General features: G+C 43.7%; 2 protein-coding genes and 3 long non-coding RNA genes across 7 annotated transcripts; 3 read left to right on the forward strand and 2 right to left on the reverse strand.

The window, feature by feature from the left end:
* The first annotated feature begins 1,269 nt into the window (after positions 1-1,269).
* On the forward strand, positions 1,270-89,499 carry LOC144689811 (uncharacterized). Its single transcript, XR_013578716.1, has 3 exons — positions 1,270-1,328; positions 2,151-2,221; positions 88,467-89,499. It is a non-coding gene; the product is annotated as an uncharacterized LOC144689811 (long non-coding RNA).
* On the forward strand, positions 2,471-6,537 carry LOC144689810 (uncharacterized). The gene is made up of 2 exons (XR_013578715.1): positions 2,471-4,755; positions 5,220-6,537. It is a non-coding gene; the product is annotated as an uncharacterized LOC144689810 (long non-coding RNA).
* An 11,915-nt stretch (positions 89,500-101,414) lies between the features above and the next one.
* On the reverse strand, positions 101,415-178,885 carry LOC144689812 (mucin-like protein). Of its 3 annotated transcripts, XM_078557211.1 has the most exons (17): positions 177,994-178,885; positions 174,326-174,436; positions 172,064-172,284; positions 171,860-171,947; positions 170,073-170,360; positions 166,243-166,488; positions 164,592-164,744; positions 155,648-155,826; positions 152,568-152,760; positions 142,619-142,738; positions 139,017-139,136; positions 132,441-132,461; positions 116,884-116,996; positions 114,141-114,330; positions 109,531-109,653; positions 106,446-106,569; positions 101,415-103,269 (listed from the first exon to the last, which is right to left on the reverse strand). In XM_078557211.1, exons 1-17 carry the CDS (start codon positions 178,517-178,519, stop codon positions 103,170-103,172), a joined length of 2,916 nt encoding a protein of 971 aa, XP_078413337.1. In that variant the 5' UTR covers positions 178,520-178,885; the 3' UTR covers positions 101,415-103,169. The 3 variants fall into 3 exon arrangements, with proteins under 3 accessions (XP_078413337.1, XP_078413339.1, XP_078413338.1); XM_078557213.1 differs by lacking the exon at positions 170,073-170,360; XM_078557212.1 differs by lacking the exon at positions 164,592-164,744.
* LOC144689815 (uncharacterized) lies at positions 176,753-205,189 on the forward strand. The gene is made up of 3 exons (XR_013578717.1): positions 176,753-176,912; positions 195,636-195,719; positions 204,024-205,189. It is a non-coding gene; the product is annotated as an uncharacterized LOC144689815 (long non-coding RNA).
* Positions 205,190-207,136: 1,947 nt separating this feature from the next.
* Positions 207,137-212,387, reverse strand: LOC144689814 (uncharacterized). The gene has a single exon (XM_078557214.1). It carries the CDS (start codon positions 210,814-210,816, stop codon positions 208,771-208,773), a length of 2,046 nt encoding a protein of 681 aa, XP_078413340.1. The 5' UTR covers positions 210,817-212,387; the 3' UTR covers positions 207,137-208,770.
* Between the last annotated feature and the right edge of the window lie 75,971 nt (positions 212,388-288,358).

Consider the following 288,358-nt stretch of genomic DNA (forward strand, 5'->3'; position numbering starts at 1 on the left):
TCAAACTATGCGTTGGATGTTCTTGCAAAGGTCCTGCTTGTGTACCCCAACTGAATTGCCCATTTTTATAATAAACTGCTATTGTCAGATATTTTGTAGTATTGGTGTGATTGTGTTGGATTGTGACTTTAGGTTGTTTTGGCGCACGTGCGTCTCTTGCTGGATATATGAATTTACATGACAATTTATCGTCAGGCTACGCTATTTTGCTTCTCCCTCGCAAATTTAAATGCCCTGTTTTTTAATATTAAGATTTTCTTGTCATTGCTTTAAATTTTGTTTGTTTGGCATACTACTCGGCGTCCAACGAAAGTAAAATGTAAACTTCACGGTAAGTTTCCGGACAATTTTCTAGTTTATTTTTAAATGGCAGAACTACAGTTATACATTACTTGCAGTTAATAAACATTACAAAACTTCAACATTGCTCTGACTTAATGTTCATAGCATCTAAGGCGCCATTTAATCTTGTAACTTCGCGTTATTTCTCACCATGTTTTAGAATACTGTACTTTGATATGTGTTATATATTCTAGAACATTGTTCTATATTGCACAGTCTACAATTCTTGGGGGACCGTCCATGAGAAATGTGATGCTCTGGCCAACAGAAACTTTTTTTAAAATGAGGCCCTTGCGTACTGTGTGCAGGATTATTTCTGGGTTGCAGGCATGGTAACAAAATATTTTTGGGATAATTAAAATACATGTGCACCATTTGTATAATGATTTCCTTTCTCCTTCTGTATATTGTTATTTTTAGATTTGTGTACAAAATCATCAACTTATTTATAAGGGTCAGGAAGGAGGAAGTGTTTTTGGGTATCATCTTGCTTCCTATACCTGCAGTATTGTCATCAGGCTTAATTAGCTATTGATACTAGTATAAGGAAAATCACACTTGAGACAATGGTATTGATTGTGTGATACTCTTAATTCATCACTCAAATCATTCTCATTAACACCAGTAACAAACATACTACCAGTAGGTAGTCCTATTATGTAGTTCAAAATGCTCTCCATTCACAACACATATTTGGAAAAATGCAATTTATAACACATTTGTACTGCATGTTGTTTGTCACAGTTGTCATAGATCCAAGTGCAGGAAAAACAGCCGAGTGGTTGGAACTTTCACATACCAGTAAACTTTATTAAAATTTAGTGTCAGAATTAGACAGCATTTCACCTTTTAAACAATCGTATGTATTGTTATGTCATAATTGTTTTTAAATTAGACTGCAGTTATGATGCAAATGCCAGTTGGCGACCATTATCTATAAGTGGCAGACCTGAGTTATATTGCCATCAGTGACTGTTATCATTCAGGTAGGAATGAAGTTCATTGCATGCATCCTTAAAATCTATCCAAACACTGCTTCCTCAGAAGCTAATTTTTAATGTTATGAGTGAGTGGGCAAGAGATCCAGTGGATAATCAAAATTTTTAAAATGTAGTTTTACACCAGTCATAATACATGAGCTTGAAGTCAGAGCAGCATGAGAATTACACATGATCTCTAATTTCCTGATTTAGCTTGCTCCAAGCCTGGTCACTAAACTGGAGTTATATTGCCGCTTACAGTTTAATCTCCAACCGATGCAAAAGGAGGCAAGGATAAGCTTATTGAATGGCATTGGAATTCAACATCAAGGTAGTTATCACACCACAAGTGGTCCTCCATAAAGAATACCACATTAAAAGCTTCCTTTACCTGACGTGGAAATCCCAAATCTTGGGATGACAATTGCTGGAATGAATTACCCTGGAGATTGATTATATGAATATGCGTTCACATATCCAAAGATTAGAGCCGACTTCATATGGATTGTAGAATAGTAAGCAGTTGCTGCTGAAGTTCTTCATCACAAACTACTAAACCCTTGTTCAATTAGATACAATATATCTTAATACTGTGGTTTGGAGAAAAATTACAATAGATTCACAAATTTCACGCTAATTTGTGCTTTATGCCATTTGGGAAGAGCTCCTCAAACTTACTGCCTGTCTAGCAAGGGGGTAAACCTGAGGGGGTAAACCTCTAGTTGAAGATTGGTGATAAATTAATCCTCTATTTGATAATCAATACCTAAGCTAGGCAAGATCTAGAGTCCTATTGATGATTGACTGAGCAATCTGGTTTATTGACAGGACCTGAAGGTGTGCACCTGTCACTTGGAGCTGGGATTGTTTCTGCTGATTTACAAATAACTCAATATCTGGTGGGTATTAACCAGAGGTCACAAGTTTTTATTAAGTTCTGAAAGTGAGGTCAATTTAGTAATTTGTGACCTAGTGCATGATCATGAAAGTTGCTATTTTGTTTTAAAAATTCAACTAGTTTACTAATATCCTTCTAGGAAGACACTCCAATCCACACTCTGAGGACAATGTGACAATAAATACTTCCTTGTCAATGTTGTGCACATCCCAAGAGCAAATAGCTGAAATATGGTCAAAGTACTGTTATACAGGCCAAGTGTTGGACAATGTCATAAAATTTGTTTGTGTGCACAAAAATATTCAGGTTATGATTTCAATTCCCCTCAGCTTGAGTTTACTTACTATAATTGACAGTGAAATAATTTGTTCCCAGCAGCTTTTTTCCCTCAGTAAACCCTTTGTCCATTGTAGGAATTTAGGAGAATGAGAAGTGATTCAGACACCGAAAGGTTGTTTCCTCTGGCTGGGAAATCTAGAACATGGGAGCACAGTCTCAGGATAAGGGGGTGATCATTTAGGATCGAGATGAGGTGAAAATTCTTCACTAATGGGGTTGTGAACCTTTGGAAATCTCTACTCCAGAGGGTTGTGGGTGCTCTATCATTGAATATATTTAAGGCTGAGATAGACAGATTTTTAGGGTCTCATGGAATCAAGGGATATGGGGACTGGGCAGGAAAGTGGAGCTGAAGTCAAAGATCAGGCATAATCATATTGAATGGCAGAACAGACTCAATGGGCCATATGCTCCTATTTCTTATGTTCTTAAATACTTTTAATTCCTTTTAAATACTTTAAAAGGACAATAATGTGTGCAGGATGATTCTAGCTTGACAAGGAGCAGAAAGCATACAAAGCCAGCGGTTAGTGAATTTTAGCTGGTTAAACTCCAGCAGTACCCTGAAGTACACATTGAAATTCATTAATCTTGACTGCTGCTGATCTACACCAACATTTTCTGGATTTAGGTACAAGGATGAGTAAATATTTCATTTTAAGCAAGCAAAAACTCAATTTGAGTTTTTTTAGTTAGTGGCGATTTTTAAGCATGGTGATGGATTTAATTGTCTGTCAACTAGCTAGCTACTCAAGCAAAAATGCTGTTTGTCTCATGTGACTCCTTTCAGAGGCACAGGTTTATGTGATCAGTTAATTTATTCTTTCAATTATCTGAAGTACAGTATTGTGGATACAGTTATGAATTTTCCAACAAATGAGAGCTGCACATTTGCCACAGGTTATGTGGGGTGACTTAGGCCATTCAGATTCATTTTTTGACTGATTCATCTTGCAGCACAATTCTGATTAATCAAGTTTTCCCCCTTCCTACAAAGGCAAACATGAATGACTCAAAGTCCTGTACCACAACACTTCAGTCGAAGATTTTCTGAAATGATAATATTGGGTTACAGTTAATGTTAAATCAAATTAATTCTATTAGCAAATATTTTATCTATACCCTTCTGATTCACAAAGTTGGATGATGAATACAATTCACAAATATCATCAAGTTGCTATGAAGCAGATATCCATTTAAGTGGCAGAACACTTTTTTTTGTAATTGCCCATCTGGGTGACTTAGTTTTTCATCCTCCTAAATGCAGGGAAGGGGGTGGTTTCGAGTCTGCATGTATTTGGTAAAATTTAAGATGGATTGTTGTATTATTTTATGTTTATTTTACTTTGAACATGTTTAAATAAAAAAATCAATGATGCAGTGAAAAGCCAGCTTAATGATTATGCTTGCTACTTTGGCGCAAGTGCTGATAAATTTGTAAACTTTTCAATTTCTAATAAAATGCGACATTGAATGCAAACCCAGTAACTGCAATTCTTCCGGCAAGTGAACGACGAAAGGCTAACAATGACACCAAAATATGTTACTGAGCTATTTATTATTTATCTGCTTGCTTTACAATATGTTATTGAACTAGAGACGAACTTGCCCACATCTGTGTTGAGTTGCTGGGGGGTGTTTGTTACCGAGAGTCAGTGGTGCAATGCAGTAACTAGGGTGGAAACGTCACGCATGCGCAAGGGCAGTGGCAAGTGTCTGCCGCGTAAACACTGGGCAGTTTCGTGGATCAGGATTTCCAACAAGGAAAGTAGAGAGAGCACCATTAGCAGATAGGGAGGGAAGCTGAAGAGTCGTATTTCTGTACCAGGCATACACAGGCAACCCAGGACATCCCATAGCGTATTCTAATTATTCTGTACTGTACCAGGAAGAACGGACTCAGGAGCTGTGTCTGCAACAGGAGGAGAAACTATAGAGCAGCAGACGTACAAGGACCAAAGGCAGGCGGCAGTCAGGACAGCATTTGTACAAAAAAAAAGGCACTGCTACTGAGGCAAGCCCAAATTTAAAAGGGTAACCAAAGAAAAGCAAAGTTGAAACAGGGATGCCAGTAAACAGCAAAATCCAAAAGGAAGCGCCAAACTTGATGGGACAAAACTAAAAGAAGGAAACGGAAGAAACAAGACTAAAAGGGCAGCAGCTGTGAGAAGTAAAATTTAAAATGGAGGCTTCGAGGTGTGTTTATTGTGCAATGTTTACAAACTCGAAAACTAGATGCAGTAAAAAAAAAGTTTACCAGATGCGAAAATTGCAGGTCAATAATCTTGACGAAAAAGTTGTCCTTCGAGAGCAAGGGATTATTGAGGGCGGGTGAATAGTGCAGTATTAAACTCTGTAAATGAATATATGGCTAAATACAGAGGATTGAAATGATCAAAATAGTGCCTGCATTATTGGCTCAGTGTGGACGCTTTCTCCCTTGAGTCAGGGGTTATGGGTTTAAGTCTTATTAAAGAGACTGGAGCACGTCAAGTCAATTGCCTCACATCCTTTAATGCAGGTTAGCTAACGAATGAAGTCTTATCCGCTCCATCTACCATTAGTTCATTAGTGCCATCCATTTAACTAAACCTGGCAAAACATGACTGCAGGATCTGGAGACTGCAGCAGCCAATTAACACCGTGTGTTCCTCCTGCAGATGCAGGCAGGGCACAATGAACACCAGACCATTGAGGGAGGAAGTGCACTAATCTAACATTCAACACATGAAGAGGAAGCAATGGTAATCATTGGCTACAATTTTGGCCAGTGCACATTAAATAAGAAAAGAGACGTTCTCAAAAACTCACTGAAGGCACGGTGACCCTCACATCTCCACCCACAACTGCTGGGTCTCGCTTTTTCATTGAGTAAAGAGTTACATTTTATGAAACATATCTCAGATTTCATGGAATAATAGAATTGTGAGTTACAACTAATCAGATTGCTCTGTAAGTGAAATAAATAACAAGTTTTTAACCTGGATAGAAGTTAACATTCGTCACACAAAGTATATTGAATGCCATGATATACACCATCCATCTGGCAGATGTCACTCTAAGGTGCCTGCAGTACCAAGACAGACTGATTCTCTTGGAGCCTTCACATTTCTGTTAGAGAACAGCAGCGTGAGTCCTCCAGCCCTGAAGGTCATAGAGGGAAGGTAGTACTAACCTCTCTGACCTTCCCTTTCGTTGATGCCTAACCTCTTCAAGCCTTTCAAAGAGAAGGGTTCCAAATGCAAAACTCACATCTGACTCCTTTGATCCCCCATGTTCCAATGAAAGGTCATAGACTTGAAATGTTAATGCTGTTTTTCTCTCATACAAATTAGGGACAGAAGTAGGCCACCCGGCCCCTCGATCCTGCTCCACCATTCAATAAGATCATGGCTGATCTGATTATAACCTCAACTCCACATTCCCACCTACCCGCAATAAGCTTTCATCCCCTTGCTTATCAAAAATCCATCTACCTCTGCCTTAAAAGTATCCAAAGACTCTGCTTCCACCACCTTTTGAGGAAGAGAGTTCCAAAGACTCATGACCCTAAGAGAAAAAAAATTCTCCTCATCTCTGTCTTAAATGGGTGACCTATTATTTTTAAACAGTGACCCCTAGTTCTAGATTTTCCCACAAAAGCAAACACCCTTTCCACATCCATCCTGTCAAGACCCCTCTGGATCTTATATGTTTCAATCAAGTCACCTCTTACTCTTCTAAACTCCAGCAGATACAAGCCTAGCCTGTCCAACCTTTCCTCATAAGCCAACCAGCCCATTTCAGGTATTAGCCTAGTAAATCTTTGAACTGCTTCCAACGTATTTACATTCTCCCTTAGATAAGGAGACCGATGCTGTACACAGTATTCCCGATGTGGTCTCATCAATGCCCTGTATCACTGAAGCATTATCTCTCTACTTTTGTATTCAATTCTCCTCACAATAAATGATAACATTTTATTAGCTTTTCTAATTATTTGCTGTACGTGTATACTAACCTTTTGTGATTCATGCACTCGGACACCCAGATCCTGCTGTATCTCAGAGCTCTTCAATCTCTTACCATTTAGATAATATGCTTCTTTTTTATTCTTCCTGCCAAAATGGACAATTTCACATTTTTCCACATATACTCCATTTGCCAGATCTATGCCCACTCACTGTATCTGTACCCCTTTGTAGCCACCTTATGTCCTCTTCACAACTTACTTTCCTACCTATTTTTGTGTCATCAGTAAATTTAGCAACCATAACTTCAGTCCCTTCATCCAAGTCATTTATATGAATTGTAAAAAGTTGTGACTCCAGCACTGCTCCCTGTGACACACCACTTGTTACATCTTGCCAACCGGAAAATGACCCATTTATACCAACTGTTTTCTGACAGCTAGCCAATCTTCTATCCATGCCAATATGTTACCCACTGAGCCATGAGCTTTTATTTTCCGCAATAATCTTTGATGCGGCACTTTATCAAATGCCTTCTAGAAATCTAAGTACAGTACATCCTCCAGTTCCCCTTTATCCAAAGCACATGTTACATCTTCCAATAAATTGGTTAAACATGATTGCCCTCTTGCAAAGCTATGTTGACTCTGATTAGCTTGAATTTATCTAGGTGCCCTACTATAGCAGTTTTAATAATAGCTTTGAACATTTTCCCTATGACAGATGTTAAGCTAACTGGCCTGTAGTTTCCTGCTTTCTGTCTCCCCCTTTTGAATAAAGGAGTTACAGTCGCTATTTTCCAATCCAATGGAACCATCTCACAATCTAGGGAATTTTAGAAAATTAAAGTCAATGCAGCAACTATCTTACTAGCCACTTCTTTTCAGACCCTAGGATGAAGTCTATCAAGACCCAGGGACTTGCCAGCACACAGCTCCAACAAATTGCTCAGTCCCACTTCCCTGATGACTGTAATTTTCTTGAGTTCCTCTCTCTCTTCCATTTTCGACTCCACAGATGCTGCCTGGCTCTGCTGAGTATATCCAGCATTTTCTGCTTTTATTTCAGATTTCCAGCATCTGCAGTATTTTGTTTTGGCGATTGTCTGTGCTGTGTTGTTCCATAAGTTCAAGCTCATCTAAAACTCTGCTGCCCTTAATCTAACTTACACAAATTCCATTCCCCATTGCTCATTGACCTACATCGGCTCGATTTTAAAAATTTCATCCCCGTGTTCAAATTCGTTTGTGGTCTTTCCTTTGTTGCCTCTGCACCACTTCCAGGCCTTACAACCTTGCGACAACTGTGCATTCCTCCAACCCCTGCCTCTTGTCCATGTTCACTTTTTTCATACCACCATTGCTTTCGTAACCATGTTTTTGAGGCCCTCTTCATCTGTCCATTTTTAAGATACTCTTTTTAAATAAAAACTATATGTGTGAAACTGGGATAGTTTGTGCCTATTTTATGGTGCTAAGAGTGCCCTATGATCTCCAAAATGGCACTTGCAGTGCCTGTGCACACTTTTCGGGTGAATTGCACTGAATGTAATATTGATGAGGACATTAGCCCAGATGCAGTGAATGGCCTCCAGAATTATGCAGAGCAGGCAGATCATGATTTGCTGATTTTATGCTTGCATTGCCAATTTTGAGCTCAATGTTCCAGCTAACACCCTCTCTTAACCTCGTGCAGCTGTTCCTCAGCAGGAAGGGCATTCCCCTCCTTTTTTTCTTTTTTGTTCTGGTCATACATTCAAGGTGATTAAACAATCAAAGTCACCTCAAATCACTAACTCCTTAGCATTGTTCAGAAAGTGGTGTGAGTTAGGTTAAGGGCAGCAGAGTTTTGGATGAGCTTGAATTTATGGAACAACACAACACAGACATTGTTTATTGTGACCCCTCACTGGGACTGTGATCCCGAGTGGCGTTGTGGCCTGAGCAACTGGGGTTGCGAGCTCCAAGGCAACAATGGTGGCTGCAGAGTGGAAATTCAGGCAGGACTGTCCTGCAATTGGTTTAGAGGTGCCAGGACACACACATGTATTTTTTATTTGCTAGCCAGTAGTTCACGTGTTAAGAAAATGTGGTCCAAAACCATATCACTGCCTCCTGCAGTGCCTTCGAAAAGGTTGGTGAGAAAGCTACCCCACCTCCCCCTTCCCACAACTCTTCCCCACCCTTTCTCACAACTCTTTGCTCCCCTCCCCTCACAACTCTTTTCTCTCCCCTATCTCAATCTGCAGTCAAGCCAAGTTTCAAGCGTGAAAATGGGATCACAGTGAATGAAAAGTTTGGAAGCATTGATTTGCCACAATCAGGATTTCATTGGCTATAATAAAAGACTGGTTTTACAATTAAATAAATTAGTCAACCTTAATAATTCCAATTTAAGTCAGACCAATATTTTATTAATCAAACACTATACTAACTGAAAAAGGGCAAAGTACCAGCCAGTGACACAATAACATTCACCCGTGCTTACAAAGAAACAGTAAATTGCATAATCTTTTTCTTTCTTCAGGTGGCTTTTCAAATTGCTGCAAAAACTGAATATAACTGAACAAATGTTTGCTTTCACGGTGAAAAATAATCTTCAACGCACTTACACAAAAGTGCTAAAGAGGGCCAAAATTCCCACAGCTTGTGATCTCTGAAACATCCACAGTGGCATCTTTAGTCTTACCAAATTCTGGAGCCACAAGCATAAATTGAAATGAACATGACCAATAATCACATTCACACTTCTATAATTCCAATTTAGGAATATCGATCCCTGTAATGGGTTATGAATTCAAAGTACTAAATTTTATGCGATATTCACAGATCCCAAGTCAAAGGAACACATATTCAACCAGTTCAGACCCAAAGACATCACTCAAGTTTCTCAAAAATAATACGCACGTGTATACATATAGACAAACAGTCAACAATTCAAAACAGCATATGCATATCCAGCATCAAATAACATTGGTTAAAAGATTAAGCGGCTCTTTCTCTGTGAAGAGAACAGTATTGATTCTCACACCGAAAGCAAATATAACGCAGACTATATTAAGACAGGCTTTCATTTGCAGGTCAGCAACTGAAAACAAAATCCAACCTGTTTTTCCTTTTAAAAATAAAAACGGAATTTTAACATTTGTTGTGGGCCTTTTTTTCTCTTCTTCCTCACCATTTCCTTCCACCTCAAGTGTTTAAGCAGGGGTTTTTATGGAACTTGTTTACAACATTTGTATGCTGTGAGAGGCTTGATATTGAGTCTGTTAATGTTAACTGCACATCCTTCTGCACAATCTATTTTCTTACTGTCATGTTTCCTGCCCTATATCATAAGGCCACCCTTTAGATTTAAGTCATTTTGTAAAAGATGACTGGACCTCACCTGGAATATATGCATCTGATCCTCCCATTGTTAACTGGAAACTCATTTAAGTCATGATCCTGAAGAAAATACTCAGCCCTCAAACAGGCATGTGAGAAATATTTCAACTGAGCTCTGACTTTGTGAAGTTTGTAAATATCATGTTGGGTTCACCAAGATGTTGCACTGCTTTATTTTTCTAACTCATTACTTTAAACATCAGGGTAAAGATGCATGCAGTTGTAACAATACAGAATCAGGTCTTTAATGAAACATCATACTTCATAATCCAATATATGCGCAGGACTTGATACATCATACACCATAATTCTGTATGTGTGTTCAGGTATAGCACACTTCACAATTCCAGTATGAGTATAGCATACAATAAATAACTCATATTAATTCTATCTTTGATCACTACATTCCATGCATACTGCCATTAAATCATAGTAGATCAAACATACATATAAGTGATATCCGAATAACAATATTGAGCCAGAAGAATGTACTTAACTCTTGTCAATCTCCTCTAACCGTTTTTACCATCGTTATACTGTCCTCTTAAACTCCATGGTTATGTTGCCCTCACAAACTCATCCAATCATTTTATTACTATAAACACAAGCGATCTGATTAATATCTTCCAAACCATCAGGGAAGTGCATGAGTGAAATTTGCACATTCCATTAGCTTCTTTGTCTGTGAAGACATCCTTGCCTTAGGCCCACTGACACAATCCATCCCATGCTCAGCAGAAAGCTGTTTTAAGTCATTGTGTGCTAATCTCATAGACAGCCTAGGACACCGAGGTATTTAGTGTGAACTCTCATGCCCACAAGAAGCTTCCCCATGGTGCAAAGTACCAGACTGCATGCACATTGCTTTGCAGGTGCCACATGTCAATTCTTTCCTATACTAGAACCAAAAGGGATTTCACTCCCTCAATGTCCAACTGGTGTGTGACCATAGGAAAAAAATCATGCAGGTCAATGCCTCATATCCTGGCAGCAGTAATGATGCATTTCTTCTGGGGAAGTCTGCTATGTCAGTTGCATTTGACCCACCATGGTACACCAAAGGGTTGTTACTGTGCAACAAGGGCTATCTGCTGAAGACATGGCTGATTTCTTTGTTGCATAACGAATGCACATATATGTAGCATACATACAATGAAAGCCATGCTGCCACATAAAATGTGCTAGGGCAGACCACTGGCGTGATGAAACAATACTTCTGTCTCCTGGATCACACTGTGGGAGCCCTGCAGTACACGGCAGGGAAGTTGTCAAGTTTTGATGGTGGCCTGCATGCCGTAAAACTTTGCTATCATGAGAAGACAACCCTTGCCAGCAGCTATAAGGTGAGCAGTTGAGGACGAGGGAGAGCAGGAGCATGAGGAGGAGGAAGAGGAAGCGAGGAGGCAATTGAGGCAATTCCTTAAGGGCCATCTATGAGGAAATCATTGAGTATGACACCAATAACCTCAACCCCAATTCTTCATTCACTAACAGTCCCACGCCATACCTTCCCTCCAAAACTGACCTTCACAGTGTCCACTTGGCCACAATGCAAAAATAAAAGCCACCACAAAATAAACATTGCAAACCATATTTAAAATCGAAATCATTTCATATTGCATGCAAAGGTCAACTAATCACCTTTGTACATTCTCTAAGTACCTGCCTTTTGTATGCCTTTGCCTGTCCTAGTACTCCTATGTTGTACAACCCAGTGGATGCAGCATGGCTCATGAAAGGCTGCTGAATTTCAGAGGAGGAGAATGCAGATGGCCCTGCAGGATGACCTCAAGCAACTACGGGCCTAGAAGGCCTGGCTGCAGACAACACTATCACAGTATGAGCAGCAGCAGCCTCGGCTAGCTGACAGGGAACTTCATGGAATCAATGAAGTGCCAGGGGATGGAGGATGAATGTTGTCTTGGTATCACTACCACTCCTCTGGGATGGTGCCTCAGCAATCCTACTAACCTTGGAGGGCAGCTCTCTGGACTGTTGTGAAAATCACAAGCGCCTTTGCACACCGTAATCCCTAACCATGATGGCAGCAGGTTGAGATTCCACTGCGGCGCACAGACGTTGCGTGGGTGCTGCTTGTGCTGCAAATGTAATCTGCATATCAGCGATCAGACAGTGCAGCATGGTTGGACACACAAGCGTGCAAATGCCTCATATATGCTGCAAAGGATGGACTCCAAGTTCTGCAAAGCCCTGTGCCAAGTTGATATTGCACTCCTCCATTTTTCTTGACTTTGACCTCTGGCTTTTTGGCAGGTTTCCCAATGCACCAAGCATTTTGTGCTCTACCAAATGCTCATGTGAATCCTCTGCAGCATAACTAGTGTGTTAACTGCCTTCCAGTGAGTTGGCACCTGTATTGTCCTTGTCCCCTGCTGGCTACATGTCACTCCACCTTCGCATGCTCCGCGGCCCTTTAACAGTATAAATTTCATTACATTTTTACTTCTCTTTAGCTCTGAAGAAGAGTCATAAGGACTCGAAACGTTAACTCTGTTTTTTTTTCTCTCCACAGATGCTGTTAGACCTGCTGAGTTTTTCCAGCATTTTCTGTTTTTGTTTCAGATTTTCAGCATCCACAGTATTTTGCTTTTATCTACATGTAACTATTGCTCGTTTTCTCACCACCTGCACATCCTGCCTCGATGCTATACCCTAAATTATACACAGTGTCATTACCTGTGCTATAATGTGAAATCTAGCGAGGTGCTTCTCCACCATCCCTGTCTCTTGCTGTTCCTCCACAGCTTGCACTTCCTGGGTCCCTGAAAGGAGAAAGGATCAAGGGTAAGATTGTGGTGAGGAGAGGGGGCTAAGGGTAAAAGTGAAAGGTACTTGTAAATCAGAAGAGATTGTGAGGTGTAAAAGGGGGGTTAGGTATGAGAATAAAAGCAAAATACTATTGATACCCACCCCACAGGGCCATCTGTTACTTGTTTCTATGTTGTGCTTTCACAGAACACAGACCCTTGTTCAGCTATTAACACATTCTGCTATCTTACTTTATGCTACTATTAGCACCTTCTTTAGTCTTTAACGCTGTCATTAACACCCCCTTTGTCTTCTGTCCATGACATCTTTGTCAATCTCTCTTGAGCTCCCACCTATCCCCAGCCTTCTATTTTGTTCCACTTGCCCCACCCCCTCTTAAACAGTATAACATCCATCACATTTCTACTTCTCTTTAGCTCTGAAGAAAAGTCATTTGGATTCAAAACGTTAGGTAAGAGGATACTATCTTCTTCTATCATGCAGCCATACTGCTGGCTGTGGCTTTAGCAATGGCTGTCACAATCATTGTAACACCATTTCCTTAATGGGGTTAGGACATGCAGAGGTGCCTGCCCCACTCAGGTTAGCTCCTGCTGCCTCCCATTGTGTGCCACCTTGTCCTACAAGAGAGAAAGGACTGTGTCAGTGAGTGTGCCACAATCTGTTTGGGTGATGTGGCTGTCATGGTTGAAAGCTGGCAGTGTATGCAAGCTGAGAGATGTGGGTAAGAAGTTTACAACAGTGCTACGTGTGTGAGGGTGTGGTGAAGCATATGAATGCTAGGTATGAGTCCTGATTGATAATAATTGTTGTTAGGTGCATGATGGGCATTTGGTGAATTGAAAAATGGCTGAAGCTAGTAGTTCAGCAGGTAGGACATGGCGTTTGAAGTTACATTCGCTGACCCTGACCCATGGAACTTCTTGTAGCACTACATTCAGGTCCACAGGACTTGAATCTTAGCAGTGACCTCCATGTCTATCTGCTTCCAATGCCTTCTTAGTGCCTGGAGTGACTCCTGGCCTCCTGCACATGCAGGACATCTTTCCTCCTTCCACATCTTCCAGTGCTGTATCAGGAAAGCTTGGAGCCCACTTTCCCCATGTTGTGTCAGTATTCAATGTTTTCCGGATCATATTCACTTCTTCTACATCTGCATCTGTTGCAGTCATGTTATACCTCCCTCTTAATGGGGGAAGACCAGCTTTAGGAAGTACAGGCTAGCTTTAAAAGTAGCTAACCGCTCATAGACACATAGGCACATAGAAACTAGGAGCAGGAGAAGGCCATTCGGCCCTTCGAGTCTGCTCCGCCATTCAATATGATCATGGCTGATCCTCTATCTCAACGCCATATTCTCTCTATACCCCTTGATGCCCCTAATATCCAAAAGTTTATTCATTTCTTTCTTGAATATACTCAGTGACCCAGCCTCCATGACCTTCTGTGGTAGAGAATTCCACAGGTTGACCGCCCTCTGAGTGAAGAAATTTTTCTTTATCTCAGTCCTAAATGGCCTGCCCCATATGCTGACACTGTGGTCCCTGGTTCTAGTCTCCCCAGCCAGGGGAGACATCCTCCCTGCATCTAGTCTGACTAGCTCTGTTAGAATTTTATACGTTTCAATCAGACCCCCTCTCATTCTTCCAAACTCTAGTGAATACAGGCCCAGTCGAACCAATCTCTCCTCATTCGACAATCCTGCCATCCCCCATGTCCCAAGAACCTTCGCTGCACCCCCTCTATGGCAAGTATATCCTTTCTTGGTTAGGGGGACCAAAACTGCATGTAATATTCCAGGTGTGGTCTCACCAAGGTATAACTGCAGAAAGACATCCCGACTTCTGAACTCAAATCCTCTTGCAATGAAGGCCAACTTACCATTGGCTTTCCTAATTGCATGCTGCACCTACCTATTTACTTTCATTGACTGGTGTACAAGGACACCCAGATCCCTTTGTACATCCGCATTTCCGCATATATCACCATTTAAATAATACTCTGCCTTTCTGTTTTTCACACTGAAGCGTATAACTTCACATTTATCCACGTTATACTGCATCTGCCATGTGCTTGCCCACACACACAACTTGTCTGAATTGCCTTGAAGCCTCCTTGCACCCTCCTCACAACTCACAACCCCACCCAGCTTTGTGTCATCAGCAAACTTTGAAATATTTCATTTGGTTCCCTCATCCAAGTCATTTATATATATTGTTGAATAGCTGGGGCCCAAGCACTGATCCTGCAGTACATCACTTGTCACTGCCTGCCACCCAGAAAAAGACCTGTTTATTCCCAATCTGGTCTGTCAGCCAATTCTCAACCCATGCCAGTATATTACCCCGAATCCCATGTGCTTTAATTTTGCCCACTAGCCTCCTTACGTGGGACCTTATCAAAAGCCTTCTTGAAATCCAAATACACCACACCCACTGTTTCTCCCTTACCTATTCTACTAGTTACATCCTCAAAAAACTCCAGTAGATTAGTTAAGCATGATTTCCCTTTCATAAACCCATACTGAGTTGGTCTAATCCCGTTAATGCTTTCCAAGTGTTCTGTTACCACGTCTTTTATAATAGACTCTAGCATTTCCCCCACTACTGATGTTAGACTAACTGCTCTGTTTTTTTCTCTCCCTCCTTTTTTAAATAGTGGGGTTACATTTGCCACCCTCCAATCTGCAGGAACTGCTCCAGAGTCTGTAGAATTTTGGAAGATGACGACCAATGCATCTAATATTTCCAGGGCCACTTCCTTAAGCACTCTGGGATGTAGATTATGAGGCCCTGGGGATTTTTCAGCCTTTAAACCCATTAATTTCTCTTGCACCATTTTTTTACTAATACTGATTTTCTTCAATTCCTCTCTCTCAAGACCCTTCGTTCCCTAACATTTCTGGGAAATTATTTGTGTCCTCTTTTGTGAAGACAGAACCAAAATATGTGTTCAATTCTTCTGCCATTTCTTTGTTCCCCATTATAATTCCCCCCGTTTCTGACTGTAAGGGACCTATGTTTGTCTTCACTCTTTTTCTCTTCACATATTTATAGAAGCTTTTACAGTCAGTTTTTACATTCCTTGCAAGTTTACTCTCATATTCCATTTTCCCCTTCTTGATCAATCTCTCTTTGTCCACTTTTGCTGAATTCTAAACTGCTTCCAATCCTCAGGCTTGCTGCTTTTTCTGGCAATTTTATATGTCTCCTCTTTGGATCTAATACTATCCCTAATTTCTTTTGTAAGCCATGGTTGAGCCATCTTTCCTGTTTTATTTTTGTGCCAGACAGGAATGAATAAATGTTGTAATTCATATATACATTCCTTAAATATTAGCCATTCCCTATCCACTGCCAACCCTTTTAGTAAAGCTCCCCAATTATGATACTGGTTCTCTGCTGATAAGTCCTGCCAATGAGCAGCACGGTTAGTGCTGGGTGAATGTGAAATCATTGAAATGAGCAGCCATTATGAAGTTGGTATGCTACCTGTGTTGCAATCATTGGGTCCAGGTTAATTGTGCATCGTGCATTTTTGGGTGCTATCAAATTTAGCCTCAATCTCTCTGACTGAGATTTTCACCGCTCATAATATTATATCTCTTTGGTTGGCTTGGATTCAATTTTATCTGTTTTTAGTCCTATAAAGCACCTGAGACTCCCTACTACACTAAAGGTGCAAGAAAATACAAGTTTTGTCATTGTAGTTGAGTGCTTTACTTCCCCCTAATGCAGGTGTAAGCCCAGTTTCATCCCCTTGGGGTAGTCCTGATAATCTTGAGGAAAGAGGGCAGAAACCTCATGTGCCTAATCTCGGTTTCCTTTTCTTCTCCATAGTATCTGGGAATGGAAGGCTTCACAGCTGAATATTGTAGCTCATATGTTTGCATGGATTCCAATAATGAGTTTTATATGGTTGAAAGCCTGTCACTCTGAAAAAATGAAGACCCCTTTCCTGTTGATGGCCAGCGTCCTTAAGAAAATTAACAATGCCCTTGGCTATAGAAAACAATGCTTCACTGACTTGACGTATGCAGTGGTGAATTGCTCTGGCAAATGTTAGCAAGGGAACCCGAAAAGGAGACAATGGTGTAGAAGTTCAAAGCATTTGTGACTTTCACTGCCATAATCAGAGCCATCTGAGTTATTTTTATTCATTCAAGGGATCTGGGCTTCACTGGCTAGGCCAGCATTAATTACCCATTTCTAATCGCCCTTGAGAAGGTGGTGGTGAGCTGCTTTCTTGAACCGCTGCAGTTCCTGTAGTGTAAGTGCACCCACAGTGCTGTTAGGAAGGGAGTTCCAGGATTTTGACCCAGCGACAGTGAAGGAATTGCGATATGTTTCCAAATCAGGATGGTGAGTGGCTTGGAGAGGAACTTCCCATGTATCCACAGCCTTTGTCCTTCTAGATGGTAGTGGTTGTGGGTTTGGAAGGTGCTGTCTATGGAGCCTTGGTGTGTTTCTGCAGTGCATCTTGTAGATGGTACACATTGCTGTCACTGTGCTTTGGTGGTGGAGGGAGTGAATGTTTGTGGATGGGATGCCAATCAAGTGGGCTGCTTTGTCCTGGATGGTGTCAAGCTTCTTGAGTGTTGTTGAGTCATAAAGAACGTTTGGCAGTCTGGTTCCAGAAGATGATCAAATTCCATGCTATTTTCCTGGTGACGTGTAAGTTGCAAAAACATATTTCCTCTGACATATAAGTAACTGTGGTGGTCTCTACACACATCCCCTCCATGAGCCTTCCTCTAATGGAGGTGCACGGGCTTCTGCTGATGACTGAACTGCTTCTCCAGTTCCTTGAGGGCAAGAGGATTTCTCAAAGTAATGTCCATCTTATACAGATTGCAAGAATTGACAATGAGTAAAGGTCAATGGAAGCGTTAAAATAGGGAGAAAACAAAGATAAGAAGGATAACTTAAAATGGAATGCAAAAAAATTTCATCTAACCATCTATTGCAACCCACCTAACACCAAAATAGCCACAAGAAAGACATGGTCTGAAAGGAATCATAAGAAGTCAAGCAGCACAGCTATAAGAAGCTTCTCTTGATGCTTCCCTGCTGTGGGGTGCTCACACTATTGATGTAAATGAGTAATGATGAGTAAATGATGTAAATGGAGGATTGGATAGAACTTCCCAAAAATACATAAAATAATGATACATAATATATTGAGGATTGCATCTTGGGGGAAAACTGTACACAGTACTCCAGGTGCAGTCTCACCATTGCAGTAAGACCTCCTCACTCTTATACTAGAGTCCCCTCTCTATAATGACTAACATACTATTTTTTCCAATTGCTTGTTGTACCTGCATGTTAACTTCTTGTGATTGTATACAAGGACTCCCAAATCCATCTGAAGATCAACATTTACTAATTGTCAAGAGCTCTTTTTGGTAACAAATTATTGTTATTCTAACTTTATTATGGCTGTCTCTTTCTATCACTTACAGTAACGTATTGTATATTACTTATCAGTCAGGCAGCTTATTTAGAGACTTCTTGCCAGTAGCAATCAGACAGCATGTAACAGGCTGGTATTGAATTAAATTGGCAGCTCTTCTTCAGTTGATGGAGATCTGTTATTTTATCAGTGAAACCTTTTATGAATCACTGATAAAGTGAACATAATCACAGAACACTTCTTGTATCAGTAGTTCTGTTGGCCAGTCTCCCACAGCAGCAGTTTTTGTCGGATCAGTTTCCACACCGGTAAACCTAGTCTAAGGAAATTGACTTGCTTAAGAAACAGGTGCCGTTTTTCATCGTTAGTCTAAATCCATGGTACAAATAACTGTCAGAGCCTAACAACTGCACTCTGAACTTCCTGGCATAAACACTGATAAATAGTAATGTAATCTGAATATACTATGCATATTTGCCAAGACAAACCTTTCAACACTTGGTTCACTAAACACTCAAATGTTGCTAGTGCTTAACAGAGTTTAAAAGCTATGATAGTAAAATGATAATGGCCACTTATAGAAATGAAAGTAATTTCTGATAAACCTCTTCAACAAATTTCATTTTCTCAAATCGAGCAAATAAAATTGATGCTGAGAAACTAGCAACTGGGTCCAAAATCATCGATCAATTTGAGAAAACAGTACCAAAAGTCACAAGTGACATCCTATGTGACTATGACAAAAGTAAACTTTCCCTCCTCGTCCTGTGTGCAGCCTTGACATGGCTGACCACACCATCCTCCTCCAATGCCTCTCCACTGTCATCCAGTTGGATGGGACTGCACTCATTTGGTTCCATTCTTATCTATATAATCACAGCCAGAGAATCACTTGTAATGGTTTCTCTTCCCACTCCTGCATTGTTACCTCTGTTGTCCCCCAAGAATCTATCCTTGGCCCCCTCCATCTACATGCTGCCCCTTGGCGACACCATCCAAAGGGACAGCCATAGTTTCCACATGTATGTTGACAACAGCTCATCTGCTGCCCTCATTCATCCTTATTACCTCTACACTCAACCACTCCAGCACACTCCTGGCTGGTCTCACACATTCTACCCTCCATAGACTTGAGATCATCCAAAACGTTGTTGTTTATGCCTTTCATTTATTCAAGTGTGTTCTGCCCAAAAGCAGGTCCTTGGCTCCTTGGCCAGTGGGCACAGAAAGTCCCAGCCCTTACTCTATTAAATCATAATGGAAACATTTACTCATCCAGATAGTTAGCACCTTGTGATCATACTCTAGCAGTTGTCTCAAATCTAACCCCAACACAATGGGTTTCTGTTCTTGCCCTTAATGACTCTGTATGGACATTGAAGATAGCAACAATTCTAGTTTCAGGCTTCTAGTTTCTAGTTTCAACATCAACTTATTGTTTTCTTACCCTTTCAAATAGTGAACACAAAATTTTTTTGATAACTTATCCTGTTTACCAAACCAATGAATAATGTCGAAGACCTATTGATTGATCTATATTTTGTGAAATAATATTCTGACAGTATTTTCCCTATCCCTTTCTATCACTGGGGCGGTGACCTCCTTAAATATTTGGTGAACTGGTGCCAATAATGAGTGTCCACAAAGTATATCACTTCCATTCATCAAAGATGATCAGTTTACCTAGAAAACAGCGTCTGAAATTCTCATTATAGATCTGCCAAATTTGTTTACTGTGTTGTCTGATTTGACAGTAGAAGAGTCTCCTAACCTTTGATCTCCTCAACCACTAATGGAAAAAACAGTTTTCAGTGAACCAGGTGGTCAGTGAAATTGCTTTCTGTTACTTATTGTGACCACAATTGCATGTTTCAATGATCTTTGGCTCATCTAAAGTATGTGGTAGGGTTAAATTCTAAATAGTGTCAATCGTATACCAGAGTACTTCAGTTTCCAAAGGGACCAGTAGTATTTGTGCAGCATGTGTCTAATCAATTAGCAACATTAACTCCCAGTAAAGGAAGGGAAGTAACAAAGCTTTGTTTTGTTCCATGGAATTCAGTAGCATGCAATGTGCCTTCTGTTATCAAGAATAAGCCATATCTAGGAGATTTTCTAAGGAATCTGATTGACTCAAATGTTACACAAATATTTTATTCAGCTTGGAAAAGGCTTTTCAAATTCTGGGGCTAATTTTTATCTCCTCTATTTGAGAATGTGAGCGGTAGCTTGGTGAAAATAAGAGTGCACTTCTTAACACACTGTTCCCACCAATGGATAGTGCAAAGGCTATGGGCCTTGACAATATCGCAGCAATAGTACTGAAGACTTGTGCTCTAGAACTTGCTACACCCCTAGCCAAGCTGTTCCAGTACAGCTGCAACACTGGCATCTACCCGGCTATGTGGAAAATTGCGCAGGTATGTCCTGTAGAGAAAAAGCAGGACATATCCAACCCGGCAAGCTACCACCCCATCAGCCTACACTCGATCATCAGTAAAGTAATGGAAGGGATCATCAACAACACTATCAAGTGGTACTTGATTAGTAATAACCTGCTCACTGACGCCCAGTTTGGATTCCACCAGGGCCACTCAGCCCCTGACCTGATTACAAACTTGGTTCAAACATGGACAAAGAGCTGAACTCCCTAGGTGAGGTGAGAGTGCCTTTGATATCAAGGCCACATTTGAACAAGTGTGGCATCAGAGAGCCCTGGCAAAACTAGAGTCAATGGAAATCAGGGGGAAACTCTCCACTGGTTGAAGTCAAACCTAGTACAAAGGAAGATGGTTGTGGTTGTTGGAGGTCAGTCATCTCAGCTTCAAGACATCACTGCAGGTGTTCCTCAGGGTTGTGCCCTCGGCCAAACCATCTTCCCCTGCTTCATCAATGACCCTCCTTCCATCATAAGGTCAGAAGTGGGAATATTTGCTGATGATTGCACAATGTTCAGCACTATTTGTGACTCCTCAGGTACTGAAGCAGTCCATGTCCAAATGCAATAAGACCTGGACAATATCCAGGCTTAGGCTGACAAATGGCAAGTAACATTCGTGCCACACAAGTGTCAGGTAACGACCATCTCCGACAAGAGAGAATCTAACCATCGCACCTTGACATTCAATGGCATTACCATTGCTGAATCTCCCACTATCAATATCCTGGGGGTTAACATTGACCAGAATCTTAACTGGACTAGACATATAAATACTGTGGCTACAAGAGCAGGTCAGAGGCTACGAATCCGTGATGAGTAACTCACCTTTTGACTCCCCAAAGCCTGTCCACCATTTACAAGGCACAAGTCAGGGGCGTGATGGAATACTCCCCACTTGCCTGGATGAGTGCAGCTCCCACAACACTCAAGAAGCTTGACACCGTCTAGGACAAAGCAGCCCGCTTGATTGGCACCACATCCACAAACATTCACTCCCCCCACCACTGACACACAGTAGCAGCAATGTGTACCATCTATAAGATGCCACTGCATGAATTCACCAAGGCTCCCTAGACAGCACCTTTCAAAGCCACGTCCATTACCATCTAGAAGGACAAGGGCAGCAGATACATGGGAACACTATCACCTGGAAGTTCCCCTCCAAGTCACTCACCATCCTGACTTGGAAATATATCGCCGTTCCTTCACTGTTGCCGGGTCAAAATCCTGGAACTCCCTTCCTAACAGCATGTGGTTATATCTACACCACATGGACTGCAGCAGTTCAAGAAGGCAGCTCACCACCATCTTCTCAAGGGCAACTAGAGATGGGCAATAAATGCTGGCCCAGCCAGCGAAGCCCACATCCCGTGAATGAATAAAAATAAAACGTCTGTGTCTCCATCATTTTAGTGGGAGCCTTGAAATAGGTGGCCCAGAAACATAAATTCTTCATTCTGACCAAGTTTCTCAATAGGACTCCAAAGCAATTTTGGCACAGGGATCCACAGGTGGCATTATTTACAACATTCTGGAACAGCTTTTATGGGCTGACCAGAATCTGTGACATAGATCAAAGGCACCTGGAATCCTAGCATAACCACTGAGATTGTGCCCCTGCAGGCTTTTCAGAGCCATTGGTACAAAGTGATAAAAAGCAAGTTTAAGGTAGATGTCACAAAGCATTTCTTCATACTAAAGATGATTAGTACCTGAATAGTTATCAAGGCAGGGCAGTGGACAGCAAATCTCTGGAACCAAGAGACATTTAAACTCTATCATGGGGCCAACCATAGAATTCTTTGGAAGTATAAGCTGGATGTGTCTAATGGTCTACCTCATTTGTATTTTTGTTTTTAAACTGTTATTATTCATAGTTTAAGAGTAAAAATGGTGAAAGCAAGCAAATGATTCAAAACCATTTACATGTTACCTACCTACTGGTATTTCTTAACAATTTTATTAATATTTTAGAACTTGTGCAATCTGTTTCTGAATTATTCATTATAATACAGCTATTCTGTATGTGTTCTATGTGATTAACTTACTTCGACTTTTTTGCCATTTAGCTAGAAAATGTAGTTAGGTTCTTTAAGCAGGCATGTGCATGTAGTGACTGGTAAATCAGTAATGCGATTGGAAAAATGAGTAACAGGCACTAACTAGGTTGAGCTGAATCCACGATTGAACAACATACAAGACAGAGTATATTCCTGTATTAAGTTGTTAAAAAAAAATGTTATTTTGGTAAGTGAGGCACATGTCAAGATGGCTACATGATTGTGAAAGATTCAAACCCGTACTGTAAAATTTGCCAGCTGTAGTGGGTAAAAAATACAAACAAATTGTAAAACATGAAAAAAATTAAACTTGAAATGAATACAATGCACACTATATGGCTTGGATAGTAATCTTGTTGCAAGGATACAACAGTCAGAGCCAACTTTTTATTCTAAATTTTCCTTCTCTCTCCCACTTTGCAGTATCCCTAAACTACTCATCAACCCAACATAGAAAGCTAGAGAATTATTCCAAAGACACATTATAGCTGGTCACAGGAAGTTGTACAAGTGCTATCTAGAATTAATGGTTGTCTGCTATTACCTATCTGTCATGAACTGTTCAGCCTTTTCCCCAATGGCATGGCTGAGAATAGGAACGCTTCATGCAGAGTGTTGTGTTTTATGCCCCAAAGATATGCAGAGATGACACATACCAAGTTTTCTATGTGTGCAACAGTTTTATTTACAAGTGTTTTTTTCAAATGTCTGCAGCAGCCACAAACTTGCAGTTTGCTTTCAATTTATGTTTTCCTGTAACCATGCCCAGGTTTGACTAACAGCACGCGGAACAGAAAAGAGTCAACAGACACATATAATCAAAGACTAAGCAACTGAACAATTGAATACTACATGAGGATCAGGAGCAGCGAATCAATGGAGGAGGAGGCAGCAGTGGAAAAGCAGCAGGGGGAGTGGCGGTCGGTGAAGAACAAGAAAAGTAAGAAGGAGCGAAGAAGAAGCAAAGGCATTTCCCAGAGAAGCGGCAAGAGGCGTCTCCCATCCGACATGGATGACAAGGGCAGCAGCTCTTCGGATGATGAAGTGCCAGGGCGGCACCGACAGAAGAGGCAGCAAAGCTCCAGGGCGTTGGAGGACGAGACACCCGAGCTCCAGAAAATTGGAGACAACAAGGAGACCAGCGCACCCCAACTTTGCCTGCAACCTGAGGAGGCCAATGCACCACAGCCCCTGGAATCTGGGAGCAGTGAGGCAATCATCGCACCCCAGCTCCAGGAAGCCGGGAACAGCAACACCCCAGAGGGGGTGAGTTTTGGAGAAGCTTCTCCAGCAAAGGTCATCTCAAAACCCGCTCTCTACGTGAACTTCCAGATGCCACCGGAGCAGAACACTGCCAAGGAGATCTACCTCAGCCCATCCAAAGTGAAGGAATTTGAGCTCACTACGGGTATGAAGGAGCAGACTAAAGGTCTGGGACTCTCAGAGACAGTGGGTTTGGTAGGAGAATAAATGCTTTAAAATGGGTTTAAAGATTGTATCCATAAATGTGCGTAGCATTAAATCTACTACGCGATGTGTTGCGACCTTGGACTACCTAGCCAAGGTCAAAGCTGACCTGTTGTTTCTGCAGGAGTGTGCGATACCGCACCTCAGCTCCTACAGGCAATGGTCACGATGGTGGTCCCATGGGCCATCGATCTGGTCGGGCGGAAACGACTCTCGTTCCTCCGGCCTGGGTATTCTGCTGCGGGGAGGCAACTTCACCGTCTCCGAGGTTAAGGAGGTGGTGGGCGGGCGACTCCTCGTAGCAGACGTAATGTACAAGAACGCTCCACTCCGGTTAATTAACGTGTATGGCCCGGCACAAGGGGCTGAGCGGCTGGAGGTTTTTCAGCAGCTCCCACTGCTGCTGGCGACCTCCAGGCCGGTCATTCTGGGCGGTGACTTCAACTGCATCATCGATGCGGCTGGATGATCCGGCAGGGCCGGCAGCAGATTGGACGCTACGTCCAGATCCCTGATGGAAACAGTTAAGGATGCCAAGCTGCACGACGTCTTCAGCAACCCTGCAGACGGAGCGCAGCGTAGATACACCTGGTCGCGGCCAGACGGGTCCATTCGTTCCAGGATAGACTTCCTGTTTGTGTCCCGTGCATTCACAGTCAGATCCACCGAGGTCAAGCCGGTGTTCTTCTCTGACCACTGCCTCCTACTGGCGGACTGCCACTTGGAGAAGGACCTGAGGGTGGGCAGGGGGACATGGAAGCTAAATGTGCAACTGCTGACCCCAGAGAACACTGAGGAGCTCAAGAGGGATTACAAAGGTTGGAGAACCGTGAAACCCCTCTTTGAGTCCCTGACACACTGGTGGGAAGCGATCAAGGGAAGCATCAAGAGGTTTTTCATCCTCAAAGGCACCCAGAAAGCTAGAAAGGAACAGAGGAAATGTCCCGACTCCAGAAAAAGATGCAGAATCTGCTCCGGCTGCAGTCGATGGGGGTCGATGTCAAGGAGGAGCTCCAAGAGGTGAAGGGCCAGCAAGCCTCGCACTTTGCCTCGGAGGCCTCCGAGATCATCTTCCGTTCCAGAGTCCGCTCCGTGGAGCAGGATGAGACGTGCTCACGTTCCTTCTTCCAAAAGGTACACAGAGAGCGCTCTGTGATCAGCAGCCTGAAGGAAGAAGACGGCTCAGTAAAGTCATCACGGTCCGACATTCTGAGGATCAGCAAATCCTTTTATGCCGGATTGTATGACGTGAAGCCCACGGACAGCACAGCCTCCCAGTTCTTCCTGTCCTCTATCACGGAGGTCTTAGACGACAGTACGCGGGAGAGCCTGGACAAACCGCTAACTCCTGATGAACTGACTAAGGCACTTGAGTCCTTTGAGAAGAGTAAAACTCCCGGAAGCGACGGCTTGCCGGCGGAGTTGTATTCGGCTCTGTGGGACTTGATCGGCCCAGACCTGCTAGGAGTGTACGAGAGTATGCTCCTGGCCGGTAGTATGTCAGAATCCATGAGGAAAGGCATCATCACCCTCATCTACAAGCACAAGGGGGAAAGGGAGGAAATTAGAAATTGGCGACCCATTTCACTGTTGAATGTGGACTGTAAGATTCTGTCCAAGGTCATCGCCAATCGGGTCAAATCCGCTCTGGAATTGGTGATTCACCCTGACCAGACCTGCTCTGTGCCAGGCAGGAAGATCTCTGACAGCCTGGCGCTGCTCAGGGATACGATTGCCTATGTACAGGACAGGGGTGTGGATACCTGCCTCATCAGCTTGGATCAGGAGAAGGCCTTTGACAGAATATCGCACACCTACATGGGGGATGTGCTCTCCAAAATGGGGTTTGGGGAGGGAATTCGAAATTGGATCCAACTGCTCTACACTAACATCAGTAGCGCAGTCTCAATCAATGGGTGGGAAACAGATAGCTTTCCGATCAAATCTGGAGTCAGGCAGGGCTGTCCTCTCTCGCCTGTTCTTTTCGTGTGTTGCATAGAACCCTTTGCTGAGTCCATCAGGAAGGATCCGGGCATAAGAGGAGTGACGATCCCAGGCAGTGGAGGCACTCAGGTAAAAGCCTCCCTGTACATGGACGACGTCGCCGTCTTCTGCTCGGATCCGCTGTCGGTGCGCAGACTGATGCACATCTGCGACCAGTTCGAACTGGCCTCGGGAGCCAAGGTAAATCGTGGGAAGAGCGAGGCCATGTTCTTTGGGAACTGGGCTGACCGATCCTTTGTCCCCTTCACTGTCAGGGCTGACGGCCTGAAGGTGCTGGGGATATGGTTCGGAGGGACCGGGGCATGCGTTAGAAACTGGAAGGAGCGAGTGGCTATGGTGAAAAGGAAACTGGGCATGTGGGAGCGACGCTCCCTCTCCATTGCGGGAAAGAACCTGGTCATCAGGTGTGAGGTACTCTCGCTGTTGCTGTACGTGGCGCAGGTCTGGCCCATTCCAGACTCCTGCGCGATGGCGATCACTCGAGCCATCTTCCGCTTTATCTGGAGGTCGAAAATGGATCGTGTCCGCAGGGACGCGATGTACAAGCCTCTAGATAAAGGGGGAAAAAACGTGCCCAACATCGCCCTCATACTGATGGCCACCTTTGTGTGTGGCTGCATCAAGCGGTGCGTAGACCATCAGTACGCAAACACCAAGTGTCACTACGTGCTGAGATTCTACCTGTCCCCGGTGTTGCGAAGGATGGGTCTGGCCACGCTGCCGCGGAACGCTCCAAGTAGTTGGACTGTGCCGTACCACCTGTCCCTGGTGGAAAAATTTATGCAGAAAAACACCTTTGACCACAAGTCCATCAGGCAGTGGTCAGCAAGTAACGTCCTAGAGGCCCTGAGGGAAAAGGAGAGGGTGGACCCTGTGGGATGGTTCCCCGAGCAGACTGTCAAAGTCATTTGGCAGAATGCCTCATCGCCAGAACTTTCCAACAAGCACCAAGACGTAGCTTGGCTGGTGGTGAGAAAGGCCCTCCCCGTCAGATCCTTCCTACACGCCAGGAGGCTCACCCCCTCTGCACGTTGCCCTCGAGGTGGCTGTGGTGGGGAAGAGACCGTTGTTCACCTCCTTGTGGATTGTGCCTTTGCAAAGAAAGTCTGGAGAGAGATGCAGTGGTTGCTGTCGAGGTTCATCCCGAGCAGTTCTGTGACACAGGACTCTGTGCTCTACGGGCTGTTCCCAGGGACACACACCGAGACAAACATCAACTGCAGCTGGAGGATCATCAACTCGGTGAAAGACGCGCTTTGGTCTGCCCGAAACTTGTTGGTCTTCCAGCACAAAGAGTTGTCCCCGACCGATTGTTGCGGACTGGCACAATCCAAAGTCCAGGACTACGTGCTGAGGGACGCACTAAAGCTTGGGGCAGCTGCCGCAAAGGCGCAATGGGGAAGGGTCGCTGTCTAAGACCTTTCTACCACAGCGCACCGAGAGACTGGGAACTGTTTAGAGCCCCTCGGGCTGTACAGATCAAAATGAAAGGCTGTAAATGATTGTAATACTGTTTGTACTGATGCACCTGGTGATACATTTTGTAAAAGTTTAACCTGGATTGTACCCTTGTAATGTTTTTCAAATGGTTTGGAATGTGATTGAAGATATTTTATGAATAAAGTATATTTTTACAAAAAAAAAAAATACTGGTCCATGAATATGCTGTCCCAACACAAACCTGCCATGTATTTTCTTAACAATCATACTTTGGAATACATGCAAATAACTTTAAATAAATTTGCAGGATGTGTCCTCCACGAGCCTTTCTACAGAGACAAGTATTTAACTTTAAAATGGAGTCTGAGACAAAATGGATGCCTGGTATATCACTGTACTCTCATGTTCTTACTGGCTGAGCCATTAGTGATACAACAGAAGATCTACTTATTCAAAATTAGAGAATTACAACCTTTCCTCACGAAAAATAATGGCCGAGCTTTTACCGAGGCAATTCACTGAATTGGAAAAACATAAAGGACTGAAAAGAAACAAAGGAATCAAATATACTTGTACTGCAGAATCAAGAGGTAAGAACTAGATTCCCTGCTAGTGGGTTTCAATTTGTTTGCCTGAAAATAAAGAACTATGCATTACTGTATATTATATAGATCAATCGAAACATGACTGAGGCAGTCTGGGTAAATCAATGTTGCTACGTGGCAAAGATTGTAACGTGACCATTGTTGTCACAAGTGTAAAGTGTCCTGCATAATTATTTTTTTAAATATAATTTTTCTGAGCATTCTAGGCTTTGGCTAAAAATAGTACATCCTACCCATATACCTGATACAGTAAACATTCCAGGATCAAACTTTCATGTGTAATTATGGGTCAAGAGCTCTGCAAGTTAACTGCCATGAAAACATAATAATCTGATGTTTCTAATAGTTGGGTTACTCATTTTACCAATTGCATTTCAAAACTATCATAAAGGGTGAATAAAATAGCATAGTAAATTATTTAACATTTCCATGCTAAATTTAACACTATTTTTTTTTATTATTCATTTGTGGTACGTAGGTGTCACTGGTTTTGCCAGCATTTATTGCCCATCCGTAATTGCTGTGGGTCTGGAGTCACATGTAGCTAGACTGAGTAAGGATGGCAGATTCCCTTCCCTAAAGGACATTAGTGACCCAGATGGGTTTTTACAACCATTGTTTCATGGTCATCATTAGACTTTCCAGATATTTATTGAATTCAAATTCCACCATGTGCTGTGGTGGGATTTGAACCCAGGTCCCCAGAGCAGTACCCTATACCTCTAGGTTACCAGTCCAGTGACAATACCACTACAACACCTTCTCCCTTGCTCATGATAAAATGATTCTATCCAACCCACTTGATAGTCACATGAGCTCTTACTTTGTGTTCTTTGACAGCATATACAAAAATCCTTAAAGTGCATACGTGCACATACACATACGAATATGATATGTATCTTTGTGCAGCTACAAAAAACACCAAAGTGTCATATATGACCAAAACCTAAATCTATTCCAACTGTGGACTGTTGCCCTCCAGTATTCCTTTGGCCCAAATGGGCAAACTACGTTTTAAATCTAGGAGAAGTACCTATAGTTGTCTGTAATTGGTGCAGGCTGTGCATTGTACCTCCATGCCTCTACCCTTTCCAACTCTGCATTTTGCTCTCAAACATTTTTCCAAGTACTTCACAATCAAGAATGTAGACAAAGAAGAGTATTAAAATGGATAATATGTTAACTAGAGGTGTCAAATCAGCAACTCTTATGTTCTTATGTTTTCTTAAGTGCTGAAAACTTTCCACATTTTTCTTGTTTCTTCCACTTTTTATCTCATGAAGGTATTGACTCATGATGAACGAAGATTCACATGCTCACCAGCAACCATTTGGGAGGGAAATTTTCAATGAGTTATCATTGTGGATGCAAGTACAATGAGAATGCTCAAAGTGATGTCTGAAAAGAAAACTGTAGAACATAGCTCATAAACCACAGAAAGGCATGGTGGTGGTAATTAATCTGCTAACTGAGCGTGCATTATGCTCAGGGTGTAAAGCTGAATGAAAATTATCATTAGTGCTGTATGTTTAACAGAACAAGTTTTCATGGAATGGGATGTGGTGGAGGGGGAGATGCCTATTCAATTAATGAAATACCTATCAACATCCTGGGGATTGCCATTGGCTAGAAACTGAACTGGACTAGCCATATAAATACTGTGGCTACAAGAGCAGGTCAGAGGCTGAGAATTCTGTGGCAAATAACTCATCTCCTGACTCCCCAAAGCTTGTCCAACAACTAAAAGGCATGTCAGGTGTGTGATGCAATACTCTCCACTTCCCTAGATGAATGCAGATCAAACAACACTCAAGAAGCTCGACACTGTAGTATGAGGGCATTTGGGTTAGTAAGGGTTAATGTGGGACTTGGGAAACAATACCACTCACATAATGATATAGAGAGCCACATGATTGTAGATTATGTGTAGAAAGAGTCTGAGAGAAGTCAGCAAAAAGATAGCACATAGACAGAGCTATACCTAGCAGATATGTATATAGCTGTATATTAACAATAGACAGTTTAGTTCAACCACACAAGCCTCAAGACCTCTCAGTAAAACACAAAACAACCGTATAACATTGTGGCAACAGGAGAAGAACCTTGAAAGCCTAAGGCAGCAAGTGAAGGACTCCAAAATCCGAAGATATGAAAATATAAAGAAACTGCAGTCTGGCCTGAGTGAAGTGTGTCTAAACTGAAGATACAGCTGGAGATCGTCAATAAAAGCTCCATTACAGGCGTGGAGTCTGAGGGCAGAAGGAAGATCCACTGAAAAGGACTCTACCAAACCATGTGGAGGTCCATTTCCAAATATGATTGAACACAGAGTCAAAGGACCTAGCCAGATCACAAAAAGGTGAGCAAAATTCAGAAAATTGCTGAACTAACCTTTTAAGAATAATCAGGCACTAATCAGGCAGATTAACATGCGCAGCTGGATCCAGAGCTGGCGCCATATCATATTGAGGCTGAGCTCAGATGAATGGAAAAAATTATTTTTAAACAGAAGGTGGAGCAAAAAAATCACCTACAAGTTGATTTCCTAAGTTCAGTGAAGCAAATCACTGGCCAAAACTATTGGTTTAAAATATTTCCTGCAGAATCACCAAGTTTGGAAGACAGCTCCAAGATTTCAACAGGAGCCTGCCGAAACCCAACATGGGTGGGAAAAGAGAGAAAAGTGTTTTCTGCGGCGCCATCTTGAAGAAAAAATTAAAGCTGTTCTCCCCTGTTGTGAAAAACAGCTATGGATAGTAGCTAGATAACTAGTATCTACCAGACAAATTTGAGCTCATGCAAGGGCCAAACCAGATGCAAAATTGGGCGTCATGGTGAAGAAAATTTTTGATTACAGGAGTACATCAGGAATAAGTTGGAAATCAGAGGAAGTGCAAGTTAATACATTCTTGTACTTATTTGATGAAATTGGCAACAATGTAATCATAAGACAAGGTATTGATGAATTCTCAACCATATTTGGTGAGGTATTAAAAGCCTTTGACAAGTATTTTAAACTCCAAATTGTGGAGAGTGCAGACCTTAGAAAAAGGTATAGAACACCCCCTGTATAGCACCAATAGGGCAAGGAGACCCCAGGGCGAGGGAAACAATACCCAAGCAAAACACAAGATGGTCACAGACCATGTCAGCACAATAAAGTCCATGAGCTGAAGAGTTTAGTTCAGAGGAAAGAAGAGTCTGAGAAGCAGCCGAAAGGCTTAAACATAGAACTTTTTTGAAAATGCCAATACAGCATCCAAACTGCAATAGCAAGTAGTGGTGCAGAGTGAGCAGGTGGCTGTGAATGAAGGAAAGTTATCCGATGTAACCCAAAAGAACAAAACCTTCAAAAAGAAAATGAAGCTATTCCATAGGAAAATGTTCATATCAAAGCTGAGCTGGAAGAGCTCAACCAGAAGTACAGCCAGGCACAACAGAAGGCAGAAAAGGCACTGAAAGAAGTCACTGCCCTAAAAGAATCTTTGAACAATCAATGGGTGGCCCTCAAAAAAACATGAGGATTTAAAAAAAGATGTTGACTACTACTTCAGAAAAAGCTGTGTTAAAACTATCAGTAGCGACAAAGCAATACACTGATGTGCAGACTGAAATGGCAAGAGCTGAACAAGAAAATAAACAGTTGAAAAAACAGCTAATTGTCCTTCAAAATCAAATGCAAAAGCAGTACTTAACCCTTCAGCAGCATGAAGAAATGAAGACTGCTTTGAACAGCAAAATGGAAGAACATCAGAACAAAGTCAAGGAGACTCTGTTGAATTACATGAAAACTCAAGAAGAAACAATTAAGCTTCACAAAGAAAAGGGAAACCTGTATAATGAGCTTCATATGCTCCAAGAGTCCTTCAGGTCACAGTTTGTTTCTCTGGAAAATTATGAAGAGAAGCTAACTGAATTTAATGTCGCCCTAAAAGAACTGAAGAACCAGTTGGCAGAGAAGACTCAGCAAGGTTCAATATTCCAGGAGGAAGCAAAGACGTACAAGAAAGAGACTGCAGAGCTGAGAAAAATGGTTCGACATTTGGAAGAAAACTTGAAAAAACATTACACTTCCAAAGACATATATGAAGAAACAGAAAGCAAGTTTGTTAATGCTATGCGTGAAAAGGATTAGTGTGTGGACAAAGTGATGAGGAAGTATGCAGAGGTAAAACTGTTAAGTGAAAGACTGCAGGAGGAAAAGGAAAAGATGAAGAATTCTTGTGTACAGGAGCAACAAAAAGTTGAAAACTTGCAGCTCCAATTTGACAGTCAGAAAAAGAGTTTTCTACCACTTTTGCAGCATACCCATTTGAAGGAGATGAACTTGGATATTGTTAGGCTGAAGAACCAGCTGAATGGAAAAGAGGATGCAGTGAAAGGAAAAGCCATAGAGCTTTCCAAGCCATGAGCGGATACTGAAGCCATGAGTAGCACAATTACAAAACTGAAACAAGTTGCGACTTCGCTGGAAACAGACCTGGCCAACAGTGAAACCAAAATGAAGCACAAGGGGATGCAGACGGTGAAAGAAAAGACAGAAATAAGATCAGGAAATGTAAATCCAATGCTGAAGATCAAGAAACTAGAAGGAAAAGCACTGGATAACTCTAACTTACTGAGAACCATTGAGTTGTTGAAAAATGACATGGCTGAAATGAAAACTAAGAACCTAGAGTGTCAAGAAAAAGCTGAACAGTTGCAAGAGAAAGTAGAAGCCCTCACAAAGGAGCATGAAGAGTCTCGGGAACAACTAGCAGAAGTAAAATTACAGAATGTGAGCCTGAAGGATAGCACAGAGGAATTAGGCTCTGCTAAGGAAAATCTGTTCCGTGTAAAGAACCAACTTTTACATACGGAAGATGATTTTGCTAATGAAAAATTGGAACTTGATGAACTTCAAGTACCAAAAGTCTCAGTGGCACCAATACTGACCAAACTGGCTGAGTCTTAAAGGACGTAGCTGCTGGACTGGGTCTGCGGCAGGTGGTGAGGGAACCAACAAGAGGGAAAAACATACTTGACCTCACCCTTACCAACCTGCCTGCCACAAATGCATCTGTCCATAATAGGTAGGAGTGACCACCGCACAGTTATTGTGAAGACTTCACATTGAGGATATCCTCCAACACGTTGAGTGGCGCTACCATTGTGCTAAATGGGATAGATTTCAAACAGGTCCAGCAACTCAAGACTGGGCAGCCACGAGGCACTGTGGGCCATCAGCAGCAGCAGAATTGTACTCGAACACAATCTGTAACTCTCCTGGCATATCCCCCACTCTACCATTACCATCAAGCCAGGGGATCAACCATGATTCAATGAAGAATGCAGGAGGGCATGCCAGGAGCAGCACCAGGCATACCTATTAATGAGGTGTCAACCTGGTGAAAATATAACACAGGACCACTTGCATGCCAAACAGCATAGACTGAAAGGGATAGACAGAGCTAAGTGATCCCACAGCCAATGGATCAGATCTAAGCTCTGCAGTCCCGCCACATCCAGTCGTGAAAGGTGGTGGACAATTAAACAACTCACTAGAGGAGGAGGCTCCACAAATACCCCCATCCTCAATGATGGGGGAGCCCAGCACGTCAGTGCAAAAGATAAGGCTGCTGCATTTGCTACAATCTTCAGCCAGAAGTGTGAAGTGGATAATCCATCTCGGCCTCCTTTGGAGGTCCCCAGCATTACAGACGCTAGTCTCCAGCCAATTGATTCACTCCACGTGATGTCAAGAAACAGCTGAAGGCACTGCGTGCTGCAAAGGCTACGGGCCCTGGCAATATTTCGGCGATAGTACCGAAGACTTGTGCTCCAGAACTTGCCACGCCCCTAGCCAAGCTGTTCCAGTACAGCTACAATACTGGCATCTACCCAGCTATGTGAAAAATTGCCCAGGTATGCCCTATACACAAAAAGCAGGACAAATCCAACCTGGCCAATTACCGCCCCATAAGCCTACTTTCGATCATCAGTAAAGTAATGGAAGGGGTCATCAACAGTGCTATCAAGCGGCACTTGCTTAGCAATAACCTGCTCACTGATGCCCAGTTTGGGTTCCACCAGGGCCACTCAGCTCCTAACCTCATTACAGCCTTGGTTCAAACATGGACAAAAGAGCTCAACTCCCGAGGTTGACATCAAAGCCGCATTTGACTGTGTGGCATCAAGGAGCCCTAGCAAAACTGGAGTAAATGGGAATCATGGGGAAAGCTCTCCACTAGCTGGAGGTATACCTAGCATAAAGGAAGATAGTTGTGGTTGTTGGAGGTCAGTAACAGCAGCTCCAGGACATCACTGCAGGAGTTCCTCAGGGTAGTGTACTTGGCCCAACCATCTTCAGCTGCTTCATCAATGACCTTCCTTCCATCATAAGGTCAGAAGAGGGGATGTTTACTGATGATTGCACAATGTTCAGCACCATTCGTGACTCCTCAGATACTGAAGCAGTCCATGTCCAAATGCTGCAAGACCTGGACAATATCCAGACTTGGGCTGACAAGTGGCAAGTAACATACGCGCCACACAAGTGCCACACAATGATCATCTCCAACAAAAGAGAATCTAACCATCATCCCTTGATGTTCAATGACATTACCATCGCTTGAATCCTCCACTATCAACATCCTGGGGATTACCATTGACCAAAACCTTAACTGGACTAGCCATATAAATACTGTGGCTACAAGAGCGGGTCGGAAGCTAGGAGTCCTGCGATGAGTAACTCACCTCCTGACTCCCCAAAGCCTGTCCACCATCTACAAGGCAAAAGTCAGGAGCATGATGGAATACTCCTCACTTGCCTGGATGAGTGCAACTCCCACAACACTGAAGAAGCTTGACACCGTCCAGGACAAAGCAGCCCGCTTGATTGGTATCACATCCACAATCATTCATTCCCTCCATGCACAGTAGCAGCAGTGTGTACCATCTACAAGATACACTGCAGGAATTCACCAAGGCTCCTTAGACAGCATCTTCCACACTCACAACCACGACCATCTAGGAGGACAAGGGCTGCAGATAGATGGGAACACCACCACCGTGATGTTCCCCTCCAAGTCACTCACCATCCTGAGTTGGAAATACATCACTGTTCCTTCATGGTCACTGGGTCAAAATCCTGGAACTCCCTTCCTAACAGCACTGTGCGTGTACCTACCCCACATGGACTGCAGCAGTTCAAGAAAGCACCTCACCACCACCTTCTCAAGGACATCTAGGGATGGGCAATAAATGCTGGCCCAGCCAGCGAAGCCCACATCCCATGAATGGATTAAAAAAATGTCTCCATTAAGCATCGTGAAAAATGCCTGGTGCAGGAAAATGAATTACTGATGAATCAGGATAATTGATTGAATGCAGAATTAACAACTAATATTGATGAAATGTTGGAACTTCATCGTAAAAAGAGCAATGAAGTTCTTGAACTTCGATACAATCTGAAGAACATGAAAGCTGAGATGCGCAGTGTGGAAGAGCAAATCCAGACTTTAAAATCAGATAAGGAAAATTCTAAGAAACAGATTGAGGGTCTGGTGAGTGAATTGAAAGAGTCTAAAAAGCAGTCAGTGACCATGGAAGACAGAATCCGAAAGGAACTGAATGCCCGGGTGAGGTTGTTAAGCTTGTATAAGGGTTCCGCAGGTAACTCTGAAACAAAGACAACTGAACTCACCAGAGTTGTTGCTGAGCTGAATAAAAAGATCAATCAGCTTGAAAAAGATCTGGAAAATAAGAGAGTAAACAAATATTTGGCTAGAATTGTAAATCAACTGAAAATGAATGTTCTATTTTTGAAACATCAACTTCCAGGAAGAACATGGCAGACCCCATGGAGAAAAAAAACTTGAGTCCATTCTATGAGTGAATGGAGCGAACATTCCCCCTATAAGGAACAGGATAAATCCATGGTATCCGATTTAAAAAGGCGGATTGTTGACAAGGCAAAACATAACACTAAAGAGCACAAGAAGTGAACAAAATGTTGAAACCTGAGTATTTGAAACACCAAGTACTACAATTTCAATTCTGAATCAACAGAGTCAGCCTGAAGCAACTGAGACTACCACTCCTCTGAATGGGAAGAGAATAAGATCTGGAAGAGTTGTAAAACCTCCAGCTCCAGACCATCTGAATTTGTAAAGTTAGAGACTTAGGGGAGGGGAGAAGGGTTAGCATGGAAATATTATATTGTAAATATATTTGGGTAAGAACTTGGGCAGAGGTGTAGTTTAAGGTTGCCTGAGTTAATAAAGGTTAATGTGAGACTGGGGAAACATTATCGCCCACGTTATAATGTAGAGAGTCACATGATAGTAGACTGTGTGTAGACAGAGTCTGAGAGAAGTCGATATAAAGGTAGCACATAGACAGGGCTGTAACTTGGACATATGTATATAATTGTGTGTTAACAATAAACAGTTTTTGTTCAATCACACAAGCCTCCAGACCTCTTAGTGAGATACCAAACAACCTAACAACAGACACCATCCAGGACAAAGCAGCCAGCATGATTAGCACCCCATCCACCAACTTAAACATTCACTCCCTTCACCACTGACACACAGTGGCAACAGTGTGTACCATCTACAAGATGCACTGCAACAGCGCATCAAGACTCCTTCAACAACACCTTCCAAATCCACAACATCTACCATCTAGAAGGACAAATACAAAGGGAATACCACCACCTGCAAGTTCCCCTCCAAGTCACACACCATACTGACTTGGAACTATATCGGCGTTCCTTCATGGTTGCTGAGTCAAAATCCTGGAACTCCCTGCCTAGCAGCATTGTGGCTGTACCTACATCACATGGACTGCAGCAGTTCAAGAAGGTAGCTCACCACATCCTCCTCAAGGGTAATTAGGAATGGGCAATAAATACTGGCCTGGCCAGCAACGACCACACCCCCTGAAAAATTTTTTAAATACTTGATACTGGAGACGAACTGCTTCTTTGCCAAATTTAAAAGTGCTTTTGTTATAAATAGATTGTAACCAGTAACTGCCCCCAGCTCATTAAGTATCAAGAGTGATTGGTTGTATTCAGTAAATACCATGAGGTAGAAAATGGTATCCCATATACTTATTTTTCTGACATTAAATAGATGCAAAGCATACAATATAGCAGGGGGTTGGCCTGCACCGTGTTGTTAGTATCTTGACCCACACAAAGGTGCATTTAAAATACCCCTCCTTGCACCCCTATCATTATATTTAAATTTATCACCTCATCGCAAATTCTTCTATAGCCCCTCTCTATTCTACTTCTAAAACTTTCCATTCCCTTCTGCCTCGTTCAGTCTTTTGATGCTGACTTTTTCTATAACCCCTATCCTTTCACCCCGCTATTGATGAAAACTCTTCCAATCATTTCAGTCCCCCTTTCTGAAACCACCTCCATAAAACCTTAACCTCTCTACTTTTCTCTCATCCTTTAAAAACCTTCTCAAAACCATTTTTTTTTAACAAAGCTCCCAGTTATCCCACTAAAAGTCTCCCCCGCAAAGCTCTATCGTAATCTCCCCTTCACTGTAACGCACCACAGGACATTTTCCACATTAAAAGTGCTTTATCAATGTAGGTGTTGTATTTGACATTTTTGTACATTACATGATTTAGAATGTAAAAAGAATAGAATCCCAGAAGCCAGTGCATGTGGTTTCTTCCTTATTCACATTGGTTGGCAGGAGGCCAACTTTAAATTCAGCATCATATCATTTCTTAGGTAGCATTTCTCTCTCTATGCCTTCACATCATTATGAAATAATGGCCCCACCCCTTATATTAGATGTGTTGGCGCTAAAGCAATTTGCCCGCTATATGCATTGAGCAGTTTACATGCACTCCAGTAACTCCCTTGATTTGTTTATCGTGATGTGCCTTGGATACCTTTTTCCGTTGGTATTGCTAACCTGTCTACTGCCTGCCTGACACAATATTACATTCTTTTTGATCTTGTTTTGTAATGATTTCTCTTAAGTATGTTTCTGGGATATATTTAGCCTTCTTTTATCTTGCTTCTTAGATGATTTATATGAATTTGATCTCAACCAAGATAGCAGGCAAACTTAGTTGCTTTAATAAATTATCTTCTTCATAGGTCATGCATATGATAAAAATGAATGGAAAAGCAATCTACATTATTTGTGAGTATAGGGCTATAATAAATAGCAAACTGTAACCCAACAGCACTTAGGTGGGATTAAGTTTAAAAGTTTAACTAGATACACCTGTTCTGTCCAAAATAGCCAGTGCACTTAACATGCTTTAAGTGGTGATGTTAACAGCATTGGCTTGCACTATTTGTCTGAGTTAAGTTATTTAAACCTGTACATTTATTAATGATGGGATTGTACATTTAAATATACTTCCCTTTTATGGCCATTATCCATATTTCGCTCTCCACAGTACTGTTGGTAATTTTTGAAACTTTGAGCATATATTGCCTTTAGCATATACAACTCAACCAATAATTGCAGATAATTTGTTGAAGGGAACTCTTTTCTTCTAGTTTTACTGTCATTAAATATGGTTAAAAAAAAAATCAAATTTTTTCCTGACTTCTGGCTTTAGCAGAAATGTCAGCAAAAATGAAGGCAAAATTTATTAAGAAAGTGGTTCATCTCCAGTTTACATGGTTGCATAACTCCATTATTTATTATCTGCAGTAAATTATCCTGCATGAATACAGAAAATAGGATTTTTACTTTCCTGCAGTGGCAATGTATTCCTTATACCATATCAATTTTATTGTTTTTTATTCACTCATGGGATGTGGGCTTCGCTGGCTTGGTTAGCATTTAGTATCAATCCCTAATTGCCCTTGAGAAGGTGGTGGTGAGCTGCCTTCTTGAACCACTGTAGTTCCTGTGGTGTAGGTACATCCACAGTGCTGTTAGGAAGGGAGTTCCAGGATTTTGACCAAGCAACAGTGAAGGAACGACGATATAGTTCCAAGTCAGGATGGTGAGTGAGCTGGAGGGGAACTTCCAGGTGGTGGTGTTCCCATCTATCTGCTGCCCTTGTTCTTCTGGATGGTAGTGGTCATAGGTTTGGAAGGTGCTGTCTAAGGAGCCTTGGTGAATTCGTGCAGTGCATCTTGTAGATGGTACACACTGCTACTACTGTGAGTCGGTGGTGGAGGGAGTGAATGTTTTTGGATGTGGTGCCAATCAAGCGGGCTGCTTTATCCTGGCCGGTATCAAGCTTCTTGAGTGTTGTGGGAGCTGCACTCATCTAGGCAAGTGGGGAGTATTCTTTCGCATCCCTGACTTGTACCTTGCAGGTGGTGGACAGGCTTTGGGCAGTTAGGAGGTGAGTTACGCATCGCAGGATTCCTAGCCTCTGACCTGCTCTTGTAGTCACAGTATTTATATGGCTAGTCCAGTTCAGTTTCTGGTCAATGGTAACCCCCAAGATGTTGATAGTGGGGGATTAAGTGATGGTAATGCAACTGAAGTCAAGGGGTGATGGTTAGATTCTCTCTTGTTGGAGATGGTCATTGCCTGACAATTGTGTGGCATGACTGTTACTTGCTACTTGTCAGCCCATGCTTGGATATTGTCCAGGTCTTGCTGCATTTGGACATGGACTGCTTCAATATCTGAGGAGCCACAAATGGTGCTGAACATTACACAATCATCACCGAACATCTCCACTTCTGACCTTACGATGGAAGGTCATTGATGAAGCAGCTGAATATGGTTGGGCCTAGGACACTACCCTGAGGAACTCCTACAGTGATGTCCTGGAGCTGAGATGACTGACATCCAACAACCACAACCACCTTCTTTTGTGACTCCAGTTTTGCTCGGGCTCCTTGATGCCACACTCGGTCAAATGCTGCCTTGATGTCAAGGGCAGTCACTCTCACCTCACCTTGGGAGTTCAGCTCTTTTGTCCATGTTTAAACCAAGGCTATAATGAGATCAGGAGCTGAGTGGCCCTGGTGAAATCCAAACTGGGCGTCAGTGAGCAGGTTATTGCTAAGCAAGCGCTGCTTGAAAGCACTGTTGATGACCCCTTCCATTACTTTACTGATGATCAAGAGTAGACTTATGGGACGGTAATTTGCTGGGTTGGATTTGTCCTGCTTTTTGTGTACAGGACATACCTGGGAAATTTTCCACATAACTAGGTAGATGCCAGTGTTGTAGCTGTACTGGAACAGCTTGGCTAGGGGTGCAGCAAGTTCTGGAGTACATGTCTTCAGTACTATTGCCAGAATATTGTCAGGGCCCAAGGCCTTTGCAGTATCCAGTGCCTTCAGCTGTTTCTTGACATCACGTGGAGTGAATCAAATTGGCTGAAGACTGGCATCTGTCATGCTGGGGACCTCCAGAGGAGGCCAAGATGGATCATCCACTCGGCACTTCTGGCTGAAGATTGTAGCAAATGCTTCAGCCTTATCTTTTGCACTGACGTATTGTGCTCCCCATCATTGAGGATGGGGATATTTATGGAGCCTCCTCCTCCAGTGAGTTGTTTAATTGTCCACCACCTTTCACGACTGGATGTGGCAGGTCTGCAGAACTTAGATCTGATCCGTTGGCTGTGGGATCGCTTAGCTCTGTCTATCACTTGCTGCTTATGCTGTTTGGCACTCAAGTAGTCCTGTGTTATATTTTCACCAGGTTGACACCTCAGTTATAGGTATGCCTGGTGCTGCTCCTGGCATGCCCCCCTGCACTCTTCATTGAACCAGAGCTAATCCCCTGGCTTAATGGTAATGGTAGAGTGGGGGATATGCTGGGCCATGAAACTGTGTTCGAGTACAATTCTGCTGCTGCCCAGCATTGAGCTGCTGGATCTGTTCGAAATTTATCCCATTTAGCACGGTGGTAGTGCCACACAACACGATGGAGGGCATCCTCAATGTGAAGGTGGGATTTTGTCTCTAAAACGATTGTGTGGTGGTCACTCCTACTGATACTGTCATGGACAGATGCATCTGCGGTCAGGTATGTTTTTCCCTCTTGTTGGTTCCCCCACCACCTGCAACAGACCCAGTCTAGCAGCTATGTCCTTTAGGACTCAGCTGGGTCTGAGCCACTCTTGGTGATGGACATTGAAGTCCCCCACCCAGAGTATATATTGTGCCCTTGCCTCCCTCAGTGATTCCTCCAAGTGGTGTTCAACACAGAGGAGCACTGATTCATCAGCTGAGGGATGGTGGTACATGGTAATCAACAGGAGGTTTCCTTGCCTATGTTTGGCCTGGTGCTATGAGGCTTCATAGGTTCTGGAATCGATGTTGAGGACTCCCAGGGCAACTCCCTCCCGACTGTACGCCACTGTGCCACCACCTCTGCTGGTGGGACAGGACATACCCAGGGATGGTGATGGGACATTATCTGTAAGATATGAGTATGACCATGTCAGACTGTTGCTTGGTGAGTCTGTGAGACAGCTCTCCCAATTTTGGCACTAGCCCCCAGATGTTAGCAAGGAGGACTTTGCAGGGTCAACAGGGCTGAGTTTGCCTTGTCGGTTTGATACAACTGGGAGGCTTGCTTGGCCATTTCAGAGGGCATTTGAAATGCCAACCACATTGCTGTGCATCTGGAATCACATGTAGGAAGATTTCCTTCCCTAAAGAGGCACTAGTTTTACAACAATCATTTCATGGTCATCGTTAGACTTTTAATTCCAGATTTTTATTGAACGCAGATTCCACTATCTACCATGGCAGGATTCAAACTCCCCATAGCATTATCCTAGGTCTCTGGATTATAGTTCAGCAACAATGCCATTACGCCAAACCTTTACATAATTACACCTTCCCCTACATAAATACAACACCGTTCGATCCATTTTTGATCATAATTTGTTACAGGTCTGAGTTGAATGCTGTTACAGTGCTTCCGAATCACACACATTGTGCAATACACTTGAAAAGCAAAACTTTGCAAAAATAATTCTCTTTGTAGCAAGCTCCTAATTTCATTTCTGTCATTGCAATAGGGAAGCAGATACTTTTCCATGAAAAAAAAAGGGGAAATTGAATGACTGTTCGTCCCAGTTGGTTCTTATGCACCTCCTAGTGGTTGGTTATAAAATAGCACTAATGGCAGCGGAAAAGCAAGCTGCTTGTGAGTTATCAGAAGGAAAGGGAGAACATGAAGAAAATGTTTTATTTTAAATGGGAGGGGTAGTTTTTAGCTGTAATGCATTGGGAAATATTACAAAAATATTCAAATTTTCATCAATTTTATCTCACACTCTTCTCTCCTCAAGGCATTTTTTCCTTGTTGGAATATTGTCCCATGGTAGCCGCCATGCTTTCATGCTTTTCAGGCTGGCAGGCCACTTACAGACATTCAGTCAGCTGTTTGATGACATTAGCTGGAAAGTTCTTGAGGAACCAGTACACACGGAAAGACCAAGTGCGATCATCAACTCCCAATAGTTGATTTTCATAAGCATTGTCAAGAATACAATACAGAGAATACCGTCCTCCTAAAACAGCCATGGCCGCTTTGCTTAACTGCTAAAAGTGTGGGCAGAAGTATCCAATGTAGTTACAGAAAAGAATGTGTGCCATGCTGATACCAGGAAAGCAGGAGACAGCTGGCAGAGCTTAATGCCACTCAAAACCCAGATACAGCAACAGCTGTCATGGATTCCCTAGATTAGCACAATTATGAGAAACCATTGAAAACCTGGATTTTCTCAAGCCAGCAGGAAACCCTGGAAATGGCTTCGGACATACTCCAAGAGATACTGAAGGTCAGTGCAAATGTCATTGCAGCCTGCCTCCTAAACAACTCAATGGTAACAACTACCACCAAAACAAACACAGAGTGAAAAACCTGCTAAAGCTATCTCTGCAAAATCTGTGCACCACCATTTTGGTGGCCTTCACCACTGAAAGAGTCGGACAGAGCGCTGACAACCATCAAGTCTAGGAAGGCTGCCACAATCGATGGCTTTTACCCAGAATTCTTCAAGAAACAGGGCCAAAATAGATGGAAAATCTTGCCTCCAATGTCCAAATTCATTTACATCTTAAAGCCAGGAAAACCAGGCAACAATCCCAAAAGCTGCCGTCAAAACTCCCTCCTGTCTACAGTGTAAAAGATGGTCAGATGACCTTAACCAGATAAAATTGGTCTAGAAGTCACCCTCACAAATGAGCATGCAGGCTTCAGAGAAGGAAGGAACAGTTGAAGACTGGAGCTGCTTTCATTGACTTGTCATTGGCATAAGTATTTGTGCAAAGACCTGCTCCTGAAGTTTTCAACAATTATTCAATGCAGCAAAACTCTTTGGCTTAACAGCCAGCAATTGTAAATCCCATGTCTATCTTGGTGACATAATCAGCCAAACATGGACGCTCAAAATGGTCTGCTACAGGGGTTGGTACTTGCATCGGCCTTTATCAGCATCCAAAAGGCAAATATGCCCTGCAACAAATCCCAGAAATTCATCTATGTCCATTTTACTGCAAGTAATTAGGAAAGCTAATAGAATGTTTTTTTTTTGTTCATTCACGGGATGTGGGCTTCACTGGCTGGACCAGCATTTATTGCCCATCCCTATTTGCCCTTGAGAAGGTGGTGGTGAGCTGCCTTCTTGAACCACTGAAGTCCATGTGGTGTAGGTACACACAAAGTGCTGTTAGGAAGGGAGTTCCTGGACTTTGACTCAGCGACAGTGAAGGAATAGCAATATAGTTCCAAGTCAGAATGGTGAGTGACTTGGAGGGGAACTTCCAGGTGGTGGTGTTTCCATCTATCTGCTGTCCTTGTCCTTCTAGACGGTAGTAGTCACGGGTTTGGAAGGTCTAAGGAGCCTTGGTGAATTCCTGCAGTGCATCTTGTAGATCTTATTGCGAGGGGATTTGAATACAAAAGTAGGGAGGTTGTGCTTCAGTTATACAGAGCACTAGTGAGATCACATCTGGAGTACTGTGTACAGTATTGGTCACCTTATTTGAGGAACGATGTAAATGCATTGGAAGCAGTTCAGAGAAGGTTTACCAGACTATTACCTGGAATGGGCGGGTTGTCTTATAAGGAAAGGTTGGACAGACTAGGCTTGTATCCGCTGGAGTTTAGAAGAGTAAGAGGCGATTTGTTTGAAACATATAAGATCCTGAGGGATGCTGATGTGGAGATGATGTTTCCTCTTGTGGGAACTAGGGGTTACTGTTTAAAAATAAGGGGTGGCCCAATTAAAATGGCAATGAGGAGAAATTTTTTTCTCTCAGGGGGTCGTTGTCTTTGGAACTCTCTTCCTGAAAAGGCATTGGAAGCAGATTCCTTGAATATTTTTAAGGCACAGGTGGACAGATTCTTGGTAAGCAAGGGTTACCGGGGGTAATCAGGGATTATCAGGGGTAGGCGGGATGCAGATTTGAGGTTACTATCAGATCAGTCATGATCTTATTAAGTGGCGGAGCAGGCTTGAAGGGCCGATTGGCCTACTCCTGCTCCTTGTTCGTATGTTTATAGTACTGCTGACGCAGGCAATGCCATTTGAGACAGAGAGCAAATAGAACACTCAAAAATGGCCAGGACCTATTGGAATGCTTCTTCCATACTTGGCACCTCTGCCCCAATCCAGAGAAGACAGTTGTATTAGCATTCCATTTGAAGACCAACACCATCAGGAAAGAACTCAATCTCATCACTTCCATCCAAAATACCCTGGCGTCACCCTTGACAAGATTCTCACTACTTGGCTTTATCTCGATAACACTGAACAAAAAGTGAAAACCATGGTGAACTTGATCTGGAAACTCACTGGAGTATCATTGGGGAGCACAGCTAGAACAGCTTATACAGAACTGTGGCCTTAATTTACTTTGTTGTAAAATACTACTCATGGTCATCCAGCTGCGAACCGAAGATCACGCCCATACAGCTAAACATTGCCATGCGGATGGAGCCAGATGTTTCTGTTCATTCCAGTTGAGTTGGTCTCAGTCCTATCCCACATTTCCCTGCTTGCGATCTGCTGAAATGCCATCAAGCTGCACGAGATGCAAGAGAAGTTATGAAATAAAACCAACCTTCTCATTCATGAAGATTTGAAAAAACTACCATGTAAGTGCTTAAAATTGTGCCAACCATTCTGGGAAACAGCAGCTGATATCCGTGAGCAGTTATCAACTCACTATCCAGATGGACGGAATGATGAGAGGTATGCAGCACAAAAACTAATACCTCATCACTCACCCAATGGCAGAGGTCCCTGGCTTCAGCCTTAAAGATATTGGGCAATGCTCATTCGAATCTGCACGGGGTATGGACAATTTAGATACCTGTTCCGAGGGATGACCCGAAGTGCCATAAGAACCAGACCATGGAAACATCACATCTACCTGCTAATTAAGAACTATTGTGGGAGCCACCTCATTTCTCCATTCAGTATCTCAGGAGGCCATCAATTGGATAGCCAAACTAAACATCCCATTATAATAGAAACAGAAAACAATGTGGCACCATATGTGGAGCGAGTTGATGAATCCTTCATCAACTTGAAACATTAACCCTGTTTCACACTCCGTGGATGCTGCCAGTCCTGCTTAGTATTTCCAGGATTTTCTGTTTTTATTCCAGATTTCCAGCATCTGAAGCATTTTGTTCTAGACATCTGATTCTAAACGTTTCCCCTCATATGAAAGTAGTTATAGCTGTTGGGAACCCTCTGATACTTCATCCATGTGACTATTTCTCATGCATGAGTCTAGACAACGAGTACTCACAGCTATTTAATTTTTTAATTAATTCAAGAAGGGATGTGGACTCTGCTGGGTAGACCAGCATTTATTGCCCATCCCTAATTGCCCTTGAGAAGGTTGTGGTGAGCTGCCTTCTTGAACTGCTGCAGTTCATGTGGTGCAGGTACACCGACAGTGCTCTTAGGAAGGGAGTTCCAGGATTTTGACCCAGCAACAGTGAAGGAACGGCAATATAGTTCCAAGTCAGGATGGTAAGTGACTTGGAGCTTCTAAGTGGTGGTGTTCCCATGTATCTGCTACCCTTGTCCTTCTAGGTGGTAACAGTTGTGGGTTTGGAAGGTGCTGCCTAAGGAGCCTTGGTGAGCTTCTGTAGTGCATCTTGGAATTTGAAAGGACTGGTATCTGAACTGAACTTAACTGTGTTCCCAATCGGCATCCAGACATGTATTTTATCAACAGCATTGTTGGATAATAACTTATTGCAAGAAAAGGAACCATTTTCCTCCTCTCTAACTGTGAGCTCAATACAATCAATGCACCTTTAACACTTCCCCAGCTGTGATCAGCTAACTCGCCCCAGCTAGATATCCTTCCTGATTTATATGGTTCACCGGTCACTGTATTGGTGTACTTGCTTTCATTTCTTACTCAGGATGTTAAAGAAATCTGACCAATGCAAAAATAGAGTACAGCAGAACATCAGTTTCAGAAACAGGAAAATATCATTATGCATAACAAACTTGTCCTTTGATTGATTGACACTAACCTTTGACTTTTCACCATATTAACCTTTTTTTCACAACATTACCTCTTTTACCCATTTATATTCATTTGCACTTTTTTATTTAAGTGATCTTCATTCAAAACATATTGCTCTTTGGGTGAAGAAATTTACCTGACTCATCAACTTACCAGTAGCCTAATATTGAACTTCTACGTCTATTTTTGGAGTGCTCCTGTTCCTCCCAGCTCCACCTGAATTTAAAAAAAACTAATCTTTGCAGAGGAAGCTATGTCAGGAAACCTGGTACCTTTTGTATTCACAGCAGTCCAGTTTCTCAGTGGGATCCTGAAACAGGCATTTGGCCCCTCATTAGGGTGTACAAGGGGCTAAATGCTTGTTTTACTTGGCTTCCTCAAATGTCTGAAAATTGTTCAAGGCCAATATGGCATCGGGTGCCTTCAGGCATCCTTGGAACACGGTACTTTTTGTCTTCATATTTCTGTCTGCAAAATAGGAGCAGCATTAATTGCTTTAAGGCAAGACTTTACCCTTATTTTGGTCGGTAGTCCTGCCTTAGAGAGCTGCTGGTCAATCTGATGGTTGGCAGCTCTGTATTCCCAGCAGTGCCAGCTGGGAGTGGTGGCCAGTGCTGGAACTACAGGCAGTCTCACCTCTCCGTGGAGCCCCAGTAAGTCTGGGGTCAGGGGTCTCGGTGATAGGGGAATGAGAGGGGTGGAGCGAGGCAGGGAGGGAGTGGAGGCCAAGTTCAAGAGTCCAATGTTGTCTAAGAGAATTGTAGCCACAGTTACAGCATTTTAGTCTCGCACTAATACACTAACAGAATGCAGGTAAATTTACTTAAGGTGCATATTTACTTAACAAATATCCACCACTGTTCAGTAACCAAGGAAATAAAACGATTCATGTATGCTTAAAGCAAAACAGCAATCTAAAAACTGTTGTGCACACTACTTTTTATTTTACCATTTTACCAACTAACGTACTAGAAGATTAAAGTACAAATGCAAATATGTGAATCAGTATTGAGATTACATGACAATGTCTATTAATCATTTTTTATTTATTAATCAGAAATACAATGGTCACATCTGGCTTTCCAACTAATGACAAGTGTCTAGAAGCCAACATATTGCACAACACTGGCCTTTGCTTCAATGCCAGTGGTAACTTTTCAACTAGTCTAATACCTTTTTCCTACCCTTCCCCCTGCCTTTAAATATTTTTATTCAATTTCTTTTTAAATAATATTGTAATATACTTCAGTACTCACTTGAAATAGAGCATTCCTGTTTAATAACTCTCTAAGTGGGAAAAAAAATCTTCTAATTTCTGCTCTATTATTCTAGTGACAATCCTGCAACAATGCCTTCTTGTTATTTATTCACCTTCCAGCGAAAACAGTGGGCTGAATTTTAATGGGCAGGTGTGGGTGGGTTTGGGAATGAATAGTGGGGGGTTGGTTGGTGGGGGTGGTTTAAGATCGAAGAAAATGACAGCACATTGGGAAGCCAGCTCCAACATGTTGACTTCCTTATTTAATTGCAGTTAGGCCATGTGTGAGCAGTCACTTCAAGACAGACGGGTTGTCAATTTCAATATGTTAACTGCTCAATTACAGCGATATTAACATGGCTCTTGCAATTTATCTGTGGGTCCATAAGTTTTCTGGGCTTCCTGGAACTCACGAGTGAAAGCAAGGTGAGAACATAACTGCAGTTGAGGGGGCTGAAGACGTGGCAGGCAATTATGCCAGTAAATAATGAAGCCTCACAGCTGATTTCTTGCGTGCTTCCGTGAAAGGCTCTGTTCATAGTACTTGTGCTGAGAGGTTACTTTGACAATTTATGATGAATGTATGTATGACCGCCACTTTGGAGTTCTGATTTATCAGCTCAGCATGGGTGTTGCTTATGCTGATTTACTTTGGATCTCAGATGAAGACCATGATGACCAGCAGCAGCACCAGGAGAGGCAGAAGCGGCAACAGTCTGCTTCTCACAGGCCTGGAACTGTACAGGAGAGTGCCGATCAGCAGAAAAGTGTTGCTTGTAGGAGGTCATCCCTGCCACTAGGGTGTGCAAGCAGAGAGAGGATAACCTTCCGAAATGTTGGAATACGAGTGTTTCAGGAGGCCAGGTCCTGTATCTGGTCATAACAGACATTTGCAGCCTGCTGGAACAAGGCCTGCTGCCAAGTGGACCTGGTGGCCATGTTTACCAGAGACTACCAAAGCCACCAGCACCCTCAACTTCTTTCCCCCTGGCCCTTTCCTGAACCCTGCCATGGATATTTGCAGGATCTCAAAATTGGTGTCCCACAAATGGATAATATTGTGATAGAGAGCTTGTTTGTCTGCTTGGAGTGTTGTCAGTTGGAGGAATGCGAGCTCCCAATTTCAAAGCTTCAGCATCAGCTGGCATCATTACAGTGCATTTGTGGGACCAAAGGGGCTTTGTGGTGAAACATTCCAGGAGGTGGTCACCTCACAGTTTAAGAATATGCAAGCAGAGAGAGAATGGGCAGACAAACAAAGAAGACCAGGCAGGTAGTGCAGGACATTCCTGAATGCACCTTGTGTTCTAACTAGTATTCAGTTCTGAATATTGTTGAGAGTGATGGTTCCTCTTGATTATCAACCTGTAAAATCCTTCCAATATGCCTATGGCAGGTAGTAAAAGCAGGCGAGTCTCCTGGTCAGCCATGCTTGATGTGGAGCAGTACCCCTCCAGCTATGCCTCTGGTGACAGGCTAGTTTTTTTTTATTCATTCATGGGATGTGGGCTTCGCTGGCTAGGCCAGCATTTATTACCCATCCCTAATTGCCCTTGAGAAGGTGGTGGTGGTGGCGAGCTGCCTTCTTGAACCACTGCAGTCCATGTGGTGTAGGTACATGTAGGTGTAGGATTTTGACCCAGCGACAATGAAGGAACGGCGATATATTTCCAAGTCAGGATGGTGAGTGACTTGGAGGGGAACTTCCAGGTGGTGACCTGTTCCAGGGAAAATCTAGCTATCGAAACAGATATCAGCACATGTTTCTTCTTCCTCATGTGTCACTGAATGAAGGGAAGTCTCTAAATCTAGGTTAGTATTAATATCTGTGAAAGGTATAAAGGGTGCAGAATCTTAAAATGTATTCAGGAAACCTTTTTTTTAGCCAAACATAGCAAGCCCAACAAGAGAAAGGGTATTCCTGGACTTAGTTTTTGGGAATGAACATGAGCAGGTGGAAAGCTTATCAGTGGAAGAATGTTTTGGTGGTTGTGACCATAATTCAGTTAGATTTAGCATAGTTATAGAAAAGGAAAAAGATAGACCAAGAGTAAACGTTTTCAAATAGGGAAAGACCAATTTTACTAAACTGAGATTTGATTAGACATGGGATATGAGCCTCACTGGTAAGGATAATATTTGTTGCCCATCCTTGACTTCCTTTGAGAAGGTGGTGGTGAGCTGCCTTGAACCGCTGCAGTCCATGTGGTGTAAGTACACCCATAGTGTTGTTTGGAAGGAAACTTTGTGGAAGGCTCAGTAACAACTGCAATTCCCAGGACTACAGAAATTATAATACCATTACTATGACCTTCATCAAAATAGAACAGATTGATCAGTAGTGTGTGGAGTGAAAGAGTTACCAGTTTAGGAGCCAAGACAGCATGAATAGCACCTTCATTTTGGTGCATAACATAGGGTGCGCCCACTGGGAAAGCCAGGCATACTGATTGCTTGCCTCAGACGTGAACCTGATGAACACCATTAAAATGCTCACAGCTGGAATTGCATGATTGGTGATGTTTGATGTATTCTTCACAAAAATTAAATACCTTAAGGCATTAGCAGGAAACTTTAGAAAGTTCGCTTTGTACTGGGCACAATAACTGTGCCAGTGTGAAATCAAAGTCATGTCCAAGTAGCTCTTCAAGCTTTTGATAAATCAAATTACTACTGGGATTTGGTTAGTGTTATCTGTTGGACTATGTGCTGTAACAAATTGATGAAAAATCTGTAGTGTAACTAAATAGCTCCAAACTGCCTGATAGTACTATTTAGTATTGGCAACACTGTTAGAAAGTTAACAGTGCCACCTAGCGGCAATAAGAGAAACTTTTACAAAAATAAGTTAACGACTTATTCCAGAAATAGTTTCTCAAAGGTATTGCCAAACACAATATTGTCAAACAAAATCAAAGTCTAACAGTCCTGTAGGATTGGTGTTGTAAGATGATCTGTATAAGTTTTTAAAAAATAGCTGCACCAGTGATAAAGAACCTAATGTCTGCAGCCACTTACACAGCAGCAGAAATTTGGAATAATGACTGGAAAATAGGCAAGAATCAGGCCTAAGTAGATCCTGGCCTACTCCAAGAGTTTCCTCAATGACCGATAATAAAAACAGAAAATGCTGGAAATACTCAGCAGGCCAGGTGACAGCTGTGGGGAAACAGTTGACGTTTCAGGTCAATAACCTTTAGTCTATGGCCTTTTGTGAACTGTCTGCTGTATGCCCCCCAATTATAGCCATCATAGTAAGAGGGGGAAGGGCTACTGACAGGGCCTAATCAAAGGTTTTTGTACCTTGGGTTTCAGAGGTTCAACTTATGGTTAAACACCTCGTTTAACCACGCACCAGCAGGATTGTGACCTAGACTCTGAAGATTTGGAAGTGCAAAATTGTTGTTTGAGTTTTTAAAGTTTTCCACTTACAAAGGAAGTGATGATTACCATCTGAGGGTTTCTTGACACTTTTCACCTCCCTGACCATGCTGGATCTTCCAGTATTTTCACAAAGGTGAAACGTTTGATGTGTCCTTAATGGCACAAATTCCCAAAATCCCCAGAAAATCAATGATGGATGTTGCAATAGCCATGCTCTTGGCATCATTGCAAGGATTGCTGGCACATAAATTATCGGGGCGATAAAGTAAATTCTCAAATATGGATATTTTAAATAAAAACAAATATGCTTGGAATTCACAGCAGCATTTGGAAAAAAAGACAGAGCTCAAAGCAGTAATGAAAGAGGATTGACACCATTTTTAACAGACTCTGTGAATTTCCAGTGTTTTCTATGTTTATATCCAACCATCCATATGCCGGAAAGTTTTTCAGCTGCAGCTGAGGTCCAAAATGTGGACATTACTTTGAAAGAACATATTATTTAGATACTTGCTTCAATTGTTAGTTATTTTTGCACCTTCTTTAAATCCTCAGTGCAATGCTCATATGAGTACCATACATAACTCGCATAACCTGCACGAAAAACCAGCATAGCTACATTTACCCTGCAGGTATTAGGTGGTGAGTTGGTGGAGATGCACAGAATAAAGAAATGGTGTTCACCATGCAGGAGCATGTTCCTGCTGGCTAAGGGATCAATTTTTATTTATCCTCATCTGCAGAGCCTATAGATTTATATTTCACAAGGGCTGGGATTTTCCATGCTCGCTGGTGTCGGGCGTGTTCGGTGGCGTGAGCGGACAATATGGCAAGAAGGCCAAAAATCGGTTTCACAACGTCATGAAACCAGTTTGTGATCGTCCGCTCAGCCCACCAATCAGACATCGGGAACCTCATTGTAATACATCACCATATCATTATATGGCTAGCCTGCCAGACTCTACTACTGCCAATCTGATTATATGTAGGTTAAAATCACCCATGATTATTGCCGTCCATTTATCACAAGCACCCAATATTTCTTATCATATACTTTGTCCTACATTGTGGTTACTGTTCAGAAGTCTGTAGACCACTCCCACTAGCGACTTCTTTCCCTTATTATTCCTCATCTCCACTCAAACTGATTCTACATCCTGATGTTCTGAAACATGGTCATCTCTAACGATTGCACCAATGCCATCCTTGATTAACAGTGTTACCCCTCCACCTTTACCTAGCTTCCTTTTCTTCTTGAATGTCATATAACCCTCAATATCAGGACCAATCTTTGTCATTCTGCAGCTATGTCTCAATAATGGCTATCAGATCATATTTATTTACTTCAATGTGCGCTCTCAATTCATTTGCTTTGTTTGAATGCTGCGTAGATTCAGATACAGAGTTTTGTCTTTTTGCTTTCTTTGTAACATCTAGTCTTGACTGTTGATGAATTCTTAGGTTTTTTACTCTCTGTCCCTTCCTGCCATTCTCTGTCCCTCATTTCCCATTTTACTATTTATTTTGCTCTCCTGCCTTGAGTTCCTGCCTTGAGATTATTACCTTTGAGGCTCTGTTTCTTAATTTGGTGCCTAGCTCTTCATACTGACTATACAGAACCTCTTTCCTTGTCCTGCGTATGTCGTTGGTACCTACATAGTCCATGACAACTGGATCCTCCCTCCCTCTGCAAGTCCCTCTCCAGCCCTGAGCAAATGTCCTGAACCTTGGCACCGGGAAGCCAACACAGCCATCTGGACTCTCCCTCTTTGCTGCAGAGAACAGCATCAATTTCCCTCACTATACTGTCCCCTACTACCACTACATTCCTTTTTGCTCCCCTTGCTTGAATGGCTTCCTGTGCCATGGTACCGTGGCCAGTCCACTTATTCACCCTGCAGATCTCGCTTTCATCCACACAGGTAGCAAGCACCTTGAACCTGTTTGACAATTGCAAAGTCTGAGTGTCCTCCACTACGCTCTGCTCTCTTCCTTTACCTGCATCACTCATGGTCACATCCTCCTGTCCCTTACCGCTGACCAAAACAAATGACCCTATTCTAAGAGGTGTGACTGTCTTCTGGAACAATGTCCAGGTATTTATCCCACATCCTTATGTTGTGCAGTATCTGCAGTTCGATTTCTAGATTAATAATCCTGATCTGGAATTCCTCTAGCTGCTTACACTTTCTGCCAACGTGTTTGTCATGAATCACCTTGGCAACCTAAAGCATCTACATTTCACAGCTGCAACATAACACCTGTCCTGCCATTGTTTCTTATGTTATTTAGTTAACTTAATTTAATTACTTTCTTAATTAGCTTAGAATAGTTCCTATATATACTACAATTTATTGTGCTTTTTTAAAACTAGTACCACCTACAACTAAAAGTTATACGTGTCTTAACTACACAGGTATATGTTTTAGGTATTTATTTTAATTATTTTATTTAAAAGTTTTAGCTATTTTTATTTATTTATATTTATTTATTTTTATTTATTTTAATGAATAAACCCTACTACTCCCTATCAACTTTACTATCACTATTACAGCAGCCTTACTATGAAGAAAACCTTACAGTTAGCAATACATTGTACCGGTATTTAAAAGATAAATAAGTAATACAAATGAAATACTCATCAACCAATCACTTACCTATTTCCCTATGATGTCACACTTGATTTTCTCCAAATCTGATCGGTAAACTGAGACCCACCGCCACCACCGCTGCCGCCACCACCGCTGCCGCCACCATCACCACCGCCACCATCACCACCACTGTCGGCGACACCAGCACCACTGCCACCTGCACCACCGCCACCACCACCGCCTCCTCCACCACCAACACCACCGCCGCCTCCACCACCACCAGCACCACTACCACCACCGCCGCCACCACCACAGTCGGCGACACCAGCACCACTGCCACCACCGCCGCCACCACCGCCACCACTACCACCGCCACCACCAATCAGCGACACCAGCAACACTGCCGCCACCACCGCTGCCACTGCCACCACCAACACCGCCACCACTGCCAACACCACCACCATAACCATTGCCGCTACCACTACCACTGCCACCGCCACCACCACCGCCACCACTACCACCACCGCTGCCACTGTCAACGACACCAGCAACACTGCTGCCACCACCACTGCCATTGCCACCACTGCCAACACCACCACCACAATCATCGCCGCTGCCACTACCACCGCCACCACCACCACCGCTGCCACCACTATCGCCACCACTGCTGCCACCACCACCGCCGCCACCACCACCACTGCCACCACTACCGTCACCACCGCCGCCACCACCACCACCACCACCGCTGCCAGCACTATCGTCACCACCGCTGCCACCAACACCGTCACCGCCGCCACCGCCACCACCATCACCGCCACCACCACCTCCGCCGCCACCATCACCACCGCCACCATCACCACCACTGTCGGCAACACCAGCACCACTGCCACCTGCACCACTGCCACCATCACCACCACCAATGCCACCACCGCCACTGTCACCACTGCCACCACCACCACCACTGCCACCACCACCACCACCGCCACCAGCACCACCAACTAACTCTTTTTGAACTCTCGGCTCCTCTTGTGTTGTTTTTTCCAATCTGCAATGTTTGTCTGGAGTGGCTAGAAACTCTCTGGCTGCAGCTTTGCAGTGATGCAGGAAGCATTTTCTCCCTTGTAGTCTCCCGCGGAGGATGTGCCGGCTCCAGAGGCATCTGCACCAGTGTCCCCAATATCACTGGTCCTACATACAAAGGGACTATATTTCTTTGAATGCTTAGCCTGTTGCTATGGAGAACTTGGTGGCAGACGTACAACAGCCTATGCTGTCTAGTTTAGGGGATTGAGTGGAGGGAACCATATAATAGGCCTTTACTGACCTTATTGTTGTGCTAAGGTTTAACCTTTCAAGTGGATCAATGGATGTGCAGAGGCATGGCCGATGAAGATAAGAATAAAACTGACGTCTCACAGAGCATTCAACTTAGGCCCTCTGTAGCCCGGGGCTCCATCTCCAATCAAATGAAAGTACAAGCATGCAGAATAATCACTGCCATAGTGGATGTGCAGGGCTATCTCATGATTAGATCAAGAACGTACAAGAGCACTCTCATTGAGAACCAGATGCCTCAATTCCTTCCACTAAGAAATGCTGGGATAGACTATAGAATGTACACACCAAACACTATCAAACTGTATGACTAAACTGACATATAATATTCACTTATATGGAGAATAAAGGTTTTATTTTATTTCAACTTTGTCCAGAGTTTACGGGCCAGGTTTTCACAGAGTCGAGCCAACCTTGGAGCCATTGAAAAATGGCAGGCGAGATCCAATTCCAGGATTCCAGCCCCCATTCACGACACAGCCAAGCACTCATAATGAGCCCAGGTGGAAAACGAAATGTTGACCATCTGTTCCTGCTGACACAGACAGTCCTCAGACAGGCTCATAATGAATGCTTTGCTGAGCTCCAAGGCTCACAAATGCATTAACTCAGCAGGGGTCTGTTTGAACAAACTGAAGTGGCGTGTTTAGTTTGATTGACACTTTGATGAGGTTATAATAAGTCATTATTTCTGTGATTTTTTTTGTCAATGTCTGTATTTTTATTTGGACAGATTAAGAGGTGTGCAATGGGTAAAGCTTCTGTTACTGATACTAAAATGACACTGCTTGATTGGCACTTTTAAAGTGTTGTAGGAACAGCAATTTTTTCAAAGCAAATTCCTGAATGGGTGTTTCTCTTTCCTCAGCATTTCAACACTTGCCATTGCTTTTATATGTCTCATTGGTTCTGTACATAGTGCATTCTGGGTGAATGGGCATAGGAGCATGGAGGTGGGCATGAGGAGTGGGTAGTGGCTGAGAGTGTGTGAGGGATGAGGACTAGCGGGCCTAACTGTTTTTAATACAACTGGGACAAAGTCTCAAGGAATCAAGGTGGGTTTTATAACCGGTCCTCTTCAGCACTCACCCGCCCCCATGCTGCCTGTGATTTGCTTCTGGGGTCGGCAGGCCCAATGATATCCCAACCCCACCTCCCCAGAGTGAAGATTGTGCATAACAGGGCCCATTAAATCGAGGTGGGTTGGCCAAGTTGGGAAATTTCCTGAGCTATCTGCCTCGGTAACGAAAATCTGGTCTTTTTTTCTGATATTACAGAAAAGATAGTAGTAGATCAAAGGATGTTTTCCGGTTGTTGAAATAGTGAGAAGAATCACGCTTGTGTTTTGGTTCACTGCATAATGCACATCTGGATAGGATGTTTAATTGAAAAGGCAGCTCAGGTACTTGATGCAATTGTGTTTCAATCGCTGCACTTGTTTTCAGTGCTCTGTTCTGGTCTTGCCTGCAGGTGGCACTCCTCATCCATGGTAAGGCCTATATGGATACACATTGGGAAGCATACAACAAGTCAATTATTAGACATCCTAATGTGGCTATACTGATTTTTAAAGGCGTCTGAAGTGATGATGTTATCATTAGCCTCATTGTATCTGTCTCCATTTTCTCACCAGGATGTCATTAGCCAGGGCCACAGAATGTTCCAGTTTGCCTTCTCCTCCAAATAAATCAGGCACAGAAGATTAGATCGAAGTAAAATGAAGACAATCATGTGCTGCCCGGAAATCTGATTTTTTTTAACCTGAGCAGAATCATGGGGGTAAATCGTGTCTTTGTGCGACAGTGTAAAACATGCCAAGAAGTTTCTGCCCCTTTTACATCTCTCCCGATTTTTATTTCCACTGAAGTCAATTGGTTATTGAGCAAAATTCACATCGTTGTTCGTTGTTCATTAATGTTACTGGGACTAATTTTCCTCTGCTTTGGCACCTATTTCCTGGGTGTAGAGTAAAATGGGGAAGAGATCTGTTATGTAGAATTTCTGTCCACTTTTACTTCATTTGCATTTCTGGATTATCCATACCCATGAATGGCGAGCATACACCTGAAATAGATAGGAGAATTTAAATTAAATATTAATAATCTGAGGGCAATGTTGAAGTGTTTCTTGTGTCACTTTTCTGGGTCTCCATCTCAAATGTGAAAATGAGCCTTGATGTTTGTTCTTCGTCCCTTAGATTGATTGGAGGATCTGAGGGGGGGACTGCCAGAAACTTGATTCTTCCTCCAGGGGCCAGCAAGGAAGACCAGCAGGGCCACGGGCCATCTTGCTGATGCTTTTGGACATAAGCCAGCAGGCCCTAAAAGCAAAAGTAAAAGCACTCAATATTCTTACCTCAGCTTTGAGCACAAAACCAATCCTGCACAGGGGGCATCCAGGACACGGTAATGACTTGACCCTGCAAATACAAGCAGGTTCAGGTTTGTTTCATGAAGAACATTTATACAGCACCCCCCCCTCCCCCCACCCAGGTAGAAAGAGGGGGAAGAAAGTTTCCACCACTATCTTGTGGATTGGCCACTAACAGTGTAGAAGTCACCTTCTAATTTCACACTTCATGGAGGAGCCTCACCTGACTGGAGTGGGAGTTAATTTTCCAATTGTTCATATTAATTGTGGAAAATCATGTGCAAAGTGCATTCAGATTTTCAATACATGCTTCCAGTGGATGAGGCTGCCCTCTGGGAATGTGAATTTGGAAAGTTACCTCCTGCATTTCAAAGATTTGAGTATAAGAATTTGACACTTTTGATATACCATTTAGTTTTCACCTAGCCTCAATAGACAAGAAGACAAAATGCAGTTGTTTGGTAAGATGCTTACATAATTCTGAGAAAGACTGTAATCAGTAAGGATCAAGACCCCCAGTCCAAGATATGTTTTGTCTAAAATTCTGCCACAAAATCCATTCACAGGAACTCAACTTATGCATTCACCCCTTTAACCCTTTCCTGAATTGTTCAAAGCTGCTGTCTTGTTTAGACTGACTTCAAATCTTTGCCACTGTAAACGACTTACCTGAAAAATCAACTTGCCAGTGCGATGAAAGTGTCCAGCATGACTAACACTGATCACCTGAAGAAATGTGGACATATTGAGAGACTATCTCCTGAGACAATAAATGGTTCTAATGTTCGTCTTGCATGTGCTTTCCCAGACTTCATGTAAGGTGACATTTAATTCTTTGAAGGAGCAGGTTTGCCTTAGGAAGCTGACTTTTGTATGGAATAACATAGCTGGAGAAGCTCAAATTGTGATGCCTGATATTGTGTCTTTGAACCTTGGTGTACCCTGATCTTCAGAGAATCTTGTAATGCAAAAGTATTGTAGTGACCTGTCATACCAACATGAACTATGCTTCAGTTCTGCCGAAGGGCCATGAAGGCTCGAAACGTTAACTGATTTCTTCTCCGCCGATGCTGCCAGACCTGCTGAGTTTTTCCAGGTAATTCTGTTTTTGTTTTGGATTTCCAGCATCCGCAGTAGCTTTTAGCTTTTTGTTTTTATCTTTGTGTTTAATTGACTGCCACCCCTCTTCAAGAAATGCCCTCTTTGAAGAAGTACGGTTCTGTCCTCCGACAGGATTTCCGACTGTCTCTTCTGCCCTGCTCACCTTCATTGCTTTCCATTTCTCTCCTGGTGTTTGACAAGGTGTTTACTAAAACCTGCTTTCACAGCCATATCTCCTTTCTCAGTGACTGTCTCCGTCTCCGACTCACCCCACGTGGATTTCAACTGAAATTCCATCCCTCTTGTTTCGAACCCACCCAGGATTACAGGTATCTCCGGGACATAAAACGTTTCTCGGACTGCTGTTCCCGTCGCATTCTGAGATCCACACTCAGTGCCATGCGCCGCCATATGAACACACTCGACCTCTCCCTCCAGCAGCACCGCCGCACCCTTTTTCAAAGCTGCGCGTGCCCCCAGTTTCATTTTATTCTTCGCCTCATCCGTCGCCTCAACAAGAAACTTTTTCTCTTTCTCTCAAGTGCTAAGGAATGCAAGCTCCAACTACTCATCGACTCCAACACCCATCTGGGACCCTCCACCCCTGCTTGTCCCTCCGTCCTCACCCCATCTTCCAATCCCAGCCCCAGCCGCGTATTCACTATACCCCCTGACCTTTCCCTCTCCGATGCTGAACGTTCAGTGCTCAGCAAAGGACTTAGTTTCATACCCTTACGCCCTCATCTCAATGAATTTCGGGCTCGGCATGATGCTGAACTCTTCTTCCGCCGTCTTCGTCTCCGTGCTCACTTCTTTGGACAGGAGTCCTCTCCCCGTTCAACGGATCCTTTTACCCACCTCCAATATTCTCCCTCCACTTGGACCCCTCCCTCTGGATTCTTACCTTCTCTTGATCTTTTCATTGAGAACTGTCGGCGTGACATTAGCCGTCTCAATTTCTCTGCTCCTCTCACCCATTCTAATCTGTTTCTCTCTGAACTCACTGCACTCCGTTCTCTCAGGTCCAACCCCAACATTGTCATCAAACCCGCTGACAAGGGTGGTACTGTTGTTGTCTGGCGCATTGACTTCTACCTCGCGGAGGCTGAGCGTCAACTCGCAGACATTTCCTCCTACCTCTCCCTGGACCATGACCCCACCACAGAACATCAAGCCATTGTTTCCAGGACTGTCACTGACCTCATCTCCTCTGGAGATCTTCCTCCCACAGCTTCCAACTTGATAGTCGCCCAACCTCGGACGGCCCGCTTCTACCTCCTACCCAAAATCCACAAACAGAACTGTCCTGGCAGACCGATCGTGTCAGCCTGTTCCTGCCCCACGGAACTCATTTCTCGTTATCTTGACTCCCTTCTCTCTCCCCTTGTCCAGTCCCTTCCCACCTACATCCATGATTCCTCTGACACCTTACGTCACATCAACAATTTCCAGTTCCCTGGCCCCAACCGCTTCCTCTTCACCATGGATGTCCAATCCCTCTACACCTCCATCCCCCACCAGGATGGTCTGAGGGCCCTTAGCTTCTTCCTTGAACAGAGGCCCCAACAATCCCCATCCACGACTACTCTCCTCCGTCTGGCTGAACTTGTTCTCACACTGAACAATTTCTCCTTTAACTCCTCTCACTTCCTCCAAATAAAAGGTGTGGCTATGGGTACCCGCATGGGCCCCAGCTATGCCTGTCTCTTTATGGGGTATGTGGAACATTCCTTGTTCCAGTCCTACTCCGGCCCCCTCCCACAACTTTTTCTCCGGTACATCGATGATTACTTCGGTGCTGCTTCATGCTCTCGTCGGGACCTGGAAAAATTTATTAATTTTGCTTCCAATCTCCACCCCTCCATCATCTTCACATGGTCCATCTCTGACACTTCTCTTCCCTTCCTTGACCTCTCTGTCTCAATTTCTGATGATAGACTGTCCACCAATATCCATTACAAGCCTACCGACTCCCACAGCTACCTCGACTACAGCTCGTCACACCCCGCTTCTTGTAAAGACTCCATCCCATTCTCTCAGTTCCTTCGCCTCCGTCGCATCTGTTCTGATGACGCTACCTTCAAAAACAGCTCCTCTGACACGTCCTCCTTCTTCCTTAACCGAGGTTTTCCATCCACGGTCGTTGACAGGGCCCTCAACCGTGTCCGGCCCATATCCCGCGCATCCTCCCTCACGCCTTCTCCTCCTTCCCAGAAACATGATAGGGTCCCCCTTGTCCTCACTTATCACCCCACCAGCCTCCGCATTCAAAGGATCATCCTCCGCCATTTCCGCCAACTCCAGCATGATGCCACCACCAAACACATCTTCCCTTCACCCCCCCTGACGGCATTCCGTAGGGATCGTTCCCTCCGGGACACCCTGGTCCACTCCTCCATCACCCCCTACTCCTCAACCCCCACTTATGGCACCTCCCCATGCCCACGCAGAAGATGCAACACCTGCCCCTTCACTTCCTCTCTCCTCACCGTCCAAGGGCCCAAACAATCCTTTCAAGTGAAGCAGCATTTCACTTGCATTTCCCCTAACTTAGTCTACTGCATTCATTGCTCCCAATGCGGTCTCCTCTACATTGGAGAGACCAAACGCAAACTGGGCGACCGTTTTGCGGAACACCTGCGGTCTGTCCGCAAGAAAGACCCAAACCTCCCTGTCGCTTGCCATTTTAACACTCCACCCTGTTCTCTTGCCCACATGTCTGTCCTTGGCTTGCTGCATTGTTCCAGTGAAGCCCAACGCAAACTGGAGGAACAGCACCTCATCTTCCGACTAGGCACTTTACAGCCTTCCGGGCTGAATATTGAATTCAACAACTTTAGATCTTAAACTCCCCCTCCCCCCATCCCCACCCCGTTTCTTCACCCCCCCCCCTTTTTTTTCAATAATTTATATAGATTCTTCTTTCCCCACCTATTTCCATTATTTTTAAATCTAAACTAAAACCTTGTTAGTCTTTCCACCCCACCCCCACTAGAGCTGTACTTTGAATATCCTGTCTTCCATTCTTAATTAGCACTTTTCTCAGACAAATGTCACCACCTTCGACACCTCTTTGACCCTTTTGTCTGTGACATCTTTTGATTATCTGCTCATCTCCACAATCACCACACCCTCAATGTCTATCTCCCCCCCCCCCCCCACCCCCCCACCCACCTTAAACCAATTTATATTTCTCCCTTCTTCTAACTATGCTTCAGTTCTGCCGAAGGGCCATGAAGGCTCGAAACGTTAACTGATTTCTTCTCCGCCGATGCTGCCAGACCTGCTGAGTTTTTCCAGGTAATTCTGTTTTTATTTTGTCATACCAACGTTGTTTTTCAATCAGGAAGTTGCTGACAGTGAGTATTCTGTAAAAAAAGTATCAGTAACTTTTATTGCGGATGGGCTGTATGATAACCTTGACTGCCAATGGTGGTTATTTCTGTGATCAAGGTTACCGCATGTCATATTACAAAAAATGGCACAGTATCGTTATTCCCTCCCTAGAGAACCTGAACCTGCAAAGAGAATTCCCCTTGGAAATTTCTAGGTGGTTATGCCTGTAAACACAATGCAATGAATATTGGTTTTATAAAATTTCCTTTACATTCTTTCTTTTATTCTAAGTAAAAATAGAAGAGAGGTGAAATATAATAATAAATATATTTATATTTCACCTCTCTTCTATTTTTACTTAGTTCTGAAGGGTCATTCGGACTCAAAACGTTAACTGTGCTCCTATCTGCAGATGCTGCCAGACCTGCTGAGTTTTTCCAGGTATTTTTATTTTTGTTTTGGATTTCCAGCATCCACAGTTTTTTGCTTTTATCTTTCTTTTGTTCTCCTTGGCCAGCTTTAAAAAGCTTATGGAGAGAGAAATACTCATTGCTGTAAACGTTTTAGAAAATTTAATCTGCAACCAAATATAGCAAATCACTTTTAAGGAATTACTTCTTCCAAGGTCAGACTATGACTAGCTTTTAAGTGTCCATTGTATACAGTTAGGGTAGACTGCATTTCAGGTCAGGTGTAGACCTGGTTTTCATGAATGCAGCCAGTGACAGGGGCCTCAAGGGCCCATATTTATAATATGCAAAGAACCTAACACCTATTTTAGGCCTGAACGCAGAGTACCCACTGCAGGCTGTGTAGCTTGTAATTAATATGCTTTTTCTGTCTGCCATATTGGAGAGAGCTGACTGTTTAGCATTCAAAAATAGTGCCATGCCATCCAATTTCTAAGCCATCACCACAGGGACAGTTGATATATAAATTCCTAATGAGGAAGATGTAAGGACTCAATACAAGAACAACAAAAAGCTGTACATAGCCCAAAAAACTCATGCAATGACTCAAAAATCAAGAAAATGTATTAAATTATAGAACTGGCTTGAAATTATCTGATATTCGCCATTCAGGCTGCCACCTTCTATATTGGAGGTGTCATTTGAAAAGGGAAAGCCTCATGGCATTCAACTGAACTGGATTAGCCAGATAAATACTGTGGCTACAAGAGCAGGTCAGAGGCTAGGAATCCTTCAGTGAGTAACTCACCTCCTGACTTCCCAAAGCCTGTCTGCCATCTACAAGGCACAAGTCAGGAGTGCGATGGAATATTCTCCACTTGCCTGGATGAGTGTAGCTCCAACAACACTCAAGAAGTTGACACCATCCAGGACAAAGCAGCCCGCTTGATTGGCACCCCTTCCACAAACATTCACTCACTCCATCACCAACAAACAGTGGCAGCAGTGTGGATGATCTACAGGATGCACTGCAAAACCTCACCAAGGTTCCTTTGGCAGCACCTTCCGGAAGCAAGACTGCTACCATCTAGAAGGACAAGGGCAACAGATACATGGGAACACCACCACCTGGAAGTTCCCCTCCAAGCCACTCATTATCCTGACTTGGGAATATATCGCCGTTCCTTCACTGTTGCTGGGTCAAAATCCTGGAACTCCTTTCCTAACAGCACTGTGGGTGTACCTACACCACATGGACTGCAGCGGTTCAAGAAGGCAGCTCACCACTACCCTCACAAGGGCAACTAGGGATTGGCAATAAATGCTGGCCTAGCCAGAGATGCCCAGATCCCGTAAATGAATAAAAACGATATGAGCAACAATGAAGCACTAATCTGTCAAGCATAACCCAATTCTGACAATTCAGATTATTATCCTTTTGAGAACATGTCATATGGAACAAATTTAAACCAAAAATAGACTTCTTAGTATGTGAGATTTTATTGAGGTTTAGTGCCAATCATTATCATTACTTTTATAATAGATCCTCTAATTAAGAAATGATCCACAAATGTTACTTTCTAGTGATATTTAGCTTATAGTTGACAAGTTTGGCATTTTACTACTGATTTCATTAGTTAACTGATTGCCAACTCCTTAATTTACCTCTGTGCTGTCAGGTTATTTGACTAAATATTCTGAAAAGACTGACATAGGTATATAATTCTACTTTACAATGTCCTCTTTGTTCCCCTGATGTCATCAAACCAGCACACTTTTTCTGGGAAGTGATAACAAGCTTTGCAAGTTTTTTGTAAACTTGAAGAATGTTCCCTGCCATAGAATAGGATCATAGAGTGTTTAGAGCACTGATTAGAGGCCATTCAGCCCATTGTGCTTCAGTGAGTTCAAAGGTCAGATTGCGAGCAAGCATTAGAATTCACAGAACCTAAGGACAGTATTGTCATATGGGTTCTTTAGATGTCTCAATGGTGAGACCTTGAGGTTTGTATATTTAAACATGAAACCTTTATTGTTAATCTTTAACTATTTACAGATTCATACATGGTGCTGTTGCCATGCAGGTAGGCTGCTTCTAGAATGTACTCTCTAGACTGTTATCTCAGTCTAGTACCATGTGACTTGATTCATCATACCGTGGGCGGTGCTATTCTTCAGTCTCACATTAACCCTTGCTCTGCTGAGCACCTTTACATAACAATGGCATGCAGGTACATCACACAACATCATGCAACATCCCCCTTTCTTCTCCAAAGAAAACTTTCCTTTCCAATGGAGTATAACTATTTGTGTTACAATCATTACTTGCTACCCCTGCTCCCCCATCTCAAGCCTCTGATGTTATAAACGCAGATGGTCTTGAGGCTTGACAGTTCTTCCTCAACACAGTTTGTCATGTTTGGAGGAATGGTAGTAATATTCTGAGTTTCTGGTACTTGGCTATCTCCATTTGATTTGCTTTTTGCACTTCTTCAAATTGGGTTTCTCTTTACTAACAACCTGTCTGCATTTTTCGGACACTGTGGGCTTGTCCCAGTCCTTCCGAAGGGAATGCGTACTCCGTTCATTCCTAGAATGGACTCAAATTTTCTTTTTCCATGGTGTCCACCACGTTCTTGCTGGATGTATACACTTTGTAAATGGAACCTTCATGTCCATTTGTTTCACAATCTCAGTCAAACATTTGTTTGCTGTTTGACTTTCAGATTGTTTTGCAACCTTATGAATCCTTTCATTCAGCTCAGCTTTTCCTTCTTTTAGTTCCTTGCACTTCAGTGTTGGATTTAAATTTTCCGATCCTATTTCTGTCTTTTCTTTCTCTGTCTGCACCGTAACTTTGTCCTTGTCTTTCATTTTGGTTTCACTGTGGGCCAGGTCTGTCTCCGGCAAAGCGTTAACTTGTTTCAGTTCTGTAATTATGCTACTCATGGGGCTGAATTTTTCATCCCACAGACGAGTGTGCGTCCGACCCGAACGGGAGTAAAATAGTGCGCGATGACGTGGGTGAGCGTCCCGACGTCATTGCGCACTTGTGCAACACTTCACTCAGCAGGCGTGCGGGGTGCCAGAGCAGCACCCGCCATTAACTAACAGACCACTTAAGGCCCTCAACAGTACAACTGTCTGCGATTTTTCCTTGCCCGTGCGATTTTCTGATCAACACACGGGCAAAACGGGCAGGCAGGCAGCCGGCATTTTCACAAACCGCATCCAAGGGTGGGATAAAAAGGGTCAGCAGCATTGCCAGTGTGAGTAGTGAGGAGTTTTGGAGATAGTTTGCAACTGGTTGCTTATTGGTGTTTGGCAGCTTCATCGTTGTTTGGGACTTCATTCTTAGCATTTCCAGGCCTCATTTCAGGACTCATTGCTGTCTGCCAGGCCCCTGGAGGATTCAAGCCATGTGGGCCCTTCCAGGTATCAGACAGCCTTCTTTTACCGTGGTAATGATGATTGTGGTCTCCGCAGGTAGCACCTTCTCTGAGGAAGAAGACAGGGGCAGCTTCCAGGGGAGGGACCTGTGGGAGGAGAGGCGCAGGCACAAGGGGTGCAGGGCCAGCAGGTAGTCCAAGGCAGAAAGGGCCGCAGAAGACACCACTATCCTTCTGCCAGGGTTTACAGATGGCGATGCAGGTTCCTCAACATGTCTGAGGAGCAATGTCGAAGGAGGTTCTGCCTCTCAAGGGAGACCATGACCTCCATTTGCAAGATGATTGGGCCTGAGATCAGCTCCGACTGTATGGGTGGACACCCCATGCCAGTGGCTCTGAAGGTCACAGTGGCCCTCAACTTCTATGCATCCGGCTCTTTCCAGATGTCAGTGTAGGAATCTGTGTGGAGTGTCCCAATCAGCTGTCCACAGTTGCGTCAAGCTGGTGACAGAAGCTCTGTTTAGGTGGGTCCTGACCTTTATTCTTTTCCATATGGACGAGGCTAGCCAGGCAGAGCGAGCCAGAGGCTTTGCAGCGATTGCTGGGTTTGCCTGTGTCCAGGGTGCAATAGATGGCATACATGTGGTCATCAAGGCACCAGCGGGTCAGCTGGCTGCCTTTGTCAACAGGAAGGGATTCCACTTCATGAACGTGCAGATAGTGTGTGATCACAGGATGCAGATTCTGCAAGTCTGTGCAAGGTACCCTGGCATCTCCCATGATGTGTACATCCTGTGACTCTCCCAGGTGCTGAGGCTCTTCAGTGCTCCAGCCCAACTGGATGGATGGCTGCTGGGTGACAAGGGCTATCCGTTGAAGAGGTGGCTCATGATGTCTCTCCGCCACCCAAGAACAGAGACAGAGAACCATTACAATACGAGTTATGCCTCCACAAAGGCGGTGGTAGAGAGGACCACAGATCTTCTCAAGATGCGCTGGATCGTTCAGGGGGAGCACTACAATACTCCCCAGAGCGGGTGTCACTGATCGTGGTTGCATGATGTGCTCTCCACAATCTGGCATTGGTAAGGGGGGACCCTTTTGAAAAGAGGATCTTGACACAGAGGATGAGTCCAGTAGTAAGTCCGAAGTTGAGCACAGTGAGGAGAACGCTGAGGGTGTGGAGCCAGACCTTGGTAACCTCCAGGGAGGCAGAGACACCAGGGACACCTTGATCTAATGCCCCTTCAACTAGGCTACCAAAGATCAGCTTTAAACACATGCCAGGGCTGCTGCCTTTATCCCGGATGTCTGAAATGAACACATTTGAACACAAAGAATACTCAGTATCTGTGCAATTAAGTTCAGAACCATGTATGTCCAGCATCACATAATGGCGTACCCTGCACTAATAAAATAAAAAGGTGAAGCATACTCAGGCCATGACGACACAAACAAAATTGATCTCATATTGACAGTTCCAAACTATTTACATAAACTTCTCTGGTCTTCATTCCCAGACCAGTATACATAAATTAAACATAAATTAACAGGAAATCACCGGTGACCTGTCCGTCTTGTGCTCATGGTGCCTTTAACTTACGCTTGCGGGTGCTATGTCTCGGTGCTCCCCCATTGCTGTCACCAGCATTGGAGACAGCCTGCTGTCTTGTTGGCCTTGATGACCTTAACGGTTGTCCTCTGGCCAGTGGAGCCTGTGCTGGCCCCACCTGGGGGGAGCAGCCAGTGCCACGGCTGGCATCTCCCCAGTTATCTCAGCCTCATCAGATGCCACAGTCACTGGCAGAGGGGCGGAGGAGTGCTGCCATTATCCAGAGTGCCCTGACAGGAGCCCGCAGAGATGACAGGCAGCTCGTGTGCAAACGTGAGGTCACTGTGGAGCTCCCTGCACACCATTGATGGACGGGTACCTAGTTGGGATATTGGGTGCCTCATCCATCTCCCACACTGACACTGACCACCTAAGGCCAATGCCCGTGTGAGGGCTTGCAGGTCTGAACGCAACCCCAGGAACCCCTCATTCTGTCCCTGGAGCTGCTTCTCCATGAGAGCCACCACTCTCTCAATGGAGGAGGCAGTGCACTCGCCCATGACGGTCAATGCTGTGATCATGCTTCGCATGGACTCCTCCATCACAGAAACCACGGCATGCAGACCCTCCTCGATCTCCGCAGATCCTCCCACACATCATGCTGGACATCCAGCATCAGCTGCTTAATGGACCACTCCAGAGGCTCATCATCAGCCTTCAACTGAGCATTGTCCTGGTCCCCAGCAGTCCCCTGACTGCCGTCGCCCTGGGCACTCTCTGCTTCTGCCTGCATCTCAAGTGAGTATGCAGTGTCCTCACCAATGTGCACCGAGATACTAGCTGCTGATCTAATGCCCACCGAGGTGCTGGTATCTGCACTGGTGCCTGCTTCAGAGCAGGTGTGACACAGGTGATAGTTATGCCCGGTGGTCCTCCGATGTTGGGGGTGGCCTTCGGGATCCGCAGATGAGACACCTGCTGGCGAACCTACAGGGGAGAAGAAGGACATGTCATTAGTTAAAGTCATCACACTGTCATTGTGCATGCCAGGCACCCTGGTGAGAAAATGGAGATTTGCATCATGGTGCCATCGTCTTCCAACGATCAATGGGGAGTCCAGGTTTGAGGCTCCAATCAATGAGGAGACTGTACAAGTCCGCAAGTCTCACCTCTGTGCACTGCACTCTTACCTTTGTCTGGCACCCTGGCCTCTCCACGCCCGGTTCCATAGGGAGCGTGTTGGTTCTCCAGCTCCAGGGCACCTTGCTCGAACCGGGAGAGCATCAGCAGTTTGCACAGGCCTCCGCCTATATGTGCCCTCTTGGCTTGGTTATGGCTTGTCTTCTCCTGAAAGGACAGAGGAGCATTGATTAGTTCACTCTCTACCTGCAGCGCCTTTGCAGCCTGGCCAACCCAGCTGAGGAACACCTTGTAGGGTACATCCGAGTCATGGCCCTCGAGCTGCAAGGCACTCAGTCCAAGCAGCCAGGGCTCACCCCCTTGGCCAGCTCCTGCGTGATTGACAGTTGGCACTCAGACTCTAGCACTCCTGAGGTCCATGGGGCGACAGCCACACTTTACCACTAATGCACACTGACCCATGTCAACACGGTACTCATCCTTCCTGAACACAGCAGGTCATTGAAGCGCTTCCGGCACTGCATTCATGTGCACTGCACCACGTCATGGCTGCTCACCAGGGCTGCTACCTCCTCCCATGCCCTCTTGGTGAGGTATGGTGGCCTCCTCCTCCCATCTCTGGGGAAGAGAGTGTCCCTCCTGGCAACCATTTCCTCCAGGAGGACAGCGAGGCACTCATCCGAAAAGCAGGGAGCTGAGTGCCCACCCGACTTGCCCTCCTGCGTGGCGTTTGCTGCCGCATTTGAGTGCATCTTCACAACAGCAGCCAAACATTCTTCCCTGGCAACCTTTCTGGGGCTGCCTGGGTCTTTTTTAAAATGGCCACCGGGTCACCATTGATCCATCTGGTGGCCAACAGGCCCCCACCCCCGCTTGGTCCTTCCTGCGCCAGTGATGAGCCGCGTTTCACGCTGGGCGGGCCTTAATTGGCCTACCAGCGTGAAATCGCAGTCGAGGCCTGATCACAAGCGGTGGTCAGTTTCATGGCCACTTCCGGGCCCACCGCCACGCCCACCTGTTGAGGGCAAAATCCAGCCCATGGTTTCATTATCCGCTCACAGTGTGGAAAGTTCTACAGCTTTTCCTTTCAATGCCTCCTCTTTTCCATTTAACTGCTTCTTCAGCTCTTTGGTCTGTTTCTTGTAGCTTTTGGCTTCCTCCTGGAATATTGAACATTGCCGACTCTTCTCTACCAGCTGGTTCGTCAGTTTGTTCAGAATGACATCAAATTCATTTTCCTTCTTTTCAAAATGTTCCAGAGGAATAAACTTTGACCTGAGGGATTCTTGTAACATGTGAATGCCTTTCAACAGGCTTTCCTTTTCTTTGCGAAGCTTGCTTGCTTCATCTTAAGTTTTCCTGTAATCCAGCATAGTCTCCTCAAGTTTCTTCTGCTGTGCTTCCATTCTACTGTTGAAGATAGTCTTCGTTTCTCCATGTTGCTGAATGGTTATGCATTCCTTTCACATTTGATCTTGAAGGACAATCAGTTGTTCTTTCAACTGTTCATTTTCTTGTTGACCTCTTGCCAACTCACTCTGGGCTTCAGTCCATCATTTTGTTACTACTGATAATACCAATGCAGTTTTTTCTGAAACAATATTCAACATCCTCTGTAGATCCCCATGTCTTTCCATGGGTGCATATTAATTCTTCAAGAAGTCTTTCAGAATTGCAACATCGTTGCATGCTTTTTCTGCCTGTAGTTTTGCCTGGCTGCACATCTGGTTGAGTTTTCCCAACTCCCGCTTTGATTGGGCAACTGTGGAATTGAGAGTTGTTATCTCCTCCTGGTACCTTTGTGCCCCTCTGAAATTCGTTTGTTCAGATCTTGAACAGCTTGGTTCATTGAAGACTTTAGTTTATTGTGCATTTTCAAAGGTATATACTTAGCTTGAATCTTGCATTTCAAATCTTTCAGTTCAGCTCTGATGTGAACATTTTCTTCTAGAACAGCCCCATTTACTTTTTGCTCATTTTACTTCATTTGAATTATCTCAGATAGCTTTCCTTCATTCACAGCTATCTGCTCACTCTGCACTGCCATCTGTCTCCCTCGCTCTGGGTCTTTTGTTGCCCTTTCCCTGCAATCTTTTGTTGCCCTCAGCACTTTATGAGGAGTTACTCTCTCTCTCTGGGCTCTCTTGTCACTCCCAGTGCTTTATTGGGAGTTTAAACTATGTATCAAAGCCTTTTAATATCTCACCAAATGTTGTGGAGTATGGATCTATATGTTGGCTATGGAATACTTAGCAGCAAATGAACCAAAGATGAATAAAACCTTATCAACTTGAACTTCTTCTGATTCCTTACTTAATCTTGTAGTTCTTATGTAAACTAGAAATTGTTTTCTCCAAGAATCCCACTCTTGTCTGGTTTAGCCTTTTCCATAGCAAAAATGCATCTGGCTCTTCTCATTTTCTGTCCATAGCCATTTTTTCTTGTAGTTACGGCTTCAAATTTCGTTACTCCTTTAAGATTGTCAGTGTAGTAACCGTTTTTTTCACTTCAGTCTATCTGCAATCATCAGTTCTATCTATGTGCTTTTCTGATTTTGGCAGGCTCCCTAGCAATCATAGCTGTTTTTAAAAAAAAAACTTTTAAAAACCGCAGCACTTTCTTCTCTCTTTTTCTTCATTTTGAACTCTGCAGGTCCTGTTTAATTTGAACTTTGGGAGCTGTTTGGCAGCCTGCTGGTTTTCTCCCAATAATTTTACTGTGTTTTTTCAGTATCCCCACAATTGTGGGCCTTCTTTCAAACTTTGTTTAAAGAAAATAATGCAGCATTTCTTTTCTGGACAATTCTTTCTTTTTTAAGCTCTGCAGGTCCCCTTGAGCGCTGCACTTTGAGATTTTCAGCAGGCACACTTTTTTTGAAAGCTACTGCAGATTTTGTTTCCTTTTTTCACTTTCAGTGCCGTTTGTTTTAAAATCTTGAAAACAGCACAAATTCTTCTTATTTCTTTACCAAAAATCTTTACTTTTCCTGTTTGAAAGGGGTTCCCTGTCTCTTAAACTCTGCAGGCTTTCCCCTCCTTTTGTTTTAACTGTTCCCTGCAGGTTTCTCTCTTGACTCTGCCAGCTGGTTTTTTTTACTTCACTGCTGCAATCTGCTGAGCCCTGGGACCGCCACCTATTTTATAATGTATTTATAATGTTTTTTTTTTAATTTGCTAACCGTCTTGTAAACTGACTAGGTTTTTTGACTCTGCATTACTTGGGGTCTTCAATTTTTGTAGTTTTGCGCACCATCTTGTGATCTATGCAATTATTTTGCTCTGTGCCAATGACGGGTCTTGCAATGGGCTCCTACTCATACTGGTGGAATCCTCAACTTCTAAGTCTGTAGCGAAGCTTCTTCAATTATTTCTTCAAGTTATCTTCTTAGGTGCACATCTCTCTAGTTTGGCTTCAGGTGCTTTTAGTTTTTCATATCTTGGGATACTGTTCTGGGTTCATCGTTTAAAATGCTATCTTCCATATCACCACTGATGTGATGTCTTTTAGATGCGACAACCGCTGCCAACCATGTTGTAATATGAGTTCTTTAGATGTCTCAGTGATGAGATCTTGAGGTTTATATATTTAAACATGAACCCTTTATTGTTAATCTTTAATGATTTACAGATCCCAGGTTATTGTCATACACGGTGCTGTTGCCATGCAGGTAGGCTGCTTCAAGAATGTACACTCTAGATTGTTATCTCAGCCAATTACCATGTGACTCTATACATCATACTGTGGGCGGTGCTATTCTCCAGTCCCACGTTAACCCTTGCTCTGCAGAGCACCTTTACACTACAATGCCATGCAGGCACATCATACAACATCATACAACAGACAATATGTAATTGCTGTAGTATGAAACTTCAATCTTAAGACAATGGAGATAAATTATTGATGACTCAGCATCTGCTTAATTTGCTCCATTGCTATTTTCGATAGACCCATTTCAGTGACATCTGACAGAAATATGATTGTGAGCAACATGCACCTTAAGCCTTTATATCCAGTAATTCGTGAAAGAAAAGGAATAAAACTACATTTCATGGGGGTAATTGTTTTCCTTAAAGTTACCAATTGCTCTGTCTTACTGTAACACAGGGAACCCTTTTCAAGTACCAGATTATTTACACCCACCCCATGTAATATTGCGGTCAGGAGGTGTGGGGTAGGAGGGCTACAGGAAGTCCACCCGGGGAATTTCATAGGTCCCCCCGCCTGCAAATGCACCAGTGTGGGACTATAAAATTCTGCCCATGGTCCCTGCTTCAACAACTAACTCCACCAATGTAGTCCACAGCCTCGCAACCCCCTGTACAAAAGTTCCTCCTGTTTTTGTCTTAATCTCATTACTTAACATGGAGGACTTTCCCCTTGACGGGTGGGCTAGCCTTGAAAAGCCCATTTTAAGTCGTTCAGTCAGAAGCGCCATTTGAAAGCAACTCTGTGCTACACCCGATTCCAGACTCCAAGTCTTGGCACATGGCTCCCGAGTCAGGCACGGCGAGAAAGAAACATTAATAATTCATTTCGTCTGCTCCAAGTGCCTTGCAGCTGTCCAGGTTCAGAAACAGAATGTCCGCGTTTCTTTGCCAAGAGACCCGATTCGTAATGTGATACCGCCAAATTAATTAAGTCAGCAGTCAGCCGACCTCTGCCGCCATTGTGATCCCTTCTTCTTTAGTCAGAAGCGCACCACCGCCATTTTGAAAAGCCTGCCAAAATCCGGCAAGCACGGGAAGATCCCTTCTTCAGCAGTAACCGGCAACGCAATCTTGGAAGACTGTAATCTCTTAAAGATGTACCCAAACTTTTTTAAATCTTCAAAAATGGATTACAATTCAACACTTCCAGCTCCACTGGGATTGACATATGACCTAGACCAGATGCACAATTTGAGTCTTAGAAGGTTTTTAAGGTACAGTGTTGCTGCAAGTCTCAATAAAAAACCAATAGCAGATGACATCATTGCACGACAAGCTACTGATGAATCATCTACCAAATTTGATGATGTTTTGAAATCTTTCAATGTCTATTTCAACTTGAGATCCAATGAAATACTGGAGAGAGCTAAATTTAATAAGAGAGTCCAGCTCCCTGGGGAACATGTCAATTCCTTCATGAACGATCTCCATAGGATGACAGAAGGATGTGAATATGGCAGTTTAAAGTCTGAGCTTACCTGAGACAGAATTGTGGTGGGTGTTGCAGACAATTCACTCTTTGACCTCCTATAAGTTAAAGATGACCTTACCCTCAACAGGGCAATCCAGCTAGGTAGACTGTCTGGGAGCTACATGAGCAACACAGGACCATCGTAAGGGGAGAGAACACTACATGGGGTAGAAAACAACTCTCAGTCCAGCACATCAGGTCACAAAAATGCAGGGACCACCCAAGTCAGGGAAAGCAACCCTTGAACCACCTAGCAGAGCGACCTTATCAGTGTCCTGCGAGTGCAGCCCAGTGCTTCCACTGCAACAGACAGGGACACTTTGGTAAACTGTGCAAGTCAAAACCTCAGCACTGGCACAGATATCCCAAAAGTCATCCATGAGGTTGACACAGAAACCCCAGAAGATGCATAGCCATTCTTCTTGGGGACATCAGAGAATGTGGTCTTTCATTTTGGAATGGTGATATCCTGGTAAATGGTCATCTAACAAATCATAAATTAGATTCAGGTGCCAGCGTGATGGTCCTGTCAGACGAAGAACCATGGCTCCCAGGTTGTTGGATTCGAATGATAGACACTCCACTCAATGGAGTAGGGGGAGTCCGACTCCTGGTCCTCAGCATGGCCTTTGAACCACTGAGGTATGGTGACAAACAAATCTTTGAGCTGCTGTATGTCATCCACAATCAGCCTTTCTCTCTTCTGAGCAGAGATGTCTGCGTAGCGCTCGATCTTGTTCAGTCAGCAGAAGATGTCAAGAATACCACAGTCGTTAGTCGGCCAGAACACCACAGTCCTGAGTCCTCAAACACTAAAGAGTATTCAGACTCTGATTTCACCTGTGATCTTCCTTTTCTTTTTGTGGAGCAGGTTTTCCCATCATCATTCCAGGTCCTGGCAAATCCCCAATGGTCAGACCAACCTACTGCAAGCAAGATTACTATTGCACCTTCAGTGGCAGAGGCACCAGAGGCACATCAACAGCCTGTGGAATCTCTACCTCCAATTATGATGATTGTACAGTCGGTAGGCACACCAACCACTGTGCACACAAAACAACTTCCAGCCAGGGTTCAAAACCACAAGGCATGCTGGAACCTGGTGACGGTTGCGCACCATCAACAACAAACAGCAGAGGTGAGCATGCTATTCAATCTTCTTCTTGCCGCAGGAATCCTCTTTCTCAGCCTCACTGTCCTTCCAGCTGGTCTAAACGAAGAAGAAATACTACCAAGTGGATGAATACCATTTTCATCCACCCCACAAGAAACAGTCAAGAGTAACAACAGCCATACACCGCCAAACCAACCAGACCAACCAGGTGCGGTTTAACCTTAAGCAGTGGAAGAAACAGATGAAACCATACCTAAACACCAACCCAACCTCCAAGCCAACAACAAAAACAAGCAACACCAGAGCCTACCACTCTCCCGATAGAATGGCAAACGAGATGTGGAAGGGTTATAAAGCATCCAGACCACCTGAGCCTCTAACTTCAAGGACTAGGAGGGGGGAGATGGGGTAGTGAGAATATTGCTGAAAAAGAGATTTTTTGTTGAAGCTTTTCATCTTGCACTCATCAGGACAATTCGCAAGAAAATGCCAATGTCAGGGGAAACAGCAAATTTATACTGTATGAGAAGAGATTGCTGATTGGTTGGCAAGTGGACTCTGATTGGTAGAGGAGTTGTCATGGAGCATGTGCCAGTGGATGTCAACTGATAGCTAACTGCCAAGCATTGTTTGAAATTTAAACCAGGCAGCTTGACTCTGATTCATCAAGACACTGCCCTGGGGAATGAACCAGCAAATGGCTGTCACTTATTTTGTTTAGTCGAAACAGGTGCAATGTGTGTACATGTTCTTGAAGGGCAAGGTAGCTCAAAAATTTGAGCAACATGTGATTCTGCTATTGGACAACATTTGCTAAATAATCCTCAGTATTCTAAGAAATACGCCGACAACCAATTGAAGATTGTCAGTCAGGCTCGCAGTGCAGCGCATTTGCATGTATTGGAAGCTACATATATTAATACACAGGCCATGTTCTTTGCAGACAGAAAGAACATTACGCCTGTTTCAGCCATTTGCAGGTTATTCCCCAGGGCAATGTCTTGGCCAATCAGAGTCAAGCTGCCTGGTTTAAATTTCAAACAATGTTTAGCAGTTAACTGTCGGTCATGATCAACTAGTGCATTCTCCATGGCAGCCCCTCTACCAATCAGAATCCACTTGCCAACCAATCAACACTCTGTTCCCATACTTGTTATTTTCCCTGACATTGACATTTTCTTGTGAATTGTCTTGATGAGTGCAAGACAAAAAGCTACGACAATAAGTGTCTCCTTTTTCAGCAATACTCAAGCTTTGTACTATCAACGGACTATTGGTAGTGAGAATGTTGTTAATGTTGTTAACATTAATTCTGTAATAGCAACAATCGAATAGCATCAAGGTTATAACAATAAGATTAATGCACAAGATGCAATGTAAGATTTGGAAGTAAACTAAAGTAACTCTATATCCATGGGATAAAGACTTGGGGGAGGTGTAGTAGAAGGGTCTGGTATATAAAGACATGCTGTTGACATACTCCAGACTGGAAGCCTACATCATGCTGTCTGAAGCAAGATTCATCATTGACATTAAAGTAACCAGCCTGTAAGTGTTCAAATTAGCTGTCTCCTTTTTTGTAAAGAGGTATTATATTGGTTGCTGTCTGTGGGACATCCATATTCAATAGAACACTGAAATTTAATTTCTAGGGAATCTACTATTGCTTCCCCATTAGGATCCTTGGATGCGTCTCTCAGGTCACTGCTCTTTAATTTCAACTACGTTTGTATCTTAACAGATCCTAGCCCTGATTTTCACTGTCTCTTCTGGGCCGGAATGGGATGGTAGCCAAACTGACTGGCCTGTTTCTGCTCCTGATCTGCTTGTTGCCATTTTTCTGGGGTTTTGAGATGGCTAGCCAGAAGTCTTCAGAAGGATAGATATATTGTGATCTTATAACATACATAGGAACCTGATGCAATTTTCAGATACTGATGCACAAAGCATACACAATACATACTCTGTCTATTGATATGAAGTATAGAGGGGCCCAAACAGCGATCCCTAAAGGCACTGCTGCACACAAAGTTCTGGAAAAGATGCTGTAGCATTCCCACATATAAGTTTCTTCTACCTGATGTTGATCTCCTTCTCGCCATTGTGGCCGTTTTCAGCCCCTTAATACCCAACTTCCACTTGGCTCAGCAAATGTCAAGTTTCCAGATCCTTAAATCAGAGAGCTGCCTGTAAATACTACATAAGTGCTTGAAACCATTCACTAGCTTAAACATTTATTTCCCCCACCATTGATGCACAGTGATAGCAGTGTGTATAATAAACAACATGCACTGCTACAACTCAGTAAGCCTCCTTCAACAGCACCTTCCAAACCTACGACCTCTACTGCTTAGAAGGACAAGGGCAGCAGACATGTGGGAATACCACCACCTACAATTCCCCTCTAAGCCAAGGAGAATTTCCTGCTCCCAGATTTTATCAAATGCTATGATGTTTGGGTCACTGTTGCCTATTGGTGCAATATTTGTTACCAATATGCTGTTTGGGCTAATTACTACCTCTGCCGCCATTAAAGGGCCTTTAATTGAGTTGAGGTGGAACTTCTGCCCCTCAGAAACAGAAAGTCTTGCCTTAAAGATCTGTCAGCTAATCAGATTGACAGCTTTTCAGTACTGGCAGCACCACTGGGAGTGGTAGCCACAGCTGGTATTGCAGTGAGGCTGAGAAGGCATGTGGTGTTGGATCACAAAGCCAGATTAGTCTGGGGCCCACCAAACTGGTGAGGGGTTATGGGGTAGTTAGGCCAGTGGTAGTAGGGAAACTTAGGGGGAGATTTAGACCTTGGGGGCCCTCCATTGGGCTCAGGCAACCTGTTAAGAAGGGACCCTGCCACCAGCCTGTGCAGGAAATCCTGCTGGGCTGGGTGCTTGATGTGCCTCTCCCTCGACCATTTAAATCCCAGTGCTGGTGGGTTGAGACCCTAAGCTGGGAATTAATTACCCACTTAAGGGCCTCAATTGGCTGACTGGTGGGCTGGTTACCCAAAGCCCCCCCACCTCTGGTGTAATTGTGGATGGGGCAGTGACGGGCAGGCAGTCGGTACGCTGAACACTGGATTTAACATGCCTTGCCCTCAGCCTTCAAACCTGCTGGTGGGGGAATGTTAAACCCAGCCCATCCAGTGTGTGCTATCAAGAATAATCTAAATTTCTACCCTCAAGATTTTGCACTTTAATATAAAATTGAACTCCTCAAACTTCCTCTGCCTTTCATATGGCATTCATTCTAATCTGAACTATAACTTCTGATTTTTTCTCTCCCTTTCCATAAGATTTTGCACCCATTCCTTGATATTCCACAACCAGGTGTGCTGGAGGCAGGATTTTATGCAAGATCCCTTATCAACACTTATTGTTTAGACTTGCAAATGAGTGATGGTCTCTGGAGGTGAGTGTTATGATGTGGCAGATGATGTGTATCCAGGGATACTTGGCCACGCCATCACAACAGATTTGCAATTTGTATTTATTATGAGAAGGTATGTGCACTGAATTCAGAAGTAATGTGTCCACCAAGACCTTTAGGGATTTAAAAAATTAAATTAGAATATTTATTAACCAACATAAAAGATTTCAAACACATACATAAGACTACAAATTACTTACTACTATAACAACTCCTAAAATTCCTATTTAACCTGCCTCCCAGTTAAACACCCCCTTTAAGGCAACAGTCCAAAATAGATTTTAGATTTAAAACAAACCCAGCAAGTTAACACAATACCCACTTGACAGTGGAATTCTAAATGGCTTCCCAACTTCAGTTATTTTACATAGCAAACTCATGCACAAATGGCTGGAGGCTTCTTGAAGGCTATTTCATACATTCCTGTTAGATCTTACATGGCCCTCTCCTCACATAGCCTTTCATTCTCCTTCATATATGTTTCTCTCTCTTCAATGTGTAAATTCTATTGTTCCATATGTCTTTGAAACCGTTATCCTCCTCATAATAGAAAAACTTTCAGCTGCCAATATTGTCAGTAACCTTTGGGAAAAATAAATACATTCTTTGCCTTGCTTACCTGGCTAGTTGTAAATAAACTAAAATCCCTTTGAAATCCAAAAAATCCCTTCATTTATCTAAAAAAATGCAAATTCCCTTCACACCTTACATGCCAAACCAGCATCCATGTTTACTCATTAGCATGTTAAGCTTCTTTTGATGATTTCAAGCTTGCAGTCTACTTGACTCCAAATGTAATTAAATCACGCAGAAAGAACCACTTATACTTACACCCATAAGCCTACTTCACAATAAACCAGAAAAATATTATGCAAATTATTATATTTTCATAACAGTGAGATATAAGAAGGATTTGAGAACATGGAAAAAATGAAATGAATTTTTGCAAGATTTGCCATGGTATCATCTGTGGCAACTATAATTCTGAATTTTTGGAAGAGGCTATGCCAAAAACCAAGCTATCCAAGGACCGCTATTCCTTCAAATGATATTTGATACAATGTAAAGTACGTGGATTAACTTTTAAAAAGGCAAGTCACTTTTGAAAGTTATGAAAGCTTGAATTAACAGTAATTTCAAAAGCACCATTTGACCAGCTTAAGCTGATGACGTAGAGGTTACTTTTGGATTCCAAGTATATCTTTAGATGCTGTGCTCAAAAATATTTTGTCTCTAAGGCCATTTTAAAAGTAGTTCTTGTTACCTGATAGTTTCTACTTATCATTGACGTATGCTCTATTGAAGCAACAGGACTATAGTTCACCAGCCTGATGTTAATGAGGCCACATGTTAATGAGGTATTGACGAGATGAAAGGAGGAAGGGCAGTTAAAAGGAATTGGGAACTTACCCACTCCTATCCAACCCTGATATGCTGACTGCAATTCTAGATTAAAATTGGCCTAGTTTCTCTGATACCACTCAAAGATGGACATGCTGCTCAATTTGTGGCATTCCTAGCCAGGTGTTTAATCAAGCCGAAAATGTCCCTAATTGAAAAAAGATAAAACTTTAACCCCGCTTGCCGGGGTTAAAATCGCCTAGTAAACACACTCATCGATGTCTCACGGTCTTCCCGCAGGCTTCATTTTAACCTGTTATTTTGCACAAGCAAGAAGGACGCCTGTCAGAAATCAACAGGATCCTTCTTTTCATTGCATATTAGGGTCAGTTTATGTCATTACTGCATAATGACAGTATTGTGTCATTACTGACACATGGGCCCGTGTGAGAGTGTGGATTTCCCACCAGGTCAATGTAGTGCAACAGCTCCCAAACTGCCGGTTGTGATCAGAAATGGGGTTGCAAAAACAGCAAATGGGGTCACGAGCTTCCGATCCTCTGTGACTGCACCCACCATGCCGCATGGTAACAAGGCCCTGCTCAACTTTCAGTACTTAGTACTAGGTAAGGTTTCCCTCCACAGTCTTCCACCAAGGAATTTTCGTGGGAGGTGCATAATGAGTGCAGTTGATGGTGACATTAATTAAAAACGTTCAACAGACTTTCTTGATTTGAATCCTTAGAGGACACGGGGATTAAAGTTAGTGGAAGATTGTTCCAGTCCTTAATTGTTCTTAGGAAAAATTAGTTAGCAAAGGAAGCATATTGGGATGTATACGTTTGGAGCTGTTGGTTATGAACTCTTTGGGCTCGGTCACTTTTGGGCTTAATGTACTGCTTAGAAATATTTAATTGTTCATTCAAAATTTTATAGAGACATGTCAACTTATTGGCTTTTCTTTGGTTCTGGAGGCTGTGTGAACCTAGCAACATGGCCAACTGAAAGACACTAGAGTCTCGCGAGTAACTGTAATGAAACAAGTTGCTCAGTGTTGAAGTTTCTCAAGGAGGGTAATGTTTTTAGCAGTATATGTGTCCCAAGTGGCTATGTCATACTCTTAAGCGTGGTCCAACCAATGGGCGTAATTTTCCCAGATTTGCACTAAGTGCGGTAGCGGGGCGGGTCAGCCACGATGGCGGGTTTTCATGCCGTATCGTCCCAAACCTGCCACATTATTTAAGCACTCCCAGAAAACACGCCGTTTCCATGACACACAGGCTCTCATTCGCCTGCCCGCCATCATCCAGCTGCTGCATCACACCAGGCACCATATTTAAAGTACACATCTCAAGCACACATCTCAGTGCTTCCAGACCACCACTGCTACATGGAAGACATGGCCCTGAAACTGAAGAAGGCTGCAGCCCCCAGATTCAGGTGACACATCCCTTAAGCACCTCTTGGATGCCGTGGAGGCTCGCCGGGATGTCCTCTAGCCCCACTCTGGCTGCAGGATGGGCAACAACAGCACTAACCCAGCTTGGGAGGCGGTGGCACCGGTGGTCAGCGCCAATGCCCTTCAAAAGAGGAAAGCCACTCAGTGCTGCAAGAGGATGAGTAATCTCCTCCATTCCGCCAGAGTAAGTCACTCTTCCATCACTTTCAACTCACACACTCACAAACCCATCACACATCCACAGTGATCTCACTCACTGCCAGTTCAAGAGACATTACCATTCACTCTCTCACACTCACTGTCATTGTCCTCAGCCCATCCATGGAACTGCTCACCACCCACACAGGCCAGGCATACTTTTCATCTGGCCTGGCAGGCGCTATGATTACACTTTTTCCATTTGTATTCAAGCTGGCACACAACAATAGGGAGAGGTCACAGATCAGTGGCGGAATGCACAAAATCAAGGTCCCCATGGACTTTGGAAATAGAGCTATCCAGCTGGCCAGCGACTATCTGTTCCTGTGCTGATGGTGAGGTCTGCGGTGTTCTACCAAGTGAGGGTCCAGCACTGCAACATACATCAGACAACTATGATGTGAGTGATGTGTCCTGTTTCACAGGCCACTGCCATGCACTAATTATCTCCCCTTGCATTGGAAATGGCCAATGGAGTCCATGACCCAGAGCCTCCAATCAAGCCCCGAAGAAACCTACCAAGGTCAACATTGGTAGGATGGCAGCCGCCATGAAGACCTTGGTTCAGAACTTTGCTCCTGCACTGCTGCGTGGGCTGAACTCCATATCTGATGCCATAGTTGGCCTCCATCAGTGTATATGCAAGACCGGTGCAGGGCAGCTCGATCTCACTCCAGCTATCCCTGCTCCTCAAGGAGTCAGCCTGGGGCCCCTGGGCACCCTTAGGGAGGAGGATCAGCAGGTGCACACTCCAGGCTCATCCACCCAGGTGACTTTGAGAGTGTCTGGCCCATCTGATTCCCTTCTTCCTGTGACCTCAGCAGCTCCAGCTCCACAGGCTGAGGAGGGTGCCACTGCCAAACAGCAGGACCCTAAAAGCAGGCCAGGGCCCTCCAACTCTTGGCCCTCTGGAGGGCACCCGGTAAGGTCATTGCAGGCAGGTTGTTGCAGTCAGCAGGCTGCCTCCACCTCCACTGCAGATGGCCGGGGAGCACCAAGACGTAGTAGCAAGGTTAGGAAAGTTAAGGAGATTTAACTCCTTTAGAGTCCACCAAATAAACTAAATTAACAAAACAAGAGATAAAATAAAACACAACCCCTAAATTAGGGAACTGCAAAACCAAAGACAAAATTTAAAGAAAACACCCTGCATAAACGTGGTCCACGGACTCCACAAGACCGTAAAGTGGGGCACGTATCTTGGGAATCCGTGAACCGACACATTCTGCGGCTGTTTGGGACTGCTGCCTGCAACACCCTCCACCCCAGGTCCCTGATGGAAAGCGGGAGGATACCTCCCTAGAGGGCCCCCCAATGGGGACTTCCGCCGCCGGACGGCAACAAGGCAGGTCAGGGCATGTCTGGGCGGGTTAAGGAGATTTAGCTCTTTTAAAAGCTAACCTAATAAACTAAATTAACAAAATGAGGGATAAAGTAAACATAGCCCCTAAGTTAGGTTAGCTGTAAAACCAAAGACAAAGTTTAAAGAAAACTTACAAACATCAAATCAAAATGAGATTAAGAGGGTTGATAAAGCACCCCAGTCCCCTCCGGGCACGGAAGGCCTCAATGGTGCCGGCAGACACCGCGTGCTCCCTCTCCAGGGACACCCGGCTGCGAATGTAGCCGTGTAAGAGGGGCAGACAGTCGGGTGGGACAACCCCCTTGATCGCCCACTGCCTGGACCTGTTAATGGCTAACTTGGCCAAGCCCAGGAGCAGGCTCACAAGGAGGTCCTCCTCCTTCCCGGCCCCCCCCTCCGCACCGAGTGCCTGTAGATCAGGAGCGTGGGACTGAAGTGCAAACAAAACAGTAATAAAAGGTTTTTTAAATAACTGAAAAGGGAGTGCAGCCTACGACACCCTATATAAGCATGGTCCACGGACTCCACAAGGCCGCAAAAAGGGCAGGTATCCTGGGAATCCGTGAACGAACACATTCTGCGGCTGTATGGGACTGCTGCGTGCAACACCCTCCACACCAGGTCCCTGATGGAAAGCGGGAGGACACCTTCGTAGAGGGCCCCCCAACGGGGACCTCCGCCGCCGGACGTCAACAAAGCATGTCAGGGTGTGTCCAGGCGGGTTAAGGAGATTTAGTTGCACAGCCTGGGCACAGGTGTTAATCACTTATACATGCTGTCCACTATTGTCAATAAACTCCCAAGAATGTCTTCCTGCCGATGGCTCCTTGTTCTGATGAGCAGTGTTCGTGTCACTCAGATGTGAAACCTTTCTGCACAAGGCAGATGTCTCAGTCCAGGGCCTCTTCCCTGTGCTCTGTGCAGCCTTCAGACCAAAGTGATGGTCTGGCCTCACACTCCCTGGAAACATTATTGATGCCTGCATCTCGGTGGTGCTTGTCATTGCTACCTGAATGTTGTGGGCAGACGTCACAGAATTCCATCATTCTCTCTGTGTGCTCTCAGCATCTTCAAGGCGGGGCTGGCCTCCATCTCCTCAGCAACTGTGACCAGTGACACTGTGCTCCTGAAGGGCTCAGGTGCTGAAGGCAGACAAAGGATCAGATGCTTCCAAAGTTTCATGGCTGCGTCTCTATGACATGACCCTGATCACAGAGTGCAAGTGAGCTGCTCTTGGCCAGACAGGAGTCAGACATTCTCAGAGGCTATGTGAAGAACTATGGAATGTCCTCAGTGCATATCATCATCATCCTCCTGCAATCGAGCGACTATTCCCTCCACTGTGTCTCCATGGCAGGAGCATTATCATAGAAGGTATTCGCATTGCCATAAGCCAGACTGGAGTCAAATGTTCAGAGGTGCAATGTGCGGATCTATGGGGTCACCTCGCTGCATGTCTTCTTCATCCTCCCCAAATCTAGCAGCTATGAGGGCCTCCCGAGGGTGCCTGCCTCATCTAGCCAGTGCGAGGGCCTCATCCCCGTCATTGTTGCCTCCGAGGACCTCCTCAGCCTCATCCCCTTCAGCATCCTCCTCATCAGAGGAGACCCCAGATCCTCCTCCACCAGCTCTCCCCGTTGCAGCGCCAGGTTGTAAAGGGCACAGCAGACGATGATGATGCGTGACACCCTCTGCGGACTGTATTGCAGGGCTCCACCAGACTGGCCCAGGCACAAGAACGTCATCTTCAGCATCCCGGTGGTCTGCTCCACCAAGTTGCGAACTGCAGCGTGAGCCTTATTATACCGTCACTCTGCTGCAGCCTGAGGCTGCCACACGGGTGTCATCAGCCATGGCCTCTAAGGGAAGCCCTTGTCCCCGAGGAGCCATCCTTGCAGCTTCTGTGGACCCTGGAAGACTCCAGGGGTCTGTGATTGACTGACAATGCAGGCGTCGTGCATACTCCCTGGAAACCATGCACACACCTGCAGGATGCGTTTCTGGTGGTCACACACCAGCTGCACATTCAGTGAATGGAATCCCTTGCAGTTGATGTATGTTGCAACGGAGACCTGAGCGCCACATGAGTGCAGTAGATCGCACCCTGCACCTGTGGGAAACCCGAGATCTGGGCAAATCCAATAGCTCTTGCATCCTGGCTGTCCTGGTCCTGGGCAAAATGCACAAAATTGTGTGCCCTCATGAAGATGGCATCCTCATGGATGTATTTGGGGGTGGGGGCTTGAGAGATCCTACTGAGGTCACGTGTGGAGCCCTGAAAGGAGCCACTGGCATAGAAATTGAGCACCGCGGTCTCTTTCACAACCACTGGCAGTGGTTGCCCTCCATGTCCCTGTGGTGCCAAATCCTGCAGTAGCTGGCAGATGTGAGTGACCAGTTCCCTAGACATTCGCAGTCTTCGGTGACACTGGTACTCAGTCATCTGCAGGAGTGAAAGGTGGTGTCTACAGACCCTGGGCATTGCTAGGCGCTGGCCTGCAGCGGCTCGCTGTGGCATGTGCAGGACCCCCAGCCGCCACTCCTTCCTGAGGTTGCTGCTCCTGCCTCTGTGCAGCCAGGAGCCTCAGTCGCTCTCTCCTCCATCGTCTTTGTGTTCTGTAGGCCATCAGGCATACAGCTAGTTCACCAGGCTCCATGCTCCTGATGTACTCCTCCTGCAGGATGAAAGAGAGAGACACGTGGTCAGCATGGGTGTACTAAGAATCTGTCCTGGTTAAGTGTGCAGGCCCCTTAATGCATCCCGGAGAATGCTGGCCACTACTTGGATGGCCAGAGATTAGTGCCCCGCATGGCTGCCCAAAATCCCACCACTTCCACCCCAGTTCACCCGAACAATTGGTGGCAACTTTGCCCACCGGACTGCATGCTGTGCCCTCAGCTCAGGCGCAGGCATTCTCCTAACCCGCGCTGCAAGGCTGCACTGTTAGCTTGAACCATGGGGGAGACTGGTCCAAACCGGGATGATGACATTGCAAGGGACTGTGAGCGCCTCCCCTAGTGACTGCTCCATGGCCAGCTGTAGCGAGGAGATTGTACAACGTGTGCAGTTGTCCAGCTTTTCTGCAGTCCTCTAAAATGCTCATTGTTTTGCGGTCTGTGTCAGGGGCACGGTGGGTGAAAAGCTTTGGAGCACTTGGTGGCACTTTGATGTTTCTGCATTGCTTGAGTGGACAGATAAACTAGAAGCCCAACTCTAATCATATCAATGTGGCTGCACCTGAACTGTCTCAGTTGCAGAGGAATGGTCACTTTATACAGGTTTCCCTAAAGCTTGGCTGCTTCCCTCACCCACCCTACACCCCACCTCAAACGCTTGTATGCTATATTCAACAGCAGGCCCTTGGCCCCCATTTCCATAAGTTGCCTCACCGGCAGGGCTGCACTTGCCCCCCTCCCCACAAGTCGCTTCAATGTCAGGGCTGCCCTTAACCCCGACCCTCCAGCGCTCCACAAACTTGAAGTCCAACAGGCAACCCTGGCGAGTGCCGCACAACGTTACTGTGTCCTCACTTCCGAGTTCCCCTCAAAGTGCAGGCCGCCAAGTGCAGGTCGCTTATGTGCTGTTGTGAAACGTGTTGGTGTGCTTTCCCACCGACGTGGATGGACGATCCAGCGAGGGGAGCGGGAGAACCATTCCGGCAGGTTGGCCTGATAATGATATGCTGATGTATGATAATGAGGCTCCCGATGTCCGATGGCGGGAAATGCGGCCCGCCGTCAGCTGCTAAGCGGACGATCACAAACTGTTTCATGCTGTTGTGAAACCAATTGCACCATATTAACCGCTCATGCTATTGATCACACTTGGTGCCATTGGGCACGGAAAATTCCGCCCAGCGTCTTTCTGAGTCGTATCATTATTGCTGCATTGTGGAAGCTAGTTTTATAGAAAAAACATTTCATCCTCTCCCACTGAATCTTTTTACTTGACCCAATCTTGGCACTGGTGACCTTTATTTCAAGATTATTTAAAAGTGTTACCTGCAGGGATACAGCCGGCACCGGCTGGCTGACCTGTGTGTGGGGGTCAGGAGGGGGTGGGTGAAGGATGGTTAATTGCAAAGTTCCCGCTTGTGTTTAGGGGGGAGAGGAGCTGATTTCGGTGTGTGTGTGTTTGGGAAAGCGGCAGGGAGAGAGGGACTGCTTACAGTGTGTCGGGGTGTGTTGTTTTAGGGGTTGATTACAGTGTGTTGGGGGGGAGCTGGTTTAGGGGCTGCTTACAGTGTCTGGGGGAGTTGTGGTGAGAGGTTGCAGAGAGAAATCGAAATCCTCAGTACAAAATTAAGAGTTTATGTTCCCCATTAAAGTCAATGATGCCAAGATTTTTAGGGAATCTGGGTGATGATGCTACAGATCAGCAATGGTTAATGCAAATGCAAGTGTCAACAGTAGTTGCTGCTTTCCTGACCAAGATCCATGAGCTAGAGCAGCTCAGATGAAGTAATGGATTTGTGAGTACATAAAATAATAACATTTTCACAGAATATTTTAAAAACACAGATTTACATATTTATTTGATGCATTATATGTTGATTTATTGTACGTAAACTTTAATTATATATTGAATGTTACTGTGCTACTCTGTTGCTCTGTTGCTGTTTTTCTTTTCTTGGCGTCTGTGGTCATATTAATTTTCAATTGTGAAAATGGGGTCACGTTGGAAAATAGTTTGGGAAGCACTGAAATAGTGGGAAGAGGAGCGGTGCCAGAAGAGACCCAGACAGGGTATGTTGTTTATATTCCTTCAGCAGAAGCAGTAATGCTTCATCGGGCTTCAGAAGGGAAGCTTAGATCTCCACCATCCCTGGCAAGCCCACACCCCACTACCACCGATTGCAAGACCATTCTAAAATCCATTCACTGAGATAATTCACTGAGTTATCTGAGAACTGGGAACAAAGGCAGCTGTTCCCTGCCATCTGATGTAACACTTCCACCAACAGGCCAACTGCCACCTAGTAATTTTAAGCAGGAAACTGACTACAGTGTGCAGATGAGACCCAGGATTTAAATCTCCTGGGCATCATGTTGCCAAAGTTAGGCCTGTTTATTATGCAACTTGGCCACTACATGCTCAATCCCCACCCTAAACTACAATTGGAGCTGTAATTTTTCCTATTTTACAACTGATATCATTATAAAACTATGGCCATAGCCAGGGTTGCCACCACACTTCCTGCTGCAGAAGCAGCTCCAAGGAATTTCTATTGGGGAAGACAGTGGTGTAGTGGTAATATCAAGGCCCAGGCTAATTCTCTGGGGACAAGGGTTCAAATCCCACCATGGCAGCTAGTGGAATTTAAATTCATAAATTAAAAAAAAAAATCTGGAATTGATTTGAAAACTAGGTGAGCATGAAACCATAATTGATTGTCATAAAAACCTAGTTCACTAATGCCCTTTAGGGAAGGAAATCTGCCATCCTTACCTGGCCTGGCCTACATGTGATTCCAGAGTGGTTGACTCTTAATAGCCCTCTGATATGGCCTACCAAGCCATTCAGTTTGAGGGCAATCATTCATATGAACATACAAAATAGGAGCAGAAGTAGGCCATCAGGCAGTGATTGGCACATAACGTCCTAGAGGCCCTACGGGAAAAAGAGATGGTGGATCCTGTCGGCTGGTTCCCCAAGCAGACTGTCAAAGTCACTTGGCAGAATGCCTCATCACCAGAACTTTCCAACAAGCACCAAGATGTAGCTTGGCTGGTGATGAGAAAGGCCCTCCCCCTCAGATCCTTCCTACACGCCAGGAGTCTCACCCCCTCTGCACATTACCCTCGAGGTGGCTGTGTGGGGAAGAGACCGCTGCTCACTTCCTTGTGGAATGTGCCTTTGCAAAGAAGGTCTGGAGAGAGATGCAGTGGTTTTTGTTGAGGTTCATCCCGAGCAGTTCTGTGGCACGAGACTCTGTGTTCTACAGGCTGTTTCCAGGGACACACACCGAGACAAACATCAACTACAGCTGGAGGATCATCAACTCGGTGAAAGACGCTCTTTGGTCTGCCTGAAACTTGTTGGTCTTCCAATGCAAAGAGTTGTCCCCGACCAAGTGTTGCAGACTGGCACATTCCAAGGTCCAGGACTACATGCTGAGCGATGCACTAAAGCTTGGGGCAGCCACCACAAAGGCGCAATGGGGAAAGGTCGCTGTCTAAGACCTTTCTGCCATGGTGCACCGTGGGGCTGGGAAAGGTATAGACCCCTCAGGTTGTACGACTCACAATAAATGTATGTAGTGAATACTAAAGGTATCATAATTGTATTGAAGCACCGCAGAGTGCAACATGGTGTATGTCAATAACTCCAATACCATTGCACTGTGTGACTGTCTGTGATGACCATATAGAAATGACTGTAATATTCATTGATTGTATTGAAGCACCTCATGATCCATGTGTAAAAGTTGAATCTTATTGCATTTTTTGTGATGGCTATTTAGAAATGTTTTGTAATGTTCTTTCAGATGTTTTATGAATAAAGTATATCTTTCCAGAAAAAAAATAGGAGCAGAAGTAGGCCATTTGACCCTTTAATCCTGCTCCACTATTCATTAAGATCATGGCTGATCTGGGTAACAAATGCTGGCTTTGCCAGCAATGCCCACATCCCATGAAAGAATAAAGAAAAAAAATCCCTATGCCTTCTCCTTTAAGTTGGAAGAAGTGTCTTTTACATCAAACATTTGCAAATCTGGCATTCAAATTGGCAGTAAGAAAACTCTTTGATTTCTATGTTGTAAAGTAGGACACGCTAACTTGGGTTTTAAAATCCATGAATATATCATCTTTCAGGTGGATTAGATCAAACAAAATCCCTCTTGTGTAGTATGTATGTGATGTCATTCTAGACCTATTTAAGTGACAGAACAGATCAGACTCGATTACAAAAGAAACAAATACACCATAAACGTGGAGGCTTTTTTGTGTATGAGAAAGACATTTCAGAATTGAACACAATCTGTGTTCATTAATAAATTTATTCAACAGACTTCATATATAATACATATATATATGTTATATACACACACACAATACAATATAGTGGAACACTCCTTAATGTTGTCAAAGATATTTATTATTAATTTGCAGATCACATCATAATCATTAGCCTTTAATTCTGACCAGTGTCATTAATTGATGCATTTGTGCATCTTCCGTGACATACTTTGTCAATTTCTTTCTCCTTTGCCCATCTACTTTCAGTCCCACTCCTCCCATGGCAAAAATGACTGAGAAATCATTGCGCTGAAAATTCATACCCACTCACCCTGGTGCCATTCCATGTAAAAAAATTCACTTCCCCAACAATGCTGCCTGCCAGTAAGGACTATCTCCAAATTGTTCAAATCTCCCTGTTCTGAATCTCTGAATCATTCTTCATTAGCAAAAAAAAGCATATCATCAGTCTGTTTGCTGTTTGACCTCTCCCCATCCACTCACATGTCTACAGTGTACGTCTGCTTCAGGGTCAGCATTGTGCTTTTCCAAATGTGACTCTGATCTCTGCTGCCTTCCACATTTACAGCTTCAATAACAGACCTTATATTTAGTGAATTCTATCCTTGTGATTCAAGAACCAGTAACAGGCTAGGGCTTTTGAAGTACTTGTCGGCTGGCATGGCTGTTCTTTTGGAGGGCTTCCATGACTACAGAATAAATCTGAAACTATTCAGATGCCAATTGACCATTGATTGCTAAATAGAAAGGGAGTTGCAAGTCTACATCAGGAACTAACAATTTCAGACCAGGAAAACCGTGTGAATAGGAGCAAAATGACAAAATATTTCGTTATGCCAGACTTGCACTCTGCAAAGTTTTGGGAACAATATGGAGGTTCAATGTTCAGATAAACAAAGGGAGATAAGGGATGATCAGATTTAGTTTATTTCTGTATTAATGGGGCAACGCAAAAAGGAGGAAGTTTTTTTAAAGGGGCAGTATTAAGGGATGGGCAAGATAAACTCACAAGATTATACTGGGTTGGCAAGGACACTGAGCAGATGCTTTACCTCAGTTATCACTGAAGAGACTACTTAAGAGGAAATGATAACAGTAGGAGTCAAGATTAATATTACAGCAGTTAAGTTAGAAAGAAAAGGGAAACTAGATAAACTGGGCAATTTTAAGCAAGCAAGATCCCAGGTTCTGAATGATTACACCAGCAAATCCTCAAAGTAATTGGGGAGGCGATAGCAGGGGTACTGGGATCAATCTATACAGATTAAATAGAAAATGGAACCATGCTGGAGGATCATAAAGAAAATGTCATTTCTATCTTCAAAAACGAAGTTAGCACTAATATAGTTTGCATTAATGCATTGATGCATTTAATGCTAATTGTATAAATTAAGGTTAAGTGTCTAGGGGTGGGGTGCACTCATTGGGCAATTATTTATGCACATATAAAGAGACTGTTATTGACACTGGTGGTAGGTTGTAGAGTTAGGAATTCTATATGTGTTGGGCAGAATCTTCTGGGTCTTGCCAGCAACAGGGAAACTTGGTGGGCGGGGGAACTTAACTTGGTGTAAGGCCAAAAATCAATTTCTGACAGTGGGATGAGCTGTAGGAATTCTGTTCTCAGGACATTAAAGGCAAGTTAAAGGTGTGTCGAATTTCCTGATGAACAATGTTGGGAAGCCCATTTGTGTCATGCACCAGAACTAAATTAGGTTCTCCAAATTAAGTTCCCCGCAAGCAAGAAATGAGAATGTTTACTTTTACAGCTGGGTATAAGTGGCGTGTACCTGGTGAACTTCACTTCTTCCATGACTTTGAGGTGAGTAGATGCTGCTTTCACCTTCTTAGAGAACACTCACAAACTGACACATATCGGGTGTGGTTGGACAAGCTGTGCGAAGGCTGGACACAGGAGACAGACGAGGGGTGGAGTGGAGGCTGGGCACAGGAGGCAGACAATGGCAGGAAGGGGGCATAGGGTGGAGTGGAGACTGGACATGGAAGGCAGGCAAAGGCTAGAAAGGGGATGGAGAGTGTCCAAGGAAGGAAGATAATGTCCAGCAAAGGAAGAGAGAGACCAGGAAAGGTGGGGGAAGACTGCCTGGGGAAGGAAGAGAGTGTACGAGAAAGGGGTGGGGTGGGGGGAAAAGAGTGTCCAAAGAAAGAAGAGACTACTGGGGGAAGAGGGTGAGGCAGCGAGGAAATGCAAGGGTGCAGCCATGTGGGATGGAGGGAAGGACCTTTCATGTTGGGTCCAGGGGATCCTGTGGCTGTGTGGAGGAGGGAGGTTTGCAAGCAAGGATGGTTGGACAGATATGGTCCTAGAAGGCAGGGTTGCTGCTGTCAATGGTAAGGTCCTGGGGGTACTGGGCAGAGGAGGGAACAGTCACAGTCAGAGTGGGAAGTGGGATGTGGTAAGTCTAGGGTGATAGTCAGGTAGTCGAAGGGAGGGGGGGATCATGGAAACGGATTACGCAGGTTGCTCAGATAGCGGGTGGTGGTCAGGATCAGGGTGGGCTTGGGGATGGTGTCGGCTCTGAGGGGAGGGAAGGCATATGGAGGTGGTTCCACATAGGGTCCAGGGTAACTGGGGGAGGCTTAAGCGTGACATAGGGGAGAGGAATGGTAATATTAGGTGGGTCAAAGATGATGGGGGGAAGTTGGTGAGTGATGGGGGAGGGTAGAAGGTAGTGGAGTAAGTCTCAAAACTATTAGGCACCACTTTTCCAGGAACAACAATGCAACACAGTCGATTTAAAACCACAATACCTAGAAGTGGATAGAGGGTCTTTTCAGGTGGGTGGATTTCAAGATCAATACAATTGGATGACTAAAGGGGCACCCTAATAATCATGAGGCAACTGGATGTCAACCATGTTTAGTTGTGTTCTCCTCTCTGGAGCCCACACAGCAGCAGGTTTGTTCCCGATTCATGGGTCTCATAACACTGAGATCCCAGCAAGGTCTGGAGCTACTGTCATTCTGTGCCATTTGCCATCTGCCACTGTCAGAGGCAGGGAGGGAGGGAGGTGGACACCTCCAAGGGGCACAGCTGCTGGACAGCAGCCAACTCCAAACCTCCATCCTCCTGGGTGAATGGTCATGCCTGACAAGGGATCATGCAGTTAGCCTTTCTATGCTGCCAAGGCAATGATCTAGAGCCTCAAGGGTAGTGGAGGCAAGCTGAATAGTGTCAGAGGGTGGCTTCTCACACATGGCTCTCATCACTCTGGCCAAAATGAAATATCTCCATGCACAGTCATGTATGAACAGGTAGCACATCCAAATCTGGTCCTTCAGGATGTCCTTCACCTGGAAGAGGTGGAACAGGGATGCCATGTCTAGACAGAGGCCAGACATGGGGCTGAGCAATAGCTTGTGGCTCTGAGATGGAGGCAAAGCTGTAAAGAATATTCCCACTAGATTTATTACATCAGTTTGTTCACAGATCCACTGAGGCCTAGATGATGCAGGCTCCAGGCAATCCTGCCTTTCTACTGGCTCTCATTCAGATGAGAAGGAGGGCCCAACAGAGGATAACACAGGGCCATGAGGAGCAATGGCCTGAGCAGCAAGAGGCAGCGGGGCCTCTTGAATATCAGGACTTTGGCGATTAGGTTCCACTGCAACGGAGAGCAATGGCCTGACCACAAGTGTATCGCAGGTGGTGCAGCTATCTACAAATGAGTGAAAGGCAATGTCAGAGATGCCTTTGGATGTCCCGGAATGTGGTTGACCACACCTGCCAGCTTCTCGATGATGACCTGTGGCCACAAGGATTTGGAGGGAATCCTATGCCAGTGGCATTGAAGGTCACCACCACCTTAAACTTCTTTGCCAGTGGCTCCTTCTAGGGCTCCACTGGGGACCTGTGCAGCATCTCTCAGTCAGTGACACACAAGTGTATCCGGGAGGTGACAGACGTGCTGTTCAGGATAGTGCACCAATTTGTCCAATTCTACCTGCATCCTGAAAGCCAGGCTGCAAGACCGTTGGGACTTGCAGCAATCTCAGATTTCCAGCAAGTGCAGGGCATTATTGATTGCACACATGTGGCCTTGAGATCTCCCTGGCAACGGCCAGTCACATTCATCAACAAAAAAGATTCCACTCTTTGAGCGTGAAGCTCATATGTGATCACAGAAGGTAAATCCTCCATGTTTGTGCTCAGTTCCCAGGGAGCTCTCACAACGCCTACATTCTGACCCACCCCCCGGTGCCACAGGGTTTTGAAGGACCTTGGCGATTGCAGAGCTGGCTCCCTGGGGACAAGGCTACCCCCAGACATGGATGATGGTGCCAATTTGCCATCTGCGGAGTGCTACTGAAGAGAGGTACATTGCCACACATGCCTCAACCAGGCCACTGACTGAGCAGCCAATAGCTCTCCTAATGATGAGGTTCAGATGTTTGGACTGCTCAGGTGAGGCTCTGTAATAACCACCATAAAGTGTGTCTCAGATCATCGTTGTCTACTGCGCCCTGCATTACCTAGCGTTACAAAAGGGGAAGGAAGACATGGAGGACAGAGACGTCTCTTTCGACAAGGAGGACAGTGAAGGGGTTGGATCTGATGAGGGCCAGGATGTTGCCAAATCACACGCAGAGTCAATAACAGACTATGATGTGCCAGATAGGCCCATGATTCCAGGTAAAGTAAGCTGCCGACACACTCCTTTAACTTTTAGGTTTGCTATCCTCTGCCAGCTGGAGGGTCTAAGCTCCTTTTTGGTTACAGACATTATACTTTTCTCTAATGTACCTTGATTTATGATAACTGAATTAAATTGCACTAGTTACCATCTGCCCTGCTGGTGATTCGATCCTTTGCGTGTGCCAAACTATGCTAATAAGCAGAGCCCTGGCACTAACTGCACACAGTAGAACCTGTGCAGCACTCCATTCTCCCACAACCTCAGGCACATAATGTAGATTTGTGATTTCACCCAACCCCTCACAAAGTCCATGTGCATGGCAACTTGGAAGCAATATCAAATCTAACCTGAGCAGGGATGCACTCATGCCACCCTCACATCTGCTCCCAAAGGGAGGTTGACCTGGCAGAGAGCTCTTACAGGCAGAACCAGGTAAGATCGATCCACAGGGAGGAGCAGCATGAAAACACCATTTGGCCCCTCAAGATAGCTCTTTCTGCAGAATGATGAAGGAAGATCATGTTCCTGTCCCCAATCGCCACTTGCTCATAGTAAACCCATACCCCTGACATCGTTAGCATGCCAGGAAGTTTCAAGGTAACTCTGGAGTCCATTCACTGAGATTGCCTCACCTGCACTATGGGTTGCTGAAGTGCAACCACTCCAGACCCTCCAATCGCAGAGACTCCTACAAGTCTCAGTCCTAGACAGCCTTAGCATTAGTGCAAGACCGTGATCCGTCATTGTGGACATCCCAGCCAAAGTTAACTTCTTTCCTGCATGGACCCTGCAGAGGTCTATTAGAGCTGCTGATGCTTCACCTGGATAGCCTCACAGTCCTCGGCATGGTCCAGCACAGAGGCCTATTCTATTCTCTCTCACCTATTCACTAAAACTCCAGTCCTTCAATGATGTCTGGTGCACTTTGGTTGCAAACCCTTTATGTGAGGTCTACTGTAACCTTTGATAGATAAGCAGGCCAATCAAATCTCCATGTGAAGTCTGACAAAGGCTTCAGTCAACTGCACACACAACTCTTAGATCCTATACTCAAATCCCTCTTGCATCGTTGCCTCCTTACTTGCAGCCTTCAATTGCATGTTAGCTCAAAATGACAAATCTCCAAAAAAGGCCATTAATGATTGAACATGCCCACCACAGCTTCCTCCAGACATTTAGTGCAGCCTCTGGTTTTCTCTTGTTAAGAAGACAGTATAGAGCTGCATCTAGTGTTACTTACCTGTTATGAACCCCAGCTGAGATTGCTCCTGGACAAGCCTGATCCCAGGGTGGAACCCAGTCTGATAGATCTTAACTTTTATTTGTTTTAATATGCGGAGAGTAGCTACTGAACAGAGTCACAGGAGTCAGTTGATGAACTTTTTACAAAAGAATAAAACATTTATTCAACAAAAAAAGATGAGCTATATTACAATACTCCTTCACCCACAACTATACCTTTACAGATATATACAGATTTGTAAGGATAACACAAGTCACAAAAGCTATCTTATACTTTAATGTACACAGTAAGTACTTAGTCCATGTAAACCTAAGGCACCCTTTGGTCAGACACACCACACTCTGACCTCAAGTGACAGATGCCACCTCAACCAGATGCTATGGATCTCTCCTCAACTCCCCCAAGACACTTGTCACACCATGAGCCAACCAGTCTCACTGAATTCCATCTTTCACACAAGGGTTTCCAATCTCCACTCTCCAGGACCTCGCCTTGGAATCTTCTCCCAAACTGACATTTTCTCTCAGAAACCTTCCATAAGGGTTCACCTCCAGGGTTTCAAACTCTCCTTTTGATGTTCCTCTTCCCTTGGTCACCATATGCATTCAAGCTGTCTTCCATGCACTCTCTCTCTCACCAACTCAGGCTTAACAGTACACCACTGCTTTGCATGCCCATAGCAAAGAATTACAGACCTTCAGTTGTCTTTTTGAATCTTCTTGCTTCTTGCAAGCTCTCCTCACTTTAAATCTGAAGCTTGGAGCCTTTCTTTCTGCTCCTCACTCTTAACTTCACTTAACAAGACCTTTCCCCAGGTTCCTGTCCTTCCTCTGACTACAAGGTCTCCTTTGGACTTTCCCCTCTTACACTCTCCTGGATTTTGGGGTTTTCCTTTGCTTGGGACCTTTTTGTTCTTTTGGGAAATCTGCAGTTCCTTCTCCCAGTGCCCACTCTCTCTGGGGTCCTAGCTTCAACTGAACTTTAAACTGCTGTTTCTTTAGTTGTCTATGTATGTCTGTGGGAGGAACCTGCTTATCTGGTCCCCCTTTTGCTAGGCAACAGCATTATTCTTTCTATTCTTGTGTGTTTACTTTTACTTCATAGGGGTCGTAAACTCCTCATTAGAAATGCAAGCAGCCTTTTAAAGTGAAATTAAAACTCCATTTGACCTCTCTTAACACACAGATACAGAAATACAAATCAAACTTAAAATTAAACTTTAAAGCTAAAACTCATTCCTAACACCCACAAATACAAATATAACATACGTAAACTATCTCTATTTCCTAACATTGCCACTCACATAGCAGATTTACCTGCCCTCGAGTACTTGTGGCATCCACCCACATCTCACATCAGGGCAACAGCAGTAGGAGATGCAATGGCCTTGATGAACACATTTTCAGAGGCCTGAACATGATCAACTGCAAGCAATGGCTTGAATGATGCATGGCCAGGCAGCACACTCACCAATGCTTAATCATACACATGGGATTAGTGAGTAATTACTATATTGATAATATGAGAGAAGTCAATCTATAGGAGTTCATCATCTGATTGGGGCCCGCATTTCAGACCCTCAAATGCCAACGCCCATTGAAGCAACTAGCAGCAAGATGGAATCCAGGAAACTTCCAAACAATGGAAGTGAACATATATTTATGAGTGCAAAAACTATATACATGTACACCATGCCCTCTGTGTGCCTTCAATAGTTCTTAATCTTTTGTTGCCTACCACTATGTCTAGGTGCAGCTCTGACATCTGCTGCTGAGGTGGAGGCAGCCTGCTAACTGCTATGCCCTTTTTTGACTGATGACTTTGGCAGGCGGTCCTCAGATGGCCATAGGTTTAGAAGGCCCTGACCTGCTAAGGGTCTCCTGCTCAGGTTCAGATGCACCTTCCTTGGGCTGATCTGGAGGCAATGGGGTCACTGGCTGAGGGGAGGTGGAGTGGCAGGGTATCCTTGGAGTGTCCTAAGATGAAGCCTCTGGGTGCCTTACTGGCAGTCCTCCTCCCTATGGGTGCCCGATAGCACCTCCTTGAGGAGAAGGAGAACCTGGAGGGAAGTTGAGTTGCCCTTCTTGCCTAGCCACTGCTGCACTGCACCCATGGATAGAGCGACAGAATGCAGGTCCAAACACATATCCGGCAGCCACTGTGCATTCTGCTGGACTTGGGTCTCCAAGGCGGCCGCCACCCTTTCCATGGAGGCAGCCAAGTGCTCACATGCCGGAGCCGTGACGTCAGACAGAACGTGACTGGACTCCTCCAACCTTCGGCCCAATCTGCACATGGCCTCTTGAGCTCTGTCTGATGTTCCCCTGCCTGTCTTCGCACCTCCATGTCACTTAGGGCCGACTACAGAGGCTCATCATCTGCATGGGGCTGAGAAGCGGCCTGGTCTCCAGCAGTCCTCCGAGTGTCAGAGACCATGGCTGTCACTTTCTCTGCCGGCTGTGAACCAATATCATAATGTGCTCACCAGATTGTGACCCTGAGCCTACTCTAGAATGTGGTCCCACTGAAGTGACTGTGGCCAGGATTTTCCATGCCTGCTAGCGCTGGACGTGTTCGGTGGCATTAGCGGACAATATGGTATGATCAGTTTCACAACGGCGTGAAACCAGTTCGTGATCATCCACTCAGCCCGCCGATGGCATCGACGTGTTTCACAACAGCACATAAATGACGTGCACTTGGCGGGCTGCACTTCAAGGTTTGTTTGCTCACCCTTGCTTCAGTCAGCACCGGCAATCATCAGCGCCAGGCTTCACTGACAGCACCAACATCACTTTTAGGGGGGCTCACGGGTAGGTCTCTACCTACCAGATCAGCCATATGTGGGTGGCTTTTCAATGGCTGCAGGGCTAGGGCCTACTTGGCAAAGGGGGAGAAGTTGCTTCAAGAAAGGGAAGAGGCTGCAGGACAAGGGCTATACTGGGGAAGGAGGGTAACCCAGGGTGTATATGGAGATACATGTTGATCTGTGCAAGTGGCCTCAAGATGGTGAGGGCTGAGGAGGCAGTCTCCAGAGGAGATGAGGCCAGATGGCGATGTGAGGGTATGTGTGTGAGAATGGGTGGTGATGTCCCTTGAGCTGGCAGTGAGTGAGATGCCAGTGAATGTGTGATGGGCTTGAGTGTGTGAGTTTAGAGTGATGAGATGGTTGTCATACCCTGACTGCATGAATGAGATCATTCATCCTCTATCTGCATTGGATGGCTAACCGCTTCTATGCAGCATTGGCACTGATCACCACTGGCATCACCTACCAAGCCAGAGTGGTAATGTAGCTGTGCCTCCTGCGGCCAGAGCGAGGGTAGAGGACATCACAGCAGGTTTCCATGGCGCCCAAAAGGCGCTCGAGGGCTGCAGTCTTCTTGCCTTTCGGGGCCATGTCTTCTTTGCTGCAGTTCTGGGCTGGAAGCACTGAGCGCGGCTGTACTTTAAATGTGGTGCCTGGCGTGATGAAGCAGCGAGGTGGTGGCGTGGCAGGTGAATCGGAGCCCGCCCACCATGGAAACAACGTGTTTCCTGGGAATGCATAAATAACGTGGTGGGTTTGGGATGATATGGCGTGAAAACCTGCCATCGTGGCTGGCGGGTAAAATGGCGTTTTACCCACCCGCTACCGCACTAAGTGCAAATCTGGGATGATTCTGCCTCGTTTCTGGTGTTAGGTGCAGGTGAACACCATGATGGTGCATCCTCTAAGGCTTCTAAAGCGTCATCCCCAGAGGTGGGATTGGATGTGGAGCCATGGCTGATCTGGGTTGATAGTTTCCCCTTTTCTTGCTGGTACCTGGACTGATTAAAAAAAAGATTTAGTGATTGACTAAGCAGGCACCTTATTTAAATAAATGTCTCACTCTGTGGGCACAACTGCAGACTGGAGGCTTCCTCGCTGGCTTCCTGCGGGAGTCCTATTTCGCCTTCAGCACAGGCACGGTCCTGCTCCTCCCCAGCTATCTCTGTGGCCTGCTCCTCATATGGAGTGAGGACTTGAATGTCTGGAATTCGGCCTCCAGTCTGGGAGTTCTCCCGCTTGTTGTTGGTGTTCTTCCCCTGCAGAAAGACAGAAGGACTGATTGTCATCCGAATGGTTGCGTCAGCAGTTCAGCAGCATGCATGCCTATGGCAGCTGCTGAACCTACCCCTGTAAGTGATTAAAATCAGGATGTCCTGCAACTGATATAAATTAGAGAGCATGAAGTGGCTGGCACACATTGTGTAGATGTCCCATCTGCTGGTGAGTGCTGCAATCCAACCTCCTGTGTGACATCCCTGTGCACTTCCACACTTAGACTGCCTGATGCCCTTATGAACGTCAGTTTGCATTGAGTACTTGGTGTACTTACCGTGGAGAAGCACAGCAGATCATTCATCCTCTTGCGACACTGCTGGGTGTTTCTATGCTGGGCCCCACAGGCGCCAAACTCCACTGCGACCTCCATCCAGGCAGCCGTGGTCAGACAGGAGGGTCTCCTGCTGCCATCCCAGGGAAACGGCACCTCCTGCCTTTCCTGGATGGTGTGGAGGAGAGTCTCCAGGGAGATTTTGCTGAACCTTGGGACCACACGTTGCTTTCTTTTCCGGGACATCCTGGTCTCGGCAGAATCAGGAGCTCCTGGCCTGCAGTGAGTAAATGGCTGTTTGGATGTCCTTTAAACATGGCGCCCGGACCTTCGAGCCCATAAGGTAATGGCAGGGACGGCGACTTCCTGCCCACCCCGCCAAGAGAGTTGCCGTGCTCTGCACGGGTGCATAAGCAATGAGCTGAACAGGGCAAGATCATGCGTGGTCAGCTGTCTCGTTTCCCCAGCGGAAATCACTCCTACTTCCGCACCCGCCACTGAACTTAGACTTTGGAACAGAAGATTCTGCCTGTATTATCTATTTTGTGAATTAATCTAAAACTGAGTAAAGATTGACTTCTTATCTCCTCCTTCACCAACTGGCTGTGAGAAGTTTAACATTTAAGGGGAGGCTTGATGCATACACAAGGGAGAAAAGAGCAGGGGGATGGGGCCAGAGTGGGAAGAAGTAGTCTGAGGCATAAGGCAGTTGTGCCATGCTCCATGAAATTCTATGTAGCCAAGAAACCAATGTTAAAAGGAGAGCAGTGGAGGGGGCCTAAGATGTAGGAGAACATCTGTATGAAACAGACAATAATGGTGTCCATCAAAGCAATACAATATTGAAAATGGTACCCAAATTAAGTAAAAATTCATAGAATAGTATCCAATAAAGCTCAAATTAAAAGTGGCACAAGAAAGTAGTAACATTAAAATGAGAGGAAGAAGGACAATGAAAGACAAACAAAAGAACTAAGACTAAAAGAAGACTGCACCAAAGAGAAATACAATTAAAATGGGGGCTCCGAAGTGTCTTCCAGTGGAATCTTCATAAAAAACTATCAACTGAAAGATATGGAAGAACAAAGAAAGAGGTACAAAAGTTGTGTTTTGATCAGTAACTTTAGGGAAAGGGCTATGGCTTTAGTCAATAAGATAGATGAACTTAGGATATGATTGGATTGTATTAGACTTAGTAGGCTAGATTTTCGCGGACTCTCCCCGGCTCTGCAGACCTTTAAAAATGGCTGGCAGGCCCCGCTTCCAGGATTCCAGGCTTCCCTAATTTTTGTCAACATAGGGCAAGAGTGCAGGCTGGTGCAGGTCACGAGCCCGCACCCTGCACTCCTGAACTGGCTGGCTTCATTTCAGGGATAGGCATCTCCTAAAGCTCAGCAATTTTTGTGGAGTCAGGCCAGCTTTTCAAGGACTCGTGGTTCACGGCCCCTCCAAAGTGTTGTGAACCATAATCTGGAGGAGAGAACCTTTTGAAGGTAAATTCAAAAGGCCTTACCCATGCCCCCCACATCAGCCTATGCCCCTCCACCCACCCCCAATGGATCCTCATACCCTCCATGCCAACCTATGGCCCTCCACCCACCCCAAATATCTCCTCATCGCCTCCATACCAACCTATGGCACTTCCATGTCCATTCACCTAGAATACATTCTATGCAAATCCAATGAACCCTATAGTAACAATGGCATGAATGAAAAAGCTTTAAAAACAGTCATTCATTCATAACTTCCTTTAAAAAATTGCTTTTACTACAGCCCTATACAATCATTCAGACATTTAAAGTATCAATAGCAGAAACTACAAGCACTTGACACCTCTTTAACTTGTGTAAATAAACATTGTGCAATTGACAAAATAGATATGTGAAGGAGCTGTCAATCAAGCAGCTTTTGCGCAGCTGTTTGAATGGAATAATGGATGTCTGGTCTCTCAGCCAATGGTACTTTCTCCCAAGTCGGTCACACCAAGCCAGGAAATTTCCCATCTCCTGTTACCTGCCTCTAGGATGAAAATCTAGCCCAGTACGTGAGCTATCACAGGCCACTAAAATAGCCAAGCTAATATTAACTTTAAGAGTGAGCAATCAGGAAGTTGAGCTGCAGACCAGTATAACTAAACACAGGTCTGTCATGATTTGGAGACAAGTGCAAGGAAAGCCAAGGAACTGAGAATACTAGATAGAATAAGATTGGGAAACTTAGCAAAAAAGTTAAGAAAGCTTGCAAAGTCTGCCAGGAGGTTTCAATAATGAACAGATTCTAGGCACTGTCCAATGTAGTAGAAGGAAACAAGGTCCCAAAATAAAAGCATCTAGGATGTCAAAAAAGATAGTTTGGACAATGATACAATTTGCAGGTCAAACAGCAACTAAGGCTGGAGCAGCTAATCTACAGAATAGTGAGTGGTTTACTTGGAGCTAATAAAGTTACACTAAGGAATTGTTAGAAGGGATATTGAAGGGGATAAAACAAGGACATGTGGGGGTAGACCAGAAAGGGAAGAACCCCACAGGGAGATAAAACATCAAGGCAATAAAAGGCACATGTATGAAGATTGCCTTAAAATTGAAAGTTACGGGATGCCAAGTAACACGCTCTGATATACTTTGGTATAAAGCAAAGCAGGATAATTCACTCGTAAAAATGAACACATTAATGGCTGCCAGAGATCACAAAACAACAAAATCACCTTCATAAATAACTTGGACATTTGCAGAACAAAAAAGATTATCACTAAATTATCACTTCACTAAATAGAAACTTAAGATTTGTGAGGAAAATTGAAGCAGCAATTGGTAATCACTTTGATCAGATAGATTGGGGGAGAAGTAAAAGGTAACCAGATACCAAATGGGACAGATTGTAGGGCTAAATTTAGTCAATAGATGGGTATGGACATAAAATCGCAATTAAACATACATGTACCCAAGATCGGGAAAAAGAAGATGCAAGGGATACGATTGGAGACAAATTTACAATAAGCTGATTGTTCATGAATGCTACAAGTATTAGAAATAAGATGCCAGAACTGGATCCTGTTCTGGTAGGCAACTGCTATGTGATGCGAGTATCAGAAACATGGTTAAGCCCAGCTGTGAAATTCCATGGCACTGTGGCAACTGACACTGTTGGAAGTTTGAACTTGGGTCCAGAGGAGATATTTAATATTTGCAGTAGGTCCCCCACACTGAAAAAATGAAAATGATTGCCTTCTTATCTAAATATTGCCATTGATAGATAGTATTTTGTTCCACAGTGTAAATAAATATACATTAAGTTACATATAATATCAATTTAAATGCTCCTTCAATTATTATATTTCTTCAGTTATCTGTTCTTCTCATTAATTATATTATTTAAATGTTTTTGGATGCATTTGTATGTTGCATTTTATATCTGTAAAGGTAGATGATGTACATTGTAGACAAGAGTTTCAACAGGCTTAAAGGTTTTCCCTTGAAGCACATATCCATTTGATGTTGAAGCAATGCTGTAAATACAATAGGAAAACAGTGCATTGTTATAATTTGATAAATTAACAGATGATATAAAATGTATTAGAGCATTACATGTTATTAAATATATTTGAGAGCTGCAAGTTATTGAACATACTCAATAATTACATATTATTAAACATATTTATTTGAGAATCGGGCATTATTAAATATGTTTTGGGACTGAATTGAATAATTTGGAGAATTGAATGCTATTTGACAAGTCCTTGTTATTGCTGGTTTATGACTGAGAATTGCATGTCGCTGAATATGTTCGAGAATTTTTTTTTACTCAATAAATTTGAAAACTAAGCATTATTGCCTTCGTTTGAGAAATATGAATTATTGTAGGTGTAATCTGAGATTTGTGTTTTACTGAATATGCTTGACAATTGTGTGATTTTGGTGTGTGAGAATTGTATGTTCTTGAAAGTTACATAATTATAATTGAATGGCTTTGACAAAGCTTCAGAATTCTACAATATTGAAGAATTGTGTCATATTGAATGTCTTTAGATTTGCAAATTTTTGAAGGGGTCTTCAACAAAAGGGACTACTTCATCTTCCTCCAATGTCTTCTCTTTAGCCCATCTCTGAGATACTACTCTATCATGGTTCTGCGCTTACTTGATTTAACACAGGCATTAGGTTGTTGATAATGGTTTCTCCTCCTTTCCTCTTCACTGTTTGCATACTGATCTTTAGTAACATTCTCTACAAATACAGGTTCAACTTCCATATTCACACAGCTGGCACCCAGCCTACCTTCCACCTCTCCCCACTTACCTAAATGCTATTACCACATTCCCAAATTGCCTGTTTGATGTCAAGAGCTGAATAAAGTATCACCACTATTGCAACTCTCACTTGCTCATACCTCAAATGTTCCACACCATATGACAAACATATTGCTGACATTCCTGACACACCTCACTATGCTGTTTCTTGCAAGAGGTTGCACAAAATATGAGGCAGCATGACAATTCTGGAATTGGCCATACACACTCTCTCCACTTGAAGAGGACATGTTAGACTTTGCAGGCAGTAGGTGAGTTGTGAATATAGCAAGTGGCAATGATGGAGATGTTGCTTGGGGTTTCTTCACACTGTACCTGCTTTTTCCCTTCTATCTTGCCTACATACACAGGGGGCCAAACTGCAGCTGCTTCAGCAGCCAATTATCTATCTCTGCTTTCCTTTCACACTACAAGCTAACCCTGATCCTTTGTCAGTGCAGGAAGAGGTGGACAACCTAGCGACAATTTGTTCAGCCATTATGCCCCCATCCCCTAAACTCTGCCTAGTTTCCTCTGCCTTGTGATCTCCTTCCCTGTTTTCAAAAACATCCTCAAAACTCTCCTCTTTGGCTGTGTAATTACTGCCCCATCCTAGCTAATTTTTTCCTGTTTTCCCATATAGCAAAATTCAGCATATGCCTTTCGTTCTTATTGCACAACACTCAGGTATCTTGCTGGATGTGACGAGTATTAAATCCAAGTTTTGTCATTTGAGAATTGTGTATTGTTGGATGTGTTTGAGAATTGTGTATTGTTGAACAAACACCACCTGACATATACTGTATCTTTAAATTTATCTATTTTCAAATTTTGTTGTTTCACACTAAGATAAAAGCAAAATACTGTGGATGCTGGAAATCTGAAATAAAAACAGAAAATACTGGAAAAACTCAGCAGATCTGACAGCATCTGTGGAGGGAGCGCTGAAGAAGAGTCCTACAGACTCGAAACGTTAATTCTGTTTCTCTCTCCATAGATGCTGTCAGACCTGCTGAGATTTTCCAGCATTTTCTGTTCTTATTTGTTGTTTCACCATTGTGCTGAAGATATGGCATTCCCAATTGCTATTGTTTAATAATTAATAATTGCCTTCATCCTAACTGCGGTAGTTTCAGGATTTTAAGTTTTGTTTTAATGTGTGGGGAGCTAGCTGAAGATTCATTGGATTAAAGTGTCCCAGGTGTCCCTGCCTCCTTGGTGTAGTCGCGGGTCGGCGTGCTGCCCCTCATCATTGCCCTGTGCTTCCTCATCCTCTGAGCCACTGCTGGATTCATCATGTGCAGCCTCATCCAGTGCGTCAAGGTCTTCATCGTCAACTGGCCCGCCCACGTAAAATGGCAGCACGGCCCATTTCGGCGGCGGGGATCAGCTGCCCACCTGCCGCCAATTCAGTCGGGCCCGCCCGTCCGTCAAACGCAAAATTCAGCCCAATGTGTTTTTCCCCCCTCCCCTAGTCCAATGGCACAGAAGTAAATGTTAGTGTCTATATTACTGATGAAAAGTTAACTCAGTTAACTCAGCACAGGCCAGAGATCAGAGCTGGAATCTCCCTGGTCTGTACATTTTATATTTAGCAGCAAATGTATTTTCCCAGTATGGACGACAACGGATTAAACAATTACCTTAAGCACATCGGACTGGTCTTCGCAGTCAGTGCTGAAGCAATAGTGCTTGCGGCTGACTTTGAAGAATGCTGCCTACAGAAGTCTAGCCACCTTGGCAGCATGGATTTTCCTTTTCCCAACGTCAGTTTGAATCTGGTGCCAGGTCAAGGGGATCTCCAGGTTTCCAGCAGCAGCGATATCATGAAGCAGGGTAAGTATTCTCAGACAGCAAACCAGGAAGTGACAATCACTTAATTTTAAATTTTATGTGTAGCAAAATAAATGATTGGGACCCAAATATGGATCTTATGCGGAGATATTAATTTTATTTTATTATTTTAAAAATCTGTGGTATTTCTTACCATAATCAAGAAATTTGACATTCCACAAATATAAAATTACCCATTTAGGGCCAGTGAGGCTGTTTAGCAGTAATTATAAACGTATTACCCTGTTAAAAACCCTATTACATCTCATTTAACAGGGTGTAACTTTATCAAGAGTTTTTACAATGTGATTAAAAGCATAAGAGTGGAAGTTCTTGTCAGTTCAATGACTTATAATTTATTGTATTCTGGGGGAACATCCAAAGTGCACCCTCAGGAGAAGTGTAGAATCACCGACTGCAATGTCTGGATTTCTGCAATTATCTGCGCGAGTATGGACTACAGAAGCTGCTGTCAGTTGCAGAGGAGTACCAATGGAAAAGGCTGACAGTTTCAGTGTCATTACTACGACAAATACTTTGTGTTTAAGGCTGACCATACTTACTCTGCCTTCACTTTCCTTCTAATGCAATAGTAGAAAATTGGTAATGCAAGCAGAAGTAGCAGTAGTGGGATTCCTATTCCCAACACCAGGCCTATCAGCAATCGGTTTTGGTTGCCAGCTTTGTCTGATTTGGAGTCAGCATAAACATAGAGAGGTGAGAATTATACATACAGAAATATCTTATCAACTGACATTGCTTTCAATGATAAAACTTCTAGGCCAAGACTTTACGGCACCGCCAGGTCATGTGACCCCAGCCCATCCCACCCTCCTCCCCTCCACCCCCATGGGCAGATGCAGCAAGCCATTTAAATCTCCATTCAGTTCGGCGGGACCGTAATGTCCTGCCGGATGGGAGGGGACGTAAAATCCTGGCCCTAGGTTTCATAATTAGAATGTAAAAAAGAACTAACATAAATCGTTCATACATCACTTATTTTCCTCCAGTACTCACTCAACCTGACCAAAGTGCTTTCCATATGTTAAAATCTATTATATAACTTGGTGACGTAACGGTTATGTTACCAAAGTAGTAATCCAGAGAAGAGGAGTTCATAATTCCACCATGGCATTCCAAACATTCCCGTTGGGGGATGGTTGTGTGAGGGTGGACCAATTAAGGCCCACCCAGCATGACGCTCGCCCAGAAGCGCTGAGCACTCCCTCTGCGGCTCTGCGGGTGGGGGAAGGGGGGGATTTCCTGAGTCGGGGCCTGTGCTCTTTCACGCATGTGCACCAAAGAGCACAGAAATCTCCCTGAGGCACCATCAGTTTGATTTTTAAGAACTGAAATAAAATAATTAAAAACTTTCAAAACATGTCCCCTCATGTGACACTGTCACATGAGCTGGGACATGTCAAAGAATTATTTTTAAAATTATTACTTAATTTTAAAACACTTCATGAAACCTCATCCTGCCTGTGGATGAGGTTCCATGAAGAATGCGAAGGCCGTCTGGGCTCTTCGCCTTCCTACCAACCTTAAGGGTTGGATGGGCAGCTCATTTAATTGTTTAAATTAGTTTTTAACAGGACTTAATAGGCCTTTGACAGTTCAGCGGGTGTGCAGCTGACTCAGCTGCACACCTGCCGAACTGGAAATCTAAATGACGCGCGGTGACGTTGGGACATCCGCCTGATGTCACTGCGCATCATTTTACGCGCGGGAGAGCGGACCCCGCCCCCGCTCGCCGACTGGAGAATTCAGCCCCAGATATAAAATGCTGGTACCAGTAAAAGTGACTATAAAGTTGGTCGATTGTTGCGAAAACCCAACAGGCTCCTTAATAAACTTTAGGCAAAAAAAGCAGCCAGTCTTGCCTATAAGTCACGCCATTCCCAAACCAACATGTTTGACACTTAACTGCCCTTTGAAGTAGCCTAACAAGCCTCACAAACTGTGTTGCCTCACAAACTGCCCCACCTTCTTAAGGAGAACCAGCGTTTTACTCCTGAGAACAATCCAAAAAATATTAGCATGAAGATTTATGCTATATATCCCAATAATTAGAAGACTAATCTGCATATTATTATCACATTATAAGCTTTGCTGATGATGACAACAGGCAGCATGTAGATGATCTTTGTAAAGAAGAGTAATTATATTCAAATAGAGGAGATGGGCTAAGGCGAATTTAAGATCAACATATGAATTTGTGTTTTTCAGCAGAAGTGGACAGGCAATAGAATGTCACCTGGTTTTATATCGTAACTACACCAAGGTGCTGTATATAACACTGGACAAACATCTTAAGTTACTCTTACTTGTTGAGTACACCCTTTTCAAACTTACCTAAATTAACTCTGCACATGCTCAAAATTATAACTTTAGTCCCTAGGATTAATGCTGCAGTGGAGGTGCTTTGAGGTAGGTGAAGGCCAATGAGTTTGGAAATTGGGGTGGAATCTGTTTACAGTTTGTCACTACTCTGTTTTGCTAGCAATTATGTTCAGTGTATTTTCAGGCCCTTTATCTTTAAACAAAGGAAAATAACTCAAAAAATGATTAATTTTGCCTAGAAGCAAGATCTTGGATGTTAGCCCTCTATGTTGGGTGCAAGAGGGTCAAAACTGAAATACACATAATGTGAACCCAGCCTGCTATGCACACAGCTGCTACCTTTGCTTTTACAGTGTCAGTTATTAGGGCATCTGAGTGTCCTGCAGTGAAGAGGCGGGATGCTAATTAACACATTTAAATCAGACTGCCACTGTACAATTAGGAGCTCGATTTGATTTTACTATGCTGTGTGGGTTTCACAGGCATCTGGAAACTTGGCCAAGGAATAGAGGCAGGAGCTGTCAGCTCCTGAAGATAAATGTCTCTTTCAGAGCTCCTGGTGGGTCAGGAGTGCTTCCCCAAGGCCCATCAAAGAGGACGTTCAGCTGCCCCAGCCCGACTGTCAATCTCCCCCGGCAACAACTGCCAATCATTCACCTGCCCTCCCAACTGTCGGACTCTTCCCACGCCCGATTGCAAGAATTTTCCTTCTTCCGATTATCAGAGATTGTCCCCAGAGGTCTCCAAATGTGGCCTCCTGTCATTGGTGTTCCCTCCCATCCATACACCAGGTTGTCCATTTGGCCAGCAGGTGGATGGGAGACACGCGTACAAAATGTTAATGAGGTCCTGCTATTAAGATCAGCAGGACTGCCATTTCCCAGGCCTTGCTGGGCTCTTCAGCCATTTTCAGCCTTGCCCACACCCTCCCCACCTCCCCATAAACATCGGGGCTGAAGTGTTTGTAATCTGTGAGGTAAGGAGCAGCTGTAACAGTTCCCAATGGATCAGATGGGCCATAAGTGAACACTAAGGAACTGGAATGGAAAGATAAATCCAATAAATCCAATACTTGCAAGCTGACACTTATTGCTCAGCCCACCCAAAGTACACGGTAGCTCATTCCTAACTAATAATCTAATTTTTAAACTCCCTCTTGAACACACGAACTGCAATGGTTCAAGAACCCTGGCTCATCACCACCTTATTGAGGGCAATTAGGGATGGTCTTGCCAGCAACGCTCAGATCCCATGAACAAATAAAAAACATTGTATTACTTGTCTTTGAATAAATTAATTTCCTACTGTAGCATGATTGGGATTCCATTTCAGCATTCCCATTACAAATGCACTTGAATCCACCATAAGTGTTCTCACACAGGGCAGTTCCATGACAGTTTGTTTCTCCACTGATACATTCATTTAAGTCTGGAAAACATAAGAAAATCGGCATAATTTTAATGCTATGAGTAGCCATGTTAATTAAACCAGTTGTCTGCTGAATGTTAAATATCCTATGGCACTATTTGAAGAAGATCAGAGAATTATCCTAGATTTCTGGCCAACCTGCCCTCTCAATTAACACCACCTAAAGAAAAGACAAACTAGTAAAATAGCTATTTTTTTTTTCTGCGATCATTTTGTGCAGAATACAGTTGTTGCATTCGTCCACAAAATGACAATAACAGACTACAGCAGTTCATGGTAATCAAAAAAGTTTTGTGATATTTCAGGGAGATGTGATAAGTCTTTTTTACGATTTTTAACAACTCTATCCTCCTTTGACGAAAGCTAAGCAGGGTTTCTTTGGGATAAAGCTGGCTCCAGCATTGCACATCTGGTGAAGGGATATTAGAACCAAGTCAATCCTCTGGCACAGACGGTGATTGAATATCTGAGCCAGCCCTCCACAGCTCTGTTGCTAAACTAGTCAGCTCAGTATATTGATAGCTGCCTTTGTGGGCTGAAGGTCAGGACATAGGAAACCTGTAAACAACATTTAAACTAATGGGATTAATGCAGTGGTAGCATGGTTGCAAGGTTGGCTAAGGGACAGAAAACAGTGAGTAGTGGTAAATGATTGTTTCTCAGACTGGGGGAATTAGTGACCTGGACCTGGGTATATGGGGTATAATTTCAAAGTTTGCAGATGACATGAAATTCGGAAATGTAGTCAACAGTGAAGAGAATGACAACAGACTCCACCAGGACATAGACAGACTGGTGAAATGGACAGACATACAGTAAGTCCTCACTTAAAGTTGTGGTTGCGTTCCTGAAAATCATGACTTTAAGTGAAACATTGGTTCCCATAGGAGTCAATGTTAAAACTAGTTAGGTTCTGTAGGACCTTCCTTAACTGAAAAAAATTAAAACATTATACCCTCTAAGTTGAAATATTTTACATTGCTAAAATCTGATATTGGTAAATGAAATAACTTTCAAAATAAAATAAGTTTCACAATATAAAAGAAAAATGTAACTTTCTACTGACAGTACTTCCTGCTTGCCGCCAATCCTGCTTCCCAAACTTCCCACTCCCTGATCCTCCTGGTCACTGCAGATCCCCCTCCTCCCACCCCTCCGAATTGTGGCCTCTCCCCTTCCCCAACCTCCAAGTTCCGGCCTCTCCCCCTCTGATACCCAACCTCTCAATGAACCTCCCACTTCCTGATTCACCCTCTCGCCACTTTCCTCTCCTGGATGTGCGTTCCCATTGAAGATCCAGATCCGATCCGAAGCTGGAGATCCAATGTTGCGGAAGTGCCGAGGTGAGACTGCTACAATCCATGTTGTTTTTCAAATGCTCCTGCTCGCCGCTTCCCTCTCCTGAACCCTTGCTATGAGCAAGGGCTCAGGAGAAGAGAGCAAGGCAGGTCTCTTAAATCTTAGGTCAATGAGAGTGCAATATACCAGTGGCTGCTGATGAAAACAATACCAGCCATTGTTTTCGCATCATGATTCCATGGAAGCTTGATGGCGTGCCATACATGGATATGGATCACCTTGTAATTGAGAAAGGCTCCCAAATAATAGTCATATGTTTAAAGCCAAGATGCAGAAGATTGAAACAAAATATGTGTTGTGGCCATGACTTTAGATTTGATATAGAATATTCAGGATACACTTATCTTGGCAAACTTCTTCAGCATCATGAACATTTTGCTCATTTGTGCCAATGAGTTCCTCACGTGTGAAATGACATTTGCTTGCTCCATTCTTCTCAGACGCTAACTGTAGACTTCTGAAGAAGATGCCTTTCTGATCCAAAGATGCTAAATTTCCTTTGCAGAGCAATTCTCAGCAATTCCAATGTGCTCTCTGTAAAGGAGTCAATCTTCTTCCCTCCCTGGGGACATCATCCATTTGTTTCATTATAGTCCATATTCTTTTTTCTGGTACAAACCTGATCCTTTAAGGCACTGCAACAGCTTTTGCAATCTGCTGTTTGCATGTCCCAGCAGGATTGTCCAGTCATGTGCATAATTATGTAAAGAAGCAGATCTCACAAACTCCTTCTTTACATGCTGATGGCCGATGCATTTGTACATTTCTGGGGGTACTTCTGTAATCCTATTGTTAAGTCAGTCCTCTCTTTTCTTTTCCCATGCATCATAGTTGGATTGCCACCTTGACCCACAAAATACACCAGGGTCATTACTGCTGGTTCCCTCTAGCACTTACTCCACCTGAATTTGAGGAGTCAGTGGGAAAACACCTCACATTCATGGGGCTGGAGAATGCCCATGCCAATATAGGCACTTATTGGGTGTTTGCCTGCCCAATGTACTGGACACTCTGATGTTTGACTATTATGAGGAGTGAAATGGAGGGAGTTCATGGGCCCTACCTAGTTAGCTTTGGAATGTCTGAGGCTGTGAAATCAGCTGTGAAAATGCAAGTTCTTCCTAAGTTGCTGACCAGAGCTAGAAGAGAAATCTGGAGGAATAAACCGGAGGAACATCCAACCGTTGCATTGCCTGACCTGGAAAACTTGGTGAAAAATATGGAAATGTTTCTATAACCTGACCCTGGTTTGGCTTAATTTGATTCACTGATTAAATGTGGAGAAAGAAAAGTCAATTTACTCCAAGTTCCTTTATCTGAAAGGAAGGCCTGCACTTTCACACCTGAGTTGGATAGTGTGTGTCAGGAAATTTCCCAGCTCGCCACAACTGCCTTGAGAAAATGATTCCTAAATGGGGGGATCTAGCCCCCAGATGCAGATCACAGACTGTCACAGGGGCAGCCAGGCATCAAGGTGGATAGTTTAAAAGGCCCACCTTGTTTTTCTAGGACTTCGTCCCAGTTATTTTCTTAAACATTAGAACAGAGGAACAAAGGAGGGGGAGTAGGCCATTCAGACCCTTGAGCCTGCTCTACCATTCAGCTAGATCATGGCAGATCATCTATCTCAATGCAACTTTCCCACGCTGTTCCCATATCTCTTCATGTTATTACTATCTAGAAATCTATTGATCTCAGTTTTGAACATGCTCAATGACTGATCCTCCACAGCCCTCTGGGGTAGAGAATTCCAAAGATTCATTACACTCTGAGTGAAGAAATTCCTCCTCATCTCAGTCCTAAATGGCTTGCCTCTTATTTTGAGACTGTGTTCACTGGTTCTAGATCCCCCACCCAGGGAAAACGTCCTTTCTGCATCTACCCTGTTTAGCCCCTTAAGAATTTTGTAAATTTCAATGAGATCACCTCTCATTCTTCTAAACTCTAGCGAATACAGGCCCAGTCTCCTCAATCTCTACTCATAGGGCAGTCTTGCCATTAGGAATTAATTTGGTGAACTTCTGCTGCACTCCCTCTATGACAAGTATATCCTTCACTAGGTAAGGGGACCAAAATTGTACACAATACCCCAGGTGCGGTCTAACCAAAGTTCTATACAACTGAAGCATGACAATGCATGACAATTGGACCCTCTCTTATCCACCCCCACCCACTCCCCATGCCCTTGTCAACTCATGCCAACCCGTGCACTCCTGCCCACCCCAATGGCCCCTTATAGCTCCTACTGCAACTTAGTGGCAACTTAGTTTCAACTTGATCCCTATCTATCCCTATGGCCCTTATAGCCCCATGCCAATTTAGTGCCAAGTCATGCCATCCCACCCACCACTCTTTGCCCTTGCACCCCTCCCGCCACTCTTTGCCCAACTTGCCCAGTATTCACCCTGAGCACACCCCAGGATTAAATAAAATAAAGTTCTAAATATACATTACAGACTTCACTATATTAAAAAAATCTCCTATTCATAAATACATTTAAATCCCCTCAAATTCTTAATCCCATATAACAACAAAAATTTGTATTCATAACCCACATCAAAGACAGCTAATCCTTTAATAACCTCTTTGAGTTGTCAATAAAACTGTGAATTTACAACCATGCCACTGTGACAATAAAAGGTTATAGGAGCGGCCAAACATCAATAATGGTATAATGATTACCCTTAGGGTTATGTAACAAACAGCTATTGAAACAGATATAACATCTCTCACAGGCCACAGGCAGGCATCTTATTTTAACTTTAAAAGAGCTGACTATTTAAATAACTTGACAGCTGACAGTTCTACAGACTTTATCCACCATTTGAGAGCATTTATGACATCTCTAAAGATTTGTAACTCCCACACTGTGTGATAAGTCCATTGCTCCAGCAAAGGTATGATCTGTTTGAACTCAGCACTAAGTTCAACAGGCCCTGCTGAGTTTGGGATTCCCGTATGTGGGAGTCATGCCCCACCCCCATTCCTCACCCACACTGGCAAAAATTGGATCTGTCGGAAATGGGGGTGGGACTTCCAGATCAGGGTCCTGACCACCATTTTGGATTCATTTAAATCGTTTAAAAAGAACAAAGATATTTTGCTTTGACAAACAAGTAAAAATGTACCTTCTACTGAAACTGATGGATCAGCTCCATAGTGTTCAGCAACTTGAATCAAGAAGTCCTGAACAAACCAATGAGGTGTATCACTGGAAACATTCACTCGGTATTCAGCCACAGGACCTCCACCTGGGAATGACTTCAAACTAAGATTGTAGAATTTATTCTCAAATCCTAGGGTCAAAATGTCATTCAGCTGTAAATATGAATGAAAAATTATAATGAAGTTTAAACAATGACTAGTTTCTCATGTAATCAATAGTTTATTTTTATAAAAACATCTATTGTAGTGAAAACAGCACACAGCCAATGGTAAATAGAACAAGGATTTAATTTTGGTATATTAAGCCCACTTTTCCTAAAGCTACTAACACTGCATTAACTAAATCACAAATCACACTCCATGGGCAGAATTCAATGCCCCTCCTGGTGGTGTGTTTGGAGGCAGGGGTCATTTAATTGGGCAGGAGGGTGTGACCCCACTGCCTTCCCGCCTCCACCCAATTAAGTCAAAGGCATGAAGGCTCATGGATGGCCTTCCCACCCAGACACTAATTGAGGCCCTTACGTGGATAAATAATGCCCGCTTAAGGGCCTCATCCTGCCATAGCTGGTATTCATCCAGAGGCGGGTAGAGGAGTCGTCATGTGGGGAGCCTGAAAATCAAACCCTATTGGGTTTCCTTGTAGGCTTCCAGATGTGGAGTAAGGGGGTCCCTTGTTCCAGTGATGCTGACAGCTATGGAGATCTGCCAGCTTCTGATTGGTTGGTAGCTCTTGGAGGGGTGGGGTTTCTGCCCCAGAGGCCCTTAATCCCAGGGAAGACCCTCCACTGGCCACTTCCTGACAAGCATTTAATTCCAATGGGCCTTCCTCGACAGAAGTTCTCCAGTTTCTCCATCACAAACATTAAATTCTGTCTCATGTGTTTATGACCATGGTGCACGATTCCTGCTCACCTTTGACTGCTTACTACTATCTTACTACAAGGTCTTCTTGTATTCTGAGTGGGGGAAAAGGTGAATGGAGGTATGTCTAGAGTCTCTCACTGTTACAGTGGGGGATGGGGTCGGGACGGGGGAGGAAACTCTCAGGTCTCTCTACAGCCTTCCACACGGGTGATCACATCATCCACCTCCAATGCCTCTTCTCCAGTGTTTAGCACCAGCGGACTGCCCTATATGGTTCCATGCTTTTTTATCCAAACATAGCCAGAGCATTTCTAGTAATGGCTTCTCTTCCCAACCCTCATTGACACAAATGGCATTCCTTAAGATCTATTCTTGGGCCTCTCTTCTTCCTCACCAAATGTTGATGCTTGGCATATCATCCACAAGGCATTGGGCAATCTTTCACATGCTCATTTATGGCCCACATCCCTATTTGTTCTAAACTGTACCACACCTCCGCTGCCATCAACTTGATCTTACCTTGCATCAGCACTTTCAGCCGCCTCTCTGACATTCTCCCGCTAAGCTCCTTTCCCTTTCCACTTCCTTCTCCCTCTTTAAGACCTTCCTTAAACCTACCTCTTAGCTTGTGGTCCCCCCTCCCCACATCTCTGTTTCCTTAGCTTGGAATCTGTGTTTCCTTACAGGTTTGTAGAGCAACTTTTTGAGATGTTTTGTACGTTAAAGATGATATATGTGCATGATGTTACTGACTCATGATTCCACAGATTCCAGCAGCCCTCTGGTACCCTACCATTCATCATGTGCAATCGTTGACTATAAGCAGCATCACAACTTAACCTGATAATAGGTAAGTATTTCTTCAGTATAATAGGTGTGGTGAAGTCATAAACTCGTTCTTTAGAAACATTTACAATTTTTCAACACATAGTGTACAAATAAAATCTCCCCCAATCCCACCACCAATCTCCATTTTCCTCACCTAATATCTACAAGTGCAAACTATCCAGCACAGTTTTTTTATTATTCGTTCATGGGATGTGGGCGTCTCTGACTAGGCTTTTATTGCCCATCCCTAATTGGCCTTGTTCAGGAGGCATTTAAGAGTCAACCACATTGCTGTGGGTCTGGAGTCACATGTAGGCCAGACCAGGTAAGGACAGCAAATTCATTCCCTAAAGGACGTTAGTGAACCAGATGGGTTTTTACAACAATTGGCAATGGTTTAATTCCAGATTTTTTTATTGAATTCAAATTTCACCATCTGCCATGGTGAGATTTGAACCCCACCCCCAGAGCAATATCCTGGGACTCTGGAATACTAGTCCAGTGAAAATACCACTATGCTATCACCTGCCCACATGGCATTATATAGTGACCAGGACTGAGAACCCTGCCTAATTTTTCTCTTCTCCTAGCCTAAATGCAACATGTCCAGTTCTACTGTCACCCCAGGTGAGCCCAGAGTAATTCAGCACAAACTCTTTTGGTCATAAGACTCAGTGCATCCAGGTGATATGTATTGTTCCAAGTAAGTCATTGGTACCAGGTCAGAATTTGACTCCAGAAACCAGCAGGAGGACAGAATTACTTAATGGTTTTATTTTCTAGGATGATTAGGATATGCACCCCCTTTTGGTCAGGTAAAGGAATTTCATATTGTTTGTGATTTTCACTCCACCCTACATTGAATGAAGAAAAGATAAGGCATATTTGGCCAATTTAGTAAATAATTTATGCCACAAGATTGTTTTAGTGTTTGATTGCATTGTACATTTATATTTATTTGCAAATGCGAAATGTTTGAATAAATTGCAGTGAACAAAATACACATCCTACCTTGTTGGCATATTTCTCAGCCTCTGTCTTGAACAAAGTACTATTAACATTCAAGAGCATTTCAGACTCCCTTAATTTCTTCCATTTAAGAGTACAGTTGAAAACATTCCACCCTAAAAAAATTACAACTGCAGAATAAGTGTGAATTTCTTAATCAAAATAAAGCATAATTCCTTCTCTTATCTAATAACCTTCCTTGCAAATAATCTTAATCCTCGCTATATAGTTGCAGTATAGTATACAGCAGTTTATGGATGTCCTAATACACAGGCCCATCTTTTAACTTGAAACATTTCCTTAACCACAGATTCCAAATGGGAAAGGACAACTGGTGATTTATAGAATCAACTTTGTTATTTCTGCTTCACAGACATGGCTCTTTTCCAGGAGCAAAGGATCTATTGGAATCTTGTGAAGTTCCCGGGAATGGGAAGCGAGGCTTAATTGAACAGGAGACAAAATGTCAGCTTCCCTGTGGCGGGATGGGATGAAAGTTTGTTATTAAGTTGGCGGCTGATTGAGGGTGGTTCATGCTTCTTAATGGCAAGCAGCAGGAACCTCTTCTTAACACATTAGCATGTCATTCACGCTCAATAAAATATAACTTCACCAGATTAAATTCTATGCTTGTAATTAAGTACGCAGCAAACAAGAAACACATGCCTTCAGATTCAGACTGGTTAACAGTGGTGTGCAGCCAGCGAGGAAGTCTTCCTGATGGATTTGGACTGAGTAGGAGCTGCTTGTCTTGTATGGGGAGCTTCGTTGAACCGGGGAGAGGTGGCACTATTGCACTGAGATTTGGCAGTGGATCTGAAAGGGGAAAAAGGCATGGCTCACTGAGGGAGGGAGCGAGGGAGGGAGGTGGCAGCCCTATGAAGGCTCGTGATGGACAGAGGAAGGAAGCTGGATTGCACAGGGAATGTCAATGTCTACAGATGGTACATCAAGCATGATTGTGGCAAGTTCAAGGGTTATACAAGGAAGGTCAATGCTGTGGACCTGAGAGTCGAGGGTAACATGGTAGGTCAAGGATGATAGAGTGAGGATCGAGGATGACAGATGGCTGGTTAAGGGTAACAGGGCAGTTCCAGTGTGCTGGGGGGCTAACTGATGGTGATGGGGAAAGCTCTAGGGTGAAGGTTAATTGGTCAAGAGTGATGGGGTGGGGTGGGTTGAGGGTCACCAAAGGCAGGGCAAGAGTGATGGAGAGACAGTCAAGGGTGATGGAGAGAAGGTCAAAGGTGACTAAAGGAGGGTGCAGGGTGATGACTTCCAGTTCCAAGGATCCAGGGGGCGGGGTGACAGATCCCAAGGGGGGTGGTGGGGCACGGTGGTGGTTGCAACAGTTCCAGGGATTACAAACTCCTCACAAACAGCTAGACTGATACTGCTGGATGGCGAGGAGTGAATGCCTGTCCGTGTGCTATATAAATTTGACGCCCAGACCCTTGACCCAGTGAGGTAACGGTGGGGCCGATGACTTCCTGCTTGTCCCTGCTGCATGACTGGCTGGGGCCCTCCGCTCCACCTCTGGTCCAGTGGTCAGAACCCTCGACTCAAGAAGAAGATTCCGTCCATTATCTCAGACGAGCACTTGTAAGTGTATCAAACAAAGGCAAACCATATAACAAATGCCGACTTTCTTCTATATCATCGAAAAATCAAGTGTATCCCAGCAGCACATGAGTTGCCATGGGGCAACTATGTTTATTTGACAGCTGATGCTTGCTTTGCTGCCCCTGCATGTCAGGAACAACCAAAGTGCCTAAGTGCAATATAAAAGAAGCTGCAAAGAAACTAAAAATAAGAATTGTTTCCCAATGAGTTGGTGGATAAAAGCACCTCTAGCACTTTACTCAGCCATACAGACCAGCAGGTTCTAGTATCTGTCACTGAAGGTTTCAGACACTGCACTGGAGATCTTGGTGGAGAAGGTGGAAAGGAGAAGAGTCGTCCTGTACCCACAGGGAGGAAGAAGAGCCTCCAGGCAAATGGTCAAAGGGCAGAGGGAGTAGATGGCTGTGAAGGTCAATGCTAGGGCCGGGATTTTCCATCCCCATTCGCGGCAGGCGCGCTCGGTAGCAAGATCGGAGAATCTCGCGAGAAGGTCCTAGTCGCGTTTGCCAACAACATAAATCCAGGACGCTTTTATCCCCTCCCCACTGTCAATGGTGGGCCATGTTTCCTGCCATCGAGCGTTGGGAACTCAATTGTAATAAGTTTGCATATAATTATAGTGGCCACACGTTTAAATCATCCCCCCACGTCGGCATGATTTCACAAAGGTGTAATTTACCACTGCCTTTAAAAGGCATGAACCTGGTGACCTCAACTTTGAGTGAAACTCGGAAGTGAGCTTGTACAACTTTGCACAGCGCCCGCAATGAGCTCAGTGGCTCCATGGATTCAGGGGGGGCACAGGCAAGTCTCCGCAGCGGCTTCTTCATGGCTGGCTTGTGGTGCCAGGGCAAAGGCGACAGTGCAAAGTGGAAAGGGGAAGAAGGAAACCTTGGGGCAAGGGCGACAGTGCCAGCGGGGTTATGGCAGCACTGACTGAAGTTTAAACACGAGTGGGGGGGTAGAAAATGGCCGGGCTAATGACAAAATATGTCGAAGTTGAGCACAGCACAGCTGAGACCGTTTAGCTGGAGCTCAGTTGACATGCTTAGGGTCAGCCTAGTCACACAACTATGCCCACTCAAGCAGCACTAATTCCTCACAGTGCCAGTGATTGCTCCTCTACCATTGAACACCTCACGTGCACATTTCAAACTTGAATGCGTGCTATGGTGCTGCAGAACCATTGCATGACTGGGCAAGCCTGAGGATCCTGTTGGGAAAGGTGGCCATCAAACACTGACGGAGGAGTACACTCCTAGTCCCTTGCATTATATTTCAGTTGACATTGAAAAGTCACCCTTGTGGTACAAGTAAACTGCAAAGCCTTGGAGTGGAGGTTAGGAAAATGCCTGCGTCTGAGATGAGAGTTCAGGATGCAGTCGAGAGGCCGAAGCTGCTGCCACTCGGTCATGTGGTGTGGGGCAGTGCTAGGTGTGGGCATGGTGAGCCATCATATGCACACTAAACACTGAGCAGCCATGTGGTCGCCTGGACTCTCCAGCATGCGTTAAGGGATCTTGAGGAGCAATCGCAGATGATGACTTGACCAAGAGTGGTCCATAGGAGTAAATTAATAACCCTTGAGTCTCCCTTTTTGATACTGCAGTGAGGAGACAATCAGGAACATGGAGTCTGGTGATCTCAATGTCTGCCTGTTTGCTTATAGGCAGGAGAGAAGGAGAAGAATGTGACAGAGAAGCCTGGCTCACCAAAGGGAGGAGCAGAACGTGAAGACCAAGGTGCGGCACGGACTCCTCCGCACACAGAGGATGAACCCCACAGAGCCGTCGTTTGTAGGTGCATCGCTAGACCCAAGGTGTGTACACAGCGCATGTGCTACCTACAGATGAGCGAGAACCAATGTCACCGATGCCTGCGCATGTCAAGGGAACAGGTCACCCACATATTCCATGTTCTGCAGCATTTGGCACCACGTGACCCAGAGGGCATCCACTGCCAGTGGCAGTTGAAGTTACCACCACGCCCAATTTCTATGGCAGTGGCTCCTTCCAGGGCTCCACTGGGAACCTTTACGGGACCTCGCAAGCCTCCACCCACAAATGTACCTAGAAGGTCATGGGTGCCCTTTTTGCCAAGGCACACACCTTTGTCAATTTCAACAGGGATCAGGCAAGCCAGGAAGCAAGAGCACTGGGATTTGCTCAGATTTCCAGATTCCCAAAGGTGCAGGGTACCATCAACTGCACTCACATGGCTCTTAAATCTCCCTAGCAACAAGCAGTCCAGCATGTGAATCGCAAAGGTTTCAACTCTCTCAATGTTCAGCTAGTCTGAGACCATAGCAAACGGATCATGCAGGTGTGGATGCAAGATACCCCAGAGGTGGCCAAGACTCATACATCCTCAGCAGGCCTCAGATCCCTGACATCTTCCAGGGACCAGACAGGATACAGGTTTGGCTCCTCAGGGACAAGGACTACCCGCAAAGAACGTGGCTGATGATGCCCGTGCAGCAGCCTCAGACACCTGGTGAGAGAAGGTACAACAAATCTCATGCTGTAACCTGGAGTTTGGCTGAGCACACCATTGGCATCCTGAAAATGAGGTTCCGGTGCCTGGACAGATCTGGTGGAGTACTGCAGTACACTCCCCAGAGGGGGGTCACGCATCATGGCGGCTTGTTGCACGCTACACAACCTGACGATGCAAAGTGGGGAGGACCCGGATGATGGGGAAATGCAAGAGCTGCATGTCTCCTCCGATGAGGAAGAAATCAAAGGCGATGAGGGTGATGAAGTCCTGGAAGGCGAGTATGTAGGTGATGAGGTCATTGCACTGGCCAGACGAGATAGGCATAGTCATGAGGCCATCATTGCCGCAAGATTCCAGGAGGATGATGAGATGCAGTGAGGACACTCCTGAGATCTTCACATTGTATTTGGGAAGGTCTGACACCTGTCTGGCTGAGAGCAGCGCACTTACGCAGTGTGAAGAGGCTCATATCATTGTGAGGCTACTGAGAAACATCGGCCACATGGACTTTAAGACAACTTGATCCTTTGGCGGACTTCATCACCTGTTCCCTTCAGCACCACAACTTCACCTGTCAGGAATGGGGTTGAAATGAGTGGGGTCCCCGTCTCTAAGGTGCTGAGAGCACACAGAGAACATCATGGAACCCTGTGACGCTTGGATATGAGATTCTTGCAGCAAACACAACACACATGGAGGTGCACGCATCACTAATCTGGAGAGCGACTTTGAAGCCGAACAATCACTATGCTCAAAGATTCAAAGGCTCAAAGGTGCTAAAAACAAGTCAGCATTGTGGATGTACCGAGACCACAGGGACTGCAGCAGTTCAAGAAGGCAGCTCACCGCCACCTTCTCAAGGGCTATTAGGGATGGGCAATAAATGCTGGCCTACATCCCATGAAAGAATTTTTAAAAATACATTAATAATCAGGATCATAATGTATTAATAACCAGGATACAGTTACATTAATAATCAGAATCTTATTGCATCAATTATGAGGATCCTATTACATCAATGCTCAGGTTCCTATTACATTAATGATCAGAGTCTAATTATTTTAAAATTCAGGATCCCAATAATCAGGATATTATTAATTAATAGTCTGATGCCTATTGCATCAGCAGTCAGGATCTTACTGTACAAATAATCAGCGTCCTATTACATTAATAATCAGGATTCTATTACGTTAATAATCAGCTGCCTATTGCTTCAATAATCAGGAAATTACTGCAATTATCTGGATGTTAATGCATTAATAATCAGAATTATTTCAATGATGACACAAAGGTAGGTAGGAAAGTACATTATGAAGAGGAAATTACAAGGTTACAAAGGGACATAGATAGGTTAAGTGAATGGGCAAAGGTCTGGCAAATGGAGTATAATATGGGAAAATGTGGAATTAACCATTTTGGCAGGAAGAATAAAAAAGAAGCTTATTATCCAAATGGTGAGAGATTGTAAGGCTCTGAGATTCAAAGGGATCTTGGTGTCCTAGTGCATGAATCACAAAAGGCTAGTATGCAGGTACAGCATGTTGTGAGGGAAATTGATTACAAAAGTAGGGAGGTTATACTTCAGTTATACAGGGCACTGGTGAAACCACATATGGAGTACTGTGTACAGTACTGGTCTCCTTTTTTAGGAAAGATTTAAATGCATTAGAAGCAGTTCAGAGGTTTACTAAACTAATACCAGGAATGGGCGGATTGTCTTATGAGGAAAGACTAGACAGGCTAGGCTTGCATCTGCTGGAGTTTAGAGGAGTAAGAGACGACTTGATTGAAACATATGAGATGCTGAGGGATCTTGACAGGGTGGTTGTGGAGAGGCTGCCCATTTGTGGACAGAGGTCACAGAATCATAGAATCACACAGTGCAGAAGAGGCCCTTCGAGTCTGCACCGACACGTGAGAAACACCTGACCTACCTACCTAATCCCATTTACCAGCACTTGGCTCATAGCCTTCAATGTTATGACGTGCCAAGTGCTCATCCAGGTACTTTTTAAAGGATGTGAGGCAACCTGCCTCCACTGCCCTCCCAGGCAACGCATTCCAGACCATCACCACTCTCTGGGTAAAAAAGATTTTCCTCACATCCCCCCTAAACCTCCTGCCCCTCACCTTGAACTTGTGTCCCCTAATGACTGACCCTTCAACTAAGGGGAACAGCTGCTCCCTAGCCACCCTGTCCATGCCCCCCATAATCTTGTACACCTCGATCAGGTCGCCCCTCAGTCTTCTCTGCTCCAACGAAAACAACCCAAGTCTATCCAACTTCTCTTCATAACTTAAATGTTTCATCCCAGGCAACATCCTGGTGAATCTCCTCTGCATCCCCTCCAGTGCAATCACATCCCTCCTGTAATGTGGCGACCAAAACTGCACACAGTATTCCAGCTGTGGCCTCACCAAGGTTCTATACAATTCCAACATGAGCTCCCTACTTTTGTAATCTATGCCTCGACTGATAAAGGCAAGTGTCCCATATGCCTTTTTCACCACCCCACTAACATGCCCCTCCGCCTTCAGAGATCTATGGACACACATGCCAAGGTTCCTTTGTTCCTCAGAACTTCCTAGTGTCATGCCGTTCATTCAATATTTCCTTGACAAATGACTCCTTCCAAAGTGTATCACCTCACACTTAAGAACATAAGAACATAAGAACTAGGAGCAGGAGTAGGCTGTTCAGCTCCTCGAGCCTGCCCCGCCATTCATTACGATCATGGCTGATCTCATTTCGGCCTCAACTCCAATTTCTTGCCCTCTCCCCATAACCTTTCAACCTTTACTAATTAAAAATCTGTCTATCTCCTCCTTAAATTTATTCAGCGTCCCGGCATCCACTGCACTCTGAGGTAGTGAATTCCACAGATTCACGACCCTTTGAGAAAAGTAATTCTTCCTCGTCTCTGATTTAAATCTACCACCCCTTAGCCTAAAACTATGGCCTCTCATTCTGGAATGCCCCAGAAGGGGAAACATCCACTCCACCTCTACTTTGTCTATCCCTTTTTGCATCTTATATACCTCAATTAGATCTCCTCTCATCCTTCTAAACTCTAGTGAGTACAGGCCTAAATTGCTCAATCTCTCCTCATAAGACAAGCCCTGCATCTCTGGAATCAATCTAGTGAACCTCCTCTGAACCACCTCCAGTACAACTACATCCTTCCTCAAGTAAGGGGACCAAAACTGTGCACAGTACTCCAGGTGCGGTCTCACCAATGCCTTGTACAGTTGCAACAACACTTCCCTATTTTTATACTCTATTCTTTTAGCAATAAATGCCAAAATTCCATTTGCCTTCCTTATTACCTGCTGTACCTGCATACCAGCTTTCAGCGATTCATGACTTTTCAGGGTTAAATTCCATTTGCCACTTATCTGCCCATTTGACCATCCTGTCTATATCTTCCTGTAGCTCAAGACACTCAACCTCATTGTTAACGACCCGGCCAATCTTTGTGTCATCCGCAAACTTACTAATCCTACCCCCCACATAGTCATCTATGTCATTTATATAAATGACGAATAATAGGGGACCCAGCACAGATCCCTGTGGTACGCCACTGGACACTGGCTTCCAGTCACTAAAGCAGCCTTCTGTCATCACCCTCTGACTCCTACAACTAAGTCAATTTTGAATCCACCTTATCAAATTATCCTGTATCCCATGTGCATTTGCCTTCTTTATAAGTCTCCCATGTGGGACCTTGCCAAAGGCTTTGCTGAAATCCATATAAACTACATCAACTGCGCCAACCTCATCTACACACCTGGTCACTTCCTCAAAAAATTCAATCAAATTTGTTAGGTATGACCTCCCACTGACAAAGCCATGCTGACTATCCCTGATCAAACCTTGCCTCTCCAAGTGAAGATAGATTCTCTCCTTCAGAAGTTTCTCCAATAGTTTCCCTACCACTGACATGAGACTCACTGGTCTGTAGTTCCCTGGCTTATCTCTACAACCCTTCTTAAATAGCAGAATCACATTAGCTGTTCTCCAGTCCTCTAGCACCTCCCCTGTGGCCAGGGAGGAATTAAAAATTTGGGTCAGAGCCCCTGCGATCTCCTCCCTTGCCTCCCTCAGCAGTCTGGGACACAAATCATCCGGACCTGGAGATTTGTCCACTTTTAAGCCTGCCAACACCTCCAATACCTTGCCACTCCCTATATCAATTTGCTCAAGAACTTCGCAGTCTCTCTCTCCCCTAGTTCCATACCTTCATCCTCATTCTCTTGAGTGAAGACGATGTGAAGCATTCGTTCAACACTCTACCAATGTCCTCTGGCTCCACCCATAGATTTCCCCCTTGGTCCCTAATGGGCCCTACTCTCTCCCTGGTTATCCTCTTCCTATTGATATACGTATAGAATATCTTGGGATTTTCCCTACTTATACCAACCAGAGCTTTCTCATATCCCCTCTTTGCTCTCAGAATTGCTTTCTAAAGCTCCACCCTGCACTTTCTGTGCTCCACTAATGCCCCTGCTGATTTGCTCCCCTTGTACCTGCTAAAAGCCTCCCTTTTCCTTCTCATCGTATCCTGAATATCTCTGGTCATCCATGGTTCTCTGGGCTTGTTACTCCTTCCTATCACCCTAGAGGAAACATGTTGAGCCTGTACCCTCCCCATTTCCTTTCTGAATGCCCCCCACTGCTCTTCTGTAGATTTCCCCACAAGTAGATGTTCCCAGTCTACCTTGGCCAGATCCTGCCTCATTTTACTAAAATCCGCTATCTCCCAATCCAAAACATTTTTTTGCAACTTGTCTATTTCTTTGTCCATAACAGGCTTAAATTGTGTTGTGGTTGCTATCACTAAAAAGCTCCCCCACCTCAACCACCTGTCCGGCTTCATTCGCCAGAATTAGGTCCAGCACTGCTCCGTCCCTTGTTGGACCCTCTACATATTGACCTAAAAAGTTCTCCAGTACACATTTAAAGAAATCCACTCCATCCAAGCCCTTAACACTATGTCTATCCCAATTAATGTTGGGAAAGTTGAAATCACCTAATATAATTACCGTATTGTTATTGTTTTTACACACCTCCGCAGATTGTGCACATATTTGCTCCTCAATTTCCCGCTGACTATCTGCGGGTCTATAATAAACACCTAACAATGTGGCTGCCCCTTTTTTATTCCTGAGCTCTACCCACAAAGCTTCATTCGATGCCCCCCCAAGATGAGAAGAAATTTTTCCTCAGAGGGCAGTGAGTCTTTGGAACTCCCCTCCTCAAAAGGCAGTGGAAGCAGAGTCTTCGAATGTTTTCAAGACAGAGGTAGATAGATTCTTGATTAAAAAGGAAAAGGATATCTGGGGTAGGCAGGAGGTTATAGTCAGATCAGCCATGATCTTATTGAATGGTGGAGCAGGCTCAAAGGGCTGAGTGGCCTACTCCTGCTCCTTGTTCATATTTTGTTACACTTTGCACAGGGAGAGGCCCTGGACTTCGACAGTAGCCTTCGTTTTGTGCAAGATAAAGGTTTCATATCTGGTTGACACCAACATTGCTCCACATAACAAAGAGCCATAGACAAGGAGACATTCTTGGGAGTGTATTTACAATGGTCAACATTAAGCAGAAGTGATTAACACCCGTGCCCACTAAATCTTGTTGACCTTTCTAACCTTGTTGCTACATCTTGGTGCTTTCTTAACATCCACGGCAGAGGTGGAGGTGGCCAGCTGTCTGCTGTGCCCTGTCGTCTGTGATGACCTTAGCGGGTGTCATCAGGAGGGTCGAGACCTGGAGGAACCCGGCCTGCTTTAAGGGTCCTGCTCTGTGGTAGTGGCATCTTGCTTGGCCTGCGGAACTGGAGCTGCTGGGATCACAGGAAGAGGGGATTTGGATGGGCTGGACGCTCCTAGAGTCACCTGGTTTGATGGCACTGGGATGTGCATCTGCTGATCCTCATCCCTATGGGTCCCCAAGGGCCCCTGGCTGATCTCTTGGGAGGAAGGGGCAGCTGGAGTGAGCTCAAGATGTCTCAATAATCTCTCTCAATCAGGACTCATAGCCAACATAGCTTACTCTCAGCTTTACAAACTTAGCACTGCTGCAAGCCTCACACCCACATCTCACAGCTTACATACACCGCCTATCATGACAGCCACTTCACTCAAACAGTTTGCATAACATCCACTGTCACTTGACCTAATCCCCATGGAGTAGGTGTTGCTGGTCATTATTGGAACAGCTATTGTTGAGGATGTGGCCAGTGGCAGGGCTGAAAATATCGAAGATGACTATATTCTCATACCTAATCCTTCTTCTCACATCCCACAGTCTCTTCTGATTTTACAGGCTGCGGATGGTGTCGGCATTTATCCCCTTATATGCCCACTCTACACAACAACCTTACCCTTGTGCCTTTTCCCTTTCAGATATCCAAGAGGTACAATGTGGCCAGACATGAGAGGAACACCATGAAGAGACTGATGAGCATTGACCCAGAAGCAGTACAGTAAGGAAAATTTAAAATGGCTGTGGAATCTATAATTGGTTTTAAGAATGTTTGAAAAGGACTTTTAAGCATTTGCATCAATTGTAAAGGGATCAAATGTAATTTTCTTGAATATTAAGAAATACTGGTCCATGTGACCTGGCAACCTTTGACATAGGCTGTAACAATAGGAAGGAAGTTAACATACAAAAGCTGGGTGGCCAGACACAAAGAAGAGCCGCAAATAAAGGAGAGCTGCAGCAGAGGGGAGAACAGAGAAGGCACATTTACAAGGAACTGTATGTGTGACAGGATAGAAAGCTAAAGATAAGGTTAGACCATTAAATTAGACAATTTTACTGCTGCTACTGGGTTTGGACAGAGCCGACCAAAACATTTAACGGGCTTTATTTTAGGGATAAAGAGTTTCTGGGGAATCTGTGTCATCAAGACTGTCTTGAACCTAGCTAATGTAGTTCCGCAGGAGGGTGCCGTTTGAGTGATAAATGTCTCTGGAGATCTTGGATGGAATATGGCTGCTGGAATATAATGCCAATTCAAGGTCCGAATCGATTGGGTGGGAAAGATCCTACATACCAGAGGCTGAGTTAGAGTACTGTGAAACTTACACATGGTGCCACATATCTGCGAGGAGTGATGCAGTTGCCTGTGCAGCTTTTTTATGCTGACTATTTAAAGTGAAATTTACCTTTTTATTTGAAGTATCATTTGCCTGTTACATCATGTTTAATTTGCATTGGTTCTGATTTGTGTTAGTGAAAGCTATAAAAAATGAAACCTTGTTGGTAATTTCTTCATTTGGTAAATGTGGTTATTTTAGTTTACAGTTCCCCCATGGGGATCATAATGCTTTACTTAATTTCATACTTGCAACCACCAGCTCAGAAACTGGAACTAAGTGTATCTTAGAGGATAAATTGCAGACAGGATTTGTACGTGGTGGGATGAGTGCAAAGCAGCCAGGGCGGGGTGCAAGAATAGCATAGGTACAGTTCACTGCTGGGGGGGAAGGTCACACAGGGATTCTGCTGCACAGGAATCAGATGAGGACTTTGGTGGGGCAACCTACAGAAGAACCTGCTGGGAATGCACAACAAAATACTTGGTACATAAGCCTAACAGCCTGTGGCTAATGTCAAGGAGCCTGGAGAAGTCTAGCATCAACTTGGCTCAGGGTTTTCCCCAAATCTGGAGCCCATTCTTTCCAGCATGGAAGTAATGGCCAATTCCATTCACAAATTTGTGGCCCAGTCATGATGCAGCATCTATTGGCCGATTTTGCAACTTCCATAGAAGCACAAGCAGCATCCATCTGATATCTGTGCTGCAGCGGAAGTTTGGATTACTCTCAGTTGGCTGGCACGCAAGCTCAGATTGCTACCATAATGGCTGTAGATTACTGTATTCAAAGGGGCTTGCAGGTTGTCACAGCAGCCCGGCAAATGTCCTTCGACAGAATACTAGGATTGCTGAAGCATGGCAGTGACTCCATCCTGTTCTCTCAGGACGGCAGCAACAGTTTGGTGCAGAAACCTTGAAGTAAAAACTCCCTCATCACCTACTATGCCATTACCCATGGACTTTTGTAACTTGTAAGTATTATGGAAAACATCAAACACTTATAGAGTTGTAGTAACAGCCAGGAGCAATCTACCAATAACTAGCTTGCAGGTAGTTAATGATCTCTTCGAATAGAACAGGCAGGGGATCCTTCCTGCTGCTGAACGTGTGTGCAGCTGTGTGAGGTGATGAGAGGGTATTGGAGTGGTGAGTTCCAAAATTGCATCAATGGCTGATGTCGCGATCTGCCTTCTGCATATTTCCAGGAGATATTAGCGGCACACCCACTAAGTACGTGTGCATGCTTTGGAAAATAATTTGGTGCCCAAGCAGCAATTGTAGCACCCAAACAATGGCTACCAGTCCCAATTTTGTGGCCCAAGTGTATGCAGGGATAGAAGTAACTAATAGTACACAGCATACCAGAACTAGTCTACCCATTAGACCACTAGCTTGCTGGATTACCTGGACTAATTGAAAAGAATCCTAGGGATGAATTTTACATGACAAGCGGGGCAACATATTCCTCACCTCCCCCAATTGAAAAGTCGGTTGGCACTTCACTAACTTTAAAATGGCCTGCCCCGCAGCGATAATACACTGGGAGCGGCCTTAACAAGGTGAGAGTGGGACTTCTGCCCCTTAGGCACAGGAATTCCCCAAGCTGATTGGCCGACAGCATCCCAGCAGGGCCAGAACACAGTACTGGCCGCTGCTGGGACTACAAGGGAGTTCTGAAGAAGGAGGATGGGTCCCGGACTTCAAGATAAGTCCAAGATTTTGGGTAGGGAGGGATCAGGGCCCTAGTGAGGGTTGGGGAAGAGGGAGATGGAGGTGGGGTTTTAGAGGCTGGGGAGAGGCACAAAGATAGGATAATATCTTGGGGGAGGTGCCCCCATTGGGAACAGGGGACCCCCAGTGTAGATATCCCTTTCCTTCCCATCTTTTAGCTGGAGCTGTTAAAGCTGTGGGCTGGCCACCTTCCTTCCGCCTTCCCACGCCCAACATATTACGGCAGCGGAAGTGGAATTAAGTCCTTAAGTGACCTTTAATTGGCTACTTAAGGGCCTCAATAGGCCTAAGAGCCTGCCTGATGGCTTATCCACCCTCTGTAATATAGGGGGCAGCTCAGGGGTGGGTGGGTGGGCAGCGGGCTGGCCACCCACTTTATTTTATGTGTTCACCCAACCTTCAAAAATGCTAGCAGTGGGCTGTAAAACTCCCCCCGCCTAGTTTCCCCTGACAGGTCTAACTCTATGGGCAGAATTTTACAGCCCTGTTTCGGTGAGCCATTATAAATCCCATTGATGACAGCGGGGACGCAAAATCCCGCTGTCGTAAAATTCTACCCTACAACTTTCGTTAGTAAGCCATCAGTCTTGAAAACTCCAACTCTCTGTTTGCTGGCCTCCTTCACCCACCCTTGATAACCTGCCCAAAACTCTGCAGCATATATCCTGTCCCACCCATTTGTCCCCATCCTTGCTAACCTACATTGGGCTCCACATTAATGCATTGAATTTAGTGGAATTGCCCCAACATAGCTTTGCAATTTCCTCTAGTTCTATACACCACATTGAACAATTTGTACTTCTGCGTTTGCTCTTTTGTATTTCTTCTCAGAACATTCAATTGGTTGGGTTCCACTCCCTAGAATTTCTCAAGTGCCTCTCTACTTTCCACCCCTCGTTTTAAAAAGTTCTAAAGGGCCATCTCTTCAACTAAGCCTTTGCTCAGCCCTCCTAACCACACACTTTCTTTAGGAGTCATTTTTCATACACCTATCTATGATATATCAAAGAACATTCTTACACTGAAGGTACCACGTTCATTTGTATTTTTGTTGTTAATGTTATTTTAGGAAGCTTTTGCCATTTAATAATTCCTGCTATCTTCACAAATTTGATCAGTCAGGATAGTGAGGAGGATGTTACATTTCTTAGGTGGAATTTAATGCCCTTCCCCATTTAATCAGATGAGTTTAATCGGGGTGGGAGTGTGCATTTAATCAGGCAGGAGAGCAGTCTTCCCTCCTCCACCCCAATTAAGTCCATGGCGGAAAGGCACATGGATGGCCTTCCCACCCCACCACCAAGTGAGGCCGTTAAGTAGCCTCATCGGCTCCTGTTGGCATTATACCAGTGATAAGTGAGGGTCTGGCCATGCAAAGAGCCCAAAAAGCAAACCCATGCAGGGTTGCTTGTGGGCTCCCACGGGGGTCACTCATTCAAAGGCACTCTGCGCATGATCCAGCATTGGGAATGGGATTGGCCCACTGAAAGCCACCCTGTGGCCTTGCTGCCAACCCCGCCTCACCCCACCCCCCTCACAACCCCCACCCTGTGAGCCCCTTCCCGCCATCACACATCTGTGGTCTGGGGTCCAGCAACAATCCTAGGCCTCAGGTGGGTATCATATGAACAGCATCTACCGCCTCCCCGGTGGCGCTGCCATTCAATAGAGCTGATGATTGGCTGGTAGCTCTCTATGGGCGAGACTTCTGAGCTCAATCCCACTGCTGTCCAGTTAATTGCCTGAGTGGCACTTAACATCATGGGCCTTCCCTAAAAGAGGCCACACAGGGTTCTCGCCGGCTCTCCAACTGGCAGGCGAGACCCCCGTTGCCTCTATTAGATACTGCTCCAGCAAATCATGATTAAGGCACCCTTCCTGAAAGTTATGCATCAACATCAGCAAAGGATGCAGTCAACCTCAGATGTTATGTCATCCTACCACCACCAACACCCACACGCACCCCCTGCCTCCCACCGCACCCCATATCAAATAGAGTTGTACAAGAGCAACCACGAGCAACTATGCTCTTGATTTTGATTTTGCTTCCTTCCCTTCTTGAAATCTTGACACCCAATTGGTGTTTCTCTACAATGACACAAATGAGATTGGGGTGCTTACTGTGAGGAATTGTGCAGGCATAATTTTTAGATCAGGTGTGGGCTCTCATTGTTTGAATACTGTAGTAGAAGGATCTGGTATCTAAAGGGTTAATGAGACTGAGTATAGTACTGCCCACACAGTGATGTAACAAGGCACATGACCTAGAGCTGGGGCCAATCTAGCAATGTGTGGACCTAGTGTGGAGTCCTCTCTATACCTACAGCAAATATGTACATAGTTCAGTATTGTTAATAAAGACTTCCTTGTAACTTATACAGGACTGCTTCATGGTGCCTCAGCAGTATCCTTCAAGCATAGCGACAACAGAATATATCACGGTACCTGCAGCAGGATCCATCAAGTACTACCACCATTGTGTTTCTACCCACTTATCTCTGCTACCATGTCACCAATACTGCTCTGATATTCAAAAATATCCAAAGTGAATTTTAGGAGCAACCTCCTTCCAGCTACAATTCAATTTAAATTTGGTCTTACCTGGTGGATTTGTTTGTTCATCTGTGAAAATAAACCATTGAATATATTATAAAATAATCTAAAAGGAAAATTAACAATTAACTTATTATATGAAATGTATTAATAGTTAAACTTGTGTTGTAAATTTAAGCTGGAGGAGGAAAAATATGTTAGCCTTTCTCACTGACAAAAATATGACCAAACTAGTCTGAAAGCTAAACTGTGGGCTAGAATTTGAAATATGTTCACAATTCACTTTGTATTCTTTATTTATTCCAAATATGAACACTTATACTTTTTGTCGTAACATTCTTTTGAAATAAAAAGCTTGATTTTCCCCTTTGTGGACAATTGCAAATGGGTTCTTTAGAACAGACAAAAAAGCTTTTATTTCCTACTTTTCCAGCATCAGAGTACAAAATTATCACATAGCTTTGTGAGTTGGAGAGGAGAAATGATGCTGTGCTGGTAATGCTGTCCCATTTATTGATGGCTGAAATGCTAACCATGAAAATAAAACCAGAAAATAAGCTAATCTTAGCTCTGTGTGGAATGAGCATTTTACTCTCAGCTATGACATGGCAAAGAGCTAGTAGTCAGCAGACTTACTCTTTGTATTGCTTGAGGGAGAAGAGAGAGTCTTTGATAAGTTACTCAAATCTCATTTTTGGCCATTCCATGTGGCGTCTTTAACCAGACTCACTGCTCCAAAAGTATGTCAAGCTAAGTACGAGCTCATCAATTTAGTAAGTCATCATTTAGTTTATCAAGGGATTCATGAATATTATATAAATATAAAGGGTCAATGTAGGACAAGGCAAGTTACAAATTTTCCAAAACTTTCCAAAGGGTTCTGTAAGTATGGCAATGATTTGTTTCACAAGAGTAAAATATGTAAAACACTGTCATCATCCCCTATTTTGGCAAACTCTTGCCCTTATAAAATTACATTAAACTAGGTTTGGAATTAAATTTATTGTTAGCTGTTGTAATTTAATATATAGCACCAGTGCAAATAGTTGGCAGGGGAAATAATAGCATGCGTCTCAAACACAGCAATCTGATACTGTCCATTGTATCAGTAAACAATGCCCATCTGTATCTTTGAATAACTCAATACTAGCTGGGATGACTCGTCTTAAGTTTTAACAGAAAAAGAAAAAGATATTGCAGACCAGTTAATTGTGCAATTTTCATATCTGTGCTGCAAAGTACTTGGATGCTCTTATTATTTTATAAATTGCTTGTGTGCAAGTTCCTCTTGCCTCTACTTTTGTCCACAGCTCAATTCAATAGGAGTTACAAGCAGAAAATGGAGGCAAATAGAATGTTCATCTAGATTCCTAAAGTTTCCTATAAAATCTTCACTTGATGGATGAGTCCAGCCCACAGATGCTGTTAATTTAATGACCCACCAAATGTATTCCTGAGTAAAATGAGAAGGAACATAAAACCTTCTTTGTTTTCCTGAACCAGGCAGTTTTCCTTTCCTCCTAGCTGAAACTAACAAATTTCAGCTTTTAGTAGAGCTTGAGCTTGTATTCCATGTATTAGAGACTTAAATTATGAGGAAATCACCATGTTGGCAAACACAGCAAATCTGACTAAATGGTTTGAAGATTGGCTGAAGCAGCGGAAAGAATGAATGGTTTTACATGGAAATGGATCAGTAGTGTCAGGGATTTGTGCTGAGTTATTGCTGTTTACACTAAATGATTTGGAAGTGGGTAGTGACACAAAGCTCTCTTAAGTTTCCAGATGGAAACAGAATGACAAACAACTGGGAACAGACTGTTCTAATACCATGGCACTGGATATATTGGAAAGCAAGGATTATAAGTGAAAAATGTCATTTTTTCTATCAGATGCAAAGTATTAAATTTAAAAGCAATAATGAACAGTTGCAAAATAAGCTATGTCATAATATTCTACAGGACATAATGCAGGAGAGGGACTTGAGGATATTGGTAGATAGATCATGGAATGGATTAGCAAATTGTGGGGCAGTAATAAAGACAGCAAACAGAATTTTGGTTTATGTTATGAAAAGGATAGACCCTAAATTTCAGAAAGTAATTTATATAAAGCACTGGTTAACTTCACCTGAAGTATTGTGTACAATTATGCTCTATTATTAGAAAACAATCTAGACAATGTAGAGGGTGCAACAAAGGCCATTTAAATTGTTTAGGGCATTTAAGCACTTTAATTAACAGCAGAAAAGTGCAGGAACTGGAAATGAGTTTGAAGGTTTTTACTGCGATCAATACCTTTATCATTCTCACAGATTCTCCAACAAGAGGACTCTGTATATTCCTATGTTCCAATGAAAGGTAAAGGAAGTTGGGCTTGTTTTTTTTATGAACAGATTTTAGCCCCTGTCGGGCAGACTCGGTGAGGGCAGTCGGGGAGCTGACCGCCGCCTGTGATCGAGGCCGGAAGGCGATTTCATGCTGGCGGGCCAATTAAGGCCTGCCCAGCGTGAAATGTGGGCAGGAGCGCTCAGCGCTGCCTCTGCAGGTGGGGAGAGGAAGGCGAGCGCGAACTTTGCGCTGCGCGCGGGTGTGCGCATCAGAATCTCCTTGAGGCACAGGAGCCGCCTCAGGGAGATGAAGAATTTTCCAAACAAAATAAAGAATTGAAAAATGTAATAAAACATGTCCCTCATGTGACTCTGTCACATGAACAGGGACATGTTATTAATTAAATTTTTTAAAACTTTTATTTTATTTTTATTTGCTTTAGGAAACCTCATCCTGCCCGTGGATGAGGTTTCCTAAAAAGTGCAAAGGCCGTTTGGCCTTTTCGCCTGCCTGTCCATCGTAAGGTTGGACGGGCAGTGAAAAATTTAAGTTAATAATCAGGTTAATGGCCTTGACAGGCCTTTTAACTGTCGGCGGGCCGCTGCTGACTCCGACGCACGCCAGCCAAACCGAGATATCACGCGACTGTGCATTGACGTCGGGACGTTTGTCCGATGTCAACACGCGTCATTTTACGCTCAAGCGGGTCAGGCACGCGCCCACCTGCTGGGCTAAAAACTTTGCCCTATGTAACAAAAGTGACTTCAAAGAAGAGAATTGGCTAAGTTGGCTCAAAAGGAATGTTTATTAAGGTGAAAGATTTGAAAAATTGACACGAGATAAAAATTAGGAAATTACAAGTAAGAAGGAAGCTAGCAGCGTTTTAAATTCAAAGGCACATTCAAGGTATTAGGGGAAGTCATTGACAAAGATTTCAAGCTTGGAGTTTCCATTCATTTGTGCTGATATTTTTGTGCACCTGGTATTGGCACAAAGGATTGCAGAATTTTAAGTGCAAATTGTATTCAGCGCAAGTCTGGTTTCTGTGATCTTTCATGCTAGTTTTCAAAACATCACACTATTTGTCCTGTCCACAAAACTGCCTATGCCCCCTGGATATCACCATTGGAGTTTTTACTAATTGTGATCACTTGCAGGTCTTCAAGGAGGCTGCAAAAACTAAGCTGGCTCTTTCGGGTGCAAGCACAATAATAGGTGCATTTTGAAAGATTTTGGGTTTTCTTTTAAAATTACAAGAACCTAATTACTGTACCCAATCTAACTGGAAAATAGTTTTGTATATTTTTATAAAGTCATTTTTAGTCATTTAAAATTGGCTTCCTTCAGGAGGTGGATTGGCAATGTGATTTAAAATGCTTATTTTTTGTGATAAATCCATCTTCAGCTGTGTTAATCAAACCTTACCAAGTTACCATTCTTAAGTATGTAAAGGAATATTTTTAAAGTCATTTTTTTTAGATAAAATATGTTTTAAAATACAGGCTGTGCCGGTTCACTGCAAAGTTTGCATCCTTCAAATGCGTTTGAGCAGTAACTTGTGGGTGGGGGTGTACAGCAGGGGCAGGGGGCCAAACACTTTTTAGTGCACATATTGGATGTAATTTATGCCCGAATCACTCATTGTACCCAAGGTGGAAACTCTACCCCACGAGTAGGTTTGAGGAAGAACTAGTTGCATTTTTGGCCAAAGAAAAGGGATATAAGGGTAAACCATGTGGTCCAATGGTGCAAGCTTGGGCCATACCTGACTAGAGCATGGCTCAAAGATAGGGCTCTACAAATGTAATACAATTTCTCCAGATGGCACTCACTTACAGCAAGGCCTTTTTGCTTACCATATCGGGAGAAGGCAATGGGTATGGTTAATCAATAATAAAACACACAACAATTTTGGGCCAGAAAGGTTTTTCCAGCAATTGATATACGTTCTTATAAAATGTGACAAGACTCAGATTTATCTACTCAGATGTGCCTGTCAAGAATTAATTCCTTTAGCATTGTAGCTATCACTGGTATTATTGCTGTCAAAGCAATAGATGCTCCATAACCTTAACTTTTTCTATGATGTTGGTAAATGAATAACCTAACAGGTAGCTTTCTTCAAACCATCACAACTTTGTTGCAAGCTTAACATTTTAAAAGTATTACTAGTAGATAGTCAGAAGATTTGTTCTTCTATACAATAATGGTGTTGATGCCTTATGTGAGGGATTAACATCAGTCGGGCTGATTTACAGTAGCTGAATAAGTCAAATTCCATTTTCATTAAAATCTTTTCTGGAATTTTCTAATTTACCAGTGCTTTCATGATTGAATTTCACAACTCTGTCTATTATTTAGTAAAAGTTATAATGAGCAACTTTTATATTTTATTTCTGTTTCTTTTATTTTGTGCTTAATTTTTATCTGTTACCATTCTAAAATTGGAAATAAACAGTCAGATAATATTCAAAATGCATCAGTTGGAGGTAGATTTCTGGGAGAGAATGGGAGTTTGTTAAACAGCATGGCAGGTGAAAGGTTTGGGTTTTACTTTCAAAAATGATTTATTATGTTCAGACAGCGCTACAATTTTCTAAATTTCTATTTGTGTTACTCCTTGTCCTAATTACATTGTTGTTGCTGATTCACTAGGTATAGCTTCACAAGATAGATCTTTTCCCAGCCTGGTTCTATCTTTTTCCTATCTTTTCTCCATGGCTTTCTTTCTGGCTGTCCCCATAAAACACACAATATCACACACTATCCTCCCACATTTCTATTAGCCACTCTGAATCCGGTTACCTTGCATTGACACAAACATTCACTGTTCTCCTTAACTGCCTGACCTTCACACAATGTTTCCTCTTGTAAATGCAGCAGAGCTCACAATTAGTCAGGAAGAGAATCAGATGTTGTGAACTGGTATTTTACCACGTCCAACACATAATATGAACATACGAATAAACAAATTAGGAGCAGGAGTAGGCCACTCAGCCCTTTGATCCTGCTCCATCATTCAATAAGATCATGGCTGATCTGATTGTAACTCAAACCCACATTCCCACCTATCCCCAATAGCCTTTCACCACCTTGTTTATCAAGAATCTATCTAGCTCTCCCTTAAAAATATTCAAAGGCTCTATGCTTCCACTGCCTTTTGAAGAAGAGAGTTCCAAAGACTCACTACCCTCCTAGAGAAAAAATGTTTCCTCATCTCTGTCTTAAAAGGGAGACCCCTTATTTTTAAAAGTGATACATAGTTCTAGATCCTCCCACAAAAGGAAACTTCCTTTCCACATCCACCCTGTCAAGACCCTCTCAGGATTTAATATGTTTCAAATAATACAGTTCATTGTTCAGTTAATCATGCAGTTGCTATACAATATAATAAATAATCCCATTTTTAATTCCAAATCAGTTGAACATTTCAAATTTGAGATTGCTAGATTTTTGTTAGGCAAGGATATTGAGGATTACAGACCGACAGTGGGCAAATGAAGTTAAACTACAGATCAGCCATGATTTAATTGAATGGTAGAATAGAGTGGAGAGGCTGAATGACTTACTCTTGTTTCTTTTTTTTAGGTTCTAACGTTGGTGAAGTTCAGGAAGCAGAGCTGGATGCTAGAGAGATTCATAAAGGGTAAATAACCTGGAAATCTTTTTTGGTACTTATGTGGATTAGGAAGGATTGGAACAAATGATCTTTTTTCCATGCTTTCCTATGCTCATGCTTTTTAATCCTCTTTTCTCATATTTTATATTTTTATCGAATGATAAAACCTTTTCTATGTTCCAAGATACAGAAGCCTCTATGATTACAATTTGTAAAGAAAAGAAGCAAAACTCTATTCTGTTGAACAAAACATGAGCGATTTTAGAACAGTTTTATGAATATAAAAGCAATGGCATTTTGTTATTGTCACTGGACTAGTAATCCAGAGACCCAGGGTAATTCTCTGGGGACCTGGGTTCAAATCCCACCACAGCAGATGATGAAATTTGAATTCAATAAAAAATCTGGAATTCAAAGTCTAATGATGACCATGAAACCATTTGTAAAAACCCATCTGGTTCACTAACGTCCTTTAGGGAAGGAAATCTGCTGTCCTTACCTGGTCCACAGCAATGTGGTTGACTCTGAAATGGCCCACCAATGGCCACTCCACTCAGTTCTCAAGGGCAATTAAGGATGGACAATAAATGCTGGCCTAGCCAGCGACACCCCCAACCCGTGAATGAATTTTTTAAAAAATTCTGAATGTGTAAGGTACTATTTTTTCATACTCACTACAAGTTGCAGAGCCGTCCTCACTGTGATACCTGCAAACACATTGAGCAGAACCGAAAGTATTGATGCATTCATATTTAGCACTAGTGCAGAAGGACACATTCTCGCATTCATTGATATCTGTAAACAGAAAAGAATTATAAGGTGATATAACCACAGGATGAAATTTAAACATGTAACAACATAATTGAAGAAAACTCACTCTCACACTTGCAGCCACAAGATCAGACACTTCAAGTACATTAGGGGACAACATAGAGGCAGAATCTTCACGTGGTAAACCACCAGACACGAGTGGCATGCAGCAAGAGCAGGGGACAAGGATAGCGCAGGTGTCAGCTTGCCAGAGGTTGAGGTCGCCCAAGAGTTCTACAGTAGAGGGCTTGGATGAGGACTTTAATGGAGCAGCCTACAGAAGAAGGTTGATGCTTAAGTACAATGCAATGTTTGGCAAGCCTGCCAGAAAGCCTGTGGTAAATGTCAAGAAACATGGAGGAGTCTGACACCAACTTCGCATTGTCCTTTGCACAGAGCTTGGAGCCATCCTCTCCAGTGAGGAGGTGATGGCCTACTCCACAGTTTAATTGCAAGGTGGTCCAGGCATCAAATACATTGTTTATCCCCAGTGGTCTCCTCTATCACACCTTGTGTAGCAGCATGGCTTTTGTTATATGCATGCTGCCCATGTGTATGCACTGGAGTCATGAGCCTTTGATTTGTCATGGCGGCTCAAAAGCAAATGGTACAGTGGACTGCCACAGAATGAAGGCATCATGACTGGTGCCAGGGCATTGATCTGATTGATACGCTGCCGATGGTTGAACATCAGCTGAACATTGACTGAGTGGAAAACTTTTCGGTTGCGGTACATTTCTGAGAGTTGACATGCAGCCCACAAAGTGGTGTCCATGCACTTAATGGCACCCTGCACCATGGGGAAGCCTGCAATCCTTGCAAAGTCATGTGCTCACTTTGCCTGCTTCTAACTGGCAAGAGAGAATGAAATATATTCGGCTGGAATACGGAGTTTCAGTGGCCTCCCTTATGCAACAAGAAACTGGGAGATCTTGCAAATACCTCAAGCTCCAGCCTGGAAGAAGCCAGGCATATAAAAGTTAATGACCACAGTGACCTTCACAACCACTGGTAACTCTGTCACCTGCTCTGAGACTATAGCTGTGGCTGTAACAGGTACCAGGTTTCAGCGAGGATATCCTTAGTGAAGTGGGGACACCTGACACACTGGGTGGAATTTAATGCCGCCCCCACCCTCCCCAGTTTTGAATTCCAAGGCATGGGGGACCTACTGATCAGGTGGAAGGGTGCAGGGTGGGGACCCCACCGCCTCCTCGATTAACTCCGGGGCAGGAAGGCTTGTGGGCGGATAAAATTATACATTGTGAGATCATAATATTTTGGCATATAAAATGACCATTAGAGCATGCTGACATATTTTTTAAAAATACGTGTTTTGCAGCTAGTCAGAAATTCTCTATCTCTTTTGTTTCCACTGTCACATGATTTCTATTTATTTTATAAGCCAAATGTATCATAAGCTTTCTTAGCAGATGTCACTCGGAATTTAGAAAACAACAAAAAAAAAGCAAAAATGTTCACATTTGAGTTAACTGACTAACTATGAGAGAAAAATGTGAGGGCTGTGTTTCTTTGCTGTGTCAAGCCCCATCATTCATCTGCAGAAGAGCTTGAGAAATTATCTCTGCTGTAAGTTCTCAAAGCATACTGTGCTTGCTATAAAATGACAAGTGTGAGACTGTATTATTCAGCATATGTATCAGCACAGAATTCAGTTGCCACCTATTGTGCAATCTTTTCCACTCTCCCTCCCAATTTTCACTATTTTTCTCCCCTCCTCTCTAAAAGGCAATGATTCCATACTGGCCCACTGGGTTTTACAAAGTGGTCACTGTTCATGCAGAAACCTGAACAAGAAATATTGGCACACTTAACCCTGTCCCCACTTCACATCCGTACATGTATGCTTTATTTTTATTTTTTCATGGAAAGTGGATGTCACTGGCAAGGCCAGCCCTTGTTGCCCATCCATAATTGCCCTTGAATTGAGTGGCTTGCTAGGCCATTTCAGAGTCAACTACATTGCTGTGGATCTGGAGTCACATGTAAGCCAAATCAGATGAGGATGACAGATTTCCTAAAGGACATTAGTGAACCAGATGGGTTTTTATGTCAATTGTTCCATGGCTACCATTACTGAGACTAGCTTAAATTCCAGATTTTATTAATTGAATTTAAATTTCACCAGCTGCCATGGTAGGATTTGAACTCATAACCCACAGCATTAACCTAGACCTCAGGATTACTAGTTTAATGGCATTACCGCTATGCCACCATCTCTCCTTTCTAGTAAGTCTACTAGAGAGCAATCAGAAGTACGAACCATGGCTAATATTCTCCTTTCCCAGACTCAGATGCATAGGTTATCTTTAGTGTCTTTACCACGACCTTGGCTGAGATCAGACAGCATGAACTGAATTGATTTTGTGTGGTTCAGTGGTGCTGACCAATCACATTTGGTAGCACCATAAAATATTTTCCAATTATTGATATTATTCAGTGAGTCAGTGGGGGAGCGATTTGCATTTTTCTTTCCTTCTTCAGAGCCTTATTTTATCAGACACTGACAGACAGTATGGGAGATAAGCAGCTCTTAGGCTTCTGCAGTGGCTTTTAGTTATCAACTGGTAAACAAAGGTGTCCAATCTCGACTATTCATTATTTTCTTTTCCTGGGTCTTGCCTTCATTCCAATTTCTTTAACTATTGTACAATTTTGTTGTGGGTTCTTTTTTCAGGTTCCTTCCTCTTGCCGAGGGTTGGATACAATGCTGTGCCAGTCTCTTCTATGGTAAGCTGTCCTCACTGCCTCCTGTTAGCTTATGTTTGCCTATTCCTTGATGTTGCCCATCCAAGAAATCTTGATGTTCATCAGCTCCTTTTACCATTGATATGATCGTCATGCAGAGTTCTGTGTATGTTGCCGCACCTTATCAGATGGCCAAAATAATTCAATTTTTGGCTGTTGATGATGCCTATCATGTCTATTCTCTATTTAATTCTTCCCAGGGCATTCTGATTGTTTACTCTCTTCTTCCAAGATATTCTAAGTATTCCTCTGTATACCCACGTTTCAAAGGCTTTGAGTCTTTTGATCATTTGGTTGCCTACAGTCCAAGTTTCACAGCCATGGTGAAGTACTGACCAGACATAACATTTGGGCAAGCACTTTCTTGTACACAGGCTTATTCTCTTTGTTGTTAGGATCAAATTCATTTTGCTGAAAGCGCTTCTTGCTATTTCAACTCTTCTGATAATTTCAGAGTCACATTTCAGAGTCACATTTAGCATCTTCCATAATGATCTGACCAAGGTACACAAATTTGTTCTACATTGGTTCCATCAATTGAGATTGTCAACCTTTAGTTCCATGGATGTCTTATTAATAATATGTTATCTGAAAAATTGTGCATGCTAATCACAGTGGGCAGTATCATGAGGTCTCATCCATGGATTGCAGAATGCCTCCAAAAGGCTACCAGGTGACTTTAAGCTTGTAATGCTTACCTGTACAGTTTTTTCCATCACCCATGAATCCTGGCTTGCATTGACAGATGTGGCTGTCACCAGTGCTGATACAGTTAGCTAATTTGTGGCAAGGAAAAACAAATGGTGGGAGGCATTTGTCTGAAAATAAACAAAAATGTTTTAAAAAAGGATTAATCCAAGAAAATGAAATTAAATGTTAATAATTCAATAGGTACACTAACAGCATTGTGAGTGTGCCTGCACCACAGAGACTGCAGCAGTTCAAGAAGGCAACTCACCACCACCTTCTCAAGGGCAACTGGGATGGGCAATAAATGCTGGCCTAGCCAGCGATGGCCACACCCCCATGAATGAATAAATTTTTTAAAATATTGAAGGAATTAAAGTAACTGTACCATTCAGTAATGTTAGTAGACATCTTTCTGCTAAAAACACAACACAAGACACCTTGAAAGTATGGCAGAATCAAATGCTTTCACTATGCTTCACAATGCCTTTGATACATGATGCATAAAATTAGTCAAAATGGTTACCTTTACAATTTCACACACTTGGTGTCACCCCCAAGTGCATTGAATGGAAATTCAGACCAGGAGTTCAGAAAGATTTTCCATTCTATGTGGGCAGAAAGTTCTGTGGTCCTGCTGACCCATAAACTTGTTTCCTCGATATGCACTCCTAGGGGGGTAAAACTTTTCATCTATCCTATAGCATAAACTTCAGTATCTATGCTAGCAGTGAATGTAGGGTAATAATTTGAACATATAAATAATCTTTAGAGAAGTTTGTCTTGGCAATAAAGACCAAAAAAGTTCATGGTAAAACTATTGGTTTTTGCTAAACTGCCTGGTCTCAGCTAGGGTAGAGGTAGTAGCATATAATTGGTTAGAAAGAGGCAAATGGTGAAAGGTTCCCACTCCTGATCACTATACAATGACACCTTCTACCATCTACACCTGCACATTTCCAGATGAGTACTTGGCTATGAAATTCGTAATCGTAAAACAGCCTGCTGAGATTAGCTGTCTAATCTCACACATGAAGAATGGTCATTTTGGCAAAGTATTTGGTGGTGCCGCACACCAATGGAAACGTACTCAACAGGAAGTCAATGTTTTTGAGATGAAAGGAGAAAATTGCTTTAAAAAGGAAATGAAAAGCAAATAGCAGCAAAAAAGATGCCATTTGAAAGTGTTTGACATTAACAATTAGATTGATATTCACAATTTTAACAAATAAATGTATATGAGTTCCAACTGAAAGTAATAATTTTAATCATTATGTATTTTGAGATATTGTAGAGATTTTCCTAGTCTGCACACTGGGTCACTGTGATCAACAGATACTGAAAAATCAGTTGGGTCAGAGTACACATGTGTAAAGGAATCCATTCTATTTTCTGTCCCATTTGATTTTCTACCAACTTTTGTGCCCAGGTGATCTGGCAACTGGCCATAAACTAGGAAGATTTCCCCTATTATTAACTTGATTCATTGAGCTATTTGTTAACTTTTCTGCCCAGTTAATTTGGGCCTGATTCCTTCTTACCTTTGTAAACTTCATCTTTTCCAGTCTAGCTGCTACCTGTGTTATGTTTGTTCTTCCACTGGAAAGACGCTTACATATGTTATTTGCCCTACTTCTTTTCCCCTAACTAAATCAAGCAAAGTATCTTTCCTTGCTGGATTAAAAACATAATAATCAAGGAATTAATTTGGGTACATTCTAAAATGTGCATCCTCACATTCACCACAAGCATTAACTTTATCCCAGTCTGTCTTGAAATAGCTAAAATCAACCAATATTATTGCCTGCATAGTCCACTGAACTATCTTCAAATCTCTGCCTATTTAACATCTCCATTGTTTGATGACTTGTAATGCGTGCTGAAAATTGTACTTTCCTATATGGTCACAGTCATATATCTATCAATATCTTAACTCTACTCTATCCATATGGATTTCGTTTTAACCTCTAGTGCATTCTTACATTCTAGCACTATGATAGAATCCTTTGCTAACACTGGCAACTCATTTTCTCTTTTCCCCTCCTTACAGAATCATATAGGCCAGAATTTTACGGCCCCGTCGCAGTGCGGACGGGGCGGTAAAATGCAGCGAGCCATTCTAAACTCCACCTTTGGCGGGAATGTAAAATCCCAATGCTGTAACATTCCACCATAATGTTACAGCACAGATGGAAGACATTAGCTTCATTGTGTCTGTACCAGCTTTCTGCAAGAGCAATTCAGCTAGTCCCACTCCCCCCACCTTTTCTTCGTGGCCCTGCAATTAAATTATTTCTCTTCAGGTGCTTATCCAATCCCCTTCTGAAAGTCATAATTGAATCTTTCTCTACCACTGTCTCAGGCAGTGCATTCTGGATCCTAACTATTGCTGTGTAAATAAACCTTTTCCTCAGGTTGTCATTGGTTCTTTTATCATTCATCTTAAATCTGTGTCCGCTGGTTCTTGACCATTTTCTTTTATAGTCATCCATTGGATGTGGGCATCACTGGCATGGCCAGCATTTATTGCCCATCTCAAATTGCCCTTGTTCAGATGGCATCTGGAGTCACACATAGGCCAGATCAGGTAAAGACAGCAGATGTGTTTTTACAACAATCAACCAGTCATCATTAGCCTTTTAATTCCAGATTTTCATTGAATTCAAATTCCACCATTTGCCATGGCAGGATTCAAACCCAAGTTTCCAGAGCATTACTGTGGATCCCTGGATTACTACTCCAGCTACAATACCACTACGCCAACACTTCCCCTGAATTCCACTAATGGGAACAGTTTCTCCTTATCTACACTGTCTACACTCCTTCTGATTTTGAACAGCTCTACCAGATCTCCTGTCAACCTTTTCTTTTCTAAGGAGAACAATCTTCTCCAAGATACTTCTCCAAGTATCTGTAGTTCCTGATCACTGGAACCATTCTCATAAATCTTTTTTGGATTGTCTCTAAAGTCTTCACATCCTTCCTAAAGTCTGGTACCCAAAATTGGACACAATACTCCAGTTTAGTGCTTTATACAGGTTCATCATACTTTGCATGCTTTTGTACTCCATGGCCAGAATTTTCCAGACCCGTTGGCATCAGGCATCATGGAGGGCTGTGGGGACAATATGCTGAGAAGGCCAAAAATTGGTTTCACGCCAGCCTGAAAGCACAGCAGGATCATCTGTTGGTATCCGTCATGGAGGTATGCCAATCCCACTGGAGCCCAGCATGAACCTGCTTAGCAAAGAAAGGCCCAACTGGATTCGTCCCCCCTACGCTAGATTTACCATTACGCCAATGGGAAAACATGCCAGCCCAGAACACGTCTGGGCAAGTGTGACATGCAGAAGCCATTAGGCCCTTGCTCAGATTGCAGACATCCGAGAAGCAGAAGATACTGGAGCCCTACAGCTACCAGACCCTGGAGGAATACGTGCATTGCATGCTGGGTAGTTTCTCATGGACATGGCTCTGCCGCAAAGCAGTTCACAGAAGGTAGGAGGTTTCCGTTGACATCTCAGGCCTGCTTTGGAACATCACAGTCTTGGCCATGGGCTGCTATGGATGATCAGGGAGTTGGGGGGAGAGGGAGGTCCAGCTGTGAGTGGGAGAGGAAGGTGTACCAGGGGTATTGGGAGACGAAGGTCTAAGTTTGACCGGGAGAGGCAAGTCTACGTTTGACTGGGAGAGGAATGTGTACCGGTTGGGTGAGGGGTGGGGGGTGGTGGGGAAACAAAGGCCTCGGGGGCTGAGGTCAGGAGGGGTGAGGCGGGAGTAGGAGGGTATAATGGGGGAGAATGTGGCAAGTTGGGATGTAGGTGTAAGGGGGGGAGGAAGGTGTAAGGAAGGGGCTCAGAGGGGGGAAGGAGTTTGGAGGGGAGGAGGAGTCTGGGGGTGAGTAAGGACTTTGGAGGGTGGAAGGAGTCCAGCAGGAAGAAGGTGTCTTGGGGGAGGAGGGAGAAAGGATGGAAGAGGGAGTAAGGGTGGAAGAGGCTGTAAGAGAGGAGGGAGTAGTAAGGGCGGGGTGCATGTCCAGGTGAACGTGCAAGGGAGGGGTCTGTGGAGTCAATGACTGCCTCCTGGGGAGCAAACTGAGGGTGGGCATGGTAGGAGGGAATTGTGAGTATGAGAGGGGTCAGATGGAGCCGGAAGGGTGGGAGGGTGAGGATGTGATGGTAGCGGTAGAAGGGACAGCGAGGGCAGTTGGTGGGGACTCGGAGGCTGACACGGTCGCTGGAGGTGGGAAGGAGGAGCTCGGGGAGGTCAATGTGGATGGAAGTGGGATTCTCAGGAAAGTAGGGAATGTGCACGTTCACCTGGATACCCTGGAAAGTGAAGAGTTCGAGTTGGTAGGTGATGATGGGGAGGCGGAAGGTGATGCCGGTGGGTCAACAGTGATGGGAAAAAGGACATGGGTGACTGGGGGGGGGAATAGGATGGGGGAGCTGATCAGAAGAGTAACGACTACAATGGCCATTGAAATCGAAAATGAGCGGAGCCTCGTGTTGGACGGGCACAGGTGCTGCATGGGGGTGTGATCAGTGGGTGGGCGGAGATGCAGGTCAGCTCAGATGGACAACTGAAAAAGAGAACCCCAACAGACACAGCATTGAAAATGCTCAGGATAGTGAGATGACTGTGATAGAGGAAGGCTCCGCATGCGTGGGAGAGTGCTCGCACGAGGCTCCGAAAAACCCTGACACACACACTACAGAATCACTCATGGTCCAGTTGCACACAGCTGAACTGCTAGTGGAGGGTGGAGGGTGTACAGGGAGGACTCACGAAGTCTGTCAAAGGAAGCTGAAGGACAACATTACACATTATTTGGTGAAAGTGAATATATTTTCAGTTTATAAAGTGACAAAATGTGTTGACCCTTGCAACCATTTGTGATCAGAATTCCTTAAAGTTTCTAGGCCTACCGCTTCTTCAAGGTGCTGCCCTGACATCTGCAGTGGGGGTGGAGACAGCCTGTGCAATAGTTGGCCCTGTTGCCTCTGATGACTTTGGCGTCTGTCTTCTGGAGAGCCAAGGCCTTGAGGGCCCCAGTTGCTTCTGCTGTTCTCCTATGAGCCAGCTATTCCCTCTGCGGTGACAGAGGATGAGGTTGAGGGGGTCACAGGGAAAGGGGGCTTAGATGGAACGGACATCTTAGTGGATGACCCAGGGGTGTCCAGCTGCCGCTCCTCCTCCCTTCGGGTGCCCAAGAGCCCTGGCCTGACTCCTTGCGGGGAAAGAGCGCCTGGAGGACATCGAGGTGAGACGTTTCCCTCTCGCATTGCCACTGCAAGAACTTGCCCATAGCTACTGCAATGGAGTACAGGTCTGCACGCATCTCACGTTCTGCTGGACCAGGGTCTCCATGGCATCTGCCATCCTTCCCATAGTGACCTCCAGACGTGCACAAGTGTGCACCACTTCACCAGAGAGCAGGCAGACGCACTTCTCCGGTTCATGTGCCAATCTGTTGAGGGCTTCCAAAAACTCTGTGTGATGTTCCCCCACCTTCTGTTGATGCTCCACAGGGAGTTGGAAGACCGAATCCATAGGCTCATCATCTGACTTGGATCTCACAGATGCCTCTTCCCCGGCAGTCCTCTGGGTGTCAGGAAGCTCAGCTGAACCTACCTCCCACTGCTGCGGACAAGCGTCCATGGGGTGACAACCAGGTTGTGAACCCGGGCCTGATCTAGATTTAGGTCCCATCGAGGTGTGTGTCTCTGCGCTGGTGGAGGGTGTGGGTAAGCGCTGTGATGAGTCTTCCGGGCTGCTTATTTCCAGTTCTTCAATTGAGGAGGTGTCCTCTTGGCTGGAGGTGAGGATGTGGATGGAGCTGAGTGACTGGCTGGCTGAGGGTGACGGCTGCTTGGCAGAGCTCCCTGTGAACTGAAGTAGAGATAATTAGAACATGGCAGCACTGCTGGATGTAGTGGAAAGTCACCATAAAGTCCTCTACCCCAGGAGAGGGAGCACTCACAGTTTCATTGAGAGAGGGATGATGTGGTGCAGAATCCTCACATGGATGTTCATCACTGACCTCACTGTCACTGCAGCACTGTCCACGTCCTCATCAGTCAGTAAGATGACACGCTCCTCAAAGTGAGTGAGCGGCCTAATGTGGGCCACTCCATCCCCGGTTTGTGACCTCTCCCTGCTGTTGTAAGCCAGCTTCTCCTGCATGAAACCAGATGGAGAGAGTGTGGGCAGGATGTATGACACCGCGTGGAATGTTTGTGTGGTGAGCGGAGCCTTGGACGCGAGCTCCAGAGGATATGAGCCTGATGGAGATGTGAAGTGTGTTGTGAGAGTTAGTGGTGTTGTCCCTTGAGGTGTGAGATCCCTGTGGATGTGTGATGGATTTGTCTGTGTGTGAGTTAAGAGTGATGAGGCGGTTAACTTACCCTGGTGGAATGGATGAGAGCATTCATCCTCTTCCTGCACTGGATGGCTGACCTCCTCTGTGCTCTGGTGGCATTGACTGCCCCTGCCACCACCTCCCAAGCAGGATTGGTGACTGGTGGACTTCCTGTGGCCAGAGCTGGGGCAGAGGACATTGTGGCTGCTTTCCACTGCATCCAGCAGGAGCCCCAGAGAGGCGTCACTAAATTTGGGGATTGCCGTCTACTTTGCTTTAAGGATCCTCTGACGCCTAGAGCAGTCCTGGTCTGTAAACATGAAGTACGCATGTGCTCTGGTGTGCTTTAAATATAGTACCCGCAGCGAGGAAGTGCTGAGGTCACGGCAGGGCAGGCAAATCCCAGCCAGACTGCCAGCGATCCGGCGTGTTTCCTGTGAATTCATTATTAATGAGGCAGGACATGCTGGGAATGGAATGATATGGCGCGATAAACTGCCATGGCAGCCGGGTGGTAGAACATCCATTTTCCCGCCCGTTACCGTGCATTGTGCAAATCTGGGACGATTCCGCCCTATTCCTCTATTTATAAAGTTCAGGGTCCTTTTCATCTTCGTAACTACTTTCTCAACCTGCCCAGCCACCTTCAACGACTTGTACACATAAAACCCTAGGTCTCTGTTTCAGCATTCATTTTAGAATTGTACCCTCTTTTTATATTGCCTCTCCTTGTTCTTATTACCAAAATGTATCACTGTACATTTCTCTGCATTAAATTTCATCTGCCCTGTGTTCGCCCATTTCACCAGCCTGTGTACTCATGAAGTCCATCACTATCACAATATTTCCAAGTTTGCACCCAAGACTAGGCCATTATTATATATCAAAGAAAGCAGTGATCCTAGTACTGATCCCTGAGGAACCCCAAAGTATATCTTTCTCCAGTTCAAAAAAGAACCGTTCACCGTGTTTCTTGTAATTCAGCCAACTTCATATCCAATCCATGCTGCCACTGCTTCTTTTATTCCATGGTCTTCAACTTTGCTGACAAGTCTATTATATGGCACTTTATCTCTCCTGAAAATATCATAACCAGGTACATTAAATTTGAGCCTTGTTCAGACTGAGCTTCTGTCAATGTTATAGCTACCACATCATCTCCCTCCATTGTATTTGATGGCAAGAATTTTCCTGTCGGTGAGCGGGGACAGGGCCTGCTCGCCGATGCGTAAAATGACACGGAATGACATCAGGCGGAACTCGATGTCATCCTGCATCATTTGCATTTTCAGGTAGGCGGGGGTGCAGCCGAGTCAGCTGTGTGCCTGCCAACCTGTCAATGGCCTATTGAGGACATTCCATAAGCAATTAAAGCAATTAGCGGACCCGCATGTCCAACCTTCTTCTAACTATGCTTCAGTTCTGCCAAAGGGCCATGAAGGCTCGAAACGTTAACTGATTTCTTCTCCGCCGATGCTGCCGACTCCACAATCACCACACCCTCAATGTCTCTCTCTCCCCCCACCCCCACCCCACCCACCTTAAACCAATTTATATTTCTCCCTTCTTCCAACTATGCTTCAGTTCTGCCGAAGGGCCATGAAGGCTCGAAACGTTAACTGATTTCTTCTCCGCCGATGCTGCCAGACCTGCTGAGTTTTTCCAGGTAATTCTGTTTTTGTCCAACCTTAAGGTTGGCAGGCAGGTCGGGAGCGCTGGCGGCCATGAAAAAGCATGAAGCCTCATCCATGAGCGGGATGAGGTTTCATGACCGAATTAAAAAATTAAGATTTCCCTTTACTTAAAGTTATGTCCATGTCCCAACTCATGTGACATTGTCACACGAGGGGACATGGATGGTAAATGAAATTTTTGAAAGAATAACTTTTTCATTTTGGGAACCGATCTCCCTGAGGCAGCACTTAGTCTCGGGGAGATCGGAGTGCTCCTTCGCGTGCATGCGTGAAGGAGCGCACTTCTGCATTTGCCATTCCCCCCCGCCCACTCAGGGAGCACACAGCGCTTCCGTGCAGACGTCACGCTGAGCGGGCCTTAAATGGCCCGCCCACGAAAATTGGCGGCGCGTCCCCAATCAGGGGCGCCAATCGGAGGGCCACCCGCCCACACCCACTCCAGCACTTCCTCCCCGACAGGGGGAAAATTTTGCCCAATGCTTTTGACTCTACAATTTTTTGAATACATCATGCATTCACGTAAATACATATCACCTAATGCTGACTCTGATTTTTTTGGAACACTGATCCCTCTTTTCCTGGTTTTCTTGTGTAATGTTTTGATATTCCTTGCCCCTTCCACAACAGTGCTTTTATCTCTCAAGGCCTCTTTCTTTCCCTTTCTCCTTTGATCATATTTTCCCACTATTTGTTTCAGTTAAACCTTCTGTTTCTAATCCAACAGCTTTATTGATATTTATCTTCTTCATTACACTCTCCTCATCCTTCCCTTGCTATATTAGTTTAATTTCTCCTCCACTGATGTATTTATGCTCTCTGTGAAGGCACAATGTCACTTTTGTTTAGATGAAAGTCTTCCCTTTCACACAACCTTTCCTTATTCTAGAACTCCAATTTCCCAAGTATATGGACTTTTCCCTCCTTGCAGCCACAGGTTGAACTTCCTAATCTTCCTCTGCCTAGTCCGCCCAGTGTACAGCATAAAAGTCAATCCAGAGGGTACCACGCTGAGGTCTTCTTTTTCAATCTAGGGTCTAACTTCATAAACTCCCTCAGACTTTAAATCTATTTCTATGTCATTGATTGCAATATTGACAATGATTTTGAGTGATTGTCCTTCCATTTCATCTTTCCCATGATATCCTTCACTCTGTCAACAGAGAGGTAATATTCCATTTTAAAAATTGCCTTTTATTCATAGCTTTTTACTATATTTAACACTAGCATTTCTAATTAACATTGTTGACTGCTCATATTTTCTCATCCTTTCCCCCCTCTTTTTGTTTTCCAGTTTTTTGTCTATCCATCTTTGTGGAGTTTTCACATTTTCACTTGCTGTCTCTAGTATGATAAATCTGCAACTTTAGCACTCACATACATTGATCACTCTTTCTCTCTTCCCTCTTCTTGCAGTCTTTCCCTTTCTCTATTTCCTGTCTTTATGGCGTCTTCAGCCTTCTCTGTCTGCCTCTCACACTTAAAGCAAGAAGAAAGTGGCATATTAATGGTGAGCACCATTAGAGAAAGAGTAAGAAAAAGCATTAGAGACCATCACAGATGTCACTCCTGGCATCGAGTTCAATGTAAATGAGTGCTAAAATTGCATATTTATCTTACTAGAGATAGCAAGATTAAATGTGAGAACTCCACAAAGATAGATAGACAATAAACTAGAAAAGAAAAAGAATTAAAACATAGTAGATGAACAGACAGAAAGTTAAAAGGAAATATTTTTCATGGAAATGCCATGTAAGGTCAACTGGGATATATAAAATGAAACCGTTTTAATGTAAAGAATCATTAATGGCCATGATTTCTTATTTCTATTTAAATTTTGCTCAATAATAATTATTATACTTTAACATAATGAATTAAGTGTCAAATAATTTCTTAATCAATTCTCACCATTTAAAAAACATTTGTATCCCTCTTTCCCTGTTGGAATTGTTGCAGATGGACATGTATCACATTGAAAAAGCTGTGGACTGATTTGGTTTCTGCATTTCAGCTCTGGGAAACAAGGGTGACCTTTACAGTGATCTTGATAATTTGAGCAGAACTCTCCAGAAAACAGCTCTGAGCATAAACAACCAACAACCTGCAATGAGAGGAGAACAATGTTAGGCATCTATATTCTTGTTATAAATAAGAACGGGGTGAAGGTAGAATTGAACCCACCTCCCCCCAATCAAACTTCCCAATCTCAGCCTTGGTATTGTGAAAAGGATTGGAGCAAAATATGAGGAAACATGAGAAAAGGACTTTTTACTCATCAATCCTGCTCCTTGTACAGATCTTGTACATTCATCAGTTCTACTAAGTCAATCTAATCTTCTGACAGAAATTTCTGCAATTTCTTTTCATTCATAAATCTAGATGATGAACTTAGAAAAACACTGGTGTTGTAAAATTTGATGAGGCCTGAAAATGGACATGGGCACCATAATGCGTGATTAACCCGCCCTGTAATTTACAACATGCAGGTAACATGCAAACTTTGTGTTGCCTGCTAATTCACAAGATTGTGGCATGCAGCCAGCACTAAAGGCACTGCTGAATGGCTGCATGCCTGAAAGGCATAAAATTGAGTGCCTGCACTACTTAAAACCAGTCTCTTAAAGGGACGGTGCATTTTGACTGGAGCAGTTCCAGGAAGTAGCTGGGGAAAGAGTGTCCAAGCAGGAAGAACACTGAAAAATGGCACAGCAAGGCAGGGATCTTGGTTCAAGTTTCTCAATTGCAGCACTTGAGGCCTTGGTACATGAACTGGACAGGAAGAGAGAGATGCTCTATTCACAGTGAACCAGGAGGCCCATCAGACAGACACTGCAAGGGTATTGGGAACAGAAAGCACGTAGGTCAATGCTAGCAGTGTAGCTCTGAGGACCTGGGTGCAGTACACAAGAAGTTCAAGATCTCACGAGGTAAATAAATACATTTTCAAATGCAATTTCCTTACAAACTAACCACTAGCCTCACACACTGCTCAATTCACCACGGCCACTCATTTACTGACCAACCAGCTGTATGGACACGACTCAGACATTTATTCATAGCTTCATTTCACCCTCACCTACTTAGCACTGCTGCAAGTCTCACACCTACATTTCACGCTTGCATGCATCACCAGCTGTTCAACCATGACAACCACACCACCCAAATCACACTGCACCACACTAACTGACATATCCCCCTGTCAGAAAGACTGCAATCACTGTCAAGGAGCATGGAGGAACCTGCTGTCCTCTCAGCATGATAACATTCATCCTCCCACCAATGTCTGTCTGCCAGTGCCCCTGCTGTTGGCTGTCAACCAGCCAACCCAGTCTGCTAACTCCCGCCATGCCAGAGCACTCCAAAGTCGGGCCCATGGCCAGAGCTGCACGAGATCATTCTCCAACACCAGCTGCAGTCTCCTCTACTGAATGCCAGCAGCCTTCCACCAGCCATGCTGCAGCCAATGGAGTAGCACTGCTAGGAGCACTAGAACTGGCAAATGCAAACAGAAGTCAGGCACTAAGGAAATGTACAGGGGTGATTAGTTAACATTTAGATGCAATATGGAATGGTTTCATTATACATTTGGTTTGGAATATTTATTTTGTGGTGGCATTTATTTTTGTATTGTGGCCAAGCAAACACTGTGATGGTCAGTCACAAAGGGAAGGGAAGGTATAGGACTGTTGGTGGATAGCGAATTGGCGTATAAACTTGAATTAGTTCTTCACAGACACTGGGCAGAAAGGCACTGTAAAGGTTTTCTCCACCTTCTTCCTTGTCTTCATCCTCTTTATCATGCTTCTGCTCCTCAGCTACATGTTGTATAGTTGGTGGCAAGGTCTTTACCCTCATCATGGTGAGGTTGTGCAGCATGCAGCAGTCAACTACAAATCTTGACATGTACTTTGCCAAGTACTACAGGGCTCTTTCACAGCAGTTCAAGCAATGGAATGGTTGTTTCAGCAGGCCAGTGGTCATAATTCATGCGGCAGTATAGCTTTCATTATATGAACATTGTGCAACTATGCATGAGCTATGCCATGAGCTGTTAGCCTACGTTGCCCAGTAGTCATCCTTGGGTTTGTATTGGTGGTTTAAATGCAGATGCCGCAGAATGAAGGCATCATGATTGATGCCATGATATCAAGCATTGACCTGCATCATTCCATGCCTATGGTTTCACACCAGCTCTCATTGAGGGAATGGAATTCCTTTCAGTCCCAAAGTTGACCCTTGCAAAGATTTGTGCATGCAGTCAATGGCACCCTGTAGCATCAGAAAGTCTGCAAGCCTAGCAAAGCAGTGTGCTGGCTCTGCCTGCTTGTCTCTGGCAAGAGAGAATAAAATGTAGTCAGCTCTCTTTCAAAAGAAAGCAACAGTGGACAGCAAACTGCCTCCTGATGCCTCTGCTAACGCAGGTAAATTGGCGGTGGGGCTGGTGGCAGTGGGTAGACGCAAGGAATGGCACCTATGTCATTGCGCCCAATTTTTCAACCCCCACCTGCCAACACACCTCTGGTGAGGGGGTGGGGTGGGAACAGTAGCATGTTCAAAGCTAGGCTGCACTGAAATTATTGAGATGAGAAGGCAGTTTGAATCCCAACCACAACATCCAAAACTGAGTATCATTGAACTTTTTCCCCAATGTATGTTAGAGAAAATAAAATGTAGAGAATAACATCCAGTATATTACATCAAATAATATACACGGCTGTTATCTTGATGTACCATATAATAAATAATACATGTGATTTACATTACTACAGCACTTGAAGAAATTAATTAGCACAATCCCCTAGATTACATTGTGTACTTAAATAATAAGAAAAGGCAAGTGTGCAAACAGCAAATGCTATTAGGGGCTCCTAACTATTATCTGCAACCTATAATCAATTCCTCTTCAGAAAATTAATCAATTATCTAATCTTCTTTCCCAGAAATATTGCCATTCCTGCCAGGCAGATAGTGCCTGCAGAGTTACTAACCTGGAATTTCCCTTGCAAGTAGGTCTGTATGATGGTGTCGTAATCACATTCGCCGCTGTCCATACAATTGCACATCAGGACAGTGGGATTCAGAAATGACCCGCTTAAGTCATCGTTGACTTGAATGGTTAATTGAACTGGCTTGATGCTTTGTGGTGTCCAGGTCAGAAGACCTGTGGCTATATTGTTAGAAGAAACATCATACTTACAAAAATAAGTAATAAGTGTATAGAAATACGAACATACGAATTAGGAACAGGAGTAGGCCATTCAGCCCCTCGAGCCTGCTCTGCCATTTAATAAGATCATGACTGATCTGATTGTGACCTCACCCCAATACCCTTTGACTTCTTTGTTAGTCAAGAATCTATCTACCTCTACCTTAAAAGCATTCAATGACTTTGCCTCCACTGCTCACTGGGGAAGAGAGTTTGAAAGACTCACAAACCAAAAAAAAAAAATTGTCCTCATCTCCATCTTAAATGGGGAACCCCTTATTTTTAAACTGTGTCCCCTAGTTCTAGTCTCTCCCACAAGGGGAAACAGCCTTCCAGCATCCACCTGTCAAATCCCCTCAGAATCTTATATGACTCAGTAAGATCACCTCTCATTCTTCTAAACTCCAATGGATACAGGCCCAGCCTGTCTAACTTTTCCTCATAAGATAACCCCCTTCCACCCTAGGTATCACTCCAGGGAACCTTCTCTGAACTGCTTCTAAGGCATTTATAGCCTTTCTTAAATAAGGAGACAAAAACTTGTACACAGTAGCCAAGATGTGGTCTCACCAATGCCCTGTATAACTGTAGCAAAGCATCCCTACTTTTATATTCCATCCTTCTTGCAGTAAACAGCAATTTGCCTTCCTAATCATTTGCTGTTTCTGCAGACTAACTCTTCCTGATTCATGTACCAGGACACCCAGATCCCTCTGTACCTCAGAGTTCTGCAATCTCTCTCCATTTAACTAATATTCTGCTTTCCTATTCCTCCTGCCAAAGTGGACAAGTTCACATTTTCCCACATTATACTCCATCTGCCAAATTTTTGCCCACTCACTTAACCTATCCATGTCCCCTTTCAGACTCCTTATGTCCTCTTCACAACTTACTTTCCTACCTATTTTTGTATCATCAGCAAATTTAGCAACCATACATTTGGTCCCTTCATCCAAGTCATTGATATAAATTGTAAACAGTTGAGGCCCCAGCAATGATCCCTGTGGCACTCCACTCATCACATCTTGCCAACCCAAAAATGACCCAGTTATGCCTACTCTCTGTTTCCTGTTAGCTAACCAATCCTCTATTCATGCTAATACGTTACCCCCTATACCATGAGCTCTTATTTTGCGTAATAACCTTTGATGTTGCACTTGTCAAATGTCTTCTGGAAATCTAACTACAGCACATCCACAAGTTTCCCTTTATCCACATTGCCTGTTACTTCCTCAAAGAACTCCATTAAATTAGTCAAATATGATTTCCCTTTCACAAAACCATGTTGGCTCTGCTTGATTGCATTGAGATTTTCAAAGTGCACTGCTATAATCTTCTCAATAATAGATTCCAGCATTTTCCCTGCTGCTGCAGTATTAAAGTAAGAATGCCTACGCCATGTTTAAATTAAATTCCCAAAACATGCCCCTGGGAGATGGAGTTTTGCACTAGGTGTGCAAAAGGTAAAAATTACAATTCAGTTTCTCTAGTACTTATAATAGAATCTTATAATTTAGAGTACACAGTTCTTTTTCCCAAAATGTGTTACTTCCAATTTCTCTATATTAAACCGCATTGGCAACTAACTGTCCATTCCCATTCTCATCTGTATCCTCCTGTAATCTCTTGCATTCTTTCTCACAGGTTTCCTTGACTCATAATTTGGCATCACTGGCAAACTTTGATATCATCGCCCTTGTGCCCAGGTCCAAATCATTTGTACAAATGAAAATAAATCATTTGGGATCAATGCTACTTGTCAATTTGAAAAACATCCATTTCCTCCTACTCCCTCTTATCTTCAAGCTCTGCTTTATCCAGTGTGGTTATATTCCTTTAAATACCATGGGTGGCTTCATTTGGGGCAGTGTAATGTCCATCCAGGCTGCCAACATTGAAATGTAATGAGTCAGGATGGGCTAAATAGTAGTGGTCCCAGTGGAAGCAGAGGGAGAGAAATAGAGCTCAGGACAGGGAAGCAGTAGTGGTAGGCCTGGCTGCCCAATTATTGCCCTGTTCTGCATTGCAGTCACACCCAGATTCTGGAGGAAAATACAGTCCCATGTGCCTTAATTTTCATAAGTGTTTTATGTGACACATTAAATCTGCTCTGAAAATACATATATACAACATTTATTATATTCATTTTATCTGTACACTGTATAATTTCCTCAAAATATCCAATCAAATTAATCACCACAACATGCCTGTTACAAATTAGTACTCAAAGTTCTTGACCAGGAAATGCTTCTCTAAGTGCTGAGTAATTTCATTCTTGTAAGGACACCAGAGGGCTGACTTTACATAATTGTACTTCCAATTGATCCCTAGACAAATTGCAGGTACTCTCCCTTTCTTAATTCATTTGTGTCCATTTTTAATTTCTTAATCTGTCTCCATTTCTTAATATATGATCTGCACTGGGAATATGCAGTCATAAAGTCAGTCTGTAGAAATTTGACCATAATTAAGATAAACCTAATCAGTCTATAATTTTCTCTTTGTTGAACAAGAGTGTAGTATTTTCTACCTTCCAGTCCTTTGGCAGAATTCCTGTTTCCAAATATATTTACAATGTTATGGTTATCTATTCCCTAACCTCTTTCAGTATTCTGAGATGCATTCTGTTTTACTCTTAATGTGATTGTTTCTCCATTACCTACATATTCTTTACTGATTCACCAGATTATTCTGCTATATTTGAAAACATTCATTTTGAGTTTTCATTTGTATTGCTTTTCTTCTCTCACTCTTTCACTATTGTTCATTTATACTCCCATTTTTTCTGTACATACCAACATGAAGAATGTTATTTCTGGAGAACAGAACGCTTTCCCAGTAATGTTATCAAGCGCTGCCAAGTCGGACACAACAAAGCCAAATATAAGCTAAGTATATACTTAAGCTCCCCAAAAACGTTCACAAGACACAGCCTAAGAAACCATTACTGTGTGGCGAGATTTTACATATTCCCAGAGAAACCCCATTGAGTAAAATTGCCAGCTTTGTGCCAATAATCAGAATCAGAATCAGTTTTCTGATGTGGGTCCAGACTGAATAGGAACTAGGTTGACAGCACCAAAACTTATATATGCTGTGAATATTACAGCTAGCAGAAATGGAGAGTTCTGAAGTGCTAGTGTTGTGGAGCCACAGGAGGTTACAAGGATAGAAAGGGGCAATGCTATGAAGGGATTTTAACACAAAGATAAGAATTTTCATTTGGATCCTCAGAGGGAACCAGGAACCAATGGTGAGGGCTGAGAAAGAGTTAATGTTGTAAAAAATACAGGCAGCAGAACCTTGGATATGTTACAATTTATAGAGGATGGAGGATAACAGGCAAGGGAGCACTGGAAAAGTCTCAAGGTGTCAAAGGTATGGATGTCAGGTGGGCTGAGGTAGTGGTGGAGGCAGGCAATATAACTGAGTGAGAAATAAGCAGTTTTTGGATGGAGAACAAATGAGTTTGGAAGCTTAGCTCAGGGTCGAATATGATGCTGAGATTGTGAACTGACTGGTTCAACCCAAAACATTGGCTGAAAAAGAGATGAAATTGCTGACTTAGATAAGGAGTTTGTGGCGGGGGTTCAAGATGATGGGCAGAATTTTCCATTCTAGAGACTAAGTCCAGTGGCGGAAAGTCAGAGTAACTTCCATTGGAGAGCGGGGGAAGGTGGTGGGGCGCGGGGACTGACTATGCGAGATCTTGCGCTGTTCAGCTCATTAATTATGCAGCCACGAGGTCTATGTAAATCTCGTGGCAGGGTAGGCAGGAAATGGCCCACCCCAGCGTGCATTACCTCATAGGTTCCAATGGCTGGGCACCACAGCTGAACAAAACCCGGTCAGCCATTCATTCTTCCACTCTACTCCTTGACTCTACCCCCAGTCCTGCCTTGGTCTCACTCCTCCCCTGTGCCCAGCTTGGCACAACTCATGTGACAAGCAGCTGATATCTCTCAGTGACGGTGTGAAAGGAAGGATGAAAGCAGGTCTATTGACCTGAAAGGCCAGGAAGAAGTCTACCTCGCCAGGTGCACGCCACTTATGTACAGTCGTGAAACAGAAGATTCTAAATTTCTGCTGACAGGTTGCTTAATTTGGAAGGTGAACAAGATTTTGGTGTGGTGGGCTTAATGAGCATTCATGAGATGCAAACGGAGTTCCCAACATAGCTCAGCAGGACACTCAACCAGCCTTTAAGCCATTATGAGAGTCAGGAGAACAAGATTCCAAACTAACTTCCCGATGTTGGGAAACTGATTTTTGGCCTCTTGCCACATTTTGCTCCCCTGCTCACTACAATTCCCATTGCTGGCTGGACTGGAAAATTCAGCCCAATGACTTTGGTCTTCCCAAAGTTTAGCTGGAGGAAATTACATCTCACCCACGGCTAGAGGAGTGGGTGGGAGGAGGACCCAGAGATGGTATAAATCAGGAAATTAGAGGTGCATGTAACAAGGGTAATACAGTAATCATGGGGAATCTTCAATTTACTTTTAGACTGAGCAAAGAAGGAATTCATGGAATACATACGAGGTGGTTTTCTGGAACAGTATGTTGAGGAACCAACTAGAGAATAAGCGATTCTAGATCTAGTATTATGCAATGAAAAAGTGATCATTAATAATATCATTGTAAAGGAGCCTTTATGGAAGAGTGACCATAATATGATCAAATTTAACCTTAAGTTTGAAAGTGATGTAGCTCAATCCAAAACTAGGGTTTTTAATCTAAACAAAGGAAACTACAAAGGTATAAGGGGCAAGTTCGCTGTGGTAGATTGGGAAACTACATTAAAAGGTATGATGGTATTCAGGCAATGGCTAGCATTTAAAGAATTAATACATGGTTTACAATAAATATACATTCCTTTTGAGGCACATAAACCCAGAAGGAAAAGTGATCCAACAATGGCTAACAACAGAAGTTAAGGATTGTATCAGATCAAAGGAAGAGGTCTATTGGGTTGCCAAAAAAAGTAGTAAGCCTGAAGATTGGGAGAATTTTAGAATTCAGCAAAGGATAACCAAGAAACTGATAAAGAATGAGAAAATAGAATATGGAAATAAATTAGCGATAAACATAAGAATGGGCTCTAAAAGCTTCCATCAGTATGTGAAAAGGATATGATTGGCAAAGACAAATGTGGACCTGTTACAGGCAGAGACAGGAGAATTTATAATGGGAAATAAAGAAATGGCAGAGAAACTAAACAAATACTTTGTGTTTGTCTTCCTGGAGCAGGATAAAAAAAACCTCCCTGAAATACTAGAGAAATATGGAACTAGCAAGATTAAGGAGCCAAAAGAAATTAGCATTAGTAAAAATGTAATACTCAAGAAACTAATGGGACTGAAAGTTGATAAATCCCCTGGAACAGATGATCTGCATCCCAGAGTGTTGAAAGAGGTGGCTGTAGAGAAAGTGGATGCCTTGGTGGTTATGTTCCAAAATTCTATAGATTTTGGAATGATTCCTGCAGATTGGAAAATAGCAAATGTAGCCCCACTATTTATGAAAGGAGGAAGAGAGAAAACAGAGACTACAGAACTGTAAGCCTGACATTAGTAGGGAAAATGCTAGAATCTATTATAAAGGATCTGATAACTGGGCGCTTAGAAAATTATGTCAGCTCGGGCAGAGTCAACATGGATTTATGAAAGGGAAATCATGTTTGACAACCTGTTAGAGTTTTTTGAGGAGGTAACGAGCAGAATAGATAAGGGACAACCAGTGGATGTGGTGTATTTGGATTTTCAGATGGCTTTTGATAATGTTCCACACAAGAGGTTATTAAGCAAAATTAGAATACCTGGGATTAGAGGTAATATACTCTCATGGATTGTGGATTGGTTAATTGACAGAAGACAAAGTTGAAAGAAACAGGTCATTCTCATGTTGACAGGCTGTGACTAATGGGATACTGCAAGAATCAATGGGTAGAATTTTCAGGTCGGCGAGCGGGAACAGGGCCTGCTCGCCGATGCATAAAATGCCGCACAGTGATGTCAGGCGGGCATCCCAACGTCACTGAGCGTCATTTAGATTTTCAGTTCAGCGGGTGCACTGCCGAGTTGGCTGCGCGCCCACTGAACTGTCAAAGGCCTATTAGGGCCTGTTAAAAACTAATTGAAATAATTAAATGAGCTGCCCATCCAACCTTAAGGTTAGTGGGCAGGTGAAGAGCCCAGGCGGCCTTCACATTTTTCATGGAACCTCGTCCACAGGCGGGATGATGCTTCATGAAGTGTTTAAAAATTCAATTAAAAATTTTTTAAAAATTCATTGACATGTCTCAGCTCATATGACACTGTCACATGAGGGGACATGTTTTAAAAGTTTTAATTTCTTTATTTGCATGTTTAAGAACTTAAACAAATTGGGTGCCTCAGGGGGATTTCTGCGCTCTTTCGCGCGCATGCACGAAACAGTGCTGGCCCCGACTCAAGGAATCCCCCCCCCACCGCCCGCATAGGGAGCGCTTAGTGCTTCCGGGCGAGCGTCATGCTGGGCAGACCTTAATTGGCCCGCCCACATAAAATGGCGGCATGGCCCTGATCGGGTTCGTGCCTGGCCCTGCCCACCCCAGCACAACCACTTCCCAACGGGGGGAAATTTCTGCCCAATGTTTGGGCTCCAGCTATTCGCAATCTATATCAATGATTTGGATGTGGAGACCAAGACTAATATTTCCAAGTTTGCTGATGATACAAAACTTAGTAAGAGTGGGAGTTGTGAGGAGGATGCTAAGAGGCTTCAAAGGGATTTAGACAGCCAAAGTGACAGAGGAAGAAAATGGCAGATGGAATATAAGGTGGAAAAATGCGAAATTATACACTTTGGTAGGAAAAGCAGAAATGCAGAGCATTTCTTAAATGGGGAGAGATTGGGAAGTGTTGATGTCCAAAGGGACCTGGGTGTCCTTGCTCACAAGTTACTGAAAGCTAACAGGCAGGTGCAACAAGCAATTAGAAAGGCAAATGGTATGTTGGCCTTTATTGCAAGAGGATTTAAGTACAGGAGTAAAGAGTGTCATTTGCAATTTTGGTTAGGGAGGTGATGATGGTGATTTTGGGCTGAATCTTCCGGTCGGTGTGCAGGGGTGGGCCAACACATAAAATGACACACGATGATGTCGGGCATGCATCCCAACATCATTGTGCGTCATCTCGATATTTCATTCAATAAGGTCATGGCTGATCTGATTGTAATCTCAAATCCACATTCCTGCCTACCCCCAATAACCTTTCACCCCCCTGTTAATCAAGAATCTATCTACCTCTGCCTTAAAAATATTCAAAGACTCTGCTTCCACCACCTTTTGAAGAAGAGAGTTCCAAAGACTCACTACCCTCTGAGAGAAAAAAATTCTCATCTCTGTCTTAAATGAGTGACCCCTTATTTTTAAACAGTGACCCCTAGTTCTAGATTCTCCCACAAGAGGAAATATCCTCTCCACATACACCCTGTCAAGATCCCTCAGGAGCTTAAAGGTTTTGATCAAGTTACCTCTTACTCTTCTAAACTCCAGTGGATACAAGCCTAACCTGTCCAACTTTTCCTCAAAAGACAACTCATCCATTCCTGGTATTAGTTTAGTAGGAATATATTCAAGGTGGGTTTCATGGGCAACATGAGCTTGGGATGAGCACAGGGGACAAAAAGAGAGACACTAGAGGAAGATGTGGGATCAACTGGAGAGAACCTGGAGAGGTTTTACTTGGTGGGTAATAGGAAGGCAGCAGAACCAACCGACTGGATGGTTTCAGCATTAGTGACAAAGAAGTTCATGACCTCCTCACTCTTATTTTTCGAGGTGTGTATTGAAGGTGACAGCTGGTAGCAAAAAAATGAAATTTGTGTTATTTTTAGTCTGAAGGATGATCCTAAAGTAGTAGCAATTTTGAAAGAGAATAAATTTGGAATGCAGTTTGGGGTTGCAGAATAGCAAATGAGGACTTTAGGGATAGGAAAGAGGGATGTAACAAGCTGTGGTTCTCGAATGAATAGGCCCCAGAGGACTAGGGACAGAGTCTAAAAAGTGTGATTTGGTAATAAGGGCCACACAAGCCAGAAGTTTGTGTGGTAGGGTGGGGAAATGTACAACTAGGCAGAAAAGCTTCAGTAGAGGCAAGTTATTGCCACCTGTGAGCCATGACATCACTCACAATGCAATTGCCTATAATAAGGTTGTGGATGGCAAGGGCCTTGTCCATGAGTAAATGGTTATTCCAGAAGCAAATGCAAAAGGAATGGGAATTGTTGATCTGCTGACAGAGTTTGAGAGGCAGTAATGGGTGGGATAGGAAGAAGATTGGCAAGTTCAATTGTGGGTGTGCACTTTGAGTGGGAGCATTCGGTGAGAGAGGAAAATGGGAAATTACAGTTGCTGCTCATAAGAAGGCAGCAATGGGGGCTATGCTCAGTAGGTTCTTTGGAGAATGCCAAGAGAGAGATAGAGATCAACAATGGAGCTATCCAAGAAGGATACCTGAGCTGATGGCTGAAGATGGGAAGGCAGGAATAGTGATGAGTTGGGATAAGCAAAAGGGAGTGGGGTTAACTACCCAAGAGGGAAGAAGTGAAAGGTTGAATGACTGGGTGATAAGAAACAGAGATAGGCCAAAAAGAAAAAGGGAGATGGAAATTATGGGCTCAGTTCCATATTGTAAAAATGATAAAGCCCTGAGTTACAAAGATTTTCATTAATAATTACAAACCTGAGCTTATTGTTGCACCTTTAGGGATGGGTGGTACAAGTGCAAAGTTGACTTTGTCATTGTTGAGGTCTTTAACTGTAAACTTAACCTTTGTTGTAGTATTAACTTTAACCTGAATAAACAAAGGGCCAACAAATGTTGGAGGCATGTTTCCTAAATGTAACAGACATAGATGGTATTAATTAAACACATCAACACAAAAGAATCATGTTACATCAAACATTCAACTTTTATAACAGCCATCTACAGACACACAAGTGTGGACAGGAACAAAAGCAAAGCTGGGTAAAATTGTTCCTCTTGGTAATATTCACACCGCTTCTAGCCAATGTATTGATCCTAACACAACTTGCTACCATACACATTGGATGGTTTTTAAAAAAGTAAATCTATTGTAATACTGTAAAATTGAACAAAACTCTAGCAAACTCCTATTGAATAAACTAAAAAGACTACATGTAATGAAACTAGCTTCATTTAATCCATGAAGTCAAATACGTGTTACAAAATCTTTTACAAATTTCACTACTTATTTATTCAATTTTAATCGCTAAATATAACTTGACAGCAAAACCATTCCAGATTGGCTCATAACTGAAGTTACAATTTTGCATAAATAAAATTAGCTTTTGCTGTCTAAAGATACTGCCCTCTGTTAATGTTTTTTGACAGTAAGTTTGAATCATGGTTTAAAAGAAAAAAGAAAAGGGACAAAGCAGGATGCTGTATCTGATTTGCTATTGATCACCACTTGGTGCAAAGCATGCCACATTCTGATAATCAAGACATGGAATTGTTCTTTTTCTAATCTTTTCAATGTTAGGGTTTCTGCATTAACATTTTTGGCTTCACTATTCCTCTGATTTCAAATGGAGCATCCACATCTGATATTCTGAGTAAACACATATCAGTCTGTGGTACTGAAAAATACAGACCAGAAAAGTTGTAGATAGCATTTCTGGTCTTGACTGAATCAGCCAGTCTTAATCAGGATTGTAGTTGGAGACATTACAGTTGGTCTCCAAATCTCCTGATTGTGGAGCAGGAAAAAAATTCAGCAAGGCCCAATCTAGTCAATAGCTTTACTGGAAAGTATAGATAAGTAAGTATTGTTTGAAGAAAGGATTTAAATCTGATGCCAACCCCTTCCCCAAAGATGAAGTAGTCTGCTGTACTTAAAGATGGCTGGACTTAATTATGTCCATAAAAGTATAACCTCGTATGTCATCGTTTGCAGAGGAGGTAGCAAAATAAAAGAAAAAAAAGGAATACATTGGAGTAAAGGCAAAAAGCATTTTTTTCAAAGAAACATCAGAATCTGCAACAATTTTTCAAATTACAAACAATATTGAAGTTGCTTTATTCCACTTTACTGTGGGTTTTTCAGTGAAAACAAATGTAAATCAGTGTTTTAAAATATCAAAATATATTTATGAACAGCCAAAATTGAGGCTTTATTTCATGCTTTCATTATGTGCTCTGCATTGTGATCTACATTGACCCTTAAGATGTCATCATCATCACTTTTAAAGATTTTTTTTAAAAAATCAAAACGCTTTAAAAGTTAATCATGCCCATAATGTTTTGTAAAAGTTCTTACTAGTAACACTTATTGAATATGCAACACCTATCTAGAAAATATAGTACTAACCAAAAATCACTGTGGATTTCTCATACTTCATGTAGTAATTCTTAGTTTGCAATCCCACTTTTGTGTCATTAGTAACTAGGATATCATGAATACATGCAGTATTGCCAGTACAGGTCCTGTTGATATCTTGTAGCCTTTCATGATCTGCCGATGCAAGGAGTTCTGATGTGAAAATTGGCCTAAATGCTTTCCATTTTTCCACTGGCTGATGTGAAAGAAAAAAACTTTCCGGAGGTGGCACCAGCCCTACAAAATACAATGCCAGGAAGCAGGAGTTAAAGCAGTCTTTCTTTCATTGACATTTGAAGCTCTGTTGTTTCTATTAATCTTTAATTATCACAATATGTTTCTCCAATTTGTATCCTCACTATATTGAATTTAAGGCTCATATTGTATGATGTGTCAAATATCTTTCTGAAATGCAGTTGGACAACATCCACTGTGTGTAATTTTGACTTTGAGCGATAGTGTAAAATGGGCAAATTGGCAGCTCTCCCTATTTCATTTCCTTTGACTTCACTGGTAATTAGTTCCTACATGGACCACAACTTTTAGCTACCCTCTGTCCTGACCAAATGTCTACCCACTAGGGAGGGTAATGTACCATTAAGGACTCTTAATGGCTATTTATCCTTTTAAAATTTGAATCTCTTGCCACAGCTACTCGCTTATTAACCTCTTTTTTTTGCCATTTACTCTACAATACCATCATGTTACTTATGGCCAACCTCCCCTATATCTCTAAACCTGTCCTCATTACAGGTACTCAGCTCTGAATAACAATAAGAATATTCAGATGCACAAAGATTTTCTGCAGCTCTCTCAATTTCCTTCCTACCAAAAATAATTAAATAAACTTACCCCAGGGAATCTGTATGTAACACCTTCTACTGGTGAATGGCATTAATGTCATATAACAATAAATGCAACTGACATCAAGGAAATTTAGGCCTATGTCTTTCTGCTAGGAAAATATTCTTCCTTTCTTTTGCAGTCCTCCTCTGTTTGCTAAACCTCCTACTTTTGTGTTGTTACCAAATTTCATGCTTTATTGTCTATTATTATCCAAATCATCCAAACACTGAGAACAATGAAGGGAAGAAAAGCTCTAAAAGTATTAGCTTGATGTCCTAAAAATTCACATTCTCCAGATTAAGAGACGAACGTAGCAACCATTCTTTTGGACCAGAAAAGGCTATTATGTACCTTTTTAGGGATTAACTCCACCTACCAGCCTTCTCACCATATCCCTCAATTCTCTATCTCGGCAAAACATACCAGATTGTCTCTTGTATCCATTTGTACTGCTGGTTTCATTAGGCTTTCCATGGTAACTTATGCGATAATTCTATTAAATAATATATTGTCTATAAAACAATCACTGCACTTAAAACGCAATGAATTACTTTGATACATTTTTACAAGCTAAAGTGCACAAATTATATTTGCACTTTGGGTAAAAATATCCTCTCTTATTTCAAGACAGTGAGGATGCTTTTTTTTAAATTCCTGTGCCACTATTACAGGTCTAGCTGATAATTGCTGTAATTTTCTTTTACATAATATTTACCATGTAACAGGCACATCCTGCTTTACTGTGGGTGCACAGGTATATCAAATCAGAGCCCATCTCTTTACAATGATTCTTAAATCTACTTTGAACATTCTTAGCTTTTACATTACCTTAAGTCCCATTTTTATTGTAGCATTTTAGCATTTATTGAAAATTAACAACTGTTATACACCAGATCACCTTGTACAAAACAACAATCCCCAACGGGATTATGAATCCCATTCAATTGGCACAACTTCCAAGCTCAGAAATTCATATCAACTGGATTTAAACTAAAATTGTCAATTTGTGTATGAACTTACGCGGGAGGAAATGTTAATACAAACTCTGATCAACTTAATTCATCATGACTTAACCTAAAAACAATCATGGCTTTTCTAGAAATTAATATTGGTTTTAGCACCTGCACCTTGCAGTTTTCATTTTTTCTTTACAATTAGATTTCTTTAAAAAATAAATGACTGTATTCTATGGAATATAAAACTATGTAAACTTTCTAGGGCCAGTGTGGAGGCATCAGATATTACAGCACCGACACACAGGTCCCATGCTGAAATGACTGGTATTCTTCCCAAATACCACTCGACTGTGTTGCTATGAGGAATCAACAAGCCTGTGGTGCCTTTATACAGAAGAAAATGTGAAGCATCCTAAGGCTGCTTTGGAGTTCATTTCAGAGCCATTTTGTCTACCCAAACTCCAACGCTGCTTAAAGTTCATCATGATAGAAAACCAAGGCAGTTTAAGTCACATATATTTTTAACTCATATTTTTGTTTAATAAGAAGCTAAAATTGCATAAAGGAATATAATATAGTAGATGTAATATATTTGGATTTCCAAAAGGTGTTCGATAAGGTACCGTACATAAGGCTACTTAATAAGATAAGAGCCCATAGTGTTGGATGTAGTATGTTAGCATGGATAGAGGATTGGCTAACTGATAGAAGACTGAGAGTTGGGGTAAGGAGGGGCATTTTCAGGATGGCAACCTGTAACTAGTGGAGTGCCAAAGGGATCTGTGCTGGGGCCTCAATTGACAGGGTAGATGCTGAGAGGTTGTTTCCCCTTGTGGGAGGGTCTAGGACTAGAGGGCGTAATCTCAGAGTAAAAGGGCGCCCATTTAAAACAGAGATGAGGAGGAATTTCTTCTCTCGGAAGGTAGTCAATCTGTGGGATACTTTACCGCAGAGGGCAGTAGAGGCTGGATCGTTAAGTATATTCAAGACTGAGATAGACAGATTTTTAATCAGTTAGGGAATCAAGGGCTGTGGGGAGAAGACAGGAAAGTGGAGTTGAGGATTATCAAATCAGCCATGATCTCATTGAATGGCGGAGCAGACTCGATGGGCAGAATAGCTTACTTCTGCTCCTATGTCTTATGGTCTTAAGATGCTGGTATGCTTCAGAAGCAGCTGTTGGTTGGAAACAAACAGGAAGAAATGGATCAAAAGCACGTGGGAAATAATAACAACAACTTGCATTTGTGTATGTATATATATATATATATATATATAAAACGTTTAACATAGTAAAACCACCCAAGGCACTTCACAGGAATGTTAAATTTGACACCAAGTTACATAAGAAGACAATGGGACCAAAAGCTTGGTCAAAGACGTAAGTTTTAAGGAGTGTCAGAGATAGGGCGGGGGCAAGGTCATGGAGGGATTTGAAAACAAGGATAAAAATTTAAAATCGAGGAGTTGCTTAACCAGGAGCCAATGTAGGTTGGATGGTACAGGGTGACGGGTGAACAGGTTTGGTGCAAGTTAGGATATGGGCAGCTAAGTTTTGGGTGAGCTTAAGTTTATGGAGGGTGGAAGATGGGAGGCCATCCACTGGAATAGTTAAGCCTAGAGGTAAAAAGGCCATGAATAAGGGCTTTAGCAGCAAGATGAGCTAAGGCAGGAATGGAGTCGGGAGATGTTATGGAGGTGGAAACAAGCGTTTGTACTCCCGATTGTTAGCTGGTCATCTTTACTGGAAATTGCAAGTGTGGCTGTCAGGTAAAGACAAGTTTGAGCTTGGCTCTGATATCATCTACCTTTAATAGCTTGGTTACACTCGCTGTTTGGGGGTCACACATAAACAGTGCCTATTTGGGTGAGCTATCAATATGTTGTTCATGCCCATGAAACTCCAGTATGATGCTTTTCCTTCAGGAGAGATGAAAAGACATGTGGAAGACTGAGCCAGCCTAAAATGAAATAAGATTAAATGCTGTAACATGTGTTTTAATGGCTATAAAAACCTACAGGATTGTTGAAACTTATATACTTCCTCTTCAGCTGGAAGACTGTCACCCTGGAACTTCAGATAATCCCCATTTGGATACAAAAAATCATCTACTGTTGTACTGCTCCACAAGCCAAGAAGACCAAGTGTTCTGTTGTAGAAAGAATGTGGCAAATAGACTGTCGCCTGGAGGAAGCCACCGATGTCTAACTCCACTGTAACCTGTAGTCCAGAAAAATAAACTGCAGAGCATCTGGTCCCCTTTTCACACACTAATGCCAACTGGTTCTGACTGAAATGGTATACTTCTGTGAAGAAAAACAACAGAGAGGTGCAAAGGTACAATTATTTACTAAAATTCAGCTGAATTGCGGGTGTCAACATATGAGAAGCTGATGAAAATGGCAAATGGCAAATGACTGAATCTTGGAATCAATGGTATTTTAATGGAGACTGTATGCAAAGTAAATTGGAAAATGTTTCGCAAATATATGTTACAATGAGAAAATATTAAATGAATAATTAACAGCTATAATACAAAAGGTTAATTTATACAAAATATACGTTTCAGAAAACAATTCAGAAGTAACTGGGATTTATAGATCAGCTTTACAGTAGAATCATTACTATCATTACCACTCCCTTTGTCTTGTGTTCCATGACACCTTTGTCATTTAATCTTGACTATATTTTTTCTCTCCTTGTCCAGTCTCTTCCCACCTACATTTGTGATTCTTCTGACGCCCTGTATCATTTCAACAATTTCCAGTGTCCTGGCCCTAACTATGGATGTCTATTCCCTCTACACCTCCATCGCCACCCACCCCACCCCTGCCCCCACCCGCAGGTGATCTGAGGGCTTTCCCCTTCTTCCTCAAGCAATCCCCATCCACCACCAACCTCCTCTGTCTGGCTGAACATGTTCTCTCATTGAACAATTTCTCCTTTAACTTGTCTCACTTCCTCCAACTGAAGGGTGTGGCTATGGGTACCCGCATGGGTCTTAGTTATGCCTATCCTTTTTGGGGGTATTTTGAATGTTCCTTGTTCCAATCCTACTCAGGCCCCTCCCAAATTCTTTATCCAGTACATCGATGACTGTACTGGTGCCGTTTTGCACTCTCATCTGGATCTGCTTCCAAGTTCCACCCCTCACTTTCACATGGTCCATCTCCGACACTTCCCTTCCTGTGTGTTGTTAAAAATGAATTTGTTTGGAAGTATGCAGAATTGTATTTATAATAATATGACAATTTAGATTTGTTAAAACATGATGGGCCGTAACTTCTGAGCTCTCCAGCATCGTTGTGGGGGGGGGGGATCCCAAAGATAGGCTGGGAATCCCCTTTGGAAGTTCAATTGCCCAGAAGGCCTCCTTCCTTTCAACTCAGCTGCACTTTGACACTAGGCCCTGCTAGGATCTCGTCCAGCCTGAGTCGGAAGGTTGGGGAAAAAGTTTAGGTAAGAAATTGGGCATGGATTGGCCATCCAATACTGATTGCCACTCCAAGGAAGTTCACAATAACTAAATTCAAGTACAGATGGGCATTTAACCCCAGGATTGACGATTTGCTCCTTAAGGTGATATTTTTGTTATAGTGCTCTGACGTCCTGCTCTGCATGTGCCTCATGTTACCCTATGAGCTGGAGACACAGCGGGGATCCCATGGGACTCCAGTAAAATCTCACTTACACTGGGAACTTGCTGCTAATTGGTTGCCGAGCCTTAATTGACTTTCCAGTGGCTGCTGGGTATTTGCTGTCATTTGTTACATTTCCACAGGCCTTTTTTTTCACTACCTCTTACCTAAATCTTCACCTTTGTGCAATCTGATGTCTTTATCATTTACTGTAACAGAAAGTTCCTTTTCAAACTTGGAGCGTCCCCACTCCACCTTACCGAAATGAGAAAAGTTATAATTTAGGACTGGAGATGGCAGAAATGTTAGTTACTGTTTCAAAACAGAATTTTTAAACAATCGGGTCATGATTCTGAGAATAAACTACTTACTTTCATCATTACCATCCCTTGATAAAATGCAGCCAACTTTACCAAGGCCACTGTGTTTATAAAGCTGTTGTTTTTGATTGTTAGGGTACTTTGCCCTTGAAGAGTAAATATGTTATGTCCTTTGGCTGATGACAGCCTGACAATGACGTATTCTCCGAGTCCACGAAATATGTAATCAACTCCATCAAATGTTTTCACATGCAGGGTTCCATAAACCTGACCTTAACAATAAGTATTTTTTGAGAATTTATCCATATACTGTATTTATTTTAACTTTTCTACCTTTTTAAAAACACATTTTGTTGTGCCTATATCCACTTAGCCTGAGTTCATGTTTGCACTGTTGCCATTTTTCAATTACACTGCAAGTTAATAATGTGTAGTTACATTGTTGGGTCTATTTTTCTCCTCTGTCTTTAGTTCCTCGTTGCTTTCCAATGTCAATTATATCTCTTTCTTATCAATCTATACTAGTCAAGATCAAAAACAGAATTACCTGGAAAAACTCAGCAGGTCTGGCAGCATCGGCGGAGAAGAAATCAGTTAACGTTTCGAGCCTTCATGGCCCTTCGGCAGAACTGAAGCATAGTTAGGAGAAGGGAGAAATATAAACTGGTTTAAGGTGGGGGGGGGGGGAGGGGGGGAGAGAGACGTTGAGGGTGTGGTGATTGTGGAGATGAGTAGATAATCAAAAGATGTCACAGACAAAAGGGTCAAAGAGGTGTTGAAGGTGGTGATATTTGTCTAAGAAAAGTGCTAATTAAGAATGGAAGACAGGATATTCAAAGTACAGCTCTAGTGGGGGTGGGGTGGAAAGACTAACAAGGTTTTAGTTTTAGATTTAAAAATAATGGAAATAGGTGGGGAAAGAAGAATCTATATAAATTATTGAAAAAAAAGGTGGGGGGGAGAAACGGGGTGGGGATGGGGGGAGGGGGAGTTTAAGATCTAAAGTTGTTGAATTCAATATTCAGCCCGGAAGGCTGTAAAGTGCCTAGTCGGAAGATGAGGTGCTGTTCCTCCAGTTTGCGTTGGGCTTCACTGGAACAATGCAGCAAGCCAAGGACAGACATGTGGGCAAGAGAACAGAGTGGAGTGTTAAAATGGCAAGCGACAGGGAGGTTTGGGTCTTTCTTGCGGACAGACCGCAGGTGTTCCGCAAAACGGTGGCCCAGTTTGCGTTTGGTCTCTCCAATGTAGAGGAGACCGCATTGGGAGCAACGAATGCAGTAGACTAAGTTAGGGGAAATGCAAGTGAAATGCTGCAAGATCATCCTGGATGACATAACCTCTAATTTTTCTTCCTTTTCTGTGGAGAAATGTCTAACTTTGGCAGTAAACCTGTACCACCATACAAAACTGTAAAATCTGCACCAAAATATGTAACAGTATTCATAACTAGGGCTCCCTTGGTGGCTTAGAGGATAAATGCTTTACTCAGTGTGGAAAAAAGCTCCACAGACCAGTTAGGTCTATGTTGATCTTCAGTCTGTACTGGGTTAGCTGAAGTTACCTGGGTGGCATTGGGATGCTGCATTTGGCACCATTGCCCTTGGAGATGAAATAAAATCAGGCAGGGTTCTTGCTCTTGATTCCAATACAGTGAATCCTGTTTAAATGTGCACAGTATTGATGGAACAAGAATAGGTGTCACTATGATTTTCCCATTAGTTAGATATTTTACCAACACTCTCTAGACACATGCATGAAGAATGGGCATTGAGGACGAAATGCATCAGTCCACTTCTTCAGAAAAAGCGAAAAGGGGAGAATGTTGAAGAGAAAAAAATAACATATCAGTTGAAAAGCATAAACACTAATTTAAGCAGCCTACTTGCTAGTTTGGTTTTATTTCTGATGCCCAACCTAAAGGCTGAGAGTTTGTATCTTACAACTACTTATGACTTCAACTTAATTACCAAGGTTGAGTGGGTGTGTTTAAGCTGTTCATGAGATTGAACACAATATAATTACTAGTTCATTTTCATAAAGAAAATCTGTTACTTTGCAGTTTTCCTGACTTCAATCATACCTCTTCAGGCTGATTATGGAGCACCAGTGTCAATAGTCAGAGGTGTCTATGACTTATCCTTTGTTCTCCCTGTTGGAACTCAATGAGTGATTGTAAAAGGGAAAATTTGGGAAAGAGGAAATAACTTTTGAAAAGCATTGCATTAAATTAATCTGACTAAAGTCAATATAATTCTCAATTTAGTAAGCCATAATAGTCACAATGCACAACCTAAATTGTTATTTGCTTACCTAAACCCAATGAAGTATAATTCTCACACCTATCAATAGGTCGTTTTTCATAATACAAACTGCATAAAGAAGATTTTTTGCAACACCATTCAAAAGGTTCCAAATCCCCCTCTGTTAACAAATAATAAAACAATAATGATTAAAATTCAAAACAAGCTGCTTATTACATGCAAATATTGAATACATGAGAAGTTCCACAGTACCAAAGTTTGGGATTTTTTTGGGGTGGTATAGTGGATACTAAAGCACTACAATTCCCATTAATGGAAACATTAAAACAATTTAGCACTGGAGGAGGGTTTTTGGCCCTTCTTGATCACTGAATTCAGGGCTTTCTCGTGGCCTGATTTTAATCGCATTCCAATTTCTACCATTTCAAATAAATTCTTATTCTTTTTTGGATGTTTTTCTATGCTCTAGGTACTTAAATAAATACAGGTTGTTTTTATAATGTTATAATCTGTGTTATAATTTCTCCAAGGCTATTATGTCTCATTTATGGTAAGGAACCCAAAAATTCACTGACACATACAAATATATGAACTAGGAGCAGCAGTAGGCCACTCGGCCCCTCAAGCCTGCTCTGCCAATCAATATGATCATGGCTGATCTGATTGTAACCTCAACTTCACATTCCCTCCTACTTCTGATAACCTCTCCCCCTTGCTTATCAAGAATCTACCTACCCCTTCCTTAAAAATATTTAAAGATTCTGCTTCCACTGCCTTTTGAGGAAGAGAGTTCCAAAGACTCACAACCCTCTGAGAGAAAAAAATTCTCCTCATCTTTGTTTTAAATGGGTGACACCTTACTTTTAAATAGTGACCTCTAGTTCTAGATTCTCCCACAAAGGGAAACATCCTTTCCACTTCCACCCTGTCAAGACCCCTCAGGATCTTATATGTTTCAATCAAATCACCTCTTACTATTCTAAACTCCAGTGGATACAAGCCTAGCCTGTCCAACTTTTCCTCATAAGACAAACCACCCATTCCAGGTATTGTAGTAAACCTTCTCTGAACTGCTTCCCATACATTTACATCCTTCCTTACACAGTACTCCAGATGTGGTCTCACTAATGCCCTGTATAACTGAAGCATAACCTCCCTACTTTTGTATTTAATTCCCCTCACAATAAACGATAACATTCTATTAGCTTTCCTAATTACTTGCTGTATGCATACTAGCCTTTTGCGATTCATGAACTAGGACAGCAAAATCCCTCTGCATCTCAGAGTTCTGCAATTTCTCAACATTTAGATAATATGCTTCTTTTTTATTCTTCCTGCCAAAATGGACAATTTCACATTTTCCCAAATTATACTCCATTTGCCAGATCTTTACCCAGTCACTTAGCCTATCTATCACCCTTTGTAATGTCCTTATGTCCTCTTAACAACTTACTTTCCTACTTATCTTTATATCATCAGCAAATTTAGCAACTATACCTTTGGCCCCTTCATCCAAGTCATTTAAATAAGTTGTAAAAAGTTGAGACACCACTTGTTACATCTTGCCAACCAGAAAATGACCCACTTATGCCTACTCTCTGATTCCTGTTAGCTAGTCAATCTTCTATCCATGCCAATATGTTATCCCCTACACCATGTGCTTTTATTTTCCACAATAACCTTTGATTTGGCACCTTATCAAATGCCTTCTGGAAATCTAAGTACAGTACATCCTCCGGTTCCCCTTGGTCCACAGCACATGTTGCTTCTTCAAAGAAATCCAATAAATTGGTTAAATAAGATTTCCCTTTCACAAAACCATGTTGACTCAGCCTGATTACCTTGAATTTTTCTAAGTGCCCTGCGATAATGTATTTAATAATAGCTTCTAACATTTTCCTTGTGACAGACGTTAAGTTAACTGGCCTGTAGTTTCCTGCTTTCTGTCTTGCTACCTTTTTGAATAGACGAGCTACATTTGCTATTTTGTAATCAAATGGGACCTTCCCCAAATCTAGGGAATTTTGGAAAATTAAAACCAACGCATCAACTATCTCACTAGCCACTTTTTTTATGACCCTAGGATGAAGTCCATCAGGACCTGGGGACTTGTCAGACCACAGCTCCAACAATTTGCTCATTGCCACTTTCCTAGTGATTGTAATTTTCTTGAGTTCCTCCTTCCCTTCCATTTCCTGGTCTACAGCTATTTCTGGGATATTACTTGTATCTTCTATAGTTTAACTCATCGGGTGTTTCTCATAATTAAAACCCAGTATTCCAGAATAAAATATGACTGTACAAGTTTCCAAATTGGGGAATGCAAGGTCATTGGCCTCTGTCGACCTGGAGCCAAAAGTTAGGTACTCAGACCTGGTTTTGAAATATTTGTTGACAATTGGTAGAGTAATGAGTAATCTATTAATCTATTATCTGCAAATATTGAACATTTTATTCCATTTGTTTGCTGGAAACATTTGTTTCAAAATAGCTTAATGTCCATTTAGTAGATTTCTCAATGACTCCTATATTGGCATGGCCATGTGGTAAAAGTTACCAATCTAACATTAAGCTCAATTCCACAGCTTGCTATCTGGTTGCTATGGATCATCATTGCTGATGGCAGCAGAGATAATGTAAGTAATTGTAACATGCTGCACATTTATGCCAGATGTTAGTCTGCAGATGGGTGTTTTAAGAAGGAACTTTGCATGTAATGAGAACTAGAGCAGACCACTCACAAGGTTTGCACAGGCACGTGTTTTTTTTTAAGTGGATCTCATTCAGAGTAAAGATACCCCACTTTAGGTAAGGCAGAACATTACTCTAGGTTGCAAATCTCCTGTTGTTTTCTGCAGTGAAGCAAATTTTAATGCATATACCAGGTTGGCAATTTAATAATTCAGTGAACTGATCTGGGCTAATTGTAAGTGTGAATACAGCAAGATTATACTGAGTCTAAACCAACTTAATCCAAACTGACCTGTTGTGATAAGATGTAGCTAAAACATTTTGGAGGCTAAACTGAACATGAGTTGCTTAAAATCTAATCTCTGAATAGTTGTATATTTATAAGAGTGAAGGGACAGTTAGCTGTTCAGTTTTGAATGGTCTATCTCGAAGTATTTAAAATGGAAATGAAAACAACATCTATTTAAAACAAAGGTTCATTTTTCACTCGCTTTTATGCTTTACAATTAGGAAGCATTCATTATTAAGATTTTCAATGAATTTTCAACAGTAACAGCACAAAGCAAGCATCAAACATAGCTCTATCCATCTAGCTGTCAGGTTTTGGAGGTTAAACATTTAGAAAAAGGTGACAACACTGGTTAATTTTGATAGCACAAAACACCCCAAGGCTCAAAAGAGTAGAGGAGAATATGTGGCAAAATCACAAAGTAATAGTTCATTAATGCCAAGGATATTAAAAGACTGCAGGAGGTTTAAAATCCAGGTGAGGGAAGGAGTTCTGCAGTTTTGCAGGTCATGAGAAACAGTGAGAGCTAATCCCAAACCTGTCATCAGCTGTTAATCACACACAAATTTTCTGTCAGCAGTTACTTTAAATCAATCAGGAATTGAAATCCTGGCTGATTTATTTTCTCATCTCTATCTAAGCAGCAAGACATACTGATACTTTAATTGAAATTTCCCAACAGCATCAACGGAACACTTACCCTGGGGGTAACAAAAGCATTTTTAATCTATACTCACTTATGTGGTCCTGCATCGTTGTTGCTTCTGGGGAATAAATAAAGTAACGGTCAGTTATGCCCTCAATCAGGTACCCCGAACTATAGATGCACCTTCGGCCAGCTGCAAACTTATTAGGTAATGCAGATTGAAATGAAATCCTCTTGCCTTCCAGCTTCTGTTTGGTCGAAACATTGAATAGCATAACCTCAGGTATAAAACGGTTGTCTCCCTTCGCTTGTGACTCATGGCAGGGACAAGACTGTACATCGGTATTCCAGGCGGAAGGATTTGGTTCAGCTAGATACCAATGCCAGCACTTCTGCTGGTAACTTTTACTATATTTACTGGAGTTTTGCAGATCCAGACGGTAAGCCCATTGCCCACGGAGTCCTGTGTTTCCAATTGCTTGATCTGGCCTGTATCTTCCTCTTGGGCCATATGTGTTGTTTTTTTGTGTTTGGGGATCATTGTAAAATATTCCTTTACCATTTGTGTAGCCCATCAATGCTCTGTGGAATAATCTCTGACCAGGATACCAGAGCATTGTAGCATATTTTAACAAAGCAAAGGAGAGAATTCCATCCGTCGTCAATATGCACTGAAATGTGTTTGTCTGGAAATAAATATGTGTTAGAGAAAAATTTAAAATTTCTTTGAAAGAGTAAATTATGTCAAATGAAAAAAAGCAGTTACAAATCAATGAACCAAGCCCATTCAAACAATTAAGAGCATGTAGAGAATTCAGTTTACAGAGAGAATCAATTTGTTACTGCCTAAATGAGGCATATCTAACAGTGAGCTATGATGGCCTTACTGATATTTGGAATAAAAGCTATGAAATATACTGCAAAAATAGAGCTCATCGATCAGTATATGAAAAAGAAAAAAGGTTAAAGCTTTGAATGTGACTCTTCATCATGACTGATGAGAGACATACAAAAAGGTTGAGCTTAAAGTTAACCAAAATGTTATTATTAACCAATTCTCAAGAAAATAAAATCACATTGGGTTTCCTTTCTCTTTTGGTCACTGATTGGCCTGATTGAATTTCAATTACTTCTGTTTTTATTTCAGACTTCCATCTTTGAGTTTAACTCATGAACAAAATAGTTATAATCTTCATTTACTTCATTGTATATAATTTAAATATACCTATTTTCACTCCCAAGGCAAGTGTGTAGAGTCTGGAAATTTCCCAACTCACCAAACCCACCTCGGGGGAAACAGTGCCCAATGGCTAGATTTTCGTTCTGGGGGTGTGGGTGTGCACTGGAGTCAGGGCTACTTCCCCCAGAAACAGTTTGGAGGCAACCACAGGGGCTGCTGAGTGCTGAGATGGGCTGTTTAAAAGGCCCACCTCAGTGCTTTGGGACTTCTTCCCAGTTATAATAAAAGTATTTAGGCTCTTGAGTCCTCAGCCCTCACACCGCCTTAACCTCCAACCCACTCCCCATCCCCCATTCATGCCAACTTACCCCCACCTACCCAACCCCCCCATGAACCCTCATAACTTCCATGCCAACCTATGCCCCCACTCATCTACAGCCCTTACAGCCCCTATGCCAACTTTTAGTCCTAAATCATGCCAAACCATGCCTTGTCACCCACAAACCTTTGCCCTTACACCTTCCATGCCAACTCACCCAGTATCCACCACGAGCAGAGATGAAATAAGATAAAGTTCTAAGTATCTATTACAGACTTCGCTAAAGAAAAGACACTCTCATTGATAAAAGCCAATTCAATAAATTAAATCCCCTCAAGTACTTCATCCCAATACAAAAAACAAACATTTGTACAGGTAGTCCCACATCAAAAACAGCTAATCCCTTAATAACTTCTTGGAGCTGTCAATTAAACTGTGAACTTATAGCCCCACACTATGATAAAGATAGGCTGTGGAAGCAGTAAAACAGAAATAACACTAGAATTGTAGCCTTCAGGATTATGTAACAAACAGCTATTAAATTTGCTAGCACCAATTTTTTTCAACTCAGAGACACAGCAGGCTGTTTTTTTTCCCAAAATTTAAAGGACGGGGGATTTTAATAATTTGGAGCTTGACAGTTCCACGGACCTTATCGACCTTTTATGATGTTCACATCTACTCTTAAAGAATTGTATGCCACACCTCACTCCAATGAAAGTGGGGTCTGTTTGAACTCAGCACTGAGTCTTGCATTGGGCACAAGCCTCTGCCCTGCTAAATTGGTTATAATTATATTTGCATTTTAGATTCATAAAATGTGCGCAACAAATTTAAATTGAGGTCCCAATGTGATTGAGGGTGTCGATAAACTCAAAGTGCAGCCAGTAATTTAATAGCTGATAGTTATTTCTAAGTGAAAATGTTATTTATCCAATGGCTTTTAACTCTTAACCCACATTCATTAATTTTGTACTCCACTGACTTACCTCACTTATATTTTTTTTCTGAAAGGAAACAGGTGAGATGTGATCCCATGTTACTTTTAATATCCACCTGGGGACAAAATGACTGTCAATGCTCTTTGAAAAATGTTTGTTTACTTCCTCGGTGGTTCTGTTGATAATCATTTGAGAATAGAGGTCCTTCCTACTGTCATCATAAACCTGAGGAACAACAGATATTTTCTGCATTCTTCATCCAAAAGTTTTAAAATGTAGCATTTTCTTATGTAACTTAGATTGAACATCAGTTATAACCTACTAATATATACTATTCTAGCAGTTGATTCGGTAAATTAATGTTTCGGTAAGTTAATATGTTAATATATTAATAAGTAATATTAATATGTTTAATAAACACATAGGTGTTATATCACGTAATAATGAGTGTGTTACTCCGTTGGTATGGCAAAAAAAAATGTTCATTTCTGGCCACCAATTCTAAGTCTAAAGTAAAAAGAGTCTTAGGTCATTCAGGATTTAATTGTTGTGTTGTCAGGAAAGATTTCAAACTGAAATACAAACCCACTGCGGCACTCAGATGTTGAATGGTTTCTGCTTGTGCTGCAATGGAGGCTGAGACATAAGCCATCAGATGCTGCATCATGGTCAGGTCCACAAGGGCTGCCATGCAGTTGCCCACAACTTCACATTGGAAAGAATGGGCTCCAAGGTCTGCGCAAAGCCCTGTGCCAAGTTGGTGCTGGACATCTCCATGCTCCCTGATAATGATAGCAGGTTATCTGGCAGGCCTGCCAAAGTACCAAACATTTCACCATCAGCTTTATTCTGTATGCAGCCCTATTGTAGTCCTCATCTGAATCCCCTGCAGCAATACTCATATGCAACCTCATCCTCTGGGGAACTGGCACCTGAGCTACCCTTTCTCTGTGCCCTAGCTGCAGGCTACTCCTGCCCAGTGATTCACCACATGCAGATCCTGCTTCCAAGCCACCCTGTAACGTTTGCACAGTGCCATTATCTGAGCTAGTGATTGTAAGTGTGAGATTGTGAATCAGTATTTTCTGATCATCAGTGTCCTGTTCCTCTTGCCCTTCACGCTCCTGTGCCAGTGCTTGATCAGACTGCTGTTCTTGGCTATCTGAAAGGAGAAAGGCTAAATAGTTGTTGTGCTGAGGGAAGGAGAAAAATGAGAGGTGCATGCTTACACCATCTGCAGCATGCAAACTAGAGGAGATTGTAGAATGAGAGGGAATTGGGATGTGAGAAGGTGGATTAGGTTGGAAGATGCCTTTATCTTCCATGGGTTTCAGCCTGGCCACTAACCACAGCCTCAGTGAGAGCCACTCCAATGATGGTGAGCACTGTCTGTTCCAGAGGAGCGAGAGCATGCAGCTGTTCCTGTTCCCCAGAGGTTAGGTGCTGTTGCCTGCAATTATGTGCTATCTTGTCCTACAAGAGAGAGAGAGAGAATTGTGTCAGTGAGTGTGATGTAATCTGTTTTTATTTATTATTTCACGGGACATGAGCGTCACTGGCTGGGCCAGCATTTATTGCCCATCCCTAGTTGCCCTTGAGAAGGTGGTGGTGAGCCGCCTTCTTGAACCGCTGCAGTCCATGTGGTGTAGGTACACCCACAGAACTCTTAGGAAGGGAGTTCCAGGATTTTGACCCAACAACAATGAAGGAACAGTGATATATTTCCAAGTCAGGATACATTGTGGCTTGGAGGGGAACTTCCAGGTGGTGATGTTCCCATGCATCTGTTGCTCTTGTCCTTCAAGGTAGTAGAGGTTGCAGGTTTGTAAGGTGCTGTCTAAGGAGCTTTATTGAGTTCCTGCAGTGTATCTTGTAGATGGTACACACTGCTGCTACTGTGTATCGGTGGTGGGCTGATATTTAAGTTTGTGGATGGGGTACCAATCAAACGGGCTGCTTTGTCTTGGATGGTGTTGAGCTTTTTGGGTGTTGTTGGAGCTGCACTCATCCAGGCAAGTGGGGAGTATTTCATCACACTCTTGACTTGTACCTTGTAGATGGCAGACAGGATTTGGGGAATCAGGAGGTGAGTTACCCTGCACAGAATTCCCAGCCTCTGACCTGCTCTTGTAGCCACAATATTTATATGGCTAGTCCAGTTCAGTTTCTAGTCAATGGTAACTCCCAGAATGTTGATATTGGGGGATTCAGTAATGATACTGCCACTGAATATCAAGGGGAGATGGTTGGGTTTTCTCTTGCTGGAGATGGTCATTGCCTGGCAGTTGTGTGGCATAAATGTTACTTATGACTTATCAGCTCAAGCCTGAAAGTGGTCCAGGTCTTTCTGCTTATGGACATGGATTGCTTCAGTGTCTGAGGAGTTGTGAATGGTGCTGAACATTGTGCAATCATCAGCAAACATCCACACTTCTGACCTTATGATGGAAGGAAGGTCATTGATGAAGCAGCTGAAGATGGTTGGGCCGAGGACACCACCCTGAGGAACTCCTGCAGCGATGTCCCAGGACTAAGATAATTGACCTCCAACAACCACAACCATCATCCTTTGTGCTAGGTATGGCTCCAACTAGTGAAGAGTTTTCCTCCTTATTCCCATTGACTCCGGTTTTGCAAGGCCTCCTAGATGCAAAATGAGCGATGTGCCTGTCATAGATGAACAGCTGTGCAACCTGAAAGTCGTGGGTGTGAGGTTTGCAGCAGTGCTGTGTGATGGTGAGTGAAGTTATAACTGTGAGATATCAGTCCTAATAAAGATTGTTGGTGGGTGAGTGATGAAGGTGTCTTGCATCGAGTATTGTGAGGCTAATGGTGAATTTAGTGGAATTTGGTACTTGAATATACATTCACTGACCTTGAACATTCATGTGAGGTCATTGAACTTTATGCAGTACTGCATCCAGCTCTTGGGGACTCCTGGGGCAGGATTTTTACCTCATCAGGTGGGCGCAGCAGGCGGGCCCGGGAGCGGCAGCGAAACCCATCGCTGCCTGCGTTTGGACCCCGACTTCACGCTGGCTGGCAAATTAACAGTCAGCCAACGTGAATCACACTCTGCAACGCTCAGCGCTGCCGGGGTGGGGGTGGGAGGAGGGTGAGCGCAGAAGTTTGCGCTTGCGTGCGGGTGCACAGACTGAAATCTCCCTGAGGCACAGAGCTGCCTTAGAGAGCTGATGATTTATTACACTACAGATAAAGATTTTAAAAATAAGGTAAAATGTCCCTCCTCATGTGACCCTGTCACGTGAGCGAGGACATGTTATAAATTAGAATTAAACATTTTTATTTTATTTTTAATTAATATCAGAAACCTCATCCCGCCCGAGGATGAAGTTTCCTCAAAAATCCAAAGGCTGCTTGGCCTTTTCGCCCACCTGCCAACCGAACATTTCGACAGAGAGCAAAAAATCCAATTTAATTAATTGATTGATTAAGGGCCTTCATAGACTTCTTAATTGTCGGCGGGCTGCTGTCGCCTCTTGCGCGCGCCCGCTGAACAAAATATCGCACACTATTTTACTCTAGGGCGGTTCAGGTTGGGCGCGCGCCTGCCTGACCAAGGGAAAAATTCTGACCCTGGTACTCAGTGCCACAGCTACCTGGTCCCATTGCCTCCTGGTCCCTTATGGATAGACCATGAATTGCATTTTCATTTAGGGGTCGGGAACTGGAAATGGGGGTTAGTTCTGAGTCCTGACCCTACACAGCTTTAGGCATGCTCACCGCAATTTTCAATGCTCCAGCCAATTAAAGGCCAGTAGGTGTGTTCGCCATCCAATCAGGGATGATGGGCGGGCTCCCAACACTGGATGGCTAATGGGAGCTCCTCCAGCCTTGAGTGATTGGCAGCCAGGCAAGATGGAAGCTGCCAACCTGAACACAGAGATTGTGAGGGACAGGTGAAGATAAGTTTGTTTTCACTTTTTAAAAAGCCACAGCTGCTTGTCCATGATCCATTTTTCATGGGAAATGGGCGTCACTAGAAAAGCCAGCATTTGTTGCCCATCGCTAATTGCCTTTGAACTGAGTAGCTTGCTAGCCATTTCAGAGGGCAGTTAAGAGTCAACCACATTACATTGGTTGTGGAGTCACATGTAGGCCAGACCAGGTAAGGATGGCAGATTTCTTTCCCTAAATAGCGTTAGTGAACCAGATGGGTTTTTATAATAGTCGGTGAGAATTGTCATGGTCACCTTTACTGAGACTAGCTTTCAATTCTAGATTTGCTAATTGAATTCAAATTACACCAGCTGCTGTAGTTTGAACCCATATTCCCAGACCATTAGCTTGAGCCTCTGGATCACTACTAGTCCAGTGAGATTACCACTACACCACCATCTCCCCTGAAGGGGCAGCTCCTCCAGGGGATAGCCAGCAGTCACAGCTGTGACCTAGAGGCTCTTGTGGATCCAGGTCGTTTCCCTGACATGATCCATCACGGCTCCACCTCCCACCTGAGCCCACCACATGGTCCAGTCCAAAATGAGCTGCCTGTATTACCTACTGGAAATTCCCATAATTAACAACAATTAGCCTCAACTGGCTGCCTGCCATTTCCCTTTCAACAGCTGTTCAGACCCTGGGTCCTCCTCATTGACTTGGAATCATGGAGACAAACTAGAATGGAGGCTGGCATGTAAAGTTGCAATCCCACCTACTTCCGATCCAGATCTTGAACTGTTTTAAAATTCCAGCTCCACATCTCTCCTCCTCTTCTCCCAAGGCATCTAGTGCAGTGCGGAGAGCCTCGGAGCATGCTCTCTCCCCTGTTGCACCATAATTCACTCTTCTTCCTGCTCAGACTCAATTTTACAAACAGTACTAGCACCTGCTCCAACCAGAGTGTACTTCACCTTTAAGATGTGCAGGATGGCTTTATATAGTAGAGGCTAGCCTTAAATGGTGCTAGCCTCACCCCATCCTAAAGCATGCCGATCGACAGTGCATTTAGCACTGATTGCATGCAGCTATCATCCAAATTGGCAAGCAGCATGAAATTGGTGTGCAGGCTGCCTTAGAAGCAACAGGCACTGGTTAATTGCACAGTGATGCCTATGTCTGTTTTCAGGGACTATTGAATTTTCTCTCCACCATGTGCAACACTGCAAGAGATTCATTCAGTGAGGTCTGAATCATACCTTAAATCCTTAACTAGAGCAGTGTCATGAATATTATTCCTGTGAAGTTTGTTTTAATTACCTTGACTTGAAACAGTGTTGTCACAGTTTTTAATTCTCAAAAATGTTAGCAAGGTGAGGTAAAGGTGAGAGGGCAAGGGGGAAGGAGGAATCTTCATCATATAGTCATCTTTGTTATGCTGCTAAATTACAATGGAATAATATTAGGCATGCTAAGAGGCGACTACTATAATTACATTAGTTATACATTGTCCCTCTGAATGTGAGTGTTTCTGGACATTGGGAAACAACTGCTTGGGCTTGTTTGTCACTTTTGCCATGGTCGAATAGCATGCTAGCATTCACTGTCTTTTCATACATGGAGAAATGGTCATTTGGCCGAGGTACTGGAGAGCCACTGGTGCCCATGGAGCGGCACTCCAGCAATCAAAAAAAAATGCTCCTAACCGGAAAAATGTGTATGGTTTAAAAAAAACAAACCTGATATAATAACTTCCCATCCCCAAATGTGAGGTTAGCATCGTCCCAGAACACAGCCAACATCGGTACCATTTCATTGCCATTGAATCCATTCTTAAATGGGTTTGGATATAAATACTTCTCATTTAACTGAAAATTCTGAAATTGAATCAGGCCGTTATCTGAAAACTAGAGGGGAAAATACAGATAGGATTACAGTATTTGCATTTCATCATATTACACTCCTGAATAGACTGAATACACTGAGTAAACTGGGATCTGATTGATTTAAGTCAGTTCTTCATTTCCCATTTTCTATATATTGCACATATCTAAGGGGGCATCATAGGTTGCATAATTATAGAGACTATCCAACACAACTACCCTTTGTATCTTTTAATCTTTGAAAAATATTCACTTGGTCATCAACATATATTTTATATTCTGACATCAAATATAAATGATCAAAATTTAAATGAATTGTATTTTTCACCTACAAATATGATAATTAAAGAAATATGGTCATGGATGCCCTGAAAATAGTCTTGGGATTCCTGGACTAAGGAATGAAAAATTAGAGGGAATTCCTGCTCCTGAATCCTATCCAATGTGACTTTCTGGAAAATGGATATGTGTGGATATAAATGAATGAATGAGGACAGAATTAGGATTGACTGTTCCATCCTCACAGTCAGGTAAGCTATCAATGCTCATCTGAACACATATGAAGAATGCACACTCGGGTACCAGGAGCTCATGCAGAATTGTGCCCAGCATGAGTCAACAACTTCAGAAGAGCAGATAAGAATTTGTTTCTGAATGTTGTTTCCTGAATTCCTGAGGATGGAGAGGGCATAAGCAGGAGTTATGGCCAGAGGGAGACATGGATTTGGGATAAACCCAGGCACATTTTCAACCGGACTCTGAAATTCTGATCAGTGAATTTAAACACCTATTCCCTTTTTGCCAAGCTGGCATACCAAGGGAAGTTCCTGTGCTTCACTGGTAAATTCTTCCTTTATGCTCTTGAAATGCCAAGTAGAAGCTTTGTCAGTGAGAACCTGGTGTAAGTCTCATTGAGGCCTTTTGAAGAGCCCAAACCTTCACTCAAGTAAGGCAAATTGCCCCTCGTGTGATTCAATTATCTTCACTTGTCAGCATGACTACAGTAGGAGCCAAAGAATGTGGGCCTCTGGAGGACTCCATTCACTTTGGAAAAGCACATCGACTTGGTCAGGCTTCCCTTTCTCTGTCAGCTATGCAAAACCCCACTGTCAAAATTTGGGATGGGATCTATGGGTCTAGACTGTTGTAGAACCTGCCGAATAGAACGAAAATTCAATGAAATCTACAACAGGAAAGCTAGCTGCTCCACAATTTATTGCCCAGGTGGTGAAGATGAAAATTTACAGTATACTTTGGATGTAATTTCAAGGTTATAACCTAATTAGTGGGTTCAGATTATTAATGTAAAATGAGGACTTTTTTTTGCTTCATGATATTATTTAAACCCCTCAATTAGATTACTGCCTTGTAATGACAGATCTCCAGTATTCTCTGTATAAACCCTTAAGTGGCTTAATGACGCTTGCTGTGAATAATTGACATGTATCTAATTACTGTCTGACACTGAAAAACGCTAATACAAAATGCAGATTCCTGCTGAGAATTACTCCCACTGTGACTAGCTAATTTGTTTTTGTAAGTTACTGTTTATAATAAGATTTGAATTTGTAACACTCCAAGACCTCTGTGCTCTAAAACCAAAATAAATTCAAATTTGGAAATTACTTAATGTTTAGCAAAGCAAAACTAAGTCTTACCACTTCATATCCCAATGCCCTGATCCACTGCTCTGTCAATTCCAAGCATTTTTGAAAATGTCCAACCCCTATATTCAATTTACTCCCTATCAGAAAATTGGAAAATCTCTGAATGAGCTCACCAGACATAATTGTTTTCCAAAACAGAAATGAATCATCCTCGATAGATCCTCTGATCTCAGATAATATGAAACTAATGAGAAAAGATTTAATGTTTACTTCTACTTACATATATCCTATCCCAAATTGAATCAAGGAATGGAAATCCCATGGGAGGAACAATAAAGGGGGAGTTTACATCAGCACCTGAAGCAGATACCTTTAAGTCTCCAACAGCCTCACCATGCAGATAAAGTACACTTTCTGTGGAAATAATTTAATTAGACTGTTGATAAAATTATTTTATATCACAATAATAAATAATTCAGTAATATGTGATTTCATTCCATTATCTACTTGTCAAATAAATTTCACAGATTCAAAATAGATGAAGTCATCATCTCTGAATCCTGAGGGTAAGCTACAAATAGGTCACTGGAATAAAGCTTAAATTGTACTTTACAAGGAAATAGTTTTGCTAATAGAAATAATAAACTCCTGTTTAATATATTCATTTCACCACACCATAGACTTTCGCCTCTCTGTAGACTTTCATCCCCCATGGACTTTCACCTCTTTATAGACTTTCCTCTCCCCATAGACCTTCACCTCTCCGAAGACTTTCAATTCTCTACAGATCTTTGCTTCTTTGTACACTTTTGCCTCGCACTGGACTTTCACCTCCATCTTGACTGAAAGCTACCAACACCTATCATGGTTTTAAAATTTATTCATTTATGGGATGTGGGTATTGCTGGCTAGACCAGCATTTATTGCCCATTCCTAATTGCCCTTGAGAAAGTGGTGGTGAGCTGCCTTCTTGAACTGATGGGTGTAGGTACACCCACATTGGCTGAATGACATTTTTGGCAGTTTCAAAAATTCTGCAGTTATATTACACATCTTACATCACTGCAAACTTCAGCAACTCAAAATAATGGTATAATTGCTATATTCTCACTTGGTACAAGTTTGGTGCGCATGCTGACTAACAGGATTCCTATCCTCTAGTCATTACAAGCTGCATCAGAGTGATCTGATCATCATACCTTATCTTCCAGCTGGCGTTAAGAAGAGAATTTATAAAGAAAACTAAAGGACAGCAGTGTTAAAAAATGGATGTTGGAAAATAAGAAGCTCAAAGTATAATTGGGGAAGAAAGGGTTATGGGTGTTATACAGCAAAAGCTATAAAGAGTAGTAAGTGACATTTGGACAGAATCAATTAACCATAGAACAGATCTTCAGGGTGTTAATTGAAGTGACCAGTTAAACTGGGGGTAGCTCTCATTGAAGCAGAGAAGATTAAGAAGTGATTTAATAGAGATATTCAAAATCATGAAGGGTTTTGGTAGCATAAATAAAATAAACTGTTTTCAACAGAAGAAGGGTCATTAACAAGATAACACTGATTTAAGGTAGTTTTCAAAAGACCCAGAGGGGACATGAGGAAATAGTGTTACACAGCAAGTTATAATAATCTGGAATGCACTGCCTGAGAGGGTGGTGGAAGCAGATTCAATAACAACTTTCAAATGGGAATTGGATAAATACTTGAAGGGGAATATTTTCAGGGCTATGAGGAAAGTGCAGAGGAGTGGGACTAATTGAATAGCCCTTTCAAAGAGCCGACACAGGCATAATGGGCTGATGGATTGCTTCTGTGCAGTACCATTCTATGATTCTATAAACTGTACATTAAACATTTAATTACCATTAATCATAGTAGTTCTTATGTCACTGAACTACTGATTCAGAGAACAGTGTTCAAATCTCACGTGGCAATTTGGGAATGTGAATGCAGTTTTAAAAATATCTGGAAATAAAGAGATGGTATCAGTAAAAAAAAAAGAGAACGTGAAACTGTAACATTGTCTTAAAAACCCAACTGGGTCCTTTATGTCCATTAGGGAAGGAAGCCTGCTGCCCTCATTGGGTCTGAATTAAATATGATTCCAGTTATACACCAATGTATCTTAACTTCTCTTTGAAGTGGTCTGGCTTAGTTGTAATCAAACCACAGAACTATAATATTTCAAGAGGAAGACTCACCTTCTCAGGAAAATCAGGAAGGGGAATAAAAGCTGGTCCTGCCACATCCCGAAAATGAATTTTAAAGATTTGGTACATTATTGAACCATTGATGTTTAATGGTTCCAATCCACCACTATTTAATTTACCATGTGTTATAAGTTAAGACGTCTAATAGAATATTAGCTGAAATCATTTCAACATATCCCTCAAACAAGTAGAAATTAGATTTAAGGTTAACGTCAAAAAATGAAATGAGTTTCCATTGAATAGAATATAATAGGGGTTAAAATTTTAACTTCTCTGCTCTGTATTGCTTAGCGCAAACTGAGATTTCAGGATAGCATATGATGTTCACACTTACTCTGAACTCTTAACTTGGTCAGAGTCCATTGCTGGGTTTCACAGCAACAGTAATTTATTTGGCAGCTTTTATGTTCTTTATCATCTTTGTCATTCCATGGAATGTATAACACTGGCTGCCTAATGGGACATGGAGGTTCTCCGGTGCTCCGAAGATGCCTGACCACGGGTGAGCGTTAAGGACGGGTTTTCATGCTATCCTAAGTTTACATTTTCACAAAGTGTGAAGCTGATCCCCTAAGGTATCTTCAGAGCAATACAGAGCTGGGAAGTTAAAACTTTAACCCCTATTATATTCTATTCAGTGGAAACTCATTTCAATTTTTTTGAAAATTCATTTCAAGAACATATTTAACTCTTCTGACAGCTTAGTGCTTGGCTAATCATTGTGGGCTGGGAAGGTTCAAGCTTGATCTCAGATGTTTCATGCCACCTGGAGTAGCAGCAGGAGTGGTGCCCAAACACTCAGCCAGGGTTTCTGCTCTTGATTGCTGTCCAGTGACCCCTATTGAAAATTGTACTTATAGAGTTCTCATGTGAGGACAGGATCTGGCTTGGCATTGGTTACCTAAAGGGTAGGCAGTCTGATAACACTGTCTAGTGTTATACATGAAGAATGTATTGCAAGGGCTGCCTGTGTCCATGGTGCAATACTCTAGCACAAGTCAACATTTTTGGGAAAGGAGAGAAAATTGAAAAAGGAATGAATATTTAGAACACTAACATTTTCAACTCATGTTGCATAACAATAAATGAATTCAGATCATGCTGCTTCTAGGTGACAGTAAAACCTACATTTTTCCAAATCACAATGGCTTAAAATTTGACATACATTTACTTTCATAATTCATTTTATGACTAAAAAATTAAGTAGACCCATGATATATTCTATCACTGACAAAATTCATTCACAAGTTTGCCTTTCAAGGGGTATTCATTCAGATACAAATCTTACACCACTTAGTCTTTATAATGCTTCCTCTAAACATTAATAATCAACATTTCATTATTTGACAAAGCAGAATCAGACTATAACGCACCGTTTACTGCATGTGGGTCACAAGTGTCACTGGATGAGCAAATGCAACCATAACCCCCCTGCAAATTTGTGCATTTGTTATTTGTTTGGCATGAACTAGATGTAGAGCATTCATCAATAGCTCTGCAAGTCTGGCCAGTGCCAGTGAGTCCTTGGTTGCACACACAATAGAAACTCCCTATGGTGTTAATACATGAAGCTACTGAAGAGCATCTTTGATCACTCAGCTGACACTCATTTATATCAGTGCATATTTGTCCATTTCCTAGAAAGCCTTTCTCACAAGAGCACAGGTAGGAGCCTGGAGTGTTTATACAGCGAGCAAGCCTGTGGCAAGCCTTTTTCATAGCTGAACACTCATCAATGTCTGTACAGTTGAATCCATCTCCAACAAAACCTGACCTGCAGGTGCAGGAGAACACGCCAGGTTGATTGATACAAAGAGCATCTGAGTGGCAAATGATGTTATCTGTAAAGCATTCATCAATATCTACACATGCTGTTCCGTTATCTGAAAATCCACTGGTACAGATACACTGAAAAGAGTCAGCCGTATTGATGCATAACTGATCTTCCCGACAAATTGTATTGTTCAAACATTCGTCAACAGCACTACAGTTCTGTCCATCTCCAGTAAAGTCAGAATCGCACAGACACTGATAGGAGCCCTGTGTATTCACACAGGAGGCATTGGTGTGGCACATGTTACTATCTGCACTGCATTCATTAATATCTATGCACTCAGTTCCATTTCCAATAAATCCATCCAAGCATTCACAATAATACCAACCCCAAAAATTGATGCAGGTAGCATGTACATGGCAGGCAGATGAATTTGTCATACATTCATCAATATCAATACATTCAGACCCGTTGCTTTCAAAACCAGCCTCACAATGGCATTCAAATGAGCCTAACGTATTAATGCAGGAGGAGTCAAAATGACATTGGAAAGATACATTAGACAGAAGGCATTCATCTATATCTTCACAGTATAACCCATTTCCCACAAATCCTTCATTGCACTGGCAGATATAGGAGGCTTCAGTGTTAACACAAGTACTGTATATGTGGCACAAGGTCTGGTTTTGAATGCACTCATCAATGTCATAGCATGTAGTTCCATTTCCTTCAAATCCTGCCCTGCACTCACAATGGTAAGCTCCAATAGTGTTGTTACAAGTTGCCTTTTCATGGCAAATTGAATACTCCAGAGTACACTCATCAATATCCATGCATTCTGTCCCATTTTCTGAACACTCATCAATATCTGTACAGTTGAATCCATCACCAACAAAACCAATTTCACAGATGCAATGGAATGAACCAGGTTGGTTGATGCAAAGAGCATCTGAGTGGCAAAGGAACCTATTGGCCAAGCATTCATCGATATCGACGCATAATGCTCCATTTTCTGAAAATCCACTCTTACAGACACATTGAAAAGAGCCAGCTGTATTAATGCATAGCTGATGTTCCTGACAAATTCTATTGTTTGAACATTCATCGATATCACTACAGTTCTGTCCATTTCCAGTAAAGCCAGAATCACACAAACACTGATAGGAGCCCTGTGTATTCACACAGGAGGCATTGGTGTGGCACATGTTACTATCTGCACTGCATTCGTTAATATCTACACACTCAGTTCCATTTCCAATAAATCCATCCAAGCATTCACAATAATACCAACCCCAAAAATTGATGCAGGTAGCATATACATGGCAGGCAGATGAATTTGTCATACATTCATCAATATCAATACATTCAGTCCCATTGCTTTCAAAACCAGCCTCACAATGGCATTCAAATGAGCCTATCGTATTAATGCAGTAGGAGTCAAAATGACATTGGAAAGATACATTAGGCAGAAAACATTCATCTATGTCTTCACAGTATAACCCATTTCCCACAAATCCTTCATTGCACTGGCAGGTATAGGAAGCTTCAGTGTTAACACAAGTACTGTATATGTGGCATATGGTGTCATTTTTAAGACACTCATCAATATCATAACAGAGAGTTCCATTTCCTTCATATCCCGTCCAGCACTCACAATAGTAGGCTCCAATAGTGTTGTTGCAAGTTGCCTTTTCATGGCAAACTGGTTGGATCAGAGCACAATCATCGATATCTATGCAATCTGTTCCATTTCCTGAAAAGCCGTTTTTACAACTGCAATAGAATGAACCTTGAATATTGATGCAGTTTGCATTCCGATGACATAGAGTCTGGTTGTGACATTCATTAATGTCCAAACACAGCCCATCAGCATTTATAAATCCTTGTCTACACGTACATAAATAAGATCCGAGGGTATTGTCACAATCTGCATTTTTGTCACATATAGAAGGTTTCTCACATTCGTTAATATCCACACAACTGAATCCGTCTCCATGGAACCCTATGTGGCACTCACAGTGAAATGAGCCCTCTGTATTCTTGCATGTAGCAGAATCATTGCAGGTGTCGGTCATGTTGCCAACGGCACATTCATCGATATCCCAGCATTCAGTTCCATTGCCAGTGAACCCATGGGGACAGGTGCAGTAGAAAGACCCAGCTGTATTGTTGCACATAGCAGAGGGATGGCATCCTCCATTGTGACTTTGGCATTCATCAATGTCTATAATTTATTATTGAAATGGATAGTATGAGGTACAATGAACACAAAGTGGACAACAATTATTTTAGTTTCTTGTTTAAAAGTAAAAAGTTCTTCTGCAATCAAACACCATGGTGATACTTCTGAGACTGTTACTTAGGCAAGTGTGAATTAATCATAAATTATGGGTGCATTACAAATTAACTTTGGTGAAAACAACTTGGACACAAATTTTACAGTTATATGTATGTGAGAGTGTGTGTGTATTAACTACTGTGACTTATTCTCTCATTTGCTTCTTTGAGTCTCTAAATAATATAGTCCTCTAACCCATGTCCTACATCGGTAATCACCTTCATATCCTATTCTGTGTGTGTATTCTCCAATCAGGCATTAGCCAGCTGCTGCATTATCAGCATTCACCTGACTGTTAATGTGCTTTTTAATTTTGCAAGGTCAGTTTTAGGGAAACAACGTGATGAACTCCCAGCCCATACTCGGAGTGATGGGTACATTTAACAGTATTCAGTCATTTAAATGTAAGTGGCCACAGATGAGAATATAACATTCATTTTCCTTTGCAAAAACTGCTACTATTTGAATGCATATATTTCAGCTTCTGAAAATACTTTTGAATAACAGGCATTTGCATAGCTGGTAGCACAGTTCTGCATGTAGCTCTCTGCCTATCTAAGTCTGTGCAGCTAATTTTGCAGGTTCTTTTCTAGATGCATGTATCTTTAATCACAGATGTGGTATCAGGGTAGCAGCAAGTGGGCACAGTACTCTGGTGCATCCTGACCTTCAGTGCATCTCTCCATTGTTCTTCCTCTTCTTCCTCCAATAGATATAAGTAAGAACTGAGGAGGTTACCATTAAGAAACCCACTGTTCCGGTATCATAAACATAGCATAACATGGCTGTGTAAGTAAACTCGCCATGAAACCTCCTGACCAAACTAAATGGCAAAACAATCAGAAATAGCCTCAAAATGCGGTGACCATTTTCATTATATTTCTCTTTAAATTCACTTCCTCAAATAGCAGCCTCAGTTTACCATTTTTATGACTGCGTTATACAGGAGTAAACAGTAGGAAATTGCCTGGGTTTTTAAGTGATTATAGTCTAATGTTAGTAAAACTGAAAATTGGCAGGCATTTCTGGCACCAGTAAATTCGATCACAAGAGTGGATGGGGTGCTAATTGGTGCAGGCCAGTTTAACAGATTTCCTCTCAATTTTTTGCCAATCATTTGTGTATAATGCTCTGCCCCATTGCATGTGTATGTAATGTGTATGACTAGTGTTGTGTGCATTTACACTACAGCCCTAGTTTTGGACTAATATTCACAATGGCACAGTATAGACAGCCTCACTTCCTTTAATGCTGTGGAGTTGGAGGTATTGCTGCAGTGTAGGGTAGCCCTACTTGGGGCAGAAGGACAACCTCCAGTGAAATATGCATTGAAGAAGGTTATTGAACAAATCAACACAGTCACCAAAGTCCTTGGTATCTGACTGCAAAATAAAAGGAAGTTTACTGATATGGCATGGGAAGCACTGTTAAGTGTGCCTCTCAAGTTTGCACACAGTTTTAGGGGGCCCATCAATTATGACACAAACCTAAGCTGGGATTTGCCACTCACACTGGGAAGTACAAATTGAAGCCCATGCACAACTGTTGCCTTTTTACAAATTGTGTGATACACTTTTCCAGGAAGTGGATGCATAATACAACTTTGTCACAACATGTCTTTAGAAGCTGAGATTGTGAAGGAATCGTCTCTTCTGAATTGTTCAGGTACGCATGGAGCGATCTATAAATATTGGTCCTGGGGTTGTGACAGTTGTGAACAAAATGCCTCAGATGCCATTGTTATTATAGTTGTCCCTGCTCCTTTAAACTTTTCCTTGTATTCTCAATTATGCACACATTAGGAACACTCAAAGAGACGCGAATTCTTGTCATTTTGTATGGTACAATTTAGTTGGCAGCATCAACAAAGAATAGTGAAGGAAGGTATTGGACAGGAAAATAATTCTAAAACTATCCACCTGGCAAACCCAATCAACGCAAAATGAACTTAGATGTACTTAAAAATGTAGGGTGGAATTTTCTGCCCCTGCCAGCAGTGGGAATTGTGGCGGGCACGGGCACTAAGTTTGCCGTGATGGAAAAAGTCTGTTTCCCACCGGCAGGAAATCAGTTTGGAGTTTTGTTCTCCCAACTTCGATGGTGGGTTAAAAGGGCTGAGTTTCCCACAGATCTGTGTCAGGAATCACATTTGTATCTCATGGATGCTCATTAAAAGGCCAACTCGCCGGAATTACGTTCCCTCTCCAAATTAAGTGCCCCACCAGTGGATTAATAGAATGGTCTGTTTCCCGACTGTATATAAGTGCCATGCACCTGGCGAGCTTCACTTCATCAATGACTTTGAGGTACATAGATGCTTTTTTCGCCTACCTTTAAAAGCAGTGCTGTAAAATTTTGGGTGCTTGTATCACCAACTGTGCCCAGGCTGGACAGGACAAGCAAACTTACAGGGGAACAGAGATGGGGGTGTCCGGGGAGGGGGGTTGAATATCTTAGAGGGTGGGGTCAGTGTCAATGGTGATGTCCTGGGGGGTGAACTCAAGGGTACTGGTGATAAGAGAGAACAGTCACAGTCAGAGGGGGGACTGGGTTGCAGTAGGGTAGCAAGTCCAGGGTGAGAGTCTGATAGGTGAAGATCTCATTGGGGTGGGTCAAAGAGGGGGACAAGACTGGTGGCTCAGATAACTGGAGGAGGCAGGTCGGGGTGGGCATGGGGATGGCAACAGATGTCGGCTATGAGGGGAGGGAAGGCATGTGGAGGTAGATCATTATAGGGTCCAGAGTAACTGGGGGGTGTTGGGGGGGTTTCAAGAGTGACAGGAGGGAGAGGAATTGTATTATTCGGTGGGCCTATGGTGATGGGTGGAAGTTGGTGGGTGACAGTGGGAGGGTAGAAGGTGGTGGAATGTGTCTGTAAAGTTACGCACACTATTTCCTTAAGGCTGTTCTTGACAACACAGTTGCTCTGGACGTATGAATCCTCAGAGTGGGTGGAGTTCCAGTTCAACACAAGTGGCCAACTAAAGGGATTAACTCTGTTGAAGATGCTCCTTGAGCTCTCCCCTCTAAGTCTCCACTTAGTCTCCAAAATGGAAATTTCCACCCATATGCAAAAATTAACTTGGAACTGAAAGTGTCGTCTGCCTTTAAGAAGCATACTTGAGTCAGCCAGAGTCCGGCACACCCCATGTGCCAAGTTTAAATGGGAAAGCAGCAGACTGTGGGGAGAACCTTGTCTGTAGTCATAAGCTTCAGCCTGAAACCCAATGGAAATGAAGCCCACACATGTGCAGTACCACAACCTAATTTTTCTAGTCAAAACTGCATGCCACAAATTGCAAGGCCAGGCACCTGATTTTCCTCTCCCCACCCACGCAGTAAAGACCTTATTCCACTGTTGGAACTTCACAATATCAGCAGACAATGGGCTGCATTTTAAATGCCCCCACCGGGCATGTTTCCGGCAGGAAGTCATGTAAAATAGGGCGGGTGGCGGGTGCCCACCCCACCACCTTCCCACCCACCCCCGAGCTCACCCCCATAATATGGGTGGATGGGCTGGTGCGGAAATCGGCAGCCCGCCCACCATATTTAAATAAGTAATCAAGGGTCAATTAGACTTGTTACCAAGCCAATTGACCTTGATAGTATGCTGCCTGTGCCATAAAACATTTGGCATTGGCAGCCAGGCAGGAGTGGGCAGCCCAATTTTTTAACTACATTCTTCAAAGGGGGGGAAGCCCACGGAGGATTCAGTCTTTGGGGCTACCCTTTGCGGATCAGGGGGGAGTCCCCCTACAATGGAACCCCCCACTTTCTTCCTAACCCCCGGTGGCATTAAACCCAACCCTTCCCACTTTCCTTGCCCCCCCCCTCCACAACCAGCCAAAACCCTCCCTGTCCAGGACCCCGGACTTACCGGATACATTGGGCTTTCCTCCTCCTCTTCTTGCAGTGCCAGCAGCGACCACTAACGCGCTCTTGGCACTTCCGGGGCCGAGGGAGCTGCTGGCCAAACAGGTTGGCCAACAGCTCCTGAGGGCAGGACTTCCTCCTCAGTGAGGGACAGATGTCCCACTTGGCCCTTGTTAAGCCTGTCCGCAGTGCGTTATGGCTGCGGGGCAGCCCGGCAGGTGGAGCAGGTCAGCCAGCGGGGGGTGGGGGTGGGGGTGATGGGGGAGGGGTGGTGGGTGAGCCATCTGGACCCACCCCACCAAATTATTCAGCCCAAGATCTTTGACTTTACAAGATCAGCAGAGCAAAGTTCCCCAACTCTGAATTTACACTGTAATTTCAATATTCCATTTAGAGATAGGACAGATATAAGTGCATCATCAGTGTGTATATGCAAAGCAATACAGTATTACATTGTATATGTGGAATTATGTAGCGTCTATCATAGTTCATATGTAGGTTTTATATCCTGCTCTGTGACCATGTGAGATGATCTACTATTCTATTCTAATTTCTATAGGCAGGATGTTTAGTTCAGCGGGTGCCCGCGATCGGTGGGCCTGGGAGCAGCCGGGGAATGGACCCTCGACCACGATTAGCCCCCAACCATGATTTCACGCTGGCTAGCCAATTACCAGCCAGCCAGCATGAGATGTGCGCTGAGAGGCTCAGCGCTGCTGGGGTGGGGGTAGGAGGAGGGCGAGCATTGAAGTCAAAGCTGGGCAGCGCAGAATGAAAGCTCCCTGAAGGCAGAGAGCTGCCTCAGAGAGCTGAAGAATTTAAATACAATTAAAAAAAGATTTTAAAATCTGGAAAAAAAATGCCCATGCATTAGAATCAGTCACCTGAACATATGCAAATTCTATCCATACATTTTAATTTTTTAATTTAATAACGGAAACCTCATCCGGCCCTTGGATGAGGTTTCCTGCAAAATGCAAAGGCCACTTGGACAATTCACCCACCCGCCAACCGTAACGTTGGACAGGCAATGAAATATCTCCGTTAATTGCACCATTAATGGGCTTAATTGCCCTCTTAATTGTCGGCAGGCACTTCCAAGTTTAGCGGGCACCCGCCAACCGAAATATTGCGAGGTGACATTGGGATGCTCACCCGCGTCATCACATGCTATTTCATGCTCGAGTGTGTTGGGCGCACGCCCGCATGCCAAGTGAAAAATTCTGCCCTACGTGTGTGTGACAATGTAGGGGTAAAGGTGTCCCATCCACTGCCAAAGTGGGCGTGTATAATTTAGACTGTGATATATTATTCTAACATACTCTGCATAAGAACAGATGTATGAGGTTAAATAATTAAAATATAAAATGTAAGTCCACATATTAGTCCATGTGCTGCAACAAATTTGCAAGGCCAGGTCAAGATCCACTGGAAACATTGGTCCAGATCTTCCAATCAGGGTCGGAATCCCTATTTCTGACCCTGATCAGACAAAAAAATACACACTGTCCTCTTATTTTTCAGGGTAATCTTCCGATGGAAGATCCTGCAGAACTCAGTCAGCACAGGGAACCTTGAAGGGAGCAGCAGAGAGAATCCGCACAGAAACCACGTCCCTTTTTATGTCAGAGATAAAAACTGCGGATGCTGGAAATCCAAAACAAAAACAGAATTACGTGGAAAAACTCAGCAGGTCTGGCAGCATCGGTGGAGAAGAAAAGAGTTGACGTTTCGAGTCCTCATGACCCTTCAACAGAACTGAATAATATTAGGAGAGGGGTGAAACATAAGCTGGTTTAAGGTGTGGGATGGGGGTGGGTTTGTGGTTGTAGGGACAAGCAAGCAGTGATAGGAGCAGATAATCAAAAGATGTCACAGACAAAGGAACAAAGAGGTGTTGAAGGTGGTGATATTATCTAAATGAATGTGCTAATTAAGAATGGATGGCAGGACACTCAAGGTACAGATGAGGTGCTGTTCCTCCAGTTTTCGTTGGGCTTCACTGGAACAAGCCCAACACAAACTGGAGGAACAGCATCTCACCTTCCGACTAGGCACTTTACAGCCTTCCGGACTGAATATTGAGTTCAACAACTTTAGATCTTGAACTCCCTCCTCCATCCCCACCCCCTTTCCGTTTCTTCCCCATTCCTTTTGTTTTTTCCAATAATTTCTATAGATTTTCCTTTTCCCATCTATTTCCATTATTTTTAAATCTATACCTTTTATGCCCTGTTAGTCTTTCCACCCCACCCCCCACTAGAGCTGTACCTTGAGTGTCCTGCCATCCATTCTTAATTAGCACGTTCGTTTAGATAATATCACCACCTTCAACACCTCTTTGTTCCTTTGTCTGTGACATATTTTGATTATCTGCTCCTATCACTGCTTGCTTGTCCCTACAACCACAAACCCACCCCCCCCCGCACCCCACTTCTCTCCCCCCACCACCCCACCCCCCACCTTAAACCAGCTTATATTTCACCCCTCTCCTAATATTTCTCAGTTCTGTTGAAGGGTCATGAGGACTCGAAACATCAACTCTTTTCTTCTCCACCGATGCTGCCAGACCTGCTGAGTTTTTCCAGGTAATTCTGTTTTTGTTTCCCTTTTTATGTCGCTAGCTGGCATATTCTGGTAAGTAAGAGTTCAAATGTCCCAAAGCTTCTTTGAAAAGCTATGGAGAGAAGGTAAGTGGGTAGGGTGGATAAGTGAGTAAGGGGGTAGGGTGGTGGGGTTGGGTCAGGCCGGGTTAGAGAGAAGTTGAGTGATGGGGGCTTGTCAGGTTGGGTCAGGGGAGTTGGGGGTTAGGGTGGGGAGTCAAGTGATGGGGGCTAGTGAGGTCAGGTGGTGGGGGGGTCAAGGGGTATCAGAGGACTAGTCAGGTTGGGTCAGTGGGGAGTCAGGGAGTTAGAGTGGCGAGGTGATGGTGCAGGCTAGTCAGGTTGGGTCAAGGGGTTGGAGGGGGCTAGTCAGGTTGGGTCAGTATGAAGTTGGGAGACAGTCATGGGGATCAGCGTGAGTGAGTGGTGAGGGAGGGGAGGGCGGTCAGTTGTATAGTTGCCCAGGTGTTAGACATTTAATCTCTTTAACATTTCCTGGGTAAATATCCAAGTAAGTAAATCAGAAATGTCTGAAGTTGCCAACTCTGAGTTGGAAACTTTTTCGGAGGGTCCCAGGGAGCAGAGGAATTGCCCATCAGAAGTTCAAACTTCCCAGGAAATTCCCACGTAGTCATTGCATTGGAACTTCGGAGGGGTCCCATAGCATATCATGGGGAGATATGTCCAGTCTCTGACTAGCTGGAGACTGGAAGATCTGGGCTATTATCTCATTAACTATGTATGAGAAGTTATAGGGCCAGGTTTTACATTAAGCATAATAAGGCTATCAACACTCGCTGTTATTAAGGAGCAAATTGGACTACAACTTCTGAAGTCTGTACATGTGCAAATAAACACGGGAATCAGGAAGTAGCTGTACATTTTTGCCCTGCTTCGTCATGAGCTTTGCTGCACAGGTTCCTCACTGATAGACATGGCATTGAAATACGTGAAATAGCTTTTCCTGCGCTCTAGATACTCACAAAACATGCCAGAAAAAGTCAGAGCTTGTGTATTTAGGTGCAAGTGAATTTTTAACAGCTGATAAATCTTAATTACTTCTAAACAACCTCCCCAGCCCTGAAAATTTACATTACAAATGTGGAGTCTCATTCCTTACAATTTTAATTATTGTTGGAGAGTTTTAAAAATTAGTAATTACATTTAATTGTTCCTTTCTGACTCTTTTATTCATAATTCCATCTTTCCCTTATTTACTTTACTTGCTGCACATGATTTTACATTGAATTAACTATTCTAATTTATACTTCCTGGTTTAGCCATGCATGTCTCAGTGAGGATTATTCCGTCTAGTTGGTTGAAGACCCACGCTGTTGCTTTCCCTATTTACACATGCCACAGAATCCCTAGAGGGCATCACACTGTTTCAGACATCCAAGGACTGTAAGTCGCTGCTCAAAACCTCACAAAAAGTCTGTAGGCAGCAGTACATGTAATGACTGCTGTGTCTTTGCCAATGACTAAAAAACCTGGGATTCGTAAATCAATCAAGTGACTGTTAGGGAGGTGAAGTGGGATGAATAAGCTTGTGCTAAGGATGTACAATGTACTGGTTGGAGATAAAGCGCAAGGCCATAACTGATACCCATGATTTTTTATTGGTGAGTAAACCAGATCTTATTGTGAAGAAGACATGGTGGAAGAGGCGTTGGTTATACTTCAGGATCTAATTATGCATAGAAAAGATACAGATGCTGAGGCAGTCAGGGGACATTTTTAGTCTATTTTTTGATATCTTATGTGTCTATGTGATATTCTGTATATATGCATGAAGTGATATAAAGTGCTACGATGTTTTGACTGGGATTCTCCTCTATGAACCTATCCGGAATACAGCAAGATTTTGGAGGAGGTGAAGGAAAATGCAGGCCTCATTGCCAACCTATACCCCAATTAGATTGCTAGTGAAGAATTTTCCCAAGTCCAGGGGGCTTGGAGGCAGGACGGGCGCAGCGGCTAAATAGATGGGAAACTACATCAGGATATCTCCCCGATGCATTCCCGTCACTGAGGAAGTTTCCCCAATCAGGCAGGAATGTGGGTCGGGGTGGTGGGTGGTCAGCCAATCTGCATATTTAAGGACTCAGTTAGGGGCCATATAGAGGCCCTGCTGGCATTTTGATGGTGGCAAAGCAGCCCCATGCCTATGGAGAGGCCACAATCTCAATGGAGGCAACCTCCCCACTGCAGGGTTGGGGGGCTATTGGAGCTAGAGACTCCGTCCCCCAAAGAGGGACAGGCAGCAGCAAAAGCCTTATTATAAGAAGCCCGCCTGCCCGCCACCCTTAATTGGATGGCAAACTTGGAGGTGGCCAAATAGGAGTCTGCCTCCAGGACAAGTGTGGGCCTGGGTTCCCCATTTGGTCCCAATGTTGGGGTCCTGAATCCCGCAGGAGAATCCTGCCCCTGGTCTCTCCTACTCTGCCTGTCATGTGTAAGGGAGATGGCCTTTCAGCAGTCTCTTCTCCTTTCAATCTGCCCCCCCACAACCTCCAACTTTTGGGGGGGGGGGGGGGGGGGGGGTAGGTGTGGGGTAGGGTGGGAGGCACTGGGGTTGCTAAAGGCCAGTCAAGTCGGACAGATGGTGTGATCTTCAGGGTTTTTGGGTTCTCCTCTCTCTCGTCATTGCAGTATTGTGAATATTTCCCAATTCACATTGGAAGATTTCTTCTTGATAGTGTGAATCCCTCGGGGCCAATGTTATATTGATAAGAAGACTACATTGGGGCGGATTTGGAGAGGTCAGTTAAAGTCCCAAATCCAAACCTCATGTAGAAGGTGTTAAAGTGTTTTATCATCCTTTATGTGTGTGCACAACTTGCATTTATATAATGCCTTCAACATAGTAAAGTGTATGAAGGCACTTTACAAGAGTGTTATCAAACAAAATTTGACACTGAACCACATAAGGAGATACCAGGAGAAATGACCAACACTTTGGTCATTGGTAAGTTTTATAGTGTGTTTTAAAGGAGGAGAAAGGTGGAAATAGAGTGGTTTAGGGAGGAAATTCTAGAGTTTTGGGCCAGGACTGAAAGCACAGCTACAATGGCAGAACAATTAAAATCATGGATGTGCAAGTGACCAGAATTGGAGGAATACTGAAACCTTGAAGGATTGTAGGACTGGAGGAGACTACAGTCTTAGGGAGGGCTGAAGCCATGGAGCTGCTGAGAGCAAGGATAAGAATTTTAAAATTAAGACATTACTACACCAGGACCCATTGTAGTTCAATGAGCACTGGGGTAATAGAGGGTTGGGACTTGGTATGAGCTAAAACATGGACAGCAGAGTTTGAATGAGCTCCGATTTATCTAGGATGGAAGATGGAAGTCCAGCCAATAGTATGGTGTCTATCCTATTATGTGCACAAGTATGAGGTTTTGACATATTCCATTCCAGTAAGTGTGCATGAGTGTGTATGTAAGGTTTATGTGGTGACCTATACTACATTGTATATCTGTTTCAGAAAAGTTTCAAAGAATCAAATCCCAGCTACAGCAGTAAAAGGCCGAATCCTAACCAATAGATCACCAGGGAATCGTGGCAAGTCAAAGGTTGTGAGGCGACTCTCATCTTGTTTACCGGATGGGTCCGAGTTAATGTCTCATTAGCTAGAAGGAAGCTGACCTCTGATCAAATGTCCTCTCTGGGTCTACAGCCTGTCATTTCTAGTTCTTCGCATGGTGAACCCTGTTGACCCTTATCTCACAGTGGAGAGACAGATGTTGGTATGGCGAAACAATGCCCATTGTGGCATGGAAGGCGACACCTACAAGTATTTGGTACTTTATATGGCACAATGATAATGCAGTGTGGACTGTGGAAAAAGGGCAAAAACACAGAAACACCCTGTACCAACCACTGCAGATGACAAGCTATCCAGACGTCTTGGATCCTCCTTGCCTCTGGGATCATGCAAAAGCAACCGAGAGAATGAGGGGAGCAGCAGACACCCTTCCTCCACTATAATCAAATTCCTTAGCATAGGTTTAGTTGTAAAGTGTGAAATAATCTACAGCTTGGACATACTTGAACAAGGAGGAGTCTACTGTCTACCACAGTATATCTGTACTCACTGCAGTGTGCTATCATGTTGTGAACACCTCAACCATTACGATATCCCAACCTATCCATGAAATGTCCTGTGCAATTTGTATGTCAGTGCAAGAGATCATCCTGTCCTGCATTGCGAATGTCTATAATCACTGCAAAAACCTGTACTACTATGTGACAAGTCTCCTACTCTGTGTATACTTGCAATACTGTTGGTGCAAGAGGATTAATAATATTCCTACATAATGTTGGCATTCATCAATATCTGTTCATATCTCTTCACTTCTTATTAATTCTTCTCACAACAGCACATTTTTTGGTCCTGACACTCTTCAATGTCTATACAACTGAATCTCTAATAATTTGAATACAGCAAACTGTTTATATGTAGTGTTCTAAGACATCATGCAGAAAGATAGATGCCCAACAATAAGCATATACCATTACTGTTGGTACAAGATGCATCTGATACTACAAATAATTATGGCATGGCATTGTTTGCTTTAGACCCAAGGGCATCTTTATCTGGTTGTTTTGCAATTTTTGAATTGCATGAATAAACTGTATTTAATACTAAAATGTTATTTAATTATATCACTAGCAAGGGGAAAGTGGACAAAGCAACAAAAAATCAAAATGAATGTTTCCATCATTCAGAGCTGAATGGGTGGACCTGTTTAGCCAAATGCAGCATTTTTGCTGCTTTTGCAGTGATTTGATGCAGCATTCTGAACCACATCACTAGGGCTGGCAAATGCCATTAACCTCATGTGGAGAGATCAAAGGGCAGACAGAAATGGCTCGGCATAGTAAGAGTACAATGCAAAACAAGATGGTGGAAACATGTAAAATGCACAATTAATTAATTATTGTGTAACACAAAATTTAACTCTTAAAACAGTTTGATACTAACAGCCAGTCTAAAACCATACCAAATACATCGGAAATCTTCCAAGACCTCCAGTATTACATTATCACTAATTTACAATGTAGAACATTATCAGAATCTGGCACCTGCAGAAATCTTTTGACATATTGACTTTGTGACAGAAGCAAACTTACCAGAGCAATTTTTCCCATCACCATTAAAACCATTCAAACATTCGCACTGATAACTTCCTATACTGTTGATGCAACGGGCGAACTGATGACACTTCTGTCCAGCTGTGGAGCATTCATCAATGTCTGTTGTTCCAAAGAAAATTAGGATAAATTTACAATGTTATTATACAACACTTTGTGCTAGTACCCACAAATATGCCACCAGAAACATTGAATTTACTTGCTATTTTTGGTATTTCAGTGGCACAGAATGGTGTAATCTGATTTTAATACCTATAAATTAGGGTGCTGGCTCAACATCTGTGTGTCTGAGTTCCCAATGCTTCCCCACAAACTATTCACTAAGTCCCTCATTTACATTTATTTTAATAAAGGCCAGTGGTGTCTGGGCGCTAGAATCCTTTAACCTACATTTGCAATGCGCCACAGAACTTTGAATAGAAAAGTGGAAGCCACATCTGTATCCAGGGTCAGCTGAGAATGACAGAAGTAAGAATGTATGCAGGAATTTAACTACCGATTACTGGGAAAGATTTTCTGCAGCTGCTTTTTATTTGGCTTTTCATCCAAATAGCATTAGATATCTTTAACATGCCTGTGGAACTGTGACCATTGGGAAATTTCTGCCTGCAGGTATAAGATTCCCAATGGGCACTCATTGCCATTTCTTTTCCTAAATTGGCCTAAGTCTTTCTCCTCTCCCAGGAGATACGCAACTGCTTAGAAGGCGGGTATGGGCATGATGTTGTGCAGAAGTTACATCACATGGGATGGGTTAAACCCAAAATAAACTAATCATCGAGCTTGCCAGCTTTATCTGGGGACCAAATAGCTCTGCTTTATGTTAATCTATTGTTGTACTTTACACTTCACACACAGTTGCAGAATATTGCCAGCTGTTGACTTGCTGAACACACACTATACTCGTGAATAGTGAACTGCATGCTACTGTGCATTTTATGTCAGGCACTCTACTGTCCTTCCTTCGCAACCTCCACATCTCTATTATTCAGATGCAGTGACAAAATTGATGAGTAGACATTGTGACATAATCATGTTGTCAATTTACTCTGATTTTTTCTATCCACCAACAGCATCTCTTTGAGACATTCCAATATGGTCAAACTTTCCTGATTCTTTTGACATTTCATTGCTGGGGTGAAGAGTGGAAGCCAGATGTTCCTATAAATTATCAACCCCAACCCAAAATGTTGTCAAGAAGGATTCATCTGGCCATATTGTAATTGGACGTTTCTCAACCACTTTTAAACTGGCCAAGAAGAATAGCCTAGCAATTCGATCACACCCAAAGGTGGATGGTGGGCTGCCAGTGGAGGACACCAAGCTGGCCTTCAAACCCTCTCCCTTTTCAAAGAAAGTGTGTTGGTCATCATGAGCAATGGAAAAGTCATGGTCGTGGTGACTGACAACTCTGGAAGCAATATTGCCCAGGGTTTCTTCACATCTTATCTTCTATTTCCCATATTACTTCTATATCACCCTGTATACATTACTTGACAAATAGCAGATGCTTTCTTCAGCTACTTGTCTTTCTCTGGTCTCCCTTCACACTAAAAGCCAGCATTTATCCCTTTCTTGCATTTCCGGCATTGAAGACATGGACAAACCTATGCCAATTGAGTAACAGCAAGGTTTCCTGCTAATGCAGTATCAGTTACTAGACTTCACCCTCACAAGCACAAGCTCAGATATTAACGCCACGTGTACTTCAGAGGCTAGGCCACAGGAGAGGTCTTCATGTGATGAATTGCCCACCACAAATGTGCAGGAAGTAGGGCAAGGGGCCAGGACACCACAGGCATCAGTTCACCAGGGGGCAAGATTGCTAAATAACTCTGACTTTAGAGGGCACTCAACCTAACAAAGAAGGCAGCCTACCAATGAGATTGAGCACAATATCACAAAGCATGGAAGTGTCCAGCTCTAACTTGTTTCCAGGGATTGCGCAGAACATGGAAGCCATTCTACCTAACATGTACCAAATGGTCACCTCCATCAATACAATAGTGGCACCCACCGTCATGGAGTATCTTCTGACAACCCTTTCACAATTGTTATGCAAGCTCAGACAGTTGACCACTTGTCTCTCAGAGCCTGTGTTGACATGGATTCCCAGAATATCATGTCACTCAGGCACTCCCTTCTTACAGATGGTCACAGAAGTGTTGAGGTACATTCCGAAGAGTTTGGCCTTAGCTCCATGGGAGCAGAACCTGCTATCCTCTCTCCAGACATTAGCACACCTGCTCCTCTGCTACCCACTCTGACTGTGCCCTTGTCGATGCTACACAGTCACTGGGCCAAACTGCTCCAGACAATGCCAAGATGCTATAGCCAGGCCCTCAAGCTCAAGAGCTGCTTGAGGTCATCCACTAAGGTCATATGGTATCCTCAATAGAAGCTCAGCAGCCTTCCAAGCCGTAGTTAATGGTAAAACACTTCATTGGAAAACCAGGAAAATAAACACAAGACAGGCACTAAGGGCCTTTATCAGAGTAAGTCATCATTATTTCTGTTTGTTGGAGGTAGTATAACATTTGACAGATTTTATGACAGGTGAGCTCCCAAAATATCTGCAATACCAGTGCCACCACATTTAATAAGAGTGTCAGGAATTTTGTCAAGTTTTATGGGCCAACAGAGAGTTTTGTGACATGTGTAAAACTGCTTGTCAGTTTCAAGTTCCTGTAAATCCCATTTGTGAATGTCATTAGCATTTAATAGTGGGGTGATTGAAAGAAGGAAATGTATCTGCTGAGTACAGTTGGCCTGAAAGTCGTGAGTTGTCTAAACTCAACTAGATTCCTTTTTTTAATCAATGTACATTAAAACAGTGCTGCAGGGTGAACAGCACTGGACAGAGGCAGATGAAAAGTGACTCCAAACAGCTGCATGAACTGCCCAAGATAACTGGCATGCTTAATATAAGTTGCACAATTGTAACTGTCAGCAATGGTAATGGCAAATGGTCAGCCAATACAGGTGGCTATCTAGGATAAAGAGGGCCGTGTAACATTTGTAGTATCATTTTTTTACAGCAGAAATTACAAAACGCAAAAAATAGCAATAAGTAATAATTACATACCTGTGCATGAAGATCCATTCTTACTGAAGCCAATTTTGCAGACACAGTTATATGAGCCAGGTATGTTTACACAAGCTGTGTGATTGTCTGGGCAAATATCTTCCTCTCTACATTCATCTACATCAATACAGTTAGAATTATTGGCCTGAAATCCAACATCACAAACACATTGATAGATGCTTCCAGCACGATGGCACAACGCCTGATCATGGCAAGGTGGAACACAATTATTACTCTGTGTCACACATGTGCCATTGACCACAAGGGTACCATTAGAACAGGAACAAACATATGATCCCAATGAATTGATGCAAATGGTGCCTGATGGACAAGTGTCATTTAGGCTGCATTCATTTACATCATCACACTGCTGACCATCCTCTGTGAAGCCTTCTTGACATTGACAGATATAACTTCCTGCAGTATTAATGCACAACGTATTTGCATGACAGAGTCTAGGGAAGTTGCATTCATCCATGTCTTTGCAGGTGAAGCCATTTCCTTCAAACCCAAAACCACACTCACAGATGAATGAGCCAAATGTATTAGAACACGTAGCTTTCTGATCACATGGGTTGTTGAGACATTCATCAATGTCATTACAGCTAATGCCATTCACTTTTGAAAACCCAGATTTGCATTGACAATGATAAGATCCCAAAGTGTTCAAACACTGTTCATTTGTCTGGCAGGGTGCATTTATTATCCTGCATTCGTCAATATCTATGCAAATAGTGCTATTTACAAGCTCAAATCCATCAGGACATGCACAAAAGGAAGATCCCAGCGTGTTTATACATGTTGCATTGTTCAAACAGCCACCATTGTTAACTTTGCATTCATCAATGTCTTCACACTGGATGTTCCCATCGCCAGAAAAGCCTCTTTTACATGTGCATGTGTAAGTCCCAACCTCATTTATACAAATGCTGTTTGAGTGACACCCTCCATTGTTTATGAGGCATTCATCAACATCCTTACACACAGTACCATTTCCGTTATAACCCCTGTTGCAACTACAAGAAAAGGATCCTTGGAGATTGGTGCAGATGGCATTACTGTCACAGACACCAGCAGAGCATTCATCAACATCAACACACTTGCTGTCATTCAGGATGAAACCATTGCCACAGTCGCAATGATAGGAACCTTCTGTATTAATACAGGAAGACACAGCAGGACAGTTTGCAAACTCATTGCACTCATCAATATCAAAGCAAGTAGTCCCATTTCCTGTGAAGCCTGATTTACAGTTACAAATGTAGCTGCCCAAAAAGTTCTGGCACTTTGCTTGAGAGTGGCAATCGTTTGTGCCAGCACACTCGTTGATGTCCACACATGTCAATCCATTTCCTCTAAATCCTCTTTTACAGTGGCATCTATAAGAACCTGGTTGATTGATGCAGATAGAAAATGGACTGCAGATCTGACGAGCACACTCATCAATGTCAGTACATTTGTTATCATGTGCATGAAAACCTATGGAACATGTACACTGGTATGAGCCGGGTAGATTCTTGCATCCTTTCCACCCTTGTGCTGATAAACAGATTCCTGGTATCTCCGTACATTCATCTACGTCCAAACACAGGTATATGCCATTTCCTTTATACCCTGCGTTGCAAGTGCATAAATAGGAGCCATGAGTGTTGGTGCATGTTGCATTCCAATGACAAATGCCGGGCTTCGAGCACTCATTTACATCACTGCAAGTGAACCCATTGCCAGAGAACCCCGCATTGCAATGACAAGTCCAACTTCCAGCTGTGTTGATGCAAGTGGCACTGATGTGGCAACCACCATTGTCTGTAAAACATTCATCTACATCATTACATCCAAATCCGTTTCCTGTGTACCCAGGTTTGCACAAGCAGTTGTAAGAACCTGGAGAATTTACACAAGCTGCCTTTGCATGGCATTCATTTACATTTGCTGTACACTCATCAATATCAGTACACTGTGTTCCATTTCCAAGGTACCCTGCTTTGCACACACAGAAAAAGCTCGCTTCGAAAGTTTTCTGGCACTCTGCGTGCATGTGACACACAAGATCAGCGTTCCCACAGTTATTCACATCAGCTGCAAAATAATACAATATATTAAAATAAATTCTTTTTGTTTTCAATACAATATTGCCGTACAGAAATCTATAGCCATGCAAAAGATTTTATGTTTAAGCAACAGCAGTCAAGCATCCAATTACTTAATTTGACTCCCCAGATAGAATTACAATTAGCTCCATTTATAATGCATGTGTTTGTAGCAGACAAAACACCATATTGGACAAATTCAGAGAACTAAAACGAATGGGCATTGTGCTGATTTTAGAAGCATTATTTTAAAGCATATTGAAGTCAAATTAGAGTTGAAACATCTAATCACTGCATTCCTTGCTCATTCCCAACACGTTTCAAAAGTGCTGACTTAGAGGAGCCCATTAGTCTGTTCTGTAGTGTCCAGGGAATGCTTTTTACCCAGGAGCTAGAGGGAATGGAGGCCCATTCCACTAAATGGGCAGAGCAGGGTCAGTGCTTGAAATAGCAACATACCATGCATTGAAATGTTTCTGAAGCGGGAGGGAGCATAACCAAGCCTCCCGCTTCACACTCCTTGATCTGTGGCTGAGCAGCACAATTTTCCAGTGGTGCCCCAAGAGGATGGCACTCCTCCAGGTGCCACAAGGATAGTTACCATTTTGACTATCCTGAATTCTTCCCTTTCTTTCCCAGGAGACCCTTCTGAAACCCTGTGCCCGGCATCACTCAGTGTCCTCTTCCACTTGTTCCAGGTGGACTCTGGACCAGCAGCGTTTAAATATAACTTGTTAAGTTAAAATACCCCAGGCTTGAAACATGCCCATCTGACATTCACCTCATCCCCTGCAAGCCTGAAACTCACTTGGGATTAGGAATCAACCCCAATATTACATTCAAGAATAGGTTATATGTGGTTGAAGGAAAAGAGAGTGAAAGGCTATGGAAATAGGATGGACACATGGGATTAGAACTGCTGCTCGTATGGTGGATAAACACCGACAAATTGGTTGACTCAAACAGCCTATCTCCTTATCATCTACGTTACTATGTAATCAACTACTTTTTCCTGAAATTTAGCAGCATCCATACGGAACTTCATCATTATGTTGCTGTAAATATCCTACCTCTGCTGCTTATATTCTAACTGCACCATAAGACTTCCCCTCTAGACGGTTGCGCATTCCCAATTTTCATCACTCTACCACTGGCGTTCATGCCTTCAGTTACCAAGGCCTGAAACTCTGTAATTTCCTCCCAAAATATCTCTGCCTCTCTATCTTTCTCTCCTCCTTTAAGGTGTGCCTTAAAACCTACCTCGTTGACCCAAGCTTTTGGTCACCCATCTTAATATCTCCCAATGTGGTTTGATGTCAAATTTTGTTTGATAATATTCTTGTGAAATGCCTTGGGCCAATTTACTACATTAAAAGCGCTATATAAATGTAAGTTGGCATTGTTCTTTCAATTTATAAATAAGGTCTAATATAAAGTCAAACATATCTTGTCCCTTACCTGCTAATACTGTGTATACGCTCATCCAAAATAATATTCCACATAATATAGCAGTGCTGCAAAAGAGGAACATTCTAGATTTTAAAATTACTTTCCTTGCAACCTGGGGAAGCGTCCAGAATTTTACAGACAAAAACTGCAATTGTTAAACAATATATTTGACAATGCCTTTACGATAATATAAATTTTTTGACCACAAAATTCAGCTCCTCCATAGCATTTCATATTTTCAGCACAACAGGTGCTGCTTTGTGTCCAAAATGGCATCTGTGCCACGTGTGCGCACTTCTGGCGCTTGCTGTGCCAGACACTATTTTGGACAGGTCAGTAGCGTGTAATGCTAATTTGACTGTAGCAGTGCAATTTTCAACCTCAATGCTCCAGCTGACCTCGTACACTGAATATACATTCATGTAGCAGGAAGGACCCCACCGAGCACTATTTAAAGGGATCAGCAACCGTTCTTAAGTTGCTGCTTTATTTCTACTTGCTGCTGAGTTAGTAGAAGTACTTGGTGGTTTGTATTGTTATGTAAGGTTGGTGAAGTCTACAGGGAGTGGTGTGGTGCGTGCAGGGTGAAAGCCCTAGTTTGCACTTCAAAGGTTCTGCTCAGACCATTTTCTCCCAGTCATGGGCATTGTAGTTTCCATTCTCCTTGGCCAGCAGCAAGACAGGGAGAATGAACAGGGGCAACACAGAGGAGGACATCATCCAAACATATTATATAACACTCACCGACACACTTCCCTCTTACAGGAAATGGCAGCACACATCCAGAGGCAGTAGGAACTAACTGGAGGGGGAGAGGCATGTGCTTGAGCATCCTAACCCCCATGGAGAGATGATGCTGGCCATGATCGGAAGGGCCATTGCTGAGGCCTTGACCAGTGGCAATCAAAGTTATACTCGTAACTATTCCACCTTCTTGCATCTCATTTCCCTGTCATCTCACAATCTCTCCTGACTTACAAATTATAGATGGTGCATGCATTCACTTCTTACTTTCCCCCTTCCTCTTATTATACCTTACCTCTGTCCCTTTCTCCTTTCAGACACCCAAGAACTGCAACCTAGCCAGACAGTGGAAGAAGACCAAGATGACAGGGCTGATGGAGATGCACCATCACTTGATTTCACACTTGCAGCCACCAGCTCAGATACTGACACTTCATGTATCTTAGATGATAGCATTGAGGTAGGATCTGCACGTGGAGTCACTGGACATAAGTGGGCTGCAGCCACATGCTACTTCACAAGTGTGTGAGGTCACACATGTGCTCTGTTGCAGAGGACTCAGATAGAGACTTTGATGAGCCAGGCTACAGAAGAATACTGCTGGGTGTGTACACAACAAATTGCATGGAGCATTGGAAAGCTTGACAGAAGGCCTGCATGCAATGTCAAAGTTCATGGAAGGGTCTGGCATAACTTGACACAGGGATTTGCACAAAGATTGGAAGCCCAATCTTTCCAGCATGGAACTGGTGACCAACATCCCTCAATACACTTGAGGACCCAAGCATGATGCAGCAACTTCTTCATGCAGTGGGTGGTTAGGGTCTGGAATGCACTGCCTGAGAGTGTGATGGAGGCAGTTTCAATCGAGGCATTCAAAAGGAAATTAGACTGTTATTTGGAAAGGAAGAAGGCAGGAGAATGGCACTCAGCGAACTGCTCATTTGGAGAGCAGTTGCAGAGACGATGGGCACTGTAAAAATTCTGAAGTCACAATGCAGCACAGCAGCTCCCACCAACAGTCTGAGTGCTGCAGTGGAAATTCAGGCAGCTGTCATGCAAGCTCAGTCTGCTACCATCAAGGCTACATATACCAGTGTTCAAGGGATTTTCAGGGTCCCACAGCAGTTCAGCAATCTGTCCTGCAACAGATTAACTAGGATTGCTGGCACACTCCCAGAGTGTGGCAGTGGCTCAATGGAACATAAAATCTTCTGTCCTCTCTCAGGGTAACAGAATTTGTGAACCCTGCCAAGCTACCCCCACTGGCAATTCCACCAGTGCCATTGCTGTTGCCAGTCAGCTCAGACTGCTACTGCCCATGCCAAGATGGTGCAGTCTAAATCCAGGCCTTCTAAGCCCTTCTACAGGCTGCTCCACTGAAATTCAGCAGCCTTCTACCAACCACGATTTAGCCATTGGAGTAGCACTTTGTGGAGAACCAGGACAAGCAAAGGCACATGGAAGACAGGCACTAAGGGAATGCACAAGGGTCATTATTTAAATTTGTTTCCACTATGGCATGATTTAATTGATAGATTTGGTCTGGAATGCTTATTTTACATTGGCATTTATTTTTGTATTCTGGTCAAGAGGACACTGTGATGGTCAGTGACTGCAAGGGAAGGTAAGTAATGTGGATCTGTTGGCAAATGGGAGTTGTGGTCGAAGATACTGATAGCGCACTTATATTAGCTCTTCATGTACATCCTGAGTAGGAAGTGGCTATCTCAGTTGCAGCTTGCCTTCCTCTTCCATCTCTTCCCCTTCCTTTTCATTCTCTCCTCTCTCCCCTCCTACTCCTCTCTCTTCTAGTAGTTTGTCCTGCTCTGCATGGCCTCTTGCCATTCTCCCAGTCATGCTCAATGCCAAGAGGAAGATGTATAAGGCCATAGGTATCTGGCAGCGATTTGGCTTGTGCAGAAGAGTTGAAGTCGGAAAAAGGTACTTCAGAGGCTGCCACATGAATTCTTGTAAAGACTTGAAACTTGAAATAACTCTGTGAACCTCCCCCCACCCCACACAGAAAACAAAAATCATGTAGGATTGCAGCAAAAGCTGAAGAAATCCATCAGCAACTTAGCTGTAAGTTGATTTTGGGGGTGAGGGGGGTGGTGCAGGGAAGGTGGGACGTGGAGGAGAACCTCTCTTCATACTTAACATTTGTTCACCCATCTGAGGTTAAGAGAGAACACTGGTTGGAGCATTGAGCAACCACACATTTCTGGTTGTCGGTGAGCGTGTGCGTGTTAAGCCCTAAACCAGGCTGGTGTCCGGCAGGCATCATGTCAAAACTGTGAGGGTACTATTTTAGAACCTAAAGGGCACACATTGCACCCAGCAAGCAGGCGCTACTTAATCCAGCCTTACCCTCCTCGAGTCTGAGACTGTTTACTGCCTTTTATATCTTAAATTGGATGGTAAATGCTTTGTACTTGGAAATCTGCAGCTGTTTTTGGGGATTCCTGCTTCATCTGGTTTCCAATAGAATGGCTGCAACCCCAGTCATGGTTATCAGGTAGGCCTTGTGGCAACAGAGCCTCTGTCTGTTCCAATAAGACCAATGTTATAAAATGGGCCCCTTGTGCCACCTTCTATAATTCTTGGGGTGGCGCCTTGGCCGTTTCCTTCTTTTCCCTCCCAGCTGGCTAGCTTCAGCCATTTCCAGCATGTTCAGCAGGGGAGCAGTGCAGGTGCAACCTCAACCCAAGCATGTTTTCTCCATTCCTTGACATCCACGAACAAACTTTTGCTCACTCAATGTTGTTATGATCTACTGTTTAGCAGCTGCACAAGAGTTGTTATATTGAAGTCACAGAGCTGCCATTGATGGGCGGAGCGGACGATTGCAAAATGGTTTCACAAGGCGTGAAACCAATTTTTGGTCATCCCGGCATATTGTCCGCTCACACTTGCCATGACACCTGACGCCAATGGGCATGGAAAATTACGTTTCATGTTAGAATCTATTTTCTTCCAATTTCTTCAATTATTAAGTCAACAAGAGCATGCTATATACAATAAGCCATGGAGTGAAGAGTATCTTCCTCCCTGGTCTTTCCCAATGCTGCATTAAAACTGATTGAAATAATTCACATCAGTGACTTCCACTAGTTCTTCCTGTCCGTGATAATTTACCTGACCACTTTGTAGGTTTTAGCATTTATGTTTTGGGTCGGTTATTTAGATGGCTAGAATGTGGTGCAGAATGATACCAACAGCATAGGTTCAACCCCTGTACCGACTGTGATAAGTCATGGCGGCCTGCCTCCTTGTCTTGCCCCATGCTTGATATGGAGTATTGTCCCTCAAGCTTGTCTACGTCTAATGGAGAGAGATGCTTATGGTCCTTGATGGACTATGTCTAATTCCCAGGTAGTTAATCTTGTTATTGTCTTAAATTCCTGCATTTGATATGACACATAATCAGCTATTAATGACTCACTGTGTTTTGTAAAGTTGGGAATCCATCAGTTAAAAGCTTTCAACATCGGTGTAGATTTTTAGTCTAATGCTTCGAGATTTTCAGAACTTTTCCAAGTGATGTTAGAGATACAGGATCCACCTGGATGTTGAGAGAAGGTCAGACCTCATTAATTGATGTATTTTTTGAACTGTATGAATAAAATCAGTTACATGCTGAGGCACCCAAGACACTTCCTACTGGAATTGCCCCAGCCCCATTTCTGTAAAGGGTTTAGCTCACACACATCTCACAACCACCAGCAGCATAAAGAGAAGGAGATTGTGGCATCAATCAGCATATAATGCTGATTTGATGCCAGAACTGCCAGTTTGCAGCTTCACGCTGTGGCTTACACCATCTCTTAACCTCCCACAGTTGAACACTTATTAAGCAGCATGAAGAATGCCCTGCCAGAATTAATTAAAGAGATAATCAACCCGTTATAAATTGGTTGCTGGATTATTTCTTCTGGCTGTTCTATGCAGTTTGGGTGCTTATACATGCTAGTTTAGAGTTTCAATAGTCCACAGACATTCATCTGGATCCTACCTGCAATGCAAACAATGGGTGCTTAACAATCATGCATGGTGATCACTGCGCCAGTTTTCAGAAGTTATCCAATTGAACCTCCTTCAGTACAGAACTTCCTTCAAGATAGAAACCATAGCGAGGTAAACAGAGGAAGCTCATAAAAGCAAGGGTTAAGCTTTAAACCAAGTATTGATATTGCCTATTCATTTTCATGGCAGCTAATTTCTTTTTTGTCCAACATTTTTTCTGTTTCTTACTTTTTTCACCCTAACACAGTGACTCGGGCTGGTGTCTGATTCCACAGGTACTAAAAAGTTTTGATAACTCACTCGAATGCCTTTTGTAATGCATGAATTAGATAGTGATGCCAAAAATACATTTACACACACTTTACAGTGAAAATCACGGGATAGTATTTAAGAGCTGCAGTCCTGCTTTATTTATCGATCGCACTGTTAATCAAACCCTAATCTACAGCTACATAACAATGACTTTGACGTGCAGACATTTTTGAAGACTGAAGTGGCATTTAGGAGCCAATTGTTTTTCTATGCATGAGCTACACGAAAAGGACTTTATGCTGGGTAAATGAAACATGTTTGTACAATACTTATCGAAAGTTCCTGGCACCCATCCATTAATAAGAGATATTTATCAGCCTGCAACTTAAGGTCATTGGTATTATTCTTGTATCATAAGGTCCATCAATCTTGCTATAATATGTGAAAGTCATGTCTCAGAATGAGGAAAGTGGCTAGAAATCCGCCAATGCCGAAATCCTAGGTAACTTTGCAAACAAGAAATCCTGAAAGATCAGGAAAACCTGACAAAAAGATGTGAGTCAATCAAATTCTCTCAAAAAGAGTCCTCAAGTCTGTTCATTTGCCAACTTTAATGTGACTGAATATTTTAAAGTCCAAAATAAATTTTTAAACAAAATAACACCATCAAAAAATGACATAAAGCGCAACAACATGGGTACATTTATCAATAATTATCTATTCATACTTACATTGCTTCAAGGCAGCTGATATTTTTCATAGGTTTTAATTTTGACTGCATTTCCCTAGATGCTGCAGTCCGAATGTGTGCAGATTCAGACTGCAGAATGTAACATAATGATTTTCTCACCATGCAACTTTAAAACTTTGGGGCTGAAGTTCCACAGGGGTTCCGCCAGTTTCTTGCCGAAGCAGCGATGACCAGATTAAGCCAGATTTCTGCCGTTTCCTCTTCGCCACATAAGGGTGCCTGTGGGACAAATGCCTGCATTAAACATTGGATACTTCTGGAAAGAATCCAGTTGAGCTCTTAATGTTCCAAGGAAAATGCAGCCAGAAAGGGGGGATTTTACGAACATTAAAAGCCACCATGAGAATTGTATAAACACTTGTGTACAGGAACTTGTGGAAAAGGAAAATAACTACAGGAAAATAACACTGCTTACATCTGTACATAAGCATCTGCAGTGGCTGACTATGACTGTGTATATAAAATGCTGCTGGATGGATGAATACAATGACTCCTGTACTCCAGTTTTACTGAAATATATTTTACAAGGCTATGTCTGCCCCTCAGAAGGTAAATGAAGGCAAGACAGCAGAGCCAAGGCTGGGGACTCTCTACATTGAAAGTTCCTACTCCTTTTACTCAGCCAGGACCCAAAGGGCTGAATTTTGCCCTTGACGGGCGGGTGGGCAGCCGATCGCCGCTGCCAAAACGGGCCGCGCTGCCATTTTGCGCGGGCGGGCCAATTAAGGCCCGCCCAGCGGGTTTGCGACTCCCGTGTACAACGGGAAAATCGAATCGGCGTCGGGTGTGTTCAGGCCGCTGGTTCCAATGGGGAACCGGCAGTCTGTATAAAGAGTGGCCAGGCAGCCTCCTTGAGGCAGCTCACCATGGCCACTCATAGGGAAGGACATGGCGGTTTGAGGGCAGAGGAGGAGGAGGGGGGCAGGCTGCAAGGTAGGCCAGCGGGGGGCCACTGTGCCCCTCGGTTCTCCAATACCTGCCTTGCTGTCCTCCTCCAAGAGGTTTCCAGCCGTCAAGATATTTTGTATCCAGAGGATGGGAGGAGGAGGGCCCCCCACGTCACCAGGCAGACGTGGCAGGAGGTGGCGGAGGCTGTAAGCTCCCATGACGATGTGCGGCGCACAGGAACACAGTGCCGCAAGCGCTTCAATGATTTGCTGCACTCTGGAAGGGTGAGTACCATGTCAGCCTTGGCCATTTGACCCAGCAGGTAGCCTTAGCCTTTGAGCCCCCCACCCCTCCCCCGTCCCCAAGTCTTAGTGTCGTTGCTGCATTGGGCATTTGGCGCACGCTGGGTGGGCAAACAGATAGTGACCATGCTTACATCAGCCTTAGCGGTTGAGGAGAAGATGGGTTCTCCCCGCAGCATATGTTGGTGTTTGTCGCATTTGACTAGTCTGGGAGCAACCTGCAGGGGAGGCAGCTAGACACATACTGAGAACTTCAACATATTGATGGTGATGAGATGGTGGAAGGGGAGCCTCAAGGTGTCGTGGCCAAGAGCCACCTGCTGGCCTTGGCGCCACACCTAGTTGCGCCTCCTTGCCATGGGCGCTAAGACCCGTGTGTTATTCAAAGTGATGGACGCCGAATGTGTCCAAGGTGGCCGTTGGGGGAGGGGGTACTATCTTCTGGGGACTGATCACCAGTCGTGTGGACAGGAGCCACTGGAGGCCTCAGATGGACCACTGTGGTTGGGGTGCGGCATGCACGTGCAGAGTACATGAGCGATCTGCCCCAATAAATGCTCTTCTCTGTTCTGCAGGCAAAAACTGAGAACAATAGCTGGGAGCATTTGCGTGCTGCAGCGCCTCACCATGTATGAGGAGCAGGCCATGGAGCTAGGGAGGAGGCAGGCGGCCAGGTCGGAGGTGTCGGCGAGGCTGGGATGCAGCGGCCAGGTATTTGAGGGCCACAGTCCCATCCTCTCTGTCTCCCCACCATCCAAAGCACTGATGTTGCTGCAATCATTAATGCAGCAACACTGCTCATTCACAGACTGATACAGTCAGACGTGTGGGTCATACACAAAGGTCCCTCGGCCCCTTGAGGTTGCGCGTCTTTAGCACCTTCCAAAGTCGCTTTATCCCATTTGTGACCACTATCCCCATGGCCTAACATGCCACGGCATCACTGCTGCACATCCAAAGACTTATTGCATCTTAGGAGGGTTTGTACCTCCACCACCCTTTCAGCCAGTGCGTCCCACATTACTCTGTCCAAAAGGTCCTCAGCACCTCACCTGTCAACCTCATACCCCTTACCTTAAATAAATGCCACCACGTTAGTCATCCCTGCGCCAAGGGGAAATGTTGCCTTGTGTCCACCCGTTCTATGCCCCTCATAACGGTATGAAGGTCAATAATGTGACCTGTCAATCTCATGTGCTCCACGGCAAATGTCGCAAGTGTTTGCACTGTTTCCTCATAACTCCAACTCTCCAGGCCAGCTTGCATCCAGGTCAGGAACCTTTGCACTCTCCCCACTCCAATCCCATCCCTCCCATGAAGCACAGGTCACAACTGAACGCAGAAGTGTAGCTGTGGCCTCGACAGCGTTTTCTGCACTTGCAACATGACCTCCCTTTTCCTACATTCTATTCCTCATCTAATAAAGGCAAGTCTGGATTCGACCTTGTTAAATGCCTTATGTTCCTGTTCTGCTATCTTAATGGGTCTGCCCAGCAAGGTCCCTGTAATCGTCGTGACTTCCCACGGTCCTACCATTACTCATGTATTCCTGTACCTTGCTTGTCTTGCCCAAGTGCTTAACCGAACACTTATCCACATAACATTCCATGTGGCATTCCTTAGGCCATCTGACCAGCCTGTCTGTATGCACGTATAATGTTTGGGCCTCGTCTTGACTATTTACCACCTCACCAATGTTCGTCTCCTTAGGTTCTTGAAGGGTGAGTGACTTATGAGGCTGGGGGGGAAAGGGATGAAAGGTGTTACTGACTGAACGCTAACTGATGCACTGTCCTTGTTGTTAATTTCAGCATCACCACCGCATGGCCGCCACCAACATGTCCAGAGCGCCCCCCTCCACACCTGAGGGGCATCACTTGCAACTTGCGACACATCCTTTCAGCGAGCCAGGCACCAGCGCAGCGACAAACATTTTGGTGGGGAATATAACGCCGGCTAGTGTCCCAGGGCACAGTGGAGAGGGCACTTCACAATTGCTGGAGGAGATGGCACGGACAGAGAGTGCTGATTGCGCCAGCAGCCGGAGGACTGCAGGGGACCAGGCACACGCTGAGTTGGGCAGTGATGATGTGCCTCTGGAGATGTCAGCCATGCAGCAGCTGCAGGACAAGCGGCAAGGTGCATGAGAGCATCTGGCAGGGTTGCATGAGAGTGTGCTTCACTTGATCTCTGTGGTGGAGGAGTCCAGGCAGAGTGTCAGTGATGGCATGAACCTCAGGGCAGAGCTTCAGGCATCCTCCACTGAGAGATTGGCAAGTCTCATGGAGAGGGGCTTCAATTGGATTGAGGATCCTCTGATTGGGTTACGCTCTGACCTGCAAGCCCTCACAGCACTTATTGCCACAGGTGGTCACTGGCAATGTGGGAGATGTTCTGGGCACCAAGTGTCGCCGCTCGGTGCCCATCCATCTGCGGTGAGCAGGGAGGTCCAATGTGACCTCACGTCGGCGCAGTAGCTGCCTGTCATTGCTGCGAGCTCCTCTCAGGGCGCTCCGGATGAGGGCAGCAGCTCTTCCGCTCCTCTGCCAGTGAGCGTTGCATCCGTTGAGGCTGCGACAACTGGGGAGCTGCCAGTTCTGGAACTGGCCACTCCCTCCAAGGCGGGACCAGCACAGGCTCCACGGGCCGGAGGACGGCCGCCAAGGTCATCGAGGCAAACAGAACAGCAGAGTCAGCAGGCTGTCTCACAAGCCACTCCGAGCAATGGGGCGGCACCTAGACGAGCACCCGCAAATGAAAGCATAAGGCACGTTAGGCACTCCACAGGTATGTCACTGGTGATTTTGTGTTGGCCCTAGATTAGGGAAAAAATAGTTATGTACGTCTGAGCGACGTTTGTGTTTAATTTTGGACTGAATAAAGTCCACTTTTCTGACCATGGCTGAGGGTGTTTCCTTTGTGCTGCATTTGTATGTTTCGCAGACATATCTTGAGTGTTTGAGTGGACATTGATGTTTCTGTGCTAAGCCCTTAGTTGCAGTTGATAAGAAGGAAGATGTAGCACCGAAGTTCCACGTGTGGAAGCACCAGGCAATGCTGGTCCTGCTGATCCATGTGTGTGGATCTAGCTGAAGGTTCATTGGATTAAAGTGTCCTGGGTGTCCTTGCCTCCTTGGTGTAGTAGCGGGTCGGCGTGCTGCCCCTCATCATTGCCCTGTGCTTTCTCATCCTCTGAGCCACTGCTGGATTCATCATCTGCAGCCTCATCTACTGCGTCAAGGTGTTCATCGTCAACTGCATCCCCCTTTCCAGCGCAAGATTGTGCAGAGCGCAGCATGCTACCACTATCATAGAGACGCAATCTGGGGGGTACTGGAGTGCGGCCCCTGAGCGCTCCAGGCAACGGAAGCGCATCTTGTGAAGACCGATGGTTCTCCCCACCACAGCCCTTGTGGTGCCGCGGCTCCTATTGTAGAGCTCCTCAGCTTCTGTTCTTGGATGGCGGAGAGGCATCATGAGCCACCTTCTGAGAGGATAGCCCTTGTCACCCACCAGCCAACCATCCAGCCAAGCTGGAGCACTGAAGAGCCCTGGCACCTGGGAGTGTCTGAGGATGTAGGTGTCGTGGGAGCTGCCTGGGTACCTTGCACAGACTTGTAGAATCAGCATCCTGTGATCACACACTATCTGCACATTCATGGAGTGGAAGCCCTTCCTGTTGACAAAGGCGCCCGGCTCACCTGCTGGCACCTTGATAGTCACATGTGTGCAGTCTATTGCACCCTGGACAGGGGGGAAGCCAGCAATGGCCATGAAGCCTCTGGCTCGCTGTGCCTGACTTGCCTGGTCGCAGCGGAAGTGGATGAAGGTCAATGCCTGTCTGAACAGAGCGTTTATAACCTGCTTGAAAAAAGTGTGTACTGCTCATTGGGAGACACCGCAAGGATCACCTACCGAGCCCTGGAAGAAGCCAGGTGCATAAAAGTGGAGGGCAACTGTGACCTTCAGAGCCGCTGGCATGGGGTGTCCACCCACACAGGGGAGATTTCAGGGCCAATCATCTGACAGATGTAGTTGACTGTCTCCCTTGACAGTCGGAGCCTCCTTCGGCACTGCACCTCAGTCATATTGAGCTAGCTGCTTCGCCGCCTGTATACCCGGGCAGCAGGATAGTGGCATCTTCTGCAGCCCCTTTCACCTTGGACAATCTCTTGGTCCTGTGCCCCTTGTGCCTGCACCTGGCCTTCCAAAGGTGGCTCCCCTGGAGGGTGATTGTGCACTCCTGGCCTCCTCTTTATTCTATCCCTCCCTTCCTCCTCAGAGGAGCTGCCTCCAGTGGAGATGTCAGAACCCATACCCAGGCTAAATGGAGACCTCCGGAAAGCTGCAGGCCCGATGAAGATTACTGTCTGCCGACTGCTGAGCTGAAGCTTCAAAATACAGTGAAAACTCTTGGAAATCGATCTGAACTGCCAACAATCACACAGGCAAGTTTAAAGCACTTTCTGCATTAAATGCTTCAGAAAAAACATGAACAACCCCTCTGAGCCCACATATCCCGCCTGTGTATGAGGTTTGTTAAAAAATCACTTACCCGCCTGCCCATTGGGCCCGTGCGCCGAGCTGAAGTTTGCACAGGCTCCTCAAAATCGGCGCCAATTGCTGAGTTAAGGGCCTTAACAAGGCCTTTAATTAATGGCGGGCGTGCGTCGCGCTTCATAGCGCACCAGCCCACCTAAATATCGCGATACCGCGCGCTGACGTCGGGACGCTCATGCGACGTCAGCGTGCAACATTTTAAACGCTGACGTGCGGGCTCCGCCACCCGCTCGTCAGCCAGAAAACTCAGCCCAAAGTGCCAGGGGAGGCCAGTAAATCCAGTGAGGTGAGATGTACTGGCTCTGCTTGGGCAGGTGTGGGCCCCATCAGTGGGATCCAGGCCAGAGAAATGGCCTGGACATACATATATAATCTGAAGCATTTTTAGGATTTGCCTTTCACTCAAGGGTCAAAGAGACCAGGGTAGAGGGCTAGGCCCCACCCCAGAATTGGCAGGCAGATGCCTGAATTTTCAGTCACGGTGGCGATAGGGGTCCAAGATTTTGTGGAGCTTGTGGTCAACCTGCATATGGTAATGAGTTCTTCTGCCATTGACTCCATAAACTCAGGCAGGATCAGTGCTAGAGGGCACTGGTGTGTTTAAGCCCTGTATGATGCTTCTTCAACAATGGATTTTTAGGCCATCCAAAAGTGAACTTGAGGAAAGCACACAAGAGTACCAGATAAAATAGTGAAAGATACAAATGGAAAGAGAAAAGATGAAACTTTGAAAGATATATGTAAAAGAGAGGAAACTGAATCAAGGAAAGACTAACACAAAGGAAGGCAGCCTGAGGCAATCCCAATTTTAATTATGAGCATGTTTTACAATCTGCATATGATGCTTCTCAGCTGCTTAACACTGGAGTACACTTCCAACCTGTTACTGTGACAGCTGGCCACTGGTCAACAGAGTTGGAAATCACTCAACTCACCAGCAACTGTTTAAAATTAGAATTTGGATTAAATTGCAGTAAAATGGAACATGAATAACCTATGTGCACAGCCATTACAGTAACCTTTGGAGATTTTTCAGCTTCTCAGGCTGGTTGACAATGACAGAGGGAGAACCTAACCTCTTAAAGCAAAAAATATAACTTTCTTGTTTAATACTCCTGTTACTATCGAAAACTGAATCTCCTTTGAGGACCATGAGCAACGCCATGGGCCTGAATTTTCCTGTCGGCAATTTGGGGGCGGGGCCCGCTCGCCAACTGGAAAATGGCGCGGGATGACGTCGGAAAGAACCCCCGACGTCATCCTGGTCATTTTAAACTTTCAGGAAGGCGGGCAGACAGGAGCCCCAGTGGGTTCCAGATAATACATGAAACCTCATCCACTGGCGGGATGAGGTTTCATGTACGTTTTTAAAAAGCCTAATAAAGTTTATGTCATTTTTATTAACATGTCCCATCTCGTGTGACATTGTCACATGAGGGGTACAAGTTAATAATTTTTAAATTTATTTATTTTTAGACTTTACTTACCTGTCACGAATCTCCCTGAGACAGGACTTTGCCTCAGGGAGCAGTGTGCTCTTTCACGCGCATGCACGAAAGAGCGCACTTTGACAGATGGGAATTCCCCCGCTTCTCCCCCACCCCCCGGAACAGGAAGTGCATAGCGCTTCCTGTCAGGCAGGCCGCTGGGCGGGCCTTAAATGGCCTGCCCACTCAAAATGGCGGCGGGCCCCGTTTCGGTGGCAGGGGTCAACTGTCCGCCCGCCACCGAGCCGGTGGGGCCCGCCCGCCATCCGAGGGCAAAATTCTGCCCCATGAGAGACCTGTTAGTTATACACTACCTTAAATATTTATATCAACTCATACAGACATCATAGGATCATAGAAAGTTTACGGCACAGAAAGGGGCCACTTGGCCCATCATGTCTGTGCTGTATCTCCAGATGCTGAACAATTCCAAATCTTGCATACTTCTGACCGCCACTTTTTACCTGCAACCTGAAAGAGATATTCCGATCTGTAAAGCTTCTTGAATCAACCATGGGGCTTTTAAGTCCACTTATTCCATAAAGAGAATATAGCCTGGAATTTTGGAAGGCCTACAGGGATAAGCTTGGAGGCAGGAAGACTGGGAATATGATGTGAAAAGGTGTCGGGTGACATAACCGATGCCTTCCTGATGACATGCCATTTTGCCAGTGGCAGGAAATTTGGCAGACAGCTCCCCTGTCTGGAACTCAGTTAAATGGCCACTTAAGGGTCTATTCCCACCTTGTCTGGTATTTTAAGTAGAAGGTAGCCTTCTGCCAAGTGGGGAAACTGGCAGATAAACCTTGGCAACCTCCCAGGGGCTTTCTTGGAGGCCTCCTTTTTTTGGCACTCTTTCACCCACAAAGGGGTCCTCCAGTGGCAACGTTCTTCCATGTAGCATCGCTGTTGTCTGTCATCAGCAACCCCCCCTCCCACCCCCTCACCAGAGCCTGCCTGACTGGCCCCAGAACCCCCAGACTCCACTTAACTTACTTTGAGGGCAGACGTCCATCGATCCGTCCTCTTCCTCCAGGTGCAGCTTCACCTCTAGTGGTGGCACTGCTGAGGCTGTCCTCTGATTGGCCCGTCAGTTCTTGGGCATGGTCCACCAATCTTAATCGGAAGGCAGCTGCCACTTAATTGGCTGCCGCTGGTAAAATGCTACCCTGTGTTCCACCACCCACTGAAGCATGGTCATCCCATGCTTTCAGCCCCCAGGAAAAAGCCTAGCCATAGTCTCTCAAAACAGGCAGTCCCTCACCAGAGAGGTATTTGATGAAGTGATCCTGAGAATTGTTCCATAAAAATTAACAGAATTAGTTGTTCAAATACTTGAAAGAATCCACTACAGTATCATCATCAACATTAGTGGTATTCAGTGTGAAAGTTGCTTTGGGTAGATTTTCTGTCATGGTAGTACTATACACTGACTTATTGCTAGCTCCCTGTACTATGTACTGTATTATTTGTTCAGCAGTTTCAAATCTGTCAAGGTACTTATGAGTCAATTACTCTTCTCTGTCCCAGCAACTTTTCATCCTCAGTTGGTTTCTCAGTGAATGAAATAATTGTTGGTAACCAGTTTGTGAGTTGGTTTGGGGTTGACTCCAATATCTAGATCATTGTTATGACTGAGCAGTTGGTAAAGTCATTTTAAAAAATTCCCAGAGGGAAATTTTAAATAACTGTCATAACCTATAATTTTAAGTGTTATGTTTGAGATGCAACTTCTAAATCCAGGAATCATACCACCAGTTCTCGAGAGGTTTCATATTAAGTTAAATGAAACATTTTATTAATTTACACAAGTTAAATATATACACATGGCTACAAATTACTATTATCATAACTTTTAACAAATTCCGAAACTAATCTCCATTTGGGCAACAGCACCCATAGACTTAACCAGACACCAGGCAAAGCATTTTCACCTTACAAATTCAAAATGAGGTTCTTTTCATTTTGGTTCCTGTGGAGACAGTTGGAGGCTTACAGCTGCTTTTGATATCACATTGCCTCTGCCCTACACACACAAAACTGCTGAAGTTATACCTAGCACAGCCCATTAAATGTAAACTCTCATTGTATCACCAACCTCTGAACTAAACCTCTCTAACAATAAAACCCCTTTCATAGCACCAGTTTTATTAGTAATATAAACATATTGCTTGGTATCTGCTAGATAGGTTTCAGTTTTCACCTCACTTCTTGAGTGCTCTATTCAAAAAATGCAAATGCACTCTACCTCTCTGTTTACATCTCAAAATTAGTACACATCAAAGCACCCAGACTAGCTGGCTTTAATCCAATTAAGACACACCCACAGACTAAACCTCTATTTCAAAAGAAAAATATTTTCCAATAATGTTATATACATTAAAAGCTTCATGACAATCATGCATGCACGAAACACATTCACAGTGCCTCAGCTTCCAAGCTTTCAAGGCAGAACAAGTTATTCAAAAAATTGGGAGCATTGTTAATTACATCCACAATTTCCGGCCAGGATTTTCCAGTCCCGCCTGCCGTGGGAATTGTCACGCGTGGGATGGAAAATTTGACGGACTAGCCAAAAGTCTGTTAACTTTGGGTGGGAATTTCTGGACCCATGGCGGGGTGGACCAACATGGGCAGGATTTTTAGGTTGGCATGCGGGCGCAATCGGCGGGTCCAGGATCGGCCGGGAAACGGACCACCGACCATGGTCGGCACCCCCCCAACCACAATTTCACACTGGATGACCAATTAACGGCCAGCCAGCGTGAAGCGCATGCTGAAATGCTCAGCACTGCCGGGGTGGTGGGGGGAGGAAAGCGGGCACTGACATAGGCGAGCGCTGAATGAAGGCTCCCTGAAGGCAGAGAGCTGCCTCAGGGAGCTGAAGACTTGAAATCAGTTAAATAAAGTTTGTAAAATAAGAAAGAAAATGTTCACACATCACAATCAGTCACCTGAACATGTACGTGATAAAAGCGCTGTCCATAGATTTTTATTTTTTTAATTTAATAATGGAAACCTCATCCTGCCCTTGGATGAGGTTTCAAGAAAAATGCAAAGTCCGCCTGGCCGATTCACCCGTCCGCCAACCGTAAGGTTAGACGGACCATGAAAATCTTTAATGGCTTCAATAGGCCTCTCAATTGTTGGTGGGCGCACTTCTGACGTTCGCGCACACCCGCCGGCCGAAATGTCACGCGAGCACAGGATGAGATCGGGACACTCGCCCAACATCATCTCGTGCGATTTCGCGTCCGATCGGGTCGGGCACGCGCCCACTTGCAGACCTAAAAATTCTGCCCCATAATAATAAAGATTAAAAGACCTTGAAAGATAATTTACAAGCAAGATTCAGTCTACAAAACTGGTCTGTCAATGTTTTTCTTTACAATGTAAATTCAATATCTAAAATTATGTTCAAAATTGCTTCCGGTGTGACAATTCATCACATGTGGAACAATTAGATATGGACATATGGAGGAAGGGTACTGTTTCCACTCTGTTGGCTGTCTCTCACTGGGCATGAAGTGCGATAAGAGGCCTTTGAGTAAATACTGTGGTCAATATAACCGGAGTCTCTCATTAGAAATTAGAAAAGGTCTAAAAATACTGCTTCCATTATGAGACATTGTAGCCTTAAAAGAATGGAGCATCAAATTAATACTCCTGTTCTTAGCAAACAGCACTTCTTTGGACTTACCATAAGCAGTTCAAGGGGAGATGATCTTACACATGATTAAGAGCACAAAGTGCATCGCGCACTTTGAATGGGTCTGTAACATGGGATGGGGGGGCTAAATTGAATAGCCCCCAAAAACAGGCATGGGGATTGCATTGTATTATTAATCCTGTGATTGCAATGCAAGCAGCACATCACTTGAATGAGCTCAGCATGTAGCCAGCAATGATCATGCTGTTCACTGGCTGGGCGCATCAGCAGGGGACCAATATCATATGTGTCTAGCACCACTTGAAGCCAGCCTGCACTGCTAAAAGATACTCTGCAGCTCTTAATGTAGAGGTGCAGTGTGGCTGTAGTAGGTACAGGGAGTGGTGGTTGAAGAGAAACTGATCTGGGAAAGAGTCAGGAAAGGCACAACTGGGAAGAGAGCCGGCTGCAATGTTTTCAGACACTGCACTGGAGGTCTTGAGAATGAAGTGGAGGAGAGTTGTTCTTTATCTATGGGTTGGGGGGCAGTGGGGGAGGGAGGGGATGGGGGGAAGAAGGTGGTGATGTTGGTGGAAGTACACACCTCCCACTCTTCCAGGCACACAGTCACAAAGGCAGTGGGAACAGATAGCCATAGACATTAGGAGTCAGGCCCCAAGGAGCTGGATGCAGTGCCACAAGAAGTTCAATGAACTTATTGATCAGCAGGGGGCATGGGTGGTGGTGGCAGGGGTGGCAGGGTTGGTGGGGAGCAGGGAAGTGAATGCACCTTCAAACGCCAAATCCTATCAACTGCACTAGTGGCCTCAGCCACTGTTCAATTCCCCATCACTCACCTATCAATCAATCAGAATTCATCCTCATATTCATATGCTTCACCTCACTCTCACAATTTAGCACTGCTACAAACCTCACACCTACATCTCAGAGATTACACACAGATTACACACACTGCCTGATATGCAACCACGACACCACATCAGCCAAACAGATTGCACCCCTGTCAGTGACACACTTCCCTCTCCCTTGGGGACAAGCTGCCACAAACTGGAGATATCACAAGCTAACTATGTGTTACAGGTATTGCTGCATGCCCTAAAACCTACTGGGATGACCATGCCAATGCTGTGGCCAGTGGCAGGGCTGAAACCATCAAAGATGATAATATCGTCATATCTAATCCTCCTTCTCACTTCCCACTGCTCCCTCTTCCTAATCACTCTTCTGATTTACAAGCTGCAGATGGTGTGAACATGCATTTCTTATTTTCCACCGCCATGCCCTCACCCCCGCCCCCACCTCCACCCCACCCCCGCCCCATACCACAACTTCACTCTTATGCAATTTTCTTTTCAGATACCCAAGAGGGTCAATCTGGTCCTCTTCAGAGGACTGAGATGAGGGCTTCTAAGGAGTGGCAGACAGATGAAGACGGATGGCTACACGCAATAAAATGCTTGGTACATCGGGAAAGCCTGTGCCCGCTGTCAAGGAGCAAGGAGGAGCCCAGCACCAACTTTGCACAGGGCATTGTCCAGAGCTTGGAACTCATCCTTTCCAGCAGGTTGACCAACTTCATTCACATACTTTTGGCCCAACCATGATGCAGTGTCTGATGGCCAATATCGCAGCCTCCATTGCAGCACAAGCAGCAAGACGCCCAGGCCCAGATTTTCACCACGATGGAAAGGCTCTCCAAAAATTGTGGAGGTTCTGGGAGATGCCTTGTTCCACAATGGAGCCGGCCAGGTTAAGAGTGTAGGGTGCGGGCTTGAGACCTGCACCCTTATCCCGCCCCAGGGAAAATTAGGAGTGCTGGGAATTGGGGCAGGAATCCCGAAATATTTAAGAGGCTCCAGAGTCTTTCGGACTGTGTAAAATTCCAGCCCCAGCAGTCTAACTACTGTAAACACAGATGCTGCTGCCATTGTCCCCAAGTGTGAACACCATACATCTTCTTTCCAGCAAAACAAACTGGGCCTCCCTTTAACCTTTAACATCACCCATCACCCAAGCCTGTTGTCAGGCAGACTTCAGAACAGTCAGATGACCCCCTTCATTTTACCCTAAATAAATGACACAGTCCGAAATCAAAACAATCTTGTAAACCTCATAATTGTAACAAATGTCCCAATGTGCCTCCTGCTCTTGTAAATCTAGGTCGTAGAGGCCGTGGGTTTGGGAGGTGCTGTCAAAGAAGCTTTGACAAGCTGCTGCAGTGCATCTTGTCAGGGTTATGATGCAATACCTTCCTTTGTGCTGGGTATGACTCCAGCCAATGGAGAGTTTTCCCCAATTCCCATTGACTTGAATTTTACTACATGTCGCACTCAGTTATTTGCTGCCATTGGTATCAAGGGCAGTCATTTTCAACTCACCTCCAAAATTCAGCTCTTTTGTCCATGTTTGGATCATGTCTGCAGTGGTCTGGAGCAGAATGGTCCTGACAGAATCCAAATGGTACATCAGTGAACAGGTTATTGGTGATTAAGTGCTGCTTGATAGCATTGTAGATGACACCTTCCATCACTTTGCTGATGATTGAGAGTAAACTGATGGAGCAGTAATTGGCCAGATTGGATTTGTGCTGCTTTTTCTAGGTCATTTTCCACTTTGTTAGGTAGAAGCCAGTGTTGTAGCTCTACTGGAACAGCTTGGCTAGGGGCACAGCTAGTTCTGGATGGCAAATCTTCAATGCTACCACCAGGATGTCATCAAGATCCATACGCCTTTGCTGTATTCAATCTACTCAATTGTTTCTTGATAACATATGGAGTGCTTCGAATTGGCTGAAGGCTGGTTTCTGTGATGGTGAGGATCTCAGGAGGAGGCCAAGGCAGTTCTTTTCTATTTTTTCATGGGATGTGGATATCGCTGGCTAGGCCAGCATTTGTTGCTCATTCCTAATTGCCCTCTAGGAGGTGGTGATGAGCCTTCTTGAACCACTGTAGTTCATCTGGTGTAGGTCCACTCAGAGTGCTTTTAGGGAGGGAGTTCTAGGATTATGACCCAGCGACAGGGAATGAATGCCGATATTGAAGTCAGGATGGTATGTAGCTTGGACAGCTTGCAGGTGGTGGTGTTCCTATGCGTCAGCTGCCCTTGTCCTTCTAGGTGGTAGAGGTTGCGGGTTTGGAAGGAGCCAAGGTGAGTTGCTGCAGTGCATCTTGTAGATGGTACACAATGCTGCCACTGTACATCGAAGCTGGAGGGAGTGAATATTTAAGGCACATATTACTGTTCTGTAGCTTTACCAGGTTGGCACCTCATTTTCAGGTATGACTGGTGCTGCTCTTGGCATGCACCCCTCATTGAGCCAGGGTTGGTCCCCTGACTTGATGATAATAGTCAAGTGAGGGATATGCTGGGCCATGAGGTTACAGATTGTGGTTAAATAGAATTCTGCTGCTGCCAATGGCCCACAGCACCTCATGGATACCCTGAATCTATCCCCTTTAGCATAGTGGTGGTTCTAAACAACAAGATGGAACTATCCTCAGGATGAGGATGGGACTTCAACTGCAAGGACGCTCTCAAATCATTAGGGTTACTTGTTGTAATGTGCTTTTAAGGGATATCAGCATGACATCACTAGAATGGAAATGTGTAATGTGATCCAGTCTTAGTTTCACTTTTGCTTTGAGCAGAGCGCACACGCATAGAGTTCTGACACCTTCAAGCTTTAAATCTATATATAACTGCTAGTGCCTAGTCTTAATAAATGAACACACGTGTTTACCCAGTGCCCTATGAGCAATTGGTACCTTGTGTCTTGTACAGTAAATAAGCTCAAGGTATTATGTCATTATAATAACATGACGCCGAAACATGGTGATCAGTGGTGCTAAGACAGGTGGCAGCAAGATTAAGGTACCAGCCTTAGATCGTGCCACGTGCATGAGAAGACCCTCGAGTTTTGGTCAGACCACAACAAAGGCACAGCTTCAGAGAGGGTTGAAAACACAGTGTGGTGATTGCAGAGGAAAGCTTTGGAGACACAGCACCAAGCTAGTGCTGAAGTAAAGAGCTGGTAAGCAGTCGGATACCTCGTGGTGAGATTGCAGTACGTAGCCTACCAGTTCCATGAGCGGAACAGCGTTTCAAGAGGACCAGCACTGGGTTAGCTCAGTCAGAAAAGGTGAGAGACCAGGGTTTGGGCCGGATCGATAGGAGAGTCAAACAAAAAAATAAATAAAAATCGGGCCAGAGAAGGATGCAATTATTATATCAGGCGGCTTCAAGAGTTGCTGAACAATAAATTAAATAAAAAGCATAGACACCATCATTGTGTGTTCCCACCACAGCTCGTCTTCGTGGGTTAACTTCGTAAAATTGTGCAAAAGCAGATACAGCGACACTTGTCCCAGATACGACAGAAGGAAGATCAAAGGGACATTGTCAAAATGTCCACAAAATTCCCCAGTTTGAATTGAGATGTAGCTAACCTACTACCTGGATTCAAAATCTTTAAACAGCATACAGAGCTATGGTTTCTTGATTCATATGTGCCTGAACCAGACAAGCAAGCCATAAAAATTTGCCAGCATTTGGGAATGAAGGTCTACACAGGCTGAGCATATTAGGATTAACAGGAGAAGAACTAAAGGATCCCCAAAAGATATGAACTACATTGGAAGTCTGCTTCAGAATCAGGTTAAACATACCTATTCATCAACTAGAGTTCATGTCATTTTGACAACAGCCTACAGAATCCATAGACCAATTCGTCGGCAGCTGCAGAGAAAAGGATACGTACTGTGATTTTTCAAACGCAGAGTTAGCAGACCGAATTGTTGAGTTGGTGATTGCATCCACTCCCATGGAAGCATCCCAGAAAGATCTGCTAGACAAGCCCAAAATGTATAGCATCGAAGAACTACTCAAGGATGGGCATAAATACGAAGTGATCCTCGCACATCAACAAAACTTACAGGTCCTACATACAACCCCAATTGTTGACACACTCGCTAGAAGACCCAAACCTAGCAAGACATGTGGAAGGTGTGGACTTCTGCATACAGCAAGGAAATTCTCAGCTTTTCATTAATTCTACAAGGCGTGTGGCAGAAAAAGCCATTGACAGCAGCAGTGCACTAGAGCAAAGGCTGATGCAGCTACAAAGAGTCGTGCTCTGATCCAAATAGACCGTATAGAACTGGTACCTTCACGCAATAAGAATGACTATCCGGTATCCTGTCAGAAACACATACATGAAGTGACTGACAAACCAGAAATGAGGATGATGTGCACGACAAGACGAAGAGCGGTGAACACATGTTTCACACTATCAATCTTGTGGAAAACAGATACCGTCACAAGATGGAACTGTCCTCAGTGTGAAGATGGAACTTCAACTGCAAGGGCATTTCCAAACCATTAGGGTTGCCAACTGTGGTGAAGTGTACTCCTCAAGGACTTTCACATGACTTTCACCCACACTCCAGCCATTAGTCAGCCAACACATCTTGTGACGCACCGACCTCCTGTGCCAATTGGAAATCAAAAAGATTCATTACCCAATTGGATGATGCATGACTGTCAGCCAAACAGCCTTTTTTTTCAATAGTTTTATAATAAAAGCAAAATTCTTAAAATGCAGGTGATCTGAAATGAAAACAGAAAGTGCTGGGAAAACTCGGCAGGTCTGGTAGCATCTGTGGAGACAGAAACAGAGTTAACGTTTTGAGTCTGATATGACTTCTTTGGAATTCTTTTCCATATTTTTACATCTGGTAAAGAGAAATATTCAAAGTAAATGGCAAAAAAAAATCTTTTGTAATGTCTCAATGATTTTTCTCCAGGTTTGTGCACAGCAGTGTTCTGGAGATTGATCATCAAATCCTGGAGACTCCAGTCCAATCCTGGAGGGTTGGCAACCCTACAAATCATCCACAGTCAAACAGTGGAGTCAGCTCGTAACCTTATGGGCACAGCTTCTTCTGTGCCATCAGTCAGTTGGCCTCTTAAAAAATGCTAGATGCTAGAAATCTGAAAGTCTAATTTGCTGAAGTGTTTGCTGCAGTTTTGTTTCAGTTGTTCCATGTATCCTTCTTCAGTGAGCAGATAAACTTGCCATCGGCGAGCAAGGGGTGGGGCCCACTCGCCGACGCGCAAAGTGACGCAGGATGACATCAGGGGTTCCCCCCAACGTCATCCCGCCACTTCAAGAAGGCGGGGGCATAGCAAAATCAGCTGTCCGCCCGCCAACCTTTCAATGGCCAATTGAGGCCATTGGCAGGATAATTAAAACAATTAAAGGACCTGCCCATCCAACTTTAAGGTTGGCGGGTAGGACAGGAGTCCCGGCAGGCTTCTTAAAAAACATGAAACCTCATCCACCGGCGGGATGAGGTTTCATGTAGGGTTTAAAAAAGTTTATTAAAGTTTCAGTGAAATTTATTAACATGTCCCATCCCACGTGACATTGTCACATGAGGGGGACATGTTAAGGATTTTTTTATTTTTCTATTTTTAAAGCTTATACAGCTGTCAGTGATCTCCCTGAGGCAACTTAGCCTCAGGGAGATGTGCACTCTTTTGTGCGCATGCGCGAAAGAGCGCACTCTCGCATTTGGGGAATCCCCCCGCACAGGAAGCGCATAGTGCTTCCCGCCAGGCATCACGCTGGGCGGGCCTTAATTGGCCCGCCCACTTAAAATGCCCGCCTGCCCGGTGGGCAGAAAATTCTGCCCCTTGTTTCCAATGTCAAGATTGAAATCAGTGCTCACTTTAGTACATAATCCCCTTTATGGCCAGTCGACAGAAAAAAAGACAATCAAATTCAGGTTCAGGATGAGCAACTTCAGGCCGCATTAGTAATGGAAGAACTTTGACAAGGTTATGCATTACAGGATTATTCGCAAATCTAGCAACCTGCTGTTTTTATTTTTAATTAAAACTTTAGCTGCACACCTTCAAAATAGTTACTTACGCTACTTATAGACAAGCAGGAAGACCTTTTTACAAATTACTTACCTAAGCGTTAGATCAGTTGGCCTATTTCAAGGTGGAATCACTTTTAAAGATCACAAGCAAATACAGGTAAATTAAAACCTACACTTGCCCCATCCAAAAAAAGAACAAAGCAACTCATAATACACAGTCTCCTCGCACAAAATATGTTCAGCTTCAGCTTACAACAGACGAGAAACTAAGGTTAATTAAATTCAAACTAGATGCAGAAAGAGAAATAAAAGAGAGGGGAAAATATTTGATTAAGAGAGAAAGAAAAAAAAATAGAAAGGAAAAGCACGAATAAAGAATTAAAATATTAAAAACCTCTATTAAAACCATATTAAAACAATTAATTACCCGCAAGGGGTGAGACTCCACAGTTTCAGTTGTTTCCTTTCTGGGCCTCCAAGGTTGAGTAGCCTTGCCGGCATACAAATCTCATCATTAAAACGGACCTACATCATGGAATGCCATCTCTAACTTTCTGTGACCAGCTTAACTTGTACTTGTGCTGCAAATTCAGCAAATTGGGGAGATTGATGATGAGATTCTGTTCTCGCAAGGCTAAAGGCAGAATAGCACAACTCATCCAGCAATTTGTAATGATATATAACTCACAGCACATTTCTTCCTCACCACAAATTCCTGGGTTTTTCACACATTAATAATGACGGGTGCTGTGAACTCACTGTTAATTTTCCATACAATTCGGGGACATAAACTAGTGTATTCCTGAAAAAAGAGCCATGCTGTCAAAGCTTTTCGCTTGCATTCATCAGGATAGCTCACAAGAATTTACTAACAGTAATGGAGGAACAACAAGTTATACTGCATGAGAAGAGAGTGCTGATTTGCTGGCAAGTGGACTCTGATTGGTACAGGCGTTGCCATGAGAATGCAGCATATAACAGTTAACTGCCCAGTTTTGTTCAAATTCAAACCAGGCAGGTTGACTCTGGTTGGTCAAAGCTTTGCCCTGGGGAATGAACCAGGGAATGACTGTTCCCTAAGCTTTTGTTTAGTTGAAAAAGGCGCTATATGTGGACAAGTTCCTTTTGTCTGCAAAGGACAAGACCCTATGTGTGAACATATGTGGCTTCTAACATGTGTAAGTGAGCCACACTGTGAGCCCAACTGACAATCTTAAATTGGTTTTCTGTGCAATCCTTAGCATGACCAGGATTGTTTAGCAGGTGTTGTCCAGTCATGGAATCACGCCTAATGTTGAACATTATGTTTTGAGTTTTGCAAGCACGGGCTGGTTAAGTACAGTCAGTACTTTGCCTGTTGTGAACAGCCGGAGGGATATGCTGTTTGATACGATCCACCAGTCGCTGGCATCACACCAGCACTGAAATTCATATACCACATGGCTCATTTGTTTGATTGGCAGAAGATCTTTTTGGCTTGACGGCAGCATCCTGTTGGTGGAGAATACAACTCATGTTGCTGCTGCATAGTAACATCGTGCAACAGCTAGCTTCATCTGTTGCTCAAATCTTTGAGACACCTTACCCCTCCAGGGTAATCTGCGATAGACTGGGCAAGACCAAAAGTGGTGGCCTTAGGCCCATGAGTTTGCGCGATATACAGTGAGTGATGACCTGATAAGCATAGCCTTTATCCCGCAGGATGGCTTTGATGCGCCCTATTTCAGCATCAAGCTAACACAGTGAGCATTTAGGTTGGGCCCTATTTACGAGGTTGCTGATAAGGCCAATCTTATAGTGCGTGGAATCCCGACGCATATATTAGGCAGTGAAGGTAGGCTTGTGGTAGACAGTAGTAGAGAACCCATTGGTAAATTTCTCAACTGGCCCGTTGAGGAAAGGGAGCTCGTTTGACTGCCTCATTTCAAAGGTGAATTTGAGCACAGGATTAGGCCCATTAAGGTGTGTAAGGAACCTCTTAAATACAGCTGCAGATTCAAATATAGCAAACGTATCATCTACGTTCTGGAAATATGCAAGGGATAGGAGGTTAGGTGTCTTTCCAATGAAGATGCATTTCTCATGGAAACTGATGAATATGCTTGAGGAGCTGGGCCTAGAGAGGATCCCATAGCAACACCATCTATTTTGATGTGCCTTCGCCCCATATTAAATGGGAATGGGTATTTGCTGAGTTCAATATGCTCTACTCCCAGCTATCCCACCACAGACCGACATCCACTAAAGACACTGAGTCCTTGAAAGATCCCAGCTGATCTAGCTCATGCATATTGTGGGATTCTGAATGACTTGGCTGATTTTCACATGCAAAGCAAATGTCTGGTAGCGTTGCAAGGCCTCAAGGCCAACCTTACATACCTGTAAACATGACAAAGGGACTGGAATAGTCAGCCTTCACAAGTGCAACTGTATCAACAAAATGCAGGCCAATCTTAATGACGGTCCAAATTTATATCCATTGCACTTGCCACTAAGCATGACCGGACAGTCCTGCCCGAAAGTAAGTTACAGAAATGCTTTTTGGACTTGTGTAAGAGTAATGAGCTGCCAAGTGTTTTTTATGATAGGATTTGTCCTCACAGCTCACTGCATCTGCAGATGTACAGGCTGCCCAAGGCACACAAAACTGATGTCCCTTTACGTCTTATCTTATCCATAACTGGTTCTGCACAACATGAATTGGCCGAATGGTTGAGTGAGTTGCTACAACCAGTTATGAGCAAGTTTTCCACATACACGATGAAGGGCTTCGACTTTGCGAAGACCATACAGGACTTACATATCAATAGCAATGCTGTGTACATGTGCTCGTTTGACATTTCTAGCCTATTCACCAATGTACTGCTCAAGGAAGCCATAGAAAGTTGCACCGCATCATATCATGGCGATCACCACCAGGATTTGAACCTGTATTCATTGAATTTATGAATTCAGCAACTCGCACAGTTGAGTTCCATTTTAACAACACTATGGATGCCCAAATAGATGATGTTGCCTGGGATCCCCTTGAGGCCCAGTTCCTGCACCCATCTTCATCAGTTTCCATGGGAAACACATCTTCGATGGAATGACAGCTAACCACCTATCCAATGCATATTTCTGAAATGTAGATGATACGTTTGCTATATTTGAATCTGCAGTTGTATTTAAGAGGTTCCTTACACACCTTAATGGGCTTCATCCTGTGCTCAAATTCACCTTTTAAATAGAGCAGTCAAATGAGATCCCTTTCCTCGACAGGCTAGTTGAGAAATCTGCCAAGGAGAACTCTACCACGGTCTACCACAAGCCTACCTTCACTGGCCAATATATGCGTCAGGATTCCTAAAGTTCCACACACTATGTTTGGCCTTATTAGCAACCTCATAAATAGGGCCTGAGCCATTTTCTCACTGTGCAAGCTTGATACTGAAATAGGGCATCAAAGGCATCCCGTGGATAAAGGCTACCCTGCTCTAATTATCGCTTGCTGTATATCACACAAACTCATGAATGGGCCTAAGACAGCCACTTTTAGTCCTGAAAAGTGCCCAGTCCACCTCAAATTACCCTGGAAGAGTAAGATGTCTCAAATTTTGAGCTGCTACTATGCAATAGCAACACGAGTGGTATTCTCCACAAACAGGATGCTGCCGTCAAGCCAATAAGATGTTCTGCCTATCACGCAAATGAGTTACATGGTAAACTAATTTCGGTGCCAGTGTGCTGCTAGATATATAGGCTGTATATCTCAATGACTGGCAGGTCCTATCAAACAGCATGTCCCTTTGGCTGTTTGCAACAGGCAAAGTACTGACCATGCCCAACCAACCCTTGCTTGCAACACTCAGAACATAGTGTACAACATTAGATGTGATTCCATTATTGGACAACACCTGCTAAACAATCCTGATTGTGCTAAGAATTACACAGAAAACCAATTAAAGATTGTCAGTTGGGCTTGCAGTATGGCTCACTTCTGTTAGAAGTGTTAGAATCATATCTCTCAGGACTGAAGTTTTCTTTTACAAAGTGGAAGGATTTGGCATGATCTGGACATGTGGATGCTGACCTGGGATTTTTTTTAAAGAAGGTCATAAGTTCATCTTGGAACTGTCAACAAGCAGGTCTCTTCCAAGAAATCACCTGACCTTTATGGTACTTGAGAAGGAGTTGTTTGTTTGTTTGAACTGCAAAGCAGTTTACTTAATGAAAAGCTGGGAGACAAAAAGGGTAGTCACGTGGGAGATAGGGAAAAAACTTAAGTTGTGAACCTGCTTATTTTGAAGGCAGTCTTGTTGGAGAGCCAGCTGAGGAAAGAAGGTTACTCTGACTGGCTCCCTCTCTCTACCTTGCCTAAAATTGTGTGTGGCTGCCAACCTGTAACCAGAGAACCCTCATCTGAATGTAGTTAGTCTGCATTTGGACCTGCAAAGCTGAGAGTTGGTGAGAACTTCCAGACATCCACCGGGACCAGTCTCCACATGAGAGAACTCCAGGTTAACAGCATCGAGTCCCTGCTGACTTTATCCTTTATCCATCCTCCAAAACCCATGTCTGCAGAGAGACTCTATCGGTTTGTCCTTTGTTTGTCTGTGCGTGTGTCTGTGTATGTACTGGGGGAATTCTTTAGGAAGAGATAGATGGTTATATCTCCCAATTACAGTTGTGTGTTAATCGCTTATTGTATATCACACAAACTTGCAACTTGTTTAAAGAAGTTTTGTTTTAAAATAATTAATCATTCTGAGCTTTTTGAAAGAAGCCTGGTCAGAGTCTCTTTTCTTCTGGGTACTAGAAGTATAGATACACAATTGACCATTTTGATGAAAAAATTAAACATTTAAATTAATGGTATGGCCTGCGGAGTAGTGGGGCTTGATAATTCGCGCACTTCTCCCATCCTGGACGTAAGAGAAGCTATTCGTATTCACACACAGGGCCCTGTTCTTTGCAGATAGAAGAAACATGTCCACATTTAGCGCCTTTTTCAACTAAACAAAAGCTTGGGGAACATTCTCCAGGGCAATGCCTTGACCAATCAGAGTCAACCTTCCCGGTTTGAATTTGAACAAAGCTGGGCAGTTAACTGCTCCATGCTGCATTCTCCAATGCCTCCACCAATCAAAGTCCACTTGCCAACCAATCAGCACTTTCTTCTCATGCAATACAAATTGTTGTTTCCCTATTAGTGTTGGCAAATTCTTGTGAGCTAACCTGCCGAGTGCAAGATGAAAAGCTTTGATAGCATGTCTCTTTTTTCAGCAATACTCAAACAAGCAATACCAAACGACTACATAAATTTTGTGCTGCACCTGCCCCCTCCCCCAACTCCATAAAGATCACAACCTAAATGCTACTTTGATTGCATTTAGGTTAATAAAGAACCCTACCATCGATAGGGTTTCTAATTATCTACAATGGATCCTGTAAAATCATTGATGGTAGCCAGCATGGAAAAACATTTCCACATTCAAAAAACGATCCTTAATTTGGCTGATGTAAATGAGAACTGCAATGTCAAATTTTATCCGCTAACGTTGCTGTGAAGCATCTTGGGACGTTTTACTGCATTAAAGATGCCACAGAAATACAAGGTGTTGCTGCTGTAAAATAACAAATAATTATTTCTCATTAAAATGTGCAGAAATCAAAATAGCAGCTTAGTTTGCAAGCACATGTACCATGAGTTGTTGTCCTTTCACTGAGCTTTGCCATTTTATTTAACTAATGCAAAAATAATTAGCTTTCAGGCACCTTGCTGGCTGGAAAGTTTCCTGTTAAATCAAATTGAGTTTTGAAAGCCATTTCATGGTTGTATCGATTCACTGATCTCTGGTCCCTTAACTGTGCCAATCACTAAGTTTAACAGGGAACATCAATCCAATTATGTTTTTCTTTCGTAATTAATATTTATAAATGCATTCAATTTCACATCGATGGGAAGCTGCATTAGTAAATATTTATCTTATTAAATAATATATTAGTATTTTATCTTAGTTTTTTGCAGTTTTTTGCTTTTATCTTAGTAAATATTTTGTTGGTTTACTTAAAGAATTAAGGCGATTATTAGAGACCGTAAGGCTGCTACTCAGAATTTAAATATAGGAATGTCTGAAAAATCAATTATTAAATAATAACTTTCTACATATCTTTCATTAAATTTTAAAAATATTTCCCCAGCAAAACATAGCTTTGAACTGAATTTGCCTACCAAACATCCGATAATGATCACAATTAAGAAGACTTCAATTAACTCAGGTGTTTGCAGCCACACATGTTACCAAATATTACATCCAGGAATATTATATTTCCACGGCTTTAGAAAACAAAACAAATAACCTGACTATTAGGTTTGTGGTGAATTCACATAACAGGACTCATAGATGGAAGATGTGCTTTTGTAAGCCGGAATAAAAAAGTGGATAAATAATGAGATTCTGTGCAAATAATCAATCTTGGAATTGATAGCAAACATTTCTCAATGGACACCAGCTATGCTCACTGCAAAGTGCCATAATTAGAAAGGCAGGAAGATATGGAGTAAGTTATCAAAGGCAAAGTTGGTGCACTAGAGGTGCAATTTACAGCCTATGTTGGCTATTTAACAATTGCAAAAGAATTTGGGCCACTGTATGTGAAACTTTTTGGCTTAGAAGCAGACATAAATGAAAGTCTTTGTTGTAAAAAAGGTACTTATAGATTTATTACAATGTGCAAAATACAGCTATTATAGCTATTGTTAGACCATAACTCTCAACTTTTCTAAAAAAAAAGTTAAGGAAGCACAAAGGGGTTGGTTTTGCTTTTTAGGCAGACAACCCGGAAAGGGTTTAGTGGCCCACTCATTCTGGCAGCGACTGTAAATTTGAGGCCTCAACCTCATTTCAATTTGCCAGACGTGTTGCGGATACCAAACAGGAGTCCGTCCTTATGCAACTCCCGGCTCTGGTTCAGGAATCTTGGTCCATCAGCGACAGAGGCAGGGTGAGGCCAGGCCATGCTGCAAAATTTGTGAAACCAGTAGGAGCACCTCTACTTCTTCCCACTACACAGCAAAAAAAAATCCATTTTATCAAATAACCTCTGGCCTTTCTGACCGGAGTACCAGTACATATGAGCGTTCTCATCGAAAGCTGTACCTTGCTGGCAGTTAAAAGTGAAGTCAGGATCCTAATTATATTATTAGGTCCTTGATTTACATAGAAAAGAGGCCTTACGCTTGTTTCAGGGAGGCGTGTTGACTGTCCATCATCAGGCCTCTATGAAAGTTACAGTGGGTTAACAGGGCAGTCAGGCTACTGACCACTTTTTTAGGCCATACTGCCCATTAAAGCCCATTTTCCCCCATGAAAATCAGCCCCAAGAAACATTAGTTATACATTTCAAGAAATCAGTTTTACCCACCTTCAGTCTTGTTCCTATTTTTTGCTTTGAGGGCTCACACTGGCCTCATTAATGACTTAAACGCTGACTAGCTTGTACCGCACAACGCTACAACAAATTCGCTGTTGTCTTTCAGCGTTTTCTGTCTTGTTCTGATGCCCTCCTTCGAATATATTTAGCACTTATGCAAGTATTATTTTTCTATAGTTCCACTGTTTTGAAATCTGCAAACCTGAGAAAGGATCGGTTACTTAACTACATCTTCCCTGAGGCACAAGAATACCCTAGTTTGTGACATAAAAAGAAAATGGAAACCCCATTTCATTGATGTGTACAGATCATGTTGCCATAATAACCTATTATAATGAATGAGGAACCTGCCTTTTGTAAAATAATACTTTTGCTTGATAATACCAGTTGGAAGAATTTGTTGGCACCAAGTACCTGAGAACTACACTTAAGGTTCTTTGTATGTTTATTTCATGGACTAGAAATTTTTACATTTTTTTTAGATCTTAAAATGTATTACATAGCATTTGCAGCACAGAAACAGGCCTTTCGGCCCAAACGCACGTTGAAAAATATGTTCAGCTAGGCTCAAACGGTCATGGGTAAACCTTGCACACTTCTGTGTGGTACTGAGGGAATGCTGTGTTGTTGGAGGGGCCATCTCCCAGGTGAGACATTAAACCAAGGTCCCAGTGGCCTTTTCAGGTAATGAAAGATTGCATGGCAGCGTTTAGATAAAAAAAGAAAGAACAGTGGGTATTCCCTGTGACTTAACTAGGATTTCTCCCTCAACCAGAGCTACCAGACCTATTTTGTCTGGATATTCATTCAGTTGCTGTTTGTGGCACCTACTCAAATTAAAAGCCCCCAGCATCTCCCAACCGGGAGTGGCCCTCATCCTTTCACTGACAAGCCATGGGCTTCAACCACTTGCCACCCGCCTCCCCAACCCCACCCACCCCCCACCGACTACCCCCAACCCCCCCATCCCACTCACCACCACCATCATGGCCCCTGCTAATTTCCTGGACAGAACTGGGAAAGCGGGAGCTGTAAACTGGGTTGAGAATGTGTCCCATCCCGCTCTCTTCCATTTTCAGTCCCATTGGATTTCCCACCAGAAGTGATTGGGCACAAACCATAGTTGAAGTGGGCTATATAAATTATTTTGAAAGGTAAATAGATATTTCCTTGGGAAAGAGAAAGATTAAAGTATATCTGGGATAATCAAGTGAATGTGATTAGGCTAAGTGCTTATGTGGAGGAAAAGATTGCCAGAAGTTGATTGCCTATACAAGTACTGTACTGTAATGTTTTACAATTTCACAGCCGAGCCTCTCCCCTATCTTTGCAAATTTTTCTAGCATGTGGTCTTGATTGTCAGACTTTCCTTGTATCCCCTGCTCCACTTTTGGTCACTATACCTTAAGTCATCTCAAATGCCTTCCCTAAACATCTCTATCTTGCTACCTCTTATCCTGCCATCAAAAGCCTCCTCAAAGACATCCTCCTTGTTCATGCCTTCTATCACCTCCCTGAATCTTTGTCCCAATACTGTGTCTGGTTTTGCCTCCATAAAGTGCCTTAGGACATTTTATTACATTAAAAGCACCATCTGCAAGATATCAACCTTGACACCGTGGTTGCACTCTTGCCTCTGAGTCTGACTACTTAAGAATATAATTTAAATTAACACTTCAGTGCAGGAGTGAAGGAAGTGCCATCTCTCAGCTAAGAAACTAAACTGAGTACTCATTTGCTCTCTCATGTGAATGTGAATGATCCCACAGGCAGAATTTTCACCTTGGCCGGCAGGCGCATGTCCGACCCGCTCGAGCGTGAAATGACACGCGTTGACGTTGGGCGAGCGTCCCGACAACGCGCAGTCGCGTGGTAGTTCGGTCGGTGGGCACACACAGGAATCGGCAGCACGACCACCAAGAATTAAAAGGCCTGTTAAGGGAATTAAAGTATCGATTAAGTTAAATTTTTTGCTGCCTGTCCAACCTTATGGTTGGCGGACAGGAGAAAAGGCCAAGTGGCCTTTGCATTTTTTTGGAAACCTCATCCATGGACAGGATGAGGTTTCCAACATCAAATAAAAATAAAACTTTTCAAATTTCACTTATAACATCTCTGTCACATAAGTGGAGGCATATTTTACAACATTTTTCTCATCTTTATTTTCTCTTTTGAAAACTCTTCACCTCCCTGAGACAGCTCGGTGCCTCAGGGAGATTATCGAGCACGCACTCGTGCGTATGCGCGAAGTCCGTGCTCGCCCCGCTTGCCCTCCCGCCCCCCTCACTGAGCGCTGCCACTTGCGTTTCATGCTGGGCGAGCCTTAATTGGCCCGCCAGCATGAAATCACCTTCCAGCCTCGATCGTGGGCGGCGGTCAGCTTCCCGATCGCCACCACCGTCCCCCGCTGAGCCTGCCCGCCGAGGTCAACATTCGGCCCCAGTGATATGATTTGAAGAAGAGGTGATCTCGCTTGTCCTCTCAGAAACACTTCATCAGCTGTAAAATGTTTTGGAACATTCGAAGACAATTCATAAATGCAAGTTTATTTTTATGCAAACACAAGTTGTTGGGGTTGTTGATGAGTCCCTAACAATGTTTTTGAGTTATTGTCACTCTCACAATAGCACTTTATCGATGGGTGAAAATCATATTTAGGTAACAGTTGCATTTTTTGAAGGGAATTTTGAAAACAAATATTATCCATCAATTTTCTTCACCCTGTGGAAAACACATTCTAAAGTAGTTGCAATGGGAAGTATAATAAAAACACACATTTTGCCTGGTTTATCCTGATTTGAAAGGCGTTCTTGTGGTGTGATGGTAGTGTCTCTACCTCTGGGACAGAAGCTGCTGGTTTAAATCCCACTACAGGGCTTGATGACTATGGGAGGTGTGTTCATAACATGGCAAAACAGATTGATTATTAGCCTATAAATCCTTCCAATATACCTGATAGTAGGCAGAAAGAGCAGGGCCAGGGAGAGAAATCATGGGCCCCTGGTGCTTTTCCTGTTTCCAGGCCCCTTATTCCACCTCCCTTTCAATCATGCATGATAAATTTCCCCTTTCAAGATTCGCCAATCAATTCACCAAACAATCACAGAAAGGCCCTAGTAAAATGATAACTCTCATTGCTGGCATCTGGTTACAAATGTTGTTTGATACGTATGCAGCATGGGTCATCAATATTGAGAGCAGAAATAGTATAACGCAGTGTTTAGTTTGTGTGCACCCTATAGCTGATCCCACCATGACTATTAAACAAACCAGAGAGTACAAATTTTACTTCAACAGCTTCATGCAATATTATTCATTTGGCAGGGTAATATTCCATTGGTTATAACACTGTGCAGACGATAACACTAATCTCAGTGACTGCCTCAGCCTGCAAGTAAGCCTGGGTGCTAGATTTTAGTGTAACCCAACCATTTTGAGGTTAATTTCATGTTATATGCATTGTAATAAGCTAATAAGGTCATAACGCCATCTTGTGTTAACACTGAGATAAGAAGCCATTTTGATGTTGTTAATCTTTTACAACAAACAGTATTGCGAAGCAGTCACTGACTAGCAACAGGTGATTTCATTAGAAGGAAGTATCTCAATTAGTCTGGTTATTGAAGGATAAATAATTAATAATCAATAGTTAATTAGAAGTCGCTTTATGTTATTTCTGTATTTCTCCATTAATATTTCTTATGAGAGAATTAAAATGCTGAAACAACTGGGAAAGAAATGGCATAATCCTTGGATTCCCTCCCTATCAGGAACACACACTGTCCTTGAATGTTGAGTCTGTCTTAATGAATAGGAGTCCTGTAAATATGTCAAAATAATGACATAACTTAAAGGGAGGCATTGTTCTAAGTTTAAGACAATGTGCATAATTAGCTAGAACCAATGGAATTAACTCTTGTCACATTATTGACAAATTATAAACCAATTGGCCATTTACAACAACTTAGCTAAGGTGGACTTACAACATCTTTTGAGTATAAAAAAGGAGGTTGTGGGAACCATCTTTGTGTACGTCAAGTGTGGAAGAACCGGTTTAGATCTTCGAGATCAGTTAAGCATCCCCCTATCAGCGCGAAGATCGTTTCAAACAAACTTCAGCGGCAGATGCGCATTGAGTATAGTTAGCACTGGGACTGGTTCAGTGACAGATTCCCTACCAGTAGAAATCCCAGGAAGGTGTTGTGCTTCTCAGAGGCAGTGACAATTTCTCTGTTGTTGTCCACTTCTCCACCCATTTGAAAGCATGGAATTGGTAGAGTTTCATTAATAAGTATATTTTTCTTATATTCTGCCACTATTAGTTAGTTGACAAGTTTCTAAAGCCTGCTTATAATCAATAAGCTTTGATAATATTTACTAATTTTGTGTCTGAGTCTTTGCCTGATGGTTATATCTCCGTCGAATTCAAACAGTTTAAAAGGACAATTTGGGTTCCAGTAATAAGCCATGCACAGCTAAATTGAAACAGTCTAAATTATCAAAACACCCCTTTTAAAACTTATAAGCACTGATTAACATGTTCTGCACATTGCACCATATGGACATGGCAACCGTAAATTTGTATTTGGGGGGAAGATTCAATATTTACAACCCAGATAAAGTGCAAAAGATCTTTTCCATTCTGTAGATGAAGTAGAAGACTTTCTCCTGCCTGGTGCATGATATTATTCAATATAATTATTTCATGCGCGGGGTGTAATCAGATTCTATCTTATCAGTAATCTCACAGGGTAGAAAGATCAAATGACTCCTGAACAACAAAGTGGAATGATTGAACAACATAGGTTTTTACTCTCAGTGAGAAAAATTGGAGCCCTCAGCTGTCTCTGTGTGACACAACTTTTAAGAAGCCAGAGGACAAAGACTGAATCGTTCACAATTGTGTCTGTGTTTTCTTGATCAGCAAGTCAGAAGACTCTGCTGATTTTGACACTGAAGACAGTCTTTCAGCTCTGGCTACTCAGTCTGGATGACATTTGAAACACTGAACCCAGGCCCCCCTAACCCCCGAGCCTCGGTGTTTGGCACCATCTGCGACCCCTCTCCTGGGCCACGTTTAAGAGTGTGAGAGATTCCTGGTCAGCTATACTGTAGAAGGCAATGGTAAACTACTGCAGTATTTTGCCAGACATGATCATGGATCAATCCAATGGAAGTCCATGGTCGCCAATGCCCTCTTAGGGCATGGTATCTGATGGAGGCAGATCCTTATTTGAAAGGGAGAGGTTAAATTGTAGGTCACGATAATTCCAATCATACAAAGCCAATAAAATGCATTTTATTTACTTGCCTGTTGAAAATAACAACATAAAAATCCACAGTCATTAAAAAAATATTGTGCAATTAGTTGGCTTTGCTCTTTATCAAGTGCATCAGTAAGATATAAAATGCATTTTCCATCTGTTGTCATAGCAAAATTTTGTAAATACTGGATATGGTTTTGAGAGGTTGTGGTGCCCTCTGCTGTAGCAGATTTAACACATCTTACAAAACAGTTAAGTATTTATTGGCCAGAACAAGACGTGTTGGTTTTGGGCGTGCAGCCGACCTGAAAGAACATTAAATCACACGTGATGATGTCTGGCGCATGTCCTGACGTCAGCACGCACTTGCACAATAGTACGGTCGGCGGGCACGTGTGGGAGTTGGGAGCGTGACAACTATTCAGCCACTTAAGGCAATTAAAAGCGCAACTGGCTTGGATTTTACGTTGCCCGTGTGATTCCTCGTTCAGCACACGGGCATCAAGAGCATGTGACCATCCCATTTTGTCACTTTTCTCATCCAAGAGCAGGATAAAAGGGGGCAGGAGCACTGGCTGTGTGATTTGTTAGGAGCTCAAGTAAGAGTTTGCTGTTGTGTTATTTTTGAGATTTCAGACCTTTTCCTCTGGGCAGGATTTGTGGTTTGGCAGGCGCACGCGATCGGCAGGCCCGGGAGCGGCCGGGGAACGGATCGCCAAAGGCAATTGGCCCCCGACCACGATTTCACACAGGCTGGCCAATTAACAGTAGCCAGTATGAAAGGCACGCTGAAGTGCTCAGCGCTGCTGGGGTGGGGGCAGAACGAGGGCAGGCACTGACGTACGTGCAGGCACGGGGAAGCGCAGAATGAAAGCTCCCTGAAGGCAGAGAGCTGCCTCAGGGAACTGAAGAATTTAAAAGCAATGAATAAAGATTTTAAAATGGAGAAAAAAATGTCCACGCATCAGAATCAGTGACCTGGACATATAAATGATGAAAATTCTGCCCATACATTTTGTTTTTATTCAGTAATGAAAACCACATCCCGCCCGTGGATGAGGTTTCCCGAAAAATGCAAAAAAAAAACCATAACGTTGGACGGGCAACGAAAAATCTCTATTAATTACGTCATTAATGGGCTTAATTGCCCTCTTAATTGTCAGCAGGCGAGGTTCCAAGTTTAGTGTGCTCCTGCCAACCGAAATATCGTGCGAGTGCGCGATGACGTTGGGACGCCTGCCTGACATCATCATGTGCTATTTCACACTCGAGTGGGTCAGGCGCCTGCCCGCTCAGCGAAAAATTCTGCCCCTGGTTTCTTTTGAAGTATTTGCTTTGTTAGCCTTGTTTTGAGGACTCCTTTGTTTTGTCAACCCTGTTGGAGCATTTCTGCCCAGTGCAGCCTTCAGTGTATGGGGCAGCGCCATCTATATTTCAGCAGATGGGGATTGTGTACTCCGCTGGAGGCACCTCCTCTGAGGAAGAAGAGGGGGAAGAAGGGAGAGGAGGCCAGATGTCCGCAGACAGCGTTGAAGGGACAGACCTATGGGAGGAGAGGTGCAGGCACACGGGATGTAGGGCCAGCAGGGACAGCAAGGCGGACAGGACCACAGAAGACACCACTATCCTGCTGCCAGATTGTACAGGCAGCAATCAAGCTACCTCAACATGTCCGAGATCCAGTACTGCAGGAGGCTCCACCTCTCTAGCATGCCGTGTCATCATTATGTCAGATGATTGGGCCTGAGATCGCCTTCAATTGTGTGGGTGGGCACCCAATGCCTGTGGCTCTGGAGGTCACAGTAGCCTTCAATTTTTATACATCCATAATTCTCAAAATGCTGCAATGCTAAACCACCCCCAGGGTCTCCTTTTCAATCCTTGAATATCTTCTCTGTTGTACATTCAACTTTTGTGAAAAATACCTTTTCAGTTTCTCAATTCCAGTTTCATCTTCTTGTAACAGTACGGCTCCAATGCCTATATCGCTTGCATCAATGACATAATTGTGTACTGCCAAAACTGGTGTCATAGTCAATTCAGTTTTCAGACTGTCAAATGCCTCCTGACACTCCTGTGACCATTGAAACTTCTTGTTCTTTTTTAGTAGTTCAGTCAATGGAGCAACCACTTGGCTAAAATTTGGTACAAATTTCCAATAAAACCCACTCATGCCCAGAAATCTCAGAACTTCTTGTTTTGTTGTAGGCACCGGGAAATCTACGATAGCTTTGACTTTCACATCTCTCAGAGCCATCTTACCATCTCCAAGGGTATAACCTAGATATGTAACTTGCACTTTTGCAAATTCACTTTTAGCCAAGTCACTGCATTCACCTTTTGGTAGTCTACACACAGTCTTTGTGTTCCATCCAGTTCCAGTACCATCACAATATGCAAACTCCAGTTACTGCAGCTAGACTCAATGATGTCATTTTGAAGCATGAATTCAATTTCTTTCTGTACTTGTGATAACTTTGCCGGATTTAATCTATAAGGATGTTTCCTTATCAAAGATGAAACTTCTACACACACATTATGTATAGCTAAATTTGTCCTCCCCTGCTTATTCCCACAAATAGCTTTGTGTGATTACAATAGCTTCTCTACATCACTTTGACATTGTTTGGAAGGTAACTCAATATTACATTTCAATTTTCAAGTCCCCCCTCATTATACAATTTGATGGGAGGAAAATCAATTTCAGAATCCTTCATTTCTACCTCTTTCTCTTTATCTACCATCACTAATACCTCCTTTTGGTCCTCTTCCCTGTCAAACTACTTTTTAACCATATTTACATGACACACCCTCTGTTTCTTTCTTCCATTCTGGAGTATTTATTAAATAACTTACTTCACTCAGTTTCTTTTCAATCCTGTAAAGCCCACTAAACCCTGTCTTTAACGAGTCACCCAGTACTGGTAATAAAACTAGCACTTTGTCCCCAGCAACAAAACTATGAGCTGTAGCTTTCCTGTCTGCCTTCACTTCCATCACTTAACTGTGATAACTTTAAATGTTCCCTAGTTAATTCACATGCTCTGTCCAATCTTTCTCTGAAGTTTGACACGTAATTCAGGAGACTAGTTTCTGAATTTTGACCCGCCAATTTCTCGTGAATCAATTTCAGTGGTCCACTTACCTTATGACCATAGGCTAGTTCAAAAGGACTAAAACCAGTCGATGCATTAGGAGCATCCCCAATAGCAAATAACAAGAATGGAAATCCCCTATCCCAATCCTGACTATACACACTCATCATAGTTTTTAAAGTTTGATGCTAGTTTTCCAAAGCCTCTTGTGACTCAGGATGATAAGCTGTTGAATTAAACTGTTTTATCCTCAAACTGTTCATTACTTCCTTAAACAGCTGTGACATGAAATTTGAACCCTGGTCTGATTGTATTTCTTTTGGTAAACCATATCTTGTAGAAAATTTAGTCAACTCTTTCACAATTCTCTTTGTTGTAATATTTCTTAAAGGTATCACTTCAGGAAACCTTGTAGACACATCCATTATTGTCAGTAAATACTGATTTCCACCTTTAGGGCAGAATTTTCCATGCCCGCTGGCGGTGGGCTTGATAGGTGGAATGAGCAATCAATACTGAGTGATCGGTTTAACGACAGCAGGAAGGCAAGTCGCGATTGTCCACTCAGCCCGCCAATGGGTGGGTCGCGTTTCCAGCCATCAGTCATTGGGAACCTCATTGTATTACATCAGCATATCATTATCAGGCCATCCCGCCAAGCCCTTGCACCCCCGCTGGATCGTCCGTCCACATCGGCGGGTTTCACAACAGCACAGAGGCGACGTGCACTTGACAGCCTGGACTTTGGGTGAACTGGAGGTGAGTGTACAGCAACGTTCTGCAGAGCTCGCCAGGGTCGCCTGTGGCTTTGCAGGCTTCAGGGGCACCAGGGGGTTGGGGCTAAGTGCCGCCCTACCCAACTGGTGGTGGGATGGGGGATCAGGGGGCAAGTGCAGCCTTGCCATTGAGGTGACTTGTGAGGGGGGGGCCAAGTGCAGCTTTGCCGTTGAGGTGACTGGAGGCTGCATGGTGGGTGTGGTGGTTAAGGGCAGCACTGCCTCTGAGGTGACTGGTGGCGGGGGGAGGGATGGGCAAGGGCAGACCTGCCATTGAATATAGAGCACAGGCATTCGGGATAGGGGGCAAGAGAAATGGCCACACATTCAGGAAACCTGTAGAAAGTGACCATTCCTCTGCAACTGAGACAGTTCAAGCGCAGCCACATTGATATGATTGGGGTCGGGCTCCTCACTTATCTGCCCACTCAAGCAATGCAGAGGCATCAAAGTGCTACCAAGTTCTGCGGAGCTCCCACCACTCTCCCCCCCACCACCTCCCCATGGCACAGACTGCAAATTCATGAGCATTTTAGTGGACTGAAGAGCAGTTGGACTGCACACGTTGTACAATCTCCTCGCTAAAGCTGGCCATGGAGCAGTCACTGCTGGAGGTGCTCACAACTCCTTGCAATGTCAGCATCCCAGTTTGGACTAGTCTCCCCCACAGTTCAGGCTAACAGCGCAGCCACGCAGCGCACTAATCTCTGGCTATCCAAGTGGTGGCCAGCACTCGTCGGGAAGTGTTAATGAGCCTTCACACTTAACCAGGACAGGTTCTTAGTACACCCATGCTAACTACGTATCTCTCTCTTTCACCCTGCAGGAGGAGTACATCAGGAGCACCCAGTGAACTAGCTGTATGCCTGATGGCCTATAGAGCGTGAAGAAGACAGAGGGGAGAGTGACTGAGGCTCCTGGCTGTGCAGAGGCAGGAGCAGCAACCTCAGGAAGAATGGGCGGCTGGGGCTCCCGCACATGCCGCCCAAAAACCACAGCGAGCTGGCGCAGGCCGGTACCTAGCGACACTCAGGGTCTATAGACACTACCTTTCATTCCTGCAGATGACCGAGGACCAGTGTCATCAAAGACGGCGCATGTCTAGAGAACTGGTTGCTCACAACTGCCAGTTACTGCAGGATTTGGCGCCATGGGGACATGGAGGGAATCCACTGCCAGTGGCTGTGAAAGTGACCGTGGTGCTCAATTTCTATTCCAGTGGCTCCTTTTAGGGCTCCACAGGTGACCTCTGTGGTATATCACAAGCCTCCACCCACAAATGCATCAATGAGGGCACGGGTGCCATCTTCATGAGGGCACACAACTTTGTGCATTTTGCCCCGGACCAGGGCAGCCAGGATGCAACAGTGATTGGATTCGCTCAGATCTCAGGTTTCCCACAGGTGCAGTTCGACTGCACTCATGTGGTACTTGGATCTCTGTCGCAACACACAGTGGACTACATTAATTGCAAGGGCTTCCATTCACTGAATGTGCAGCTGGTTTGTGACCACCAGAAACGCATCATGCAGGTGTGCGCACGGTTTCCAGGAAGAATACACAATGCCTACATCCTCAGTTGGTCACAGATCCCTGGAGTCTTCTAGGGTCCACAGAGGCTGCAGGGTTGGCTCCTCGGGAACAAGGGCTACCCGCAGAGGCTGTGTCTGATGGCACCTGTGTGGCGGCGGCCTCAGACTGCAGCAGAGCGATGCTATAATGAGGCTCATGCAGCAGCTCGCAATTTGGTGGAGCAGACCATCGGGATGCTGAAGATGAGGTTCTGGTGCCTGGACCAGTCTGGTGGAGCTCTGCAATACAGTCCGCAGAGGGTGTCACACATCATCGTTGTCTGCTACACCCTTTACAACCTGGCGCTCCAACGGGGAGATGACCTGTCTAGGAGGAGATGGAGGAGCTGCATGTCTCCTTCGATGAAGAGGATGCCAATGGGGATGAGGCTGAGGAGGTCCTCAGAGGCGATGATCTTGGTGATGAGGCCCTCACACTGGCTAGATGAGGCAGGCGCGCTTGGGATGCCCTCATAGCTGCTAGATTTGTGGAGAATGATGACAACATGCAGTGAGGTGACCCCATAGATCCTCACAGCGCATTTGTGAATGTTTGACTCCAGTCTGGCTTATGGCAGCACGAATACCCTCTGTGAGAATGCTCCTGTCATGGAGATGCAGTGGAGGCCAAAATAGTTGCTCAATTACAGGAGGATGATGATGACAAACAGTGAGGGCACTCCATAAATCTTCTCATGGCCTCTGAGAATGTCTGACTCTTCTCTGGCAGAGAGCAGCTCGCTTGCTCTCTGTGATCAGGGTCATATCATAGAGACGCAGCAATGAAACTTTAGAAGCATCTGATGCTTTGTCTGCCTTCAGCACCTGACCCCTTCAGGAGCACAGCATCACTGGTCACAGATGCTGAAGAGATGAGGGCTAGCCCCACCTTAAAGGTGCTGAGAGCACCCAGAGAGAATGACGGAACTTTGTGGCACCTGCCCACTACATTCAGGCAGCAATGACCAGCACCGCCAAGGTGCAGGCATCCGTAATGTGTCCAGGGAGTGCGAGGCCGGACCATCACTTTGGTCTGAAGGCTGCACAGAGCACAGGGAAGAGGCCCTGGACTGAGACATCTGCCTTTTATCTTGTGCAGAAAGGTTTCACATCTGAGTAATAAAAACACTGCTCATCAGAACAAGGAGCCATAGGTTAGGAGACATTCTTAGGAGTTAAGAGGGGAGTCGGATGGGCTGGACACTCTCAGAGTCACCTGGATGGTTGGGCCTGGAGTGTGCACCTGCTGATCCTCCTCCCTATGGGTGCCCAGGGGCCCCAGGCTGACTCCTTGAGGAGCAGGGATAGCTGGAGTGAGATTGAGCTGCCCGGCACCGCTCTTGCACACACAATGTGGGAGGCCAACTATGGCGTCAGTGATGGAGTTGAGCCAGTGTAGCAGTGCAGGAGCGAAGTCCTGGACAAGGGTCTCCATGGCAGCCGCCATTCTACCAGTGTTGACCTCAGTGCATTGGCATGCCGGTGCTATCACCTCAGCCTGAAAGTGGACGGACTCCTCCATCGTGCCTTGCAATCTGAGGAGTGCACTGGGCATCCCTTCCTGATGTTCCCGAGCTTGCCTTTGCAGCTCCAGCAACTGTGTCATGACCAAGTCCAGAGGCTCATCATCTGACTTGGACTCAGCAAAGTTCTGACCTTCAGCAGTCCTCTGAGTGTTGTACACCTGGGAAGTCCCTGCTGCTGCCTGCAGTAGGTCAGACAGTGCAATGTGCTCACCAGATTGTGATCCCAAGGCTACTGTAAAACTAGGTCCCATTGAGGTGTGTGCCTCTGCACTTGTGGAGAATGTGGGTGAGCGCTGTGACGAGACTTCAGGGAGGGTACTTCTGGATTCCTCTCCAGAGTTTTCTTCAGGGCTTGATTGCAGGCCTGGGTCATGGACTCTGTCGGCTGTTTGGCAGATGTGCCTGTGAAAGCAGGGGGAGATAATTATTGCATGGCAGTGGCCTGTGAAAGAGGACACATCACTCACGGCATGGTTATCTGATGAATGCTGCACTGCTGGATCCTCACTTGGTACAGCAGCGCTGACCTCACCCTAAGCATAGGACCAGCCTAGATGGTGGCCGGCCAGCTGGATGGCTCTGTTTTCAAAGTCCTTGAGGACATTGATTTCGGGCATTCTGCCACCAGTCTGTGACCTCTCTCTCTTGTTGTGTGCCAGCTTGTCCTGCATGGATAGAGATAGAGAAAATGTAAGCAGGACGCCTGCCAGGCCAGATGATAAGTATAAAAGCAAAAAACTGCGGATGCTGGAAATCCAAAACAAAAACAGAAACAGAAATACCTGGAAAAACTCAGCAGGTCTGGCAGCATCGGTGGAGGAGAGCACAGTTGACGTTTCGAGTCCTCATGACCCTTCAACAGAACTAAGTAAAAATAGGAAAGGAGTGAAATATAAGCCTTTTTGTTTTTTCCAATAATTTATATAGATTTTTCTTTTCCTGCCTATTTCCATTATTTTTAAATGTATTTCCACCCATTGTTTATCTCTACCTTTTAGCCCTTTTAGTATTCCCCCACCCCCACTGGAGCTATCTGTACCTTGTCTGTCCTGCTTTCTACTCTTAATTAGTATATTCCTTTAGATAATATCACCACCTTCAACACCTCTTTGTTCTTTTGTCTGTGACATCTTTTGGTTATCTCCACCTATTACTGGCTGCTTGGCCCAACAACGCCACCCCCCCTTAAACCAGCTTATATTTCACCCCTTTCCTATTTTTACTTAGTTCTGTTGAAGTGTCATGAGGACTCGAAACGTCAACTGTGCTCTTCTCCGCCGATGCTGCCAGACCTGCTGAGTTTTTCCAGGTATTTCTGTTTTTGTTTCAGATGATAAGTATGCCTGGCCTGTGTGGGTGTTGAGTGGTCCCATGGACAGGATGAGGACAATGACAGTGAGGATGAGAGAGTGAATGGTGATGTCCTGTGAACCGACAGTGAGTGAGAGCCCTGTGGGTGTGTGATGGGTTTGTGAGTGTGTGAGTTGAGTGATGAGATGAGTGACTTACCCTGGCGGAACGGAGGAGATCATTCATCCTCTTGCGGCACTGGATGGCTGTCTTCTTTTGCAGGGCGTTGGCATGAGCCACTGGTGCCGCCGCCTCCCAAACCGGGTTAGTGCTGTTGCTGTTCATCCTGCGGCAAGAGCAGGGGTAGAAGACATCCCAACGTGCCTTCACAGCATCCAAAAGTCGCTCGAGAGACGCATTGCTGAACCTGGGGGCTGCCATCTTCTTCAGTTTCCGGGCCATGTCTTCCGTGCAGCAGTGGTGAGCTGGATGCATTGAGATGTGTGCTTGCGACTGGATTTTAAACATGGCACCGGGTGTGATGCAGCGGCGGGGTGATTGCAGGCAGGCAACGCCCGCCCGCCAGGGAAATGGCGCGTTTCCTGGGAGTGCGTAAATGATGAGGTGGTTCGGGATGATACGATGTGAAAACCCGCCATCGCAGCCGGCGGGTAAAACCTGCCCACCACCGCACTTGGTGCAAATTTTACCAGCCCCCCCACCCCCCCCCTCCCAAAGCATCAACCCCCCGACCTGCCTGCCAGCCCACCACACGGGATTCGGTAAAATTCTTCCCAAAAGGCTCCTGACTGCCTCCCAAGTTTATGCAGTTATGATTAAACCACATGGGGGCGTCCAAGGCACAAAGCCAAAATTATTTTTGCTGCTTTAAATCTGAGAGCGACATTCACACATAAAATTAACAAGTAGTAAACCGATAATACATCGCATAGAATTCACAGCATGGTAACATTCGACCCAACTGGTCTGTGACAATGTTTATGCTCCACATTAGCCTCCTTCCACTCGACTTCATCTCACCCTATCAACATACTCTTTGACCTGAATTTTCAGCTCAGCGGGTGGGCGCAGTCGGCAGGCACAAGAGAGGTCAGGAAAATCATCAGTCCCCAGGTATCTTTTTTTATTATATTTCATCCCGGACCTTGCATCCCACCCTGGATCGAGGTTTCAGCAAAAATGCAAAGGTTGCCTGGTCGATTGGCCTGTCCGCCAACCGTAAAAGTGGACGGGCTACGTAAAATCGATTACAATTGCCTCCTTAATGGGCTTAATTGCCTGCTTAATTGTCGGCAGGCGTGCTTCCGACTGCACGATGATGTCGGGACGCTCGCCCGACGTCTTCTCGTGCGATTTTACGCCAGATCAGGTCGAGCACGCACCCACCCGCAGGACGTAAAATTCTGCCCACAACGTGGAAGGGAACTCAGGCCTATTGGATTTCAATCCTACATATAACTGCTCCCTGCCAAGAGAGACCAAGATCATGAGACATTGCATCTTTTCTTGTGATGGTGTATACTGTGTATCATTAGCATATCACACGGTTAGAATTAACCCCTTGTACTACATCTTCCCCAAGTCTCTAATTCTCCTCATTATACTACATCTTCTCCAAGTCTCTGATTTAAATTTATTTTTTATAGGGACAACTGCTGTGGTGGTTTCATTGGTCTACCCGTTTAGGTCCTCTTTTCCTTTGGAGGGGATTGGGGATTTGAGTCCTGTTGGTGATCTCTCAGACTTTGCTGGGCAGGAGGAGAATTTGTAGATGACTCAGGTTCATAAATCTTGTCATCTGGATTGGTATATGAATGCAACATCTCTGATCTGCTCGATTGTATAGATGACTGCTTCGACTGTGTAGAAGGTTACTTCTGTATGACAATTAGTGCACATCTGTTCCACCTCACCATACCATTATCTGTTTGGATAAGGTAGGACTGTGGATGAGGTATCTGTTCAACCACTTGTTGATAGCAGGTTTGGTGTCGGATCCAAACTAGCTCTCCTGTTTGAAAGCCTGGCAGGTTGCATGTTCTGTGGCGTTTGTCATAGTTCCACATCTGACTGGAATGATATTCATCCTCTTTCTTTCTTATCTTGTCCAAGTCATCAGCTTGCAAGCACAGCATGAGCACACGTGGGAGAGTAGGGAGTTGAGTTCTCAGTCTTCTCCCATGGAAGAAGGAGCTCACATGGTGCCCAATCATTTTGGTGTGGAGTTGAACGATAGCACAGAAGTGCAAGTTGGATGTCACTGTTGTTCTTCAGTAATGTTTTCACTGAATGTTCTCCTCTTTCCACTTCATCATAGGCTTGGGGTTATCTTGGTGAACTGGTAGTATGGGCAAATCCACATGATGTTGTGAACTCTTTAAAATATTCATTAGCAAACTGCAGTCTATTGTCTGAGATTACAAGGCCTAGAATTCCATGGGTTGCAAAAATCTCCTTCAATGATGTAATTACTGTTTCAGAAGTGTGACCTGTAGCTGCTTGACTTCTATTCATCTGGAGTAGTAACTTACTATGATCACAAACGTTTTGCCTCTGTGTTCGTAGAGGTCCATCCCAAGATGTCCCCATGGTCTTAATGGAAAGGAAGATGACATCAGCGGTTCTCTTGACTTCTGACGATGAATAGCACAAGTAATACAGTTTAATATCATCTCTTCCAATGTCCTTGAGAGACCTGGCCACCAAACAGAATATCTTGCTCTGGCTCAATGTTTTGTGATGCCCAAATGTCCTTGGTGCAATCGGTGCAGTATATCGAGCCTCAGAACTCTCTGAATGACCAATCTCTCATCATAGATGAGTGAATCATCAACTACGCTGAGGTGTCCTCTCTGTTCGTAGTACTGTCTGAGAATGGGATTGTGTGACATGCTGGTCATCCTTTGACGCAGTACTCTCTGACCTCAGCACATTCTTCATCAGATTTCTGTACATCTCTGATTTCATGCAGTCGCTGAGTTGTTGCTGGTAGAGTCGTGGACACTGTTGATGCAAAGGTTTCTACCTCTTCGATGAGGACTACATCACCTTGTTCAGGTCTTGCCACTGGGACATGGGACAAAGCATCTGCTATAGTCCGCTGTTTTCCCAGAACATACTCTGTCTTTGCATCAAACCTCATCATTCTCTGTTTGAATCGTTGTATTCATGGAGGCATTTTTGCAAACTCCTTAGTATTTAAGAGTGTTACTAAGGGTTTGTGGTCTGTCGCTATCTTGAAGTGGAGACCAAGAACATGATCTGCAAACTTTGCACAAGCTCATGTAGCAACTAATGCTTCTTCCTCTATCAATGCATGTCTCTGTCCAGTATCTGTCAGTGAACAAGATATGTAGTAAACTGGTCCATACTTTCCATCCGTCTGAATCTGAAAGAGTACAGCTCCCAGTCATATTGAACTTGCATCTGTAGTAATGATAGTGGGTAGTTCTAGGTCATAGTGAGCTAAAATATCACGTGATATCAGCATCTCTTTGATTTTCTCTAAAGATCTCTGTTGTGCTTCTTCCCAACACAATGTATTGTCTTGTCATAACAGCTAACGTAGTGGGTCATTAACGACAGCTAGATTGGGCAAGAACTTTTGACTTGGTTTACCATACCCATGAATCTCTGGAGCTTAATCACACTCTGAGAAGCTGGAAACTCCTTGATTGCTTTTTTCTTCGTGGATCAACCCTGACGCCAGATGCATCCACAATATTCCGAAGGAACTTGCCAGTCATCTACTAGAATTTGCATTTGTTGTTGAGTGTAAATCCTGCTTCCCCTAGGCATCGCAGCACAGCTCGCACTCTAGTGTTCTGTTCTGTCTGAGTGAATCTATGTATCAGGATATCATCCATGTGACATACAACTCCATCCAGTCCTTCCCAGATACTTGACATTGTCCTCTGGAAGATTTCTGGCGCTGATATGATGCTGAAAAAATTGAAACAAAATCTCCCAAATGGTGTCATGAAAGTTGTGAGAAACTTAGATTCTTCATTGAGAGGTAGTTGCCAAAAACCACTATTTGCATCTAGCTTCGTGAAGGTTGAACTCTTTTCCAATTTTGCCAAGCTCTCATCCACATTGGATGAACTTCACGTTCAATACTTTGTTCAGCTGGATAAGATCTATCCAAATTCCGATGGATCCGTTGGATTTTGGCACTGGGAAAATCCCCTACACCAGCTTGTTGGTTCTGTCACAGGTGAAATATACTTCAACATATATAATTTCCTTCTTTATCTTTGGCAAGAGTGGATGAAGAACTTTTCTAGGCGTAAACAGACACACTGGCTTCTTTTCAGGATATAGGGTGATATTGTCTTCAGCTTTCCTAGTCCTGTGAACAGCTGTGGAAATTCAGCTCTGAAGTTTTCAGGCTGGTTTTCTCAGTTTTCCAGTTCCTCTGCTCTACAAATCAGATGTAAGTCGGTACAAGCCTTCCTGCATAAGAGTGAATAGCTCCGGTTCAGGACCACAAATAAGGCTGCAGTCATTTTTTCTCTTTACATTGAAGAGTTGCATTCAGTCGTCCTATGACCTTGAGTTCTATACCACCTGGCCCATGTACCTTTTTGCATTATGACTGAAGACCATAGTTCAGCATCAGAAAGAACCTAATCTGCTGTACGTGTGTCTAACTTAAAGTCTGTCTTGTTTCCCTCTACTAGGATATCAGCACTCCAGCAACTTCTGCTTGGTTCCTGGATCTCCTCAACAAAAGGCATCTCATTATTACTGATATCTTCTATTTCATGGATCTTTCACCTTTCAAATGCTTCTCTTTTTACTTGTTTTGTACAAGCTTCTTGCTGTGACAAACAGCCTGAATATGACCCTTCTTTCTGCAAAAATGGCGTTCAGTCTCTTTGGCGGGACAATTTTTGCGCCCATTTTTTTCTCACCTCACCAATTACAGTTAGCTGGGGTGGTAGATGGACCACCCGTCTTGCTGCCTCCCCTACTTTTAGATGGCCACCTCTTTGCTTTTAAATTTAACATACTCCACTGAGTCAGTCCTTTTTGGGATATATATAATTCTCCCTGTCACCCCAAAACACCGATCGATTTTGCTTTGTGATACCAGCTTGTCTGCTCAGTTGAAATGCCTTTGTGAAGGTTAAATCATCTCAACTACAAGTGGTCAGATAATGCTTCATCCATAACTCCGACAACAATTCTGTCTCCGATCCGTTCATCTTTTAACCTGCCATATTCACAGTTCTCTGCACGTCTGTACAGGCTGTTGATAAATGCATCAATACTTAAACCTTGTCCTTGGATGTACTTGTTAAATTTAGCCTGCTCAACAATGGTACTCTTTCGCAGATTGAACTAGACATCGAGTGCTTTTATTTCTTTGTTGCACATAGCTTTTTCTTTGTTGATCCCTTGCCTGACTAGGATATCGTCTGCATAGCTATCCATCACATATAATAGCATGCTGACCTGATGCAGTACAAATTCTGGTAAATCTTCAGTACCAATTCAGGCACACTTCTGCCTGGTTGAGACCTGCAACATGCTCAAAGCTTTCTGGTAAGGGCAGGGATTTTTCCATCCTTGTTCTTTCTCTCGCTGCTAACATATAATGTTCTTAGCCTCATTATGCTAATACAGAATAGTTACAGAGTCTGCTCAGGTAAGGAAAACATAAAATTTATTAAAACATCTCTAACAGTGACTATATTCTAACCACAAAGTTGTACAAGAGAGAGCTAGATCATGGTACATGCATCACTTCCTGATGATGTATACTGTGTCTCAATAGCACATCACACGGCTCGAATAACCCCTTATACTACAGAGGTGGATACAGCAGGATTAACAGCTGCCCAATTAGATCAATGGTGACCTGATAAGGGCTCTGGGGAATTCTGTGCTTTTTGGACCTGATGCTGAGAGTTAACAGAGGAGGGATAGGAATTTGGGCATCAGCAACCCCTAAGGAACTCTTCACAAAAGATTATTTAGAATTTTAAAGGGGCGTGGTCACTAAAAAGGCATTGACCACCTGTTTTTCTTCCCTCCCATCTCCCCACCCCACCAGGGCCACTGGGAGGGTCATTGTTGCAGGCTGGCCCAAACTGGACACCTGCACCCAGCAGAGTTGCAATAGGGGCCACAACTTGCTTCATCCTCTGATGCATGCTCGGTATGCTCCAATTATTTTAGACACACAACATTTCAACCAATTTTCTATCCATGGTTAGTATTTTTTCTCCATTTTTAACAGGGGAAATGAAACTGAATGAAGAACACGACATTTGCTTCCGTCTTGTTACGACCGACTCCCATGTGAGGTTCCCCCAATTTGTTATGACCCTGGATGAGGTACCACAAATTGTTATGCTCCCAGGTGAGGAAGGATGAACTGGCTCTCCTTCTTTATTCAACCCCCTCGGTTGGTCGCAATAAGGCTAATTTAAAAAGGATCCCTGCCCTTGTGGATACCTTTTCCCAGTCCAGATGTATTTATATTTTGAAAGGAGCCAATTTAATCTGGCTTTTTTGAGTGAGTGAGTTGAAAGAGTGAGTTTATTAGTTACTAAAATGCAAGAAAAAAATAATAAAAACGCAACACACGTACACACAGATTAGAACTGAGAAGTGAGTCCGGAAATAAAGGTTAAAAACAAGATATACAAATCAGTTTTTGGCTTGTCCGTGAGGAGTAGATGGCGAAACGTTGTGGCTGTTAAGTTGTGATTCCGGTAGTGCTGACTTTGGCAGTTGAGCAGTAGGTTTGGAGATTCTTGGTTCTGCAGGGTAGCTGAAAGGAGTTGTCCTGTTCCTTTTCGACTGTGGTTTTGCTGACTTGTGACCAGCAATCAGAGAGAGAGGGCTTTTTTTACCTCCAAGCAGAGGGATGCCTAATTGATGTTCTGTAGCTGTGACCTTCACAGCACACCCAAGTCTGGGACACCAAAACTAGCACACAGAGACTAGGGTTGCAGCTGGCTTTTAACCCCTTTTCTTGTGTATTCCTGGAGGGAAAAAACAAAAACATCTTTTGCCCAGAAATTGCTATCTTGCAACTCACATCATGTCCACAGTCTGGAATATAACTCACAGGAGATGGTTTCTGTTGAGATGGTAATCCACCTTCATTATCTCTGCAATCACAGGAAATTACAGTTCAATTTTTTCATTGCATCTTTTCCTTTGAAGTGTCTCTCTCTGAAATCAGCTTTGACACCTTTTTTAGGTGTGACATTCTGTTCCCTTGACTAATTGGTCACGTGTAATCCACATAGGAATTTTCCAGCAAGTGGTTACTTTACAGTCTCAGCCAGATTTTGCTTCTATGTCCTTTTTTTTAAAAAAAACACCTCTTAAAAGTTCAATATGTCCATAATCTGTAATTCCACACATTCACCTGTCATGTGCAAAATGAAACAGCTTAATGACTTGCATCAAGCTTTATCTCACTAAAGTGCTTTCAGTCAGTCTACAGCCTGAAATTGGAGAATTCTATGTGAGACCACTTGCATAAGATGCACCATCTAGTTCCAATCACAAAGGGACCCTGTTGTTGCTCTCTGTTATAATACAGTATTGTACAATTTTGAATGTAACATATTTGGATCAGGTACCAGAGTAGCCAGCAGCACCACACACAAGAGAATATCTAAGGCAGACCTACAACTTACAAGTGATTTGGTCCATTTCTGCATATCGCAGTGTTACCAGGCGACCTGGCTTGAGTTCACTTGGTTCATGCCAAACCCTCGCGCAGATTGGCAAATCTTTCCATTCCCATGGTAAGTGGGCACACAATAAACCACAACTTATAATGGAAGTCTCGACAAATGCATTATCTTTAAACATTTTAAAGCATTGGGCTTGGTTACTTAATGACATTCTGTGATCTGCAGTTTTGATAATGTTTGCTTTTTTGCATGTATTGCAATATGTCTTAACCACTTGTCTGCTTGCACAGCAAGATGGCACATAATACAAGGAAACCAACACAAACTGGAGTACGACTGAGAGGTTATCAGTCGTTGGAGGAGCCCAACCTAAAAATCTTCCTTGTAAAGTCATCAAAAGGGTAAAAGTTAGCCAAGCATCCTCTCTAAGCTAATTGGACAATACCAGCCAGTTCTTTATTTGTGCCCATACCTCACTCACATTTACGCAAGCTTACACACAAACCACGTATACTGTTAATATCTTGTGGACACAGCATTATAATATTAGGCATTTTACCATCCTTGTAGGCCTGGAATATTTCTTATCCATTCACAGGATGTGGGAGTCACTAGCAAGGTCACTATTTACAGCCCTTAACTAAGTGGCTTGTAAGGTAATGGGTCTGGAGTCGCATATAACAGAGATCAAGTAAGGACAGCACATTTCTATCCTTAAAGGGCATTAGTCAACCAAATGGGCTTTTATAACAATCCTACTGATTACATGGTCACCTGCAAAACTGCAGGTCACAGAATGTCATTAAATAACCAAGCCCAATGCTTTAAAATGTGAAACAATTTTAAGATAATGCATTTTATTTATTAACTGCATTTAAATTCTCCAGCTACTGTGGTGGGTTTTGAACCCTTGCCATTAGATCATTAACCCAGGCTTCAGGATTACTCGTCCAGTTTCATAACCACTGTGCTACTGTTCCCTAGACTAGCACTGTTAAAGGGCCAGGGTAAGCATCCTGCATCCCTCTCACCTATCTTTGCAAGTATAGACACTGGTACACACATTCTGGAGGATGCAATTGGCAAGCATGATAAGGTAACCACAATACACAAGTGGACAAAAACAACTGGTGATTGGACACGGCTGCCATCAATGACCCCTGTCCTTTGTAAAATGGTGCAGAGTGCTGTTATATCATGCTACTGTTTGCACTTTATTGAGAAAGGAGAGAAAAGTGCTAGCTATGCTAATCACCTGATCAACATGCGGATTAACCTAGAAAAGGGTGGAGGCAGAAGAATTGAGAATATTATCGACTGTAACTGTGACTGACAATGTCGTATCTCTCATTTAGGTTGGCTGGAGGTGTCCTTGCAACAGATAACAAAACTCTGCATATCAGTCCCCAGATATCTGGAGCTTGAAAAAGCAATTGCCCTCAGTCATTGGCAGGCAGGTGTGTCAAGGTCTGCAGATCCAGTTGGTGGCATAAAGGCAGATGCATAGGCCGGAACTTTCCAGCCACACCCCTAGGTGGTGCAGGTTGTGAGTTTGGGAGGTGCTATGGTAGGAGCCTTGGCAAGTTGCTGCCGTGCATCTTGCACATGGCACACACTGCACACAAATTGGAGGGTGGGAGTGAATGTTTAAGATGGCGCCTTAACCAAGCGGGCTGCTTTTAAGTGCAGCTGTTTGAACAATGTTATTTTAGAGTCGGTATTGCTCTGTTTTGAAGGAGTTTTGTTAATGTCTGAGCACAACAATCTAAGCTGATACTCTAGTACTGAAGGAGTGCTGCACAGCCAGAGGCACCATCTTTTGGATGAGATGTTAAATCAAGACCCAGTTTGCCATCTCAGGTAGACAAAATACCACATGGCATCATTTCGATGCGCAGGGGAGTCGTATTGTGTGGCCTGGCCGATATTTATCCCTTAATCAACATCGCAAAAACAGATTATCTGGTTGTTAGCACATTGTTGTTTGTGGGAGCTTACTGTGTGCAAATTAGCTGCTGTGTTTCCAACATCACAATAGCAATTACGCTTCATTGTAAAGTACTTCATTGTAAAGTAGTTCATTGTGAAATACTTCACTGTAAAGTACTTCATTGTTAAGTACCTCATAGTAAAGTGCTTTGGTCATAAGAGGTGCCTTTTCCTTTTGCTCTGTGCTGTCAGCCTTGTATTAATGGTGGCCTTGGACAAGTTCATGACTTGAACCATCAGAGCCTTTACCCAGGAAATAAAATCTGGGAATCAGCACAGATCAGGTAACCTTTACCCACTAAACCTGCAGAGACAGACTTGCTTTTCAAGGATAACTTCTATTTGTGAGCCCTTGCTTTGTAGAATGCTTTGGTGCTTAGTGAAGTTGTTGACCCAGTGAAACTTTGCACCTGTGGCTGACAATTGGTTAGCTAGACATTGTATCATTTTACTGCAACATTAAGGTACTGAGCGTACCGACTAACCATTTTTCATCCACCTGATACAAGGCACCTGGAGTAAGGGGAAGCTACTGTGTTTACAACCAGGACATGTCTCTTCAAAAGCAAAATACTGTGAATGCTGAAATAAAACAAAAAAATGCTGGAAAAACTCAGCAGGTCAGGCAGCATTTGTGGAGAGGAACAGAGTTAACATTTCAGGTCAAGATGACATTTCATCAGGAATGACCTTTCATCACCAAGCATTCCACCTTATGTCATAATTCCTGCCTCTCCATGCCAAGTTTTCATTGAGATATCTCCACTGCTTTCCTTCCTGAGCCTTTACATCTCACCCTTGGTGATTTCAACCTCTATCTCATCGCACCTCACCCTCTTCCTTCAGAGTTGACTGATTTCCTGTCCTCCTTTTAACCTTTCACTCCATATACTCCCCTGCCCACATTCACTGTCATCCTCTCAACCTTGACCTTCACGTGACCACTATACTCTCACCGTCTCAGTGACAGAAAAAGTCATTTTCAGCCACTTCCTTGTAGACCTCTCCACTCACATTCCCTTTCTCTTCTTCCAACTCTGCTTCCTTCTGCATTTTGCCTGGAATAAACTAGGCCACTTACAACAGTATTTTCAGATTCTCAATTGTCTAGCCTTGGGCCATCCATTTGCCACGATATTTCTGCAGCTACTGATCTGCTTGTTCACACCCTCACATCCATCTTTGATGCTCTTGTTCCTGGTTAACTCTCCCATCCTGGTTATTCTACTTGGTAAAGCCTGGTAAAATGTGTTATTACCTCCCAAATCCATGCTCATGTTTCCCACAACCACATATTTGAATCACTTAAACCAAGTTTCCACCCCACCAATGACATCCAAGGTGCACCATCCTTCCGCATTGTTTTTGACATGAGCCTTTGAGACAGTCAACTACATCATTCTCCTCCAAAGTCTTTCCTCCATTGTTCATTGATTGAGACAGCCCTCACCCAGTTCCACCTTTACCTACCAAGTCATGCCCAGTGAATCTCATAAGAACACAAGAAATAGGAGGAGTAGGCCATTCAGCCCCTTGAGCCTGCTCCATGTCACACCCAGGCAGGTGTGCCTGCAAATGTATGAAAAATGAACACTTTAATTTGTTTATAAACAACATGGAGAACGGATGATCTGTGTAGTAACAAGGTGGAGTCAAGGGGATCAGGTGACATCCTTCCTTGTTGAAAATATACATGACGCTTCCCGAGGCTGGAAGTAGCCTGCTTGTCTGGCCTTTTGGAACATTTCTTTGAGAAGACATTAAAAATGCAACATATCTCACTTGTAGATTTAACTGCTACTATTATCTGAATACCTACAGAACTGATGAAAATGGTCACACAGACTTAGTGGCTGCAGAATGAAAATCCACAGAATGGGTATGAAGAAAAACCACTCCATCACAGGGAGATATCACAGAAAGATAAGGCTGAAGCATTCGCAATAATCTTCAGCCAGAAGTGCCAAGTAGATGATCCATCTCGGCCTCCTCCAGAGGTCCACAGCATCACAGATGCCAGTCTTCAGCCAATTCAATTCACTCCACGTGATATCAAGAAACAGCTGAAGGCATTGGATACTGCAAAGTCTACGGGCCCTGACAACATTCCGGCAATAGTACTGAAGACTTGTGCTCCAGAACTTGCCGTGCCCCTAGCCAAGCTGTTCCGGTACAGCTACAACACTGGCATCTACCCGGCTATGTGGAAAATTGTCCAGGTATGTCTTGTACACAAAAAGCAGGACAAATCCAACCCGGCCAATTTAACGCCCCATCAGTCTACGCTCCATCATCAGTAAAGTAATGGAAGGGGTCATCAACAGTGCTATCAAGCAGCACTTGCTTAGCAATAACCTGCTCACTGATGCCCAGTTTGGGTTCCACCAGAGCCACTCAGCTCCTGACCTCATTACAGCCTTGGTTCAAACATGGACGAAAGAGCTGAACTCTCGAGGTGAGGTGAGAGTGACTGCCCTTGACATCAAGGCAGCATTTGACCAAGTGTGGCATCAAGGAGCCCTAGCAAAACTGGAGTCAATGGGAATCAGGGGGAAAACACTCCGTTGGTTGGAGTCATACCTAGCACAAAGGAAGATGGTTGTGGTTGTTAGAGGTCAGTCATCTCAGCTCCAGGACATCACTGCAGGAGTTCCTCAGGGTAGTGTCCTAGGCCCAACCATCTTCAGCTACTTCATCAATGACCTTATTTCCATCATAAGGTCAGAAACGGGGATGTTCGCTGATGATTACACAATGTTCAGCACCATTCGTGACTCCTCAGATACTGAAGCAGTTCATGTCCAAATGCAGCAAGACCTGGACAATATCCAGGCTTGGGCTGACAAGTGGCAAGTAACATTCACGCCACACAAGTGTCAGGCAATGACCATCTCCAACAAGAGAGAATCCAAACATCACCCCTTGATGTTCAATGGCATTACCATCATTGAATCCCCCAATATCAATATCCTGGGGGTTACCATTGGCCAGAAACTGAACTGGACTAGCCATACAAATACTGTGGCTACAAGAGCAGGCCAGAGGCTAGGAATCCTGCAATGAATAACTCACGTCCTGACTCCCCAAAGCCTGTCCACCATCTACAAGGCATAAGTCAAAGGTGTGATGGAATACTCCCCACTTGCCTGGATGAGTGCAGCTCCTACAACACTGAAGAAGCTGGACACCGTCCAGAACAAAGCAGTCCGTTTGATTGGCACCATATCCACAAACATCACTCCCTCCACCACCAACGCACAGTAGCAGCAGTGTGTACCATCTACAAGATGCACTGCAGGAATTCACCAAGGCACCTTGGACAACACTTTCCAAACCCACGACCACTACCACCTAGAAGGTCAAGGGCAGCAGATAGATGGGAACACCACTACTTGGAACTTGCCCTCCAAGTGACTCACCATCTTGAATTGGAAACATATCGCCATTCCTTCACTGTTGCTAGGTCAAAATCCTGCAACTCCCTGTACACTGATGACATCCAGCTTTACCTCATCACCACCTCTCTCAAACCTTCCACTGCCTATAATTCTTCATGCTGCTTGTCCAACAGCCCATGTTGGATGAGCAGAAAGTTTCTCCAATTAAATAATGGGAAGACTAAAGCCATCGTCTTTGACCTTGTCACAAATTCTGTACCTACACCATATGGACTGCAGTGATTCAAGAAGGCAGCTCACTACCACCTTCTCAAGGGCAACTAGAGATAGGTAATAAATGCTGGCCCAGCCATCAAAACCCACATCCCGTGAATGAATAAAAAAAAATGCAAATGGCTGAGATTCAAATCCCATTGTGTGTTAATGCTATTATCAGGGGCCATTTGTGTGGACAGTGGAAATACCAATACTATGGTCACCTGACATAAACCAGCTTGTGATAAGAAAAATGTATTAACGCATAGCTTGAAAGCAGCATCAGAATGTCAGCCAGCGAAGAAGACAAAGAGACCACAGAGGTAAGAGATCCTGCCCAGCAAAGGAGATGACCCTACCTAGAGTCCACCAACAGGCAAAGAAGTGGGGCTATCCTTTTACTTACAGATTTGCAGAACCATTCCAGGTCTTTGCTACAGGGACGTGACTACACCTCAACTAGAGCAAAGCCAGAAACCTACTGCTATGAGTAGTAAGCCACTATAAATTCATCACCAGAAACTCCAACCTCCATTTCTTCAGTGAACAAAAGGAAATCATCGGGCCTGCAACATTTCCAGCTTCCATTTTGAAAGATAAGGATAATAGTGGCTTTTTGGATTCTTTACAAACCTAGATGCATGCTACCTCTTTTGTAATCATCTTTTCTTGTGTATGTGTTTTGTGTGAGTGGGTCAGTGTATGCTGTTGTGATTGCATTCAGGTGTTGTGGAATAAATATTTATTCTTTCTTTTTTTAAAACTTACAAGGAAACCTGCCTTGTGTCTGATCTTGAGAGTCACAGCACTCAAGAGGTTAAAACACTCCTTTAAAACACATATTGTTGCGGTTAGTCAAGAGGTGGGAAAAAGAGAAACCATTCTACCATCTCTCTCCCCTGTCCACCATTCAATAGGATCATGGCTGATATCCTGCAATGGCTTCCCTTACCTTCCCACATTGTTACCTCTGGTGTGCCCAAAGATCCATCCTTAACTTCCTCCTATTTCTCATCAACATGCTGCCCCTTGTAACATCATCTCAACATTAGATTTCACCTGTACACTGATGACATCCAGCTTTACCTCATCACCACCTCTCTCAAACCTTCCACTGCCTATAATTCTTCATGCTGCTTGTCAAACAGCCCATGTTGGATGAGCAGAAAGTTTCTCCAATTAAATAATAGGAAGACTTAAGCCATCGTCTTTGACCTTGTCACAAATTCTGTTCCCTACCCACAACTTCATCCCTCTCCCTGGCAACTGTCTAAGGTTGAACCAGTCAATTCACAACTTTAGCATCCTGTTCGAACTTGAGCTCAGCTTACAACGCCATATGTACTTCATCACCAGCTACCACCTCTGTAATATCACCCATCTCCACCTCTGCCTCAGTTCATCTGCTGCTAAAACCCTCATCCAAGCTTTTGTTACTTCCACCCTTGACTATTCCGCTGCACTCAGCCATTCTGCCATCTACCACCTTGTAAACTTGAGCTCTCCAAAGCTTAGCTACTCATTTCCTAACTCCTCCCTATGCTCACTGGCCTATACTGACTCCTCATCCAGGAAAGCCTCAAATTTAAAATTGTCATTTTTGTGTTCAAATCCCTTCATAGTCTCACCCATCTCTATCTCCATAACCTACTTTGATTGTGAAATATTTAAAATGCATCGAAATAGACCCATCATAAACTTTATTATCACACAATCCCAGCCAGGGGACTATGCAGTTTACACACACAAGCTGTGTTACTACTTGACTTCCCTTGAAATTCTTTGGAAAAATTCCTTCGCATGTGTCCTCTTTTCCACCTATTCCAAATCTGCTGAGTTCAAATCAGCGATTCACCACAGAAAAGGCACAAGTTGTGCATGATCTTCTCCTACAATAAATAATGCAATGTGTCAACAATATCTTTGTGAACTGTTCAAAGAATTTGACTGACATTCAAATAGTTTGTATTGTGGTATGCGGAAGTAAGTTTCAATAATGGCGAGAGTAGTAAGTGCAAAAGGTGAATTGGAGGAGATGGAAGTGAAATGTGTTGGGATGAAGAATTAAGGGAAGCAGAGGAGGAGAGTGTTGTAAATATTGGGGTTGCAAGGTGGTGAAGATGTAAGCAAAATGTAAAAGAGCAACCTTAACAATTTATGTGAAACCACTGAACCTTTTTCAATATTGCTGCCATATCCTGGAAGCTAAAAGTTCATCTCGTGTATTAACCTCATCAATGACCTCTTCCCATTTGCGGGTGGATGTGTTGTCTGGAGAGCTTTCTGCCCCAAAGGTGGAGCACGATCTTCCTTCTCCTGTTCGCTGCTTGGGCCAGGGTCTAGAATGCAGTATAGGAGAACCTGAGGTCTAAATGTAGAAGGATTCCTTCCCATCTGCACCCAAAGTACACCTTCCCTTTAAGATGTGCTGGATCCCTTTAAGTGGCATCAGTGAAGCTTGCCCTTCCCAAACAAGCACAAAGCCAATGAATGGCACAGGTTCATCTAACTACCCAATGGGAAAAAACAGTGAAAATTGGAAAATAAGAGTACTGGTCCAAACTGGCGCTCCATTTTAGGGTATACAAGACCAGTTCAGACCAGTACTCTTACTTCCCAATTTTTACTATATTTTCCCATTGGGACGTCATGCCAATTGTTGATCTCATCAATCCTTGCAAGTCAATAAAAAATACATTTTATATCTGTAGTGTCAATTTTAAGCCCAACCCCAATGTTTCATATAACATATGGATAGATTTCCTCAGGGAGACTGAAAACTTGCTTTAATCTAAATCCAACAATGATAATCATAAACTGCTACTGATCCCCACCCTCACCAACCAGGAACAGTAGAAGTAAATCCCAGCAGAGGGTGCTGCAACAGGTGAGTACAGACTGCAACCTGTTCTGACCTCTGTTTCTCAGTCAAATCCAGTCAATTAGCTTAACTGTGGGGGGGTTTGTCACTTTTCAGTCCAAAACAGGAAAGGGTTGTACAGTTTTTTTGAGGGTTTTGACATAAAATTCATTTGAGTTGTTACTAATAGAAAAAGAGGAACAGAATAACTCCAGTGAACCACACATCTGAATTCCCATCGCTACAAAAAGAAAATACAAACCAGCCACTTATTCATCATAGGATTTGTGCATCTAACATCTGAGTTCTTTGAGTCGCTGAGATAGTATAACAGTGTCGTGTATGCTGCAAGGTCATTAAGACCTAGCTGCCATTTAGGCTTGTTCTTTTGCTGAACCTAAAACTGCAGGTGGGTGGGGTTTGGGACAGCAGCCAGGGCTTTTGTAGCTGACGTATTTATTGGCTGTATGTGATTCTCAATCCCCCAGTGTGACTGGGTGGTAACTTATCTTGTATCTACTTGAGTAGTTTTAGCTCAGAGATAGGATTTTATAGAATTTTATAGTATTCACTGGGGAGTCCATCAGGCCTCGGTGCTTTATTGTAACCCCTTCATTGCTGCTTGGCCAATATGGACTGAGATGAGGAGAAATTTCTTCACTCAAAGGTTTGTGAATCTTTGGAATTCTTTACCCCAGAGGGTTACGGATGCTTCATCGTTGAATACAATTAAGGTTGGGAGAGACAGATTTTTGGACTCTCAGGGAATCAAGGGACATGGGGAGTGGATGGGAAAGTGGAGTTGAAACCCTAAGTCCTTCTGTATCTAGCATACACTTCAGGTATTCAAACAAAATCCTTTGCCCCTTAATTGCTGGTGCTTAAAATTCCACTCCCCATCAGTGTTCCCTCTAAGCTGCATGTGTGCAGGTTCATGCAGCAACCAGGAGTGGGCCAGGCAGGGGACAAGCAGATTCCATACAAGTAACATTCCCTTTAGATGTTTGCATGCATGGCCACATGTCAATCTGAAGGGACTGTAAAGTACTTCAAGCTGACTGCACAGGGCAAACAGAAGTTAGAGGGAACATTGCCTGCAGCTCCTGAAGAAGGACATCCAGTGATTCATTTGGACTGAGAAGTCTTTATGGAACACATTTTGAAAATAAACCAGGTCTGGGATTTTCCACACAATTACCATCTTCAGTATAAACTGGAATTATTGGTCTAGCAGGTGGGAAATGCAGTGGAGGGCATTCCACTGATTCATCACCTCCACTTCCACTTTGGGGATTTCCACCAGAAGTGACGACAGATATACTTGCCCAATTTGAACAAAAAGTCAATGCCAGGAATACGACATCTATTTTAATTATTAGCCTTGTAACTATTAGCCTTGACGGAAACATGGCTGAGTGGTGAAACACTTTCCCCCTTAATGATGCCTCTGCATTTCCACCACTTACCCCATCAAGACCTGGTATGGCACTATTCACAAGGTCATACCTTGGCCTGACTCCCTACTTCTCTGGCACTTTCTCCTCCTTTGAGCATCTCACCATGTCCCACCCCTCCCAAGTCTGATTCAATATCTTCGTCCTCCACCGTCCATCCAAGTACAATAAATTCTCCTCACTGAGATATGTTTACTGCTTTCCTCCCTTAGCCTCTGTACCAAATGACTTCTCACCCTCAGTGGTTTCAACTTCCATCTCACCTCATCATGCTGTCTCTCCTCTGAGTTCAGTGTCCTGTTCTTCCTAAATTTCTTCCTCCAACCTCTATTCAGGGCCAGCCCCTTGATCTTGCCATCTCTGGTAGTCTTGCTAGTCCCATCATTTCAATCAGAGGTAAGACCATCTCTGATCAATCCCTTCTGTCACTCTCCATCCACATCCCCTTCCACACTTCAACCCTAAGTCCTTCTGTATCTATAGCTGGAAAATAACTACCCCCAGATTCACTTAAACCGCACTTTCAAAATCCCTAGTCTTTGGCCCTCCATTCGCCACAACATTTCTGCAGCTACTGATTTCCTCAACCGCACCCCCTCCTCCGCCTTTGATGACCTTGTCCCAATAAAACCATTACTCTCACCATGGCCATTCCCCCTGGTTCAGCCCTCATTTCCACTCCTTCAAGTCCAAGGGACACAGACTTGAACAAATATGGCAGACAACTGTTTTAGCCATTCACTGCCAGACCTTACTAGATCATATAAGCACTATCAGGCTCTGCTCTCATCTGCTAAAATGACTCATTATTCAATGCAAAGATTTAACACCTGGTTCCTTTCCTCTACTACTTCTTAAACCCCTCTCTCCTGTCGCCTCCACCCTCACCACCGACAATAAATGCAAGGACTCCTTGGACTTCTTTGTCACTAAGATCAGCAACATCCAAACATCTTCCTCTGTACTGCCCCTCTCTACTACTTGCCCACCAGTTCAAACTTCTTCTGAAGGTTCCCCCTTGCCCTAACCCTGCACTCGCATTGTTCTCTAGTTTTTCTCCTTTCTCCCCACATGCCCTTTCCAAGCTCAACTTGTGTGCAGGAAGTGCCACCAGCTGCAGCTACTTGAGCTCCGAGTTTTGGAGCTTGAGCGGCAGCTGGAGGCACTGAGGTGCATCCATGAGGCTAAGAGTTTTGTGGATAGTACGTTTTTAGACGTGGTCATCCCACAGCTTCCAGAAGTGCAGACAGAGAGGGAATGGGTGACCATCAATCAGAAGAAAGGTGTCAGGCAGGTGGTCAGGAAATCCCCAGAGTGCATCTCGCTCGAGAACCGTTTCTCTGTGTTGGAAAACGGTGAGAGTGACGGTTCCTCTGGGAAGTGCAGCTACGCTCACGGCACTGTGAGTGGCTCAGCTGCATAGGTGGGGAGGAAAAAGAGGGGAAGGGCAATAGTGGTAGGAGACTCAATAGTAAGGGGAACAGACAGGCATGTCTGCGGCCGTAGATGTGACTCTAAGATGGTATGGTGCCTCCCTGGTGCCAGGGTCAAGGATGTCACTGAACGGCTGCAGGGCTTTCTAAAGGGGGAGGACAAACAGACAGATATTGTGGTACATATTGGGGCCAACGACATAGGTAGAAAGAGGGATGAGGTCCTGCCAGCAGGATTTAGGGAGCTAGGAAACAGATTAAAAAACAGGACCTCAAAAGTAGTAGTATCTGGATTACTTCCAGTGCCACGCGCTAGTGAGTATAGAAATAGGAGATTAGTCCAGATGAATGCGTGGCTGGAGAGATGGTGCTGGAGGGAGGGCTTTAGATTTCTGGGACATTGGGACTGTTTCTGGGAGCAGTGGGACCTGTACAGGGCAGACAGGTTGCACCTGAACCGGAATGGGACCAACATCCTTTGCAGGGAGGTTTCCTAGTGCTGTTGGGGAGGGTTTAAACTAGCTTGGCAGGGGGGTGGGATCCTGAAAGGAGGTTCAGCAGGGGGAGGTGCACAGCCAAAATTAGAAGAGAGAGCAAGTGAGTCTGGAAGGCATAGAAATTATAGGCCAGTTAAGGCAGAAGGGAGCTTGGCAAGGTTGGATGGTATTTATTTTAATACAAGGAGTCTGACGAATAAGGCAGATGAGTTGAGGGCACAGAGACATGTTTGAGAGAGGGACAGGATTGGCAGCTCAACATTCCAGGATATAGGGTCTTCAGGTGAGACAGGGAAGGAGGTAAAAGAGGAGGGGGTATCGCAATATTGATCAAAGAATCAATTACAGCAGTAAAGAGGGATGACATCTTAGAAGTCTCCTCAAATTAAGCCATATGGGTAGAACTTAAAAACAAAAAAGGAGCAATCAAATTGCTGGGAGTGTACTATAGGCCCCCAAACTGTCAGAGAGAAATAGAAGAGCAGGTATGTAGGCAAATTTCAGAGAAGTGTAAAAATAATAGGGTAGTAATAGTGGGGGATTTCAACTTCCCCAACATTAACTGGGTTGGTCATAGTGTGATAGGTTTAGAGGGAGCGGAATTCTTAAAATGCATCCAGGAGAACTTTTTAAGCCAGTACGGAGAAGGTCCTACAAGAGAGGGGGTGGTCCTGGACTTAATTTTAAGGAATGAAGCTGGGCAAGTGGTAGAGGTATCAGTGGGGGAGCATTTTGCAGATAGTGATCATAACTCTGTTAGATTCAAGGTTGTTATGGAAAAGGACAAGTATGAGCCAGAAATCAGAGTTCTAAATTGGGGGAAGGCCGATTTTAATAAGGTCAGATATGATTTGGCCAGAGTGGACTGGGAGCAGCTACTTTTAGGTAAATCTGTGTCACAGCAGTGGGACTCATTCAAGAAGGAAATAGGGAGAGTACAGGGCCAACATATTCCAGTAAAGACAAAGGGCGGAACCAACAAATCCAGGGAACCCTGGATGTCGAGAGATATACAGGATTGGATAAAGAGAAAAAGGGAGGCTTATGGCAGATACCGAGGGCTCAAAACAGCGGAAGCCCTAGAGGAGTATAGAATGTGTAGGGGAGAACTTAAAAAGGAAATTAGGAGAGCAAAAAGGGGGCATGAAGAAACAATGGCAGGTAAAATAAAGGAAAATCCAAAGTTATTTTACAAGTACATTAAGAGTAGGAGGATAACTGGGAAAAGAGTAGGGTCCATTAAGGACCATAGTGGTAATTTGTGTGTGGAGCCAGAAGACGTAGGTAGGGTTTTAAATGAATACTTTGTGTTGGTGTTCACAAGTGAGAGGGACGATGTGGGTATGGAAATCAAGCAAAAGGACTGTGATATATGAAGAAATTAGCATAGAAAGGGAGGAGGTTCTAAGTGGTCTGGCAGGCTTAAAAGTAGATAAATCTCCAGGCCTGGATGAAATGTATCCCAGGCTGTTGAGTGAGGCAAGGGAGGAGGTAGCAGGGGCGCTGGCAATAATTTTCAATACCTCTCTGGCCACAGGAGAGGTGCCAGAGGACTGGAGGACAGCCAATGTGGTACCGTTATTCAAGAAGGGAGGAAGAGATAAATCCGGGAACTACAGGCCAGTCAGTCTAACCTCAGTGGTGGGGAAACTATTGGAAGCAATTCTGAGGGACAGAATTAATCTGCACTTGGAGAGGCAGGGATTAATCAAGGACTGTCAACATAGTTTTGTCAACGGGAGGTCATGTCTGACCAATGTGATTGAATTTTTCGAAGAGGTGACCAGGCATGTAGATGAGGGCAATGCCTTTGACTTAGTCTACTTGGACTTTAGTAAGGCTTTTTATAAGGTCCCGCATGGGAGACTAATAACGAAGGTAAGAGCCGATGGGATCCAAGGCAATTTGGCAAATTGGATCCAGAATTGGCTTAGTGGCAGGAAGCAGAGGGTGATGGTGGAGGGGTGCCTGTGTCCAGTGGGGTTCCACAGGGATTGGTGTTGGGTCCCTTGCTGTTTGTGATATATAAACGATTTAGACTTGAACGTAGGAGGGTTGATCAGTAAGTTCATTGATGAAATGAAAATTGGTGGGGTGGTAAATAGTGAGGAGGATAGCCTTAGATTATAGTAGGATATAGACGGGCTGGTCAGAAGGGCTGATCAGTGGCAAATGGAATTTAATCCGGATAAGTGTGAGGTGATGCAGTTGGGCAGGACAAACAAGGCATGGGAACACACGATGAATGGTAGGACCCTGGGAAGTACCGAGGGTCAGAGGGACCTTGGTGTGAATGTCCATCGGTCCCTTAAATTAGCAGGACAGGTGGTTAAGAAGGCATATGGCATATTTGCCTTTATTAGCTGAGGCATCGAATATAAGAGCAGGGAGGTTATGCTGGAACTGTATAAAACACTGGTTCGGTCACATCTAGAGTATTGCGTGCAGTTCTGGAATCCACATTATAGGAAGGATGTGATTGCACGAGAGAGATTTACCAGGATGTTGCCTGGGCTGGAGAGTTTTAGTTACGAGGAGAGATTGGATAGACTGGGGTTATTTTCCTTGGAGCAGAGGAGATTGAGAGGGGACATGATTGAGGTGTATAAAATTATGAGGGGCATAGATAGGGTAGATGGGAAGGAACTTTTCCCCTTGGTGGAGGGATCAATAACCAGGGGGCATAGATTTAAGGTAAGGGGCAGGAGGTTTAGAGGGATGTGAGGAAGAATTTTTTCACCCAGAGGGTGATGGGAATCTGGAACTCACTGCCTGAAAGGGTGGTAGAGGCAGATGCCCTCAAAACATTTAAGAAGTATTTGGATGTGCACTTGCGATGCCATGACATACAAGGCTATGGGCCTAGTGCTGGGAAATGGGATTAGAATAGTTAGGTACTTGTTTGACCAGCGCAGACTCAATAGGCCGAAGGGACTTTTTCTGTGCTGTAGACCTCTATGACTCTATTGTCCATCAGTCCTACCTCCTGCTCACTTAACTTCCCCTCCTGGCCCCTGTGTTAACCGTTATTGTTAATGGTCCTCTCTCTTCAAGTGTTTTTCCTCTTTCCTTTAATTCCAATATCATCACCCATTTCTTCAAAAAAACAACCCTCTCCCGACTCCTCCACTTGCTAAATTATCAGACTGCTTATCCAACATCCAGTACTGGATGAGCAGGAATTTTTTTCTAATTAAATATTGAGAAGACTGAAGCCATTGTTTTCAGCCCCCGCACCTAGCTCCCAACTGCATCCCTCTCACAGTTTTAGATTAAAGCAGTCTGTTTGTAACCTTAGTCTGATACTTATCCCCCACAATGTGCTTCTAAACATACATTCACGCCATCACAACTCCACTTCTGTAACATCGTCTGACTTCACCCCAATTCAGCTATCTACTACAGAAACCCTCATTCATGCCTTTGTTATCTCTTGACTCGATTATTCCAACGCACTGCTGGCTGGTCTCCCACATCCTACACTCTTTAAACTTGAGGTCATCCAAAACTCTGCTGCCTGTGTCTTAACTTGCACCAAGTCCCATTCTCCTATCCTCCCTGTGCTCGCTGAGGGCTACATTGGCTCCCGGTCAAGCAATGTCTTGATCTTAAAATTCTCAACCTTGTTTTCAAACCCCTCCCTATTTCTGTAATCTCCTCCAGCCCCACATCCTATCAAGGTATCTGCGCTCCTCTAATTTTGACGTTTTGAACATCCCCAATTTTAATTGCTCCATTGGTGGCGGGCCAACAGTTGCCTCGGCCCTAAGTTCTGGAAGTCCCTCCTTAAACCTCTCTGCTTCTCTACCACATTTTCCACCTTTAAGACATGCCTTAAAACTTATCTCTGAGTGAGTCTTTGGACGTCTGACCTAATACCTTCTTATGTGGCATGGTGTTATATTTTGTTTTATAATGTTTCTGTGAAGTACTTTGGGATGTTTTACGACGTTAAAGGTGCTATATAAATTTAAGTTGTTGTTTTTGTTAGCTTAACAATGCAGAGCATCAGGGTTAGCGTAACTTCTTGGAATCCAGTGTTGCTGAGCAACCAGAGGGAGATTTAGCATTTATCCAGCTGCAGAGCGACTGACCAATCTAGGTCTGGTAGCAAATGCTAAAAAAAGAATTGAAACTTCTTGAGGGTTTTTCTTCTACCAGCCACAATTCCCCTCTCTTCCATTCCTACTTGAGGTGGGCAACTCAGTGGGATCAGAAGTATTGCCGAGGGCCCATCACAAAAACTCAACATTAGTCTGACACCAGAAATGGGCAATGGACAGGCAAAGTGGCTGCACTACTACCCACCCAGTGAAATCACAGTGAATCAAAAGATCCTGATCGTATAGACACAGCTCCTTGCAATAATGGCACTCCTGCCGGTCAAAGAAGCAGCAACTTAGACCAAATTTGCACCACCCAACATAAAACAGGCCTGCCAACACAGAAGTGCCTGCCTGATGGGAAAGCATAGCCTTGATTTTTGTTTCTGTAATAAAATCCACATTTATATGTCCGAAAACTTAGAAACTGAACTGATGAGCGATTCCAAAACATGGAAGTAAAGGACAAATGTCAAATGATTATAATCTCCTCATTCTTCATTCTCAGAGATTATGACACCCTCTAATCTGATTTCTTCCTTGTTAATGTCTCATTGGGGTAGGAACTGGTGTGAGCTGTATCCACCTTTTGGTTGTTAAAGAGCCACAAAGAAAACCAACTGTCTGTGGACTCCTGGGTGCAATCTGCACTGGAATTGACCCCACTGCTCAAGCCATGGGCCCTTTTTTTAGGTGTCCCAAGCAAATGCCTAAAACAGGTAGTGAGATACCCTAGCCACTGTGCATGCCATCCATGAAAAAGGCATGAATAAAATTAGGCATGGAACAGAATAAAGCAATTGTCATAGAGTCATAGAGTTATACAGCACAGAAACGGGCCCTTTGGGAAGTCAATGGATTTGCAATTTACCCAATCAGGACATTGCTGCATACTGCCAAAAAAGCCTAGCATTTCTAATCAGAATGTTAAAGAAGTGTTAATGGCATCAGGTGATAGGAATTAGTGAGCAAAAAAGCAAAATGTCTTAAAGTCACATCGACAATTTGCTCATCTCTTTTGTCACAGATTAAACATCCTACTAAAGGATGCAGGGGCAGTTGTTGATGAGTACACAAAGCTTATTGATGAGATTAGTGAAAAAAGTGATAGATGCAAAAGGTATTGGAGGACACCAACACAGCCTATTGTAAATTTCTCATTAGCATGAGACTTTAATGAATTTGAATTTGGATTTAAAGGTGTGGGAAAAGGACAGAAACATTTTCGTTTTACATTTCAAAGACATGGCAACAAGATTCAGTCTTTCTACAGTAATGCATGGTGAAGACAAAAGAGTGATTGTGGATAAAATCATGGAAAAATGGATAGGGACCAGACTGGGGGCACCAGCTAAATTCCTGACTGACAATGTTGGGGGGGGGGGGGGGGGGGGGGTGGGGCTTTTGCCAATGGCAAATTTAGAGACATGTGCGAAAATATAATCATTGTAGTTACGCACACTGCAGCTGAAAGAACCTTCAGTAATGGTTTCTGTGAAAGAAATCACGTGGTGATTGATGAGATGCTCCTTAAGATGTTAGCTGATCAAACAAATTGTAAGCTAACATCTGCTATAGACCAATTCAGCTGGTCTGTGGGAGAAATACAAAAAAACTTTCTGTGATGTGTGATCATCCCATGGCCTTGGAAGGGGCTACAATTCTGCACACTTGAATTCCTGCCATGCAGGGAGAAGGGCATTCATCAAGGCAGAGGCCTCAGAGAAAATTTGGTAAGCCTTACAGCACTACGTAAGGCCATCAGAGATAAACTTTAATCCTGGGTGTAAGAACAGAAGATGTTGAAAAAACTCAGCAGGTCTGGCAGGATCTGTGGAGAGAGAAACAGAGTTAACATTTTGAGTCTAATATGACTCCTTTTTGGACTCTGTTAACTCTGTTTATCTCTCCACAGATGCTGCCAGACCTGCTGAGTTTTTCCAGTATTTTCTGTTTTTATTTAAGATTTCCAGCGTCCACAGTATTTTGCTCTTCTTTTAATCCTAGGGATTTAGTATACCATAAAAGAGAGGGTCAGAAAGAGTGGAAAAGTCCGGGTAAAGTGATAGGGTATGATGGGAAGACAGTAATTCTCCAACATGGTAGTCAAATTATTAGGGTCCATTCATCTTAGTTAATTATAAACCTGCAGAATATGAGTTATTAGTAGAAGGTAATGGGGCAACTTGCACCTCATGTTTAACAGTTATGAGGAGCAGAATACAATAGATAAGGGGCCAGGTGACAATAGACAAAGTGATAACGATGCACGGGATAGGGCTATTTTACCCAGAGGATAAATGCCTAAAGACTGTACTAGAGTGACGTACATACCAGAAGGGTCCAGTGAATGGAACGATGTGGCCATTGTAGGGCAAGCAGGGAAAGGCACCGGCAAATTCAAATGTTGGCTAAATGTTCAAGATGATGGATAAGAGGTAAGATCTATGGACTGAAAAAATGAGGTGAAACAGTGAAAAGCTTGACAATGCAGGGCGAGTTCCCATTGTGGATCTAGAAGTGACTCTCGCCCTAGGAAACCATCACGCACTGGCAACGGAACAACTGATTATGGTAGGGAGAGGTCATGGAGCAGTAGTCCAGAAAGAGATAGACGAGGTAGAGGCTGTAGTTTGTCTAGAGCAAGGGCTATAGAATGATTTTGGAACACCACTAGAAGTAGAAGTCCTTATGATCTGGAAATTTTGGTGACTACAAACAACTTAGAAGATAAATCAATCAGAGAGGCAAAATAAAATGAGTTGGATAGTTGGAACGAATTTGGTGTCTGTTCTGAAGTGCCAGATGGTGTGCAGACAGCCTTATCACACAGGTGGATATGTACGGAAAAAGTAAGGCTACATAAGGCTAAAGCGAGACTAGTGGCTCGAGGTTTCAAAGAGAGAATTGGTGATCAAGATGTTAGAGTGGATCTCCAGGGCAGGACAAGTGAACTTGAAGATTTTCTTAGCTCTCTCAGTTACACATTTATGGAATGTAGATTGATCGATATAAAAGCCACATTTTTGCAGGAGGAGCAATTTCAAAGAGAAGTGTTTCTGAAACCACCTAAAGAAGTGTGCGATGTAGAAGGGAAGCTGTGGAAAGTAAGTAAATGATATGTCAAGGATATGGTATTTCTCAGTTAGCTCTGTCTTGCTGAAAGTAGGTTGTATTCAGCTGAAAGCAGATCCAACAATGTTCTACTGGTATCACAAAGAAAATCTCGCAGGCATTTTTATGATATAAATTGATGATTTTCTATGGGGAGATTCAGTGGAATTTGAACAATCTGTTATAGGTAAAAGAGGAATTTAAGATTGGAAGCCAGGCTTCGGCGGCCTTTAAATATCTGGGATTAGACATTAAGCAGAATAGGTTGGGAGTAACCTCGAATCAACAATTATATTTAGAAAGTATTAATCATATCCTGATAATTTGGGCCAGGTCCTCAAAGAAAGATGATCTTGTGTCTAAAGAAGAAACAGAGCCATTAACAAGCTTGATTGGACATTTAATCTGGCTATGCACTCAGCCAAGACCCAATGCCGGTTATGACATATTAGAACTTAGTACAATGATGAAACACAGTACAGTTGAGGAGTTCTGAGGGCAAATAAAACATTAAAGAAATTAAATTCAGAAAAATCAAGTTTCCAGCCTTGCCTGACATGAAAGATATGGAGTTAGTCCTTTTTGGTGATGCATCCTATGCCAATCTCCCAGATGGGTATCTGAGTACAGCTGGGTTTATCATATTCTTGGTGGGTGAAAATGGAAAATGTTGTCCCTTAGCCTGGGAAGATATGGGATTGTATTTATCTAATAACTGAAGGAAATCCTATACAAGGGGCATTCTGAGAAATGTTTGCCCATTGAATGCTATGTGGATAGCCATTCTCTTCAGGATAATGTTCATTTGACAAAGAGTGTTGCTGAGAAATGGTTAAGGATTGACCTTGCTGGTATAAAGGAAACTTTGGAGAGAAAAGAGATCTCTAAAGTAAAATGGGTCAAAGCAATTATCAGACTATTTCACAAAGAGGAATGCTTGCTCCAAAAAATTGTTGGAGGTGATGAGTTGTAAGAAATTTGGAAAGCCCATTTTTTATTTGATTGCTTTGTAATTATTTAGGTATATCATAAAGTTTTTGTTCAAAGATAGAAAGGGGAATCTGTTAGTGGTTGGTTGATTTAGTTGCTAAAGATACACAGTTGATAGGTATTGTTTGGTTAAGGGCTGAGAGCACATATAAAGAGAGTCAGTGCCCCTTTAAGGGGCTGTCACTTTATTAATTTGTTAATTAGTTTATTTTTGTTCTATTGGTTCACTCAAAAGAGTATAAAGAGAGTCAGGGTAGTCTTCCCCTTTACCATCAGGAATTTGGCATGGAGGACATTGCATGCAGCAGTCCCATTCAATCAAAGGTTAAGATGGTTCATGGACTTCCAGGCCACCTGTATTTTCTGTGGCCTCAAGGAGTCTGTGTTCTATGTGTATACAGATTGTGCCACTCTTTGATTATTTGAAGGGGCTGCTCCTCAAGTTTTGATTGTACTTCAGCCCCACGCTCTGTTTTTTGGCTATCTGGCACAGAGAGGGGATGCCAGATTGGAGGATCTCCTTGTGGGGTCTGTCCCTGGGTCTGGCCAAGTTGGCCATTAACAGGTCCAGGCAGCCAGCCGTGGAGGGAATTGTTAGACCTGACTGTCTGCCCATCTTCCACGGCTACATTCGCACCCAAGTGTCCCTGGAGCGAGAGCACGCAATGTCCACTGGTACCCTTGAGGTCCTCTGCGACCAGTGGGTGCCACACAGCCTGGAAACAATGTTATAATTTGATTTATTAAGTTTCTTTTAAAGTGTTGTCTTTTGTTACAGTGCCCCTTTAAGGGCTGTGTGTTTAATTTGTTTATTAGTTAATTTTATTGGGGATTTCTTAAAAGAGTATCAAGAGAGTTTGCTGGGACACTAGGTGGGTAGTTAGGTAGTCAGCATCTGTAATGCTGCATCCTGTGAGTAAACCTATTCTCAAGGAAAAGATCCATGTCTTGTTTTGCATTTCACCATCTGGCTTGGAAACATTTACAGGAAACTGTCACAGTTAATGGAACACACAGGCTCTATTCGAATACCCATTATAAGGAAGAAGACCTGGAAATTTTAGGCAGACATATAGAATCATAGAATGGTTATATTACAGAAGGAGAGCATTCAGCCCATCATGTCTGTGCTGGCTCTCTGCAAGAGCAATTCATTCCCACTCCCCTTTTCCCTGTAGCCCTGCAATTTTTTTCTCTTCAGATGATGATCCAATTCTCTTTTGAAGCCCTCAATTGAATCTGCCTCCGCCACTCTCTCAGGCAGTGTATTCCAAATCCTAACCACTCGCTGCACAAAAAGTTTTTCCTCATGTTTCCATTGCTTCTTTTGCCTATCACCTTAAACTGATGTCCTCTGGTTCTTGGTCTTTCTGCCAACAGGAACAGGTTGTCCCTATCTACTCTGTCCAGATCCCGTTAAAAAACCTCTATCTAATCACCCATTAGCCTTCTCTTCTCTAAGCAGAACAGCCCCAGCTTCTCCAATCTATTCACATAACTGAAGTTCTTCATCCTGGAAGCATTCTCATCAATGTGGAAATGAGGATGCACTTGTTACTGGTCAGAGGATAGGGTTGCCAACTGTGGTTAAATGTATTCCTGGAGGTTTCATCACATGACTTGCATCCATACTTCAGCTATTAGTCGGCTAACACATCCATCCTTGTGATGCTCTGCCTTCCTACATCAAATGAAAAGCAAAAAAACTCATTATCCAATTGGCTGATGCTTGACTGTGAGCCAAACAGCCTTTTCTCCCCCATTTTCAATCTTTTTGTATATGGTAAAGAGAAATGTTAAAAGAAAATGACAAAAAAACAATCTTTTCTAATGTCCCGATGATTTTTCTCAGGGATTGCACACAGCAAAGCCCTGGAGATTGATCTTCAATTCCTGGAGACTCCAGGCCAATTCTCCAGGGTTGGAAACCCTACCAGAAGATCAGGAGATATCAGCATTCCTCTAAGGAGCCAAGGAAATCTGAACCTTGGATCCAGCATTTAAAAAACTAGTGCTTGTTGAATATCAAATTCATATTAAGGCAATGGAGTCAATCCCAGAATATGCTGCTGCTGATGATGACACAGTTGGAGGGGCCCACTACCCACATCTACAAGACCATGATGAATGTGTGTATGTATAGACATGCAGTCAACATTAGAGTATGTGGCAACTCATGAACAATCTATCACCTGATTTGTCTGAAAGCATGAGGAAAATCTAGGTCATAGTGTTCTGGGCTGAATGACATTGATTTGCTCTTCTCATGTAGGGAAGCAGCCAACTTTTACTATCTCTGACCATAGCTTATTTTCACACGATAGAATGATCATCTGGTTAAGCGCTTGCCTCTATTGTGTGCTATTTTGCACTTTTACCCAACCTTAGTTTAAACATCACATCATTCCTGCTTCATTGAATGTATTCTTCCACTTGATTAAACCAAGGGAAATGTAAGCTATAATCCAGTCCACCTTGTCCTTCCTGCCTTGAATGTGGATGAACATTGTCACAGAGATATGCCACTGGGTCGGTGAGGGAGGGAGGGGAAGGGAAGGGAAGGGAAACTACAATTTAAACAATGTACTGACATTAAAATGAATACTGGGCCGCTGTCTTTCTGCTGTTTTCTCTGTATTTTCTCAGCTAAAGACTGAGGGCCAAGTAGCACTATTATGTCAGCACAAACCAAGAATGTATTTGTAATTATTCTGTCCTACCTCACAATTGTGGTACATCTCCTTCTGTGACAGAGGGGGGTAAAATCGACTTTCCACATTGACTGTCACCTTTATTTCTTAAAGCAGCAGAGCATATCTGCTGGAACTTGTGAATGGAACAATGCTCGTTCATGGAGAATGGTCATGAATTAATAAATGTTTTATGTTGTAAGCCTTATCAGAAGCCTATTAAAATTCAAACTTGAATATTTATTTGCTGCAAATAGCAGATCTAAATGCAATTCTTCCACACACTGTGGGGTAGACGCATGCTTGAGTTACAGCTCTTTAAACTAGATAAAAGCAAAATACTGCAGATGCTGGAATAAAAGCACTAAGATAATCTTTTGGCAATCTCCACTTATCACTGACCCTCTATCCAGCTCTACCTGTCCCACCCCCACCCCCCCCCCCCACCCCCTCCTCCTAAACCAGCTTATATTTCACTTCTTTTCTATTTTTCCTTAGTTCTTATGAAGAGTCATTCGGACTCGAGACGTTAACTGTATTCCTTTCCGCAGATGCTGTCAGACCTGCTGAGTTTTTCCAGGTATTTTTGTTTTTGTTCTTTAAACTAGAGTTGTCCTGCCTGCACTTCAATGGATGACATTTTGTTAAGAGTTTTGATCAACGCAGTTGTTTATTTTTATGTGCAGTAAAGTTCTTGCTGCTGAGGGGGAGGGACAGGGGAAAGCAGTTTCAATTGCTCCTCATGGTAGGTGTGTCTTTTAGTCACGCACCTGAGGCAGTCTAACTATCTCACTTTTACCAATATTCCTCTAAAGGGTACAGTTTACACAAAACAACTTTTGATTAATCTATAAATTAATTATATTGACACATAAAACAAATGGACTCTTTGTAGCTATCAACTACTGCCACATGTAAAGTTAGTATTCTTGCTGTTTTTATTTCTGATATTGCTCGGGTGCTAGCAATATAATTGATTTAAATGCAAGCAAGTAACTCTCCCACTGACTCACTAGTGCTGCACTGAGCAATAGAACCAGGGGCGTAAAAAAAAAGCAAAATACTGCAAGA

This window comes from Cetorhinus maximus, chromosome 14 (assembly GCF_964194155.1).
Source record: "Cetorhinus maximus chromosome 14, sCetMax3.hap1.1, whole genome shotgun sequence".
In the NCBI taxonomy this organism is placed as follows: domain Eukaryota; kingdom Metazoa; phylum Chordata; class Chondrichthyes; order Lamniformes; family Cetorhinidae; genus Cetorhinus; species Cetorhinus maximus.

Excerpts from the sequence above, each read along its gene's own strand:
- LOC144689812 (XM_078557211.1), bottom strand. The coding sequence starts at position 178,519 with ATGCTCTGGTATCCTGGTCAGAGATTATTCCACAGAGCATTGATGGGC. Across the intron at positions 164,745-166,242 it reads GAAATCCACAGTGATTTTTG|GAAACATGCCTCCAACATTT; the intron begins GTTAGTACTATA and ends TGTTACATTTAG. Across the intron at positions 152,761-155,647 it reads ACTTGCAAGGGAAATTCCAG|GTTGTTGGTTGTTTATGCTC; the intron begins GTTAGTAACTCT and ends CTCTCATTGCAG.
- LOC144689814 (XM_078557214.1), bottom strand. The coding sequence starts at position 210,816 with ATGCACGCAGAGTGCCAGAAAACTTTCGAAGCGAGCTTTTTCTGTGTG.